The sequence below is a fragment of the Prorops nasuta genome, unplaced genomic scaffold, assembly GCF_024137725.1.
Source record: "Prorops nasuta isolate Cenicafe-Biocafe unplaced genomic scaffold, Cenicafe_Pnas_1.2 PNAS00017, whole genome shotgun sequence".
NCBI lineage: Eukaryota > Metazoa > Arthropoda > Insecta > Hymenoptera > Bethylidae > Prorops > Prorops nasuta.
In genome coordinates this window covers 4106527-4383866 of record NW_027116814.1, presented here as the reverse complement: position 1 = coordinate 4383866, position 277340 = coordinate 4106527, and the positions used below count along the sequence as shown (strand labels likewise).

The window sequence follows — 277340 nt, the reverse complement described above, 5'->3', positions numbered from 1 at the left end:
AAATAATTGTATTATTTCGACGCGGCGCGACGCGCACTTTTTAAACGAGACTACATACGCGACGCGGATATTTAAACAAATTAAAAATCGCGGACGCGGAAGATTAAAAATTGCACTCGCGACGCGAAAGTTTCAAACTGTACTGCGAAAAATCGGGTTTAAAAATTCACTCCGCGACGCGGACGTTCGATTCGCGCACTTACACCTCAAAGTGAGGTCGCCCACTATAACAAAAAGAAACAAAAAGAACTCCATGTTATTAAATTCTATCTATTTGATTGTAATTGGATGTTTATTTCTAGCTTGAAAAGAAAAATAATGTACTTACAGGCTATGAGAGTCCTTGAGGCTGTTGCCCTTGGCCGCTGCATCCACCAAAACGATGCACTACCACAACACTCGCGCCGCGCACTGTCTTTATTTTCGATTTTTTTTCGAACGTAAATACTTTAATTTTAATCACACTATGCATATTTCACTATTGTATTCATTTAATTAAACCCGCACTGCGAAAAATATCCTCAATTAATGAATCATTTTTCATTATAACAATGGTTAAGTTTCGTTAATATAACAAATAAATTCATCGATTTAATAACGAATAGTTCATTACGTACTAAACTATTCGTTAAATGAATCAATGTATTTCTTATATTAACTCACTTTTTTCATTCTTATAACAAAAACTTGTTCAATTATTTCAGTATTTTATGTGGGGTATAATTAAAGAATCACAATAATAAAACTACACTTGTGTGATTAAAATAAAGTATCTTTAATTATTATTATTCGCGAATAATTAACTGGTTGTCGATGATTACGACGAAAAAAAAACCGGCGCGCGCGATTCACCGACAACCACCACGTGTAGATTCGGAAACTGAACTGCCACTTTTGACAAGCAACGTGCTCGTCCAGAAGTGACGTAATCGAATCTGATTGGCTGGAGATTTGGCTACGCCAATCAGTGCGATTACTGACTTTCGGTTTGGATGATTTAAAGATGGGAGCCATTTTGGATTTAAAATGGCGACTGCTGATTAATTATCTGCATTTTTATAACCAATCAGCGATCAGCATTCTAAATTCAGCAAACAATTAAGCATTAAGCGTGTTTAGACAGCTTAGCACTGTGATAGCGCTGCTTAAAATTAAAATGCGCCATGATTGATCTCGAATTAACAGAATTGACCAATCATAATATAGCGTTAAGGTATTTGGATTGCTAATAAAAATGATTTTCTTAAAATGAAACCAGGCTAGCAATTGGCTAGTTTTACTGGCAAGTCCATTTAGGCAGACACTATGCAAAAAGTATCAGGCAAACGCCGCATAAAGCTAAAATTATTCTTAATTTTGTGGCTTGTCCTTTCATAGAATGAAAAAAGGCCTATTTATTCTTAAAGGGATCCTTCAGGCTCTCGTCGTAAGCCGCAATAATGAAAAGATGAAACGACTTGAATGTTAATCTACACATAACGTCGTATCATTGCCCAAAAGTTTCAACTTAATAGGTGCTTTCGAGGATTCCCTTAAAAATAGACAGAAAATAAATTTTATACATAGGCCAGGCGATAGAGCATTTTTGCATGACATAAATACTAACAGCAAACCGCCTGTGCGATTATATAGAAGGGGGTGCGTAGATTAATGGGTATATGTTTTTCACTCGAGTTTCGTGTCCGGCTAATTGTTATAAACCATTTAATGCCAAAAAATCGCATTTTTTTCAGTTTTTTGCTTGTAACTTTTTATCTAATGGAGCAATCTTAATGCCCCCGCGAAATAAAATGTAGAGCATTAAAATACGAAGAGATTGCCGGGTCAAAAGTCCTGATCGGATAATTAGCAGCGGGGAAAAATCGGAAAAACCGGAAAATTAGGCGTTTTTTCAAAAATTCATAACTCGGCCATTTTTTGAGCTGGAGCACCGGGCTTTTGGGAAAAAGTAGAGAATTGTAGGTAGTTTATGTGTGCAAAACCCTATTACTGTGAAACAATTACTTTAGTCATAGCAGCAGTTTGAATTTTCGAGAGCGCGATTTTCGAGCGAGGCTGTATGAAATTCTGTTGGGGTGATTTTAATTTTGAAACCAGATTTGAAAAGTTGACATCGTGCCCTACAAAACTGCAATTTCAGTTTTTCGATAAAATGCTTGTAAGTGGGTGAAAAAGCTACGTAAAGTCGGCGAAAAACGGCCGAGCGCGCATATATCTTCCCCGCCGCCGCCGGTCGGTCCTCCACTCCTCGACCGCGCGAGCGCGCTCGGCCGTTTTTCGCCGACTTTACGTAGCTTTTTCACCCACTTACAAGCATTTTATCGAAAAACTGAAATTGCAGTTTTGTAGGGCACGATGTCAACTTTTCAAATCTGGTTTCAAAATTAAAATCACCCCAACAGAATTTCATACAGCCTCGCTCGAAAATCGCGCTCTCGAAAATTCAAACTGCTGCTATGACTAAAGTAATTGTTTCACAGTAATAGGGTTTTGCACACATAAACTACCTACAATTCTCTACTTTTTCCCAAAAGCCCGGTGCTCCAGCTCAAAAAATGGCCGAGTTATGAATTTTTGAAAAAACGCCTAATTTTCCGGTTTTTCCGATTTTTCCCCGCTGCTAATTATCCGATCAGGACTTTTGACCCGGCAATCTCTTCGTATTTTAATGCTCTACATTTTATTTCGCGGGGGCATTAAGATTGCTCCATTAGATAAAAAGTTACAAGCAAAAAACTGAAAAAAATGCGATTTTTTGGCATTAAATGGTTTATAACAATTAGCCGGACACGAAACTCGAGTGAAAAACATATACCCATTAATCTACGCACCCCCTTCTATATAATCGCACAGGCGGTTTGCTGTTAGTATTTATGTCATGCAAAAATGCTCTATCGCCTGGCCTATGTATAAAATTTATTTTCTGTCTATTTTTAAGGGAATCCTCGAAAGCACCTATTAAGTTGAAACTTTTGGGCAATGATACGACGTTATGTGTAGATTAACATTCAAGTCGTTTCATCTTTTCATTATTGCGGCTTACGACGAGAGCCTGAAGGATCCCTTTAAGAATAAATAGGCCTTTTTTCATTCTATGAAAGGACAAGCCACAAAATTAAGAATAATTTTAGCTTTATGCGGCGTTTGCCTGATACTTTTTGCATAGTGTCTGCCTAAATGGACTTGCCAGTAAAACTAGCCAATTGCTAGCCTGGTTTCATTTTAAGAAAATCATTTTTATTAGCAATCCAAATACCTTAACGCTATATTATGATTGGTCAATTCTGTTAATTCGAGATCAATCATGGCGCATTTTAATTTTAAGCAGCGCTATCACAGTGCTAAGCTGTCTAAACACGCTTAATGCTTAATTGTTTGCTGAATTTAGAATGCTGATCGCTGATTGGTTATAAAAATGCAGATAATTAATCAGCAGTCGCCATTTTAAATCCAAAATGGCTCCCATCTTTAAATCATCCAAACCGAAAGTCAGTAATCGCACTGATTGGCGTAGCCAAATCTCCAGCCAATCAGATTCGATTACGTCACTTCTGGACGAGCACGTTGCTTGTCAAAAGTGGCAGTTCAGTTTCCGAATCTACACGTGGTGGTTGTCGGTGAATCGCGCGCGCCGGTTTTTTTTTCGTCGTAATCATCGACAACCAGTTAATTATTCGCGAATAATAATAATTAAAGATACTTTATTTTAATCACACAAGTGTAGTTTTATTATTGTGATTCTTTAATTATACCCCACATAAAATACTGAAATAATTGAACAAGTTTTTGTTATAAGAATGAAAAAAGTGAGTTAATATAAGAAATACATTGATTCATTTAACGAATAGTTTAGTACGTAATGAACTATTCGTTATTAAATCGATGAATTTATTTGTTATATTAACGAAACTTAACCATTGTTATAATGAAAAATGATTCATTAATTGAGGATATTTTTCGCAGTGCGGGTTTAATTAAATGAATACAATAGTGAAATATGCATAGTGTGATTAAAATTAAAGTATTTACGTTCGAAAAAAAATCGAAAATAAAGACAGTGCGCGGCGCGAGTGTTGTGGTAGTGCATCGTTTTGGTGGATGCAGCGGCCAAGGGCAACAGCCTCAAGGACTCTCATAGCCTGTAAGTACATTATTTTTCTTTTCAAGCTAGAAATAAACATCCAATTACAATCAAATAGATAGAATTTAATAACATGGAGTTCTTTTTGTTTCTTTTTGTTATAGTGGGCGACCTCACTTTGAGGTGTAAGTGCGCGAATCGAACGTCCGCGTCGCGGAGTGAATTTTTAAACCCGATTTTTCGCAGTACAGTTTGAAACTTTCGCGTCGCGAGTGCAATTTTTAATCTTCCGCGTCCGCGATTTTTAATTTGTTTAAATATCCGCGTCGCGTATGTAGTCTCGTTTAAAAAGTGCGCGTCGCGCCGCGTCGAAATAATACAATTATTTAAATATCGGGAGTGCCGTTTCCGTCATCGTCGTCATCTCCCGCAGACTGCAGCTCGACCATCGTTGGATTTTCGCCGAACGAGTGAGTCCCACGGGTAAAACTGTGGATTTTATTTATTTAACCTAAGAATGACCGAGAGAAGCTACCGGTAGCTTCCAATCGGTCCTTCTTCGGTTAAAACCATATTTTTCTTTTTTTCTTGTGTTTTCAGGTTTAGCTTTCCGATATAGGTAGGCCCCCTAGCTTTGCGTTTTAGGTAGGCATTATAGCTTTCGGTGTTAGGCAGGATTTCTTTTCAGGTTCTCATTGCGTTATTATATTTTGCGTGCGTGTGTTTTTTTCTTTCAGGTTCTTCGTTGCGTTAATATATTTTGCGTGCGTGTGTTTTCATTTCAGGTTCTTCGTTTACGTTATTATATTTTGCGTGCGTGTGTTTTCTTTTCAGGTTCTTCGTTTACGTTATTATATTTTGCGTGCGTGTGTTTTCTTTTCAGGTTCTTCGTTTACGTTATTATATTTTGCGTGCGTGTGTTTTCTTTTCAGGTTCTTCAATTGCGTTATCATATTTTGCGTGCGTGTGTATTTTCTTTCAGGTTTAGCTTTTCGATATAGGTAGGCTTTTTAGCTTTGCGTACTATAGGTAGGCGTTATAGCTTTCGGTGATAGGTAGGCTTTCTTTTTCAGGTTCCCATTTCCAAATTTTATTACCCTTCCCCTCCCTTCCAGGGGGTAAGAGCAAACATGCTCAGGAACGGAGTTACGCGCAATGAGTTTTGTTCGTTTTTGCCTTTTTCTTTCTAAATATATATGAATTATTTGTATATTAAAAATAAATTAAAACTTAAATCAAGCAAAAAGGAACAAACATAGCCTCTGCTCCGTTCAAGACCATTGCAATAGCCTTCGCGAGGTGCCCCTGATTTAGCAAAAAGCAATGGATCTAGAGGAGAGAAGGTACCTCGAAAAAATTACCTTCCTAGAAAAATATATTTTTGTCATTCTTTCATAGAAATTTTAAATTTAAGAATAGTTTTGACCCTGCGAAGAATTATAATATGTTGATAATTAATAATTAACGTAGTTGCACGCATGTGTGTGTGTTAATGCTTGCAACGATTAAGAGCAGAAGCCTCAATAGGCCAGTCAATAGAGATTTAAAATAGCCATTAATCTACGCACCCCCTTCTATATAATCGCACAGGCGGTTTGCTGTTAGTATTTATGTCATGCAAAAATGCTCTATCGCCTGGCCTAGCAGGACGAAAAGGAATTTTACTCGGCTCTTCGGCTAAACGAAAGTTAGATCGAGAGGGAGAGAGAGATCCGATAAAACTATGCCGTTCTCTCTCGAACTCGATGTATAGCGAAGATGTCCGAAGCTGAGCGATGGTAACCGAAGGAGGTTGCACACGCATTCGCACCACAGTAATGGTGTGTGTGCCTAACAAAGTGCTTTCCATTCGCGTCCGACAGATGACGTTAGTGGTTTTATGGAATTTTCAACTTCTAACAAACATCAGCGCCGCCTACCGGCAAGGATTATTTTAGGACAATGCCATGAGCAATCTCCCGTTTCATCTCTGGTATGTATATGTAGTACAACGACCAGTGAGATCGCCGACCGACAGCGCCGTCTGTCGATACCAACACCAATCACACCAAAGCCCGGCAGACTCCCCAGTCCCCACTGTGGGGCGCGTTCACGGAGATGCTAACGCTATTTGACGCTACTGCGCATAAAAAAATGACTGAAATGTGTGCGCAGTAGCATTGATAGCGTCTCCGTGAACGCGCCCGGCGCCCTGTATGTATACTTTCCCAAGTGCTGTGTTGCTCCGACCTGGACCGTGTCTCGGCTTTAACAGAATTGAGCAATGAGAGCATTAGAATGCCTTTATGTATGTATGTATTTAAGTCTGACTAATGCCCGTATTCATAGACGTCACTCGAACTCCACTCGAACTCGAAACAGGCTAAAATACTACAGTATATGTAACGTAAACTGTAGCTTTTGATCTGGATTAAGTTAATTTTTGCTATATTTTATGTCACATAGAATATAGCATAATTAACTTAATCCAGTTTAAACAAGGCTTGTGGAACCGGTCCTATGAATACGGCCCAAAGTATCGATTGTCCTTTTTCACCTAACAGTAATAGAAAAAGATAACCTATGCTTAAATCGGTCTTAAGTATAAGTAACGATGAATACCGGCCCCGGACTCCGGAGCGGCCGGAGCCCGGAGTTGGACAGCGGATTCAGGGGGCGGAAACTCTCATATACACAATTCACCCGTAATGCTTAGTTCCTCCAGATTTTCGAGTGGTGCGATGGCGCTGCGATCGATGACTGTGGCGCCGCCAGGTGTCAGAACTGTGAAACAGAGTTTTTTATTCACCTATTTATTTATTAATACTAATTAACAATAATTAACACTTAAAAAGCCTTTGAAATTAAATTTTTAAGTTTTTTTACTTGTTTAGATACAAGATATGTGTTAATTTTGCCTAAACAAAAATTATTGTATGATAGCATATGATGCGCTTTTTTGGCGCCAAAACTCCATTCCGCGGGGCTTTGCCTTTCAGCCGTATAGAGTAGACGTGTAATTTTTATCGGGTCTTAATTTTGCAGAAAGACGCATAAAATTGAATAGAAAGTGATAATTTGTGTGTAGAAAAGAAAGAAAGGCAACTGGATAAAACAATTTCACTATTACACCTTCATTTTTTTAGTGGAGAAAGTGTGAAGTTTGGTGTAAATTGTTGCGTGGGTTAGTTCAGCTCAAATATTATTAACTTTTTCATTTACCAATAACGTATATACAAGTAGTTGCATAATTAAATCTTGTTTTTTCTTAGGAAACACTAACAGTTGCAATGGGAAAAAGTTGTTGCGTTTTGGGATGCCCTTCAAGATGGGATGCACCACAACATATTTTCCCAAAAGTAGCCACAAGATTTGCTCAGTGGAAGAAATGTATATATTCTTCAAAAGTGGCACATTTAGATGATGAAGGTCTAAAAAAGTGTGTAGTGTGCTACAGACACTTTAAAGAATCTGATTATGAAGAAACACATAAACAGAAAAAATTAAAATCTTCTGCGAAACCCAGTATTAATATTATAACTGATTACACGATACAATCTGTAGAGACTGAATCAGGTGAGTTATTCTTTTTCTTTCAATTTTATATTATAAAGTTTTCATAAGTAACATAATATTTATATTTTGATTGTTTTAATTACAGTTGATGATCGTTTATCACCAATTGAGATAGCTGTATCATCCAATAAACCATGCTCAACATCTAAAGAAAGATTGAATACTGGTAAGAAATATAAAAGTATATTTCATTGATTAAAACTAGTGTGCAACAATAACTGTTTCAAATTAATTAATTTTGATTACAGATAATTATTCATTATCAACTTTCTTGGAGCCACATGACTCTATAAATGATGATGTAATGGAAATTGGCAAGTATTTCAAGCAGTTTTATAAATTTTAGAAAATATTTTGTTCTATAAAATTTAACTTTAATTTAATTTAAATTGTAGATGTTTCAAGAGAGTTTAATGTGGAAGTACCCATAAGCACAATAGAAATTGTAAGTGAGAAGGGAAACCCACGAAATTATTTATTAGCTAAAAGGACAAATATGAAGAATCTGAGTGGAAGAGAAAGGAAACTGTACAAAATAGCTAAAGTGTTTGAAAAAAAGGAAAGAGATACTCAGAAAAAAAATATGTTGTTAAAACAGCGATTAAAAGAAGCAGAAAAATATAGTAAATCTAAATCTATTGAAAAATTACTGAGTCAACTAACACAACAGCAACGAAATTTTATTTATATGCAAATAAAGGCATCTGCATATGCACCAAGGGTATGGAAAAAATTATATTATAATATAGCTAAAGCTAAAGCACTCGGTTTTGATATAAATGATGTCCTGTATAAAGGATTGTCATTTTGCCTTCCTTAAACTGCATCATTAAGAGGTACAATAGTGCCTCAATTAGATGATTAGTATCAAAAGTATAAAATTACGTTCACACTCCTGTTTTTTATAAAAAAGTAGTGCATTTGAAGTCTTTTCTCTTATATGTTATTAAGATTCTTTAAAATCTAAATACATACAAATTAATAGAATAAATTAATTATGACAGACATAATATTTTAACTAAGTGTATATAAAATAATACTTAAGCTACAATTATGCGTGAATAGTTATATTAATTAAATATATTTATATATAATACTGTAATAAGTATAGTAATAAATATACGTTATAAAAGACTGTGAAAATTAAAAAATTTAAGAAATTAGATTATTATAAATGTTATGTACTGTCGTATATGAATAAATTCACATAGAAAATGTACACACAAATATATGTTTTTAACCTTTTCTGCAGGGGCGAAGATATACTTTGGATGAAAAGATCCTAGCTATTTCATTATGGAAACAATCATCAAGAGCATATTTATTTTTAAGAGAAATGTTCCATCTTCCTGCCACTAGAACATTACGTACAATGCTGCAGAAAATTAATACTTATCCTGGTCCGATGAAATTTATAAATCAACATTTGAAGGAATCAGTGACACAAATGTCAGAGAAAGAAAAGTATTGCGCTTTAATGTGGGATGAAGTAGCACTTAGTGCACATGTTGATTATAACAGCACGAAAACTTACATAACAGGATTTGAAGACTTTGGATTTGTAAGAACACCAAAGTTTGCTGACCATGCTCTAATTTTCATGGTACGTGGCATACATTCTGGATGGAAGTTTCCATTAGCCTATTTCTTTTGTGATGCTGCAACTAAAACTAACCAATTAGTTGATTGCATTAAAAGAGTATTGGAATCAGTATTAGAATCTGGTCTTCATGTTCTTGCTTTTGTCTGCGATCAAGCAGGAACAAATGTTGCTGCTATAAATAAATTGAAAAGGGAATCTTTCCGCAGTGAAAATGAAAATGGTATGTTTTTATTTATTGTACTTAATTTATAACGAATAATAACTCTTTACATGTAAACTGAATTTTTTAAAACAAAATTTATTTTGACAGACTACTGCATTAAATTATTTGGAGAGGAAATTGTACCAATATATGACCCACCGCACTTAATAAAGTCTATAAGAAATAATATGTTGACAAAAGATCTGGAAATTAACTTTAAGAATAAAAATGAAAATGAAAGGCAAATAGCTTCATGGGATATAGTTCAAACGGCATATAAGATGGATTCAATGGATCATTTATATAAATTGATGCCTAAAATTACAGCGGAGCATGTGGTGATTAAGAAAATAAAAAAAATGAGAGTAAAGCATGCTGCGCAAGTTTTAAGTAAAACTATGGCTAGTTTTATCATGTACCATACAAAGCTTAAAGGTAAACTTTTGTTTTTTTTTCTATTACTTTATATTTGTGAGCTTTCATTAAGTTATTTTCTGATGTTCTTTAAATTATAGGTCATATAATTTCCAAAGAGGGTCCCCTCCAAATTCCAAAGAAAGAAGGCCAAAACACTGCGGAAATGCTTAAATTTTTTAATGATCTTTTTGACTCAGTGAATGGATATACCACAAAGACACCAGAAGCACCGTTGAGAACTATAGTGAAAGTAAATAGTAAACATGAAGAGTTCTGGAAAAGTGCTATAGTTAAGTTAGAAGATATGAGATTCGTTGATAAAAAAACCAAACAGCCAGTGAAGAACCCACCATGTTTAAAAAACTGGAAATGTACAATACTAGGCTTCCAAAAATTATGGCACATGATGAAAGAAAAAGGATTTCTTTCTTTAAAACCCAGGATGATCAATCAAGATCCACTGGAGAATTTTTTTGGTCAGATAAGAACCTTTGGAAGAAACAACAGCATTCCAACTTGCACTCAATTTGAAACATATTACAAAGCATTGTTAATTAATAACTTGACAACAAAGAGAACACGAAAGACAAATTGTGAAGATGTATGCAATGGAGATTTGCTCTTCACATTAAAATCTATGTTACAAAATGAACAGATTAATAAACAAGACAATGAAGATGAATTTGAAGAAATTATAATAGATGATGCCAAAGAGGAAATAGATAAATATATTAATAATATGAATATGGAGAAGATAACGACTCTAAATAAAATGGTCATAAAACTATTACAAAATACAGAGATAAAAAATTGTTCATATTGTGAAAAAAGTTTAGTAAATAATGAAACGCAGCCCACCAACAATGTAGTCCAAGTATTCCAAAAAGCGCAAGAAGTTTTACAACAAAACATGAAAAAGAATGTAGAGACAAAAAATTTATGGACAAAATTAGAGACAATGTTATGGATAGAGCTTGATTTACTATGGATTAATTGTGAGAAACACAATATTCTTTTAAAATCACTGCTTATGCAAGTGATATTAGCTCAATATATTGTGAGATGGTGCACCAATATTAATAGAATATTGCAAGGAAAAGAACAACGAGTGGGAAATAATTTATTTGCAAAGGAAGCACAAAATAAATATTTGAAAACATTAAAAAAGGAAAAAGGTGAAAAAAAAGGAACAGTACAGAGACCATTAAAAGAGCAGCAATCAACGCAGAAGCAAAAGTGAGAATAAAATCAAACCATAATAAACTATTGTTTCAAAGAGTCTGATATCAAAAGATGAGTATAGTTAATTATATATGGACAGCTAGTCAGCAACCAGTTCCACTAAAATATCTAGAATTACCTTTAAGAGAGCACAAGAGCAGCTTTGGGAGATTAAATTTTATAATTGAAGAGTGACATGAAAAATTATCAAAACCTAGATTATGTACTTCGCTATTTAATATAAATGTTAACAAAAGACTGAAAACTTCGATTAATTAATTACATCAAGCAAACTGCAGAAAATTGTGAAGTTTGATTACATTTTCCATCACTCTTTAAATGACTATTGTGATAATTGATTATTTATATGAATTTTTAAGGAAAATATGTTTAATTTTATATTTATTGTTAATATTCTTGTTATATATGTATTTATAGAAAGCAAATGTATTTTTGATATTTTAAAAATATAAAAATTTAAATTAAATTTTTTGGTGTTTTCTTTTGGATTGACTTATATATATAGTATATATTCTACGTATGCATATATATATACACACACATAAACGGACACACTTACACATGCAAAGAGTTCCTGTGCTTCTAGCGCCATCTCACCACTCGAAAATTTGGACGAACTACGCTTTACGGGTTTACCTATCTTGCAGAGAGTTTCCGCCCCCTGAGCGGATTCTGTCGGACGAGTTGGACAGCTTCCTTTCCCTTACATAACTTTCAGGCCCTTCGAGTTTCGCCCTCCAGTGGCCCTCCGTCTCCACTCTCCAGGCTCCAGCCACCAGCCACCAGGTCCTAGGTTGTATTGTTGTATATATGTATGTATGTACAATCCGTATACTCCATGGCTAACTCAAACACAAAACACGGAAAAATGGCGGAGCAGGTTGATAGAAGTCAATTACCACCCGGTTGGGAATGCAGATACGATATACGTAGCAGTCGTCCGTAAGTATATTATTTAGCCAAAAAAAATATATATATATAATTGGAAATAATACATAATGTATTTCTCAAAGACACTGTAAAGATTTGTGCCATTTTCACTTCAGAGACATATATAAATAATCATATTTATATATAATCACATCACTATAAATTTTACACCTTTTGAAACGATTTATTAATAAAAAACGATTTATTATTGATTGTTTAAGAAATAACGTATTTTATTTTTAGTTATTTTATTAATCATTTTAATCGTACAACGACATGGGAAGATCCGAGAGTGAGGTACTGGCAGTACTCGCAATACGTCCAATCACAGAATTCAATGGCATTAAGTTCATCATCAACTGTAACATCACAGGATATTCCAATGCAGGTCTGTTTAATGATAATCATATATATTTTCCAAGTTAAATTCTTTCCATTATGTGCACATCTATTAAGAGATTGTTCCTTTGTGATGCTTAAAGAAACTCATGCACTAATATCCCTAATGTTTATAATTTGGTTAGTGCTGACGTTAGTCATCCCTTTATAAGCATAGATTCTTTAATATTATTAATGGATTCACCATATAATTTCTTTCCATCTTGTCTAACTATTATAGATATATACTAATTTTATATTTATATAGTCATATGATAGGAAATTTACAGATAGAAAAACCTAAGAGATTGCATCTCTTTAGTCCTTCATGCCATTATTATTACCATTATTGCTTTGATAGTTTTAATTGAATAAGGAATTGATGTTTAAAAGGATGAGAATTGTCAGCATTATACCACGTGTAATTATATCCATATATATCTGTGTTTTTGTAAATTGCACATGCTGCTTTTGGATAAAAAATAAAAAACAATTATAGACTGGAGGAGGTGGAGGTGGTGGACATTTAGTTTATTCAGGGTCACACAGAGCCCCACAAATTTATCCAACACAGTCTCCTTATCATAATCCTCAGCTTGCATTTTTACCTCCCAGTTTACAGGTAAGTAGATAGCACTGGATAACCTGTTTATATCTCATGCACTTTTTGTTTCAATAATTTTTTTTTATTTTACTTTGTAAATCAATATTTATATTGTTAATAATTAAGCATTTTCTTTAGGAATTGAAGACTCCTATGTCTACAAGATCTGTGAGTGCAATGACAAACCGCTTTGGAGATATAACTCTTGGATCACCAACTCCTGTTAGAAATATGGAAACCAGTCTGACGCAGAATTCTGATTCTGAATTAGTAGTTAACAAGATTAATACCATGTTTCCAACTGTGTCTGATACACATATACGACTCTTATTAAAAAAGTAAGTATTTTATTCTCCCATTAATAACTGAGCATGTCATATATTGGCATATATAGCCCTCTTTGAGAGGAAATGTATAAAAAAAGATTTCTAATACTGTTTTACTAACATATTTGATTAACTTTTGATTCATTCTCATGATTGCATTTAAACTTGATCAAAATATTTGTTATTCTTGCTTATATAAAAATTTAAAAAGCACAATGTGACAAGGTACAGTGCTAAGCTGTTAGCCAATCTATTTCAGATACCATAATAGGCCAGCTTTGGTCGTGAGCGCTCTTCAAGTGGAAAAGAATCCTCTTTGCGCACCAGGACCATGCACTCCTGTTGGAGTGCATTCAAACTATGCAATTCCGAGATGGCGACTACCAGCTATACATGCAGCCATTACATTAAGTCCACCTCGTGGTGCTCGGCCAGCCCCTAACTCCCCAAAAATGAAACTTAGGTTTATCCGATACTACAGTTTCAGTCTCACCCAGTTTGGATGCTAGATGTTGATTATGTATCTTGTAATAGCTACATTTGAATACACCAGATATATAATTGATCAAAACTTTTATTTTTTTTTTCAATGAAATCTGGTGTATTTTTTGTGTCCACTGATTTCAGTACATATAGTTATGGCATGTATAGCATACAAAAACTAAGTAGATCTAGGTGAAATCGATCGTTAATGCTTTTTTTTAATTTCGTATTGTTGGAAACTTACATTTGATAATTTTTGTTATTCAATTTTATTTATTCGCCTATATCTTTTCTTTCTTTTTGGTTTTTTCAGTTTGTTTCAGGATTTACAAAACTTATAGACTTTGGGTACAATCAAGATTTCATAGATCATAGATAGGCCAGTTATAGTTAAATGGTATTTTTTTTTTATGATTCTTTAATACACAATACAGCTTCAATGTCTATTAAATATGGATAATCAGGCAATTGGGGGAAGAATTAATAAGTTTAGTGAAATTCATTTGCAAAACTAATTTATTCCATTTTATTTTAGCATGAAAGTATGTGCATGTGCACTCTTTTTCCAGAATAAAATTTTACCATGTAAGATAAATGGTATCTGTAGCTAATTGACTGATAACATTATTAACTAATTTTTTTTAAGAAATCACATGTACGTACAGAAAAAATCTTTATTTATAGTCTGTTTTTGTGTTGTTGCAAATCATCTACCAATCATAGCCTTCTGTAGTTATGTAATTTTATGTAATCTAGTCATCAGTCTCAGTTAAGAATATTTAAATAAATTTGTAGTATCTTAAGGAGACAAATGGTGGTTAGTTATTGATAAAATCTCAGTGTAGACTATATTGTTTGTGCACTTATCTTGTCATCAACTCTTAAGGGGTATGTACGATTGAAATAATAAATGTTTATTTACAGGTACCTGAAAAATATATTTCCAACAGTGGATGAAACTGTATTATTGGATGTATTGGAGCAATGTGATAACAATGTCCAACAAACTTCTGAAAGATTAATTGAATTGGGCTATGAAAAGCGAAATCCTACTGGTCCAAATAGGATTCAAGCAAAGAAGAAGGAAGAAGAAGAGCAACAAATGAAACAGATAAAAGCTGAACCTACTCCACCACCACGAATGAAAAGTGTAGAGGAAAAGGATAAAAGTATGCAAATATATCAAATCAAATTACCAAATAAAATAAGTCATCTTGCACTGCTATGTAAATTTTTTTTTGCAGTGAAAATACGTTTATCAGAGAAATATAAATGCGTACCAGAAAGGGTAATTTTACTAGCAATGGATAGCGTTGATTATCATGAAGAAAAAGCAATACACATTCTGGATGTTATGGTAGCCGAGGAAGCTACGAGACCGTTGTGTACATCTAGTAGTCAAAGGTATTTTTTAGCTAAAAGAATAAATTTTATTTGGAGAATTTTTAATTTTATCAATTCGTCGTATATTTCATGTTAACTTATTAATTTCTGCAGTAGCAGAAGTGACGATCGTAAAGATAGCCCTCCAGTAACTGAAGCTATAAAGCTTACTGCTTCGCCGATTAAAAAATTAACCAAGGATCCTGATACGGAAAAAACTAAGCGTTCTAAAAATAAAACGGAGATACCAAAGTATGGATGTAAAAATGTTTTATTGGATATTCTATTTTTATTCCTTATTAGCATCACAATTCAATTATTCATGCTCCATCTCCTTATCTATGTTTTCTTTTAGAATTTCTAGAGGAACAAGTACTACGGAAGATAATGAATACAGGTCTCCGTATCTTATGAAACCAAACGGACCAAATACGGAGTTGCCAAAAGGAGCTAATAATGATTTACTTTTGTAAGTCTGCTATGTTGGAATTAAATAATTGTATTATTCATGAATGGTAAGAAAAATATTTAATCTTTTAGGCCTGATTATGCACCGTGGTCTGGGCCGGATCCAGGTTTGCTGATTAAGGAAATCATTCCAAGAGGGCACGATTCCAGTTTATTATCCGGAACGCATTGTCTTGCCTTTGGTCCTAATCCGGAATTAAGGAAAGGTCCTCTAAGAGGGTTAGCTCAAGGCTCAATATATTCACAAAGGAATGTAGCCAATACCGAAAGTCGTGGTAAATGAAAAATGTGCGATTGTTTTTTATTGAGTTCTATTGTGTTATCTTTTTTTAAATAGCCAAAATTTTGTTATACTAAAAATAACAGAGAGAGAGAGAGAGAGAGAGAGTGCAATATATAAATCAATTGTTTACAATTGATGAAACTAGACAAAAATTAACATGAAATGTTATAAGCCTCAAAGGTATGTTTGCACGTTTGAATTGTGCCCCGACATTTGTGGTTTTATATAAACATGTTTAAATAACTGTGCCAAAAAAGAATTTCTTGGATATCCAGCAAAGATTTTAAGATTCGTTACGTTATGACCTAATTGAAGTTAATTTATAGTTACATATAAACGTAGAGACGGTAATATGTTTTTCTACCACCGATTATTAGTATTGTTTAATTTATTAATGAATGTTTTAATTATTACATAAAATAATTCTTCTTGTGCATGTTATATCAGTAGGTGTTCAGCTTCTCTTAGTGTATTGAATTTTTTTTTAAGTAGTATAACCAATTTTTTAACCAAATTTTCTGGCGGAATACGTTTCTCTGTTATAATTGTTAATTTTCAAACAGATTGAAAATTAAGCTTATCTTTTCCAATGGAATCTCATATTCGACATATCTAATTGTGTATGCAGTTTATACAGTTTGTAATTTTTTCTTTATTTCTTGTAAATATAAGCGATCTTATATTTGCAGGATTTGTAGTCCGCGAAGTTTTATAAAATTATATATGCAATTTAGTAATGACATCACTCAAATAATACTAAATCAGTTGTGGTTATAAATATTCAAAAGTATTATTCATTCTTTGAATATCTTTACATGTGTAATCTTGTTGTTTAAATATTAATCTTTCTATATGTACTAGAACTGTGCCACTTTCATTAAAAAAGATTGTTTTGACTCTGCATTTTAAGCATGAGAATCGATTATGAAAAGAAAAGATTAGTTTTTAAAAAATAAAAATAACGCCAATGTACTCAGTATTAAAAAAGATTCAGGTTAATTAAAAAGCAGAAGAGAAAAAGTATTAGTATTTCATATTCAGCGTGCCATTAATGCATATGATAGGGGATAAATTTAAAATAAATAAAACGTGCACAATTATTTAATTGTGCCATTTCAAAAAAAAAATTAGCCAAAATAAAATTTAAGATTCACACAATTGCAAAAACTAATATTTCTACGTCCTGTAGCTTATATATAAATATACAGAAGTATTTTCATAGGCTCATCCACGAATCCTGCCTTTAAAATTACCTAATATGTGAATAGATACTTTTTAACAGATGGGCTGTGGCTGAGAGGGTTATTCAGAGCTATTTTTATAGCTTTTTAACTTTTAATTAAACTAGGGAGGGATGAAATAATATATTTTGACTATATTTTGAGTATTACCACAAGTGCAGAAAACTAAATGCGAGTAAGGTGAACAAACTTTTCACTTACGTTATCGCCTCAATAATATAACCGAGCATAACGCATTAACACCTTGTATATGTAAAGAATATGTTAGATGGCATGTGCTTAATGCAATAAAGCTTCGCAAGCGTACCGGTATACATATATTACTAATGTGAAGCCAGTAATATCAAAATAATGTTCTATGAACACAGTCCATAAATATAACTAGTCACTATATAAAAAAACCTATTCTTACAAACTATGTTTATCATGCATTCGTACCTTATCGTCGTATTTGAAACATTAATTAAGTCGTTTCCATATTTGTTGTGTTTTGGTACTCTATTAGTTTTTAAATTAGATGTCAAAGGGTTGTGTGCAATATATGTTGGTATAATGATACTATAAATAATTAAATATACAATTATATTTTTCTGTTATGAAAGTTTATCCTTTGTAAATAAACAATGAACACAATCATGTTTAATAGTAAGATATCAAACGATATCTAAACTAATTCTCTTTTAAAAATTAACCTTTTATTTATTATCATCGTCAAAATTATGATTTCTCTTTATTTTAAATTCCAGAAAGCTGTTATTACTACAATTAAGTAAATAATTGTAAAATATAAAAATTAATTATAGATAGCGATATGTGTAAAATAGGTGATACTGCATATAATTAATGATGCAAAAAATAAAAAAAAATTAAATGTATTCCATTGTACTTATACATATCTGAACAATAAAGTAATCTGTAACCAACTAAGCTTTTGAAATTATTACATTTACAGTATAAAATGGAATTATAATGTTTTAAATTATACCATAATTTAAAGTGTACATATGTTCAGCAATTTTTAACATTTCTCAAAATAATTGAGCTATACCTTTACAGATGTAGGACAAAGAGTAGAAATATTTGAATCAATATAAATGACCTATTAGCATTTATAAATCTTAAAATAAATATTTAAATTTAAATTCATCTATATATTTGCTTCATACTTCATCCTCATTTAATAACATGTTTGGTATACCATCGCTTATAGGAAATTTTCTTCCAGATTCGGGACACAATAAATCACCATTTATCACTTCTACCTCAAGAAGCACATGATGAACTTTTTTCAAAAAGTCCTCATCATTTTCAAAATCCTTAACTAAAGTTTCTGGTAGGTCTCCAGCATGTCCTATCTGTACAAACATAATTTAACAAGCTATAAAATATGTTACTGAAAAATGTAACACACTTAGCGATAATAGAAATAAACATACACTTTCAGCAGCTTTCCATAATGTTGCATAATCTAACTTTGGTATTATTCTTGAAATGAATTCTGAATTGAAATCAACTTCACAGACTTTGACATCCTTAGCCTGCAATTATTTATTTAATAAATTCAGTAGTGTGGCTGTTAGTAATAAAACTTAACCTAAAGTTCCCAGGATTGATTATTTTTTAAAATGAACTTACAACGATTGTTAGGGGATACCCAACGGTGACACCTTTTAAACATTTAGAAGTTAACATATTATGCGTTAATAGCTTCATTTTAATGGTTTTTAAGAAAAAACTGTATATCGTTTTTCCGACCGTTGCACTAAATTGCAGGCTGCGTTCGTGTATTAACTACGAGAACTAAAACTCTACAATGTATGTCACGTAAAATATATGTTTTCAGTACTGACAGGACAGTACATAAACAAACGCAGCCTACATCGAGTGCACACCTAACCTAAAGTGATAGCCGTAGTTTCAATAGTAATTTATAATTATGCGTAACAAAAGTTAGGTTTAGACTTTAGGCGTACAGTCGGTGTAAATAGTGCAATGATTCGGTAAAACGCTATTAAGTTTATACAGATGACAGCAAATAATTGTTGATAAGCAGTCGCTGGTTTTCGCGACCGGAATAAGAAAAGGAAGTGCTTAAAGTGAGTTAAAGTGCGCTTGCGCAGAACAAAATCGTAAATTCGCAAAGTGTGATCTCAAATAAAGTACATTACATACATACATATAGCAATGACTGTGCAAAATGAATAGAGCTCTCAAGTACTCTCAACACACCATAACGAACGGTTGAATTTATAGGTTCCATTAAATTCCTATGCAGTTTCGACAAAGTCGACAGGGAATTTAAGAGAGGACAAATAAATTTTTTAACAAATGCTCGTCAATATCATATGCATGCAGCATATGCTATGTAAACAAATATAGAACATTTTCGCTACTGTTTTTCTTAAAAATTCTTGTGCTCTTTGCAATAAGTTGGTACTACTGCACTATTGGAAATTGAATGGGTGCTAATGAAAACTGGTTTTAAGGTGTCGTCCGTCTCTTCTCCTTTTGCCGCGAATGTTCTAGCAGGCTTTGCTGAAAAAAAGGCGTTCAAGTGTTTCAAAAATATTCGTTTGGTTGATTTGCAGAGTTCATAACACAATAAAGGTTGTGTTTGCGGGCTTATTACGACGGGTGAAAATTGATGAAAATAGTGGAAACCCGGAAGAAAAAATCCAGAAATAGTAGTGAACATGATCACCGCGGTGTTTTAGCAGTGACGTAACGCAAAAGTTTTGATAATTTCCGTAATGACGCATGCGTATTGAATGCGAGCCGAAAATCAGAATTAGTTCAACGGAATCCCGAAAAGTGGCGAGTGTGTGAGAGTATTAGCGAGAAAAACTATCTGAGGATTTAAGTTAATTTAGTCAATACACAGTATTCCAAGGACCTTACTTCCAGAAATCGGTGTGAAGCAGGATGGCTAAACCTCAACAAGTTTTAATAATCGAGCCGAAAAAAGAGCTGCGATTCAGGGGTACGCTAAAACAAAGAATCATTGTCGCACAAGGCGTTCGTTATTCGTGTCATCGGTGCTTTATCGCTTTAAGCAGCACGTCTGTTTCCCATTGGCAAATATTTTCACGGTTGGTCGCGAGAGCATTATCCACTCGACTAACGCGAGCCTACCGAATTCTACTGACTTGGCCCCGGGTAGACACATACAGAGACGCATAGACAAACACATATACCGTGCGCTGCGTTGTCAAGATGACGTAAGGTCGGTTCCTGGAGTCTATTTCGACTTAGCCGGACATACTGCCGGGAAAATAAGCGCTGTACAAGGATGACATGATTTTCCCCTTTTCGTCCAAATCCCACTTAACCATGTCGTCCATACGTCACTCGCTGTCAAAGCTAAATACGACCTTAAGCCTCGACTTCGATCAAGCGGCTCTGTTTCTCGTTTCTCTATTCTTCGTACCCTCTTCTTAATCGTCGCCTAGTTCTTCGTCTATTGCCCATTCGTATATTTGTCTACATACATTCCATCTTCCTCTTTCTCCTCGTGTATTCATCCATCTTTTCTGTATGTACAGTGCAGAAATATTTTCGTACTGTATTTGTAAAGCTAATTTGGTCTAATTTTGCCTACGTCGTCTAGTGATCCGATTTCTTTCCTGCCCCTTGCACGTGTTTCTCTCTCACTCTTTTAGCAAGCCCACCAATGTTTTTCCAGTAAAAAAACGCTCTATACATATTTCATTTACGTGAACAAAGGTCTTCAAGAGTAACACGTCACCTATGTAATGGCAATCTTTAATAATCGCTCTTTGTAATTATACGGAATCTGCTTTGCAATTGCAAGATATCTTTTCTTCCTCTTGGGAAAATACGCCATGTGACGCTATATGAAACAAAGAAAGATTATAAATATTTTCTGATGATCGACCCGTAGAAGTAATACGCGAGGAGAAATCGATGCAAAATTCACATTTGTTTCACTTATCAAATTAATGGCTTACGTAAATATTTGATGAAATTTCCATCTAAATTCACCAGGTTATCTGCACAATTTGTCATCTCGTACTTATGTTTGCCGCGCATTTATCATTGTATCATCTAAATATACATTATCATATCTGTGACATTTGTTAATGAAGAAATTTTTTTGCAGGTCCATTTACAGGATCACCAGTCGTATCTCACATCAAATTAGTAAATCCCACAACATACAAAGTTTATTATAAAATAAAGACAACTGCACCGAAAAGATATTGCGTACGTCCCAATTCTGGATATTTAATGCCCAAGGATGTAACTGAAATTGCAGGTATGCGATAACTTTGGATAATTATAATTTACTTTTAAGTAAAGTGATTTATATCTTAATTTCTTTTTTTCAACTTACAGTATCTTTACAACCTTATGAATTTGATCCAGTAGAAAAGGATAAACACAAATTTATGGTACAAACTTTAATAGCACCTGAAAAAGATGATCCTGAGTACCCGACTGATGTGGTAGGTGGCTATGGTAGACAAAATATCAAAATAAAGTTTGATTTCTTCTAGAAGAGATTCTTATTAAAATTATTTTTGAAACTCTTCCGTTTTTACAGTGGAAAGATTTAAGCCCAGACCAATTTATGAATTCAAAATTGAAATGTGTGTTTGAAAATCCTTTACCTGCTACAACAACGGCAAAAACCACCACGAATACTACAACAACAAATTCTGATAGCGATATAACCAAAAACTTTGGTGACACAGTTAAATCATCTCCAAAGGTAAGGAAGAATTATATAAATATTAGAATTATATTTAAAGTATAGTTATGTAGGGTGAGGCACTGGAACACCTCACAGCTGGAAAGTAAAAATGTATTTATCTAAATGACACTAAAAGATATGAATTTTATTGCATAAAATCATTTTGAATACAAATGGAAAGAAAATTCAAAACGTTCCTGTGCAAAGAATTAATATCTTTTTTATAGTTAATAAGATAATATTTTTTATATCTATAGTTGTGTTCCAGAATTTACTGCCAGTATTGTGAGCTGCATTATATCTTTCTCAATAATGAAGCATTAAAATAAGATAGAATAATATTTGTAGTACTGGCAGTGACTTCTGAAACACAGCTTATTTCTCTGTGCTTCGGAGTGTTTTAAGTGTCGCATCCTGTAGATATTGCTAAGTAAAGAAATTTATCTCATAGCAGGCTCATGATGATTCTGAGGAGAAATTAATTAGAGCAGCACACGAAGTAAGCCAGCTTAGGGTAGAAGAGAGTAACCTTAGGCAAGAGAACCTACAGCTGAGGGTACATTATATATGAATATGATTGATATTAGATGTAATAAATGTTTTGGTCATTTAATCAATTATCTATTCTTTCCACAGGAAGATCTGCTGAAATTGAAAAATGCAGTATCCGGTGTTGACTCAAGTCTTGCAACAGCCAAAGGATTATCTTCGCAGCATTTTGTCAGTATGACTCCAACGACCAGTTGTCTCATTGCATTCGCGATGGTCATAGTTGGTTTTTTGCTGGGAAAGTTAATCTGAACAGCCCTTACTTTATCGTATTACTCAGCACATAACCTGTTCTCCGTATTTCTTAGACAACCCCTCAAAAATCTAACTCCATATGCAGACAGCAGGAAGAAAATGCTGAAGTCGTTCCAGGATACGATGGTTGTTTATAAGTACTGTTAACTCTGATGGTAGTGGTCTGCGTTAATAGAAGGCTTCGTTACGAAAATGTTTAATCCGGGGTGGATATTAGGTTGAAAATTTATTTGATTTTTTTTTTTTTTTTTTCTTAAATGTTCACTGCATCCAAGTTGCATATTTTTAATTTAATGAATATATCGCTTGGATTGGGCTTACTTTTTTAGCGGTTATTTAAATTACTAGTGTATATTGGTGGTATGGAATAAGTTTCCGGCACTTCCGCGTGTCCACTTTGCTGACAATTTTTCACTATGAGATATTTGCAGTTCCCTACTATAGTTACGATTTGTACGGTTTATTAGTTTTTTGTTTAAGTTTTAGCAAAGACTTTTTAAGGGTATTCTTTCATTCGGAATAAAGCTAAATAATTTCAACTCTCTCAATATAACACATCGTCATATAAAGGACAAAGTGTAAGCGAATGTTTGTTTAGTACTATTATTCACATTATTAGAAATGTCTGCATAACATTGTAAATAATGTAACCATTTTCGAATATGCTATTTACTGGAAAAGAAAGGTAAAAAAAAGAGCATGGTTAAGATGGGAGGGGGGGCTGACTGGAACATAGAAGTGGCTCAAAGCTACGGTATCCAATTATGCTGATATGATCCCACTGGTATTGGCGTATTATTTAAGAAGTTAACGCATTAAATTTATCGACGCTTCAGTGTAATTTTTATTTGATTATGTTTGTCTTACAAAAATTCAAAATAAAGATATCTCGGATGTCATAAAGTTTTCTCTGCAAATTGTTCCTTTTTTTTAGCGTGACCTGGCGTTGGTTGATAAATAAAGGTCAGGATAGATACTTGTATAACTTTTGAAAATGCTCGGGACGGTAATATTTTTGTTCCTTTGTTTGCTCTTTCCTAAAAATGCTTTATACGTCTATATTAATCGACTAAGGTAGTTGAGGAAAAAGTCACTATTTAAACGAGTAATAGAAGATTTCTACTGATGGAAAATTTTAAGTCCGGACGAACGATAAGAATGTATTATTAGTAAAACGATAAACTTTTTAGAGAAATTGCAATAAGTGGTCCTGTACGTTAGTACGTGCTATAATTATAACTAAGTATCATAATTTAAATACTTTATTTTATCAGATTATAATTCATGTTTATTACATTATACTTCATTGTTGATAAATAAATATTTTCTCTGAAAAAGGCACCCAGGTTCCATAAATTTGCATTTCAACTTGTATTTCACGTACATTCGCACTATGTCAATAACTCTCGCGTTAGATATGTAGGTAAAGTACGTATTTCGAGCTCCGGGTTTTCACGAATGACTGTAGAAAGGCAATTTAGCGGGGTAAGAGGGGGTAGTACACGTTTGAAATTTGTCGTGGTGTTTGATAAATATTTTAGTTGGAGCATCGGGGAAAACACACGAGTATTCGATCGAGCTGAGTTGACCGATAGGTGAGCGCAGCGAATCCGGCGTGACGCACATCGAGAGACGTTCGTTCCAAACTGAGGCAACTGAGCTGGTTGGAGCCTGGCACGATTTCTGCGAGGTGTGTAGATAAATCGTATCAGGGGAAAGGAGAGGAGAGAAGAGTAGAGCAGAAGAGAGGGAAGTACAGGAGTTGCTAGTGGTGGATGCAGCGCAGAGCAGCCTGATCAGGGTGGCGGCGGCAGTAGCGGCTGGCTATTGATTTCAAGGGCTTCCTTAGCCCCCCGTTCCCCGTACCGCTCAATGTCCAACGGCTCCAGGTCACCCCAAAGGGTTGCTAGTGCCCGCGACTAAAATCATTTCACGCCCCTGCCGCCATTTCCACCCCTCTCTCCCTCTCGCCCTCTCTCTCTCTTCCTTTTCCCTACACATCTATTCGACTATCCATCTCCTTACCGCATGTCGCTCCTACTCTTGCTCCCATTCCCAAAAAAATTGGTGTTTCCCAAAAAATGTAAAAAATGCAAGATTATCTCGTCAAGCATCCTCGTTGTGTATCGACTTTTCAGCTGGGTTTTTGAAAAAAAATCTGAAAGGATCGTATGACACACGAGAGAATCGATAGAGAAGAAAGAAGGTTTTTTCGAACGCGACGAGGATCTGGGAAGAGCAGAGACAAAGAGAAGGAGGTTAGAAAAATAAGAAGGATGAGTTTGGGCGTGCGATAGGTGTTTTGCTGCATCGAAGTTGGCGCGGAGGAGGCCGCATAGGAAAGAGAAGGGGGGGGGGGGAGGGAGAGGAAGGCTTGCGCGTGCAGGGTGGGGACTCGAGGGCTCTGGATGGCATTGGATACGGCACTGCACGGAGCGGGGTAGAGCGGGCGGAGACGAATCGCGGGGTGAGCCGTCGCTCGGCATACGTCGAACTGGGTAGCCCGCGTTGGGGCGTCTCCTGCCGTGAAGCAGCATCGTCGGTGCGTCGTGCAGTCTCGATAGGGAGACGACCACCGCCTTCTTCGAGAGTTTCTCGCTCAAGCAACACGTTCTTTCGGGTTTGCGAGGATCCTCTCCGCGGAGGTTATCCGTTGTGATGGCCAGGATGCCTGGCGGACGATGTCGCTAGTCAGGTAGGGCCAGGTTGGGCCATAGGTCGCCCGGATAGAAAGGTCCCCAACGACAGTGCAACGCATAGTATACGCCGTACGCACGAATATATGCGAGATGGTGTCCCAGGATCGTTTCCCGAGCGAGTGTGATTTAATCAGTGCAGCCAGCGGGGATTCGTTAGTGTACGAGGTCGCCGACGACGCAGTTCCCGCACCTGCTGCCAGCGCTGCTGTTACCGTGGGTACCACCGAGCCCGCCACTGCCAATACTGCCCGTTTCTTCTTCTACCACTTCTTCTTCTCCTAGACGCACCAACAGGCATTTTATTACATCTCGTCACGTTGCTGTCGCCACCGTAATATATACCTGCTGCCACCACAGCCTTCCATCTTCCAGCAGGCCTAACCACCCCAGGGTGAGTCTCTACCCTAGTAACCTTTAACCTATCTCGCTTGCTTCGATTCTCTTACCCCTCCACCCTGCCTGTCCCATTTCTCTACACGGTACTCTTTAACCCTTGACCCTTTTTAACCGGTCGTTAATATTTTGCTCGTGCGAGAAGCTAGACGTGACACTTGCAGTGCGTGTGGCGAAACTTGCGTTCTTTCTATAATTACATATTATCCATTTTTATCGCGTCGACAGGACGGGAGGTAAACGAGTTTTTGGTACATTGAGATTTTTTTAGTGTTTCTGCTCTATATCAAGGAGAGCGCGAGAGGAGGGTGAGGGGGGGGGGGAGCTGGAGATATTTGACGCACGAGCCTAGACCCATACGGGCTTTTTCCCCTTCCGGGACGCCCCAGCGCGGCGGCCTGTCAGGATGACGTCCGTTGGAAATCTGATTTTGGATTCCGTCGCGATCTCGCCCGGCGATTCTCGACTCGACTCGGCTCCACATAAACTTCGTCAATCGATACTATAGTATACTGAAAGACGTCGGTCGGCACTCGCGACGCTCGGCGAGATCGGCCTTTACTTTTTCTACTGCACAATTTCCCTTAAACATATTCCTGTTTTTTTTACTCCTCTCCCTCGCGCAGTCCCCCCCCCCCCCTCCCACTACTCTATCTTTCATTCTCTGCCTCCCTTCCCCGCCATCCCCCTCTCTCTCCGTCTCACCCCTCGACCCAAATATCAAATAGCGAATTACACAGTCCTTCTTTCCAACGCGTCACAATGTCGATTTCGATTCGTCATTTCATTCCACCCACTGTTCGGTCTTCGCCCTAAATTCTCTCTCGCGACTTTAAAGCCTTTAACGGAAATTCTTTTTCCTCCTCTCGATTGAATCATCTTGTCTCTGATCAAATTCCTGTTTTCGCTTGACCGTCCTCGCGAAACTTCCTTTTCTACTGCGGCTACTACACGCCCGAACGGTCTGTACCTATATATCTATATCTACTTGTTTTCCAAAGTAAAGACGTTTCTCGCAAGAATTCCGCCTTGCTGCCATTCGATTTTCTCATTTGCTGAATCACCGCTGTGCGAAACTTGTGCTCCCGTCCCGTTTCTCCTGTAACGCCCCAGGAACAGCCGTGTCACACACGCGCACGCAAGTACAAATATATAGAGGGCGGTCCGCGTAAAACCTTGTTATACTATATATATATATAACCCACCCGACTGAAAATTCTTTCAATCGCTTTGCTCGACTTTTCAAATCTCTCCCTGTCTTTTTACCATTGTACTATATATATATATATATAATGTATACTTTGATTAGCAAGATTGAAGGAATATAATAAAGACGCAATAGTGTATTATTATTATTACCGCTATAAGAGCGTAGAATAAAATGTACCAACGTTCTCCGGACCGGGAAAGTTGGAGTAAGAAATTGCTGGTTTGCTGAATGAAGGAATTTCCCTGGTCGTTTCAAAGCGCCTAAGGGTGCATTCCTAAAATAGACGCAAGCCTCCGCGAGCTGCGTGAAAGCACCGCGTTCCGATATTCGGTGGCTGTTCCACCGGTATTACCCGGAGCACTCTGCTTAAATCTCGAGACAGTTTAATGCACAGGCAGCGCTGAAGCAGCGCCCTGCTGCATGCACATTAGCGACTAAACTAAACTGCACTCGTCGTTATATACATATACACACACACACACACCCAGTATCGTTACGCTCGACGCGTTTATGACCGAAATTTATCGGAATTTCCCCTGGAAATTACTATCCTCCGATTATTCAAGCAACAACAGCAACGCTGGAAGAAAAAAAATGGGCGGGAGAAAAGTAGTAAAAATACAGTTTCTCAAAGAGCAGAGATAAACGACGAGGCGTTGGGAGCGAAGAAAATTCGACTAACGAGGAATAATCGAAGATCCGCGAGGTGTTATTGGACCATGGAATCTCGTTGAGTTATAGGTAGACGGAGGGGGGGGGGAGGGTTTACCTGGAATTTTTAAGTCCGAGGAGGAGAATAATTCCTGGTCCGTATATGGGGTGATTAATAACCGAACGTCACGAAGCTGTTAAACTCAGTGCTTTTGTCACGAAGCCACCTCTCCATTTTGCCTGGAATCACTCCACACTCCTCCCCTCCCCCTCCTCTTCTTCTACACGCTATTTGAGAGATAGGTTAGTAAAGTATCTTCGCTTTGGTCGAGGCTTTCTATCAATAAAGGATTATATAGCGGGCGCACAAACACAAACACACGTATACACAGTTGCGAATTGGTGCACTCGGCGTTAGGTCGAGGTTGCATTGTCACGTATAGGGGGACTCGCGTAGACTCGTACGCGCACGTGCAAATGCCTCGTGGAGTGCGCCAAGTGCAGTGTATGTATACCGAGTGCACGGAGTACACAAAATGAAGTATGTATGCTTTTCTGATTAGGTGATCGTGCTACGGGCCCTTGTGCGGTACGAGTAGGCTAGTAGCTGACTATGTAATCTATAGTACAGTATAACATATATATATAGTATAGAGCATGCATATATATAGAACTTCCTCCAAGTTGCTCCGTTTCCGTGTTCTTACACGAGGGAAGAGGCAAAGGAGAGAAAAGGAAAGTGCAGACTGCTAGTCGATAATTACAGCGAGACACGCGAATGAATCCGAATCGTAGAAAATTCTCTCTCTCTCGCTCGCGCTCGCACGCTAACGATCTTTTAATAGTTTCCCCGAAATTCCCGCTCTTATCAGCCACGCTAGCGATACTTTTCCCGATAACTTCATGCTAAACAGACCATTATCGTGTTTATCGGATACTCGCGCTATTATTATTAGCGTCGGGCGGATTATAAATTTTCACTCTGTTTGGATGAGTGGCAATCTTCTCGTTGGATTCATTAATCAACGATACAGGCGTGTGTGTGTCGCCATAAAAAAGCGATTCGAGCCGTTCAAAACAATGTTATAAATTCTCGTGGCGTTTCGTTTGACCGAACGACCACGATATTCCTTCTGATGCGTGACGTAACGTGTTATGGAATATTCATATAGGTGCGCACGGTGGTGTGGGAGAAGGATATATATATATATATATACATACAGATAGAAGAATATTTCACGCGTTAAATATTATAAGTGGAAACTTGGTAAACAAACAACTCGGTGGGAAAAAAACGGACTTATTTGGAAAGTTTGTTTAGAAAGAAATATGCTAAAGCTGCCACATTATAAACGATGCCGATGTAGGTTGCGCACCTGTTACTCGCGAGAGAAACTAATAACGCCTCTCCTGCCATAAGCGTTATTAAAAGAGATTCTTCCCTGCAAATGAATTGTTAAGTTTACAAACTTTCCAGTAATTCCGCAACTTCCGGCGGATCTCGCTGGCTAAAGAATTTGGATTTTCGTTGCAGGAGGAAATTTTTCTCGCTAGGAAAATCTAATCGCGTGGTTTGCTCGGCCTCGGATAATGGGGGGAGTGATGGAATAGAAGGGGGAGGGCGCTCGACGTTCGGTTTCAGCTCCTGCAGCATTCCGCTGCTGCGGAGGATGAATCCGTTAATTAGACGCGGGACGAGGGCTTGGGTGTGCATAGTTCTAAGATATCGCGAACTTGGATAGTAATGTAGTTTGTCCGAATGCAGTTAGCTAGACGTGCAAAGTTGGTTAAGTAAGAGGTGGTGGTGGGAGGTGGTGGTAGCAGGGAGAGAGAAAGGGGAGGGGATAGAGCAAGACTACTAGAGAGAGAGAGAGAGAGAGAGGGACACGGAGTATGGCATCGTTGAACCGAACCAACCGGCTGGATGACTCGATAATGAATGTCGCGGACGGGACTGGCGTGGGATTGTCGTAGTGTCGTTAATACACGTTTGTTTGCTCGTTTGTCCTCCCAGTGAGACTCTTGCCGTGCCGAGTATCGCGCGCGTTTCGCTACTTCGATACCTCGAGTACGGTCTGCGCGGTTTCGATACTCGAAACTCGGTCCCCGGTTAGGTTAGGTTAGTTTACGTGCACACACACAGTGCTTCCCCGTGTAATAACGACGAGCAACGCACAACTGGCGCTCCCTGCACACGACAGGTGAGTCTGAGTGGTACATTCGAGACGTTTATTTACGAGAGACGTTTAATAGCGACTAGTTCGACGAATCAACTCGTTTCGCACCGATACATCCTTGCAAAAACACACGTACGCCACCCAAGAGAGTCAGAGGCCGTAAATACGCGTATCGTACACAACACTTGTAAACAATGCAGCATGCACGTATAATAGACCTTGTCCAGGAATGTGAGCGTAAGCCGGGATTCTGAAACCCATTGTCAGCCACGCCATTGTCCCGTGCACGGATAAACATATGCCACGGTAAACACAGACAGACAGACGCTCGCTCAGCGTGCTTCATGGCACATCTGTGATTCTTTGGATATCCATGCTAATCGCTATACACGCATCGTGCTTGGATTCCAAATACAATTTTCAAAAGCAAAACAAACAATTTTTTCTTCTCTTCGTTGTAAATCTATCGCTCGACGAATTCGCACAATTGTGGCTCGGAACAGCGAGAAGAATTTGTAAAAGCCACTTTCAGCCATTATATGACTCGCATCGATACATTAATGGACCTAGGATACTGTATAAAAGTATTGTCGAGTATATACGTATAAAATGGGTATGTGTGTTTGGCAAGTGCGTAAACCGGTTCCCCGCGGTTCCAGCAATTAATATAGCGCGATGATTTTTACTAGCGTGTTTTACGGGCGAAGCAGCCAGGGAGGCATAACAGGAAGGGTTTATAGCGCGACGGATAAAAGGAGCTTCTCCGGGAACTGGGAAGTTGGCCGAGATGCTTCGACGACCTCCACTTGATAAGGCGTATCGTCGCTGGAGAGAAGAGAGCACTCGGTTATTTATTCATGAGGACGTTACAGGCCGACGAATTTACTCGAGAATTCATATAACCTTATACCGGACAAACTTTGCTTTGCCGATCCTATCGGGAATACTCGCCATCTCCCTTTAATTATTATTATTATCGTTATTATCTTATATACACGCAATTTCTTCCTTCTTTCGCCATAGTCGGTCATTGCAGAGCCTTGAAATACCGATCTTTCCGAGGTCGTATCGGGAAAAGCATCGAGAGGGATCCCGGTGTTTTCCACGAACGTTCTACCTGCCGGAATGCCGTGCGACGTAACTCCTTTACGTAATCGGATTGCGACGAGTTTCCTTATCGTGTAATTTCAGATATCCGCTCGGTCTCGTCCCCCGTTTTCCTATTCCTCCCTGCCTCTTTTCGGCCTATCGCAATATTATGCGGAATGCTTAAAACATTTATTTTATCGCTTCGTCATCGATCCAAAAGAAAGTCCTTTCGACGTACCGAGATAAGCGTTTGTTTTTACAAGTGGCAGTCGCAATCGATCGATCATTGAAACCGGATAAATTTGTGTTTCAGGTTGAAGGTGTTTCAGCGGAAGCCGGAAGTGAATTCAGTTGGAATCGTGACTGAAGCGAGGAGAGGCAGACTTTGGATACGCTCATTCTCGGACTGGTTCGATCATACTTTACAAATGCGAGAAGATAGAAGAGCGAGCTGAAAAGTTTGCCGGGAGAAGAGGCGTAAATCTCGCGTTGTTTGAGAAACGTCGCGGCCCGACATATCATCGCCTGGCACGATGGCTTGGAAACTCTTCGAGGTGAGTCAGTGAAAATGGATGCGCGAGATGCCAGAGACCGCGAACTCCAATGCTGAGAAATGGGTTTGAGATCATCCTGTACTCCTCTTTCCTAGCTTTTCTAGGAGCGATCGATGCGATGCATCGCTCATCCATTTCACTCCCAGACTTAAAAGGATCAATAAACTCGGCAATTTTTAATATACGCCCCCTCGCCCCTTTACCAGCTTCAGCGTGCTATTCTATTCGGTTCTATCCTCTGGATTCCTACGAGAGGTCCTCCTCCGGCAGTTTTTAAATGCCGCTTTGTGGGATTCCAGAGATACGGTTGCGGACCCTGAAGGATTTTCACAAAGATATACTACACGTATATGCGCTAGGTATATCGATGGAAATTTTTCAAGGAACGCTAGAACGTGTACGCAAACGTCCGTCAGCCTTGGAGAAATTCCTTCGGTGAAACATCCGCCTGCAGGTTGTTGTTAAACTTTGCAGAAATGGAAATCCGAGAGATTCCTTCTTGGACTCTTCTTTCTCTTTCCATCTTTCTCTCTCTCTCTAGTAAGGTAAATATACCAGAGAGAGGTTTTCCCATTGGAGCTTGGTTGACCGCAGCAAGAGGGCGTGACCTTGTTATAAATTGTAGAGGATAACTGACGTTCGTCCTGACGGGCATCCGGAAAGTGGCGGGCCCTCCATTACTGTGACTAATCCAGCGAGTGACTATTACCTAGCTCTCCCTCTCTCTCTCTCTCTCTCTCTCTCATCGGATATCCGAAGTTTCACGCTGCCAGCGAGAGAGCCACCCCCGCAATCACCGCCCAAACTTTCCTCCTCCCATCAGGTCGAACTAATCAGGGAGCCTCGAATCCTTCTGATTGATTCGACGCGAGTTTTCTGACCTAAAAAAAAGAATACGATAAAACACCGGTAAAAAGATGAGGAAAGATAAGAATTTCGTGTACCTGGCTGGCCATGCTTAGGAACGATGGGCGAGTCACGCGGCTTCAAGCCAATAAACCAGTTGTGGCAGAGCGCGGCTGTTTCGACGGAGGGGGACTCGGAGTGCCTGTACGAGGAGATCTCGGGGGTCAGCGGGACCCAGGATACGGAGCCGCCAGCGGCAGCTGCGGCAGCGGCGGCGGCGGCAGCAGCGGCGGCGGCGGCTGCGGCAGCCGCACTAACGGCGGCCCCATCGGGCTCGGAGCCGCGTCTGGACTTTGCCGCTCAGGTTGGAGGCTCGACAGGTGCCATTTCCGGTTGGAGCTGGCAGGAGGACACACCGGAAGCGCCAGCTCGGAGGAGAAGCAACAGCGGCGGCAGCGGCGTCGCTGGCGGCACTGCAGCGAGATCCCGAAGCAGATCGACGGACAGGCCTGACAGGAGCTTCTTCAGGGTGGAGCAGGACGATCGATATGTCGACAGGGCCAGCTATTTCGAGTACGAGCGAGGAGCCACGTTGCCTTACAGTAGCCACGACCACCACCGCAAGCTGACCACCGTCACCAGGACCGCCAATAGCGTCGCCCGTTATCTCCACTCGGCTAACACAGCACCAGGAGCATCCCATCGCCACCACCACCACCATCATCATCAACATCATCCTCAGCAGCAGCAACAGCATTTTCAGCCAACCGCGGCCACCAGGCACTCCAGACATCGGCACGCTTGCGGATTCAGTAATGAGACGCAGGAAGAGGTACAGGAGGACGATGAAGCCACTCTCAGGGAGTTGCTCGTAAGGTACGACCATCCTGGAGCGTACCCATCGATTGTCATCTTCCTAACCTCCTTTCCCCCCTCTCAGCCTCAATCTAGCGTAAACAGAACAATTTTTCTTAATAATAATATCGTTTCTTATTTGTTACGTATATTTTTCTATTTTATTTCTTTTTTCTCTTGCCCTAAACAAACAAACTCGGGTATACATATACTCGCTCATTACTCACTGATGCTGCGACTAATGACTCTCTTCACGGCGATTAGCGGGGATTTCAATTAGCGTCAAATTCTAGGGTGGGGATGTCATTATCCCGCCAATTTGTCGGTGGAGGACGCCGCGCCATCGCCGCCATCTTGCTTTTCTTCCAATACGAAAATTCCACCGCCACAATCCGCTCGATTTTTCCTTTACACTTTAGCACTTTCACCGATCCTAGCAGCGATCGTCGAAATAACGTGGAATGCGAGAGAACACACGAAAATGGTGGCGATTTTTATCGGTTTCCACTGGTGTATGCTGGCACTCCGATCGAACACTTTTTCCTTCGCTTTATTATTACGAGAAACTTGTCTGAATTTCTCCAATTTCCCGAGAGAATCTAACGAAACTCTTATGCAAGCTGATGAAAAATAACGACGCGTATTAAACTTTTACCGAGTTTTCTCGAATGAAACTTGAAGATATTTCCAATTCCGTAGGATCGCGGCGCGAGATGTTCTTCCCGCTGGACACCATAAACTGACTAGCGTTGTACCGCCGAAACTGTCATGGCTCCCCATAAGGACTACGTAGTCAAGTCGACGATTAAATTTTTTAGCAAATCTCGTTAAAATTCTCTTACGTTGCTCAATATACGAGAAAAAATGCTAAATAATTCGTTTAACGATTTTTAAAAAGATTTCCCAGTGATATTTTGCCACTTTCAACATTTATTTACTCCTCGACTCTCATTGGTGCGCGGAAGTAGTCAAATCCAATTCAAAAAGGAATTTTCAACGAGCTCCACTAGGACTTTTGCAAAAATGATTAATTATTACGAATGTTGGTGGGTTTGAAGAAGCAGGTAGGATTTTTTTTATCCACGGAATCTTCCCGAAATGAGCAAGCCGCTCTCCCAGTGAGCAACAAGAAAGTTTACCTTGGTTCGGCTATTTGTTGGTGCAGTTAGAGTTGGTCTACATCCCTGAACTATTTGCGGCCGGGCAAATTTGGCGCGTCTCGTTAAAGCAGCCTGCGGATATCCCGTTTGCACATCGACACGAGCACAAACGCGCAGAAACACAGAAACGAGGATTATCTGGATTGTTGAGCGAGGAATGAGACCCTTGGCAATAGCCTTACGTTGAAATCGAGACTGGCCAGTTTATAGTCCGCCTGCACTAGCAGGATCGAAGCCCTTGTTCCTTCTTCCTTCCTCGGGATTACACGCCGGAAATTCTCTCGAAGCTACCATCCGGAGTACATCGCCCTGTTCGATCGAACACGCCAAAACATTCGATCTCTCGTCAACCCGATATCCTCGAGAAATACCTCTACAACATTTTAGACGCATTTAACGTTTTTTATTCTCCAGTTCCGTGTAGTTCAAGATGGGATCAGTTTATTACACGCTCGCCTCTATTGTGTATACCAGATTCTCCGAGAACCAGTATATCGCTGTGTTCTACGGGTGAAAAAAAAAACCAAAACACTGGATGCTCGTCAACTCGATGTTTCCAAGAAATACTTCTTCGACGTTTTCCACGAGTTTTGCGCTTTGTTTACTATCCAGCTGCCTATAACTCGGCTGCCCAGTTTATTATGCTTCGCCCTCTGCACAAAAGAGTCTATACACTCTAACTTGTCCTAGGTCGTGAACGTAAATATTACCTTATCTCCGTAATTCTCTCTTCCCTATAAAAGATATTAATTTTTTCCACGGGACCTTTTCTCCACTATTTCCCATTCCTACTCGAAAAGTTACGCGATGCAAAGCTTAATATCCCTCACAGATAACAGAGTGTACAAGAAATTCGATGTGGTTAATCTGACAAAAAATAGTGAGATCTCGTCGACAGATAGAGGCGTGAGACAATTTTCACGTTTCGTTGATAAGAAATTAGATTGCGATAAGGCGAATCACGCGGTCCTCCCCATTGTTTGCCGGTCTCAAAGATACACACGAAGCGTTCTAATCTGGACTCGTCGAAAGTCGAGCGATCAATACCGTTGTATCCTATTGGACTCGACGCGAAAGATATATCTTTAATCTCTTCAGTTTTTCGTGCACGATTAATAATAATCCACTTGGCCTCTTTTTCCACCTATTCCTCGTAAACCTCTCGAGAAGACGAGAGAATCTCTGCATATTACGTTGCTTCGTGGCTCGTGCGGGGGATTCGCCGGAGCATTCGGTAGCTCCTCGCCACTGTACCTCGAAATGCGACAGGGTAAACACCGGAATTATCATTATTATGATTTTTTCAGCTCGCTCGACGCCCGTACTCCATCGCGCGCGATTCTGAGAAACACTCCTTCTCCGTCTAGCGGATGAATGGGGGCTTCGTTGAAATGGGAAATTCGTCGGGAGGATATTATTTAAACGAGTTAATCGAGCGCGAGAAGTGGGTGGGGATCGATGAAAGCACCGGGATGGAAGTGGGTGAGGGGGTGGGAGTAAAGTAATCGTCGCTAATTAGCTACATTAATTACTTCACGATTCACACTTGACGCTGTGTATCAATGATGGAATTAGATATCCATTGATGTAGGGTGAGTCGGGTGAAATATAATCGCGAGGGGGAGGGGGGGGGAGTCAAGTTTCACAGTTTCGTATCATCCCTTCAGGATCGGCGATCGATTTCTCATTTGTTTTGTCTTTAACCCCTCCACCGTGTCCCTATATATATATATATATATATACATACACAGTTTGATCGATCCCCCCCCCCCCCCCTTACGATTTTACCCGATCGAAATTCGACGATGCTCCCGTTTCAACGGATTCGGGCGTTCGTAGATGGCTCGATTAAGGCGGGAAAACGAAGAATAAACGGCATTCGGGTAATTCGTGGGCTGCCTTATCAGTCGATAATGGAAAACCAGACGTTTCCCGTGTGCTTTATCGGCGCACAGACTCCCGGTGCGTCACTCGGGGAATTCAACTCGAACGCGGTTTCGTGCCGTTCCTCGTCGTTCAAACGCCCATCTATTCTTGTAAATATGAAGCACGCATACACACACACACACACACACACTCACGTAGAAAATTTACGGCTAACGAATGATTTTCAGGTTTTATCGCTCATCGATTCTCATTCGACCAAATTCACTTTCTCTCTTCCTCCTTGTGAAAAACTCTGTACCTTTCTCTCTGTTTTTCGCTCTCTGTCCGTCTCTCTTTCGATTTCTCTGTTAGCAAACATCAGCCCGAGTCAAGTACACAAATAAGTGCGCAGTGAATCGATAAATTCGACGAATTCTTCTGCTCTTCCTCCTCTGAGTTTTTTTTTCCAATTTTTTTATCGTTCGTAGCTTTATTCTTTGAATAAATATGTGTATTAATGCATATTATGATTGTTATTGTTATAATTACAGCAGGTTGACGACGCGAGAAAATCTGGCCTAGTTTGACCGATTGTTTTACAAGGTCGTTTGCACCGCATTTCCAATCGCTTTTTCTCAAGAATCTCCGAGTTTTTATCTATATCTGTATATATATATATATACTCTTGGCTTCCTATCGCGAGCCTCGCGTAATTTCAGAGTGGTGCAACCGGCTGGTGTAAAAGCCTTAAACCGTGAGGCGAGTTTGCGAAACCGTTAAATTGCGTAATTGCGACCATTAGTGTGTCCCACTGGGCCGCAGAATCGATCGGGTTAGGCCCGAATGTTGATCGATATTTGACGGTTCCAGAAACTCTTAATCGCCTTGCCAATCCTTCAAAGATTCATTATATTCACATATATATACATGTGTAAAATATCCTCCCAGGTAGTAAAATGTAAAGTTACCATCTCAATTACTGCAATTAAAAAAATAATAAAACAAAAGTTGTGTGTTTGCATATACAATTTATCTAGAATTTTTAATAGTTTTTATAGCAATGTATTTATATTTATATTCGTTGAAAAAAATCGATTTGCTAGCTTTAGATGCCAATTTTGCATTTGAGAATGTAAATGTCTCGTAAAAAATCAATTAAAAAAAGTGTAAAGAGAATAGTTCTTTCAGAGCTTTATTGTGGATTTAAGTAGTTTTTGGAATAGTTCTTTGAAAGATTATATTTTCGTCAGAATTTCATGTAAATTATCAGTGTTTTAAAGAACACTTGTGTTTTGTTGAGGTGGTGATAAAAAATTATGAGTTTTTTGGTTTAAGAAAAAATATTGATATCTTCACTCGAGTTTGTGTGTGCAAGAGTTTCGCAAAGCTTCGAGCGATGCGACTACTCTCGCTGGTAGGGAAAATTAAAAATGCCCCAAAAAAGATATTTTTAATCTTTAAACGTCAAATTTCCACTAGGGAAAAAATTGCGATTGAAAAAAATGCGAATTACTCGTGCTCGATGATTAGAAAATATTAGTATTCTTCCTCGACCCAAAAATTCGTAATTTTGCAAAAAAATTTTCAGTCTTCGAAGAATAAAATTGCTATCCCACGATCGATCGTTTGCCAAAAAAAATTTTGGAAAGAATGAAATTCTCCAGAATTATTCATTTTTAACAGCTTTTCGTTGATCCTTTATGACACAGTTTGAAAAAGCGAATTTGACATTGGAATTGAACAATTTCGATTTTTTTGAGCGAATTAACACGGGAGCATTGCTGAAAAATATGAAAAATCTCTAGAAATATTGCGAATGCGAGGGAAACACTTGTTTTTCGCAATTGCAGCAGTTGGGACGCCAACTTCACAGCAATCTGCACAATTTTAATTGAGTCGCGTTACTCACGGTTTAAGAACTAATCTTCCAATTGACAGATAATTATGGTAGCCGGCCGATGCACAGACACGCAGGCAATTTATTCGTAGCGACAACGACGGATTGCCACACGTGAGACTGAAAAGTTTCAGGAGAACGAAAAGAGACTCTAGTGCGAAAAAAACGAGGGTTATATGAAACGAGAAAGAATTACGAAAAAAAAAATAAATAAATAAATAAATTATAATAACAAAAAAAGAAGAAGAACGATTCGCGCGAGAACATTGGTCGTCGTGAAGAGTACCTTTTATATATATATATATATATATACACACACAAATAAATATATATAAATAAACAAAAATATAACTATAACAATAAAATTAGCGTAATTGGTAATAATAACCGATCGTGTACGAGTAAAGATAGCAAGACGCGGGAGGAAAATTTTCGCGGAGTTGCAACGCGCGCAAAAGTGAAAGAGAAAAAGAGTCTAGTGCAAATACACAGTGCAACCTCGGTGAACAGTGATATTCTGAAAAGTTGCTCGCTTCCGTCTCGGTGTAATTGAAAGCGAAAAACGAAGCGAGAATAAAAAGAAACGAAATAGGAGCTGCGGACCAGGGTTCGAAGGCGAAAGGTGAAAAAAAGAAGGAGAACAAAGGAGAGCGTCGGAAAGAAAGAATAAATCGATGAATAAAGAAGCGAGAAATAGGAGAGAATCGACGCACGTTGACAAAAGTAAAGAAAGAAACTAAAAAAAAAAAAAAAACAAGCGAAAACTTGTTGGACGTGACTTATTTGTGTGCGTGCCTAATTATAAGCGATCACCCTCATGACGTCATGCTGCTGATTTTTGTGAATTATTTTGCCGAGCTTTCTTTCCGCATCAAGTGAGACGTGTGGAAGCTACGTGGTACCCGGGTAGGGGTGAGTAATGCTGGCGAGACGCCCTCTCCCTTCGCGTCACTCATCCACCGAAGCGTCCATTAGAAAAAACGCAATAGCGAAAATTCCATTGGACTTTGGTCACACTTCCAGTAGCGAATCGAACAAACAGACAAACGAAATCCAAAAAATCAAACTGCAAAGAATTAACGTGGGAGCGAATCAAATACATCTTCATCATCATCTTCATCATCATCACCACCACCACCACCACCACCACCACCACCACCATCATCATCATCACACGCTCGACCGTACCACGACTGTGTTTCCAAACTAGGTATAAAAGGGAGGAAAAAAGCGGAGCGAGAGAGAGAATCAAAGTTAGAAAAAAGAGAGCGAAGCGAGCTTCGGCGAGAGAGATAGGAGAACCGGAAGTAAACTAGGACCTCCGCAGCGAAACTTGGCTCGCTCTTCGGGAGCGAATCGTCGACGTGCTGTAAGATCTTTCCAATTCACGATTGGATTTCGCTGGGAAATCCAACGTGCTGAGCAAAGAACAGATTATCTCTGAGAAATCGGACGATACACAAGTACACACATACAAAGACTCGATCAAGAGGAGTCGAGTGGGGGAGGAGCCATTTGAGGCTACTCTGTAGTTTCGGAACACAGCCATGGTCTCCCTACCTCCCAGGTACATGCCAGCGTCATCTCATTGTCTTTCATTACTTCCTATACTATATACTCGCTACTGCGCACATTCATGCTTGCTCGTCTGTGATCTTTCCCCCACTTTTCTATTCGTTCCCTGCTATGTTTCGTCTAATCCCCCCCCCCCCCTTAACTCGCTTCTATCATCCACGCTAATTTTCTACAATCTCCTCGATCCCAGCTGCGCTAATCTTGCATCGATTCTCGCACCTTGCATAGAGCATCGCGAGAGACCTCTTTGCACACTTTCAAAAATCTCTCTCTTTATCCATATCTCACCCATTTTCCACCTAACCGTGCACATCGATCGGCTGCAACATTCCTCTACGTGTACAATATTTTGTTCCAGCAAAATTCTCTCGAGTCTCACGCGAGAAACAGTTTTGTTTCACTCTTCGTATCTCGCTGTGGATACGTGTATATCGCACAATATAAACATATATATATATATATATATATATATACACACGTAAGAAGTAGAGGTGGATCGATCTAGGAAGAGGGACACGGATGCGAGGAAGAAAATAATATCGAAAGAGAGTTTGTATCGTGCTAACGAACTTGGATGTGCATATATTTCTGTTTGCGAACGAACGATGGAGGTTATCTCGCTCGATGTGGACGGCTGGGGGGACGCTGCAGCATTTCTCGCCTACGACCACTCACCGCACACGTTTAGACCCGCTTTTAGTGGCGTTTGTACCTTTGTCTGTCTTGTCTTGTTGAACATGAACGAATTCGAGGGAGAGAAGTAATTAACGACGCGGGATGAGAATAAAAAATAATGGATATAGAGTCGCAACATAGTGCTGTATACCGTAAACAGAACAATGTGGAGAGACCGGAAGTCTCGGTGGACCGGGAGGCGCCGAGCCCATCGACCACTCGTCCCGCGCGAAAGCTACAAAATTTCGCTCGTCCCCTCGCTATTTCCCACGTGGTTAATAAAAAGGGTCACACAAGGGCGCGTCGTAGGGAAATTGCAGTGTACGGCTGCTGCCGGTTTTTATCGTATATATATATACATACGTGTGTGTGTGTGTGTGTGTGTGTAGAAACGCGCGGACGTAACGAGCGTTCGGACGAACGCGCGAGGAGTCGTCGGGACGAGTTTTCGAGTGGCTCGGTGCGGAGCGGCTTCCAGGGATCGGGGGGCCGCCCCTTGACCCCCCCCTCCCCCCCTCGATCCTTGAAAAAATCGCGCGAGATTCCCGCAATTCGGGAGCACCCACGAAATTCAGCTGTCGCTCTCTGTGCTTTCGGCAGCCTGCAGAAACAGGTGAGCGTTATGAGTATGAACCTGAGCGCCAAGCTGGACGAGCTTCAGCGAGGCGATCGCCAACTGGAGACCACCGTCGCGCTCTGCGAGATAAGAACCCAGCTGCAGGAGCTCACCAAGAGCGTAGAGTCCTGCCAGAGCGAGGTCAGCGAGGTCAAACGAGACATGGTGGCCATAAAGGTACGCTCTATACAAACTCTTTTCATGCTTCTTTCCTTTCCGTCTTTTGTTTTGGTTTTGTCTCGGTACTCGCGCGGTTCTCCAGGAAAGCAACGACTCTGCGTGTGAACAAGAGAACAGTAACGATAGCACGCTCGGTTCTTGTACGTTCTCGCGACGGAAAAAGATTGTTTTTTCGGTGGAAGAATTTTTCTTTACGTTTTTTCCTGCGAATCGATGAAGAGGCACGTTTTAGTGCAGAGTGTGTATGTATATGTGTACACACGTAGGAGTTTCGGAAGGTAGCGAGAAAGGTCGATTTGTTGGAAAGTTGGAAACAGAGGAGAATCTCTGTGCTCGAAGTGCATGATCCCTCTTAAGGGAGGAAATCGTAAATTATAAGAGGATCACGTCCGTGTAACGATAAACTGCCATTGTCTTTAAACATTTGTCTTGGTCCGGGGCTCAGCACGAGTTGGACACGGTGCAGCAAGTGAAAGAGGAGATAGAGGAACTGAGGGAGTACGTGGACCGGCTTGAAGAGCACACACGTTCCAGGAAGCAAAGACTCCTGAAGCAGGTGATCAACGCTTTCACCAGAAAACAACCCCTCCGCATCCCCAAAGCACCTTTGCTTGCTCCACCCCCCGACAGCCCGTTTTATATATATATATATGTATACGTCGAGGCGATATTTCATTTCTCTCCACTTATTTTATTCCCCGGCACGAATTTATCGCCCAACTTTATTATTCCGTAACTGCACTTGATTTTTTTAGCCCAATTTGGTTCTCCACCCCCCATTCCCCCATGTATACACACGAATGAAAATTTATTTGATCCAATTAAAGCTTGAATTAAAAATTCGCAATAAAATATTTCACTCGGTCTTAATAAATATTATTTCAATGAAATCCAGTTTGATTTAAACTCGCTTTAATTCGATACTGCGAAATATTGTTAAAACCGAGTGAAACGTTACGAATGCTCGCCACGTTGATTTCCAGCCATTTTTTTTATGCATGATACAGTGTTTTGTTGGTATCACCTATTTCTCGCGATAAATATCAATGTTCCCCCTCTCATCCTCCAGTATCCTGTATCGATATATATATATATATTTCACCTGGTTAACGCAGAAACGATTCCTCGCAGGGGTTGACGTTCTTCCTGTCGTACGCGATATTCGCGGCTGTCCTGGGAATGCTGCAATTTGGATACAACACTGGGGTCATCAATGCACCGGAAGTCGTAAGTACAATCGACCTCTAAGAATATAGATATACTTTGGTCAAATCGGTCATTGATGGCTGTTTTTTGTCCTTGCAGAACATCGAGACCTTCATGAAGGACGTTTACAGGGCGAGGTACGGGGTGGACATCTCGGATGATTCGGTGAAGAAGTTGTACTCTGTGGCTGTGAGCATATTTGCCATTGGTGGCATGGTCGGTGGCTTCAGTGGAGGGATGATCGCCAACAGATTTGGCAGGTACGAAGAAGTGGAGGGGGTAAAACTGTGTAAAACGTGTATACCAATCCCTCGCTTTTGTTTTGTATCTTTGCAGAAAGGGGGGCTTACTGTTAAACAACGTGCTGGGCATCGTGGGGGCGTGCCTGATGGGTTGTACAAAGATTGCTCACTCGTACGAAATTTTGTTCTTCGGTCGTTTCATCATTGGCGTGAATTGCGGCTTGAATACGTCATTGGTTCCCATGTACATATCGGAAATAGCGCCATTGAACCTGAGAGGCGGTCTAGGCACGGTGAATCAGCTCGCTGTTACGGTAGGCCTCCTGGTCTCCCAGGTGCTGGGCATCGAGCAAATCCTTGGTACCAACGATGGCTGGCCTGTTCTGCTTGGTCTCGCCATTTGTCCCGCCATTCTTCAGCTACTTTTACTTCCGGTCTGCCCGGAGTCACCAAGGTACAAGAAGAAGGCCTTTCGATGTGTACATGTATAATAAAAGCGTTAAGGAACAGACACAAATTTCATTATGGAGGAATAATTAGCTTTGATCGTGGTTCTTGTAAGCAAGGACCAGGGGTTGGGGAAGGGGAGGGGGGGGGGGGATGAAGATGATGGAAATGGTCCAGAGGGTCTGCAGTGGCTTTAAATGTATTGCAGATATTTGCTCATTACGAAGCAGTGGGAGGAGGAGGCGAGGAAGGCTTTGAGGAGGCTGAGAGCCAGTAACCAGGTTGAAGTGGATATTGAAGAAATGAGGGCGGAGGAACGGGCTCAACAAGCCGAGTCGACCATCTCGACGACGGAACTTATATGCAGCCCCACTTTGAGGGCTCCTCTTGTTATCGGCGTGGTTATGCAGCTCTCGCAGCAGCTTTCCGGTATAAATGCTGTAAGTAAAAGTGGACCATCGAAGCGTCCATGCGTGCACTGACAGGAGTAAGGTCACACGCGTTGAACCCCCCTCATATGGCAAACGACAAGATTACAGCGTCTCTCTGTTTCTCTCTCTCTCTCTCCCGTTGCACCATTTCAGGTATTTTACTATTCCACCAGTTTATTTACCAGTTCTGGCTTGACGGACGAGAGTGCCAAGTTCGCGACCATCGGTATAGGATGCATCATGGTCGTTATGACCCTCGTGTCCATTCCGCTAATGGACAGGATGGGAAGACGCACCCTTCACCTCTACGGCCTTGGCGGCATGTTTATCTTTTCAATATTCATCACCATCTCCTTCCTCATCAAGGTAAGAACTCTGCCTGTTTTCTCTGGCCCAATTCTCCCCCATCTTCTAGGCTATATATTTCTATCAATTAAATTGCAAATTCGGTATGCAAATCTTACCTAAGCAACGAGCCAATCTTGAATTATGAATTATTCTCCATGTAATTCAATCGTCCAGTGTAAATACCTATATATGCATATAGTGTAGTGGTCTATATATATATAGTGCCAAAGCACTCTTTCTCGCCAAGAGGAGATATTCATCCGACTGGATGGAATAGCGATGAAAAACAGACTGGATAACGAAAGATTGTACATATATAGCGTGCAGCCTTTTACGCGCTTTCTCTCTCTCTGTCTCTCTCTCACCAGTGCACCTCTTGCAAAAGGTGTCACTAACACTTTGTTCACAGCTGGAGTGCGGCACTGCACCGACAGTGAGATGTCATCACGATAATATATATATAGTATAAATGAATCTGCATCTTCGTCATCGTCATCGTCATCGTCATCATCATCCAAAGTCATTCATGCTAATTTTATCCCTGACTCATTCATGTAGCTCTTAAGGATAACCCCTCCCACTCACAACCACTTTAATTCATAATTTTCCTTTGCTTATTTTCTACCCTTGCTCTTGGGCTTTAATATTTTATTACTTTCTCTCTCTCTCTCTCTCTTCATTTCTCTCATTTCCGCTTCTCGCCATTGAAACTCGAAGCTACTCTTCCCTGGGCTTTCTTATGATTTTGCTTGTTCGAGCCTTTTTCCACCCTCCTCCCCCCCCCCTCACACTAACAGCCTCTTTCCTGACTTCTGGAGGAGACATTAACCACTTTTTTCTTATCTTCCTTTCGTTTATCTGCTTCGCTCAAACCTGTCGCACTTTGTCGTATCGTTGTTGCTGCTGTTAGATTTTTTCTTCTCTTCAACGTAGATCAATTATAAATAGCGTGCAATGAGGCGCACGGGGTCCTCGTGGCCCGAGAATAAATCAGCCTGACACTCACCTGCTTGAAAACAAAAGGGACGAATAAGCACGCGAGAAAAATGGGGGAGCAAACTTTCGGGAAAAGCGAAAGCGCGGGTTCGTACCAAGAGCACCTTCACGCGAGCTATCTTTTATATACAGGGTGTCCGACGAACGACGGCCATGCCAATAATGCCATCGGATAGGGGGCAAAAATCTAAGCAAAAATGTTCTAAACACTTTTTTGCTAGCACTTTTGGTTAAAAAGTTATTTGGAATTAAAGATTATCGATTATAGTGTAGCTCTACTTTAAGAGGAAGATTGTTTTGGTCGCGTTATCTTGGCCAGAAAGATTCTGTGAATTAGAATACTAAGAAAAACACAATGCCAAACATCCACTTGAGCCTATTGAAGTGGTTCAAGGTCGATCGACTAGTTTCGAGTTTGATCGCCGTAAAAACAATCAAAACATAAACACACCATAGGCTCCAGTGGACGTTTGGCTTTGTGATTTTCTTAGTATTCTAATTCACAGAATCTTAGTATCCTTATAACACGACCAAAACAATCTTCCTCTTAAAGAAGAGCTACTATAATCGATAATCTTTAATTCCAAATAACTTTTTAATCAAAAGTGCTAGAAAAAAAGTGTTTAGAACTTTTTTACACAGATTTTTGTCCCCTATCCAATGGTATTATTGACATGGCCATCGTCCGCGGGACACCCTGTATATATACTTATAACAATAGCAAAGCTTTGCACAGGATTGAGCCGCACAAACTGCATGACCAATATTCGTTAGTCTCGTCAATAGCACACGATTATTTCTTTAATTGAATATTATAATATTTATTTAGTCCTGACGCTCCTCCGGTTGCTCAGGAAAGAAGAACTAAATACTACCGCCTGATAGGAGTTTTTTGGTTACGTACAGGAAATGATCGATTGGATGTCGTACCTTTCCGTTGTTTCGACCCTCAGTTTCGTGGTGTTCTTCGCCGTTGGACCAGGATCGATACCCTGGATGATCACCGCTGAATTATTTTCCCAAGGACCAAGGCCTGCCGCCATGTCCATAGCGGTTCTTGTCAATTGGATCGCTAATTTCGTCGTTGGCATCGGTTTTCCAAGCATGAATGTAAGAACCAACGCGATATAGCCAGAATGATCAATCTTCCTCCTTGGCACGAGCTCTCGAAGCACCGGAAAAAATCCACCAACGAACAGTTTCTTGCTCCAACGAGAATAAACAAAATTAAATCACCAATCTTCAAGGTCGTTGCTGCAAAAAATCGTTCGACGGTCGAACAATTTTTCCCGCCAATTCTTACGCGTTCTCCAAAGACCACCATTTTTGTACCAACGTTTCTCTGTTGCAGTCGAGCCTCGAAAACTACACGTTCCTACCATTCAGTGTATTCCTAGCCATGTTCTGGATCTTCACATACAAGAAGGTCCCCGAGACCAAGAACAAAACCTTCGAAGAGATACTAGCTATATTCAGGCATGGTAACGACAGGTATGCTTATTACAACAACATTGACATTAATATTTATCCTACGTATACGAATAGCAAATTTCTGGCAAGATAGTTTTGACCTTTGGCTCTCTTTTCATTATTCGCTTTACCAAGAGTACTACGCTCAGACCGATGGTCTGATATCAGAAGGGTTTGAGAATTTCGGAGTGCTATATATATAGAAAGAGACGCAGGACGAGGCGGGGATGTTGAATTGAGAGAAATATAGCGATGCGAATGAAAATCAAAGAGAGAGGTCGCAGGAGGAAGGATGGGGCAAGAATTAAAGAGGGATGCAAGAGTTGAAAAGTGGAGAAGTGGAGGAACTCGTCCGCCGTATCGCTCCGCTCTTATCCGTCCGTTTATCCGTCCTCCCCCCATCCCACCCCCTCTCTATACCTATACATATATATATATATATATATATATATCTATATACTAGCATGTAACTAAGGATCGTTCGAGATAACACGCCTGACACGTTTTTTTACAAGACCATAAGTATTAAGAGACGACGTTGAATGCTCACGCATTACGTAAGTAATAATAAAACAATTTCATGCTCGCTTGGAAAGACGCGTTAAAGTTTTAACAGTCGGCCCGTAGCAGATCCGCCGTTTAGGGGGGATTACACACCGTGGATTTATCATTGCCCTTCGTTATCGAGGATTGTAATCGTATTATTGCAACGAATTTATCATGACAGCACGACGAGATCACTTTGCGGTATATTTATGACAATAAATAGAATTTTACTGTGATAAAGATAAAGTTTGATGGCAATCTTTCGAGCACACGACACTCTATCGTTATAATCTCAGCTGTTATACACTTTAACTCGAGTATATTGTACATATAGCGTATATATATATATATATATATATATATATATAGATAATACTTGATCGCACAATTAATAAATAGCACGTTGAATTTTACGATCCTCGAATTATCGGTATAGATCCTCCAAACGAATTTTCCTCCACCACACACACACACACACACACACGTATGTGAAAAAATCCTTGAAATTCGAGCACACGTTCCATACGAAACACCTATTATAATATAGCATAACGAGCAAAGTAGGGAGATTAGAGCCAAGTGGTTTTAAAGCTTGGCCAAAGGTTTTACTTGAAAATTTAGAATGTTATACGTATATATATATATATATATATATTTTATGCATATGTTAATTTATATATTCCTACCATGAGATTATTATTTATTGCTTCGATCCTATTCAGCCTGGAGCTGTTGACTATACTTGTCGGTATATATATGGAAAGATTATTATTATTATTATTATTATTATTATACAGACACGAATCTGTTTGTTTAACGTGCTGTTGTACATGTATTCTTTAAATAAAATCATTATTTAACGGTTCTCTGACACACCTTTTTTCGTTCATTTCGTGACGTTTCTTTTCGATGTGACGATGATTCGAATATTGATCGATATATAAGCAACGTGTGGTATAATTTGTGCTTTCTGTGTTATCTGGCGCAGGAGCAGTTTGCGGGACAGCAGACTTTATGGGTGAGTTACACACTGTTCGTTATTCTCTGCGGTGATTTTGTAATGATGTTACATCGATATCTCTCTCTTTCTCTCTCTCTCTCTCTCTCTCTCTCTCTATCTCTCCTATACTATATATATAAATATCGACTCTCTGATTGCATGGCAATTTCATGAAAGATACCTTGGCCATCCCTGCTAAGAACAGAAACAGAGAACAAAAAAAATAACCTTGCAAAATAGACAGGACTATACCCCCCCCCCCCCCCTCCTCTCAATAGAAAAAAAATATTACAAATTATCAATTTCATTCCTCCCAACAACCATGAAACAGTAACAACAATCTTACCAAAGACTTTTGAAAGACAAGCCGTATCCCAACAAAGCTTGTAATTATATATATATACACATATATATGTACGTGTGTCATTTAGCGCTTAAGTGTATCAAAGAGTCCTATGGAGTTTTACAGTTACTTGAAATTTTCCAAGGGTGCTTTTTTTTCTCGTCCATGCAAAAAACGTCTTGTTCTCTCACGAAGATTTTTTTTTCTCGCCCCCTGTACAAAGAGAAGGCAGAAAAGGATCGATCGGTTTTTGGATAACTGAAAACCTCCAGATATTCAGCATGAAGTTTTTTGTTCCGAGTATATACCGAGCGAGTGTACCAGCAGGGAGAAAGCCTTTCTTAGAAACCCTCAATTATAAATCTGCTTAAAAAAAAGAGCGAGTATTCTGGTTGAAAGAGCGATGACAGTTCCAAAGCCTGGCATGCCTATTATATATCTTTATTTACTGTTTTTAGCTAACGTCTGAATTATCGTCGGGCTTACTACTTAACCGAACCCGATGCATGGTTCGTTCTCCCCGGTGAACTATCGTTTCTTCTTCTCTCCTGTTTTTATCGAGATACACAGTATATCTATATACATTTCACAGTTTCTAAAGAGTTCTTCAGGGCTATTACGCGGAGCTTCTTCGCGTACCGCGATCCACTCCGGGAGAAAGACGCGTGGAATTGGAGTGTGTGTGTGTGTGTGTGTGTGTGTGCGAGAGAAAAATCGAGAAGCTCGCGACGTAAGAGCCCCGATCACTCGACCCCCGCAGGAGCCTTGTATTTTACGGCATGCTCCTCCTCTTTTATCTAATTTCCGTCCAATCGGTGTATACCAATGGCGAAAGATCACTTTTTCTTTTTGCTTTCTCTCTCTTCAATTAGGTATATATATACTACTACCATCCTATACAATTTCCACCCCGATAGTTTTTTCAGCACGACGTTTATGACGCTGTTACTGTGCTGCATGCTAGCGCTTCTTCTATACTGCGTTTGCCATAACCATTACTAACGATAAGCTTGTATATATATATATATATATATACATATATATATAATACATTCGAGACATTTTAATCTGTCAGGATACCAGCTGGATCGATTCCAGTTCCACTTTTTTTTGTTTTTCCTTCTTTACGAGACACACGCACTTTTTCTTTATTTTCAATTGAAATTTTTCTTTCTCTTCTCTTATCCCAAGCATTTTCTTGCTACTTGCGCGTATACGAATTATTTTAGCAGGTTCTGCCGAAACATTCGAGGGCTTATTTGGAAATGGTTTCCTGTCTGCTAGTTTGTTCGTAGCTTATGATTTCACCGGACTCTCCTCCCTCTCAGATATATATATACATGTATAATAAATATATACTATATACCATAGAGAGATTTTCCAGTCTAGAAACTCGGGGAGTCTGCTCGGTGAATTTTAGTGTGTAACTCATAAGTACATTATGCAAAAATAGCCTCGGGCTTCGTGAAAAGCTTAAAATGCGAAATGCGTTAAACAGTGATTGCAGTCGAGGTATTATAGTATAATTTTAATAATGTTCTACTTATTACGTATACACTGACACATACACAGACATTTAATAATAAGAACACACAGATGCGGAATAGAGACACCGAATCATCATACGGAGGACAATTTTTCAACCGTTTTTCTCAACCGACGAACAATTTTTGATTAAAAAAATTATTTAAATCTGTCGATGTGATAAACGATAGCTTGTATCGATAATTTTGTGTATTTTTTTTAGTGAAAAATCGTTCCTTCGTTGAAAAATTGTTCTCGGTGCAGGTTTTTTCTTGATTTTTCATTCTGTGATGTAGATTGAATATATTTTTTCCATAATTTTGAGGGATTTTGAACAATATTGCGTATACTGTGGGGCTACTAATAGAAACCAGCATTTATCCGAGGCTTTATGGCAAATTGTAACGTTGTTGTATTGCAGGGAAGAGGAGCTCACCACTAACTCTAGCAAGGAGACCGTCCTATCAGACGCCACCACTGCCAACCATAACTACGTCACAGAAAAACCATAGAATAATTTCAGAATTTTACTGAGAACCTATACAAAAATTTTCACGCACACAGTAGAGTTAAGCGAATTTTTCGGCATTACCACACACATATTCATCTCTTTCTCACTATTTCTCTCTCTCTATCTATCTCTATCTCTCTTAGATTGTAAAATAAAACCTCTTTCATTTCTCGATGGATCTTGAGTAGTCTATACATTTTCCTCGATTTGTTTCTCATCTATGTACACCACTCTCACTACCCCCCCCCCCCCTCACTATCACTCTGCTTCCCACTAGAATCACGTTTCTGTTACCCACAGTGAAATGTATACAGATTATCCTGTTGAAATAAAATTCATTATTTTCTATTTTACTTTCGTTTTATTTTTCTTTTTCTCAATCCGATCAAACTCTTTCAGCTCTATATATAATTTTGTTTTCTTTAAAAATATCGCGTTGAACCTACTACACAGGCCAGTGGAAAAACGCTGTAACGTTGTACAAGGCTAGAAACTGTGAAATGAACGATCTCGTTCTCTTCGTTGGAAAAGAGAGAAACTCTGGGGAAGTATATTGTTTTCCAAGGATTTTGAATTTTCGGTAAGGGGCTTGTCTCTGTATCGTATATATAGGAGGGTCACGAAAAACACGTACGAACTGATATATTAGAGAGAAAACAAAAGCGGGGAATGAATTGGGAGGCTGGTCTTGGGGAATCCAGCGTTAAAAGCAATTACAAGAAAATCTACAGAAACAGAAAGCTCGAAAAAGTCGCGTCATATTTTCCAGGAGCATGCAAAACTGTGTGAATGCATTAGAGGGTCACATACCACCAGCTGAGAGCGCAGCCCTGATGGTGGCAGAGGAGAAGCCACATCCCGATTCATGTAAGGCTTAAAAACCTGACCAAACAACTCGTATAACCTGGACCCCCCCCCCCCTCTCCTCCCCCTCTTCCCCACTCCTCTCAGCATTAACAAAAAAATCAGCAACCAGACCCACCGTAACCTGGTTTGCTATTTTTTCGAGTGCGTCGTCCCAACTTTGAGCTACGTACCTGAAAAAATTTGCCAACGAAGAACCTCGCATAAATTCGTCGTGAGAAGACAGTGATGCGACTAGATTTATGAAAATCCCTGAGAAACGATCGTTCGCAGCTCAAAGATTCATATCCAAGCCCATCATACTGCATGCTGCCATATATCATCATATATCAATGTATGTTCGTAAATCTCATCTTGATTTCTGTAGTCTCATATTGTATACCATTGTTTTCTAATTATTTGCAAACATTTTCTTTTTTCTGCTTTCAGTATGAGTTCGAAAAATCGCAACGGAATCAAAATATCGCAGTGTCTGATTAAAGCGTCACCTTGACTACTTAAAATCGAGCCAAACGATGCATAGCTGACTTTCTTTGCTATATATCGATAAACGATGAGCATACTCCGTAAACTCGCGAGTTCGTCGCTCGAAAACACCATTCTCTTTAAGTCTTGTTTTTTGGTTTGTCTGTATCTGCAATATGTATAATATATTAACGAAAAGAGAAGAGGAAGAAGAGGTAATGATAACAATATACGAAGATGAATAAAAACGGGGTGTTCACGCAGTTTTCTTTCAGTCGAGGCTTCGCCATGTCATTTATATCTATATATATCATTTCATATCATATCACGAGCAATTACGACATTCATGAGACACAGTACCATCGCCTAATTGACACTGGGACACGGGCAATATACCCACACATATACACACACATATATATATAGATAGTCCAATAGCGTTAAGCCGTTGATTCCACCACACCGAAGACGACACACACTGGCCTTTGTAGTAGTCGTGCAGCCGAGGCGGAAGTAACACGACGGACTCTTCGAGAGACAGCCGGGGATCTCCAGGGAGACGGGAGACGGGAGACGGTCGATTTGAAAGGAGAACTCTATATGTGTGGAGAGCCTCTAATTTTTACCTTTGAGATTTATATTGTATTCTTTACGCTGCTGCCGCATGTCTGAAGCCGTGGCATGAGCGCATGAATATTTGCCATTGTTCGAGGATCGTTTCTCCAAAGGATCCCTCCTGCCTATAGTATACTATATATATACATAAATATCTATGTATGTCTGTGTGTGCCTGCGCGAGAAGTCTCGCTCCACTCGGAGGTCCAGCGAAAATTCCGAATCGGTTGCTCTTTTTCGCCTCGGAGCTTCTCGCTGTGCTGTCCATTCGTCGACCAATCACTGTGTGTGTATATATATATATATATATATATGCACACAACGTAGTTGTATAGCGGAGAAAATTTCGACTGTTGCTCCTGCATCGATACGAGAGGAGGAGAAGGCTTCTCGCTGGAGAACCGGCAAATTGGTCTCGTTGAATAATCCAAGGTGCTTCGTCGACGAATGGCCGTTGAGAAAATGCAGCTGTAGGATGCTTAAAGTGGACTCGAGCCGAAGCTCCTTGCACTCGTCGATTGTTACTCTTCGAGTACTTTTCGAGTAGGCAACAGCTGTTTTCGTAAGCTTGCGCTTTTCATCTCTGTCGGGCCTCTGTAGTATTATATCTTGATATAGTACACGTGTATAACGAGGAAGTAGAAAAAGTAGACTGAGTAGAACTTGTAGAAAAAATGGAAGGAAAGGAGTAGCTCCGGATGGGCCGAGGTCGATCCGCGTTTATCGTTCAATGGGGCGTTGAGAATGTGTATTGTACGTTTAATTAACTATATATATATATATATATGTAAAGAAGCGTGCGTCGGTTAAAACGCCTCAGAACACGGATGTGTAAGAAGAGTATCTATGTAGGTACAGCAAATATTACATTTTTGCTGTAATCTTTTCAAAATTTCTTCATACAGGTCGTAACAAAATTTTTGGTAACTCCAGTAGTCACGAAGACACGCCCCTTTTCGTTATCCGTGCTTCGGGACGTTTTAACAGTCGCGCCCTGTATATAACATATATATATAATATATATAAACCAAGAGCGCCTGGCCTAACGGAGCGAGTACCTATAGCGCATATAAGAGCATAGAATTGATTGGTCATATTCCGCGAGGGCGAGTGAAAGTGAAATTGGTTGGAGACTACAAGGGCGCTACTGGGACTAACGTGTTTCTACAGTTGTATTTGCAGCTGGATCCGAGCGGTGTTCCGTCGCACCCGCTCAGCCGGAGAGACCACCGCCCCCGCTTCCCCCGCCACGCTTTCCGAACAGCGGTGTCTGACAATGGGAAACAGCTCCTCTTAATATCGCTAATCTCATCGTCGCCAATTCTGCACCGATAGCGCTGCCACTGCCACCCCTCTTCGCCAATAGCATCGCTCTAGAGTCCCAGCTCTACGAGATCATCACCCAACGTAGCAGGGCTTGCGCAAATTTCCTCAGGAAGAGTTTGCGTCGTCGGCGAATCATCGTTAACGCCAGGGGGAGCCTCAGTATCGCAGTTACCGCTGGAACCTACGACTGCGCCATCTCTTGTGCAGAGACTTCAACGGACCCCTGCGGGAAGCCACGAAACAACGACAGCCGGGCACAAACGCGCCAATAATTCGCACTTTTGCCAATTTATCCGTTTATAGACGGCGCAATCCCCACACCCCTTCCCCTCTCCCTTTATATCTATATCTATTTCTATCTCTGTCTCTCCGTCTCACCGGGTCCTTTCAAACTAACCTCAAAGTCGGCGTCTTTGCAAAAAAGTCGGAATTAAGCGTATATACCAACCTCAATTTTTTGTTCACCAAATCACGAATGTATTTTCTTTTGTTGGTTTAACCCGTCAATGGGTGCTCGGGGTGTCCAGAGCATCCAAAGAATAGAAATGTATCGGTAACTTCGCATAGAGCACCTAGTGTCTTAAAGATATCTTTTAGGCGTCTTTTAGTCAAGTGTGCTGTATAGGTTAACGAAAAATTTCTGCAGTCACAAGTATTAGCGTTTAATTAATAGAAATCACTTAAAGAAATGCAACTGCTATTGTATACCAAAGGGAACATTGCATAGATGATATTTATTGAAAATATATTGGTGGGTTAATGCATGAAATTTTACATGTGTATGAACTAATATGAATTTAATTAAAAATACAAAAATGATTTGTAGAGGAGAAAAAAACATCACGAAAGCTATATTATTACTATTAAAAATTTAAGCCGGTACAATTACTTAATCCCGACTTTTTGGGCAAAGACACCGACCTAAAAGATCAACGAGACGTGGAATGGTATATTTCACGTTTGCTTTAATTTCTTCCTGAGCGTCGACGTAAGAATTATCTCCGTAATTGCATAAAAGACATCAATTTTTTGCAGCCCATCTTTCAAAAGCGAAACGGAGTTTCTAAGAGTCTTCTTGCAAAAAATTCATATCTCTTATAGGTATGTAGATGAATGAATTTTTAATGTCCATGCTCTGAGGGATGGATCAAAGTAAACATGGTGTATATTTTTGTCCGATTCTGTTGAATTTTGAGGTTAGTTGGAAAGTATCCTCTCTCTCCCTCTCTCTCTCTCTCTCTATTGCCATTGAGGGACGAGCTCACCCACACCAAGGTAGAACTCGGCTCCGACCCTAGAGCAAAAAAATTGCCATTCACATATTTGTACAACGTTATTATTCGAGTCCCGAACGCGTTCGGTTACAGTGAAAAGTTTCACTCGTTGGATTGGCATGGGGGAGCGCGTCGCTTTTTGGACCATCCTTTCTACGTAAACACATTCTAAAAATGGAGAACTTACGGGTTCTACCGGAGCTACGTAGGGCTGGCTCGAGTCGTTTTAATCGAGATTATTTTACGTGTATTTGGAGGTTAAATATATATATATATATTATTATGTACATAGAACGAATAGCAGTTGACGAGGCTGCATATGAGAGGGTCGTCGCTCTCGATGAGAATACGAAAAATTCTATTGAAAGCCGCGAAAGTGATTTGTGCCTCTGACAAAAAAGCAAGAAAAAAAACGCGCAAAAAATAAGCTTCTCAATCACGATCACTGTGTAGGAAAAGAAAAATTCCAACGTCGTGCGACATCGAAAGAATCTACCCTGATGTACGTAGCATTGTAGAACGCGAGAGATGAACGCGCGCGCGAAAATTGCATCAAAGCTTCCAAACCAATCCTTGCTTTCTTTTTTACTCTAAAAACGGACCTTTCATCCTTCGCGATAATTTCGTTTCCTTTTCGTTGAAGATCCAGCACCTCACCTTGCTCTGCACTATACCATATATATATATATATATATATATATATATATGTAGTATAGGTAGACGAGTACATAAAAGCGAAAAGCAGGAAAACTTTTTTAACGTTCCGCAAGAGAAAATCTATATGTGTATATATATATATACACATATATAAGAAGTATAAATATTATAAATAAATATTAAATTAACGAAGAGATAAATTTTAGCGACAAAGTTGCATGGTGCCTCTGAAAACTGAGATTAACGTGAATCGATCGGCAATACTTATATATACAAGCGTAAAACCAGAGTACGTATATATAGTAAACTTTCTAATAATTAGGGCGAGAGTGTTAATTTCTTGAGAACGGGGTTAAAATTACGTAAGACGGTGTAAATAGGAAATTGCACGCACGCGTTCATAATAATCGAAAGGAATAAAGCGCACGTATTTAATATTAGGTAGTTACTTCTAGAGGTGGATGAAGAGGGGTGCCTCGTCTGCTTGTTAGCAGAGGAGGAGGAATAAGAGGATGAGAAGAACGAAGCTGGAAAATTGAATTGGAACGAGATGGGGCCAGTCGTTCGGACGGAGAAATTATCATACCCTTCCTTTTCGCGTATCGCGCATAAATTCTACAGCAGCCTGGTGCACACTTACAGCTCGAGGCATGCCTTTTCTTACTTCCCTTTATCATCGTAATCTTTCGATTAAATGAAAAAAAGAAGAAAAAAGATGCACGTCAATCTATCTTGCAAAAGTCTTTATAGGTAAAATTCTCCCTTAACTCTAAAATATATAGTATATATATGTGTATATATATATATATATATATATATATATACTATATACTATTACTATCTGTACATACGTGTATATATACTTGTATACTTCTGCAGTATTTCGAATGTCTCACCGATTAAAGCAAATGTACGATAATCCTAAATTAACGACGCCCTTCTAAAATAGCCTAGATACTGTATAGAAAGAAAGATGACGGACAATTATATATTTAGCATAGTCGTTCAAGGCGCGCGAGCAACAAAAACTATAATAGAAAAATATAAAAAAGAAAAAAGAGAGAAACGCCGGACAAGTATTATGTATTATGACGTTGCTCATTAAAGATTAACCGTGAGATTATATATAGTTTCCATATAGTTCTCAATAGTCTCTGTGATTCTGCCTGGTTTCTACGTAAAGATACCTCCCTCCCTCCCCCCCCCCTCCATTCATCGCTCCCTCTCTCTCTCTCTCTTTCTCTTTCTCTTTCTCTTTCTCTTTCTCTTTCTCTTTCTCTTTATAAACTGATATAATAATATGATCCGACACTCTCCTGTTTTCCATTCTTCTCGTCGCGCTTCAGACTCGCAATCGGACTCTCCCGAGCTTTCTCCACTATTCCCTATTGTGTTTTCTATTTTTATAAGCGAAAAAAAGCGTTACGCACACATCGACATTCCGATAGAAACAACAAAGAGAGGAAGAAATTGTAACATGTGGTTAGCAGAATTTTTCATTCAGTCGCATTGGCTTTTTTACGATAATATTGCGATACGCGTATTTGCAGTAGACCAGAGAATGATCGATGAATCACCGAGCATCGCACTTACGTCACACATTGTAGCTATCATTTAAAAATGGAGGGAAATTATTCTCTTTCGATTGATTTGCGTCTATATAAGCTGTTCGAATCCTACAAAGGTCGGTGAGAAAGGCAATAAAAAAACGTACTATTGAACTGAAACGATATTGCTAACGTAGATTCCCTTGTATTACGGTATATTATCGGGCGAGAGATAAAATCTTACAATACTATTAATTACCGATATTTAGGTTAGGTATAACAGTTAGATGCTAGGTCAAGTCAAATAATAGTGCGACGTACCGCGAGAGAGTGGATTGAAGAGCGAGTCGAAAAGCACGGCACACGACAGCTGTACATTCTTAATAGAGGAGAAATTGGTGAATCGTTAGGCAAGAAAAGATTTTACAAATTGTTGATACAATAGTCGCGAAAAACGATTGAATCTACCTGCATATCCAATTTTCAAACCGTCGCAAGAAGCGACAGTGAAATTCCTTAATCGAACGAAAACAATCCTGATTCTTTGTAGAAAGAGTTTTGAGACATGAGCCTTTTTCATTTCGAGCATTGCCAATTCCATAGAGACACGAAACACAGTGAGTCAACTATGTACTGAAATTTCGAATACGTTTTACAGTTACTCGTATATATCCCCATACAGCACCGATTGACGTAAAGACATCTTTTAGACGTCTTTTAGTCAAGTGCGCTGTATGGGCCTTCATTGAAGTCGTGACAAAGAGTTTCGCAAAAGCTCCGAATGAGCTATTCGTCATTCCTCCTTCGAGAGAGAATATAATGTAACGTACGTATAAAATTTTGAAGATTTCAGGAAAAAGTGTAATGAATCTCCTTATATATTATTACTAGTAGCATATAGGTCTTCGATGTGAGCTGTTGAGCGCTTCTTCACCAAACGTCAACATTTCATTTCTATATAATAATACGATGATCTAAAGCGACAAAAATACTACATAATGTATACATTCTAAAGAAACTCTTTTTAATGAAGAAAAAGAACTGACGAGCACTCGATATGCATTTCAAACCTTTCACGACTCTCATGGCAAGGGGAAACTATAAAATAAACGCAATGTTTCGAGTTGATATTAAATTTCTTGAGTATAACGCCGCGTATATGAATAATAATTAATAGCCTTACGAAATGAAAAATGAAGGACAGTCCAACAAGGTGATCACAATAACGATTTGTATAATAAGTTCACTGCCACTCAAACGACTAATTGTGCTCCGGAGTAATGAGCGCCAATATTCCAAATGTGAATGTGTGTACAGTTATGTGAAAAGTACTTACAGCGTAATTATATTTACATATAATACTAATTAGTATTATGAAAAAGCTAATCAGCTGATTATAATGATATTAAGAATGGTATACACATGTAGGGCAAAGGAAATCCAAAAAAATTATTCATTGCAGAGCCATTTATTCCAAGCAAAAATTTTAACGCCGGCTCGTTTGTATATTGTATCTCAAAATCAGCATAGCCATAAATTTTTCTCTACTAATTGATGCCAATTTTTCAGTCGTAAAATACGTTTTTTTTACAGTCTTTGTCTTCTTAATTATTTCTGGAGGATGCTGTGAATTTTTGACTGTACATCCAATTACTGCCCCTTTCTGAAAAAGTTCCTTAATTCTTAAACACAGAGCTTACCTGAAAAAAACTCCGGAAAAATTTATCTATGAACGATAAATTATCGATATCTTGTATTATATCTGTGTTCTCTCAGTGTTCCAATCTCGCAAATATAAAATGCACAGTCAAAAATTTATGTGTAGCAATATCCACAAATAAAACTTTCTTAGGATTAAGTTCCACCGAGTTCAACCTGCAATCTTATATGCAAAATATATTCTACATTACATTTGTTAAAAATTATGTAATCAAATTCTTTTTATAAAAGCCCTTACATTCTCTATGATCTCTTTTCATTTACGCCTGCCAATGAATTACAACCAGATTTTATTGATAATTTGTAATCAGACGAATTATACATACATGTAATTAACAAAAATCACCTTGAAATTATATTTTATTTCTTATCTTAGGAAATATAATAATAAAGCATTTTAACATAAGGGACTTAAGGTTTGCATTCTTGGTGAAATGGTTCTAAAGTGCGGAAATCTCTCCACGTGGGCGGCAATGCACTGTGTAAATGTAACCCGCAACGTTTACACGGTTCACTAAATAAATTAATTAAACTATGAAACCATGTCTGTGAAAGCAGAAGAAATTAATAAATAACGATATTTAATAAATATTGTAATAGTCATTTTCTTTTCGCACAAATCTCTTACCATGAACGAACGAACGGCTAATTCGGGCAAAGCTGGTGAATAAAAATGTAACATGGCACATTGTGCATTCTCTGTAACCCTTTTGAATACTTTATGCCTAGACTCTGTCCACAGGTCCATCTGTTCTCCATAACCTTTCACCATAACCCATTCTATCATTAAGCCTTTGAAGGCTATCACAGCTTTCAGTACATGGCCCAATGTAACATGCAGCACAGCATTTGATGCAAATGGTCTTGATACAGATACTGTCATATCATGGAACGATCTATCAAAAGTGGATATCATAGAATCCACTTGCCTGAAAGACATTGTCTCATCTTTATTAAAGATAACATTTTTATATATGTAATTATTGAAGTAATCAAAGTAAACTTACTGTTGTGGTACATTATGATTACTAGTTTGTATCCTTCCTCGTTTTGCTCTACTGGAATTAGTATAAGATCTCTTCAAAGAATTTTGGTTCAACAATGTCTGGGCAACATTGCTATATTCATGAACCTTATCAGTCCATTTAAAACTGTTTACAAGAGTACCATAGAGAGCCTGTCTATCCTGAGTTGTTTCTTGACTGAGATATGAAGTGCTTGCTAATGTAAATGGTCCTGGGGGTGCACTTAAGCTACTCACAGCTTGTTCAACATCTCTGATAACAATATAATTAAATGTAATGTGTATACCATCTACTAGCTCACAATTAAAGTACTGTACTTACTTTAAATTTACGTTAACAGTTGTCAAAAGTTCTTGCAATTCTAGTAAATATTTGGTCTCTTTATTTTCTTCCCCATGGTCTGTTCGTAAACCATTTCCAAGAGATTCAAAAACTTGCCCAACACTTGATCGTAAAACTTTAATTGAAGTTAAAGCTGTTTGCAATTGCTCCATGTTTATTAAAAATAAAATAACTCCTAATGGGGAATGCTAAGCTAATCACACATTTGAGGTTATGTTTATGTATACATGTTTTCAAACATGATGAATGAAATGAATTCCTGTAGGCTAGTGTATGGGGACAATCACAATCATCTGATTGGTTTTAAGCTAGGACTGAGCCAATCAGATACGATTCACCGTTGCCAATAGTACCATAATTCAAAATGGCAGAGCTGGCAACACTGCATAGCACTGCATAGTATAGTGCCTGCCGCCGAACGGCATGCCACTCCGTCTGCTGTCATGGTATTCATCATAAATCATAGATAGATAGCAAGATAGCCCTTATTGAAGGAAGCATCTTAGGATTTTATACATAAATAAAGGTTTGTTCATTTTCGCTACATTGCTGCACTAATGCAATAAGTTAGAGTAAGAAAACATAATTGTGCAAGTCCAATAGTAGAGCGAAAAACAACAGACCTTATATATATATACAAAATTACAGAGAAAAACCGGTCGTTTATATGTACATGTTTTTCTTCTATTATACACATGTACTGCTAACAATATTGGAAGATAATGATTAAAATATCAGCGCTTAATGAGGAGCCAAATGAGGAAAGCGAGGACGAGGATGTACCATCGAAAGAAGTTCAAGTGAGTGTTTTGTATTTATGTAAATAAAACATAACCTAAAAGTTTCATAAATATTGTCAATGACTGATAATTTACAAAAATATACAAACTATTCCCTAATGTTTGCTAATCTTGTTTATTCTTGGTTGGAGTTTATGTAATATTTGTTAACTTCAACAAATTTTGTTACAGGAGCAAGTAGCATTAACAGCATACAATGATGCTTTAGTCTTTCTAAGGGAAGATGAACGAGAGAAAGCTTTGTTAATTTTTCAAGAACTTCTGGAAACTCAATTGCTAGATGAGGTGGTTAAGCCGGAAGTTCCAGATGCCAGAACAAGGCCGATGCTCTCATTAAAATATTCATGCTACAAAAATGTGGCTGGCATACAAGCAGATTTGGAGAATTATGAAGATGCTATTGATAATTATTTAGAGGCTGCTCATCTGGATGATTCCGATGTTATGTTATGGTATAGAATAGGAACATTGGCAGTCAAGATATCCAAATTGGAATTAGCTTGTTTAGCGTTCAAACAAGGCTTGAAATGTAATCCAAATCATTGGCCTTGCTTAGATAGTATTATAACTATTTTATACGCAGTCCCTGATTATATGAACTGTCTTTTGTATATATCTATGGCATTTGAGAGAGATCCCACTTATGTGAAGGGATTAGCTTTCAGAGAAAAGATATTCAAAGATATTCCAGGTCTTGAAGAATCTTATAAATTATATAACAATGACTGGATGTTGGACCCTCCATTGTATGCTGAGTTTGATCATATTGTGGGAGAAAAATTAATAGCAGAAGCTAAGGATATTGCAGAGAAATGGGCAGAAGTTTGCAAACCAGAATTCATTCATAAATCATTACCAGAATTGCCTTTGAATAAGCCTATAAAAGGATTAACATGGGTTGACCTTGGTGAAAGTTTGTTAGATATGCATAGGTATATCATGGAGAATAATTTAAATTTTGTAAGTCGAGTACGACTCACAGTAGAGAGAGAAGATTCGACGTTTCATGCAAAGACTGAAAATAATGTTCGAGGGAACGATATGGAAGTAGAAGAAATTATTAAGAATAAATTGGATGGAGTTTGTTCGGAATATCCCGACAATAAAGAAACTGAAAGTACGGTAAAATTGCGGATGGACGAAGCGATAAATAATTGTTATGAGATATCCAATGACTTAGATTCTGCGATGGAAGTTGAAGTAGAAGATGACAAAAAGTCTGATTCCTCTGATATACAAATAATAGAAGATGAGGATCCTTTAAAAATTTCGGATGTGGATCTTTTACGATTTGATGAACCAGATCGATTAAAATTTGCAAATCTCGAGGGGGTGGAATCGGAAGCTGAAAAAGAAGCTCGAGAGACTGATTTGCATGAAATTAATGCTCAAACTGAAAAGGGAAGCGATAGAGATAGTGATAAATCTAACGATAAAACTTATGAAAAACTGTTGGAGAAAGAGAATGAATCGAAAATAGATGAAAAATCTAATGAAAAGTCCGAAGGAAAGGATGAGGGACAAAAAGTAAAGAAACGACGTAGGAGTGCTTTATGTTTTCTCAAACAATGGGCATGGAGTGATATGAGTTATAGAAGATCCGCACGTGTTAGAAGCTCAAATCGAAGGGAAGCTGAGAGAGACGATGTACAATTGGAAGAAACGCTCAGAAGAATATTTCCCAGCAATCTTTTGTATGTATACTTTTTCTTATCTTGTAGCTTTTGAAATACATGCTGCACAAATTTTTAATAAGAAATATTTTTACATTCGTCTTTTAAATATAGACCCGATACGGTGAAGCTGACTAAAGATGATCAGATGAAAAATATGGAGGATTCTATGGATACAATGGATTTGTATGAATTATTTGCAAATCAGCAGAACAATAGCAATAATGGAGAATGCGTGAAAAGTTCTGAAAGCTCCAAGTCTCCTTCTCCTGAAATCAAGTAATTATAATAGTTTTTCCTTATTATTTATCTTAAGCATAACAGTTAAATAATATAATTTGTATTAAAAAAAAAACCTAATTTATTGCAGCCACCAACAAAAATATTTTGACACAGAATTAGAAAATGCTGATGTAGAAGTATTTGTTAATGAACATAGTAGTAAAAGTAATTTGATGATAATCATTGCAAAATTCACAGAAATTTTAAGTACAAAGTGGAACCAGAAATGGCCTAAGGAAATGGTTGCAATTTACTTACAGGCTTATCTTTTTACTAGGTGAACACATTTTCATTTTTATTTATATATAGGAAGAGTAGAAAGATACTAATAAGAGAAAATCAATTAATTTCAGAGAGCATATACCACGACCTTCGCCATTCGAAGAACATGAAGATGATCTTATCTTAAAATTAGATACTGAAATGACCTTATTATTTGGGGAATTACACACGGACCGATGGTTGGGTAATAAACCAGATGTTGTGCCAAACTCTACGTACGTAAATTAAAAGTTTTATTATTGTATGAATAAATAAATTTCAAACTTGTATCACGATCTGATTTTTTAGATTGGATAAATTCAGTACTGGGATGCCGGCCGAAGAATTGGGCCATATCATTTTTACGAGTGTCAGAAAAGATCTAACTAGCAAAGAAAATATATTTCTGTTACTAAGGGTTTTGTGGCTTAAAGCTAATCTTTTTTTATGTCAGTCGGACATTGATATAGTTATTGAAACTTTAGAACTGGTAAGCATTGGTCTTCTTTATTTATTTTTTTTTTCTAGTAGCTCCAATTATTTATTTGGTTTTTAGTTGCAATACCGTATACAAGAGCTGGAAGATCAAAACCAAAATGTATGCCTTAAATTGCCTAACTGTAAGTGCAACTCTGAAATAAGTCTGAAATTGGTTCAAAAAAAGCTTACATCTATTCAAAGGTAAATTTAATAAATCTCGTAAAGTGTAACGATTGGTTACAATTTATTTACTGGTTTGTCTTTCAGGGGACAAAAACTCGGTGAAATTCAAAGTTTTTATGAAGAGGAAAAATATAAGGAATTATCATTGATATTACAAGATACTTTCAAATTTTCAAAACAAAAGAACAAAATCGTTTCTAATACGAATGAACAGCTGGTCGATAGAGTTGAGCAATTATTTATGTTACTTGATAGCTTATGGCGATTGCAGCAGTATGAGGTAAGCCTCTTAGAGACCGTGTAAAAGTGGTTTTAATTTGGAAAAACGCATTAATTCTTTTAATATTTTTTTACAGGAGTGCTATGTTTGGGCAGAGGCTTGCCTGAACGAAGCTTGGCACAATTATTTAAATGCATCTGATGAAACTGAGCAAAAAAAGTGGACAAAATCTATTTTAACTGCTTTGGAAAAATTAGAAGCTTGTACAATTGAAGTTAGTGCCTTCGTCGGTAAGTGTAAAAATGGTAGAATAATAATTTCTTGTCACTCCTGAAAATTTTGCTAATTTAGTCATGTTTATACAGTTAAATATTTGCCAGAATCTCGGCTCTCGAGACTGGTGCAAAATTTGGTCCACTTTGTTTGTCATCAGTTAAATGTATCGGAAACTACTGTTGAAATGCCTCTAGAAACTGTTCTACCATGGATAATTTTGCATTATATTTTACAATAGTAAGTATGATTCGTTATTAATTTTATCAAAGTGTATTGTATAGTCAATTGAAAATATTGTTCGGTGGTAATGTAAATCTTTATAATATTTAGCGAGGAGGACAAGGAGAGAGCGAAGATTGAGATGTACGATAAAAATAAGTCTCAGGACTCGAATCATTCGGAGTCAGATGACGAAGATGATGGTATACCACCTTCGATAATGATTCTCTTCACGGCTCACGAATTTATCGGTAGACATTCGTGGTGTTGTTACAACGAAGCGAAACTACTTTTTTTTACAATGAAGCTGATCATCCCAAAATTAGAAACGCCTCAATATATGCCGATTAAAAATAAATTAACGAAACATCTTGAACAAATCTTTTATTGCTTATATGGCCATCCGAATAATAAAGCAAATAAAACGAAACCGAAACACTTGGAGGATCACGGCGTTCCTCAGATGGAATTATCGTGGGAAGCAGCGCAATTATTATTTGATTTTTACAAACCAAAGCTTCTACCTGAGTTTCAATCCCCACGGCAGGCATCCATAACTAGTGATAATGAAGTATTGTTCAAAAGAATAATCAAACTTGTGCCATCTGAAAGTGATCCTAGTCAAATGGCAAACGAGATGATAGCTTATATTATGGGAGAGAGAGAGAAAATGCCTGTTATCAAAAAACTGCTTCCTCAAAATATTTCTAGTATTTACTATTTGCTTGGAGATTTTTATTTTAAAAATAATAAGTGGCAATATGCCTGTCAATACTATTTACTAGATCTCTGCCTCTATCCACTTGGATTAAACTCGTGGGCTGGATTGGCAATGGCGACGGGCACAATAATAGAGAACTGGTTAAATAGCTACAAGTCCATGTAAGAATTTATCATTAAACATATATTGTTTAGAACTTTGCTAATAATAATTCTATTATTTTTTATTGTTATTATTATTTACAGAAGCGAAGACAAATTTTTGAATAAAGCGAAAATTGCACAGTCCAGTTATCAGCATGCAATTGAACTATCGCCAGGTCACGCAGTGATTTGGACAGAATATGGAAATTTTGTGTACATGGTTCATTCGTTCTGCTCGCGTACTTTAAAGCAAGAAACGGATACTCTGAGCATGGAGAGATTTGAAATTTTGGAAACGAGGAAAGAGGAGATGCTGGACATCGCCGATCACTGTTTTCAATCTGCCAATCGGATTTTCATTGCTTGTCAAGGAATCGATGATGGTATGCATGACGAGCGATGGCTATACCAATATATGCTTGGTAAAATAGCGGAAAAAAAGAACAAAGACCCTCCAATATTTTTGGATTATTACTCAAAGGTAGGTGTTGTGTTAAGTCTAATTCTTCGTTGGTCATACATGAATTAATTACGTTTTTGGAAATTCTTAATCAATCAATCAATTAATTGACGACTCTTCCTGCAGGCTAGTACATTATTGTACGAAAATGGAGCGCAATATCCGCATAGGATCAGTCATAGCTGTCCTCAAAATCTCGCGATCGAGGCTTTGGAGGTTCATTATCGCATTCATGCAAGTATCTTAAAATATTTGGAGCAACACGATGGCAAATCATTGAAAAAATCATTGGGCCAATTATTTAATTGGCATTTGAAAAATTGCTCGGAGGGACCCTTCACAAGATATCGACCTAAACTGAATACTAAGAAAAAAGAAGATGGGACTACCGATAAGAGTTTGAAAAATAAGGATACCGAGGCTGCAAATGAGTCTGATAAGAGAGCGGTGCAAATTTCCCAAAGATCGAATAGTATCGAAGAGATAGAAATTATTGATAAGAATAGCAAGGCTTTGGCCAAAGTTGACGAAAAGCTGGAAAACCGAAAGAGATTAGTAAGCGAGGATATGCAGTCGCAATCAGAGGTCAAGAGAATTAAATTTGGAAGCTGTTTCTCACATTTGCAGCTAATGCAGGACGTAGTGGCTCTAGTAGAGGATTTAATTACAAATGTCTGTGATATAGTTAATCAGAAAGAGAGGATAAACGATGACTGTATGCTGGTAGATAGCGATGAGAGCGATGAGCCGAAAATTGTCCAAAGAAAATACGATGAAGTTAGAAGTAATTATGAGAGCAAGATTCCATTAAAGGATGTTGCCAAAACTATGGTAGATCCTGAGAAAAATGAGATGGGAACGGAGAAAAACGAAAACATGCAAGACTTGATGGATGCTTTAATGAAGAAAGCTATGGAAATCAGTCAGGAGAATCAAAATTCCTTGCAAGACGACGAAGATACGAGAAAATCAGATGGAAAATGGTTGCAAAAAGAAGATCTTCCAAACTCTGTAAGTTTGTTGTTTTACACATGTATACGTATTATATAGTATGATGAGCGCGGGTTGCCCCAAATAATGGTGGAAACAATGTCTAAATATCATAAAAATGGTAAGATTAAAAAACAGACAAACAATACAGAATAAAAAGAACGAACGAGATACTTTCTCGGTTACTTTAAAAGAGAATAGATAGTATCTTCTGATTATCTTTTCATGGGCCTTAAAAGTACTGTAAAGCTCATAAGAGAGTCGTATCAAAGGTTTTTTCTAGTTGAAATTATAAGTAGATACAGTGCATGTGTATATGCAATGGTTACACACACTGTTTCAGCCAAACAAGCTAATGCCTGTCAGCAATTTAAAACCGCAATATATCTAGCGAACGACCGAATAAAATGATAAAATCATAAAGTTTCCTCGAAAATTCTTAAAGGAAGAAGCTAGAAGGATATACATTAAAGGGTAGTGTTCTCCATTTAAATCCATTGCTACGACCTTCTTATGATCTTCGGATTACTTTTCAAGGTCATATAAGTATAATAAAATGAGATCACTTTTTCAAGACACACGAGAAAATCTCTCTTAATAATTTTTAATGATATCTTATCACCATTTTCATTGATATTCATGTGTGTCCCCGTTGTTATACTTTTAAGACAACCTGTATTATGTTATACTTTAGTTATCAAAATAATTTAATGATTGAATTTGACGAAACAATGCAGGAAAAGGAAATGAAGGAAAGGGTGATGGATAAGAAGAAAGTACACTTAAATAAGGACGAAGTAATTTACAGTAGACGTGGGTCACAAGAAAGCACAACGACCACACAGACTACTACAACGACGGAAACTAATAATTCCAGCACCAGCAGCAGTGATGAAACGAGCAGTAGTACTGATAGCTCTGATAGTGATACCTCGAGCGATACCGATAGTGAATCGGCTGAGAGTGATAACGAAAAGAAGAAGAAAGAAGCTGAGATTACTAAAGGTAAATAATCATTGTGCTTCTTCGTATAATATTGTCCTATTGATTATTGCCATATATTATTTGCAAAAATATACTCATTGCGAATATTGGTATTAGGAGATTAACAAATAAATTATTATTCTTCTCAGAGGATTTTATGACTGACGAAGAAGTAACAGCTTTAACTTCGTATTGTCTTGCTGGCTTGGAACAATGCATTCTTCGATTTTCCGAGCATTACAAGTCTTTCTATCGGTTGTCACACTTCTACTTTAATAAGAAGAATCCCAAGAATATGGCCAGATGCAAGGAACTATTGCTAGAGACCTACAATTGTATGTTTTATCCTGAGCACAAATTTCAAGGACTCTACGCGGATAGGAGGAAAAACAATTTTTTCAATGTAAGTTATCATTAGTTTATTATTATAAGTAAGCTTTAGTAGTGCCTTGTTAAAAAGGACAAAATGTTTTATTTAAAATAGTACAATAACTTGTTTTGAAAAGCATGTCTGTCAAAGCTTTCTCCAATTATAGCGTTTCTCTTGTAATCAGTTATATTTGCATAATCCACCAGTACGGATCCTCTACCCTGTCCAAAGGCTACAGCTTCCACATGAGTGAGAATGCTCTTTAGTATGAGCTCCGGCCAAATTACAGCTGCAACAGTAAAAGCATCTGCCGGCGTCCAAGCGCTAATTTTCGATAATTCAGCACTTTCAACTTTATTTATAAAGCGCACCAACTCCGAGTCTTCCTGTCCAAATACTTTGTTGCGCCAGTCCTATTACAAGAGAACACCGTTTCATCGAGGGAGCAAGCCTACACAATCTATTTTTTTAATCTTCATAATAATTGCTCTTACCAATGTAATGGCACTGTCCCTGGTAGTTTCCCAAGGGAAGAGAAATACTGGGTTCTTCATTGTCGAATTGAGAACCATATAATTAGCAGGCGGATCTTTTGAAAAGTTAAATTCAACATTTGGTGATTGGTTTCCATCTCCTTTCACGCTGGATCCCATAATATAGACCCTTTTAAAATAGCTCAAGAAATCAGGATCAAGTGCAATTGCTGTGGCAATATTGGTCAATGGGCCAAGACAGATTAATGTGATTTGATCTGAAATCAATAATTATTTTCTCATATCATTCAATCGTTTAACATTTATAATGTTAAACTGTTTATGGATATGTACTTGGATTGTGCTTTGCCCAATCTAACAATGCAACAGCGGCATGACTTGACGTGTTCACCTTTGCAATAATTTTTCTGTCAAATGTAAAATCTCCAAATCCGTCCTTGCCAAAAAAGTCGCCAGGATCATCTGTTCTTAATAATGGCTTTTGAGCTCCGGAATAAACAGGAATCTAGAAAATATGACGTTTCAACCAATTCTCTCACAATCAATGCAAGTATTATCAAGATGAACTACTTACGTCAGATCTATTGGCCATTGTCAGTGTCTTCAATACATTTTGTTCAACATTGTGTTCATAAGTATTGCCATATGTGCAGGTAATGGCAACTACTTTGAAACCATTTTGCAAACGAGCTTCGTACTGGAGCGCCAATAATATTGCTATTGCATCATCTCCTCCAGCGTCCACGTCTATTATAACTTTATCTAGCCTTTGTGCTACGATTCTGTGTGAATGTTTAAATTTCTTCATATTGGTATTAGGCAGAGAGAAAGAGAGAAAACAACAAATAATATATAAGTATATAATTACCCTGAGCTGTACATATATAAGCAGAAAATGACACTCAGTATAGAAAACACAGACATGTTGCCCATCGTTAAAGTAGCTTTGCTATGTTAAAGAAATTTTAAATAATTGTAGAAAACGAGGTAAAGCTACAAAGAGCTGATTAGCAACAGTTAATATAGCATTGACGAATGCGCAATCGGTGATTAAAACAGTTCCTGATTAGATCAACGTACGCATTGTCATATCAGATATCCAATATAAACGACAATTGAGCAGTTTTCGAGCAAATGCAAATAAATTTATTTTTACGAAAACGTGAAACAAGTGGTGTCTGTCGGTTAATTAGTTAAAATACATCATATAAGCAATGTAGTTTTTAACAACATAGAATTAAGCAAATTTCATTATTTCATTCTCTTCAGAAGCTCTCGGTTTATAATTATGTATTTTAACAAATTAAACAATAACCATTGTTGAGATGCACGTTTTTATCAAAATGGATGCATTCGATTTTTCTCCAAAGCAACTCAATTATGCTATTAGCATTTATCAGATAATTTAATGATTCATAAATTTAAAACTTTAACATAAGACATTAGCCTAATACCTAGAAGTCTAAATGTGTTTGACTTTGGAGTATTCAATTCAATAAACGAATAGAGTTGTTTTACTTCTTTCAATAAATATCAATCATACACAATTAAAAGAATCTTAAATTTTTTCAGGGTATTTGGCACATTCCTAATAGAGAAATCGATAGACCTGGCAGTTTTGCTTCACACATGTCAAGATGCGTCACTTTGTTAATGCAAGTTTTGAAAGAGACTAACGACAGTCGAATGCTAATGCAGTTGTGTAATCATCTTCAAAAGACACCAGATCCAGATAAGTAAGATAACGATTTTAATATATTGTAATTTTATGATTATATCATTATTTTAAATTTACCTTGTTTTAATAACAAGGAAATTGTGATTTAATTTATTGTTTGAGATACCGTTTCAAGTGTAACCATTAATATCAATTATTTTATTCTTTTTTTTTAACAGGAAATATTTACGTGATTCGGAAAGGGAGCAGTTAGCTTGCCAAGCGTTAACACTCTGCCAGCAATCACTAAGAAACAGGGTGCAAGCAATGGAGCCGCCGAATCTCCTTTCGGAAAGCGTCAACTTAATAAAATTCGATTCTAGAACTCAACTGCTGCATGATGTTTGCAAGATATATCAGCAAGTGCAGAAAGCTTTTCAGGGAAAGGAGCCAACTATACAACTATTCGCTACTTTATTGTGCGATACGTATAAAAGCTATACGGGGCATAAGGTGAGCCGAGGAGCTATTAATTCCAGATTCATGACGAAACGTTCATTTAAACGACAAGTCTACCAAATGTTCTTTTATACGTTATATCGGCCGTTTTCCAATTAGCTTGAAAACTGATACAATGAGACATAAATGATATATTACATGTCACGCAAACTATATATTTGTGTCCGGTTGTGCCGATTTTTAGGATAATTGGAAAACAACCATTATAAAGCTGTTTTCTATCTCTCTAGACATACTTAGGTGTGTATATATATTCCTATTGACACTAAGATAAGATTACTTTTTACGATCCATAATGTGACATTTATATTGATTACATTATCATAATAGTAAGTCATGTGACAAGATAAACTTCTCAACTCTTGACAATGGACTGCCAAATTCAAATTGTGCATTTTATCCTTGACAAAGCAGATGGACACATCATTAGTTCCCATATTTAAATGTTATTTTTAGACCTCTTATAATTATACATATACAGGATTATCAGAGAGTCTTCGAATGATAAAATATTTCAAAAATGATAAATTCTTGAAGAAATTTTTCATACAAAAGTTGTGAGACTTATCTTAATCCATCTTCCATCCTCTTAAATTTGACCACTTGTGTCCTTATGAAAGATATGTGAAGATCACTTTGAGTTTTTTAAAAGAAATTATATATCTTTTGCTGGATGTTATTTTGTAATTGATCTAGGGACCTTTCTATAATAGTGTGTAAATGTACTTTTATTCCATTCAAATCAATTCTAGATATTTGGACTTGAAATTAGAGTTAACGGTAGACGTTGCGCAAACCGCTTTGGTCCAATGCTCATCTTTTAAAACTTATAATAAAAATATTTTGTATACGCGCCTAATCCAAATGATACATTTACATGATGTTTTAGAAAGCTTTTGAATTAAGCTGCTAGATTAATACGCATTAAAAATTATAGGTTTCTATTTAAGACATTAAAGATGACTGCCTACGCATATTCTTCGAAAGGACGTACAAGATCAAACTTATAAAATTAGTAGTTGAATTAATTTAAGCCATACAACTTTTGTATAGCAAATTTTTCCAAAAACTTATCGTTTTCCACCTCCACGTGTCTTATTATCAAAAGAACTTTTGAGAACCTTATAGTAACTAATTAAATAAATAAATTTATTAATGAACTAGATAATTACAATGAAGAAATTCAAAAGGAAAGATTTTTCTGATCATTAAAAGAGATTAATTATTTATTTTACAGAACATGGAAGGAAATATTTTGGAAATAGCCATTAAATATTGTCAACGACAAAAAGCAGCAAGTAAAATTGCTGCAACTAGCGGCATTGGAACCTCCAATGCTATACCGAACCTAGTAGTAACCACGAGTCAAGTTAGTATTTTTAACTTCATTATTTTTTAAGGAGTGTTCGGCATTTGGTGCCGTGTCAAGTGAAGGCTCTATAAACGAGTCAATTACAATTTATTATGATAAATTTATTATTATGTATCTAAATGCATCGAAGACTACTCTTTCTTAAATGAAGAAAAAATTGTTGGTCATTATTAAATGATAAACAAGCTTGCGTACCTATGCACGAGTAACTAGCAAGGACACTGAATCACGTTTTTCGATATCTTTCTCAATTGTTCGATAACTTGTTTTAATTTTTATATTAGCTTTACTTGTGTAAAAGAAGTGAAAAACAAACAAATATCTTTTTTGTAACAACCCATGTTTTTATATATGAATACGATGTAATTTTGTGATCATTCCCATAAGACTACATATTAAAAATAATTTGTTTGGAGCTTTCTTTTCTGAATAATTTTGTCGATGATCTTAGATTTTTTACACATATCAAAAACTTTAAGTTCAGTGAATACATTTGCAACATTTAAACAGGATTAAGGAATTAGTAAAAAAATGCCGAATAACCCTTAAACGCATGAGAGAATTACCATAAAATTACCTTTCTTCGTAATAACAAAAAATGTATTTTTAGGTGACGATGCCACAACAAGCTGCACCAACGTCTAGTGCAGTCATGCAAAACCGAAAAGTACATCAAAAGACGACACCGTCAACCGGAAGACCCAGAGGCAGGCCACCTAATGTAAATAAGTATCTTCACGCTATGCAACAAAGTGGTAGTAGCATGTTGAATCAGCTCGGGAAGCCTAACATGCCAAGTATGTTTGGGATGTCTGCCAATAGAAACCTGATAAATCCCTATTTACCAAATCCTTTGGTTGACCCGGCCATGGTATCAGCCTTATTGGCTTCAGGTTTTGGAGGAGGCATTCTTGGATCATTGAGTGCTATGGGTTATTTGAGTCAAATGGGCCAATATCAGGATATTTACAGGCAGTACCAAAATAATTTCACTCCGCTATCTAGTCTTGCCACTGGTATGAATACTGGTGCAGCTAGTGTATCCAATATCACTAATGCACCTACAATTAGCACATCGGCACCTGCTATCGGCACGTCCAGTAATACAAGCAATCTTGGAAATATGTCTAACTTTAACAATTTAACCGTACAACAGCTGCTGAATATAAGCAAAGCGAATCAAGCCTCGACTTCGAGAGCCTCAGCTAGCTCCGTGCCTGTCACAAATACTTCGATCACCAAAGATAGGCCTAACATATCTATAACTCCTGTTGGCACAACTGGGCCTTGCAAAATTAAATCTACCAAGCCCGTTTCTCAGGTGGAATCATTACCGATGCACATTCCAAAATCGCTTCAAATCTCTCAAAGTCCCCCAAAATCAGTTTTGTCTGTGCCCCCCTCACAAGTATCTGTTTTGAAGTCTTCTATTGTTCAACAATCTGGTGCAAAACAACCTTCGTCCAAATCACATGGAATGCCACAGATCAGAGTAGCCAAATCTTTGATTGAGCCTCAGCCAGCTCACAATCCTTCAATGTCGCATTCTCCACTGAAAAATACTGTACAATCGCCAGTGAACGTTCCGCAAGCAGCGCATAACATAAATCCAGCCTTGACAATTAAACCAACAATGCCAATAAACATACCACCTACCAGAAGTGGTACTTCCTTGCAACATAAACTGCTATCAAAGAAAAATTTGCAAAGACCTTACCAGACGCAAAACATTCAACGACCTGTAAAGAAGCCATCCAAATCAATTACACCACTGCCACAGAGTAATCAGAATTTAATGGGTTTACCCTACTCTACTTTGGCTACGTCAAATTTGCCAACCTCCAGTTTGCAACCGTCGTACATGCCTCCTGATTTAAGCGGTAGATCGGTTAGCTCCATTTCTCAATCTGACACGAAAGGATGCAGCGTGAAGCATCCCACTTATAAAAAGTCTACTAAAGCTAAGCCTGTCGAGGCCCCTTTGCAAAGCACTTATCCACAAAACAATTCTGCGGAAGCTCTCTCAATGCTTACACAGCTACAGCAGCATTCTCATTTAGAAATTATTCCGCAGCAAAAAGCGATAAAACAAAATGAATTTGGCAAGAATTTCAATGCAATGACTATAGTACCTCAAAAAATGTCTGATAGCGTGAGGCCATCCACTTCTGAATCTATACCTATTAGCAACTTGTCAAGAAATAAACCCAATACAAATACGCCGAAATTTGGAAATGACAGCGTGGAAATTATTACCCTGGATGATTAGAGAAAGGAAGTAATTTTCTTTATAAAATAGAACATGTAAGAAGATGAAAATATATCATAAATTTTGTATCATAAAGATTATTTGGTGCTTTAAGATTTAAGATAGACTTTAACCTCAGTGGCTGTAAATTTAATTTCATTGATTAAAATCGTGTGTTAAGTACGTATTTATAAGATTTAATGTATCTGATTCTGATTGTGTAACATCAGCGTATTTACATTAAATTCTCACATCAGCTAATAAATATTTAAAGGTTTATAATATAGTATATATGTATAAATGTAACAGTTAACTATGCAAATAGTATTTAAAGATAATAGAAGTTTTCTAAATAAAGTATGTTTATGACGCTTTCTTTGTAAAATAAATTTGTATGCTTTTGAAACTTTGAGCTTTGTGATTGATATATAAATTACTAATTATCTGAGCTTATTGATAGGTTTTTAAAGAAGTATTAGTGTTCCTTTGTCGTGCCTTTGAAAAACTTTATTAAATATAAAATTGTAAATATTCTCCTATCCCTAGTTTAAAGTTTCACATAAAAAATTGTATACCTTAATCTTCTTTAATGGAATCTTCCAAACAATAATATTGATGTACTGAAAATAGTGTTGATATAATAATAATATTAGTGATTAGTATACCTTCATATATTTTACAAACAACTTGGTAATAATTGGAATTTGAAAAAAATAAATATAAAGTAATAATTAACATTATGTTTTATTTTTCAATTGCACTTCCGGTTGTTTGTATAATTTTATGTTAGATTTTTTCCTTAAAGAGTAATTCTGCAAGAAGCATTATACAAATTTATATAGCTCAAATACTTTGCATTAGGCACTCATACATTTGTTCTGAATAAGTTAGGTAGAAGGCCATGAACACCTAAGTTTTTAATAGCAAAGATACCACCAGCATACATTGCTTCATTTTTCATTTCAATTGGACCCAAGCCTGAAGTAGTAACATATAAAGTATCCAATAGTGGACCACCAAATGTCACACTTGTCACTTTTGAGGTAGGAAGGTGAACTGTACGTATGAGCTCTTTTGTAACTGGATTTATTTGGATAACCTGAAAAACATTCCACTGTTACATCTATTTTCAAACATAAATTAATTAAAATTTTTCTTCAATAGTTTAAGGATGTATTTACCCGAGCACCATTATACACTGCTACCCACAAATTACCATCTGAATCAATTGTCATGCCATCAGGGAGTCCAGGAATATTATTTTTTTGTAGATCAAAAATAATTCTTTTATTTGCTGAAACGTTTTTCAATATAAACTAATGAAATTTAAAATACATAAAATTGTTAATAATATTTTCCAGTTATTTTTGTGTGTGTATGAATTACTTACAGATACCTCCGGAATGAGGATCATAATCATATGCAGCAATTTGGTATGTAGGAGAATCAATGTAATAAAGAGTATCATCTAGTAGACTCCAGGTTAAGCCATTGCTAATCGAAACTGGAGAAATTTGTACCTTTGGTATAAAATCACTGTCTATGCTATAAAATGTTCCTTGATTAGGAGTTACAACTGAATTGATTTCAGGTCCCATTGTGCCTAATACAAAATATTAATAATCATTAATGTTTTATTGTTTTGAAAGAAAAAATGAAAATGCTTACCTCCCCAGAATCTTCCAGAAGAATCTACTTTTCCATCATTCCATCTTGTATTAGTTTTACCTTTGTCAACAGTTGCTTTTACTTCGACAGTAGCACTTGTATTGTCCTCATTGCTGTTCCAGTTAACCAAAGCAAAATCTGTACCAGTACCTACTATGAAGGTATTTAACTCGTTGTACACAGGAATTGCAACTCCAACAGGTCCATTTGCTATTTGTTATATAAATATTATTTGATGAGATATACAAGCAAGTTGTCAATTTAAACAATATATATGTTTGTATATACCAATATAAACTGATCTGGTAGTACCAGTTGCAGGATCAAAACTGAATATTTTCTGATTAAAAATGTCAACGAAGAATAATTTTTGAGACTGATGGTCCCAGTGAGGACCTTCATTCAAGCCACTATTCTGAATTATTTTTGTTACTGTTATGTCCTCCTTTTCATTCTTACACGCCGAGGACGCCCTAAAAAACAAAACATTGATACATAAAGAATTATTTGTTCTATTACTTACTTGATAATGCATGTCAATAAAAAATGAAAATAAAAGTTTACATTTTGAAGTTCAATTGGTGAAATAGAAGATTTAAATTTAAGCACACAACTATTAAAACTATTGCAATATTCACGTGTGTATGTACTAAATGGGTCTAGTACATATACGTAATTGTAGTAAAAAGCAGGCAGAAACGTTGTGAAAGCGTTCGTAATTGTTAAATGATGATGATAATACGTACTACATATATATGTGATATATCTCGATAAAATAATATCAAAATGACATAAGGTTATCAATAATAACAAATAAACCTCGAGAATAAAAATGATTATTATATAAACTGAAACTTTCTTACTTTAAGCAATATACTCAAGGAATTTTTGCTTAATTAACACATCATAATTTCGGTTAACCGCGCGGAAAAAGGTACATATATAAAGATAAAAATCTAAAATAATATATCTAACAAGATAATTATAAATTATAATATTTTTCGATTCGCAAAAATTAAGTTGCGTTCATCTGCCACGATAACTGATATACAAAATATTGATAATTATATCAAGCGTGATTATAAAATCAGTTAGATATAAATTAAGCGGTAGGGCGTAACCAAAACAATCATTTTTATTATTATTAAATAAAATTCACGAAGCATCAGTAGACGATATACAAAAACATTAAGCCATGCATTTATATACGATAATAGAATCTATACGAATTTATTGTGACGTATTTGAAGACTATAATATTTACCAATATGCATACTGGTTCATATTTTTAATTTAAAATCCCGTATCGCGCCCCTATTATATAATTCGAAATAACTGATAAATAATTCATTGTCTTCTGAAAATCTTACCTTAATATTAGACACAGATATAACCAATAACTAATGGAATTCATATTTAAAATTGTAATAATAGTTGAAAACCCGTGAATACTTTCTAAGAGAAAAATTATTAGTTAGCCGCAACACTGCGTGGTCCGTCACCACTACTGTGGTGGATATATTTATTATACTTTTTTTTGTCTGGTTACCTCGGCTTTATATTTATATCTGGAAACAGGTAAAAACAAAACGATTGATCGATTCTCGACTTCGTCGTCACGTTCCACCTTTATTACCGAATTGTCCTTTCTCTTTTATTTTATCTTTAGTTTAGGCCAGGGGACGAAACAAAAGATTTCCACGAGACTAGCTATAGATTGTATAACATGTTTAACTTTTATAACAATTTGTAACAACTGAGATAACAATAATTTTACCTTTATATGTATATACAATATAACAGAAACATATATTAAATACTTAAAAAAGTCGGATAATTCCGGTATTTGCGAAACTTTATTCAAATAAGTAAGTTTCTTTTGTTATCTATTCACGCCTATCTATAGCCTTCATTTGTCATTTAATAATATTCTTGGTAAATCCTGAGTTCGCATTAACAATTAAACAAAATATATATTTTTGTTGAACAGCTGCAAGTAAATTTTTATTGTTTCTAAAATCATTTTTTCATAAGAGTTTTTTGTCATTGGTTTATCATAAATTGGGCTGTGAAGATCATATGATGAATGTGCAATCCAAGAATATCTCACTCACATCTCGATGTTCTAAATGACTTTCTCAAAACCTTTGCTAAAGTCAATTTAATTAGTTCACTCAAGATCAATAATATGAGAACATAATTAAAAAAAAATGCTCTTTAAAATTGTTACAAATTTTAACATTAAAGGATAAAATTTAGTTTTTTTGTATAATTATGCTTCGTTTGTCTGATCACAATATGTATTTTTCTTTATCTTTTTGGATTCTACTTTAATTTTTCAGAAAACTAGTACAAAGATAAGATCCTCCATCTCCTGTAATTTCACGGAAAACAAAAGAAGAAAGAAAATAGCACGATCTACTTCATCTACTTCCATTTGATCATTTCTCCATTTTCACTGCATTTATTTAATGTAGTCATTATTAAGCGCACAAAATAGAATGATTTTTAAGTATATTGCTGCGTCATCAGTTATGCGTCACCAATATAACCACTTAATGATGCCATTCGTCATGTCATCACCTAAAATTCCTCAGAAATATCTGCACGATTTCATCAAAAGGATTGCACAAACTAGAAAGAGCCTAAAAATGATTAAGAAAAATTATTGCGAGTAGAAAGGATAAGATATAAGCTTTCAGGAAGCATCTAAGAATGTTGGTAAAGTAGGAGCTGTATGGTGGAAAAGGATAATTGACCATTAGGAGTTTTTGTTGAAAAAATTGCATTTGGCAGTGTGGATTAATTTGACAGGAGGTACGAGATACTGAGAGACCTATCCTTAATCCTAGCAAACGGACGCGTTTGGTAGGCAAAGGTTGACGGGCCAATCGGGTTTACCAGATCGCATAGCCGACGTCCGATTGGATGCACCAGCACACCGCGGGCTTACATACGTACCTCTCGCGATTTATTTCCTAGGGGTAGGGACAAGAAGGGATTTCGGGGAGAGCGTCCACTGCCACTGAAGTACAAGGAAACGGTTAGTGTTGCTCTTAGAAATTCACCTCGAATTCGCGGACGAAGGTATGTAAAACCTGCCAATTATGTTTCTAAATATTGTATAACTTACAGTTAAATTCCCCATCGTTTTACTTTCAAATAAAGATCGAGAATAATATTGAAATATGACAAAGTATTCTTGAGACACAGATCTGTGTTCTCTCTTTCTCTCTCTCTCTCTCGCTCTCGTTGCCTCCATTTTGCGATTGACGTTTGCAGTACCGAGAAAACATGAACGCTTTCCGCTTTCGTTCATCCTTCCCATACTTCTCCCCAATCACACCACAATTATTATGAGACCATCACCAAGATAGCAGTAGACAATTTTAGTTCTATGGAATTTTCCATATACATGATTATCGTATTTGTCAATTTTTCTCGTTTTTCCATTTTTCCCCGAAATATGAAGGAATGAAAATGCGTTTATTGCGCAACGCGGGCTTCCTTTCAGCCGCTGTTCCAGACTGTCCCGCCATCTATTGGGTGCGTTCACGGAGACGCTATCAACGCTACTGCGCACATATAATAGGCAATTTTCTCTGCGCAGTAGCACAAATAGCGCTAAATAGCGTCTCCGTGAACGCACCCATTGTGTACACAAAATACTCCTACCCCTCCCAACGCTCCTATCTCCCTCTCTAACTTCTTTATCGTTTCATCGTCCCACTACCTTCTCCACGCTTCGCTCTACTTCTACTGTATTTGTATGCATATTATTGTTTTGATGATTTCTTATATTTTATTTTTCACCTTGATTCTCTTCCTTACGGTATATGATAAAGTAAACAGTCGAATAACTGTATTCATACTTATAGTCTATTTGTTTTCTTTCCTTTTTGACTCTATTAAATATTTTTTATTTAAAATTCTTTTCCTCCGGGTGAAAGTAATAGATTTAAAAGATTTTGACACTTGTGGGTAATTTACTTTACAGGTTGAAAAATGGCACGTACCAAGCAAACAGCTCGTAAGTCTACAGGAGGAAAAGCTCCTCGTAAACAGTTGGCCACCAAGGCAGCACGTAAAAGCGCTCCTTCAACCGGTGGGGTAAAAAAACCACATCGTTACAGGTAGAATATAATGTTTTTTTATTAATGAGTATTGTTTCGTCTTGTGTATTTCATAGAATATTGATCTAAAAATTTGTAATTCTTTTAGGCCTGGTACCGTAGCTCTTCGTGAAATCAGAAGATATCAGAAATCCACAGAATTGCTTATCCGAAAGTTACCTTTCCAACGATTGGTGCGTGAAATTGCGCAAGATTTCAAAACCGACTTACGTTTCCAAAGTGCAGCTATTGGAGCCTTGCAGGAAGCTTCCGAAGCTTATTTGGTTGGATTGTTTGAAGACACCAACCTTTGCGCTATTCATGCAAAGCGTGTAACGATTATGCCTAAAGACATCCAACTGGCTCGACGAATTCGTGGCGAGCGGGCTTAAATTAACACTTTCTCGTACATACCGTTTATTATTATTATTATTATTATAATTAGAGTTATGAGTTTATGTTTACTATCGTTCGTAATTGTGGATGAAGTATTTTCATTCCAAACTACATTTTTATGTTCTCCACAACTGTGTACAAGCAGCAACATTACTAGAGATTAGTAAAATACTCTAGTAAAAATTTGTATTGGTATTACAAACAACTAAATAAGCAAATTGCTCATCATTGATAGAGGTCATTCGTTGTCGTATGTGGAGAAATTGCGCCTTGATTGGTAAATCGGAAAAAATAATTGCCTATATTCAAAATTTGATCTAAATGGTTCATCCGTTAGCGGGTTTTCCAATATGTTTGAAGCATTTAGCAAAAGTATTTTTTATTTTTTCTGATTTTGCAAAGTGAACGATTTGGCAGCTTCTGTTTTACATTTGTTTGGCAATGGAATTTTTCATCCAACTGTCACTCTTAATAATATCATTAGTATCATAATATATAACATAAAAATGTGTGCACTAGTAAATAAGACACTAATGATTCAGTATAGGTAGTTCTTATACTTCGATATGCTAGATAGAAGTAAATTCGCTGTTTCAATCTGCAAAGCATACATTTCATCCTTCATGTAAAGATAACCATTTCATAAAATAAATTCAGATTCTTCTCATAATTTTCTTTATTTACAATTAGGTACCTGATAATTTTTACAATAGTATGTAATAAGCCTTCGTTTGTAAAATATGATCGAAAAAATTACTATGTTTGCGACAATATTCTGTTTGATCTCTGTACACTGTCATGCATTTTTTTTGTTATCAAAAAAAATATTATATGTCGAATGAGGCTTCATTTTAAAGTTTTATTGCTCTGCAAAAATGAAAGCTGTATTTATGTTGCAGTAGTTTAAAATAATGATACTTTTTACATTATAATCATCGTTCGTACACATTAATATCTATATCACGCAACGAGTTTCGTATGATATAAATAAAACACTTGCTAGCAGAACAAAAGTAAAGTATCTTCAAGTTTAAAAAGTAAACAGCTAATTAAAACTGGCAGAAAAAGTAATATTGCTCTTGAACCTATTGCGATAAATCTTTTGTAATTCACAGTACAATATAGAAACGTAATCTAAATAAAGAGAAAAAACATATATTAAGATGTTAATTCATTATCCTATACCTTACTTAGAACCAATATAAGATTCCTTTAGAGTGGGTTTGTATGTGTTTAAAATTACTCCCAAAAATTATTCTCAGAATCAATTATATCAGAAGAGTCGTCATCTAAGCAATCATAAATTTATTAATTATTGAGGAAATGTAATAAATACATATAAGTAAATAACAAATCATCTATACATTAAATATAAATATCTACAGAAATTATATTATCATAAAGTATACAAAGCTTGACAACTTTAAGATAATTATTAATTAAACTAATATTTACAAAATTTAAAGAGAGAGTCATACCACATTATAATGTACATTCATCGATATATTCAAAATACTTTAGTACAATTCTATTTTATTTGCGATTAATGATTAATGTCAAAACTGTTTTTCTTGCTAAAAAATTTAAATAATCTCTCGTTCTTATAGTCCGTGTAGGCTATATAATTTTGAATAGGATAAATTGTTAGACGTACAATATGCTATTACTTTTTTAAATAAACGCTCCTTTAAATAAAAGAAAAAACAAGATTACATTTTATATCATAGCACGATGCTTAGAAATCGTCGTATAATTTTGTCTCCTAGGAGAAGCGTTGAGCACAATAACGAAATAGCGTTTGCGGAACTGCTGGAAAGTCTTATAATAATACAAAATTATGCATCAAATGACTTATGGTTACAAAAAATAAATATGTGCAGCATACGATAGATTCGCTTGTGTGCATATATGATAATATAATACGATTGCGCGAGAGAAAGATATTGCTGATTGCATTGATTATCAATTGCAATTTAAAAGGAAAATACTTAAGTGTTAGTAATCATGTGGAGCAGTAATTGCTGACAATTTTGCACAATGATACATGGTGAGTAGAGTAGTAGGCTTTGCTTCCACGCGGATTGGCGATTTTAATCAAATGTGATTGTTGTTTCCAGCTACTAGGCCTCGAAATTGTCGTCTAGCCCTAATTTAAAAGAAAATAAAAAAGAGAGAAGACTCAATTATATTTCTAACAAGTTTTATTACCATTAAAACACTTAACGATATCGATCTAAGTGAATTTCTTCAAAACATTATTGAGTGGATCTCTTGTGGGTAGCCAAAGCAACAAGGTTCATGCAATGAATGTGTAATAATTGTAAAACAATGTAGTGTAAAATAAAATAAATTTATCTTAGTTTTCATTTAATTCTCTCTTTTAATTCTTTACAAATTAAGCATAATGTAAAGTCATTGCTAAATGATCGAAAAAAAAGAAAAAAAAAATCAGTAAAAGTTGGCATTTAAAGAACAAATTAAGAATAACGAACGAACCAAAATTTCCCAGTTTCTACGATATTCTATTTAATTTTTGATTGTATGTTGTATGTGAATAGAGAATGTTTAATAGCTTATTTTAAATATTAGAGAATTGGCTGCTAAAGATTAAAATTTTTTTTTACTGGAGCAATGACATTGATACAAGCTAATTACCCGAAACGAATAAAAGATAAATAGACAAGAATAATTTAAAGTAGTGTGTGATATGTAGCAAAAATAAATACAATTAAAATCTTTTTCATTTATATCGCGTGTCAATGATGGACATATAAAATAGTCGTACATCATGAGCATATAGTGTAGTAAACTGTTTCGCAAATTATATACAAATGACAGAAAATACGCGTCTATTAAATGAAAAGTATACACTTTTACTGGTAATAGTTTTCTTACTTTTCTTTATAAAAATATATCATAATTCAGGGACAGCTTAAAGAAAACTTAAAATCTGTATGATTGTCATACATTAGTAAAAACAAAGAAAACTTTGTACCATTTTTTTTTACAATTAGTTTTTCACCTTAACGATAGATAATAAACATTATTTAGTATAACAATTTTTAAAAGTTTAAATTACATAAAACTTATTTCCAAAATTAAGTTACTGGTCCTTCGCTAAAAATTATAAATAAAATTATTTAAAGTTTTTCTATAATTCTATACTAGTCGGTTTTTTGACTGTGGCAATAATATGTCTAAAAATCTAAAGAAAAAAAGAAATGAGAGAATCAAGGGTTCTTCTAAACCACGTTCTTTAACGCAAATAAAAGTAATACTATCTTTAATATACATAGTAGGAAGATCAACGATGAAGTCAATATTTAAAAAATGATTGTGTTGACAAATAAATACGCTAAATTTGCTATAAACGTTAGGCACTAGAAATGAGAAAACACATTTGAATTAATTACTAATATATAAATGATTAAAAATCGCTCATCGCCTATCATGCATTAAATTAATTTAATGGTTTCTTACAAAAAGATTGCACTACATAGCAATCTAATATGAAATTCGTGAATGTGCGCATCTATATTATTGCACGTTCGTTAAATTGAAACGTCTAAGGTACATATCATTTTCACATCACGGACATCCATTTTCAATGTTTAATGAAACAGAATATGGGATATTACAACCATAGTTATATCATCTGTTTTGTTACCTGTACACGTCCCTTACAGCTTGATCCTCTCTAGATGCATTTCTGCAAGTGTTTAGTTTGTTCTCCAATGCCTGAAATATTAATTTTACATTAATAAACCATACTTATTACTAAGAAAAATTATGTACAAATTATTTGGATAACGTCTACCAATTTGAGTACTGTGTGCCAAGTATCAGAATAAGCTGTTAAGTCATGAGTGTTGTGTATGGATGTATGTGTATTGGTACATTTTTTCTTTTATTGACAGGTGAGTAAATATGGATGAAATCATTTGTTTCAGAATTATTATAAAAAGAAATTGTTGCAAGTACTTAAAGTTATTCTTATTGCCTAGGTATAAACATATTGTTGAGAAATAGTAAAGCATGAAAGAAGCTCTATTAGCATATGGATAAAATCTTATGAAAATTAGCAATTTCTTGTCTATTGAAAAGCGAATATGCAATAATCAGTAAGCAGAAGTAAAGTGTAACAGAAAAAAAAAGAAACCATATAGGAACCTTCTCTATGAGGAGATAGAACATAATATAACCGCAGTGTTTTGTGAGAAATCAGCAATTGGATGGCCTAGGCTGCTGATTTATGCATTGTGTCGAGCTTTGTATTTGGACTGAAGTTTTATCTGTTGGTGAATTTGTTTTTTTTCCATTGGGACATGAGCACTTTATCCTTTTACAATCCATGCAGACCCACCTGTCAAGCTACCAAAACACCAAACCACCTACATAATACTAGCTACCAACATTTAATCATTGATGATGAATATTGAGCATTGTATATGCTATAGTATATTATGTACAAATATCTATTGTATATGTGGAATAGTAATTGCAATCATGTGCACAAGTAATGAAACGGGCTTTCAATAGTCCAATATTAACAAGCTACAATTACTTGAATGAAACTTTTTTGTAATTGGAGAAAACAGGAAAATATAATTTATACTTATGAGCCATGCTAAAAGCATTAATGAAGACAAAAATTAAAATTTCGTATTTGTCTACTTGGAAGGAATAGAATTAATTGTATTGTCAAACTTACCCCAACTTTTCTCATAAGATCCCCAATCATATTCATTGCAAGAATTTTGGTGCTTGGATTTAATGGAGGGTTTAAATTGTTGTTATTATTATTCCCAATTACATTTCCCATAATCCCATTACCTAAATAAAGAAGCGATTTAAAATTAACACATTTATCATTTAGATATACATACATTTTTTATCTGCCATAACTTACTTCTCGCTTGTGAAGTTGTATTATTCAAATTAATTGTTTGTGAAATTGAATTATTAGTCTGCATATGAGACTCTAACTCCATATGTACCTTATTACTGTCAACAATACTACGGACTCTCTCTGATTTTTCATTTGAGTTGTGTCGTTCCTGTACTTGTATCTCTTGTTTCAAATCTAAATGAAACACAAAATAATCAGTTTTCAATTGACACAGTAAGTAATCTATCAACTATAAAGTAATTACCCCTTATTTCATCCATTAGTCTTTGAACTATTACTTTTAAGCCTTCCTTTTCATCTAATTCTGATTCAAGAAGAGCATTCTTTTCAATGGCTAAATTAAATTTAGCTTCTATTTCTTCTTCTGTGACCCTGCTTACTCTACATAAAAAAAAATTCAACAATATTTTGTTATTCTATCAGGAAAATTATTTCAAATGTCATACCTGTGTGCTCTTTCTAAATCATCATTCTTTTGTTCAAGTTCTCTAATATACTTAAGCAATTCCTCATGTTGTTTCTGTAGATCTAGCATTTTAGATTGAAATATTGAACAATCTGAACCCTGCTGATCCAGGTTTGATCTTAATCGTTCTACTTCACTGGCTAATCTTGCATTTCTCTGCCTCATTTCTTTATTGGCTGCTTCTGCTTGTTCCAAAGACTTTTCTAACTCTTTTTCCAGCATCTGTGAGCTTTCTTGGAACTCTTCTAGTTCTCTTTCCACATCTTCCTTTCTAGAAGATATAAATACAAGATAAATATTATTATTAAAATTTAAAAAATAATATGAACAATACGAGTAAACCTTTTTTTACCTTTGCATCATTTGATGTGCAAGCTCCATCCAGTATTGGATTTCATCGTCTTTTGATTGAAATTGTGGAGGATCAGTGTCCATCATTTCTTTTCAAGCTTATTATACCACTCTGTCTATTTATAAAAGCAAAGTGTAGAGATAATCACAATTAGTCTTTTCTCAGTAAACAAACATTCTGCAAAGTGACACAAATTACACTCTGAAAATAAATTTTAGAAATAACAGGAGAGAGGTTATGGCAGCTTCAAAGCAGATATAAAGAAAGGCATATAGAAACACGAATAAAAAACTAAATTCGAGGCTGGCCAAGCTAGTAAAATCTTAAAGGCTAAAATTACTTTTATTAATAATTAAAAGCTGTTAGTTTTCATGCGACGCGTAGGTAAAAGTATGAATAAAACGACAAGAATTGAGGATGACGGAAAGAAGTCCTTGAGACGAGTAAGGAAGCTGTATATACATACATAATATGTATGCACACACATGTATAGGCACGCATGTACATAAATGTCATTATCGTAGAAGAAAATTTACCAAGTTAAAGCAAGGTGGATCGTTTGTCAGTTAAAAAGAAAGGTTCTCTTCGTTTTTTCTCTTTAGATAGATAATGCAAGCAATGAAGCCATGAAAAATGGCTAAATGGCAGTGTTTCTTGGATTGCTTGACCAGCTATTCAATCAAGGCAACACTGAACAAAATTCGAACAACGAAGAATCAAGAATCTGGATTACTATATACTCACATTCTTTATGAATGGAAACGTTTTATTCGTCGACAAAATGGCCTTATGGCCTGCTGCTCAGGCCTGTTGGCTTATAACCTGAATTCTACGGTCCTACCTACTGCTTTTATTTAGCTTTGCCAAGAAGAATATCACTGATACATACATATGAAGGGAAAATGGCAATCGCGCAGCATCCGTATGCGTATGCAATATGAAAAATAAATTATCAATAACTTCTTCCTTTTTCCCCTACCCTTAAATCTCTATATATGTATGTATAATATCTGCTTGGTATTTATTTTCGATTTTCTCTCTCTCCTAATCTTCGATAAGAAAAAATTTAGGAAAAAAGAAGAAATTTCATCGCTTAGAAGTCTAGAAGAATGATGGAACCTGTGAAGAAACTTCGCTAAAAATAATATGTCAGAGATTTTCCGAAACTTTCCTGAATGTTTGTTTTTCGTAAATAAACTAGCCTAAAAGAAATTTTACCCTGAAAAGTTTTCAAGACAAGGTGTGCTCTATATCTAGAACTTAAAAAAATTCATATCTACAAAACTAATAAGCAATAACATTTTATTTGCGTAAGACCCGCTCTATTGAATGAAAATATACAGAACGAAGTATCTAAAAAGCCCTGTGAAAAATTTATTCGTTTAATTACGTTTGAGACATATGCTTCTATGCTCATTAATCATTGCTCTGGTCTGCAATCTGCATCAGTCTGCATGGTCAAAGACCCAAAAACCTATGCAGGGGTTGTATTAAAGTGTCTCACCCTGTATATGATTTTTTAATATAGATTTATAAAAAAATGTATGCAACAAATTATTGATAGTGCACATAAAGATAAAAATTTAAGTTAAGTTCAGTTAATCTGTATACGCTGTTTTAATTATTATTGTATATAGTATATATTATACAAAATTTGAAAAAATTCTGCGAGCATTGTGTAGTAGTCATGTACGAGAACTAGAATCACATGTGTTTTGTAAATGTATATCGAAGGATTTAAAAAAATAAGTACAATTTTATCGTAATTTTATATGTTTTGCTTCCTAAAGAGGTACGAGCTACGAAATTTGTTTGATTAACCGTTGGAGGTGGATCTGAAAGTTTAAAAATGACAAGTTTCTAAATCTGGGAATTAAACAAATTAAGAGATGCGCGTGAGTTGGTGAGTAATTAACATTATCGGCCTATACAATGTTTTTAGCTTTTAGCAGGTGTCGATTTGCGTAATTAAACGCATCCAATTAGAAATGGATATACAATGATAAATTTTAGTAGGACGGGCGGCTAATTTAGACTATTATTTAATTGCAGATGATAAAATGTCAATGAATGCTCCAACAGCATGCTGGGAGAGGTTATGTTGCTGATGTCCTTTAAGTGGTTTTCGTAAAAAAGTATTAAATTCTGAGAACCCTAAAATGTTGAAGTTAAATAATCTGCCGCCGAATATAAATATGGATGATCCTAAGTTTCGAATTAAGCCCTATCAACAAATGATTGCATCTACCACTGGTGCTTTAATCACTTCGGTGTTTGGTAAATAAAGTTTTATTGAACAGAATATAATGATCCATTTCTTAATTACTACTTCCTATTGGTCTTTCAGTCACTCCGCTTGATGTTGTAAAGATACGTTTGCAAACACAGCAAAAAGCAATGCTTTCCAATAAGTGCTTTCTTTATTGCAATGGGCTAATGGATCATCTATGTCCATGTCCAGACGGAAGACCGACATGGATGAAGAAGAATGGAAAATTTAATGGCACACTGGTAAATTTTAGTATACATTAGTTTAATTGACAATAAATTATGGATGTAGCAAGACAGAAATACGTTCACAGGATGCATTGGTTAAAATAAGTAAAACGGAGGGAGTTCTTTCATTGTGGAGCGGATTAAGTCCCACTCTTGTGCTAGCTGTACCTGCAACTGTAATATATTTTGTTTCTTACGAACAACTGAAACAGTATCTCAAGGTAATGAAACTGGGTGCATTATGGCTAGATTATTAAATATAGTTAAACTATATTATCTAAACATTTTATTAGGATGTAAATAAAGATAGATTACTATTAAGAGCAAATAAAAGAGATCCCGTTTGGATTCCAATGTTAGCTGGTGGTACTGCTCGTGTATGGGCTGCTACTATTGTCAGCCCACTAGAGTTGATAAGAACAAAGATGCAGTCCCAAAGATTAAGCTATGCAGGTAATCTGAATTGCTCAATGTATTTGCTGAAAAAGCAATACATCTTTAACTAATTTTATTTACAGAAATTACACAAGCTTTAAAAACAGTTGTAAAACAAAATGGCATAACTGGATTATGGATGGGTCTAGGCTCGACTCTTCTCAGAGATGTTCCGTTCAGCGCAATTTATTGGTTAAATTATGAGAGCATAAAAAATTTATTTCCCGATAAAGAACATATCTTTACTTTTAATTTTATTGCGGGAGCTATAGCTGGATCTGTGAGTAGATTCCTCTTTTAATCAGATTGGTAGTGAATAACTTAAAATTAAAAATCGAATATGTTTTATAGGTAGCGGCACTTGTAACAATCCCATTTGACGTCGTAAAGACACACAAGCAAATAGAAATGGGAGAAAAGAAAATATATTCAAGTAAGCGATAAAATAATGAGAATCAAACTCGATCTTTTTTATAATTAATAACAGCTTTTTTGAAATGAATTAATTTAATGTATTTTGTTTTAAATAGCTGAGCCTGGTCCTGATAGAAACACTTGGTCAATAATAAATAAAATTTATAAGGAGGGAGGTGTAAAAGGGCTATTCACTGGCTTAACACCACGTATAATAAAAATTGCGCCAGCTTGTGCAATTATGATCTCAACGTTTGAATATGGGAAGAGATTTTTCCAATATTACAATGCAAACCGTGCATTAGAAATGAATAAAAGTGTACAATATATAAAACACGAGCGTGATAGTAAACAATAAAATTTTTCTATACATGGCAATTTATTTATATATATTTTTTACCATCCGAAAAATACTGTGTAATATTTAAATAAAAAATTTAAACTCGAAGCTATGGAGATTCGTCTGTTTGATTACGAACTCATTCCATCTACTTTGAATTACGCGCGCTCAGCACTGGCAGTTAGCACTTCAGCAAAGCGTCAACAGAGGGCGCTACAATGGCAATTGGCTAATTGGCATTTGGCTGTTGGCAATCTTTTTCGACTTTTTCTTGTTAGACCGGTCAGTTGGTATTTGGCTGGGCTGGCTGTATTTGGCATACTTGGCATTATAATCAAACTGTATGTTGCTGTAGATCATATGGTTTTTATTGTCAAACTTTTTATAAGTTAAAATTTTATTTAAATACCGTTTAACATCATGGGTTGTGATGGTGGAACTATCCCTCGTAGAGACGAATTAGTTAGAATTAAGAAAAAACCCGAACAGGTAATGTTAACTATCAAAAATGTACTTTGTGTAAATTAACTGTACCAAGCTATGTCTATTGTTGAAAAATTTATTTACAGAAAGACAAAGAAGCTGAATTAGCATTTAAATGGAGGCATTGCACAATTAAACAGCTTCCTTTACAAGAACCAGTTGTAGGCTGTGCATTGGGTCATCTTTATAGTAAGGAGTCTGTTCTAGAGGGTCTTTTGGATCGTAGTACTTTGCCAGAGTCTGCGGTTCACATAAAGAGTTTAAAAGATATTAAGAATTTAAACCTTACTCCTAATCCAGCTTATGTACGAAACAAAGCTGAGAAGGGTGATTGCTATGCTGATTGTGGTAAAAGTCCATATATATGCCCTGTAATTGGTTTGGAGATGAATGGAAAATACAGATTCTGCTTTTTGTGGAAATGTGGATGTGTTATTAGTGAGCGTGCTTTGAAGGAAGTTAAATCCAATGTGGGTAGAGATGTTGCAAAAAATGTAAATTAAAGTAATTTATATTATGGATAATGCTAATTATTTATAAAATGCTCTTTGCAGGTATGTCATAAATGTCAGCAGCCTTTTGAAGAAACAGATATTGTTATTTTGAATCCTGAAGATGAAGATGTTAAACTAATGAAAGAGCGCATAGAAATTCGCAAAACTATGAGAAAAGGAAATAAAAAAAAGAAACTAGAAGAAATAGAGTCAGGATCCGGAAGTACAATGGAGGTGACAAATAAAAAAAAGATGAAGAAAGATGATAAAGCAGCAGGATCTAGTAAACTTGTTCCTAGTAATAAAGGCGAGGCTAAAGATCCAGCATATAATAAAACAAAGGAAGACTACAAAATTGCACAAGATCCTAAAGCTTCTGAAGTTTATAAAAGTATTTTTACAACTCACAAATCAGCTGTAGAAAAAGATAAGGCTCATTGGATAACATATAATCCATTTTATAATTAATAATACGCTATTTGACTATATTTCTATGTTATTAACTTAAGGCTTATTAGAAAAGTGTATAATACTTTATTGTTTTTAGTTAAAACATTAGCAAGTAATTATTTTATTATGTGTAAATTATTACTATTAATTGGAAAAGTCAAATTTAACAAACGATCTCTGATTTCTTATTTTGAATATAAATAAATTATAATTGTAGATATTTAAAAAATTTGAGACATTTTTCATTGCTCATAAACAATAAAAAATAAATAAATTTAGTAAAAGATTTAACTTTTTATTTTCTTTTTCATGTGACAATAAAATCCAACGTTTTTCTTTCACAAGAATTTTCCATGTTTTGATGATAGCTCTTTTAGAACGTGCGTTTGCTTTTTACTTAAGAAATACCAAAACGACTTAAATTGTATCAATTCATTCAATTCAACGACTTTTCTACGTGTAAAGGTGAACATGCCATAAGTGAAATTCCCCTTGTGTTTATTCGGGCTGCTATTTTCTCATGAAAATCAAATCGTAGCCATATTTGGCGTCGAGGTCGAGCTTTCGAGATAGGATCATAGGAAGGAGCGTTAACACAGAATTCGATCGTGCTCGATGCCATCAACACGATTCGGAGTACGCGAGTTTATTTGCCATTGCGATGAAAACTTATCAATTCTTTTCATCTTGTAGCCAGAGCCAGATAACACAATCATCGGTTGCCTTTATGACCTTCGTTTTACAATAAAGGAGATAATACTTCAATCGAATATTTTCTAACATAAAGAATCATTAACAATTATAATTAAACTAGCCATTTATAACCTATAATTTAACACATGGATGATATAAATATAATAATTCTGTTATTGTTTAATGCATCAGTGTAGAAATATTAACAAAACTTTGTGATTTGTTCAGCTGGCCTCACTTACAAATAAATCACTGTTGTAACCAATGAATAATAAGGAAATATTCTTTATAACGCGTTATTCGAATGAAAGATAAATAATTGAAGAAAGAACCTGGGAGCGAGGGGGAGATTCATTTATTTCATTCCATTTAACTGAGCGCGATCAGTGCGATCTCCCTGATGCCCGTCAAACGAAAATCAATGCCTAACACTCTGCTTGTGACTTTGCAGATATTCAGTGTGAAAAAGGTTTCTCGTCTACGTATGTACGTTGCATCTTTTCCATAAGGCATCCATGTCGATCGCGTCACTCGCCTCCTTTCTATTCCTATATATATATATATATATATATATATATATTGCATCTATTCCTTATTCTCTTTCAAATAAAAATGCAAAGTATCGTGCTGTTAGCATTGATTCTTTTTCTCATCATCTCAACCCTTTGAATATATATCAGTCCCTTATAAATAAGTATTACGAAAAACTTGTCAATATCCCTGGAAAATAAATATGTATACTTATTTTAAATTGAACTTTGTATTCTGCTTTTTAAACTTGTAACAGATCGTCTTTATGTGTTATAATTTTGAGGGCTATTTAGCTTATTTATCCACAGTATTCAACAGCAATAAAAAAACACGCACGTTTCGATAAAAGTACTATATACATTTGATAATACAATAATTCTCATCGATATCAATACAAGAACTTTCTGGAATAACTAAATTTATATTAATCTATGTTGATGGTGGCTGAAACGAAAGCATTGATGAATCTATCTGGCAAATGATCATTCCTATAACTATTAAGCTTATAATGGAGCGAAATCCAATTGTTGGTAATTTGCGGGGAAATTATATTGATAGAGGTAATTGTTTCCTAACTGAAGACAGAAAGACCAAAGTACTATATCAATTTACTATAGTATCAGTGCTCTACAAAAGCATTTGGAAATGGCAAATAAAAGAAATTTAGTAGCCACAAAAATTTATCAAATCACTGAAAGCATGTAAACCGTAATTAAAAATATTTTCTGATAATTTATATGAAAACATAAAAAGTTTTAACAACAAACAAGGTTGTCAATATTAACGATACCGCGTTTTTTCCACTCTCGTTCAGAAATATTACCAAAAAAATTCTCAAGTCGCGTCGGTCCATAAATTGACCGATATCACTGAAAGAACGATTTAAGACAGCTTATGATTATTTATTTGGCACTTTTTTTCGAGGGGATTAACGAAACTTTTCTATCGTTCTCATTTTCCAGAAGATTATCAGATTTCTTTGTCTGGGTAGATGGTATCCCTTGCGGTATTCGTGATACAAATACACGGCAAATTAGGTGAGTTATGTGTATATGAAGTATCTTATATCTCTCTCTCTATATATATATATATACACCAAGTGGACACGATTTATTTGGGAAAAGTGGGACACGCAAAAGGTCACGCGCTTTCGCACAAGTGATTCAGCCCTATATAAGTTACACAAGTTTGACCAAACTAAATGGACCTTGAGTTTGTACGATGATAATATGATAGGGAAATGGCTGCAACAAATTTAATCGTGCGTGGTGACTAGAGCCCCGATACGAGATTACCCTATCTTGCAAGATTTTCATCAAAAAGCTATAAAAAAAGCCTAATTTTAAAAAAGTAGAGGAGAGACTAAGGAGAGTATAACGAAAATAAATCAGACGCGCGCGCGTTGAGAAAGGAAAGGATAAGGTGGAATAATACTTTGATATTAATTATTGTGATATCATGATTAAAATTCTCCAACGAAACGATTCTTTTCGAGGGAATATTCGTCGATGCTTGAAAAGGTGTGAGTTATATACAAGAAGTTTTTTTTGGTATCGAAGGTGCAAACGCGACAGCTGGCCATTCGGATTGAAACTAAAATGTCCCAGACTTGTGGGAGGAATTTCAAAGTGATTTCTAATGTTCGCTGTGAGAGAGGCCTTCACGATTCAGTCGCATTTCAAGTGTAGCCACGTTTTGGGCTAGCAGCATAGTTTCTTGAAAGTTTCTGCTCGGTTATTCAAGCTCCTACGAGCTTTTCATTTAACAGGGTCACGAAGGCTATGAGTCCATATCGTTAAAAGGGAATGTCAGAAAAGCACATGCACCAGCTGTTACAAATTACTTTCACACAATTTTATTCATCAAAATTGAAATAAACAATTTTTTATCATACCATGTAGTTATTTTTCTGATAATAATAATGTTTAAATGAATGTACTTTGAGGTATTAATAATATACGCATTAATTACTGAGAACAATTGGAAAATTTAAAATACTTTATTGTTAAAAGAAAAAAAAAACGTATTTTAATGAAACTATTGAAAAGTTGTTAGAATTTTTTATTTATAAGTAATAAAATAAGCGTTTGAAACTTTTAGATCGATCGTATCTCCCAATGGTCTCGCGTCGAGTATAATCTACTTTTATTTCATTCTATTTTTGACAGTACCTTGAAAGCACGATATTTAAAATCAAACCGAGAGAATTCTTAGACTTACAGGAACCATTTCAAATGAAATTTCTGAATGGAACATTTGACAATTTTGAAGAAACAAAATTATGAAATTGGGGTATATGAAATTATAAGAGTATCGTAATACAACAAAATAATATTAAAAATTGAAATAGAAACTTTAAAAAATCCAAAATAAATATTAATCAAGGTTAATTTAATCGTTTTCTTTACTCGAGTGGATTTAATAACGTTCCAAGGAGTTTAGACCTAGGATAAGTCAACCACGATGCCTAGTCTAGCGAATTCCTCGGCTTTTATTAGTATATATTATTGAGAGGAGAGGCATTGGTGTGCCAGTGACCTGGATTTCTCGTGAGTCCAGCCGATTGTGTTGAGCGTTGTACGCTCAAACTATGCAAATTTCCATTGTGGCATCGCCAATCCTTTTTGAGCTCCTTATCCCGCGATCTGGCAGTCGCATGCAACCTGACGATAGCTCGAATTTCTCTTTTGTGCGAATTCATTGAAAGTTCTCACTTGACATCCGGCAGTTCCTTCAAACTTCCTTCTTCCTCCAACTTTAAGCAGTACCAGGCCTGCTTTCCGATGATCAATGCACATTCCTCGTATTAATGCCAACGAAGATCAAATCAACACTTGGTTATTCGGTATTCGCCTCATGCTGAATGCTTCGTTGCAATTTTTAAAAAATTACCTCTGCAATGAAACAAAAAAAAAAAAATACAAAACTAATTAATACCACTAAAAAAATTATAAATATTAAATTAAAATAAAACAACGTTCGTACTTAAATCAGAAAAACTAACCAAATATGAAAAAAAGACGAGATAGTCCAGCTATATTTTTCATTATTCTTTTCCAGCGAATGATTAAAAAAAAATGAACTGCAATATTTATTTACAAGGGGATGCAAGGAGCATGCAACTTTCTATGGAATTGACTGTAAAATTTCTTACGAGTCAACGGAGGGACTGCAGGACAACGATAACGCGAACGTTAAACATAAAATCCGCTTGGCTGCGAGAGATGGAACGGTCTGGTCTACTCAGGATTAAAACTCGTCCATTATTATTTCACTTTTACTACTTTGTTTCTACGTCTATGAGTTTTATGGTAGCCCAGCTACCATAACCATCTTAACTGTATCGGTATAAGTTGAATGAAATTTACTCATTTACGACCATTCGAACACTAACACACTACTTTTTACCATGTTTATATATAAATTTTGTAACAGAGTTACCGTAATAATTATTTTTCTACAATGTCAGACGTTGAAGAAAATTTTTTGTCATTATAAAAGCTGCGATTCCATTGGATATTTGTCAATAGTTTTTGTATTGGATTAATTTGACGTTTAAATAAATTTCGTTTGAATTAAGAGAGAGAGAGAATGGCGCGTTCGAGGGGCTCAAGAGCTACGTCATCTCCGCGTCACGTAGCCAGCTCACGTATTGATCGGCCAGAGAGCTTTTCTTTCTCTCGTTTCGCCTGACTGTTTAATGCGTTCTTGCAGTGTTGCAGTTGCTCTGCTTTTTCGACTTTTGGCCAGTTTCGGTCATTCCGTCCTGCGTAACGTCCCGTCACAGCGTCACGCTTCCTCCTAACCGCCCAGGCACCTAACCCCCCCCCCCTCTCCTCTTACCTGTATCTTCCAGCAAACAATCTTGTCACCCCACTCGTCCAATGGCTCTCCTCAGGTCCAACAAGTCCAAATACTCGATACGTCAACGACCAAACAACGTGATTCGGGGATGCAGGTTTATAGAAACGTGCAAAATCAAGCACACCACTCTTTTCCACCCTAATTGACCAAAGATTTATCGACCCCCCCCCCCCCTTTTGGTGCGTCGTTTCGTGCACTTGTTGCCTCCCTGTACACTTTTCCCAAAAACACTGTCGTTTTCTCCTTAATAAATTACCGAGATACTATATAAAGCTTATCTAATTGGAAAGCTAGAAAGCTGAGAAAAATATACATATATGCAAAATATTAAAAGCAAAGAACATGAAAACACAAGAAAATATAAAGAAATGGTTTTAACCAAAGAAAGACACGTTGGAATCTATACATGTAGATTCCAATCGGTTATTCTTTGGCTAATACAAAAAATCGACAGTTTTAACCGTGGGAATGACTCATTTGGTGAAAATCCAATGATGGTCCATCTGCTCAGCAGGCTGCAGGAGATGATGACAAAGATGGCACTCGCGATTAAGTAGTTTAAAAAGAATACGACGCGACGCGGATTTTTTAAACGAATTGCTACGCGACTCGGATATTTAAACAAATTATGTTTCGCGACGCGCACTTTCAACCGGAAGTGACGCAATTGCATCTGATTGGTCGGAGCTTTGGATTATGCTAATTAGGTGCGATTGCTGAGTAATCTGCTTAACGAACACTTCCGGTCTGGATGATTTTAAGACTGCAGCCATTTTGAATTTAAAATGGCGATTGCTGATTGATTATCCGCATTTTTATAATTAATCCGCGATTATCATTTTCATTCAGCAAACAATTCAACATTAAGCACGTTTGGACAGCTTATAGCATTACGATATCGCTGCTTAAAATTAAGACGCGTCGTGATTAGTCGAATTAACCGAATCGACCAATCATAGTACAGCGTTAAGGAGTTTGCTTTGCTAATAAAAATCTTTCTCCAAGGCCACTCTCGCCCCAACCGAGTTTAATTTAAACTGTATATACGGTTCATGTTAAATGGTATAATATAGGTTGCAGGGAGTTATCTGCTCGGAGATTTCAAGTGGCGGCTACTGGAACAACGATTCCAGAGTGGAATAAATGTTGACCGACGGTGTTTGTGCCGTTTGGCCCCCTCGAGACTGCAGCGGCCGCCGGCGCTCTCTGTTTTGTGCTATATCGCGCTATTTCGTCCGACAAGTGCTACTCCTTTACTACTAGCTAGAATAACTACGCCCGGTTGGCGCACTACGGAAGAATTCGCGTGGTACCAGCCACAAACCGGTTCTCCGGAACGTCGAAGAACCGATGAATTTTCTATCGGGAAAAACAAATAAAATCACTTTCGAGATGTCAACAACTTTTTCCAAATTTGTCTGCACTCCGACCACTCAGTAGAGTATAGACGAGCTTTGGAACGCCCTTGATTGTATAATTTGCTGAAAAATGCTCTCTCCACCGTCGAACAAAAGTACAGAGATTTAAGTAGAAAAAGTTGCCTGACCAATGTAGCTTGGACTACTGGCGTGCGAATATCGCAGATCCGATAAGAGAGGACTAAAGTGAAAAGCGCTGAGGGGTGGTAAGGCTCGATTCCTACACGGCGCGTCAAATAGCGATAATACTACTTGATATTAAAAAATAGAGAAAAAAACAGCTATAATTTCAGTCAATCATCCTTATCGTGTAGAAAAGCGGAAGTGCAGTGCTTGTGGGGAAATTGGCTCTGCGATGGATTACGCACGTGTCATTGGCCCTTGCTTTTTTCCCCTTTTGACCTCGCAGCTGCCCTTAATTACGTACCCTCGTGAAAATGTACCACGGCAGGTGGACTGGACGCACTCAGCTGTACGAGAAACACCACTATACTTCCTTATCGACTGGCAAGCGTGGCTCTCCACTCTCGGTCAACTTTTTAGAACTGTCACATAAGAAATTTAATAGGAAAAGCGTCAGCTTGCAGAGTCGAATTGTTACTCGCTTCGAAGGACCATGTTGATGTGTCTATATATTTTGAGAAAGCTTTTAGGAACGTCGCTAATGGTAGAATTTTTGTCCTTTCACACACTTTCGCTCTTCTCTTTCTCCATTTTCATATCGTTGAGTGTCGAGGGAGTAAATCACTGTTGTGGCGGAGACCTTTCGAATTCATTAACCGTGAAATCGTGCTTGATGTCGATTGAACGAGAGTACACTTTGGGGGTCTTTGATGAATTTCTGCTAATCAGCTGTTTTCTTGTATCGGTGCTCTTCGAGGAATAAGAGACGAAGCTTGTTAAATATTATGTTTTGGCTCGGCTATTCTGTGTAGGTATATGTATATATGAACAAAGGAGGTACATCGCTGATAAGAAATTTATGGATGGAAAAATAATGAGATATCGGAAATGCTTTTACTGCCATGAGCAATGTCTGTTATCAGCTACAGTGTTCGGGTCAAAGTTCAAGGGAGGGAAATAATGCGATGAGGAGTACGAGGGCTTTGGGATGCTACGAGGGAAATATTAATAGAGTGTAAAAATAAATGAGGGATTTGAGATGGTGAGTGAGAATCCTCTTGTTTGTATATATATATATATATATATATATGTATATAATATCGTAAATATGATTATAGTAAATAAAGCTGATAAACGGAACGCATTGCAAGATGCGATAAGATCGGTGGTCGGGCTTAGTCTCTGTGCAGTATAGTGCATTGCACGAGTGTAGTATCGCGCGGAGGGAGTAAGTAATACGGGGCTCTATGGAGCGTCGATCCTCTGATTTGGGACAGCAAATTTCCGACGGGCTTGTTTACCCTCGAAAGCATAGATTGACCCAGAATGTTAAAAGCGGATTCCCTCACCTCCCATTCCAAACTCCAAATTTCAATTATTCGCACAGCACGAAATTTTATCAGCCATCTATACACGGTGTAAAAGTATTGTCCAAATGTAAACTATCATTTATTAATTTCAGTCGGGACTGTCAATAAAGCTGGAATAATTCACTGCAAACTTGGCTGAGAATTGAATTTTAACGTGGAGTGACGAGGGTCGTAAGGACTATGGTATAAGTTTGAGCGAATTTATGGGAGGCGAATTAAATTATTATAATTTTTTAGGAAAATTTAAGACTGAGTTTTTTCTGCCCAACGCTGATGCTTTTTAGTCAGTTTCTAGGGCTCCCAGGAAGCTCGAGCACTGATTCATTAGTAGATGGTGTGAAGTGGAAGACCCTCGTCGTAGAGTCAGGCAAAATGCAAAACTCGCAAATAAAGAGGCTGGCCTGCCTGGCCTTGCAGCTATTTATGCCAGAAAAAGTCTTTTTTTTGCACTGTACGTACGGTCATCAGTAGTATAGGTATACGTAGAGCCAGACTACTCTTCTCTCCACTCTCCAGGAAGATTATTTTTCTGATTCTTTCTCACGGTTCACGCTTCTTAAAAAATCCTTCCTTTTATAGACTCGTTATTTTTTGATCTTCCTACGTTTATAACTCCATAAAAAATGAAGATTATCTTTTTTTTCTTCCAAGCACATGGAAAACCTTCCTTATCCACCGAACCACCACATCTATACCACCGATCATCGTGTTACTCGCTATTTCGACGACGATCAAAGTTTTTTCTAGCATTCTCGAAAAATCTATCATATATTTCGTATTTTTCATGAACCGTGAGTTTGAACAACACATTCGTCAAAGCAGATTTTATCTTTTCGATATCCCTCGGGCCAGAATGACGTACTTAATATCCAGACCACGTTTTAAAACAACAATAACCGTATTTTATTAACGGAAATTACATTCCATATACTAGAGACGAACGTTTAAATGTTATATATATATACACTCTGCACATGCAATCATTGAATTATTTTTCACATTGGGATAAGAGAATTTCTATATCTCTATTTTTAACTTTTCAACTTTTACTTCCATTAACGGATGTATATACGGATGACAATTTTTATTGGGAAGGGCGTGAGCAATTTTGATAAAATCGATGATAAAAAATTTTAACGAGAGTCGCTATAATACCAATAAGTGTTTTCGTATCACAGGAACGTTCGAACGTCCCATTACGAATCAATTTTATTTTCTCCAAGAAATTTCCTTGTACCAGAAGAACATAAACATTCGGAAGGCTTTGACAGCCGAAAAGTAGCGGTGGTGAGACAAGATCGATAAGTCAGGAACGTGAAATGACACACGTATAAAAACACACACATGCACATGTGGACTTTGCTGCACAATCACAAACTTGATAAGAAACACTGCATGGAATCTCATGCATATTATGGTTGGAGAATAAGCAAGTGTATACTGTAGTTGCCCTGATATGCACGTGTAAGCGTTGAACGTGGATAAGATCGCACACCAATCTGCGAAAATAGCAGTCTATATATATATATATATATATAACATCCAACTGCATTCTGATCTCAACTCACGTCTCCTGCGATATCAGCAAGATGCACTTTCCAAAATGCACACATAATCGTGCCATCACCCTGCTACTACATCAACTTTACATATGTGTAACTTCTTGTTTTATCTCGGATCATCCGATGCTTACCCCCTCCACTTGTCCTTTTCTCATCACCCAGCGAGAAATCTGTTCATCACCGAACCCTCCTTATCATTATCGTTATATATATATATATATATAAGCTGAAAATAAAGTCTCTCTTGATCGAGTGGTTGAATAATCGATGAATCTTTCGGCATTCTAAATAGTTCCTCTTCATCATTAATCAACGTGACCGCAGGCTTGCAATTGTATTTATAGATTCGCTCGAATAATTAATACCAGTTAAAAATGTCGATATTAATTACTGTGCCTTGAAGAAAAATATAGAGAATGAGATATTTTTATGGGAATAAATTAAAAAAGTTGGAGGAAAATTAGCAATCGAATTTGAGATGATCAATGGTGTTACGTGAATGATAATGAGTTCACGAAGAAGATATGAGTTTTCAGGAAAAAATACAGTGTGAGAGTATCGTGGGGAGAATTGGGAAAAGTGGGAGAGGGAATTTTTAAGCATAGTTTGTGCTGATTTTAAGATTTCTGATAGTTTTTTTGTCGAAAGAATGTGCAATTGCGAATGTTTGTGTGAGAAGATGAAGAAGGTCCTCGAGAGAAATAATTATTATTATTTTCTTTTGCCAGTCCTGCCACGTGCAAGCGATGCGTCACAAAGGAACCAGTTTCCCTCGGTTTATGGGTTGCGACGTTATGACACATGTTGCATTTCGAACTCTTTGCTTATTTGCATAAAAAGAGGAAAAATTCGAGTGGAGAAGAATATCCAGCATTCGTTCTTTTAACAATCAAATATATGTATATCAGTCCAAGTCCTTAGGCTCAGGACACCAAAAGGAGAAATTTCAATGAATAAAACCATCAGGATTCGTTGAATAAATATATATACACATCCAAAGATCATACCTGATTTGTGTAAACTACAAGTGAGACACGATTATTGAAAATTCTCGTCGAAATGCAATTTCAAGACGCGTTGTCTTTACGAGTTAAAGTGGCTGTGCTGAGCAATATATATATATATATATATATATATATATATACAGAGGCCTGGATCATAAAGCAAGATGAAAGTGGCTTTGTGAATGGTTAGAGATTATTAAGGGAAGTACCTTGGCCAGCATTTCGATAAATCATGCTGAATAGAACGCACTGTACAAATTCTGTCAAGTCAGGCAACTGCTTTAACAAAGGAGACGGTTTTGCTTCTATATATGCACGCGTTACACGTTTAACGTTACAAGCTTCAGCACTGGATTCCAAATTGTGCTGCGCGTCTGGAGAGCCAGAAGGAGTTTCAAGCGGTGGAATAATCCAATGGACGGTCACTTTCTCTCCTGTATGCATAGGTTTGTTCCGCGTGCACTCGCAAAGAGAATTACACATGGTGGGAGGGGGAGGGGGGGGGGGGGATCTTTGTACGTTGGTCAAAAGGGATCTGGAAAAAGGAAAGTAATTATAAAGGCTGGAGCTGATATACGAAGACTGCTTGGAATAACCGATTGTACGTTCGAAACATTTGCATAAAGGAACGCCAGACGCGACGGTCTAATACTCGTTAGTCCCATTACCAAAGGATCTCGTTGACTCGTTTCCCTTGGAGAGAAACGTTCGATTTTCAAATTGTGTAAAAAATGCAATTTCGATGACGATCCGAATTCAACGTGGAGAGAATTCGACTTTTCCTGGAAAAATGATCGATTGGCAGTCCTCGTCAGGGTGTTCAACATTCTGAAAACTTTGTAGCGTTTTCTCGACTGTGACAAAATAATTTCTGATGCGGTCGGTGATTGATATATATAAACGGATACTTAGATTTTGCAATTTTATAAATAAATTATTGATCTTAATTAAGAGAAAGCTTCTTCTTACGTAACTTTGTTCGTTGGATCAACGAAGAAATTTTGTTGAAATAATTCGATAAAATTTGACGAGCATGTGTATTGTTTTGATTGGAATTGGAGCAATCAAACTGGTTTTGCGAATAATTGTAATTTAGCAAATTATCTTCCTGGAAGCGACTGACAATGGGAATTGGCAATTTTCGTAGAGTGAGTGAAAGTTAAGGGCTCCTTCAAATTATTGCATTTCAATACATATATACATGTAGCAGTAACTGGGGAGTATTGCTGAGCCCTTTCCGGCATGTTGATGCTACTCCCTAGGCATGCAAATATTCAGAGAAACCCCTTATCCATCCGACGGTCTGTTTCTAAGATAACTCGAGAGAAGGCCTAATATCCTGGAAATTCCGAACAATCCTGCAGTAGAACGACATTTCGACATCAATTTCCAAACTGTTATTTCCTCTCGAAGAATATCGGCTGCAGCAGGAAAGACATTTTACAAATAGGAACGTCAACTTTGAAATTGAGCAAAATTCCTAAAGTATGATTATAAGCTGGAAGAAAGCTGCAGAGATTGCCAGCATCGTTCTTTCGTTTACCCGTAAACACTCGAGCTATTCCTTTTGCAAGTATAATACTCGTGTGACGCTGTGACGCATGGTCAGTTGGTCACCTGGGGCGTTTACACGTCGAGATGGCCTCCTTTAAGCGGACTTTGCTCAACGCAATAAGCTAAGAAGCTAAGAGGACTTTGGATTGGTAGGCATCGAGAAACTTGCGCGACTCCCATAAGGCCCACAAGGCCCATAAAGACCCATCAGCTCATACCTCGTCAATCGACACGATATTCCCAAGTGTACCAAAAATTTTCCCCCAAAACACAAGAAAAAAATAAAACTTCAAAATACACCTTATCACCACACAAGTTTAAACCCAAAGAATTCAAGAAGAATAATCTTCACGACCCAAAACCCCATTAAACATACATTTACAAGAATTCCCGCACCTGGACAGCTTTACTCCTGCAAAGAGTCATCAAGGTGAAGCCAGGTGGGCATCGTGGAATTGATCGTAGGCGCGTATCGCTGGTTAATCGCGTTTCGTGGCATGCTAGTAGTTGGAGGGGGTTGCTAGCCAGACAGGCATATAGGTAGGCACGTGATTCGTGTAGGAGGTCGTGCAGGTGCGGCAGTGTTCAGACCGGTTATTCGACTAGCCTAACGCTGGGCTGTGGAGGAAATAAGGGATAGAGGCTCGCGAAGGTGCTACGTAGGTGCATATGGTAGGGTTGCACTACTGCACCGTGCACGGTGCACTGGAACGCGCGCGCGAGTACGAGAGAGAGAGAGAGAGAGGGGGAGTGGTGGGGGGGGGGGGGGGTGGTAACCGAGCAGGAGGTGAGAGAGAAGTTGGGTCGTTCGATAGGCGCGCGCGCGCGTCTCGCGGATCGGCCACGGTGAAGAACGGACAGTGCCGCCACAGCTCTCGGAAGAGACACCCGTGATTTTGCACCCCCGCTAGAGAGCTCGACTCTACCGGACTATACGACGAGGGTGCACCACACGAATTTCTCTCTCTCTCTCTCTTTCTCTTTCTTTCTTTCTCTTTCTCTATTTCTATCTCTCTCTTATTCTCTCTTCACTCTCCTCTCTCTCTCTCTCTCTCTCTTTCTATCACTCTCCTCACTCTGCACTCAACTTCATCCTGAACCAGGATTTCCTGCTCCCGAAACAAAATTTTATCAATTTTTGTTGCTATATATATATATATTTTTATATATATAGCGAATAGTGGGTCTTTAACAGTGCAAAAGACGAGAGGCTCCAGCGAAAAAATCGTCCTCGGTGGTAGGAGTGGTCGATGATCGCGAGTGAACCATCCGAAGCTTTAAGGAAAAGCTCGAAGCTTCGTGCAGCAGCCTGGAGATGCTACCGCTCTTCCTCCTGCTGCTCCTCAGGGCCCAAGAAACATCGGGTTCGAGCTAGACCGGAAGTGGCATCCGAGCTACGATGTAGCTGCGTCGTCCACCGGAAACGCTCCGGAGCTCCGCGATTCATCGGGGTGGTCGACCCACCTTCCGGCTGCTGCTACCCAAAACGCGATTGCAGGAACCAGAGGATAAAGCTGATGGATCACCTGAAGAGATAGCCTCGACTGTGAAAAGAAAGTTAGGAGGGGTTGAGGGATTCTCGCCTGGTACCGCGGTGAAGAAGATGGTATTTTGTTGTGAACGACCGGAAGTCTTTGGCTAACGACACGCGCGATGCCTATTTTCTTACCTTCCTCTACTTCCGGTATCGTCGAGGTGTGAACAACAGTCGCGGAAGATGCCGAAGAACCCTTCCACGAGGACCACGCTAATCCGTTGAAAGGACACGGTACCGAGGGTCGAATTCTTCTTCCGGATGGAATATCCGTGCGTGGTTCGATGGACTCCTCGTTCGGAATAATTACGGACATTTCGAAGAGGGAATTTTGCAGGGTACAAGTGGAACTCTTCGGGTAATCTTTCCGTCAGCCTCTGAGAAATTCCACTGTTCGAGCCGGACGCGCGGTGGCTGGAGAATTGTTCGAGGATTTTCCGGGATTTGGAGTATCGACAACCGGAAGTGATCGAGCGGAGGACGATAAGTTCGGTGTGGCTCGGCTGATTGCCAACAGGAAATTAATCCGAGTTTACCGAAAGTGTCAGGGACTCCCTGCGAAATTACTTTGCGAGAGGAAACTTTACGGTTCTCCGGAACATCGAGCGACGCTTCCTCGGACCGAAAGTTTCGTGCCTGTTTACTCGATATATGATAATGATCGTGATATTGTATACGGGAAGCGTCGCGACGCCCATATTCGTCAAGAAAATTTCCTCCCTTCGGCGTCCGAGTATCGTGGATGAATTGTGACGTAATTGGAAAGAACTCCAAGTGAAAACGTGCGTCGAATTTTGATCTTCTGGAGGAAGGAGGATCGAGCCAAATCCTGAACGCTACCGGAATCCAATGATGACGATTCCTCCGCTTCCGGTGGCCACTGATCAATTTCATTGCCAGGCTGTTAAACTCGGAATGGCCTGTAAACAATACCGCGAGTGCGAGTGGTCCCTCGGCAGTATCGAAGCAACGTGGATGATTCTTATTGTTCGCCAGTGCTGACACGTCGGGAGGAAGGAGAATACAGAAACAATAAAAACGTTTGCGAGGAGTGATGCGAGGAGTCGATGCCAAACAGCTACTAAAATAAATAGTGAATCGGACGTACGTTTGCAGTGAAAGAATAAATTAAAGCAATTTATTTCGCTTCTTTTCTAAGCTAATCTCGTAGCTGGCTATGCAAATTGTTCGGGCCTGTTATAGAATTCTAGGGGGATCCGAAGAAGGAAGAAGCCTGCAGACAGCACTTTGTTGAATTATTCTCCAAGCGCACGGCGCACCGCTAATTCTCTCGAAATCCTTATCAAGTTTACGCAACACAGGTGCAAAAGTTTTTCTAATACAAGACATATGCTCATCCGATGACTGTGACTCGTAGTTAGTGTAAAGTCTCTCGCAATAAATTACGTTAAAATAGTCGATAATATCCTTAGAGAGTTGGGCTGAACTTTGCAATAATCCTATCAGCCTAGAAACATCGGTCATTCTAGTGGGTGGATATCGCTTTTTATAAATTAAATCTTCCAAGCTACCGTTGAAGTGGAAAGGAAGAGAGAGAGAGAGAGAGAGAGAGAGAGAGAGAGAGAGAGAGAGAAACTGAAGAGTCTTTAAACGAGAGTCGTGGCCCCCTCCAGCCTAGAAACTGCAGGTCCCTCTTCAGCAAAGGACAGGTCGATCCTGGAAAACCTCTGGAATCGAATCATGATCGGAAACCAGAATCGGGATGACGCGTCATTGTCCCAAGGAAAGTAGAGAAACGCTTGGTAGGGACAAAGGTATAAGAACAGGAAGAAGGAGGAGGAGGAGGAAAGAGAGGAAGTAGCAGGAAATTAATCGATAGAGGAATATCGAAAATTAAAGAAGCAGGAGGGGGGAGGTTGGAGGCTGGGAGGGACAAGTAGGAGCGGAATGACGATGCCGAGAGATCAGGGATTGAAGAGGATGAACGAGCAGAGGTACCAATGACATCTTGGAGGGGTGGGAGGGAGGGCTACAAAGGACCTCCGAGCCCCCCGAGCGGTTCCGAGGACAACGGTTTTGAGAATCGTCCTCGGGTGGCCGGACTCTACGTGAAGAACCTGAGCAAAGAGGAATTGGACAGCCTCGCGGAAGAGGGGATCTATGGTCCAACGGGTGATCCAAGGGACAGGCTGAGGGAGACCGGAAGTCAGAGGAGTTTGAACCTGGCCGGAAGTGGAAGGGGCCCTGATGTTCCCTTCGGTCCCGTGGGAGTGTCCCGGACTCCGCAGCCACCGAGAAGATTGGCTGCGGAGGACGGGGCTGGTAGCAGCAGGTACCACCCGCAGGAGCCTCTGCATAGACTCGAGGAGTCCTCCAGGAGGGATCACCACGGCTCGCTGCCGTTGGAGAGGGGATCGACGAGGCGCTTGGACGATCCTGGACGAGTCAATGTTCCTCCGGGATGGAGACCTCCGGTACCACCAAGGTCAGGCCTGCTCGCCAAGGCCGGCTCGGTCGACCTCAAAGCCTCGGCGGCTCTCCAAAACGTCCCCACCGGTGGACGCGAGGACTCCGGACTTCGAGAGGACGTCTCAAGGTCGCAGGAGCAGATCTCCGGGTTGCACGAGACGGTTCAAAGGTTACGGGGGCAAGTGGCGAAGGAGCAGAGAGGGGGAAAGGTAACGGGGCCGCCGGTTCCCATCAGGATCCGCCGGGAATCGCCGTCCAAGGTCATGGTGGTGGAACGGGAGGACAGGAAGGAGGACGAGGAGAGTAGGGGGGAGAGCGTTGAGGCGAAGGAGGAGGAGGAGGAGGAGGAGAGGGAGCCATTGTCCCAGGGGTCACCACCCCCCTATCCTGGTCTCACCGAGATGGGCTACTTGGACTCCGAGCACGAGGACTCCTTGTCCCCGCTCTTCCCTAGGTGTACTCTGAGGTCGCAGCTGGCTCGTTTCGGACAATCCGACCGTTCCGGGGAATCCAGCAGGATGGAGGACCCTGCGAGTCCACCGGAAACGTCGCCGGCGACTCCACTTCCGGATAAAGCCGTTTCGCCCAGCACCAACGAGGACTCTCCCGTTAAAAGGATGCTGGTCTCCGGTGGTCAGGATAGCACCAGGTTGCGACCTCCGCTGGTCGCCACCGCCGGAACTTCCGCTGATTCCGGTACCGGCGACTCCGGAAGTGCCGAGATTCAGCCCGATGCCATTTGTACACCCCAAACGGTGCTCCCTTCCGGCTCGAGGACTCCTGCTGCTTCCGGTTCCAGCAAGACCGGTAAACAATCCGTCAAACCTTTCACGAAGGAGAGCCTGGACAGGCTGGAGAACCGAACTGTCCAATTAGTGCGCGAGTACGGCTTTCAACCCAAGAGGAAGATGTCCGTGGAGGACGGTGCTGTGCTACCCAACAAATTCGAGCCCTTTCCCAGCAATTTTTATGGCAGACCGCTCGAAGAAATCGACAACTACATCTATGACGAGGTGAGCTCTTTTTCTTTCCTCCTGCGTCAGTGTCGAAATTCCACTTCGAGTTTTCTTCGATTACCTCTGTGTATAAAATGTTGTCACTCGAGACTCGAGCTTTGTCCTTAACATCTTATTTCTCAAATTGAGTCCTCGATTGTTATTTTTTATTATTGTCACTAAAAAATGTTGTACCAAATTGTTCCAAAAGTATTTACGACTCCTTCAATAGACGTTAAATGATTTTGGAAGTGGAAATTATCATTCATTTTTGGTAATTGGAATTGTACGAGGTTTTTATTTTGACGAAGAGTCGAACGTTCGTGGGACGAACTCGTGGATATTCTCTCAAAGCAATAATTGTATACGACAAGTCACTTTTCCTTTGAAAGTAAGATCCAAGGGTCTGACAGTTGATTGTGCTTCACCCTAACGTCTCGCATAGCAGATAAAGCGAGTTTGTGCGAACAAAACGCGAAGGACGAAGGACGATTGAGAGGGATTTGGCTTACACGGAGTTTCCATTAAATAAAGAATCCCTGTCTCGATTAAAGATGCCAAGTAAAAAAGGATGAAAGATGCAGTGACGAAGGTTGAGGCAAGGGGGGAAGAAAGCTTTCTGTGGCTTTTCAAAGAAAAATTTCTGTCTATTTAAGGAGGAATGTTCGAAAGGCTCTTAAGGAAACTCGGTAAATTCACGTCCGATTTAAAGAATCCCATAATTGCAATAAGAGACTCTCGTTGCTACCAAAGCTTTGTGTCCTTTGTACAATTACATGGAAAGGTTAGTTGAAGTATATTCTTCCATGAAAAGGATGATCCTGTGTCTTGAATAATCGAAGAAAATTCATTGAGAAGTAATTAAAAAAATGATTACCAAAATTCAACGCAAAAGAAAATTTGGTTAAATTCTGACAACACACGTCCAGAAATACATGATGTAAATCACGTGAAAAGTGCGTGTGTTTAGTGATGATGACGAAGAAGCGCATAAAATAAGAACGATTATCAAAGTTGAAAAATTATTTTGCCAATACTTTGCGTTGCTTGTTAGTTTGCAACGAGAAGCCGAGGAATTAGAAAGGAGGACACGACGTTGAGGATCGACAGGACGAAGAGCAGGGATGGATGTATTAGCATGAGGAAGCGTGATCGCTAAATCTAGGATTGTATCTATTGTCGCGAATGCAGCTTCTAGGTGCGAGGATTGCGAGGAAACGTGGCGTGGAATAATTCATGCGACCCATGGAGGTTAGGTAGGGGTCGATTGGTGTGAATAAGGCACGAAGCCATGCAGGCAAATTTCGAAGGTGCCCTGTCTATTGGATTGACAGGTAGTGAGTCGAATTTTGTTATTCCTGATGTGTTAAGACGAGGGATGAATTTTCAAAAAATCAAACTCCAGTCAAAATTCAGTGAAAAATTGACATTATAAAATTGTGTTTGTTAAAATACATAATTTTATACTTTACGTAACTGTATATATACTTGTAAGAAAAGATTCTTCAGCATTTGTGCAATTTATCATTGGCATCAGTGAAAAGAAAATTTGTTTGTTAATTTTGAAAGAAAGTGAAGTAATTTTTTAATAGTAATGATTGATCTTTGACCAAGAAGATTTATAAATGTTAAAATGAGATGAAGCAATAATTAAAATCCTTGTTTGATCATCCTACGTATTTAATATGATTATTATCAATAAAATCTGAGAATAAATAGGGGCAGGATAAACTGATACGTGCATGTGTATGTGCATTTAGCAAAGCGACCATAAATTTGATTGACGTAGAGGAATTAGATAGTATCGCGGAGTAAACGCTCAGGCTTGGTCTCGCTAAAACTATTTTGCTCTGTATCGACAAACTTGAATGACCAGATGCAAATGCCTCGTTAACTCGTTAATCACTCTGTTTTTCTTCCAGAAAATTCGCTCACTCCAATATATATATATATATATATATCTCATCAACTTTCGATTATCTTCCACAAAATAGATTATTAATTAACGATTAAAGCAAACAAATTTAATCCTAATTAATTCTGTGGATGGAAACTCGAGTGCACTTTTCGAACAATTAAATAGTATTTTGCGTGTATTAAATGGGAGGACAGTCGATCGATCTAAATATACAATTGATTTGATGCGAATAGGATAAAAAATATATAAACTATGGATTAGATAGAAAATGCAAATGGGAGGGATTTATTTTGCATAAATAAATAATTAAACAGGAAGTAAATTGAATTTGGTTGCATCGGGAGGAATAAATAGGATCGAAATCGAAGGGTGAGGAGGTGTTTGTGTGAGGTTTAAAAGCGAAGGCAATGGAATTTTTTAAAATCGACTATTGAGATGAATTTGTTTTTTCCTGCTGCTCCTTTATAAAGGGAAATTAGGATTTACAGTAGCAATGTTTTTAAATGCCAAGGGTTTCTATATCTATACATATATATATATATATATATATATATATATATGAAAGAGGAAAAAATCTGGCTGGTAGCAAGGAGAACGAACAGAGTTAGAGCAGCCGGAAGTGGCGTGAAAAGACTTTGACCAAGTCTATTGGAAATCCTTTCACAGGGCGGGATAACTGGAATCCTTTTTACTTGCATGCAAATCGAGAAGGGAAACTACAAGGAGGTACAAGGCTATGCCAAGCACTCGATAATTTTCAGGCCAAAGTAGTCGATGTAACGTGAAAGCTAGTCTCTCTTTTCTACCCAATTCCCTGTAAAAGCTTAAAAAAGCTCAATGATAAGCTGCCTTTAATTAAAGCTCCCTCTAAAAGTACCTCGAGAGAAATAAACTTTTGCATCGAGCAATCATTACATTGTAAAGTGCATTTGCCAAAGCGAAGTGAGCCAGTCAACTATATATATATATATATATATATATATACCAGCAACATTTTTCTCTATTTCATAACTTCATTCTGCTTTTTACTCCATTTGCAATCACGAGTCTCTACTGGTCCCTCGTAATACCACTTTTTATAATAAGAAACACAACAACTGTGCATATTCCGCAAATAATAATTACATTAACTGTCATTATCTCGTTGGTAAATTAACAAAACGAACTCTCTGAATGTATATATACATGCATTATAGTTTCCAGCATTCGAACTTTAATCCCATTTCACGTGGCTCGACTCTGGAAAATTAGAGGCCGAGTTCTGGATTTCCCTAGCCATAAATTAACAGTATGAATGTCCAAGCAAAATCCATTTTGATTTAGGCACACCTCATAAATCAAGTTTATTATTTGCTTTCCACGATTGACACGAAAACACTAGAATTATGTAACAGTATCGTTAATGCCATAATTATCATACACACTACCACCAATTCAGGTACACTCACACTGCACACAAAACCATGCCAGAGTTAAAAGTAGCATATACCCACAAAAATAAAAAAAGTTTTAACATAAAAATCAAAGCAAGAGCTCCAAAATAATCCACCCTCTGTTTCTGCAAAAGCATCAAGAAAAGGGAGATGAAAATCCGATAGAAGTGGAAGAGATAAATGAAAAATCTACAAAGGAAAAAATGCATAAATCAGTGGATATTTCGTGGAAATGGTGGTAAAGGAAGACGAGTGCCATGGTGAAAGAGGAATAGAGGAATATCGTAGATGCAGGGGGGGGGGGGAGACGAGGTTTTTTTGGGAATTCGAAGCTCTTATTGGTTTTAAAGCGGAGCCTTTTTCGAGGGTGAGAGAGAGAGTGTGTGTGTTGTGGTGTGTATCTCTAAACGTGGTGCATGTAGCTGGGCAATTCTCGCGTATTCACGAGTCGGCGAAAAATTAGACGTAGTTTTTTATGCAGCCTCTGAATAGGTCAGAGCGCTGCGGCTGCAGTTGGCTGCTCGTGTGGAGCGGGGTTGAAATGCTTTGAGAGTAAGAGGAGGGGGGGGGGGGGAATCGCCCCTGGATAGATAATATATATATATATATACACATATATCGTCAGCTATTGGTCGGGACAGCAATGCAAATGCTACTCCAGAATTGTGCGTGCTACCGCACTGCGACTAGTGCAACTACCAATACAGTTTAAACGCTTGATTTCGACGCTCGTTCTCAGGCCTGTCGTGAGTGTCGTGACTGGAGGACAAACCTTGAATCGAATATCCGCAAGATGACAAATTGCGACGATTCTCTTCGTCCAACGTAAGTTTCTGCAGCCCAATTTTCATCACGAACATTGGGAGGAGTCGCAGGATCAGGAACAGATGAAGAATATGGGGGGGGGGAGGGGGGGGGGTAAAAGTTAATTTTCAGCCACGTTGCTTATAGTAATCTCGAGTAGAGGGATGGTTCCCATCGAGGTGTATCAGTGGTAGTTTTTGTTATCCTGAAAATACAAAACACTTGGAGTATGGATAATTTTTTGTTTTAGTTTAATAATTTTGTATGGATTGGAGAGTTTTGTTAATTATTCAATTTTTTAGTTTTTGTTTGCGTCGATGTTGATGATCGTAGGGAGCAGGTGCGATAATTAAAGGGAGAGGATTGCGCACATGCAGAGGGAAGAAATTATATGCATTTTTGAAAATGTAAGGTGTGCGCACGCGCTAAAGTTGGAAAAGTAATAATGTCACGCGTAATAAAACCTTATTATCTGGTAATTTTAAAAAGTTTGTTTTTACGCCATATTTTTTTTCTCGCACCATTTACCTCCCTCCACGCTCGCTTCTCCCAGCATTTTTGTAATTTTTCGAATCCTCCCCTCTCCCCTTATTTCTGATTTAACGAGAGTCACCAGCGTCGCCAGTGTCGCCACTGCATCAACGCGTTCGTGGTCGGAGAAACCTACATTCAAAGGTCAAAGGTCGATCCCGACATTGCTCGTTGCGACCGGCAATGCAGACTGCCAAATTATTCAGGCGTCGCTTTCGCAAAACTTTACAATCCACAAGCAGCTGAAAAGTCTTAATTCGACGATATCTCTGCCCTACAGACGTTGCTCCATCTTTTATTATTCATCGATGATAAAACCCGAAGCACATCGCAAACTCCCACACCCTGCACTTGATCTACAAATTTAACGTGCTAAACGTTTTGCAAAAACTGCAAATTTCTAATTTTAACGCGGATTTTCCTTCGAGCTTGCAATGTCTGACCAAAAATAGTGTTTTCTACTGTCGATCACTAACGATGCATGGAAGATCAGTGATAGGAACTAAAATAAATCGGACAAAAAGTTAAACCAAAAATTTATCTTAACTCGATATGGGAAATTAATTTTAAATAAGCACAAAAGTGGTAAAATCGATAATTGGTCGGACGTTAACTCCAAGGGACGAAAGAAGCTGATTCTTCGAGATGGTAGGAGTTTCAGGGAATTTAGTTTTTAAGCTGTCTGTAGAGGTGCAATTTTGTTTCATATCTTATACATAACGATGTTTGCATTAAGAACTATTTACAGAATCTCGCGCAATTTGCATAATGAAAAACGTCCTTTGCACCAACTCGCTGGCTTTATGGGAAGACGCGACGCAGTTTGGGCTTCCAAAGTGCAATTGCACTGCACATGATATTCAATGAACACTGGAGCCTATTGTACACTGTAATTATGCACGAGAAACGAGACCTTAACATTAATTAAAACTCGAATGCTGAATTATAATTACACTCACTTATATATATATATATATATATATATATATATATATATATATATATCATAATTCAATATATACAATTTCAAGTTGAGTTTTCTAGCTGAATATTGTTGGAAACAAACAATGAATCTAATTTAATTTAACATCAATCATGCATCACACACACGTTTGTTTCAAATGCTTTTTCATTACTACATTATTCGTGTGATAATTACGTGACTGCTTTGAGTCTAGTAGAAAGCTTTTACAAGTTTTTAACAAATATGTTTATAGGGCACTATATATATATATATATATATAGTATTCAAAAATTTCATCGACTGTAATAGTTGGTAATAGGATGAGAAATGTGTTTCATAATTATCCAGCAAATTATAGGTCGAGAAATTTTTCGAAACTTCCTCGACATAATCGTAAAATACGAGAAGAGTTCTCGTAATAATATCTGACCGCGCAAGCTGGTATACAGGTAGTCTCGTTTTTCAGGACCTCATATCGTGCTTCTGGATAATGGTCGACGTTACATTGAATAAAACATAAAAATAATTCAGCTACGAGTTCTATTGACCTGGACTGTCACAAGAATCAAAAATCGTTGCATTTCAGTTTGAAATAACCGAGCATTGTATCAGTGGATAAAAGAAATGACACTGGGAGGATAAATTTAGAAAATACTGAGAAATCTGAAGTATGAAAGAAACGTTTCGTTAATTCAAAGAATTTTATAAATAATAATAAATATCTAATTTGGATCATTCGACATAAAAATCACAACAGAAAAATATAATTTATTTTTTCTCTCTTTCACATTAATATCTCTTCGATTTAACCACTGGATTTCATAAAATAACTTGGTTACCTACTACACACGTAATTTATATATCAAAAGCAACTGGGAGAAAGCAGAGATTAATTGTTTTCTATAAATTATCAAAGGCTGCTTAATTATAACGACGTGACTATAACCATTTTGCATGATGCAGTTGGAAAGCTACGAAATAGCTACCAAGGATCAGTCAGTTTAACTTATACTCGTACAACTCCATAAGAACACAGCAAAGTAGAGATAATTTTCCGGAACAAGCCACTTCCATATACCAAGGTTAAATAATTTGCTTTCTCAAATTTGCATATGCACGAAAAATCAACGAGGAAACCGGAATTTCCTTAATAAAAATAATAATTACACGCGTAGGAGCTTTTACGTGTGTCGTATATAACTCAATAAAGAGAATCACTGCTAATTTACAACAATGACACAGACCTAAACGACGCACCTCGAAAACGTCCACTTTCCAGCTCCACGTTTGCTCGCGATGATCAAGCAATATTTCCTCGTAAACACTTTCAGGAAAATTCATTCGAGTCCCTTACAAATTTTCCATCTTTTCATTGTTATATATATATATAGCTGTAAGTTAACATGGTCAAATAATTAAATCAACGTTTGATATATGGATGAAAAATTTAATATATATTGGAAAATATGTAAAAAATTATTTATACACAAATTTGTTAGTATTCTATATAAATGGTAACCTACAAAAACAAGAATTTACAATGTTAAGTATACTGCAGCTTTGCAGTGTATATTTTTATCGATAAAGAATTAAGGATTATATATTTCTTTATAGTCTGAGTGGTCTGGGGTAATAGGAAGATGTTGGTAAGGAAAATCTGTACACTGTGTGTAGTTTGAGTGGATCTTTTTATATAAAAAGATAATCCTCGAGGTGAGCTGATAATCATAGGAAAGAAAACTCGAAGATTTCAAGGGAAAAGCAGCTTTTCCGGAAGGAAAAATCAGACACAAATCGAAAGTAATAATCCTGGATAGTGAAACTCGTTTAAATGCAGTACGCGGAGGCCACGTTTTCTTCTTACTCCTCCTTCTCCTCATCCAAACAGCTTAGTGCAAATAACCGAAATCTTGGATGCTATGTACGAGTTATCAAAGTTTTTTCTCAATATCCTCGACAAAACGCTTTGCACAGGTTACACTATTGTACCGTTGAAATCAATTTTACTGCATACGCTTTATTTACTTTGCTTAGCTTTATTCTCGCGAACCTAGTGAAAAAAACGAGATTTAATCCACCCTAAAAACTAAGTAAAAAAGTTATCACCCTACTCTTTCGAAGGGGAAAAAACTATTATTCTTAACTTTATTTTTTATCGAATTTCTTACAACAGACTGTATGAATGATAAATAAAAAGAGTATTTAAAAAAAAATTGTGCTGATGCAATCTACTTTAACAGAATATATAAAAAGATATAGGAAAATCAATAGACTGTATGTTGTAAGTTTTTATTTCTGGATTCTTCCTCTTAGTTCTTCTATTTCTAAATTGGCAGAAAAATATTAATAGCTTGTATCAAGTTTATTATTACAGACGATACCCAGTAGTTTCTAATTAGTTTGAAATAAACATTTTTCATACTATATATACAGGTATAAAATATTGATTTTACGATTGACTGCAACAATGATTGATCGAAATTAATGACAGCTTTTTAAGAAAGTGCAGTGGGTAACTTGCTTTTCAACGTGTATATATATATATAAAGTATAAAGACCGACCCAGATCTTTAGCTGCACATCTCTAAATGCAAAGCTTGCAATTAAGGCATACTGGAACAAAGAGCGCAATACGCCGCATACAAAAGCTAGGATAAAGATATCCTCGATGTGCTTGCTGAGCTGCTGGGTCGATCGACAAATTCATATTTCGCTTTGATACCAAGCAGAATGCCTATGAGACATTGATGAATACTAGCAAAAAAAAAGAAACACCAATGTACAGTTTAAAGAGTTGCTTCATTGTGCAACAAAATTTTAACGTGTGAATAATGTTAATTAATTATTTCATTTCGAGCAATTTTTGTACAATTATCAGTTGGAATGAAAATTTTACTTTGGATCAACCAAAACCTCGTATTACTGTATAGGTATCAAAAGATTTACAGAAATATTCAATGTAAATTGACAGACAAGCTTTTAATGAAACTTTTACATAAGAACAATGCGTTTAATAATTCATGAAACTTTTGAATAAAATCAAGAACGACGCGTTAAAAGATATCTTTGTGCACTGCGAGGGTGATTGTTATTTAAGCCATTTGTCTCTTTTGAAAGCTCTATACATGATATATTTGTACTCCTGGGGAGAGACTATATTTTTAATTCTTTCATTTGTAATTAATGTTGATTAAGAAAATATTAATTAGGGTTAATTTTGTTTACCTACCAAAATCAATTAAAGAGAGAGATCTACACTTATATATTTTTATTGAAAATAATTGGAAGAAATAAAAAATGAGGAAATTAAATAAGATATTTTATCATTTTTAACAAAGACTAATTATACATTAATATTAATTTAAGATTTAGTGCTCTCGATATTAATGTTTAGGTTTATTGATGGTCTTTCGATGGTTTGGTAAACTGTCTGATCAACGTCACGTTTATCATAAACTTTAGCAATATACAATATCAAGTTAAAATGCAATAATCACTTATGTACCCATACTAGTGTTCGTGCCAATGCAACTTTGTCCTAAGTGAGATGCTGTGCTGATGCAGGATGCTGGTTGCCAGTTTTCTTGGAGAGTCCATGAAATTAACATTTACTCGTTAACTAGTTAAAACTGATGAAATAAGCTTACTAACAACCTTTAATTTTCTAAGAAGAAGCTAGAGTTCTCCAATAGTAACAATTTATTTGAACAAGACTCCTCGATACTGAAATTCTAGATTATGAAATTCAACAAAACCAAAGATATAATTTAATGAACTTATTTACCAAATCATTTACAAGAATCATTGAAAAACAAAGACTGGCTAAAAATATTAATCGAAACACAAAATTTTAACCAACTTTCATTGCAAGGTTAACATAATAACATTGATGATCAAAGGTTTTAATCTTCTTCATCTGCTTTTATCGTTTTTCAGTGAAATTAATCATGCATCGACGCTTACGACGACAGTGATACTAACATAGCATAAAAGAGACGTAAAGCTGAGTAACTAACTCGAAGATATTCCGCTGTTGTCCTTCAGGGCACGTCTAGGTGATAAAAGTCCTTTAACAGGATATTCATGGTGCAGTTTCGTCATAATCCTGCGGCGTCACTGTGACGGTCCCGAAGACAGCACGCAGTTCAATATTGAAAGCAAAAAGAGAGAAAAAACTCTCCTCGATTTAAATAATGATCAAATCTGCCAAAAAGTTTATTTCTAATTAACAATTGCACGATTCCAGCAAAGATATTACCAACTAAATAGTTAGAAAGTTATTCAGCATGGAATATCATAAAGTAAGCCCCAACCAAGTTTCTCAGCATCTCCTGCGAGGTTTCTGCAACGTTTCTGGTCTCTTCAAAGGTATTCGTCCTTACAACGAGCAAACTTCTTCATTTATTCAAGTTTCATCCTCGTTACATTCACATGGATTTCGTAGTCTTGTAACAAGAGCTTTTAGTCCTGTTTCCTTGGATATATCTCTCGAGCACGAAATTTCCAGTGGAACAAAGTTTGTACTCGATAATACGATACAAACACACCATCAGCTTTCTGCAACCGGAAATGACGTTCGATCATCTCAACTCTTCAGGAATACCCAAACTGCACGAGTGTGAGATATGAATTTGTCCTGAAATCTTGATACTTGGACACTGAGCCTGGATGACATTGAATCATGGTCAATTTGAGATTCTTGCAACGTTTCTGGACTCTTAGAAAATATTCGTTCTTGCAACGAGCAAACTTCTTCATTTATTCAAGTTTCGTCCTCGTTACATCCACATCAATTTTGTATATTAGTCTTATATATAACAAGATCTTTTAGTCCTGTTTCCTTGGATTTATTTCTCGAGTACCAAATTTCCAGTGGAACAAAGTTTGTGCTCGATAATCCAATACAAACACACCATCAGCTTTCTGCAACCGGAAACGACGTTCGACATCTCAGCACTTGAGGAATACCCAAACTGCACGAGTGTGTGAGGTGTGAATTTGTCCTGGCATCTCGATACCGAGACACTGAGCCTAGATGACATTGCATTATTGTCAATGGAGCATTAATTGACTCGTGCTGGGTTGTCGATAGAATCGTTGGATACAAAGGCAAGCATGTGTTTCAATGCTGAAGACACCGGAAGTGTGTCAAAGATTCTTCTTTACCGGGTCGTCGAACGCGAATACAAAGGATTCAGGGTGAAATTAATTTAGTCTCGTCCTTGTTTGTATTTTACTTGAAATCTTTGCGAAGGAATGCTTAATCCCAATTCACTGGAGTATCAAGAGTGTGAATGGACCTTTATATCGTTGGAGTTAAAGTGGGGGAAGACAGCAAAATAGCCTTTGATAAAGGATCGACAAAAATTTAGTTTCGAGGCAGATGAACAAAGGAGAGAAGAAGTATCGAGTGTACGCAACTTGCTCTACTGTTAACAATTACCTGGCCTAAGTGGAGGATCTCGCAATAGGAGGAAGTTAATAGGAGGCTCGATAGCTGAAGAGATAACAATGCTGAAGCACGAGAAAACATTCGTTTTGGAAAATGCTTTCTCGTTAAAAAAATAAACCTATATATAAATTCGTGCACCAGGGACGTAGCAAATTAAAATTATATCGTAATCAACGTTTTAAATTAGAAACTAATTAAATTCTATTACATCTAATTATAAACATACGCGATCACAATTTCTAAAGTAACCAATTTTTTAATTATTTTGCAGAACGATGGGTCGGGTGCACTCTGTACAAACCAAATAATTTATTTATCACCCTCTGTTTTTAAACGTTTCATCGTTAATCATTCAATAATTATAAGAGAATCAAATTTACTCGAAATTACAAACATACAGGATTATACAGATGAAAGTAAAATATTTATTAAATATTAGAAAACTCGATGTTTTCAGATAAAGAGTTACGATTGCACAAAAAAGAATATTTATTATGAATTACAGAATTTTTTTATTCCAGGCTTTTCTTTAATCTTTGGAATATATACGTTGAAAAGCATCATCGTTATAAATGAAATTTGTAGAAACATTAGATGGTATTGCTTAAGAGCATTTTTCCAATTGCATTGGCAATCTCCTTATTTCGTGAAACATTGAAGATATGGAATTCCGAGGTCTGGCAAAAGAAAGATTTCGGTCTGAGTGTGGGAGGATGAGAAGGGGGGGGGGGGCAGATACAAATGTTAGGAGGCTCCGAATGGTTTATTATTTAACGCGAGTGGAAATCCTATGGACTCATCCGTTTCGGTTAGCTGCTGCATTGCGTTGAAATTGCACCTTGTAAAAAGGGAGATATCGAGAAATTTTCTTACTTTTAATACACACGTGTGTACACACGTGCATCTGTACCAGGATTCGTATATTTTACTGAAAATAATCGCTGTACAAAGTCTTGCATTTGTACAGGTATACACTAAGTATATATATACATATATCTATATATAGATATATATATATCTATCTTATGGACTGTCTCTTTTTCTACCAACGTCCTACCTCGTTTTCCTCTTTCCTTTACCAGCATGCCACCCCCTCCCCCCTTCTTTATCCAATTGCCCGACCTACTTTTCCCTCTGGTGATTTTCTTCTAATTTCCAGCTCATCTAATTTTATGCGCCATTGCTACTCGGAATGATCAGGAAAGCTTTAAAAAAAATGGTCGATTTTTATCGTTGCAGCGAGAATATTAACCTTTTACCTTTCACAGTAGCCTTTTCCATTAAATAGTCTTAATTTTAGTTCAGTCTCAACAGGCAAGTGCGCGTATATATATATATATAAAGATTTAATTACTGTGTTGTAAATATTAAAGCAGTTTTTTTTGGAAAGTGGAAAGAGACGAGGGAAAAATAAATTTATAACGAAGTAATGCAGTCGTTTTATGTGATTTGGTTAGAACATTTACACACTATAACTTGTCATTTACAGGACTCAAAAGTCATTAAATTAAAGAGCAACATCGAATGGTGGTAATCAGAGCTAAATTTACACTGCCTGTCTTGCCAAAGCAAAGAAAACTCTTAAACGAACGAATAACCATTCGAGCCACGTAACGTTCAATCCCTCGTAAAAGTTTTAAAACTGAATTTTGCAAGATCCACAAATCTTTGGTTAATATAAAAATGGATGAGAATTTTTTTAGCTGTTACACATAGTCACATTTTCATCAATAGTACAAATATTGCTCTTTTACTCGAGAATATCACCATTCTCGTTTCGATCAACCTTATGGAAAGTATAAAATATAAAGTATAATGCAAAATGTAGTTTTTACACATAAATCTACCAGGCTTCGTTTCAAAGATGGGTATTAGTAATTTCCTTTGACTCGTTAGATTTATTATCGTAATAAAAAATCCAAGTCCTTATTCCTACAATATAAAACTTGTCAAGGGTTGAGACCTTTAAGAAAAGAAAACTCGAGGACTGCTCGACTTGAAAGTTAAATGGAGCTTTGCTAGAAAATCGTGCTGATAGTGATAACAGTCTGGTTGGTCGATAAACGTACTTTAAATACACAATATATATACTGAATGTTCTTTTTATAGATCATTTTTTAAAGTAGATAAAGTGAAAAAACATTGGACTATATGGAATAATAAAAGAAAAGTTAAAACCAGGGAAAGCTTCCTGTTTTTACAGATAATAAATCGTGAAAAAGCGATCAGCTTTGGCTAAATCAGTGGTTCTCAATTAATAGAATGGATTTTATAGCCAACTTTATTGGAGGAACGCAATTAGCCTCCAACGTGGCGAGGTATCCGAAGGATTAAAATTGAGATGCCTCAATACTAATGGCTTTTAGTAATTAGTGTTAAAAGAGGGGAGCAGATCTGGGTAAATGGGTGAAAGAAAATAAGTCTGAGGAATTGTGGAGGGGGAGTGGGAGTAAGAGGGATAACGAAAGGTGCGGAATTGTGTTGATAGTGATAGCAGCGATAACAATGTGTGTATGTCGATGTACCGATAATGTGCATGTGTGTAATTTATTGCTGTAATGAGTATTGAACCAACCACGAACAATCAGTAGGTAATGGCATGTTCGACTATTACTCAATTCAACTGTTCGATGCTTTTCCAAGTCATTCTCTCATAGTCCATTTCATTCGCTCTATCTTTTCTTTTCTCTTTAAAAAAATAGACTCAATTTTCTGTGCCTTATTGTCCCTGCTTGGTACGTTCTTCAACTATTACTCAATTCAACTTTTCGATACTTTTCCAAGTCATTTTCTCATAATCCACTTTATTTGCCCTATCTTTTCTTTTCTTTAAAAAAAAAGTATCAATTTTCTGTGCCTTATTGTCACTGCCTTTTCTTTGTCAATTAATATGAACTGAAATCGTTTCACATTTTCTTTTTAGGATTCTGACCAGTATAACCAACTTGCTCCACGAATATTCAGCTGTTCGATACTTTTCAAGTGATTTTCCCACAATCCATTTAATTTCCTCTAACTTTTCTTTTCTCTTAAAAAAAAAATATCAATTTTCTGTGCCTTATCGTCCTAGCCTCTTTATTGTCAATATCAACAAAACTCGTTGCACATTTCCTTTTCAGAATTCTAACTCGTATAATCAACTTACATCACGAATAACACTGTATTTTCGTTAAACATCTTTGTGTGCACTTATTCACCACTAGATTTACATGAAAAACTGGGATAAAAAGACAGGCTCTTTTTATCAGATGGAAGAGTGTTAGATTAATCAACCACTCTATAAATCATATTGGTGCGAGTGTACTGGAAATGAGACAAAATGATCGATCATCTTTTCAGATTAATTTAGAAATAAATAAATAAATATCCAGTAATTAATTAAGGAGCTAGTCCAACTCGATCAATGATCGAGGTTTAATATCAAGTAGCAGAAGCCTGAAGACTGCTTTGATAACGAAGGTTTAAAAAAATACCTTCACATATACGAAAGTATGAAAAATACTGCTGTCGATTCGTGTAAAGATAATCGAGAAGCGTTTGCAAACCTCGTGTGTCCCCCACGGTCTCTTCGTGTTTAACTTGGACCAGCTTGTTTAATTAGCGCACGTGTTACACAGCGTCGATTCGAGGCACGATATTTAGGTCGATATTTACAGGTGTGAGGGTACGGTGTGGCCTTGCATAAAAAATTCTAATATCTTCGATTGTGCAAAACTCGAAGAAAAAATTAAATTTCGCATTCACCCCCCCCCCCCCCTCCCCCCCTCCCCCTACGACCTATACAATATTACGTCACTAGTATATAAGCAAAACCCACTAACTTATCAAAACCCCGACAAGATATATTAATCGAGCCACTGTCCACAAATCCAATAAAAAAACCAAGTATAATTAAGAGAAAGCTGAAGCAACACGATCAATGAACGACGATTTAAATTGCAAATTTATCGAGGATCTAAATTTGTTTGTTTTTATCCACCTGTTTATGCATCTAGCATCGAACGTTACAAGTTAAAATAAATATTTTCCAGTCACAGAGAGAAATTGCAAATGGCCTTCGAAGTTGGCACCTGCGCAACATAAAGCACATCCAACTGATAGTGTATACAGGCTGAAAGCACGTGACCTGAAAACCGTATTACATTAAATTCCATTTAATAGCAATTTAATTTTTACAAAATAATTGCACAACACTTTTTTACTCCCTTTATTTCCCCTTTATACCGTTCTTACGAGATTCCCTATACTATAGCTTGCTGCAGCCAGCTACGATCCAATGAATTATTACACAAGTATCGAATATTCCGGATACAGTAATCCATACAGCGTTAATATTTACGATGCAAAGGTGGACTGAACGTTAAAGACTCTAAGCTTATCTCGACTAATCCCAGTGCACGTAAAGAGAGCGAGAGGAAAGGAATTTTGGAAAATTTTCAGCATTTATACACGTAATCCTTTCACTGTTCCACCATTCACTGAACATCGATTGTTTTCTCTTGGAAAAAATCATTTATCAAGAGCAGTGCTATATATATATAATTTGAAGATGGAATTTTTGGTGATTATAGTGCAAAATGCAAAATTTCAACCAGGAAGAACAATTTTTTTAGTAATGTAAGAGAATCCTGAGGATGTTTTTGAGATATATGTGGAGGATTGGTGCATTTTCTATAGTTTGGTCGAAACGTGGAAGGAACGACGTGCGTTGGAAGAATCGTGTATAATTTACGCGGGGACGCGTGCACCGGAAAACTTTGTGGAGGCGTTCGACGTTGACCTGGTTGATTGGTTGGTTGGTGCACGTGTTGCTCGTGCAGACCATTGAAAGCTGCGATCGATATTGGTCGATGCAGCCAACGCACCCTTACGTACCCCTTTTCCTGTATATCCGACTGATGCCAGTACACCTGCTTGCCTACGCCTATAGTCTATCTCTATACTTGCATCAAGTACATGTATATATGTATGTGCAGTCGCAGGTGCTTATTTGCCTGCTTATGCCTCGCCAACAAATGCACGAAGAGACTCCAAACCTATACTCGGCGAAAAAACGTTGGTTCGACTCTGATCTCTCTTGGAACCCACCCAAATAACGACCTTGAATTTTTTGTTTATATCTCAAATTTACCTTTTTTTTCATTACACATTTGCAGTAGTATTAGAAAAAATATATTTTTGATGCAGATGGGTTTTTTTCCGATGTCTTGGAGCTTTCGTGTAATTTCACTTACATCTCGATGTTTGCTACTTTCTTCTCCACATCCTCGTTTGTTTCAAGAAATCACTAGGAAATTATATCGAAATTTGTACCACAAATATCGATGTCCATGCTCCGCGCTCCATTTCAGCATAATTTCGTTTCTAGGCCAAATATTTGTTTTATTGGGATCTACGTGGAGCGTATCTTATCAGTGAGTTATATCGAAACGAGAAGGCTTCGGAAAAAAGCGCAGCTTTGTTTTGTACGATAATAGCGAGGCAAAGTAGCAATTGTATTTTTTCCGCTCAGACACGAAGGGATTAGAACTGCATGCAAACTTGGTATTTCTCTTTTGTTGGAGTATAAATTGCATGGATGGCAAAAAATACATATATATATATATATATATATATGCAATTATTGCCAAATTTTCTACTCTCTTTTTTTTATCCTCGCTGGCCCAATGGACGCGAACTCGAGGAACACGAAGATAATGGATTTGCTTGCTTTCAGCGAGGTCTCAGCAATGTTTTCACTGCAAAACGTTTATACTCTTTCTCGTTTTTCCATCGACCGTGTCCCCGACAGCTTTTCGCACGAGACAATATTACATAAATATAAATTGTTAAGCTCAAAGCTTTCGTGACGCTCCTTGCATTGAAAGAAGCACGAAGGCGAGTAGATGCTCGCTGCTTGGTTGGCTGTATCACTGTGCTGCTGCTGCTGCAGCTTGCAAGCTCTGAAAGCATTCCCTTAAGGCATATCCATAATGCTCGTACGTCGAATAATAACTGCTACTTCCTACTTGCACGTTCCAGATTTTACCTCATTGTCCTCGAGCAGACTTCGTAATGATTCCTAAAGGATTGTTTCGCAGGACTGAAAGCCTATAGGCTTCGGTGAATATATAACAGCCTGGAATGCCTTGAAATGGAAAATTGAAATTAAGTAAAATATATATAGGTCTGGTGTTATTGCTGGATTTTTTTATCGAATAAAACCAACATTCACATTTTTTTTCTTAGGTGAGTCTTGTCCTGATAATTATTTTATATTCGGTGATCGATCAATTTGATTTACAAGTTTATTAGATACTTAAAGGCGGGCTTGTTTAACGGTTTTATCACTGGAGACTTTAAGTTATATATAAACAGTTTAATTGATCGAGTAATTAGGGGAAAAAATTCCGGAGTTTTTTGTGAAATTTTCTAGGAATCAACTAACTTCATTTGTTTGACTCCATTCACGCGAAGAGAGGAATGGGGCAAATTGAAGCTTCTCGGTAAATTCGTTCGTGTCGGAAGGTGAAGAAGAATAGAAAGCACGATGAAAGAAGCGTAATGGATTCGCTTGATTAAAATAGCTTGACAGACTCGGGGCTAATTAAATTCTCGTAATAAATTATCATGTTTGGCCAACAAAAACTTTACTATATTTCTTTGAAATAATCCAATCCTGTCATCTGGTTATTAGTTTAGTTTTGTCTATAAATCCAGACAAAAATTGCATGTTTGTTAATCGTCGTCGAAGAAGAATCTTGAGTTTTATCGAGGAAAAAATGAAAGGAACGAAAAGAGGGATCCACATAAACGAAATTTGTCAAAGATCCATCAATACGAAACGCAAAGTGGCTTTTTGAAAAATGATATAGAAATATTAGAAAAGTTTGATACAGTTTTTGGAGAATTTGAAATATTGCAGCTTTACCAGATGAACCCTTTAGCTGGTCAAGGAGAGTGTACGCAAATCCAGTAGTATAAGTTTTAACATGACCCGACTCCTTCGAGGAAACTCTGTATACGCAAACTGGATTCTTCGGTTGAACTAACTTTAACAGCAGTGTACGAAATTGCCTCGCATAAATCTAACGGACGTTCGCGGCTGCGAAACACATATTTTGCTTGGACTTGTATAAAAATCCAACGAATCATGCGAGCATGCGAACGCGTCGTCTGAATTATTTAATCAACGCTAATTTCTCTCCTCCTTTTTAATTCCATTAAAAAAAATATTTTTTACCACGCCCCTCCCCTCTTATTTCAATTTCTCACTAGAAAAAACGCAAACCAGACCACAGATAAAAATTAATGTTCGTGGAAAAAAATTACCTTCAAAAAATCATCGTTGACAAACTTTCCTTTTACATCGGAAGGCAGGAATTTAAAGGGAAGCGAATAAAAAATATTAAATCGATAAGCTACGTCCGTAGAGAGTGTTTACTGCTCGAATATATACACCAAGCTAGAAGAGACGATATTCCTCTACAGTGTTCTTGCTGCTGTGCTACAAATTTTATTTCCAGTAAAAAATATTTACCTCGATCATTTATCTTCCTCTACATCCATTCACGACTACTGGACACTAGAATCATCATTCTGCTGATTGGAATCGTTGCTTCGATTATAATCAGCCAATTGTAAGAATTCCTTGTAACGTTACACGAGTCACAGGGGTCTTTTGTTCAATATCAATATTTCTCCGACCTACTTTCAATGTTAACGCTTTAGATATTTTCTCTCGGATCCTTTTCAAGTACAATTCTATATATATATATATACTCGAGAAGATACGAAGGCCTATAATATTTCACACAATCGCCTGGTTTTAATATCGAAAGACAGTACCACTAACACACACGTTATAATAAATGAAAAAAATATTAAACCATCATCAGAGCAGCTTTGGTATAAAATATATATATATTTCGCATTGACTTGGATTTATGGTAATTCCGTGGGTGAATAAATTTTGCTATATGCTTCCCGGAGATAAAGTGCAGTTGCATGGTTCGAGGTGGAAGGCTGGACTCTGCTGTCTCTGCCCTTTTTACGAGGAAAATATAGAAATGTTACATGGGTGACCGTATAGGCTGGTTGCTTTCACCGCGGTAGAAAAATATTGATATTTTATACGCAGCCCACGGACGTTACGTCACGCTCGAGCTCTCGTGCCGTATTAAGTATGGCGGCCATGTTGGTACCAAGTAGTAAAGAGGGTGTATGAGGAGACGGAAGAAGCGAACGAAAATGCTGCACGCAGGACCATTGAATATTTTTTCTACATTTATGTGTACATATAGACAAGTGGATTATCGTTCTTGGGACAAAATAATTAACTGTGCAAAAAATTTTATTCGAGACATTTTAATTAATTTCGTATAATAATCTCGAACAGGTGTAGAGAACTCCCTATTCTGAGTCGAGTAATTTTTCAAGTAATAACATTTATCAAATAGAGGAGGAATTATAAACGAGGTGTGTTAGAAAAACACGAGTGATTTGCTGCGATAGCAACAAATTCATTAGCGTTGCTCGTTTACCTTAAAAGAAACTTAAACGGCTGACCAGTTTAACTCAATTTCACTTTCTGACAAGGTAATTGGTATCCTCGGTTAAGCATGCATCCTTCGAGAAGAAACTTTTGAGTGTGTGCGAGTGTGTAGGTGTGCGGAGGGTGGTTCTGTGTTGGGGAATCTGCCATAACTTGTTTGTCGTTTGCACGACATTTTCTTACGTATATGAGTTTGTGGACATGTTTTAGTCAACATGTGTGTGTGTGACTTTGAATTATCCTGTAAGGAACTGAAAAACAGGGTACAGCAATGAATAATTTACGTACATGTTACATTGTTGAAGGATCGTGCTCCAAGTCGTGTAAATCCCTTCATTATTTGTAATTTCAGTCAATTAATCAAATTCTCCTCGTTATCGACATTAAATTGTAAGATAATTAATAAACAAGTTCGTAACAAGTAAGAAACAAGAAATTTGTTTTTCGACTACAGTTTTGAGAACGTATTAACGGATAACGTAAGCTGACACAGAAAGCAAACTATGGAAAGTTGGGTGAATTTTACAATATTACTGTACCTTCGGTATATATATATAGGTATAGGTCGAAAAACAGATTACACAATGGTTTATCTTGCCTATATCCCAGGGCTGTTTGCTGGTGACTTGACAAGTTTCCTATCCTCATGGTTGTCCTCGTGGAAGCTACGATTTTAACCCCCAGTATTTTAATCCTAGTTATTATTATTATTAATCCTAGCATACATTTAAAGAAGGAGCAAGAAACTTGATAAAAAATCCTTTTTAAATAACACACCTTCCCCCTATTATATATTATTAATTACACTAGCATATACCTACACTTTAGCAACGTCCACGTCATCTGTTATTAATTACACGATAATTTGTTTGGTCGATTGACTCGCTTTCCAGAGCAATCGTTAATTATGCACTGAGGAATAAATCTCCATTTTCCAAATACCAGATTACACTGGAAAAAGAATATTTGTGCGATTCAAGGGCCATTAAGCAGCATTCGATTGTCAATTATTAATTATCGTTAAATACCGAGGTACGTTGTATCGATTAAAATTCGATAAGTGTTCTTCTTAAACTTATTCCAGTACTCGTGCACTCGACTGAAATATACAGGAGAATTGATAGAGAGTCACTGATGATTTTTAGGTAAATATCGAGATTTTACTTTATTCGAGCCAAGTAGAAAATTGAAGGAGGAACGAAGAGGGGCGATTGTTTCCTGGAATGATTTTCTTCGATGAACATCAACGTGACTAGACCAAGGACTATATAGTTATGCTTATAAATATCGAGGTACACTGTATGCTTTTAAATTCCACTTAAGTGTTTTTCCTAAAATTCCAGTACTCGTGCACTACACCCAACATACAAGAGAACTGATGGATCGTCACTGATCATTTTTGGTTGAAAATATCAAGATTTTATTCTATTCGAAGCAAGTAGAAAATTGAAGGAGGAACGAAGCAGGTAGAGGGGCTATTGTTTCTTGGAATAATTTTCTTCAATGGATATATCGACGTGACCCATATTAGCCAATGACCGACATTACTGTAGTCTTTTGTCACAATGTTGAGCCGATAGGTTTGCTGCCATGTGTCGGCTTATCCAGTGGTACGACCATGCAACGTGCAATAAAACCGGATCAACCGTCGCTTTTAATGTTCAATCAATAAGAGTTTTTATGGATTTTGCCTTTTCGCCTTCGACGTAACGATGGTGCTTTGCACAGTGTTCATGATGCACTTGCTGCTGCACACATTGGCAAAATTCCTCGGATTCCTATCTTCGTTAACGATGACCAATTGGCTCCCTTCGTCCGCTCTGTTGCAGAGGCTTCTCTTCTCGACCACCTAAATATAACACTAGCTGTATATATATATATATATATATATATATATATATATATCAGATAGGTATCCTGTATTTTAGTGTACACTGAAATGCTCGTAACAGTATAAAATTCTGTCCCATGAATTATTAATCCTCATGCTAGATGGGATCTAGCTGTTGAAAAATGGTCTGAAAACATTCTAGTAGCCCAATCGATAATAAACCTGATATATTTGCGATCGGTCTAGCTTATATCCTACGTTTCACAGGATCCTTCGTAAAATTCCTTTGGTTCTCCTAATAAATTTTTTCATACACACCGAACGTTCTTTTCTTTCACACAAGTGACTTTTAAACTATTTTTTCACTGCTACCTGCAGGTTTGTCAATTTTTCATATCTTAATGTTTCATATTATACATGTCGTGGGGTGTGTAAGTGGTGGAGTAGATAAGTCTGGCATTCTGAAGGAATCAGCTGATGACAGAATTAATTAACACCAACACAAATTTATGGTTCAAGAACAATATATTTAAACTATCTTTCAAAATTACAACTTTCTATTTTATTTAATCACTGTCACAGTTCACGTCGTACTGCCTCCTTTTCCCTGGTATCCTTTATTCCTTCCAGTGTCCTTGTCACAAAGTCAATCCCCTTTTTCAAAACATAAAAAATATCTCGTCAATCGTCTATCCTGCAAAGCTCCAACATATATATATACTTGGTGTAATGTTCTAAGGAAATGAAAGAAAAAAAGGTTTGAACGATTGGAGTAGGAACGAAACGTTTATCGTTATCCTGAGAAATATCTCCTATCGTTAATGCAGGTCCAGTCAGAGTTTTTCAACGAATCTTGCTTATGCTGTCCAACCGTGCTGTGCCTTTAAATATATATATATATATATATTTGTACGAGCAAGAAAGCGACCGAGTGGACTTTCCACCTTCGTAAATCCGGATTTATGCGGCAGTATAGATCCTGGTGTAAAGTGTGGATATACACACACCTACATGTACAGGTAACATATAGCCAAACACTTTAAAGGCAAACATAGTAAGTTCCAGCCAGGAACTTTATCATGTGCAACTAGTGAATTTCTCAGTTACATTGATCTGCATAAACCCCTGCAATTAAGACCAACCTAACTAAATTTCACATTGATTTCGAGCACCAATAATATTATATTTAAAACAGGTACTTCGTTAAAATTGATCCAAATCAAACGATCAAGGCACACAAACCTATTCGTATTACGAATCTTCCCCATCGATTACCTTGGCTAAAAATAAGCTAAAACAGTCTCTACTGTACTATTTAAAACCACTATTATAGTACAGCTAGAAATATTCAAATGAAAGATAATTTTATCGAGAGTTTATCAAGTACACTCGTCTGATCAATATCGAAGTGCACTACTCCTATGAGATAAGTGGTTTTCTCTCTAAAAATACGTACAACCATTAGACGTGTTTCATTTTTCGAGGATTTAACGAGAAGGAGAAGTATCTAATGATTAGAGAGCTTTTCTCTTATCTCGAAAAGGAAACAAGGATACAGCTGACGGTGGCACTCCGCAAGTGCATGATAAAAAGAACACGTTGTAGGAAGTCCATTAAGAAATCAGCTTGTAGCTTTAATGACGTACCGGAAGTGAAGGTAAAAAAAAGTACGAGGAACCTTACTGAGAAAAACTAATAAAATCATACTGATTTTTTTTCTTTTCGTCGCAACGCAAGGTTCGTGGCAGGCGTTTAGCTGAAACCTTTTGGTAAATATATATATATATATATACATGCTACACACAATTTGGCGTAGATCGAACAGAGTGAATAATGCTCGAGGGTTAAATTAAAGAGGAACGCAGGGTATTTGCAATATTAGACCAATGACTCGAACAAGTGAGAGCTTTCACCATGCATCGTTGTGTGAGAGTGAAAAAAACCAACATACGTGCACTTTAAATCGATTTAAATGCCAATTGGATATTTTCTAACAGACATGGACAATTTTTTAGCGAGTATTTCCTATAATGAACACGGACAATTCCATCGGGACGACATGATCGATGACTAATTAGGCGAGGAATATCGAAAATTCTGGGGCAGAACCTGAAGAGACGTCGGCATTCGGCCGGGGGGTATTTTCATTAATTTCGGCATTCTCGGCGGATCGAAGCGGCAGCTCCGGGGGAAAAAGTCAGTGGAACGAGCACGTGACGGGGTAGGCGGGAAAATCTGCAGGGAAGGCGGCAGGAAAGGAGGGTAGAAAATCACCGATGGAAATCACACGGGCGTTTTGCGGATGGCCATTCGACGCCGGCCGTTCGTGAAAGCGCACCAAGGCCGCGAGCCAAACGCTCCGTTGGAATTTTTTTCCGCCCCGTGATTGCGCCGGCTACTGGCTACGTGCCAGAACTGATAGTGTGCTTGGATTTACATATGCTACCTGACTACCCCCCGTTCTTCACTATGAGCTACCAACACCCTCCGAACACAGCCACGCGGTGAATCCCCCCCCCCCCCCCCCCCCCTAACGTCTAAATCGCGATACCACGGTAGAAGGCTGACGTGTACTGGCATAATCCACTGAGATCCCTGAAATTCAACGCATCGATGAGCCTGGCACCGAGAAAAGGTGAGAAAGAAAATTTTCTTCCTCCTATATCATCGCTGTAATTCCAACTTTGGTGTTACGACGCTTTGTGAAAAGTTTTTTGTTTTTTGTATTAAAAATTCAAAGAAATTAGTTTGATCAAATGATCAAAGTTGCTAATTAATAGGGAGTGTTTGAGTTTAAAAATTTGTGTTGGTAATGGCAGTTTTTTGGTCCTCGCACACACCTGTTAGGGGGGATTAATTGGCGAGGCGGCGAGACGGCAAAGTACACGCAAAAAATGATAGCTTTGTATCGAGACAAAATTAACGACCTTGAAGAGACGATCCGAAGATCGTCCGTCTTTTCACGGCTCCCTTGGAACAGTGCAGGCTTTGTGTACCACCGGGAAATTTTTCGCACGACCATAAATAACATCCGCTCCGCTGCGAGATTGTCAGCGTCCATTTTTTGTGTGCCAAGGTCATTCGAAGGTCATACTTTTATAACGCGAAGAACACGCGTCGGAGGAACTTTTATTTTTGCACCATCCGCACGAGCGAATTACCATGCATCGTTCCTTCGACCGATTCGAGCAACAAATTTTTCTTCCGTGCAACAATGATGCGAGAAAGACGATTCTACTGAATCGTGTTAAACATTTCCTCCACACAGAAATTCTCCTAATTTTCTTCTTCGAATCCGCCAGCTACGTCGTAAAGCTATACTACTGAATTTGCCGTATATATATATATATATATATATATAGCTGCAGAAAATGTTACTAATAGGCGAAGAGATTTGAGAGAGTCTCGTGGCTATCACAGCTTCAATTAAACTGGAGATGAGTCTTTTAGAGAGGGAATAGATGCTTGTATAAGGAAGAACGAGATGGATTGTGTGTGTGAGAGAAAGAGAGTCCACAAAGCAAACTTGTTCCATGTTCGTGTCATCCGGTAAAGCTGAAGGGAGGAGCACAATAGAATTTCGAGAATTTCGTTAAAACTCCGTAGTGCACAGGACCCTCTCGGGATAGTTGATAAGCACGACTAATAATTCAGCGGTGTACGCTGAGAGTGAAAGAGGAGGGGGGGGGGGATGAGGAGGAGCTGAACCATAGAAAAAAAAGTTTAAAGTTTTCAAGATGTTTGTGCACCAAGAGGCCATACTGCAGCGTACGTATTTGACTATATAATAACAGCTCCAGTTAGTCAGACGTTGGCAAGTAGTTTAACGAGAACTTCCGGTGAGCATATAATGTATTCGCTGCGCAGGTCAAGCCGCAAAGATTTCTCCAGCAGAGGTGTACCTCGACGAAGAATTTCGCTGTCCTTAAATCCTCTCCAATTTTTGGATTAATCAAATTGGGTCAAGTAAGAAAAAAACCTTCCTGTGTTTTGCTCTAACCACACACAATTTTTATACTCATTTTTTTATTCTTTCTTATGGGCAAAAACTAGAGAACTATATATATATATATATATATATATATATATAGTGAATTTGGTTATAATCAAATTTTGCAACCTCGACACTCGTGTATTTATCAAATTTAATTCAAAGTATTTTGTTGCTACGTGCACTTGTAACATTATGCTATTATTATTATTATTATCAGTAGATATATATAACAAATATTTTAATTGCAAATCTTATACGTAATTCAATCAGCCGACTTAAAAATAACGACGGAATAAACGAGCCAAGTTCTCATTTGCACGCGTACTCTCCTTGAAAAATCCAATTAGGCAAAAGTAGTAAGTAGTAAAGACAAGGCTTAGGCGGACACAATTTATTCATTGCGCATACCGAGCAACAAGGGCTTCCCGACTCAACGCGACTAGAATGATATAGTGTACGCTGGCTCCGTGTGTTTTCTTGCGATCCATTCTTAATTATGTGCGGTCGAACTTTCTTTTCTCCTTGTGTGTGTGTGTGTGTTTTTGCAGGAGTAATTAAACTTTATCATCGAAATTATATACATAAGCTATGCTAAATTCTTAAAATAAAACACACACCAGCCAATCACTCCTCGTTTTATGCCTCGTGCAAAAAGTTTCTGCCGGAAATTGCGCGCCACGACGAACCAGCTGAAACAACCAACGAACGAGATAAAAAACATAATTGCTTTATCGAAACGTTTGTTCTCCTTTTGTCCGAACGGAGATTAAACGTAACAACGAGCTCTCGTTAAGAGATTAATTAGGGCCTCTGAAAAAATTGCAAATCAAAATTTACCTGCACGTCGATTCGCACACACAGATATATATAAGAAAGGTTTGTACACATACACTGTACCAAATGCCAACGTTAATTAGGCTGGGGTTCTTAAAGCGCGAAATTAAGCATGTTGCCCTATCAGTCGATGCTAATTACTTTGTTCAAATTAACCGAGTCTCTTAATTGCTCTTCTGCCTCTTCATAACAGTTACAAGCTCGGAAAAAAACCTATACGCCATTATGTCCTGGATTTTTAGGTATTCGATATTTTTATCGATATTTCAACAATTTCGTACGTTCGCAAAAAATTATTATTATTATTATATACAGCGTAATATGGAAAATAACGAGTTTGCGTTCAATGAAAATATGGTTTATGTTGGGGGGGGGGGGGGTGGAAGTTATCGGTGAAAATTTGGTTCGATACTGAAAGGGTGATAGTTCGCAACTGTACATTCGCAAGTTGACTATATATATGGTTATTAGACTTTGCAGAGGCCATCGATGAACCGTTCGAAAGGTTCGAATCTGCGATCAAACTCAGCCTAAGCAATCGAGGTACAGGCCAGTTAGTCGAGCAAAGCAGCAATCCAAGCAAAGAGCCAACCAATCGTTCAGCATTCGACCGGCCGACATTTAATTCCAGCAGAGGTCAAAAGGGTCACGAGCGGCAGAAGCTTCGCACGTCCGGGATAATCTGCTTCCGCTGAAATTCCTTTCGCGGCAATTGGAATTCCACAGAATCGATTCGTCCAATCGCAATGTTTATCCGCAAAAATGCCAATATTCCCCGCGAGAAATATACATAATAAATGTTTATTGCATTTTTTGCCATTTTTTTCGCAACATTCTCGCGTAAATTGCGGTACAGCAACATTGTGAGATTTAATTGCGTCATCCTGATGAGGGTCATTCAGGGGTTTTGTATATAGCAAAGTTCTTGACAAAACGCCGGAAGGACTTTGGAGAACGTTCGGGAGATTTTTAGAGGAGCATCGAGATACATTTGCACGACCTTCGAGGAATCTCCTCAGGATCTCGAGGGATCCTCGGAGCAGGATAATGGCGAGAATCTCGAAGGATGTTATACCAATTTCGAGCCTCCTAACGATTTAGTTCGAGAGCCCTGCTTTTTAGCAGGATTATTACAGTTTGATCTTAAACAATATATATACTATACAGGGTGTCCCACGAAAGATAGTTAAGCTAATACCATCGGATAGGGGACGAAAATCTAAGTAAAAAAGTTCTAAACACTTTTTTCCTAGCACTTTTGGCTAAAGAGTTATTTGAAATTAAAGATTATCGATTAAAGTAGATCCTTTCTTTAAGAGGAAGATTGTTTTGGTCGCGTTATAAGGCCAGAAAGATTCTGTGAATTAAAATACTAAGAAAAGGAAAAAGCCAAACATCCACTTGAGCCTATTGAAGTGGTTTAATTAAGGCCGATCGGCTGTTTCGAGTGCGAGCGCCATAAAAACAATCAAAACATAAACACACCACAGCCTCAAGTGGATGTTTGGCTTTGTGTTTTTCTTAGTATATTAATTCACAGAATCTTAGCATTTCTGGCCTTACAATGAGACCAAAACAATCTTCCTCTTTAAGTTAAAGGAACTACTATAATCAATAATCTTTAATAGCAAATAACTTTTTAACGAAAAGTGCTAGAAAAAAAGTGTTTACAACTTTTTTACTTAGATTTTTGTCCCCTGTCCAATGATATTAACATGGTCATCGTTCGTGGGATACCTTATATATATACTTTACAATGAAAAATATTCGTTAATCGCTCTCTTCAGCTACTCCACAATTGTCCCTACGTTTGGAGGAAAAAGGAAAGGACGCAAAAAGAGTTTTAAATCGTTTTTATATAGAGAGCCTGCAGTATCGATAAACTAATATTTGTAGCGACACTTTTTCCCGTTTACCACACAGAATACACTTCCTGTGGATTTTCTTGTTTATTCGCAGCTCTCCGCGTGCTTGGTTACGTATTTCCCTCAATTGCGTGGCTACAATTGCGAATATAGCACGATTACTCCATTATACTTTGTCGAGAAGCTATAGCGAGTGGGCTTGTATATATACGCGTTGTCGACGAGGTATAGGCTAACTGGCTGGAGAGTCCGCGTGGCTCTATAGCAGCCTCGTAAAATTCCAACCGGAAGTTTTATGAACCTCGCGCACTCAAGTGTTATCGATCGGCCTGTTTACACGAGCGAACACCTCCCACTGCATTCGCAAGATTTACCGAGACGTAATTTTTCCCTCGCGAACTCCGAGTTCCAGGCTATGCCCGAACCCAACCTGAACCAACACGAACAAGCAAATTCCATACATCGTGAGAAACGAGGGTGATTCTTCAGCTTCTCCATGGAAAATGTTCTTTCATTAAAAAAAAAATATGTAAAATTATAATTGAGAAATATTAAATTTTAATGGAAACTGAGAAAGTCATTTAATAATTCTCAATGATTTTCATCGATGATTATAACGAAGATTTTTGAGTCGATGAAAAGTTGATAAAGGATTCGAAGATTCGTATTGGAATTTGTGTAAAAATCATTGAATTTCTTCAGCATCGGGTATTACAGAGGTTATTAACATTTGAATAAAAAATTTATGGTTGCTTCCCGACGTAAAAGCTGATATCAATGCTTTATCGCGTCAATAACTAATACTTTTCCATCATAAGTAGCCGTAAATCTTTCCAGCGGATGAGCGCATGCAGCCACGCTACAAATTCTCGGAACGTGACTTTTATAAATTTGCACCTTTCGGTCATTGAATTTAACGTTGGATTTAAGAATCACGTGGCATCTCGCATCCATTTTAATTAACTCTGTATACACATTACTCGGAGAACGAACCGACTCGTATATCATTGCTGAAATATTAATGAGAAACTTTGCTCTTTCTTCTTGGCTAAATTGTTTCTTTGATTATCTTTTATGGCTTCGTACAAACTTTTCATCAGATAAATCTGTTATTTCCACAGAGACTCGAAGACGAATGTTCCAGATAATTTTCTTGAATAATTGGGTCATTAGACTTAAAAAGTACTTCAGAGAGAGAGAGAGAGAGAGAGAGAGAGAGAGAGAGAGAGAGAATATCTTTGACTTTAAAGCTCGAAGGTTGAATCGTCGAAACTCCAGCTCTCTATATTAAAGCCTATTCGGTAATTTTGATGAGCGTAGTTGGTCGAGTTTTAGGCCCCGAGCAACAATGTTGCTCCCTTTCATTAAAACGTAATCTTATCTCGACTGCAATAAAGAGCGATTAGAGTCGATCGGCGAGAAAAAACAGGAAATGCTTTTGGTATCCATAAGAAGATTAGTCTCAATTTACAAGGATCGATCGAAATAGCTGGAATAAGCTCCTCCTTTCTCACATTTACTATATATTTCAAATATCTAACATTTTCCGGGGATCTATCAAGCCACGAATAAAGGCAATAAAAGAATTTACAATTTACCCGAGCGAAACCAATTGGAATGGATGAATTTATGGAGATTCCAGGGAGAATGGAGTGGAAAAATATGATAAATCGGTAAAGAGCTAAATTATACATCAAATTAAGGAACGAAACAAACACTACTTTGTAAAAATTCATAATCCACATTGTGAAACAAAGTTGCTATTATGGAAAATGTGAGATAAAAAAGAGTATAGACTATATTAAAAAGAATGGCAAAAAATAAGGATAAATCAAAGAACGAAAAGCAGCAACAAAGTTTCAGTCTGCAAATTCAAAACAGTGAAATGTGCATTAATCGCAAAGCGATTATCGGAACGAAACAACTCTCGAGTCACGATTCGATTCGCAGCAGAAGCGAAGCAAACGCGTGTGAATTCTTCTGGATCGGAATCGTGGCAGAGGCAAAGTTGAATTAGTTTCAGGCCTGAAAACTGTGCTTTGCTGAAACGGGACAGTGCGCATATATTTTATCATCGTTCAATCTTGCTTCCACTAATAATTCGCGCGAGCGTTTCCAGCGAAAACTTTCGTGTTGAAAATATCCTCTTCGATGTTATCTCTCGATGTGGCGAGAATGAAAATGGAAAAGTGTATATCGAACGTGGTAAACGGTATATATAGCAAGGTCCTGGCCTAGAAAGCTGCGAGCATTGAGCGATCCAATGGGAGATGGTTGATCCATTGATATACACACACGAATATATATATATATATATATATATATACATAAGTATATCTATACTTGGACAAACTGGGACACACAGTAGTTAAAAAAAATACAATAAGTTGTGAACATGTTATATTTTGTTTATATATCATTTTTGCAAAGGACATGAACCCTGAAGAATCGTAAAAAGGATACGATACGATGAAATTTAAGAAAGCATGGATTGTCTAGTGGTATAAAGTGTGGTAGACCGTCAAAGCGAACTCGAAGGCACCGACGCGCAAAAATATTTCATTTCCAAAGGAAATATTCGTGCTCTGGAAGGCTCTTGCTTCGCTCGATCAGCTTGTAAATGAAGATTCCATAAATCGTTCTGGATCCTGCGAGCCCCTTTAAGTATATATATAGGGAGTGTACATGTGTACGCGTAAAAAGACACACGCATACACGTAAAGGCACATATGTAGAGTGGATGACATAAAATATATTACGTGTAGCACTCTCCGCGAAAAGCGAGAGATCGATGGAGCATTATTGGCGGTGTATGCTCGGGGCTTTAGGTGTTCGCTCTGCTGCCTCCATGGCTCCATTACAGGACTGGGCCAACTGTGGATGGAAACACTTGCAAGGTTCTTAAATTTGTAATGAAAATTTTCTAATTTTATTCCTGATCTTTCAACTATTTTTTTTTTTTTTTTTTTTATTAAAATGATTGTTAAACTTAAAAATTGCTTGAAAGCAATAATAAGCTTGTAAGTGAATTTGGAATTCGTAAATTATTGATTCTGATCGATGCACGATTTTATTAAACAAACTTCAATTTTTAATCTTTTGTATTATTACATTTGCATCGAATTGCACAGGTTTAACTCTGCCAGTGATTCACGTTTAAGGTTCCAAGCGAAGACAGCGTTGGTTCGGACATAAATTGAATTGGCTGTATTTCGCTGCGTGGATGCGTGATACCAACCGGTCATGTGCCCATGGCATGCGAATCTACAATTTCAGTGATCGCGCATAAGCTGCTCGGTTTGCCAGGCACGATAATTGCACGAGAAGCTTTCTCTCAAATTTTAATTTCCTTGCAGAAAAAAATTAATGATCCAAAAATAGGAAAATTCAATCATTGAAATAAATCATCGATGCAAAGAAGCTGAAGATAATTAGGTCGAATTCAGGAACACTTAACACGATACTTACACATTGAAATCGAGACCGAGTTTATGGTATGAAATTCCAGCTGGTTTCATTATTTTACAGCACTCTGGGACCAGCAACTTTCTTCAATATATATATATATATATATATATATATGCCTCGACTTGGTTGGGGTAAAGGGAATAGTTGATAGCTCCTGTGTTATTTGACACATATCAGCAGCACGGTCAGCTTATACCTTATTAAATCTGCGGTGCTGCGTCAATTCAAGCTAATCAGTGGACCCAGTTGGCGATAACGCTTCGGAATGGATAGACGACCTGCTTTGTTGGGTAAACTCGCGCAACTCGTCAGGGCGAAAAATCAGCCGATAGACCCACTGGTCAAGTGTTATTTGAATTTGGAGAAAGGGGCGAACGAGGCTGACGTAAAACGAGCAGTCGACGATGCACGTGCTCACTCGCGACGTCACTACCACATTGTGCAAAATGCCTTGCAACGGGACAGTGACTCGCCCGAAATTTACCTGTGCTACTTGCAGGAGTTCAAGGTCAACGAGTCGGTGGCCCCCGCGCCGAAGAAGAGGACCATCGAGAGGGTCCGATCGAGAGTCAGGCCTGACTACACAAAGGTACCAATATCGAGTCGATATTCTATAACGATTCGTTGGAGTCTTCGATTTTTATTCATAATAATAATAAAGTGAAAAAGTGTATATATACAAGTCGAGTGATAAGTAGCTCGAGTTTTCGATAAGAAAATCTTGGCTGATAATAATTTTCCTACGCTACTAGACCTGTATATGTATAATGACTATATATATCAGGGTTATACCTATTGGAAAAATTGACATAAATTGTTATTGTAATATGGCTGGCATAATCGAGTTATATGCATTGTTGAATCATCTCACTGTGCTGTACGTCCCAGTTCGTTAAACGAAAATCGAGTTACTAATAACAATGGAGAAGTGAATATGATGGGCAGATGAATGCATTAATCGTGTCAATGCTTCGCTTTGAATAGACCACGATCAAGTAGACACTTAATATAGACGGAAACACTTCTAACGTTATAGCAGCTTCGAGCTTCTTCACGGATACTCCAAAACTGCACAAATATCATTTTACATCTGACTCTTGAGCAAACCGTACACAGCTATGGTACATTGGACTGTCAAATTATTTAAATGGGTCAGAATCACAATGGAGAGGCTCTGGGCTTATCTTGGAATTAATAATACAGAAATCTTGCAGGAAAATGATAAGCTTGATTATTCGATGGGAAAACTGGCTAAACAATTGAGAAAATATATATATATATGTGTGTTACACTTTCAAGATTCGGTGTAGCAGTGTGGCAGATCGTGAATCCAATTGTAGATTCAAAAACTTTCCAACGTCAGCAGTTTCTTGGAAAGTTTGAGATCTGACTTTTGGAGGAGTCAGGAGACTCGCTGAGTGAAAAGAGTGAAATAGAGATAAGATGGCGAATGGTTTGGAAGGAGGGGGGTTGTGGGAAGTCCATTTCATACAAGTTTCAAAGCACGCCTTGGCAGGGGATACCGTGCCAATTGCTGACCGACCTTCGACTTGCTGATCGAATCATTTTGAATAAAACAAGTTAGCCCCTGATAATTCGCAAGTGCGAAGCGCGCTGTATTTTTGCGTCGCTGCGTGGCGAGAGCTCGGAGAAGGGCTATAAATTGCTTGTATATAGATGTATACATTCGTAATACACGCGTTTATAAGCAAATTTCATCGGCTGGTAGCTGGGGGATCGAGATTGCAAATTCGCAAAGTGGGGAGAAACTTTTTGCACGTGAAACTCGTTTGATAATGGTGAACGACTGACGAGGTGAATGACCTTGATTAAATGCTCGATTATTTTAAAGAAACTTTCGTACGACCTAAGAAAATTATCCACTTTAATAAACATATAAAAAAACTGATTAAAATTAATAAAATTATTGCTTTAATTAATTGAATCTTCCATCAGTCTTCTTTTATTCTCAGTCATCGTATATGCGTGTATGAATAATTGCAAGAAAAATTGTTTTATTCAAATTTTGTGATTTTTAGCTAATCCTAAGAGCTCACGATCCTTTATCGAGAGAGACGAAGATACAAGGATTGCACTCGAGTATCGGTTAGGAATGTGTATCGTCGGAGCTATAGGCTAATAAATATAATACGTTTGTCTTCGTGACGATCAAACGGGCCATGATCATCGGATTTCCATCGGAGGAGCAGTGTGCGTTGTATGCTGAAATGTTTGATGCTGTGGGTCAAAGGCTAAAGGGTCAAAGGTCAGGGGGTTGATAGGGGGCCTACATTACAGCAAATCGGATGAGAGAATAAATGCGAGAGGGGCTTTAGAGGCCAGCGGGCCTCTCGTGTTACACCATGATCCCCCATTTACATGCTTCGCTAAATTTCACCGCTGTCCAATTACAGTAAATAAACTTGCAATATTCTCCCCCCTGTGCTTACGTTATACTCAAACGCTATAGTATAATTGAATGGTTCGGCCATAAGCGTGTGTATACTGCGACTCATTTTTATTTCACGTCCGTTATATCAAGAAACATCATTGTATGTATATATATATATATACATATATGTCGATAGTAAGTAGATATATACACAAGTAGATAAAGACGTTCCTATGCTGCCGTACAGTGCATAACTCTCTCATAAAGCTAATTTAACCGTCCTAATTCTTTATATGTCTGCTAATTTTGATTTTGAAAAAAACCGTATGTATATGTTTTTTTATTCATTTGTTTAATTTTTTAATTAACAATGACGAACCAATGAATCTGTGATGATTGTTTCTTATTATTATATAGCTTTTTGTGAACGCTTTGAGAGCACTTTTCCAAACCGATTTTTTTAGGAGTATATATATATATATATATATTGACTATAGAGTTCATCGTTGAAAAACTCAACAATTCGTTTTAATGTTCAGAGTGCGTCGAGATCAAGACGAGGGTTGAGCGTTTGAGAATCGAAACAGCAACAACCGGGGCTGAATTTTGCAAGAATATCTGGCTGAATGACCGTGTTGCGAGGCGAGAAAAGAAAAAAGGAGGGCTTGCGCGGGAAATGGGTCAGCTCCTTTAGAGCGGCGCCCTTCTGAACGGGGATGCAAAATGCGAAGAGCGAAAAGCCTTTGGAGCAGAGAAAGAAAATAGGTCAACGCTCTCTCTGCTCTCTTTCTCTCTCTCTCTCTCTCTCAGACAGTAGACCGTAACCGTCGATCAATCGTTTCATTTGTAAAATGCACGCAGACAAGATTAATTACACGCAAAATCAACCACACTCGCACCTATTATTCCCATATCTCATCTTTCAGCAGTGTAATTGAACATTGATTTAAAAAGAAAAACTAATATATATATACTAATTAAATGTTGAATTAATTATATAACTGATCAATCTAAGAATATTAACAAAATTTTTCTTATTAATATCGAAAATAAACCTACCACTCGGTGGTCAATGACCTTTTATAAAAATAGCAACATAGTAAAAATCCTGCGATCAAGTTTAGTGTTAATTGTAGAGAAAACTGTAGAAAATGAATTTAGCAACGATTTGAATAAACGATGCAAAAATGCAGCACAAAAAAATCTGCTCGTGTCACCACAAAGTCCACCGTATAAAACTTTGTGGCTTTTACACCCCGGAAGCTGCTCGGATCGGAAAGCTTCGCCATTCTCCTTATTCCTGACCAAAGAACGTCGTATGGCAAACAGCAGCAGAGTCGTTTTATGCAACTTTACCAATAAAACGTCCATCGGAAATTAAGTGGCTCGATCTTTCGCAGTTTATCGCTTTGTTGAAATTTTGCGATAAGAGAATTCTTCGACCTCGCACTCCTCAGTTATGCTCGTCAAAATTATTTATGATCGGCCAATCGCGCGCGTTTCCAAAGCAGTTTAAAGTCACGTTTCCCTTTCCCACTCGATCGACACACACGATTCAACTGGTTTTCACCGCGCGTTCTCCGATATACAAGCTTTCGATGCTCCTCCGACACAATCGAGATATACTCCATTTTGCGAAACTCGATAATATTGTTCTCTTAAATTATGGGACGCGTGTGAATTGTGTTTTTTTGTTGCTCCATTTAAAAATCAAGTTTTTCCGCAACAAAGTTATAAATCCTAAAATTTTGACGGATGCGGATGAAAGGGCGCGGAGAAAGGCTTTCTCTTTGTGGCTGATGGAGGATCGATGTTTCGCGTCCACAGATTTTGCTTTATTGCTCCGTGTGATCGTTTTTGCCATTTAGCACGATCTATTCAGGGGTGAATGCTTAATCCTGAAACAGTTTTGCAAAATAACCCATCTGCACAATGCACACATATATATATATGTATGTATATACGTGATTACATTATCAACGAGCACGAAACTTCAGAAAATGAAATCTGCATAAAGAGTGCTCATTTATTGTTCCAGTGTTATTTGCACGAGTAATAATGCAACTTTGGAAATTAATGTAATGCGATTGGCCTTATTTGTTTATATTTAATAAATATAAACAACGTTCGATTGGATTCAAAGGGAGATGGGAAAGGAAATGAAGAAAAATGAGTAATAGGGACAGTATTTTATTTCTGATCAGGTTTCGGTTTGCATTTGCATGTACTAATATATGTCGATTGGAATATACAGTGACACAGTCGCAGCTATACAATGAGAAACGACTGTTTGTTCTCGCGCAGTTTTCGTTACTCGAGTACCAAACTCGACCCAAAGAATACCAAATTTTCTGTATACATTTTTCAGCAAAATGCAACAAAGTTTTTATCAATAATTTTGATTATGAAACGATGCTTCGTAAATCCGTCGTTTCAATTCGTTAACTGCATTTGGCACACGAGACTCTCACTAATTCGAGATATACGTCACACCCAGTTAATTAGGAAAATGAGTGATTAAATCGAATGCAAAGAAAGAAATAAAAAAAATTGCACGAATATCAATCACTGCTGTGTGGAATTGTTGCGTCACGAGGAAGAATGAAGGAAAAGACGTGGATGGATGTATAAAGGACGCGATAGGAAGGAACCAATCGATAATATCGTCATATCGGTACAGGGAGGACCGTATAGGAAGCAATATAAGTGTGTGGCCCGTATTGGAAAGCGGTTTGTGCCACGGAAATGTAAAGCTTGGCCAGCCGGAAATGCCAGAAATGCCAGAAATGCTAGAATAGCCAGATGGCGGCATATCCGGCTTCGTAAATGGCGCACGTGTCCCATAACTTCAGGTATACCCACTGGAGCCGCTGAGGCCGCTGGCTGGAGCCGCGGTTTTATAGTTTGCGCGTTAAACCAACGTTGCTTACCGCCTACGAATCCTCCAAATTGCACCAGTCATAAATAAAACACCAGCAATAACTGGCTGCTACAACTGCAAAATACTTCACGACTTCGATTAACTCTTGTATGTATATATATGTATATGCACGAAGGCTCCTGCTAGCGATCCAATATCGTTCGTATCTCCACAAATGCGTCAATCTTAATAATATCCCATTTGGAAATGGAGCTCCATTAACCAAACGGGAGAATTGAAAAATTAAGCCTCCACTATACTGCGATTTTTATGACGTGTGCAGTTTTGTCAAGAAATAAAATTGACTTATCGCATATTTGTTCAATTCTTTTTTTGGTCAAATATTTTACCAACGGTTCTATATATACTTGCTCGAAATGCATGAGAGAGAGGAGCTCGCATAACTGGAAAATTTTACGGTTCCGTGCGTTGCTGAAGAGGCTTGAAAATATAAACATGGCATATATCGCTTTTCCCGCTCCTCCTTTTTATCCCTGTGAACCAGATTCCGTATCGGAATATACCGAAATTAAAATTAATTGCGCGTAAAGGAACAAGGTGTGCGAAACGTAAAAAAGGAAATTAAGTTGGACTACATAAATGTTTTTAAATTGCGTGCAAGCAGTGTATAATTCATCTTGATCACTCTGCGAAATGTTATTTTCGCTGGGAAAGGTGATAGACGGGAGTTTCGACGTCGAAGGAATTTTTGGTAAAAGGATAACGTTTATTGATGAAATTACACAATGTTGCTGAATTTTAAAATTTTGCAACAAAGTTGTACCTTGATTCTCAGGAATTAAAATGCAAAATTATGCTTTTTTTTCAAACGTAGCTGTACGATTCTTTCGATTCTAACTGGAGTATCTCGTACAATGTTGCTAGGATCATTTATGTTGATTTAAAATGACTTAATTTTGTTGTTTGATGTTGCAGACTTTTTGCGTGGTCTCCAAGAGATTTCGCAAGAACTACATCCATAGGTTTACTGCTACAAAAAGCTGGTTCATTTTTTCCCCATGGAATCCCATAAGACGGTGCTGCATCTTCCTAAGTACGAATCAGTACTTCGATTACATCGTCATGGCTACCATATTACTAAACTGCGTCTTCCTGGCCATGACCGAAACCGTCGAAGAAGCCGAGTAAGTACTTCGCTCTTATGCATGATTCTGCAGCGTCTAGAAGCAAAATTATTGTATTACCACAGTGGGGAAAATTCACGATAATCATTTTATCGCTTTATCGTTTGGAGGATTCGATAAACAAGCTTAAATTTAAAGTCGTGTATGGGAATACTTTGCAAAACTGCACCTCTTACTCGTATATATACAAATACATAAAATAATCGCTGATCTGGTCTTAACCAGTTTACGATTTTTCCTCAATATACCCCCCCCCCCCTCTCCTATTTTGTCCTTCACTCCCCAAACTTTCCATCTATAACGAAAAACCCAGCGATTCGATGCAATCGTAAAAGAAAATTCGTTTAACTTTGCTGCGTTTCCTTGAATTTCTATGGGAATTTACTTCATATTACGAATCAAGTATTAATTTATAGAAAGAAAGCTCGGTTTAAAATATAATAATTTATAACAAATGCAATAATTTTCAATCATTACAAAATAACAAAACTATATAATTTTCCATGAAAGTTTGTCTCGAACCAATCAAATCACGGAACCTACGAGCAGGTTTTTATCGATCCGAGCAATAAAATTGTTTTAAAAAGTAGTATAAACCAATATTGATCGGCCAAGTTGAATTTTGAGGTTAAGAAAGCATAGATTCGATTCTGAGAGTTGGAAGCAGGTTAGCTTGGGAAAGACTGACCAAGCGTGATGCAGTAAAGAGGAAAAGATTAGACTTTGCAAAAAGTACGTGAAAAGAGTAAAAAAGGGGGGAGGGGTGTAAGAAGGAAAATACGTATAGGTATACCTAAGTCGTGTGATAAGGAAAAGCATAGATGGGGGGGGGGGGGGGGGGAGGGTAGAATTTTATGCCCCACGAGGACCACCGGATGAATCCAACGAACAGCAAAAGCTCATCGTCAGAGACAAAAGGCACCAGTGCAACGTTTTGCACGTTCCGCAGTGACAATATCGCTTCGTTACGAGAGTTTATTGAATTTAAAGCAATAAACGGGGAAAAACTTGGCGATACAATCCACACACGAGCAGGTGCATCGGCTCCCACACCCTGAACGAGCTACTTTTTTCACGCGTATCCACTCAATCATGATAAATTACCGCATATTATTTTCATGACACATTTTATAAAACGAAATTCACAGTGGATCGAACTCGTCGAGTTTCATTTATTAGAATTTTCATTCAAGCTCCTTCGATATCAAACTGCGAGTTCTTCCATCATTTCGTCGATGAAAGAAAATAGAAATTTTTTAACGGGTGAGAGCATCCATTATGCTATATATATAACAGTAAATAAAAGAGTTTTTAAATATTTTTGGCTCACGAAAATTTCATGTGTAGATTTTGCGGAACCGGAAATCGATAATGGGAGGGAAATGCAGGAGATGCGATCGGATGTAATAAATGTTAAAAAGGAGAAATAGTTGATTCGTTAATTTGGGTTGGAGGTAATTCGAACGTATATCGCGAATGAAGGGGTAGGGGGTGGTAAAAGGTTAGGTATGTCTGGCGACGAATTAATCTGATCGCGTTTCCCGCCAGGAACCTCAAAGTTATCCGATCAATCGTGGTAACGTTGCAATTAGCACTTTTCACCATAATTTCTCGATGCAGTTTTATAAACATATATATATATATATAGTCTGATGAGTATCACAGGTGTAACAAAATTTGGCGAATCGCAGTGGTATAACATTAAATTAGGGAAACGTGAAAGTAGCTGGCAAAGGGTGCGTGAAGGGTTTCTTTGGCTGAAAGGGAAGATCGAAGGGAAACGATTTCTTGTCTCTATAGAAATAAGGAAAACTGGTAGGTTTAGAGGGATAGAGCTCTATGGTCGCTGGCAGACCTAATTTTGACCAAATTACACTGCACGTGGATTGGCCAGAGATAACAAAGTTGAATTTTGCTGCGGTGGGTTGATCGGTATCTTATATGTATACAGCAAAATCCCTTCGTTCATGGAAACAATACTGCAGCATTTTTCGCTTGAAATATTCCTGCATAAAATTACTCTTTACGTGCTTCAGCGTCGACGAAAATTCCCAGAAATTACGAAGAAAAACCAACGTGAATTTTTATCGACGAATAACACGTGTCTTGATCGAGTTAGACAAACGTCGATGGGAAGAGCAATGAGCAACATTGTGCAGAGTCGCTTTTGCAAGTGACTGTATATACGACTAATTATATATATATATATGTATAGTAAAATCTCTTGGTTCATGGACACAATGCTGCAGCATTTTTCGCTTGAAATATTCCTGCATAAAATTACTCTTTACGTGCTTCAGCGTCGACGAAAATTCTCAGAAATGACGAAGATAAAACCAACGCGAATTTTTATCGACGAATAACACGTGTCTTGATCGAGTTAGACAAACGTCGATGGGAAGAGCAATGAGCAACATTGTGCAGAGTCGCTTTTGCAAGTGACTGTATATATATGACTAATTACACATGAAATTGCCAAAGTTCCAAAGCTCAGCCTCGGTGGGAGAAATCAATACTATTTTATGAGACCAAACTCGTTCATTAACTAACGACACACACACACATAAATACACACGATAACAGAAAATATTTTACGACGTTTAATAAACCACTTAACCGTCAAATCTCTCGGTATAGGTTTCGAGTTTTTATCGTGGAAATTATAAAAAAAGTCTATATAAAGTGGAATATAATTGTATTATTATTATACTTTTCATTAAATGTGTTTTGCAATATTTTTCACGAGGCGCGTCTATATAGCTTAATAAAATACGAGTGATAAAAATTCCTCGCAGCTGGTTTCGTTTCTGCACGAATTGCAATCTGAGTAGAAAGCTCCATCCGTTTTGCAGGCCCTCACTGGGTTTACTGGTTGGATAATGGTAGGTCGTGAGAGACAAACGTTCTAATAAAGCCGCGAGCTTTTTCATTCATCTGGATGTAAATAGAAGCAGCAGCAGCAACAGTAACAATAAAGAAAAAAGGAAAGAAACAGGTACAACAGCAACAACGATAAGTCCAATATCTGTAACACCAGAGACGTAGAGAGAAAAAGAGAGAGAGAGAGAGAGAGAAGCATCCTCCACTTTAAAGTGGAACTACTATTACGATTGGTATATAAATATATCCATACACTTTGTGGACAAGTTTCAACGGTTCTGGTATCCAGGAAATAAGACACGGTCTTTCGTTCGATGATGCCTGCACCAACCATCAATTAACTTTGGATTAAATTCACCATTTTGATAAATCAATTTTCTTATTTCCATCCGACCTATCATCCAACTTATAAACCTCAGCAGGACAACTATTTGCAGCGCAGCTTGATGAAACCAAAAGCAAATAGATTCTTCGCCCTTCCGCTTTGGATCATTATTTACACGAAACTTAACTCCAACTCAGGAGCCTTTTTAAACGCAGATCCCTATCACCTTGATGCTTCTATTGGTTTAGTGCCAAAAGTCCAATCTGCATACTCGAAGATTTTTCCTTTCGTCGAAACTAAGACCATTTGTAAAAATTCCATCAATCTTTTACTCGTGAAAGGAGAGATTGCTTTCTTTTTCGTAATTTCAGTTGTACAAGTATTAGAAGATTCATAATTATTTTGGAAACGTTTTGACTAGTGGGAAGAGTTTAAAATTAATTTTGGATTAAAGGGAAAAGTATTTTTTATGCTTTTTTTGTTGTTGTTTTTATTCAAGGATACGAATTAGAATATATCGTGGAGAATTTTTAAAGTGAAACGATGACTTACGTGTTGTCAAGGTGCTTGTGCCACTCGAAGAAGAAACTGAACTTTTATGCGGATCTAAGACAGTTGGAGAAACTCGTGGATTTCGAGGCAATTGCGAAAAACACGAAGAACGATAAATAATTTTTACTAGAGACCTGTATGTATGAATGGAACCTGAACACAAACATCCTCCACTGATGATACACTCTGTCTTTTTCTCCTCTTTTCGACCCTGACAAGGGGTAAACAGAAATATTAATCTTACAAAATCAATTTCAATATGCCCAAACTTTATCAACCTGAAAACACATTGAAACGAAACGAAAGTTTAACTAGTTTGGAAAACATGAAAACAGGGAGTCTGCTATAAATATTTTGAAAATTTTCTCATTTTTTGAGAATTGCAAATTTAATTATCTTTGCTGATTTTAGTCTACAACAAATATTTTTGTCTCTTGAATTAAATTTATTGAAAAAGAGGTAAAAAATCGTATACAAAAAAGTGCCTACATAAGATTTAATGTAAAATGCTTTATTTTTTTGTTGTGCAATTGAATTTATTCATTTTACACTACTTTAGTGCGTTTTCTTGCTTAATTTAAATATTAAACATTTCAAATGAATTAATCGTACTTGAACAAGCAACGTGCAGAAAAATACAAAGATTCTATTTACAAGTCAAAAATTTCTTGCTATAAATTGTATGCAAATGGGAATAGGTAACAGCGGAAGCCGTTGGTAAAAGGGAATTTTTACTACTGTACTTTACCATACTTTATTATCTTTTAATGAAAATCCACTAATTATGCATTTGTAAAAGCCTTAAAGAATTAAAGAGTGTATATTCCATGGCAAAACAAAATTAAACAATAATATTATAAAAATTCAATGCTTAGAATGCTCAAATAATTATTATTATAATTAAGGTTAATTATATAGTATTTCAAATCAGGCGGGGGATGAAGTTTGCGCGGGAAAAACCCCCCACTCCCGTTACTCGGCGTAGGAATACCGAATATTACCGAAGCTAAAGTAGGGCCCAAGCCTGCGCGACGCGAATGCGCAGTACTTAAGTTTGAGACAAACAGTTATGAGTCAAGAAAGCAAGTGCGTGCTTTCGATGTTTTACATAGAACCTTTTATGTAAGTAACTAAATTTCTTACTGAAAGAATAAGCTAATATATGTTGAAGCTTTCTTTATGTTTATTAACCGAACGGTTCGGAATTATTCGACTTTCTACTACGATTAAAACCTTCGAAACTGCATAACAGAAAACCGTTGATTCGAGAAACTTTGAATGCAAGTAAGAACGAACGTTACACGTGATAATTGTTGATTCGTTGCATAAGGCCCTACAAAGTGATACGTGGATGAAAGATTAGATTTTATATTTATTCATTAACCTTGTATACATAACCTAACCATTTGATTTGTTCCAGATATATCTTCCTAGCCATCTACACGGCGGAAATGGTGATAAAATCAATAGCCAAGGGATTTATATTGAACAAGTACACTTACCTGCGAAATCCCTGGAATTGGTTAGACTTCGTGGTGATTACCAGTGGTTATGCTACCATTGGTATGGAGGTCGGGAATCTTGCGGGTCTCAGGACGTTCAGGGTGTTGAGAGCTCTTAAGACTGTGTCCATCATGCCAGGTAATTCATCCAATTGAATATTTCTAATGAACAACCCACGTTTCTCGTACGTGTATGCTACCTGACAAGTGTCTGAGAAAAATTTCAAGTAGAGAATCCAAATCGTTACAATTATTATTCCTGAAAAAACACAGTGTTTAGAATGAAATCGGTTTCTGATTAACAACCAACGTTTCTCGTACGTGTATATCACCTTATACAGGTGTCTGAAAAAAATTTCAAGTAGACAATCCAAATCGTTACAATTATTATACCTGAAAAAGCACATCCTTCAGAATTAAATCGATATGAACACAGCAAACATCAAAAGGCATAATTCGCTTGAGAGGAATTTTCTTGGAAGCAAAAAACTCATGAATATACATTGGCGAATTGTCGAAAAACGAGAGAATGGCTACTTTATTTGCATAGAGATAACCGTATATTTTTCATTAAAAGCGTTTCGAGGCGAATGCGAAAAATCTAGGAGCGCAAAAAGTAATTTCCGATATGTTCGCGTTAGCTAATTACAGTGTCTCTCCGTCTGTCCGATGTGTAAACGTCGAGGTTAACATTTCCGGAGTGGCAAAACCGGAATGATAGTTTAACAGTCGATTAGTCAAGGGGGACCGAAAATAGGGGTAGCAATAATGCAGAGCGAGATAAAGCTATAAATAATAGATCTTATAATATACGTGTAAATCAACGTGACGTTTGAGAGGAACGAGCTTTTGGAAAACCTTGGTCGCCGCGATATAATGTTTCTAAATGAATATTTAGCAGCTGTCGCCTCTAACAGAAATCCTAACTGCTCTTTACGAACGAACGTAACGCGGTGCAAAGTCCTAAATGGTTTCCACTGACCAACTTGGGATTATTCGTTCATTACCTCAACATTTACTACGTTTTTTCCAAAAACTAAAAACTTACTTTGGCAAAAAAGAATGAAAAAATGTGCTTGTTACGTAACGTTTATTCGGTGATATTTTGTTGCTAAATTATGACTACAAAGTAACAGGTTCTTTTAGCTAAAAACAGCTCCTAATTGTCCTGTCAGCTTTAACGATACGTGCATGCTAAATGGATGTATAAAGACGTTTGGAAAGGGGAGGAACTCTTTACGATTGCAATTTACTGCAACCAATGCTCCTCGTTAAATTGATAGATACTTTAAAATTGACAAATTATACCTAGCACTCTCCCACACTTTTGTCCCAATGATTGAAATTTAAAGCTCGTGCTTTCTTTGCGAACGTTCGATCGATATTAGAGCGTTGTTAAGTTTATTTGCCAAATAAAGTTCGAATTAATTAATTTAATCCCACGTACCTTTGATTTATAGCATGTAAACTTGACTCGATTCTGTAACTTTACTCGTTGTTACACTGGTGGTAAATTAGCAGGTAGGAAGAAAATTAATCATACATTTCATGTTATTAAACATCGATATTTTGTTTTTCAATGGCGTTCCTCAATTCCCTGATGAATGAAATTGCATATTGCAAGGGATTAGCAATCCATTACTGGAATATTCACTCGTCAGGTTTGTAACCTCCTGGGACTTGGAAGGCTCTATCAAATTATGCCCTGGTATGGATAGTATCTCCAAGAAACAGATTTCCGCCACGTCCCAGACTAATTTATGACTCGAACGATACCAGCAGCAAAAGTATTCCACCTGATTTATCTCTCTTTGGTATGTATAAATTCGTTGACTTGTTCTCTCGAATCTTGCCAGAAGCATCAGAGAGGATCAACTCGTTCGTTAAATGCCTTCAATTTTGATCAAATTTATCGGCTGGCCTTGCATCGATTTTACTACTGAAAACTTTCATTTTCTTTTTTAGCAAGTTAAGTACAGTCTTTAGTGCTCGTATCAACTCGAGTCTTATTAAAAACTATATATCATAGAGTTGGAGTCGTTCAACGTTTAATAAAAAGTGATGGATGCTTATTTATGATAAAAGTACTCGTGTTATATTCCCATGTAGCAGATGCAGAGGTATGATTTAGAGTTTCTACTTTGACTCGGATGTACCACGATTGTGTACTAGCTGGGAACAATAATTAATGGAAAGAAGAAGAAAATTAGAATATTTGCAAATTTTATAGCCACGTCTGACCAATTTAAGTTTGTACTACTTACGATGTAAGATTCAAGCTAAAAATAGAGTATATCTATATATATAAGCGAAATTGCAAGCAAACGTGATGAATCACGAGCAACTTGCGAGTCAAATGTTGAAAGGGACAAGTTGGATCATATATATATATATATATATATAGCTATAATAAATAAAAGCGATCTGTGGAGAAAGCGACGAGACTGAAAAAATGGAAGAGAAATTTATCGATGGGCGATAACTCCGTGGGAAGGACAAACGAAAGCTGGGAAACCTTTACCCAACGCTCCTTTTCATCTTCTCGTAGATCAGAAATAACTAAGAGCAGAAATGGCGCGAAAGTTTCATTGTGCGAACAGTTACACACTCACAGTAGAAAAAGTGAAATTGTTGAGGGTGAGAAGAAATATAGGGAGAGGAACAATGTCCATTGGCTCGTATTTTTCCATTTCTTGCAACAGATACGAGATGCTGTTCCAGCATGAAATAAATTCGATGAAAAAACGAGAAAGAAATTCACTAGCTATCCATCTAATGAAAAAAGTCTATTTAAAATGTTCCATTGTGAAGAGAAACAATTAACTTTAATAATTTTCAAGCTACAACGCTGTTTTTCCAGTTCAATGGACAAATTAATTACGGTTGAAGTGAAGCTGCCTGCATAGATGAAACAGGGTAAAGCGATTATTGTGCATTATATGTGTAGTCAAATATGTATAATGTATTATAATGATGCATGTAACTGGTAACTATGATAAATCTATATTTTACAAATTAATTAAAGCCTGCCTCTATATCGATTTAAACTTGGAAAATTAAAGTTGTTGCTCTTCAATTTTTTATTTTATTTGCAATATTTATGCTTGTCCTGCTCGCAAAGTTTATTAATGAATAAACTGAGTTTATATATGTATATATATATCAAGGGGATTATAAACTAAGGGAGGGCTGCTAGTAATGAAAGATTATTCCATTTGTTAATCTACTGGCTGGCACAGTTTAGATTCGGTATGAATAATAAATTGGCGCTTGTGTTAAAAGTTAAAGAGATACCAAGCGTTTCGTTGCAAGTTTTACAGTTTTTTTTTTTTTTTTTTTTTTTTTTTAGATTCCTCGCAGCCTTTATTCCGCGCCTGGTTTATTCGGAAAATACTTGGTCGCTTAAAGCTATTCAACTAAACGAGGGAATTCTAAAGCGTGTCTGCTGCTTTGTACGGAGTAGCAAGAAAATGTGCCAACGTGTAAAAATGCATCCGACATACGGAAATTTGGCGAATCTTTTCAGCAATTTCCCTTTGCATAAGCGTAATGCAATCGAGCGTATTAATCGAATGATTAATTTAGTAATTTGCTGGCTTTTTTAATATTAAAAAGTCGATATCACTGGAGTGGAATCGCAATAATATATCAGTGACAACAAAAGGTTTATTTAATGATAAATAAACATTAGAATAAAGGGAGCCCTTTGCTCTTTGCGAATCACGTCTGGCTTTACATTGACACATACCACTTTTTCCACCGAAGGACATTTTTCTTTTTCGAATAATCATCGTTTCACTTTGCGAACAACCACAGGTGCTTTGATCGGAAGATCAATGATCACCCAGTTAGGAATTGGTTGCTCTGGTGCTCGGTGGGAGCAGGAGTCGTTAGTATGATAAATTATAAATCATTCCGCATAAATGCGCTTAAAACTACCTGAAATAACTAACTCGTTTATAATCGCTTTTTTAGCTGACACGTTCAAAAGCTTTCACGTATATATATATACTCTGTTAACTATATATATTAAACCCTTTCAATTCCTTCGTCATAAAATTTGCTAATATTTAAAAAAGAGAAAAAAGGGAATAATTTAGAAAAAAATCTCAAGGGAATTGGAAGACGAAAATAAATCGAGAAAAGAGATGAAATAAGGATTCTCAGAATACTATGTAAAAGTAGAGTAATGTCCTGGGAGAAGTTTTCTGTAAATCACGTACGGATAGAAATCAAAACCCGCGGGATAAGCGATAAGGCACGGAAAATAGGAAAGTTTCTGGTGCATCCTGGACATGCTCTGTCGCAGCCAACTGCGTATTTACAACCCCTGCAGCCTGTTCGATGCATTTTTTACATTCGCTGCGGTGATGCTGCACCACTCGCATTTTTTTTTTTTTTTTTTTTTTTTTTTTTTCTAAGAAATTGCAGGACGATTTTAAGAAGTAACTCTGCTTTAACGCTGATTTCAATCTAACAATATAGTACGACTAATTTATGTAACTTGGATGTAAAGAGGGGAAAACAAGTGGATAAGCTTTGTACTTGATAATTTTACAAGGAATTAAGGAGGATTTTGTGTAGCATTTTCCTAGGTAAGAGGAGTGTCTCGAAAAAGCTTTGATCACGAAGGGTCCTTTGAAAGGATCAGGTTTTTCGAGAGATTGAAAATATACTAGAGAGAGAGAGAGGGAGGCGGTATAATGGAAAATGATGATACTGGAGCGGAAGGATAGATATATTTTGAGGGGTGAGTAAAGGAATTTTCATTTATAACACAGGAGGTAGAAAATGTTGTGACTCGATGCGTTTTAAAGAAGATGGACAACTTGCTCCTACGTGGATATATACATACCCGTTGCATTAAATTAAACAGATCAGTGTTTACGCCAAGAGTCAAAATATTATTTATCACTTATTCCCTTGAATTTTATTATAACTCTTTTTTTCATGTTAAAAAAATAAGTAATAAACAAAGTCCATTATAAACACTGAAACTCTGAATTTATCAAGAAGACATCACGTTTTTCTTATTTACGCATTAGTATGCAGAGTATGTACTGTAAAATTGCAGTGCATCAACTTAGCAAAGAGCCTGGGAAAAAATGAAAGGTCCATTTTAGAGAAAACAGCAGAATTTTCAGTAAGTGAATTTAATTTCTTTTAAAATTTGTCCTTTCCAACAGTGTTTTAAATGAAATAATATATTCCCAATTATTACAAAAATTCCAAGTAAATAACTTGCATTTGAAAGATCGCGCAAGATTTAGCAGGAAAAATTGCAGAATGCAAAAAATTTTCATTTCTTATCACTAATTAGTTTTTCCATGTGTATAGGTAATCACAAAGATTTTGAGCGAGGACCAGCAGTAAATTTATCATCGCTCTGTCCGACAAGCCCGAGCGTTCGGGCTGATAATTAACGAGGCGTTTATTGAATTCTTGAGGCAGTGCAACGTTTCGTGTGTATGGACAGTGCAAAATCAACGCTAGACTCGTGTCGCCGTTGAACTAAGCGAGGTTGCTCCATCTTTGTTATGCTGATTGCTGGCCTTACAAACTGCACGTACGTGAAACAAGCCGAGCGAGCATCCAGAAATTCCCTCGAGTTGGATTTTGATAGATGCCATGCACATGCGGAGTGCACACAGCTTCGGTAATGCGATATATAATAAAGCAACCAGGAGCTGGTGGACCATGAAACTGGCCGTTGCACTTGTTGACGTTCTACAATTTTCAACAACTCTCGTTTGCCCGTTTGCCACAGTCAACCGCGTTAGAATAATTCAATTAGACTGCTCCCTTGTCAAATTCTCACCATTTTCATCCATTTGCCACGTATACATATATATGTAGAGAGAAAATAAAAAGTAACTATACGTTAGATTTTACTACTTCCTCGTCCAGCAATTTTGACGAATCAGCTCTGTTACGGTAACCGTTACATCCATGCGTCTTCATCATCATCGACAACTCTATTAAATTCTATAAAATGACAGATATATTTCTGCTTTGTTTCCTTGACCTGAATACGAGCAGATTTTGCACCGATAGCAATTACACGCTTCGCTGCAATATTCTTTCGGGTTTTGCAAAAAGAAGAACGCGAGCGAGCAAAGAGGTTCGCGTTTCACGCAATTCAAACTTACGTGACAAATTTCACGGTTGACCTTCCAAGGCAAAGTTGGAAATTCCTCGTTTTGGAGCAAATTGTGGTGGCTATAGGAAATGGTGATTCTTGAGCGAGTTCGTGCAAATTTGTTTATATGTGTGTGTATGTACACGCGTGTATTATTATTATTCTTTTTCTTAAAAAAAAGGCACACGCGAATCTTGGCGCTCCGTTTAATATTCCGCGTATTCTTCCCAATGCTCCATTAAGTCGATTTATGGCTGCTCGGTGCTCGACCCTCATCCCTGCTCCAACCCTTTAACACGCTTATATGTGTTTAATTGTAGTGTCATATTCATGTAAAAGTGTCACGTAAAACGCTTTTACGAGCCGAAAAGTCCCTGCAAGATTGCTTCGCTTGGGATCGCTTAGATTTATCGCTTAGGAGAGAATATAATGTCGTTTAAAGTAGAGAAAGAGTTGTAATAGTCAGACTAGTAGTATAGACTTAAGGCAAGCTCCTACGATATACCTTTTATATTTTTTTTATCAATCAATGTCAACTCCCAATTAAGAGAAACATTTTTAGGAACTTTCGGCAAGAATTAATGAAAGTAATGGTGAAAGGAGTCGTGGCTTTCAAGTGGTTTTACTTGGAAAAATTGAGCAAGACACGAAAGAATCAAGTGGAGAAAGAAGGGACTTGGCAGGACCAAGTGGAAGAAGCCAAAGACTTTGGAAACTTACTGGAATCTTAGTAGAAATGCGAAAAATGTGAAAAATCTACAAAGTGAGATACGAGAAAGGGCTGAAAGGTTAAAAAAATAAGAAAATAAAGGATTTCGAGAGTTTTTTTTTTAAGAGAGCAAGATAAAAGGCCAGGAGCATTATAAAATATTTATGCTTGGACGAAACTGAGTTTTGAAGTAAAGTAAATATAGAAATAAATATTAGCTCGAGACAAGGTGAAAATAAAAAGGCCAAGTGTTTATAACGTTGAGCAGAACTTTAATATTTAACAACGTGCAAATGAAGATTGAGCGAAATTAAATCAAGCGAATCTGTTCGATATGACGAGGACAGTAACGATCTTATGAACAATTTAATAGCGGACAAGGATCGAGGGGAAAACTTATCGAGGAAAATGGCCAGATAAAATATAGAAAGCAGAAACAAAAAAATAACTTTAATTCTGCGATGCATCAGGGATCCAGGGATCAGCTTGAAGCAAAAAGCACTAAATAAGAAATGGGAAGACTGAAATGATGGGTGACGTAGTGCACGAGGAAGAAAGAAACGGATAAAATATTAGAGTTTAAGGAAAGAAAATTGACAAAGGGATCAGGTAGTTTTGGAAAGGAAAAGCTGTGTGCTGAAGTCATCCGAAAAGTCGAGTAATCAAGTGGAATAGGTCAGTTTCGCTCCGACATCTTCGAAATGAGAAAGTTTTGGCTTACGCGATAAGGAAGAATGGATCTGCTGCGATAAATAAAACACGCCAGAGTTTACGAATTACGAAGAGAGCGGTGGTCTGGGATAAGGCAATGAAGATGCTGGGATTTAACTTGTTGAGGTATTAAGAGAGAATGAGAGGAGCAAAGGAGAGAGCAAATACTCTCCTGCTGCTGCTGGTGCTTTGTGAGACATTGGCGGATTGCGGAAAATCGCTCCTAAGTCCCAACGGATGATACTCCAAGCGTCCTCCAGTGACCAGTCTTCACCAGTCTATGGGACAATGCGAGAAACCACTCGTCATCCTATATCTCGAGCGACTTAAACACCGACGACCAATGAATGCTTTCTAACGAGCCGTTCGAGTGGAGCTCGTCGACTGCTTGCTTTCAAGATCGATGCATTCTTGGAAATCTACTGGCGCAGGAAGTTAACGTGCAAATGTTGCTTCAAAGCTTTACAACAATCTCACTGGACTCTTGATCGACCCTAATAAAGAATCTGGCACGAGCTAACGAGTCTGCAAATATTTTTTTCCACCTATTAAATGATCGATCATTTTTTTAACCATGGAATATCATCGAAAGCTGATAAAATAGATGTCGACTTTATTTTACGTTATATCCCTTGATTTACATGTTTTAGGTACTACTACTTTTTTTCTTTATTATTTTTTGTTTTATTATTAGTCTGCGATTTGTATTGTTATATAATTATATTTTTGTAGACTCATTTTGATCGATATTTTTGTTTTTAAATGTTTTGTAATTTTAAATTATTTTTCAGTTATATATATATATAGGGGAAGCATTTAAACACCCAGTGGAATGTGTCACTGTGATAAGTATTCCAGGCTATCAACAGACTGTAAACACGTCGGAGCTCGGAAATGTAAATGAGAATAGGGAAAGCGAGATGAGTGCAATTCTACAAGAATTAATTACCCTGACGATTGTAATCGGTTTGTTTTACTATTTTTCTTGCGTTTATTGGAATGCACATTGCCCTTGTTTGAAGAGATATCTTTAAAATAATTGTATATAGTGTTTAAATTTTTCCATTCCTGGATATATTTTATTGGTACAAGGAGAAATATCTAAAATTGGTCAGCCATTGAAATATGAGAGCAAAGGGGTCAATGAAGAAAGTTTCATCATAGAAAACAAAATTACTAGATTCGAATAAACTCTGCACTGAATCATCCCAACATAATAATTCCCTCAGTTTTAATCAATAACTGATGGAACTTTCATAAAGTATTTTATTCGAAAGAAATTTAATCCATTTAAAGTTGAGTAACATCAAGTTAATAATTCCATTAGGACAATTCGATGCATGATTTATTTGAATGAAATATTTTGTCTCATCGATTATGTATATTACTGCAAGGCATGCACTTACCACCAGTATTTTTCAGCAACTTTTCATTTCAAAACAAGATAGAACACTGAGGTAGGATGTCTCAGATTTTGAGAAGAAATATAATAAAATTATCGTAAATTAGAATAATAATGAGAATAGAGAATCTTCGAAATACTCTAGCCAAGCACAATTATTCAAAGGTGTGCAGCGAAAAAACCGATGAATATTTGCCTAAAATTTTCTCCCAAAGGTAAAGAAATATTTAGAGCAGCCTGATTTCAAGACGAGTTCTCGTCAGTTTTGCTGAATATTTCCCAGGGAAAGATAAATCAGGAGAATAAATTAAATTATCCCAAGGATTATTTCAGTAATTGGTTCTATTTCAAAAGTGATTTGCCTCGGCGAAATGTCAGCCAAATTTAACAGTAATAACCGATCGTGTCGTCTAAAATACGGTCCCCATTTTTGCAAGTCGGTTGATGCAAAATTTACGTGTAAGAGTAAGTCCTGAGAAAAAATTGTAATTATAACGTCGTTAATCTTCGAGACAGCCGATCGATTAATTCCGAGTTTTTCTCTACATTCCAGGCCTGAAGACGATTATCAACGCGTTGCTGCATAGCTTCAAGCAGCTCGCAGAGGTCATGACCTTGACGATCTTCTGCCTGATGGTCTTCGCACTGTTCGCCTTGCAAGTTTACATGGGAGAGCTTAGAAACAAATGCGTCAAGCATCAGGACAATACGACGCAAATCGCCTGGAATGAGTAAGCAAGATTTCCTCGTTTGCACCAAGGAACGACTTTGCAAAAAATATCAAACAATTTTACCGCTACTCTGCACAGCCCGCCTCGTCCAAGAACTTTTTTAATCAACAAGAAATGACGTGGAAAACCCCTGCAGTCGACTATCAGAGTGATGCACTCTTTAAACAAAAGTATTACAGGTGGCTTGTAAAATTATCAGCCGCTAATTATTATTATTAATCAAGAGACCATCTTCCTACGACCTTGAAGTAAAAAGTTAACGGAACCAAAGTTTATTTCCCACAGCTTTTTTCACACTTCGAAATCAGACGTTTTTATATGTACGTTTGCCACACTTCTGGAAACTTTTCAAAGATTTTACTGCAAGGTGGAAGACGATCGGAAGAATTCTAGCGAGAAAATCGAATCCCTCCGTTACAATAAAGCTTCTCACGACGTACTACGTCGAGCAATGAAGCAACATCTTTTTCTTTGCTATATATATACTCACTGAATCTCGATATTTCTCCCACACACAATTTCTATCCCTCTGCATTCGCCCAAGACTTATTCGCATCTAACAAATTGATAAGGTATATCGCGTACCACAGCCAGTTCAGCATCGAATTTATCCGCGAAACCTATATATGGTGATGCGAAAATTTTACGAGCCTGAAACCACCGCAACGACCTATCGATTTCCGCCAAGTCAATATTTAAGCTTCGTTAAAATTATTCAAGAGTAATGAGGCTGCTATTAAAAGGCCTATGGAATAACAACGGACGATACGCGGTAGCTAACACAGAAGCATGTATCACGAATTTCTCCTCTTCAGCTTTACGGTAAATCACGTAGGAGAATGATGCTGAAATCCAAATTACTAGTTAAATCGTCCCGATAGAATAAATCAACTCTCGTTGCGCGAAACGAATATCGAATGACGTAATTAAATCCACCGATTACTAATGACCCCCCCCCCCTTTCATAATAGAATCAGTATTCGATCACTGTAGGAAATTGGCTAATTCGAACAATTTATTCGACTAAATTTATTATCTTCCCATTTCTAGTGTATCTATATCACAATAAAATGAGAAAAGAAAGAAATTTTTGAAAAATCAGTTACCCTGAAGAGGATGATGAAGAGGGATGGTGGATGAGGAAGATTGTAAAGGAAGATGAAGATAAGCGAGTAGTGAGCGAAATGTAAAATGTAAGACAGAGTAGTGGGTTTTAGTGGAGGATATACTTGAAAAACAAATCAAGTGGCAGATTGCCAGAGGTAAACATGCTGAAGAGCGAAGGGACGAGGCGGGTTTCGCGGAAGTTTCGGACGTTCTTTTATTCGCGAGATAGATATATACTGCAGGGCCAGGGTCCACTGAACGCTAAGAGAGTTTTCCTATCGCCAACAGGTGGACTTGGAACTCGTCCAACTGGGCGTTCAACGACGACGAGGAGCCCATCATCTGTGGCAACGTAACTGGTGCCAGGTTAGTCAGTTTTCACCCCCTCCCCAACCCTTCCATCATAGCTTTTGTCTTTGTCCTCATCAGCAAAGATAAGCTGACCCAGGGCTCCGATATCCGATGCTGTACGTATCGACCTACAGCGAACACTCATTTCCCCCTTATTGTCATCCGAAGCTTATGTTATATATATATATATATACATAGCTAAAAGAAACAAGTTTATTATATTTTTTTCTGTACACTAAATCAAATCAATTGTTTATTCTAGAAAATTATTTTTTTATTCTTTAATTTGTACGATTAATGCGTTTGACAAATTATAGAGACTATGCTGAAGTACATTAGATGATCTTGGTTAAAGTTGCACCGACGTAACAAATCGAGTCACGTACCATTTGTATTTTTGTGACTTTAGGCACTGCAACGAGAGCTACACCTGCCTTTGCGTTGGCCCAAATCCAAACCATGGTTACACCAACTTTGATAACTTCCTGTGGTCGATGCTTACCACATTTCAGCTGATTACCCTTGATTATTGGGAGGACGTCTATAACAAGGTCTGTTCGACCACTAATAATACTTTGTCATTGCACGCAATACCACTAATAGCACCTGCAAAAAGCTCCATACAGCTATCGTACCAAATAGCTTTACAACCACCACGATTAATATTGCATAATAGAAATCGAATCAATTTCCTAATTAATCACGCTAGCTCGTTATTATTTCTGTTAAATATGTAAACGAATAAACATATAGTTAGCATGATTTATTTTTAGTATATGTACAATAACAGCTGAACGTAGAACGAGGAAAAAATTTTAATTACTTTTAGTCAGAGTATGATAAAAATGCATTGTGAAAATAATTGTTATCCAGATAGAATTTGGAGCAAGAAGATTAAATTTCACTCCAGCTGTAAATAATTAGCAAATCTTTCTATTATGCTGTATAATGTAATCGATACTTTGAAAAATTATCCCTATTAGTCCCGGAATTCCAAGTTAAGAGACTTTGAGGCAATAGAAGTGCTTTAAAGCCAAGACAGTGATTCGTCAAGTACTCTCGCTGGTAAGTGGCTGTATATCGAAGCTTGCAGGAATAAGTAGGATACCTTAGAGACGATTCATTTAAATTGATCAAAGCTAACGAGACTAAACAGTTTTTCTAAAAATTGGTTTTTGATTAACAGGTACTATCAGCGTGTGGACCTATAAGCGTCACGTTCTTCACGGTGGTCGTGTTCTTTGGGTCGTTTTATCTGATCAATCTGATGCTAGCCGTGGTGGCTCTGAGCTACGAGGAGGAAGCTGAAATAACGAACGAAGTGAGTGTCACGATGGCCTGAAATACCTTCGTTTTCTTCAGAAATGAAGAAACTTCCAACTAAGTGGTCCCTGCATGGTCCTTCCATTTTGAAGCTGATCCTCGAAACGATTAACAACTGCATCATTGATGCTCTTCACTTTCGAGAGTGATATTAGATATTAATTTGATAAGAAAAGCTTATTGACCTTGAAATTTTCTCAAGTCCATTTTATATCAATGGGAAATAACGGTTGATAGCAGTTTCCTTGATTGGGGAAGAAGTATTCTTGTTGAAACCTCGTGACAAGGGAAATTGGATTTCTTCCAATTTGTAAATAAGCTGCTTTAAAACTAAGGCATTTCAGTGAAGGAGATTTAACCTTTAATTGCAACAGTTGTACTATATATATAAGAGAGAAAAGTGTTAGAGTAAGATGCGCAGCTGCCGCAATAACGCCTCGGGGGAGTTTTATTAAACTAGTTTAACGTTTTATTGTGTAGGAACGCAGGAAGGATCTGACCGAACATCGCGAAGACTCCACCTTCAGCTTCGATCCGACGAAAATTGACATTAAGCAGCTGAAGAAGGAGAAGCAGAAAAAAATAGACGCGAGGAAGGGTGTTTTGCTGAGCAGCGTCGTGCGGAAGAAAACCAGAAGAAGAAAGCGTGGCCGGAGCTCCGCTGGCCAGGAGAAAAATGGCGGTGCACGTAGCAGGTTTTTATCTTCTGGCCATAATTATGTCACACGTGTAAAAACTGGTACCAAAGTCTTTTTAAAATTAACGTACATCGCTGTGATCTTCATTTTTGCTATTTTTCATGACGAAGATCTGCTGATTAGTAAAGCGTCAGCATTTGTGTAGATATATATACAGACGCGTAAAGTTGAAAGTTTGGTTATTAATGAAAGATGAGTCGACGAGATACGTGGATGAATAAAACGAAGGTTCCGAAACTTTGCAGATCGGTGACTCCAACACCGAGCCAAAGCCCAAGACATTCCAGCGTTCGTCCCACACAATTGCCACTGCAAAACGTGATAAGCAGACCTCCCCCTGATCAGAACGTAGTACATCGACTGGCTCCACATAGGGGAATGCTGCATTCTCGTCAGGCCAGCAACAACAGCAACCAACAGTCCTCGCTGGATGACTCGGGAGTGGTCGATGATCACGACGGGGATGACGTCACTTCCGCCGAGGAACACGATAGACACGATAGGCGGGAACATCGGACGGAGAGGCCGGAAAAACTGTTGATGGAGCAGCGTAGATCGGAACCAGCGAGAAAGACCGAGCACCTGGAACATCCTCCCGTAACCGTATCTGTTAGGACTAGCAGCAGAGAGTACAGGGTGGTCAGGTGTAATGGCGTCAAAAACAAAAGACAACTGTACACTTTGCGAGCTGGATATCCATCTCATTTGGTAGTCCTAGGTAGGCAATATAAATAAACACTAGTCGATTTGAAGAATTTCTTATCGACCTTGAGGACAACCTCTTTGCAGACGATCCTCCGGACAGAAACTGCGACAGATGCATACAGTGCTGCGTGGACTACGAAGGATGGCTTCGTTTTCAAAATTGTTTATACAAAGTATGTATATATATATATATATATACATATGTATGCTTTAGAGTTATAGACCTAACCGGATGGCCGCGATATCTCAAAGCTCTCGTGTCTTCAGGTAGTGAGAGATCCATTCTTCGAGCTGATGATAACACTGTGCATCGTTCTGAACACGGGATTCCTGGCGTTGGAGCATCATGGCATGAGCGAATCGATCAGGCAAGCCCTCAATATTGGGAACAAGGTCTTCACGAGTATCTTCACGTTCGAGTGTTTCCTGAAATTGCTGGCCCTCAGCAAAGATTTCTTCAACAACGGTTGGAATAACTTTGACTTGATCATCGTATCAGCCTCGTTGATCGACCTGACGTTCGAGTTGGTGGATGGTCTATCGGTCATAAGAGGACTGCGGTTGTTGAGAGTCCTAAAGTTGGCACAGTCCTGGACCACGATGAAGGTCCTGCTGAGTATCATAATCTCGACTATCGGTGCACTGGGGAACCTCACCTTCGTGCTGGTCATCGTCATCTATATCTTTGCAGTAATCGGTATGCAATTGTTCAGCAAGGACTACACCCTCGACAAGTTCTACCCCGATCCGGTACCACGTTGGAACTTTAACGACTTCTTCCACTCGTTCATGATGATCTTTCGGATCCTCTGTGGTGAATGGATCGAGCCACTGTGGGACTGCATGCGTGCAGAAAAAGAGGACGGACCAGGAACCTGCTTCGCAATTTTCCTACCAGCTCTAGTTATGGGAAACTTCATGGTCCTCAACCTCTTCTTGGCTCTGTTGCTCAACAGCTTCAATTCGGAGGAACTGAAGCAGAAGAAAGAGGAGGTGGGGGAGGAATCGAAACTGGCCAGATCCTTCGATCGAATTCGTTCAATCGTTAGGAGGAAGAAACACCGGAAGGAGAATTCGGAGAACGAGAGGAACATGCAGCTCGAGCAGATCGTTCGCCAAGTTATGGACAAATCCGGGAAGGAGAAGTATGCGATTCAGGAGACGGTGTTAAGTCTGTCCAAGGACAATTTGTACAACAAGTCGTACCAAGAGAGCTTGAATCATCCTGTCGATGAGAGCATCGAGATGGAGCTGATGGAGGTGACGAAGCCGATCAAGGATGCAGATAATGACGAGGAGGAATCAACGGTACCGAAGGAGGAGAAATCACCGGAGAAGAGACCCGAACACGTGGAGAAACGTTCTCTTCACGCACTCGTTAGCTACGTTGACGAGCTGACCGTGGGTGGTAGGAGGGACAGTAAAGGACGCTATATTGATGGAATGGGTTCCTTTCCAGGATTCGGAAGAAATAAACGCAATAAAGAACCACAAGACTGCTTTCCACAGCACTGCTATCAAAAGTAAGCAAAAAAATAGGGTGAAGTAAACAAGAGACCTTCTTCTTCATCTTTGATCGATTATTCCATTTTGATAATTTCCCGCAACAGATGCAGTTGTATCAACCGCTGTATCGCCACTGATATGGGCCACAAGTGGATCAAAGTCCGCACCGCCGTTCTTTCCGTGGTGGATACTCCTGCGTTCGAGTGGATGATCCTAGTCCTGATCTTTGCATCCTCCATAACGCTCTGCTTCGAGGACATCTACCTGGACGACAATCCTTTCCTCAAGAAGATTCTCTATTGGACCAATCTTGGCTTTTGCGCTTTGTTCAGCGTCGAGATGCTCCTCAAGTGGCTAGCACTAGGCTTCTGTAAATATTTCACCAGCTTCTGGACAATCCTGGATTTTGTAATCGTTTTCGTAAGTACCGATCGATCTACGCATGTCGAGGGTCACGCAAAAGTTGCCTAAATGTTGTCGGAACGAGCGCTGATCATTGTGGCATGCAGGATGTTCTGTTCGATCCTTATATTTGTTATCCCACACTTCGTTTCTTCATCATCCTCTCCTCCTGCAAATTCTCCGGACGTATGTTGTGTAACTTGAATTACGTACGAGAATGTGTGTGTATATGCTAATTCATTAAACAATCTTTTCGTCTTCTTTTCTCTTCGTGTGCTTTATGTTCCCACGTGGATCCAGGTACGTCCAGTGAAAAATAACTCTTACAACGAGTATCGGCACACTATTTTTTATAATGCTGCTTTTTTCAATTTTACATCGCACCGAGATTAAACTACCCTTGCGGCACGAGCAAACCATTGATTAAGAAACGTCCTATATATAGCATCGAATTTCTTGCTCAATTATACATATATATACCACTGCTTCAGCTAAAACCAATGTAAATTGCCATCAGAATTTCTTTACACCTGTTACAAACGTTTCATGTTTCTTCTGATTCTTTGTTCAAATTTTACAGCATTGAATTATATAATATATACCTTTTTGTAGTTGTACTATTTATAATTATAACGCTGTGTATAACGAGTTGACTTTCTTCCATCATTGAATGTTACATAGAAGGCTGCTTTGAATACTCGAGTACTTGCCACGAAACAGCCAGTTGTTCATGTAGAAATACAGATACATGTAATATATAATTATAATAATAATACACATGCACGTATGCTTTCGATATTCGCCAAAACAAGTGGTACCCTGAGATATACTACATAATCACACACACGTATGAACAGTAGTGTGTACTTAGGTACGTAACTCACGATTGACCACTGCTAGATGGACCATGAAGAGCCACGATAAATCTTATGCAATTGACATTACCCAATTAGCTTTAAAAAACCAATCAAGACTGGTGTCCCTAATTACTTATCGAAAAGCTATTAAAAAACAGTTGCATGATACTGAAAATTTTCCTGCGATGAACCATCTATTCTATTCTCTCTCGTGATCCACAGGTATCCATGTTTAGCCTTTTGATAGAAGAGAACGAGAACTTAAAGGTTTTGCGCTCCTTGAGAACTCTTAGGGCACTCAGGCCATTGAGAGCGATATCAAGATGGCAAGGCATGAGGGTAAATGATGAATTATACATTTTTCCTGCAGCTAGGATTCTCGATAAATCTTAAAATAAATTACACACATATATACATATACTTCTTTTCACAGATCGTAGTGAACGCGTTGATGTATGCAATTCCTAGTATATTCAACGTGCTCCTCGTCTGTCTCGTGTTCTGGCTTATTTTCTCGATAATGGGAGTGCAATTCTTCGGTGGAAAGTTTTTCAAATGCCTCGACGAATACGGAGAGCTATTGGACACCTCTGTAAGAGAACCATGAATAATTATTACAGTTTTTTTCTTTTCCACTTTTAAGCCTATATATTTGGTATAATTTTAACGAATCGTTCACGATTATTACAGATCGTAAACACGAAGGAGGATTGCTTGAAACAAAATTATTCCTGGGAGAATAGCAAGATCACTTTCGACCATGTTGGAATTGCCTACTTGGCTCTATTTCAAGTTGCCACTTTTGAGGGATGGATGGAAGTGATGGAAGACGCGGTTGATGCCAGAGGTGTGGATTTGCAACCGCAGAGGGAAGCCAACTTGTACGCTTACCTATACTTCGTTATATTCATAGTCTGCGGTTCATTCTTCACACTCAATCTTTTCATCGGAGTCATTATAGACAATTTCAATATGCTTAAGAAAAAGGTACGGATATCACGACGTTGAGTCGTTCTAAGCTCTCCTACTGGATTCGTACATTTTTTTTATAATTTAATTATTATTTCGACGAATCCAATAGGCTGAATTTATTAAAAAATTCATCTGTCATAATTTTTTGAGTATATATTCTCCTCCTTAATTTTCAGTACGAGGGTGGAGTGCTAGAAATGTTTTTGACCGAGAGTCAAAAACACTACTACACTGCCATGAAAAAACTCGGCCGTAAAAAGCCACAGAAAGTAATAAAACGTCCGATGAATCAGTTTCTCGCAATGTTCTACGATCTATCGAATTCTCGCAGGTGATTAAAGCACTTTTGGACAATTTTATACTCGATGTGTGCTTTAATTCGCCTCGGAGTGCGAACGTAAGTTTATGCGACTAGATAACTACGAGGGCTATGAGTTTATTGCATGTTACTCTTTTCTATTCATATGTATATATGTGTGTATATATATTTGAATAGAAAAGAGTTTGAGAAAATTGCAATAAACAAGGTATCAACAATCTCTCTCCTAGTGAAAGATGAGAAATCAATATTGAAGGTTCGCGATCCAAGTCGAATCAGAGTACGCATCCTTTGGAATAAATTGAAAGAGATTCGAGAGGGAATAACGATGGAGAAAAATGTTGCAGATTCGAAATAGCAATCTTCGTTTTGATATTTCTGAATATGCTGACCATGGGCATCGAGCATTACAACCAGCCACATCCCATCTTCTTCGTTCTGGAGGTGTCCAATGCCTTTTTTACGACCGTCTTCGGTCTCGAGGCCATCGTGAAGATTATAGGACTTCGTTATCATTACTTTACGGTTCCCTGGAACCTCTTTGACTTCCTTCTGGTCCTGGCGTCCATCCTGGGCATTTTAATGGAGGACATCATGATCGACTTCCCCGTGTCGCCGACGCTCCTGCGAGTCGTGAGAGTGTTCAGAATAGGTAGGATCTTGAGGCTCATCAAAGCTGCGAAAGGTATCAGGAAGCTGCTGTTCGCATTGGTCGTAAGTCTTCCAGCGCTCTTCAACATCGGTGCTCTGCTGGCCCTGATAACCTTCATCTATGCCATCATCGGTATGTCTGTGTTCGGACACGTAAGGAAACAGGGTGCACTGGACGATATGGTAAACATAGCATCAATCCCTATATCCTCTAAAATCTAGGAGCCTAGAATTACGAGGCCTTCTTCTTCGACAGGTGAACTTTGAGACTTTCGGTCGGAGCATGCAACTTCTTTTCCGACTGATGACGTCAGCTGGATGGAACGACGTGCTAGAATCCTTAATGGTCCAACCACCCGACTGCGATCCCACTCCTACTAGTCGACAGATGAACGGAGACTGCGGATATCCTCTTCTGGCGATCACCTACTTCACATCCTTCATCATCATAAGCTACATGATAGTGATCAACATGTACATCGCCATTATTCTCGAGAACTTCAATCAGGCCCACCAAGAAGAAGAAATTGGGATCGTTGAGGATGACTTGGAGATGTTTTACATCCGGTGGTCAAAGTAGGATCATCCTCATTGATACATTTCACACGACTCATTTGGCTTTCTACTCGAGCCATCGTAACCAGAGCTTTCTTCCGCTTCAGATACGATCCGCACGCGACGCAATTCATTCGTTTCTCCCAGCTGAGCGATTTCATAGCGAGCCTAGACCCACCGCTGGGAATATCAAAGCCTAACGTGGTAGCGTTGGTCAGCTTTAATCTTCCCATCGCTAAGGGTAACAAGATCCATTGTCTGGACATTCTGCACGCACTCGTCAAGCACGTCCTTGGACACGTTGAGGAGTCTGATGACTTCAGGAAGCTGCAGGAACAGATGGACGTCAAGTTTAAGAAACAGTTCCCGACCAGGAAGGAATTGGAGATAGTGTCTTCCACGAGGATCTGGAAGCGTCAGGATAAGGCCGCCAGACTGATCCAGCGCACTATCAGAGAATATATAGCGTACGTACATCGCACGTTTCTTTTTCTTTATTTCTCTTTAACCGGAAGTCGCGTATCGCTAATATTACAGAGCAGTTGCACCCAAAATCTAGATATCTAAAATCACCTTATAATTTTCAAAGCTTCATTGTCTCATCCGAAAGATTGAGGATTCGATCTTCGTCGAAATTCGAATCGATCATCCAATGACATTGTTGAGTCGTTTCTTCCTCAACATCACTCTTCAAGGTAGTTATTATATCACTGTAATGTTGTGACGTGCGCAGAATGAAGAAGGAACGAGAGAGAATAGCCCAGGAAGTGGATTCGCAGACGCAGACGTCGAGTCCTGGTGGTGCGGGCAGCGATGGTAGGGGCGGGGGTGGGTGGGGTGGAAAGCTGTCGGCCCTGCTGCACGTACACAGGGGTAGCCGGGCCAGTAGCCGCAAGTCCTCCAGGGCCAGCGACGCCAGCGATCTCAGCGAGCTCGGAACTGCCTCGGCTTGGCTATTCCCTAATTTGCCGTTGCTGTTGCTCTCCGGCGCCACCGGAACCCACGAGGACCTGCAACCCCCCGCCCTCACCGTGTCCCGTCCCTCACCTACCACGGAACAACCCTCGGCTGCCTCTAGCTCTGGCTCCGATTCTCACCTTACTCTTAGGTTTGTATATATAGCTTGAAAATTCTTTCCACAACGTCCTTCGCCATCAAACTCAATATCTTCCACATGCATATACCCTGTTAAACTGAGTAAACATGTACCAATTTTTTATTACCTTTTTTTGTACTCATTCGTATTATCTTTATATAAATGTGAATCGATATAGATATTTTCTTTTTCACCGATTATCAAAACTGCCAATTATCATACGACCCGGAGAATACTGCACTGAAGAAAATTGCAATAGTGGGACCGAAGAGTGTGTGTGTGTGTATTATCAAGCATGAGAGAGCATCTCTCTAGATAGAATCATTTTCCTAGATAGCTCGATGATATTTAAGAGCATCGATCATATACAAACAGCGATTTTCTAGACTCCGATTAATCATGTTTTTTTCGTTTCAAAATACTCCAAGGCAATGAAATAAATAGGTAAACTGCACTTGAGAACATTTCTTAGATTAATTCAGGACACAGTTAGATCGCCATGTTGAAAGGTTAGAGATTAAATAGAGAGCAGCTGGTAGAGGCTAACTACCTGTCCTATGTAAAATATATCCTTCGAGCTAGTTTATATTGTACATTTTCATATTACTTATGTTAGATGCCAATATTGGCAAGTATCATTCATTCTAGATACAAAGGTTGACCAGTAGAGTAGGCTTTTTGCTTCCAAATAATATTTCCTTTTATAAACACTGTCAAGCCATTATCGATCGTTGTAAAATTGATCGATGAGGCACTAATAATTATTGATATAAATTAAAATCATTATAAAAGGAAAAATTGCTGTTTGTGCATACATATTATAACAATGTTTTATATAAAAAAACTCTAGCCTAATCTTAAAATCTTTCCCCTCCATAGTTTTAAAATATTCGATTACAAACGCCATAAACGCAGAATGTATATATATATATATATATATACGAATACTAAACTGCAAAACTATTACTATATAGGTATCATAGGTAGCATTCAGCAGAGATAACAGTCAAGCAGCTATGTTCAGTAATTCTTTTTAAAACCTTACCATCATTGGATAAAGTTGTAGGAGCTAAGAGTAACAACAGTCAATAACACACTTTGCTTCATCAACAATTGTTTCTGCTGAATGCTACCATAGTATTTCGAGTAGCTTTTCTTGTAACGATCATTATCAATAAATTTTACAATTCATCATTGATAATGATCATTTCAAGCGCATGTGTGATGTGACACGTAGTTGATGAACTTGTCCCAGGTTTATTTGTCTAATAATTGAGAAATAAAACTAAGAGGAACGATCGTTTTTTACAGATCTTCCGGACCAACACTAGGACGCCAGGACGCAGTAGAGACTTATCCTGACGAAGAGATAGCTAGTCCACCGACTTCGAAGAAAGGGTCTCTGCGACCAAGTGGTACAACGTTGTCCTTAAACACGCTCCAGAGAGACATCAAGGAAGCATTCACCAGGAGATGCAGCAGTTTACGCAGGAGACCAGCTCCACTTCCGGAACCAGTTAGTCTGCCGATAGCCGATGGTAGTGACGTGAGCATTTTAGTGACGGAGCCAAGTCCGGAGAACTCTGGGCCTCCGACGAGGCCACCCTTGATACGCCAGCAGTCGGAGGCAACCGTAGTTCGTGTGCTCGTTCACAGGGAGAGCGAGGAGTATCAGGAGAAGCCTGATGACAGCTGATCCTAAAGAACGAACTCTCAGAACACTGGCTAATTAGCTATTTGGTTATTCCTGAAAAAGAATCATTGTGAAAGCTGATGATGAATCATAGTCACTATCAAAGATTAGGATGGGTCGTGCTCAAGAAAGAAAGAAGAAGGCTCACTGAATTCTGGCTGTAACGAAAAACCGAGTCGACTGGCCGACCGACTCTCTCGACTGCCAAAGAATTTACTCATCCTGATCGAGCTCGAAGAAGAACGAAGAAATGCTCATTTCTCTTAAAAATAAAAAATATCCTTGTTAAACAGACGCCTTGGGTTTGCAAGAAAATCAATTGGTATTACCTTGGAAAAAGTTGATGCTTCGGACAGTTCAGACCCAAGATAGATTAAGTTACGCATCCTCCGATAGAACTCTGGATTACCACCGTCGCCGTCCAGGATAAATATTCGAGAATTGCTGTAATAAAAGCGCGGCACTTAAAAGAAATAATTATTGTGTTGCGATAGAAAAGATAGAGAAATTGAGTGATATGTAGTTTGTATTTAAATCTAAGTAGAGGAAATTATCTTCTTTGTGGTGAACAAAACGATTTATGAGATTTGACATTGCAAGATGGAAAGAATGCCTAGAAAAGGACAGATGAAATGCTATTAAATCATAAAAGGAAAATACTGTTTGTAAATATTGGTAGGTCACTGTTACTGTTATTACTCTTATTATTATTATTCTCCTTCTTCTTATTATCATTATTATTGTTAATATCATGTTTATTGTACATTTCAAAGTCCCCCATGACACCTATGTTATAAAAAGGTTAGAACAACGAGTTCTTTGGGTGATCGGAACTATCGAAAGTGCATTAAACGATGGAAAGAAACACTGGGGAAGATAAAGCTTTTGCGTCATTTTCATTCTTTCATCGCGTTCGAGCGTATCCAATTGGCAAAGTGTAGTATTTTGCTAGGAAGATAAGAACAACCCGTTTTACTAGTATACAGATGAAAAAGTACTGCCTCAAATCGTAGGTTAGATTACTCGCGTGACTTGGACGATAAAAGAGTCGTAGTGGAACAGTTAGGATTATACAAAGTGGCTTCCTTCAGTCGTCATTATAATTATTACAGCGTTATTTTCTAATTTTGCTATTATCGTTGATAGACAGAAGAAACCCTTGCTGAGCTAGCACTTAGCTAATCTGCTAGCACCCAGTTAACTTTATGCATCTCACCCGCTCGAGTTAACTCGAGTACACTACACTCGCTTTCACAATTCATTGAAAACTAAATGCACGAGGGAAGTGTAAGGAGAAAGAGACAGATTTCTCATGAAAATTAAACAGTTCAATTTTTTTTGAATTCCGAATATTTTTTAAACAACGTTTCTTTCTCTTCGTAAAAGTACAAAACTTTTAACTGAGTCAAGGAAAGTGACTGCAAATTGATAAGAAAATTAATATGATACTATTTTCATCCTTGTGTGTGTAATCTTTTGTAATGATTTTCGATTTTTCTGTTACCACTAGCCACCGATCGCATTTCAACCTACAACGAACATTTTGATGCTACATTGTAAAACTTATTGTAAACGAATGAAGCTTTGACGAATAGCATTCACTGGTCACTGGATAAATAATCCAACATGCAACGGTGCAATTTTGGTTTGGTATATAAATATGTGCAAACTGTTTTTTATCTGTCTGTCTCTCTCTCTCTCTCTCTCTATCTCTATCTTTCTCTCAATCTCGAATCTCCCTTTTGCAGGCACGCACAAGCAGCACAATATACACAAGCAGACAAATACACGCGTATAGAGAAATACTAAATTACCGAAGAGCGTTACATTTGCCACTGGAAATGCCACGACCTCATGTCGACCTATAGTGCCTATTATTAATTAGCAGACACTGAGTGATTGCGGATTAATATCACATTTCCATTTTCTGTGTAACACCACGCGGTATAACTTTCATGAATTACTGGTATTTAGGGAAACACCGTCATGCATATAGACAAAATGTAGAATTGAATTAGACGTGGTACGCTTGAAGCTTTCGCGCGCGCTATGCAATCTGAGAAAGTTTCGACGACAGGGTGACAAGAAAATTTGACAGAAAGGGTCGAGATTTAAAAGAGAGAAAACATGAAAGAACGAGAAAAGTTAGGTTAGGGACTAAGATGCGCCCGGGATCCTCGGGGAGCTGGTTTTCGCGAGGCATGTGCATGTATAATAAAGTTATATGTCAATTATGAAAAATATAAATATAATATCTGGAGCATCTCGCATTTGTATGCGTCTTTGTGTGTATGGCGAGAGAATGGGAATGGAACGGATGGATTGGGGAACGTTTCATAGACGACAGAGAAACAAATAGGCACGATGTGTGTGCGTGTGGTTGTGTGAGAGAGAAAAGTTTGCAGCTCTATTATTGGCTGTTGGCTAATGGTTAATGTCTCAAGAAACCTTGTACAATCATGTAACGGATGACTCCTGGTCATCCGAAATCGTTTAGTTTCTAGATTAAAACTTTTCTGATTGCGCGCGTGTGTATGTGTCAACTAATAAAATGATTCTTGCCACGTCGTCGGCTCAGAGTTACACATACTCCCATTCTCGATAATATATTATTATATGTAACATATACATTCGATCGATCGTCGATAAAGACATAAGTAATAAAGATAATCTTAGAACACTATCATTTCGACTTGCTATTATTATATAATATATACATATAAATTATTTAGGACCATCAGTTTAGGAGACCTCGATATCTTGCGAAAGAAAAGCTGGCGATATCTGCGATTTGTTCTTTCTTTGTGGTACTCTAAAAATATCCATTTGATTGAACCTCCAAGCAAGAGGACTTAAACACGAATTCAGCTTTAAATGATTTCTTTGCGCATATACGTGGAATACGGTGTTTGTTACGTTTTTAACGAACGATATTTCAAGAAAGTATCACAAGGATGTGCTTAAAACTTGGCATATCAACGAAGAAAACTCCAGAACTATCTGGCAATGCAAATTTCATTAAAGATTTCACTTGAATGAAACATTCCACTTAATTATTATTAATATGCTAATTCAATGAATAAGTATAATAATTATTATTGATGTGTACGAATTCAGCTTAACTTAATTAGAAAATTGGTAATAAAGATAATATTTCAAAAGAGGCATCTACTGTCAATTTGCTAATACTGTAAAAATTCAACAAGGTACGATAAATTACTTCCTTATTATATTTCGCTTGTGCGTGTTAATATAGGGTAATGTTCCCACTGACAATATTATCAACACGAGATAACAAAAGTAAAGAATCAAATCAGAAAAAATTATTAACACGAAGCTCGTTACAACGGGCTCTCGTGAAAACATATAGGCATACTAATAAAACACACGCACACATACACATTATTATCTACATAAGCATAAGGAGTAATAATTTTTCGTTTCTAGCATTCGCAAATATATAGAAATGTTAAGGGTATAGTTCTAGAGATATTTTTCGTCACCTTGTACAATAATAAGATCGACATTCAAAGGCCTATTGTAGTATGAGGGTATGTACTGCTGGGAAGTGTGTGCGTGTGTGTTAATTAATATTTCTATTAACGATTAAATTAATTAATTAAGAAGGTTTGTCAACAGTCGTTCAATGGATTCAAGCAAATGGGGTGTAATTGATTGATCGCGATAATGAGAGGACGTTTTCTCCAAGCCGATTAAATATTTAGTTTTTAAATACTCATACTTGCTTTAAAGCAGAGTATTAACAGTTATACTATACATATAATTCAGTGCGCTTGATCAATGAAAATTTCTCCGTATTGTGCGGGACTCAAGTTTCGTGATAATATTACAAACATAAGGGAAACTTGGTTGACTAATTATAATTTAAATTTAAGCGCTATGTAAAAAAATTGCAAAGCGAGAAAAGCAACTCCGCGAGGCGCGCGAGCTATGTGAGGAAGTAATGTTTATTCGTGCTAGACTAGAATGTACAGATGAAATCGGGATTGCAATGCTTCTCTTTTCGCTATCTCGCTTCGAAATGCGGCTCGAACGCGTTTGGTCCCGTTTTTCTTTTCCTTTTCTACATCCATGCACTTTTTTATCCTACACTATCATTCCACAGGTTTCTACTCGTTATTTATAATTTCTAAATAACTATATATAAATGCCTGGAGAGAGAAAAGCTTTTGGTGATTCAATTGGCTTTTGTGTAATAATGAAAGCTCCACTCGTGGATGTGATCAATAGCTACAATATAATTATTTAGTCCATCCAATTAAATTAATTTTACGGCTCTATGGGAGCCCCAGAATGATTATTGCTATTGTCATTATTGTTAACACTATTATGAGTAAACAAGTTTAACGACCGAGTTCATCTGTGATCTATGCGGAGTATAGATTCATTTTATCGAGATTCTTTTATAAAGAAGTATCAGCTTTGAAAATAAGACTCTTGGAAATTTCTTACTAAGTAAATTCATATTACTTTTTTCAAATCCATTCAGACTATTTCAGCTAGCTGATGTATTTTACAAGATAAATATTCTTATAATTATATCGCTTTATATGTTCATTTCTGTATTTCACGTTTTTGTCAATTCCTTTGAAATTCAAATGTGAGCTAAATGCACGAAATGATCCAAGAAGTTTGTACTCAAAGCTGATGTATCTCGCAATCAATAATATTGTGGCTGGATACATATAGCTCTTTAGTCCAATATTTTATTATATCAGCAATAATTCAATATAATACTTGAAACAATCGACAAAGAATCAGTTAGAATTTATCATCTAGAACCATTTTGCTTGTTTCATTCATATAATGATAATATTACATTATAAAAATATTATCCATAATTATTCCTAAGAAATAAATAAAGGAGTTTATTGCTACGATATATTAATTGTTTTATATCATTTAACTACATATACTAATTACACGATACAGCAAGTACCATTAAAAATAGGCTGCTTTGTAAGTCAATTTTAATCATTTTATTAACATAGACTGATTTTTACATTTTAAAGCTTCACAAGGAAAGAATATTATTAATTTACTACATACATTTTCTACATAAAGATTAAAACTATTTAGTGGAAACCCTAGTGCGCTTATTCCATGAAAAATTTTGGCCGTATGATCTAGGTTTAGGATTAACTTTATTTGGCTCTTGTATGTAATATTTGTATCCAATTCTCTCACAAAATCTAATAGCTTGGTCTTTTGTAGCAAACTGTATTTTCACATGTGACAGTGGATCAGCACTGAAAGAAACAATAGTAAAGTTGCAAGTGAATAATGGTAATTACAACTTAAATATAATTCATTTAGAATGAAGTATTAATAATAATAATTACGAAGAAGTCCAGCCAATCAAATGATTTTCCCAGCGTTTTCTAGTTTCATAATCAATCTCCCAATGATGAGTATTGCTTGTTCCAGACTGCATTGCATTTTTTGGTGGCTTATAAATCCTAACAACACGTTCCTTAATATGCTCAGTTGGAACGCCTGCTACCAATCCAGTTTCTACAAATTCTGGTAATGCCACTTCTTTCTTTTCTGGTGATAATAACAGCTTATAGACATACAATTTTTCTAACACATCAGAAAGGCTAGCACATTCATACATTGGAGGCCCACTAGACTCTGGTGAGTAAACAGCAGAAAGTCTTTCTGATATCATATTATAATATTGTCCTTTCGACTCAGAATATACATTTGCCACGCTGAAATAAATATTTTTCTTTTTATAATTACTACAAATACCATAATAATATATCTTAAACTAAATTAAACAAGAGTTATATAAAGATATAAGGTTATACACCTTTATTTAATTTATAGAAAACCAATTTAGTAAAAAGCATTATTTACCTGTTTTGCCTAAAAGCAACTCCTGACGTAGCTTTTAATAATTTCGATAGCTGTATATTCATTTTAGTTTCTAATATTCTTATATTAACGTTTACATAGAATACCACACAAACAAACATTCATAGTTGAATGCAGTGAAGTCAGCTTTAGCTATTTTTTAAACAGTAATGCCAACGCCAAGGCCAGACGGATTTCAGACAGTTAGCAAACCTTAATTAAGGATGTGTTCACGAAGACACTATCAAACGCTACTGCGCAGTGCGCAGTACGCACACATATGGCAATTTTCTCTGCGCAGTAGTGTCAATTTAGCGCTAATAGCGTCTCCGTGAACGCACCGTATATTAAGATAAAAATGGACTAATCAAAGTTTGGCAATTAATGAAATTCTCAACTGTGGTTAGTTCGTTTTCTCATAGTTTAGTCTTACTTCAACTTTATATCTTATTGGCCCTATGTCAAGAAATATCCAACTGGGGATGTGTTTTATTTAAGGCCCACCAGAAAGCTTATAAAATAATAATTATTGATATGTAATACGTGTATTACATTTTGTGAGCCTTGTAGATATTTAGGCTCAGGATTAACCTCCGATTAAAGTTAGACCGTAGTTAAAATAGTATAATTTAAATGACAGGAGCTATAGTATATCACTTCACTTTAACTAATACGACAAACATCGTGGTAAATTTACCTTTTTGATAAAGTTTGAAATTGAATTGAATTGAATTTATTACAGTATGTAACTTTTACCAAATAGATCAATTTTGCTAATAGGTGGAAGAACTAATCCTAATGGTTTTTTAACCAAAAGGTTTGTCCTGGTCCTTATTTGAACGCACCCTATACTATACTATAGCTGAAAGGTCGATGATTTTGGCACATTGGCAATGGACTGAAGTGGAGTTTAGTGGATCACTAGACTTTACACTTAACTCGATTCAACTGCATCCAAAAGAATAAAGAGTAGTCTTTTTCCTTATGATTGGTGCTATGTTCTTGCCGTTGGATCTAACGAATCATATTCAATTACTTACTCAATTGTCAAGTTTTGTATGTAAATTCATTGAGTGCGGCCATTGCAGGCTTATGGTGTTTCTCCTTTGAGCTCTCGGATGCTCTTATTAACGCACAGCAGTGTGGTGCAAGTGAGAAGTGCAATTTTTGTACATTTAACTTTTTATATAATAACCAAACTACAAATGGTAGAAAAAAATAATCCACGATATCCGACTATTATTAGGAACGAGTGATTCAATTGTCTTCCTTGCGCGGATCTTAGAATTCCAATGTATACACGTGAAAATCAGAAGGTATAAGGATGAAATAGAGCTTTGGAACATTGCTAGTTTGTTTCGATAAACAATAGAGTGCAATTAGTAGAAATAGTTGATTCTATGTTGGAGCAATAAACGGTGCTTTATTCTCGCTAAAATGAAGTCCGGTACGGCCAGTGAAAACAGTGGCTCTATACTCCTCAAGACAGAAGAAAACGATCAAATCTTTCAAATAATTGGAAAACGATGTATTGTAAGTTTATACAGATAATAATTATAGTGTTCCGATTTCTTAGATATTATTTTTAAAGTACAGCCGATTTCTTATAATTGATCTTAGAATAGGCGTTACCCACTTGTATATTGGCTTTTTAGGATATTCGATACGATAATTATCAGATATTACCTATCAACAATTCTACGCATATACGTCCATTATCTTTTAATATTCAAATACAGATTAAAATGTTTGGTAACATTGGAGTGTTCTATCTTTTTTTATTTATTCATGTTAAAAGAATACTTAGATACTTTTGATCACAAACTTTATTCAAGTGTTGGATTTTCTATTATCTATAAATTGATGAATATTTATTTAAGAATTTGGTTAAGAAGAATATTTATTTTATAAATTTAAATTTTCAATATGAAATATGTGGGCGTTTGTGGCACTGACTTAACCAAATTCAAGACCTCTCACTCAGCCTTATATGGGGTGTGTTGATAATAAGTATAATAGAGTGACCTTAAAAAGTTAAGAATACATGAAAATTACAAATTTCTTTAGATTTGTCTGTTTGCAAAAGAGGATATGTTCAATCTGAAATAGCATTGATTTCAAGGATAGTTGTTCTGACTCATATGATGACAGCTTTCATGTATCACATAATGACCAATAAATGCTAATATCCTTTTATTCTATATCTATGTAAAGAATTAGCAATTTCTGTACTAATTTAAAAAAATATAATGCTTGTATCTGTTATAGTGTTTAGCAGCAGGAATAGTTCAACTATTTTTAACCGAACCCCCATCACATACAGAATGGATTAAGAAATATACTGGAATTATAACTTTAATCAAAGATAATCCAAAACGTAGCTTTTTCTTTAGATTATACTGTTTAAAAAGAAGAGCATTGCTTTGGGAACATGAAGTTTATAATTCAATGGATTATAAGGCACCTTTAACCTATCTTCATGTATTTGAAGCAGAGGAATGTATGGCTGCATTTAACTTTGCTAGTGAAGCTGAAGCTGATACACTAAAGTATAATAGATAAATTAGAGACAATTTTTCTCTGATAGTTTTGTTGTTATGAGTAAATAATTTTAATTTATAGAAGTATTCTATTGGGTATGCTAAATGGTAAAAGGCAAAGGAGACAAGATAGAAAATTGGAGCAAGCGCACAGAGAAGTTCCACTACCACGTAAAAATCAACAGAACAGTATTTCTGGAAACTTTACACCAGGATCAACTTCAAACTTCATAAATGGTACATACACATTCGGTGTAAATAGGAAAACTACCAGCACAATGGTTAAAACCAAGAAGAAGAAAGACAAAAATCCAAAAAAAAAACTTACAAAAGATGATATTGGTCATCCATCAGATTTTAAGTAAATATAATTAATGAACAAAGTCCTTCATTTCTAGTCTTAAATTGAGAGTATTTCTACAATCTATAATTTTATATCTTTAGACATGTTATACATTATGGCTACAATAATATTACTGATAAGCTGGAGATAGCTGGTCCTGTGGATCCAAAATTAAAGCTTGTATTATCTTCTGCTGGTGTATCAGAGCATCAATTACAAGATGATGAAACGCGTGATTTTATATACAGCTTTATTGAGTCTTACAAACAAACAGAGGGAAAGCCTTTGGACCCTAAAATTATGCAGCCTCCTGCAGTGCCGCCTCATCGGAAGGAGTCTCCTCCTCCAGTTCCAGCACGAACGGTAATTGTTAGTAAATTCTTTAATATTGAATATTTTATATATAATTGTTTTAATATACATAATTATTTTTATCACTAATCCTTCAGCAACAGCCTAGACAACAGACACGACAACCGCAACCCAGTCGCTTAGCAGGATCGAGTACATCAACAAACGTATCCCCTAATATTTCTACAATGCCTAGAATGTTACCATCGCGGCCACCGCCTCCGCTTTTACCAAGCCAGACACCGCTTGTTTCTGCCCCCAGTCCATCGCTACCTCCCCCATCACCACCTCCACCACCTCCTATTCCTCCATCAGCTTCTAAGATTGCTGCTGCCCCTCCCCCACCTCCCCCACCTCCTCCTCCTCCACCTTGTTCTATTCCCAATGTATCTGACAATGGTACTGCTAAGCTTACAAAAACTGTCACTAATAATAACAATGTTGAAGCTTCGGACCCAAGGCACATGCTCATGGAATCTATTAGGAGTGGTACCACATTAAAGGTAAGCATTTATAATGTTACTATATTATTTACTTGATTAATAATTATTTAATTATTTTTATCACAGAAAGTTGATAGATCGGAGCCTAAGCCACCTCCAGTAGCTGATTCTAGGAGTGAATTGCTTGAACAAATTCGGCAAGGAATTGAGCTCAAGCCCGTAACAGCCGAGCGAAAAATTGCACCTCGCATCGGTGCATCAATTAACCATAATGAACTAGCAAGTGCATTATCGAGAGCTTTAATCGAACGCTCCAAAGCAATTCATAGTGATAGCGATGAATCCACAAGTGACACGAGTGACGATGATGATGAATGGGATGATTGAGTCAGTGTATAGAAATAAAAAGCTGTTATTGTTTTATACAAATATAGCAAAGAGTAATATTTTAATATAAGATAATAATGAAACTATTGAACACTATTATTAGCCGAAATAATATAATTTAAGGTATAAAGTAATAATCGAACTGTGATAAATACATACTGTTAAAGTTTGAATGCACTAGCTAATACATAAATATTCTATGTAAATGCTTGTGAGTACTGAGTACCTCGAGAAGTTAATAAATTAAATGGAAGGATGAGAATAATTGCATACACAATTTTATCTAACGAGTGTATATTTTATCATTAAACAGGTGTAAAAGTGACAAATTTACAATTTGTACATAGTAAAGGTAAATTTCTATAAAATATTGTTTCTTATGAAATTTTGACGAAAAATCAATACATGGAAATATCTGGCGAGGAAGATGATTCCAAGGCAACTTCTTCATAATCACGTTCCAGGGCCGCAAGATCTTCTCTTGCCTCCGAAAATTCTCCTTCTTCCATCCCTTCGCTCACATACCAATGCACGAAAGCTCGCTTATTGTACATCAAATCGAATTTATGATTTAATTTTGCCCAGGCTTCCTCTATTGCTGTGGTATTTGACAACATTGCTACAGCTCGTTGAACCTAAATAAAATTTGTATTAATACTTACAAGTTTAAGAATTAATTCATTTTTTTTCCAGGCAGAGCAGTTACCTTGGCCAAATCACCCCCAGGAACAAATGTTGGTGGTTGATAGTTAATTCCTACTTTAAATCCAGTGGGGCACCAGTCGACAAATCGAATGGAGCTTTTAACCTTCATTGCAGCAATTGCCGCATTAACTTCTTTCGGAACGACATCGCCCCGATACAGCAAACAACACGCCATGTATTTTCCTAGCCTCGGATCGCATTTCACCATCTGATTGGAAGCTTCGAAGCATTCCGCGGTGATTTCGGCAACTGACATACCTTCATGATATGCTTTGTCTACAGAAACAACTGGTGCATAGGCTGCTAAAGGAAAATGTATCCTCGGATAAGGTACCAAGTTCGTTTGAAATTCGGTGAGATCAACGTTTAGTGCACCATCGAATCTTAACGATGCTGTGATCGAGGAGACTACTTGACTGATCAGTCGATTCAAATTTGCATAGGATGGTCTTTCTATGCCAAGTTTTCGTCGGCATATATCATAAATCGCCTCATTATCAACCACAAAAGCGCAGTCTGAATGATTGATAGTGGTATGGGTCATCATTACTGCATTATATGGTTCTACCACAGCAGTTGACACTTGAGGTGCTGGATACACAGCTAACTCTAGTTTACTTTTTTTCCCATAATCATCGGACAATCTCTGCATTAGAAGGGATGTAAAACCGGATCCTGTTCCACCACCGAAAGAGTGAAATACGAAGAAGCCTTGAAGACCGGTGCATTGATCGCTTAATCTTCTAATGCGATCCAGTACAGATTCGATAATTTCTCTGCCAATCGAATAATGCCCGCGTGCATAATTATTTGCTGCATCTTCCTTACCAGTTATTAATTGTTCAGGATGGTATAATTGTTTATAATTGCCGACTCTAATCTCGTCTAGATTTTTTAAATAAGTTATTAGTCATTTTGAAGAATGAGTAACAGTGAAGAAAAATGTACTAACCGACTACGGTTGGCTCCAGGTCAATCATTAGAGCACGAGGCACCATTTTGGCTGATCTGGTTTCATTAAAGAATGTATTGAAGCAATCATTGGATCCAGAAGCTTTATCTGATGGCATGGTTCCATCCGGTTGAATTCCATGCTCCAAGCAATACAATTCCCAGCAGGAGTTTCCAATCTGTACTCCAGCTTGTCCAACATGTACCGATATACACTCGCGCTAAAAATATAAAAGTTTATTAAATAATAATGCTATTTTAAGACTTATTTCCAGGTGGAAGCTACGAGAGTTTTATCTATGTGATGTGCCGGAAATATAAAATATTAAAGAAATGTATAATACCATTTTTGCTGTTTTTTTTAGATTTTTTCTTAAATAGGTGATAAAATTAACAGAGAATTTTGAAAATTTGTATAAAATTTAAAAAAAGTTCACGTTTTAAAAAAGAACCAGAAATTTAGATGTTAGCCTTGACTGTTGGAGAAGAAGTGTGAAGATAATTTGTTTTATTATTACCTAGGCGACAGTTATTGTTTATTAAAGTTATATTCAGATATTTTTATAATAAATATAATTTGTAATTCAATGCACTTCAATACATTCCAATTTTTTAAACAAAGTTGTAATGATTTAAAACAATTTTAAAATATTAAATAATAACTGAAAATTAAATGCTCTTGAGATGATTCCTTTTTACCATAAGTAAAAGTCTTTAATTTATATAATATTTTTATCTATCAGGAGGATTAATGTTTCCTTTTAAAATTATGAGAACATATTTAACTTGCGTCATATGTCGTCATATTTTTTTTAATTTTCGTATACAGAGGTCATTGGAAAGTGTTGACCTGAAAACATTGCGATGTCACCATCACGTCACACTATAGTGACAACTGACAGTCCCTATGTGTGATCACATCAACACATTGCACAATGATACACGGTCTATACATACACAAATTGCGCCGGAAGCACCGCCTGTTGGCGAGAATTGTCATTACCGGGGTTATAAAACTTTTTAAAAACAAGTTTAGAGAGCTGTCAATACAAGCACACATACATATGTATAGCATGTAGCTACCGCTGCTCGGCTCTGTTAAACATCGTAACAAAACATAAAGGTTATGCAGAAATAAATGAAATTAATAGTTTATAAAAGAGAGTCAATTAAAAAATTCTAATAGAAATCAATTACTGTTACTCAAAAATATGTTTAACACTGTTAGAAGTTGTGTAAAATTCGCTGCTAAAAGAAATATTAAACATTCAAGCCATAAAAAGCCTAAACCATCTAGAAAGACACAAGATCCTTTACCAAGTAAAAAATTTGGATATATTTTTTAAACTAAATTATGAAAATGATTATTAATCCACAGTCTAATAACTACTTTTCAGTTTTCTCATATCCTACTAGTCAGCCTGGAGAGCATAGAGTGTATGTATGGGGTTTAGCCGAACATGGTGGACTGGGAACAATAGAACATACCAGGCACATAAAGGGCATTGCTTATGTACCAATGCCAAAAAGGCTGTCATTTGGAGAGTTCAATAAAGTAATAAATGTGACATGTGGCTATGGGTTCACTGCATTTGGAGTAAATTCAAAAGATAAAAATATTGTTTATGGTAGTGGAATAAATACTGACTCCCAGTTAGGTAACTCTAGTTTTTCAAGTTTCTTTTCAATTTTATTATTGTTTTGATGTTTAATTTAATCCAAGGTTACTTTTATAAACAGGTTTTATTGAGACAGATGAAAAAAAATACCCTGATGATATAATTACTGAGCCTAGACCTATACCGTTACCTTTAAAAAGTTCTTCCGCTAAGGTTATTGACTTAGCTGCTGGAAGAGCTCACCTACTTGTTCTAACAGATGAAGGCCTTTTTACTTTAGGAAATAATGGATATGGACAATGTGGTAGAATTATTATTCCTGAAGAAAGTTATCACAAGAGTAAAATTATACACCATATACCAAATATCAAAGGCAAACAGATTACAGGTGTAACTGCAGGACAAGATCATAGGTAATTTTATTTGTTCGTGTAGTTGAATCATTTGAAAATATTTAAATAATAATAAATTGCTTCTTCATATTTATTTATTAGCATCTTATTGACAGAATCAGGAGAACTATATTCATTTGGTTGGGGAGCTGATGGCCAAACAGGATTAGCGCACTATAGAAATGAATGTCAGCCAAGTTTAATCAAAGGTGATCTAGCTGGTCAGCGAATTATAAAAGTGGCGTGTGCCGCTGATTGTGTTTTAGCGCTGAGTGGTAAATGAGGTCTTTTTCTAAAATCAGTTAAAAAATTCCTTTTTTTTATACTTTTATGTTTAAAGATAAGGGAAAAGTATATGGCTGGGGCAATTCGGAATACAATCAATTGTTACTTACCGAAGACCAACAAATCAATATTGCTACAGAATTAAATCTTTATGATGACTTAGGACGTATTGTAGATATAGCTGCCGGAGGATCTTTTTGTATGGTATTAAATAGTAAGAAACATTTATTTAAAATATTTGATCAATTTTAGCCTTTAAATTAATTTTTAATAGATTATATTTCTAGATGAAGGACATGTTTATGTGTGGGGATATGGTATACTCGGGCTTGGCCCTGAAGTGGAGAGAGTTAAAATTCCGCAAATGATTCCAGAAACTTTATTTGGTAAAAACATCTATCAACAAAATACCAAGGTCATTTATTAAATTACTGTATACCGATCTTTTATTTGTTAAATTATTTTTTAAAAATATTACCTTTTTTAGATTGTTAGTATATATGCAGGAATTAATCACTTAGGCGCACTTACAAACAAAGGTGATCTTTTCATGTGGGGCTGTAACAAGTTTGGTTCTTTAGGATTAGGCCACCAAAATAATCAATTTTTTCCATTTAAAGTATGTAATTCTTTAAGAACATGAATTACAACATTCATGATGTTAATATTGATTTCTATTATGATTTACAGGTATCTGTTGGAGCGCAGGTGAAAAAAATAGCTTGTGGTGTTGACCATAATGTTGCAATATGCAAACCTTTTATTTAATTTTTATTTTTGCATTTGTAAAATAAACATTAAACTTATGCACGATTATTATCGTAACTACTTCCTTGTTTTCGAAATCATATTTATATTAATCAAATTTTTTCCATATTTTTAATGATTACATCCACTTTTATTTATTAAATTATGTATAAAACCATTTTTATTTTAAAATTACATCGTAATTATAGAGCCATTGTGCAATCATTATTAAACCAATGTAAATGTTGTTATATCAAATATCCTTGTTCTGACCAAATTCGAGTATGTATAAAAATACAAATCTTTATATAAACGCTTATTTTCATCTAAAAATTACGATAAGCATATTCATAAATTAATTTTATTAGGAATTGAAAGCTACTCGATGTAGCAAGAGTGGCTAACTCTGGTTCTGATAAAACTGCATCAAGAGGTGGCAAATAATCTTCAACTTTATCACCTGTATTAAAAAAGGGTTATTTATACTTTTGAATAATTGGTTAAAAAGTTTTCATTCAATAATTGTGTAGCTTACTTATCGTTTGTATCAAATCTATCAGCTTGAAAAATAACGTTTTTTGTACTTGCTCTTCGGGATTTTTTTCTACGGTATCCCATTTATCCTTTAATGCAGCTTTCGCCCAGATTTTAAGACGCAAAATGGTTGTTTCATCCTCCTGCTCGATGTAATCAAGCAAATCGAGCGCTTTTTTAAATTCAAACTCATTTGCTAGGACGTTATCTTCGCATGTATATAGCTATTTTAATTAATTCATAAAGCAATCATAAATTTCACATACAATAATTTCAAATTAATGTAGAACGAAAGGTTTTTACCGTAATTAATTCAGTGGCTGATAAAACTCGTAACTTGTCTATATCATAACCGTACGTTGTAAGAACTTGCGAAGGCAAATCCTCTTGATGAGCGATTAATGTCAAATCACTATTTATTTTATTAATGCAATCAACCATATCCTCCTCTGTATCATCCGAAGCTAAGAGGGCTAATTTTGCTAATGAAAGCATTGTCTATAATAAAAACAAAACATCATAAGCAGCCCTATTTTTTAAAGGTATTACTTAAAAAAATATAATTTACCTACTTTTTTACGTGTTACAAGTTCTTTCTCTTGAGTTGCCAAAGCATGTAGCGTATTAGCAGCATACCGATATTCATCTGTAAGACCAGCTTGAACCCAAGACAAAGTTGGATGCTCAGATAGTTTCTCTGTTAATTCATTTGCTCCTCCATAACGACATCTTTCTACCAATTGACCTTGTTTTCCATCTTTTACATACCTAAAAGTAACACCCACCATAATATGGATTATAACTCTTTCGTAAAATACACCAAGTATTCAATTATTGTTATCATTTATTACTTACGAAGAAAATAGGAAACCTACAAAATTCTGTTCAGAGAATTGTTCCATATAGGTATCAAGTCTGTTTTTATTGTTTGTTAATTCGCAAATCTGTACTAAAGCCGCAAAATCACAGTACTTTTCTGCTAGTGTAGCTGCACTCTCATACTGTTCATCCCTTACTGTATAAAAAGTATTTATCAAGATTTTAATTATTTTTGATATTCAAGGTGTTTGTTTGCTTTTACCATCATTACTTACTTAAAGGCTGAATTAAATTCATTCGTTCAGTTTCATATTGTTTTAAGAGAATTTCGAATTTTTCGGTTCCACGAATACTTTCTAAATGGCATTTTCTACCATCTAATATTAAATCTATTAAGCTGACCAACTGTTCATATAATTCATTTTTTACAGATATATCATTGTTACCTGTGATACCATGCTTTAATGTAATATTTTGCTAATGAAAATTATAAAAATACGAAATTAGTAAATTTAATTAACATTACCAGATTACTTAATAAAAATAAATATATACCATTGTACTTAGACATGTTCTTATTCCATTTTTGCCACTCGCTGCCGTCCAAGGTAAATATTCAGTTGTCCCATTTAGATGTTCCGAGGGGATGAAACGCTCGGCGTTAGATTGTCTGAACTTAACAACCTCGTTCAAAATACCCTATTTGGAATTAATTAAATAATCACTATTAATTTGTCTTTCATTTAATTAATTAATTTAACATGATAAATTATACTGACTAATATAATACAATTGTTATGCAAAATATTAACAGCCACTTGTTGTGTAGGTCTTTCTGACTGTGTCACTTCAACGGCATTATTTACCAAAGCTGGTATTAAAAGATCTACTTTGCTCACTTCCCGATAGAATATATCGCACACAGTTAGCTCTTCTGATACAAAAGCTTCTGGCATTAATGTTTGCTTCATTGCTATATCGATTAAAGCTGAATACCTATTAATAATATTAAATCCTTATATTTTATAATTAATTGTATTGTTGTTCTGTGATATTAAAAAATTTATAAACAAATTTTTTTACTTGTTTTGCATAAAATGTATGGCTAAAGCTGCTGCAATTTTTTCAGCAAATTCACAGAGTACATGAGCTGTAGACATTACAGTTCCTCTATGTGTAACTGCACCAAGTCTATTCCATAAGTTATGTTCTTTTAGAAAATATACAAATAAATTTAAAGCTGTACTCTTTCCTTCAAGCTGACATTGAATTTGCATTGAAGTTACTGCATTTATGGTCATACCTAAAAGCAAAATTACTATAAAAGCTTTCATGAACAAATCAGTAATTGAACATACGCAAATCTCGATAATTTGTCCATCGCGGATCATTAGCTGGATAATCATCTATTAAATCTTTTGCAACCTTCAGAATAAGCGTATCTAAAGTCGCATCGATATCCAAAACGGGATCCTCTTCTAGTGGAAATAAATGTGATAAAATTTGCTCACATTGCATCTGCATAATAGGAAATAATTTAGATATTTTATGAATATATTAACAAACAAATAAATATTACCTTATTTTGTCGTAAACTAAACATAAAAGCAGCACGAAGTTGTGCAATTGATTCTTTACTATGAGACATATTTTGCAATTCTTCATTACTTATAAGGCTTGAGAAATTATCTATTGTTAATGTTGCATTTTGACTGTAATCCATACTAGCATTTACATCAGAATAGCTCCTATAGCAAACAAATACACTTTTCAAACAAACATTTAATTTAATGGAAATGAATAAAGATGTTATAACATACGTATTAATAAAATCCTGTGATGAAATATCTGTTGGTGTGATCGAAACTAGGCCAACGTTTTTTGTAAATAATACTGGAGTACCTGAACATAATGCACCACCAAGAATGCTATCTTCACCCCCTCTTATTAGATCTATTTTATCCTCATCATAATCAGATGCACCTAATATTAAAAATTCAACTTAAAATTATTTAATTTACTATTTTAATATGTCATGCAATTATAAAATAAAATAAAAACATACTACTGCAAACTATCACACTGTGTTGATTATAAATAATTATTTCCCATTCACATAGTATAAAGCGATATGAAAGAATAGTTGATTCTGCATCAGAGTGATACATCACAAGACCAACTTTAATAGGTATGAACCATTTAAATGCAGTTTTTAATATTGTTCCATTTAATGGAATTAAACCTGTAAAACATATAAGAATAAAAATACATTAATATATTTATACTATTAAATGTTATTTTGCATACCTAGAGCAAAATGAATTTTAGGTGAGACATCTGCACAATGTGCTGCCATTAAGAAAACAATTCCTTTTTCACATGGTTGCATGTCAATTAACCAAGTATTTATGTTTTGGAGATTACATGCACCAGACTCCTAAAATTAAATATTCTTTAAATCTCTTTCTTATTCAAACAACTTGTTTTATATTTATATATACCCATATTTTTCTTTGGAAAGCTTGTAAAACTGTAGGACCAATGTCTTGATCAAACTCCATCTTTTCTTGATCATTATTAGTAAATGACCAATATTGTAATGAAGAACCAGCAAGAATAAGTACTCTTGATCCTTTCTCTCCAAGGTTTGTGCAAGTGACTTTGACAAGTTTCTTTAAAATAGCAGAAAGACATTAAAAAAAAACATACAGTTTTATTACAAAGATTTTTTATACCGTTTCCATTAAAGGTGATTGGGGTATGGCTCCAAAAATAAGTGATGACATCCTTCTTCCTATGCAACCAAGCCAGCCGTGACTAGTTCTAAATACTCGAACTAAAATGTTATTTTTACCACTAACAAATTGTGGCTGCAATAGAGCTACTGTACAAGTAGTTGTTGCTAAAATACAACCATGCCCTGGAACATATGTTAAACAATCAACTTCTTGCCCTGCTAGTTCAGCAGAAGTTTCTACTGATAACCCTTCATGAGCTACACTGGCCCAGAATCGAACAACTCCTTCGGGTGAAACTGCCATACAGCTTGGAACCTTAATTATCAAATTAAAATTTATTTGTAAATATATATATGATTAAACTATTATAATCAAAAATAAAGAATATGTTAAAATTTTATAATGACCTGTTGCCCAGGAGCTAGCCAAACAGCAATGCACTCAGCTTTATGAGCCAAATCACTCTGAGGTAATAATAATTCACGACACTGACTTGTGTATACTCTTCTTTGTTTTGCATCATGAAAAGTATTCTTACATTGCCAAATCAGCAATCTTCTACCACATACCAGCCATGCCCAACCATCTTCAGATATGCAGACACTAACTGTTGGATTTCTTTCAACAAATGTTAATGCTTCTGTGACCAAAACAGGTAGAGATGAACCAAAACTTTCTACAACATGACTTGCTGTTCTACAAATGATTTGTACAGACTGATTTGAACGTCCAGATACACTGAGGGCTCTGTAAAGATTTAGTGGTTATACTATTTATTTTAATTCTTTATTGTCAGAATCTATAAAATTCCTGAAACAAAACTATAAAAGTTTGATTAGCTTACGAGCTATTCTTTTTCAATGTTGGTGCCAAAGAAAATCGTTTTCTTGGAGAAGTAAATGTTCTATTTAAAGAGTTCCCACTTGAAGTTTGATCCATTTTTGTAAATAGAAAGTTTCAAAACTTAAGTATATCTGCTTAGAAAAAAGATTAATACATTATTAGTACTGGTAAAATTATCAATTTTTTTATTCATAAAAATGAATAAAAATAAATAATTAAAATACCGGCCTTTTCTTCTTACATCACATATCGTCCAACATCAAACAAATACACATGCTAATTGATGCTAATTGATTGCCGCGGTTTTATTTTTTTTTTCTTTTCTTTATTTGAATTTGAGGTTAGGACGGTTGGGTTTTTTAAAAGATTGAGGAACCATCAGAATTCAGAATCAGAAACATGCTGCACTCCTGCACTGTCTGAAAAAAAAAAGTGTACTAAAGTGCTAAACTGCTAAAGTTGGCTAAAGTAAAAGGAAAGATCGAGAGTCGAGACTGACCGACTGAGCCGAGACGGTATGTGAATGTACTATATGTATGTATACATATGTTCATACAATACTTTCTTTAATTTCTACAGTTTCTGCACCTTCTGCAGCCAATGAATCTACAAATTTTCAATCACGTGACCATTCTGCGTGGCGTTTTCAAAGAATTTTGAGGTTAATAGTGTAGTATAAGCCATATAAACATGTGCTAACAATTTAATCTTTTTTTGATTATATGAAACAATTATTAGTAATTTACTTCATGAATGATAATAGATATGAGCTTTAAGAAAACTAAAATGAAAGATACATATGTAACGTTACACGTATGTATCTTAAAACTCGGAGAGTTTGTTCCTTTTAGCTTTTAGCTAAACTTTCTACAAGCATATACCTTTTTACGGGTTTCAAGCATTGTCAAATGTCAATAACTTAACGTATAAAGAATAAAGGCGAAACGCAGAAATTACAAAATTACAAATTATAATTATCATATACCGTTAATCAGAAGAAACCCATAAATTTTATGAAACTGCTAATTTAGATTAACATAACATTAATATGATAATAGGTAATAACTATTATAAATTAGTAAGTAATATAGAATATAAATTTACTTTATTTTTTAACAATAAAATAATTTAAACAGTTTTGAAAATTCTTTTAATTAGAATTATCAAGAAACCTTTTTTCCAGTAGCTTAATTATATTAGAGAAATGATATTGTTTCGATTATAACAATTTTAAATGTGAAAATGACTAAAGCACAGCAAGGTAAATACTAATATTTAATTTTCAAATTTATAAATTTTCTGAATTATGTGAAGTTTGAAGTATTAATATAATATATTTCTCATATTTATTATTAGGAAATAGTCACCTGCTTAAGTACATCAGCTTGATCACACTAACAGTACAAAATGCATTGGTTGGACTTAGTATGCGTTATGCACGTACTAGATCTGGAGATATGTTTCTCTCATCTACAGGTATATTATATAAATAATGTATTATAAAATAATAAACATTATACAATAGAATAATAAAAATATTTATTTACTTTTATAGCTGTTGTCATGGCTGAAATTGTAAAGTTAATAACTTGCTTAGTATTAGTTTTTCTAGAAGAGAAAAGCTTTGACAAGTTTTGTAATTCAATAAAAATGACAATTATTAAACAACCTGTGGACACTTTGAAAGTCAGTGTACCTTCTTTTTTGTACATAATACAAAATAATCTGTTATATGTCTCTGCATCAAATTTAGATGCAGCAACTCATCAGGTATTAATTGTAATTAAATTTTTAATCTCATTTTTTCACATGTGTAATTATTTGTTCTACAGGTTACTTATCAGCTTAAGATTCTCACTACAGCCTTTTTTGCTGTTGTGATCCTGCAAAGATCATTAAGAAATACTCAATGGAGTGCATTAGTTTTATTAGTAGTAGGGGTAGTATTGGTTCAATTAGCTAAAGATGAAACAGCAGTGGCACATTCAAATCGGAGCCAAAGTCAATTGCTTGGCTTTGCTGCTGCCTTAAGTGCATGTTTCCTATCAGGTTTTGCTGGAGTATATTTTGAAAAAATACTCAAAGGCTCAGATATTTCAGTATGGATGAGAAATGTTCAATTAAGTTTATTGTCATTACCATTTGGATTCATTACTTGCTTTTTAAATGACGGTGACATTATTAGGAAGCAAGGCTTCTTTTTCGGATATGATGCATTTATTTATTATTTGATAGTTTTACAAGCTGGTGGTGGTCTTATTGTAGCTATGGTAGTAAAGTATGCAGATAATATTTTAAAAGGTTTTGCCACTTCATTGGCTATCCTAATTTCTTGTATAGCTTCTATATACATTTTTGACTTTAAATTAACATTTCAATTCTCCTTAGGTGCTTTATTGGTAATTTGCTCCATATTTCTATATGGGCATCAGCCAAAAATAATTGATAAACATACTCCTATGGATAAGGTTTGATAAGGAATTTTTGCTACAATGACTCACCTACCACTATAAGATAAATACTTTGTATGAATCGTCTAGGAATCAATTTATATTTCTTTATTTCAAATAACTTACTATTAATTATACCAGGAATAGTATTGGTAGATTAGAAGTTTAAGTTAGAACAAACTAAATGATATTTGCATTTATAAATATGTATAACATATAAAACTTAAATTATTACAAATATTTGTATTTCAGTAAAATTAAAATAGAATATCAAACTACTAGTTTGTAATTAAACTAGAGTGGATAAAATAATGTTAATAAATAATAAATATTTTTCTACATTGAAAGATATATAGTTATTTTCTGTTGACAATCATAACTGTAGCGTTTTTATAGTATGATTAGTAGATAAGAATAGGTAATTATCTTATGTACACAAAAGAAGTAAAATCAAGTCAACTACAAAGGGGTAATTCATTACTTTAATAGGTTTCATATCAAAATACAGAGACCGTTTTTCGCTATTGACTGTGAGTAGTGAAAACCTATTTTTAAAAATACGCAAACTATAAATTTTTAGCACACAGTAGGTGCTTTCCATGGAGGGAAAGTAGACAATTGAATTATTGTACTTTCCACAGGATATCTTCTCCTTACACTTGATAGCATATTGTTTCCTAATAGTTTTATATGTAGTGCTAAGAACATCTTGTTTTCAGCTTCAAATAATTTTTCAACTACATATTTGTATACACATTCTCAACCTAATAAACAATACTTATTTCATTACTTCTATTTGTTTGTGAGATATGTTTGACCCAAAACCTTAATTTATCTAGTTGCCAATTATATATTCTATTATTTTCAGAGGATTGATATATCTTTCTATCAATCCTTATGATATTATAATGGAAGTAACAAAATAATTATTGTATATTAAAATTGAATATCCAAATTGGTAAGTGGAAAGCCATTTGAAGTTAAACACAAGATGAAGTCATCAATACATACATACCTTTTGAAAAACCTTATCCTCCCAAGTGTTATGAGAAGATATTTTGCAGAAGAGATGCCAAACATGTTAAATTTAAATGCCATTATTCAAGTATCCATTCTTGAAAGTTAACAATGTAATGGTTTACCAAATCATCTCAACATTTACAAAATTAGTTGCAGGTCTGCATGATCATCAGATCTGAGTGTATTTGAAAATGTCTGATGAATTATTGCTGTATGCCAAAAGACTAGAAGAAGATGGTGCACAGAGGGGGAAAGCATTTAAATATCATACAAGGTAAGATGTAGAAGAATGTGGCAGATTAATCAGACATGTATAAATTTTGTGCAATCTGTCTTACATTGGTTAATAAAAATTATTGCAACTAACAGCTATGCCCCACAAATATAAATTAGTTGTAACTTTGTAGTTTAAAGAGTATATGTTAACTTGCTAAAATATGTAATTCCTATATATATGTATAGAGTTTGAGAAAAGAAGACAGAAAAATAATATCTTAATTAATTAAATTAGTTTTAATTTATAAGATTCAAAATGTTACCGTATATATATTAAATTGTTAATTTTTAATGTAACTTCTTTGTATAAATAACAATCGCTTACACACTCCCTATTGTAATATTACATTAACTGCATAAAGATGAATGGGTCACAGAATAATCCTTTACATGTAAAGTAGTGCTTTTCCATTCATTGATATATAAGGTTTTGAATAATGAATATATAATATATATATTAGACTATAAATATATTTATAAACATTTCGTGTTAATCATTTCACTATGTAAGAAATACCTTCTCATGGAGTACTACCATGACTTGTTGAAAAGGCTTGATACTGACCTCCATATAGAGGTCAGTAGAATAAAACGTACTCCAGTTTGTAAATTATTAATGGTCATACTCCCTGATAGCATTTAATGGTTTCGCATCCTGGTTTTCCATAGGAAAACTCAGAAAAGCAGTTTGGAGTGTTTGGACCAGTTTGGACTGCCGCGAGTCGTGATTGGCGTCGGCGCTCTCATTGGTCAAAGTCAGTTCAGGATCAGGCTGACAGCCACGCATCCAATGGGCGCGTTTAAAAATACAACCTTTCGTGAGCGCTCACTGTGACCGACCCCCTAGGAACCCCTATCCCAGTTTTTAGCGTTCCTAGGCTCCTAGTGGAATGGAGAGGTGGATTGAGGGAAGTGGAAGACTCAAGCTGTCAGATTGACGAAGTTTGTTTGTATACGAGATTTTTATCGAATTTTAGCGTCTCTCGGTAATTTGGGCGCTTGATCGGGTGAATTTGCACAGGTTTGTAATGCTTTTTAGGGAAGGATAAGATGAAAAATGTGCTGTGTGATTAGAGTTATCATATAAGCACATATCAGCTAATATAGAAAAGGAGCTTAGTTTAGCACAACCGGCGCTATTCGGTTTTCCTGTTGGTCAATCATATTTTTCATTAACATTAATCTCTATTTGTCCTATTTTCCAAACTACTTGATCACTTAATTGTATTAGTATCTCTAATAAAAAAACTAAAAGTCACTCCTGTTCTTTCCCACTTAGCATTCTAAATGATCATTCTCCCCTTTTCATTGTTTCACTTAACCTAACATTAGAGTATTTTTGTGAAATAACAATGTTTACAGCTACTAAATCCTGTAAGTCTGACGCACCTTATCCATAGTGTATAGGTGAACCAAATGATTTTTGGGAGATTTGTCACCTATGTTTTTGCTTGTTATAGCTTTTAATCTAAACTTCATTGCTTGCTTACTCTGTTTTTTTAGAATGGATCGTACAATGGATGAGAAAGAAGAATTGGTTAAGAAGTCATTGTTTAGCTTTGTCAGAAAACAAGTACCAACTGCACAATTGAGGTTTGCACTTATAAGTGATGTTAAAAGATGACTTATTAATACATTTAATTGCTAATAGTCTGATTAATTAATTTTCATGATTTTTAGTTTGATAGATGATATTGTATTGAGCTATGTCGTAAGTATGGTAGAGGAAAGTGCTTTGGATGAAGATTTAGATGTTGATGGAGTCTATGAAATGGTATCTGCTTGTTTACCTGAATTTTCAACGATTGAAAAAGAAGCTGTGTCTAAGTGGTTGTTAGATGTAGAAAGTAAGCTACGTCAGGAAAGTAAGGAAAGCGAAAACTGCCAGCCTCATGATCCTTTAAGTCATATAAGTCTATCTGCTTTATTGCCTCCTGGCTCTCAAAGAATGAGAGTTCATCATCTTTCTGAGACAAGTGATGCTGGAAGTGATTCTAGCGGAGAATATTTTTCTGAGGTAATGAAAGCATATCTTGCCCTGTTTTATTAGAAAATATTAATTTTCTTTACATTTCTTGCACAGGAATCTTCATGGCATCAAATAGCGTTACTACAAGAAATGTTTCCTGGTGCCAGTCCAGCAGAGGCTCGTCACTGCTTGGCAGTAGCTGGGGGGGATATTGCCAAAGCAGCTCAACTGGCTCTTCACAGACAAGAAGCTGGTCAAAGTATCGTTAGCAATCTGACATTTTTAACAGTTAGTATGACTAAATTATTATTTAAAATAGAAAAATTTTTCAAGCACGAGAAAGTTTGGGAGAAGCTATAATTGCATAATTGTTTCTAACAGCCGAATGGTCGGAATAAAGCAAGACTGAATGACGAGGAGTTAAAATCTCGTATTATAGCGAGATATAGCTACGTAGATAAAGATGACGATTCGCGCGAGCACCGTCCAGTTACTCCGAAAACAGAACCGAAGAAATTGGTAAGATATCTCGATAACAAAATTGTAAGCGTGAAGGGCGAACGGTATACCGAGGTTCGACGAGGAGGAGAAGATGAAGAAGGCAACGAAGGTAATAGGAAAAGAGGTCATTGCCGTCCGTAACCAGTCCCTTTGCCTCCACCCCCTGATCCACCCCCTTGGAGGCATCTAATTTTAAATTAAGCTTTTTATTACTTGAATCTTCTCTTTCTTGCTTGCACAGAAGTTTAGATATCAATAAATTCCTTCTTTTTCATGTACTTTAAACGCCTCTATAACAAAACAAGAGTGATATAGCTGAGCCAGTCTAGTTAAACAATACTCACTTAGCAGATTCACTAATCGTATTTCTTAGATATGAAACTAAAAGTCTCTTAACTGAAACTATTAACGATATTTATTAAAAGGAGAATTTTTGGTATCCAGCTTTGACAATGTGAGCATAGATTGTAATATTTTTTTGATCGAGCATACAATGGCCATGAAACTAACAAGTATCCATTATTGGGATACATCGTTGTATAATGTTATTGAAAGATATTTAATTGTATGCAAAATAATTAACAATTGCGGAAATCTAATTGACAGAAATTTGTTAAGAAATACGGGAGAATCTTTTTTAACTGTTTGAAAGTATGTCAGAACATGTACTATAGAGTGAGAACTAAACTTTGAAACTACATTGAAGAATTAAAAGATAGAGAAAAAGAAAGTAAGAAAAAGTAAGCAGCAACGAAGTAGGCAAAGTTAGGGTTTCTTTAAATTATTCGATAATTTAAGAATATTTTTCAATAGAGAAGGCTGGCTATTGTAATCTCGGTTGCTCATTCTATAAAGTCCATTCCTGCAATATTACACGCGTAATTTTTTTTATATACCATTACGATAATGTACACTTTGTATTGCATTGTTTCACGCTATGCTGTTAAGTATTGGACAGATTTTTATTTTTAATTAATAGACGTTGGACACCGTTCTTCAATCACAATATCGATGTATTCGTATAAAGTATTGCTAATCTTAACAAATAGCGTAGAGCAAAGTATAAATTTTAGCTTCATGGTAGACGAATGATTCGTACCTATTCTAATAGTATTCGATAGCGGGAAGGATTCTCTTTTATTCATGCCAACTGATGTGGCATTAGCCAAGTAGCGATAAATGATTAAAGGTCGAACTCCTATAATTTTGAAACAGTAAACAAGGGAAGCCTTGGTCGAAAGAGAGGTCAAATCGAACCTATTGATAAAGCTTATTACTCCTATATTTTTATTTTTTAATTGAGCTTATCTAACTTAAGCTTGAAATTAGAGAAAAATGTTTTTCTTTCATATTTAATTCGTGGCATTATATTTTTTATAGACTGTTTTTTTCCTCATTTTTTTCTACAAGTTTTTTTCGTCACATTTATTCATGATATTGAATTATCATTAATTTTACCACAAAGACTCGTGCGACATTATTAACCAATGGGAGATAAAAGATTGATTTTTCTCAATAGCTTCGAAGTGATTTTCTTAAATTTAGCTTCGTAGAAGAGTTGATAAGCAGAAATAGTCTATTACAAGCTCCTCTAGATATATTCTATATGTACACACATAAGAAAATAAAAAGAAGTAAGAACAAAAAAATTAGAGACGTGCGTATGCGCATTTATCCGAAAGTTCAGAAACTGATTTACTTATCAATAATTGTTCTAGAAATAATAGAGCTACGCGTAAAAAGCATTTATAAGAGGGTAGATGATTAATGTTAAGGGCGTGGACTACTAAAAATTCGTAATCTATTCAATAATCAAAAGCAACAACAATCTATTAGAAGGACGAAGATCCATAAATCGTGTATTTCAATAAATCGATTTATAGAATGATAATCTCATCTTCATTCTATTAATACTATTACAAGAAAAAGATAATTAACAAATTATATATTTCAAGTATCGAATTATAAGTCTTTTTCTTTCTATATATAAAGATATATACAGGGTGTTCCACGTAAGACGCCCTGGAGCATGGATACAAATGTGACGTGTGTATCTCTTTAACTACAAAACATATTCAATTTTTTCATATGACCTTTTTGAAAGCAGATAACAAGAGGCTTCGAAAAGGTCGTATGAAAAAATTTAATAACTCTTATAATTAAAGAAATACGCCTCACTTTGTATCTATGCTCTGGGACGTCTTACGTGAAACACCCTATATATACATACATACATATATATATATATATATATATATATATATATATATATATATAGTATTAGGTAGGCAAGTCAAACAGAAACGGCAAATTTTAAATAATTCAAACATTGTTGGCGGGATACATTTTGCTTACCACGCCATATGATTTAACAGTATTATTATTATAATTATTGTTCATTTTTGCTATATCAAGCGTAAGTCACACGTAACCACTGCAAAGCGTTAAAGCATTAAGTATACACTAGAAAAAGGTCAAATTCGATTTGAGGCCGTATATCCTGGCAATAAGCGATCTTACATAGTTTCGAACAAATAGATAAAACAGAAACATTTAGTGTTTCGTTCAATTATAATCTTACTCTGAAGGTTCTTGAAACTTTCCTTCTCTCATGTACGATTTGTAATTTATAGATTTGCAATTAACGAATAACATAAGAGGAATCATTACCAATTTGCACTTTGAACCATTCTTATGCGTAATATTTGTAGCGTTTTGTACACACTTTACTTTCAGTGTGATTTTTCTATATCGACGAACTAAATATTCTTAAGACTATAAATATGATATATCACTCGCCGGATCGGTACGTGAGAATATTTTACTTTTAGATTTAAATGATTTATCTTTGGACTTATATTGTTATTTTAATTTTCCTTTTATTAATTACTCCGAAAGAAAGACTTTATTAATTTTACGATAATGCAGATCATGGCAAATCGCGCTAGGATGCCTCAAAAAGGCCGGATCTTGCCACAGATAAATTGCATTATATTATAAATAAGTAAATACAAATATATGTATATGAAACAAACATAAATCTATAATATTGAAACGTATTCGCTGTAAACTAAATGTATTCTACTGCCCATGCTAATAACAGCAAATAAAATTATTTACTGTAAGATTTCAGAAAGTATATGTGCTAGGAGTAAGCAGCAGTGTGTATTAAAGATATATATATAAATGCATATTATATATAACAAAAAAAAATAAGCAAGCAGCAGTCTAATATGGTAGAGTACTTTAGTTTTCCGCGAATGATATTATTTTCCTGCTGCTGAGATATGAATTTCAAGCGTCTAAAAATATAATTTTATTATAACGTTTACTTTTCATTGTGATGTATTTATGTAAAGAATTACATTTTAAAAAAAACTCACTGTGTCATTCACTTGATTCCCACAGAAACTTACCTATTCGACAGATAACTGAAAAAGTATTTTCTATAGAAGAAATTACCCAAAATAATTTTTGCTTACAATAATTCTATTTATTTAAATTATTAAAAATCAATTACATTTGTATAATGATAATCGTGTATTAGAAATTTAAGAATATTATTTAAATGATTTATAGTCAAGTACATTGTGTTTTTAATTATTTATATAACATAAACGCACTCAAATTTATCCGTGAAATGAATAACTTTATCTAGCAAGGCAGAAATAAATAAAATTTATAATCACGCTTTAATATATATATATATATATATATTGCAGAATTGAGTCTGTTGCAAGTTTATCTTTATTCAGTTTATGAAGCAAGTACTTGCACATACTTGAGAATATATATTGATCCGAATTATATTAAGGTGATAAAAGAAATCAAAGAAAAAAAAAAAAAAAAAAAAAAAAAAAAGAAAGTGAAATGTCAACGCAGTTCAAAAGACAATGTAACGTATTCGAGGTTTCTGGATGCCAATGACAAAATCCTTAATCTTTTTCTACTCACAATTCGTAATTATTAAGCTGGCTTTGAAACATTCAGTCACATCTCAAAAATTGTGTTTTCGTAGTTTAAAAAATTGCAAAATGCTATTGGCTATTTTACGAGTTATATGTGTATTTATTCAATTGTTTAAAGGTCTAATAAAACAAACTGGTAGCTGCTGGTAGCCGACAATCTTTATCTGCCAGTAGCTATCTTATCAATTGGTTCTCTCCTTTACGTTCTAAATGTTTTTAGTTGTGTTTATCCTATACATTAAAATATATATGGTTGAATCGGTAAAATGACAAAAAAAACGTTCACCCTCTTCCCGACTCACCTTTTCGACACTAGACAGTTTGACGCACCAATATCGAAATTCGCGTGAGATTTATAAATATGAAGAAAAATAAAGTGACGTTGAGAACAGTCTGTGATCGTTTGTGGAATTCCGTTAAGCTTCCAAATGTATACGAGTTTACGCTATAAAAGTAGAGGAATACTATTTCTTCTTTTTCCTTGGTTTTTCTTGAGGTGCAGGTAGATTTTCGGTTTTTCTTTTGGACGCAGGTTTGTTACCGATGCTGCCGCCCTTTTTCCTCCTCTCCTGCCTCTCTCTTTCCTCCAACTCCTGATTCTCTCGCTCTATAAGAGTGATGAGGGTATTACATCTGCGCTGCAGCTCCAAGGCTGTTCTCGACTTAACAAACCAATCGAATCGAAATTGGGGAGCAGATCTCACAGTTGCTCTGAGCTCCTCGTAAACATTCTCTTTGTCGAATCCCAATTTATGAAGCATACATACGAGGAATCTGTCCTCTTCCTCGGTATAGTTTTTGCCCTTGTTCGTGCCATAGGCTATCCTGAGTTGATGGAATGGAGCCCTGTATCTGGCCATTTTTGCGTCTAGGGCTTTCTTTATCCCGGCTCGTCGCTGAATCTTGGCTTCGCCACGCTCTATCTGAGCCATTACTCTGTCAATATCCTGAAGCTCGTGACAACGCTCCCAGAACACAGCGGAGTACTCCATAACTTCTTCAGGAGTCTTACCCTCGACTTCTTTGGCGATGTTCTCAATATCGTCCCTACCATACTTTTCATTTGCCTTTATAAATTGATTAAAATCCCGTTTGGTCCAATTTGTGAAGCCCTGAGTGAGAAGTTTCTCCTTCTCAGCCACCTCTTCATCGCTGAGAGGCTGAGCATCGTCGATCTTCCGTTGTTCCTCTTTCTGTATTCTTGCCGCGTCCGAGCCTAACTCGGGATTCTTCGGCACCTTGTAGCCTACTGTCTGACGAAAATAGTAAATTTCTTGGTCGAGCAGTTCAAAGAGCCTAGGCGGGAAGAACTGAAAGTCCTGTACTATTGGCTGTTTCGGGGGCCTTGGAGCTTTTGGAGCTTTTGGCTCGGAGACCCTGAGAGCTTCCCTGAAATAAGCATCGACGGCATAGTTAGCTTTTCGCTCTCGCTTGGGTGGTTCGATCCAACTTCCTATTCCAAGTATTTTCTGCTTTTCTCGATAGTCCTCTCCTTCGAACTGGTAAACAGAATCCGTAGGAGCGTCCACGGTGAAGTTCCTCAGCGACGACTCACCGAGGCTCTCCAATTTCTGTTTCATTTCTTCGGTCTTGGCTTCTCCTTTCTGTAAAATCGTGTCGATGTCCTCGTCGGTGATGGCACTGTCCTTGGAAGCGAATACCTCGTTAGCACCGTGCCTAATCATGTTCAGCATCTCGTCTTTGTTCAACGCTTGCTGCTTGGCATCCACCAAACGACCCTGCTGGATTACCAATTTGTCTAGGCGTAGTTTTACCTCAGCGCGCTCCACAATTTTCTCTTCCACTGTGTTCTCTGTGATGAATCTGAACACTCTGACTTGTTTCTGCTGACCAATACGATGAGCCCGATCCATAGCTTGGAGATCCATCTGAGGGTTCCAGTCGGAATCGTAGATTATTACAACGTCTGCTGTAGCTAAATTGATTCCCAAACCACCAGCACGAGTGGACAGCATGAAAATGAACTTTTCACTGTCCGGAGCATTGTATTCGTTAATTTGCCTTTGTCTATCTTCGTGGGCTGTATTACCATCGAGTCTGCAATACTGGAACCCTCTCCAATGACAGTAATCTTCAAGTATATCCAGCATCCTAGTCATTTGACTGAATATCAAGACTCTAGAATCTTGCTGCTGTAACTTAGGCAAAAGTTTGTCCAGTATGACCATTTTACCACAATTGTATACAAGATGTTCGTCAGTTGTATAAGGTGGACCTGGCTCTGCTCCATCAAATAAGTACGGATGATTACAACACTTGCGAAGCTGCATCAAAATGTTTTGCAGTCTCATTTTTTCTATTTTTCCTGCACCATTTACAATGTCTATATCTTTCATAAGTACCTTTGTATACCACTCCCTTTGCATTTTACTTAGGCCAATATATACTTTTATTTCTTTTTTTGGCTTTAAGCCTTTCTCCACTTCGGACTTCAAGCGTCTAAGAAGGAACGGCCTCAGAACTGCATGTAATCTTTCTACTAACGAATTATCACCTAGGAAACTGTTGGTGTTGAACCAAGAATCAAAATCATCCGAACTGTTAAATACATCTGGCAATAAGAAATTAAGCAAGGACCAAAGTTCATGAAGATTGTTCTGCAGTGGTGTACCAGTTAATAACAGTCTATTTGCAGTTTTAAACTCCCTAAGAATTTCTGATAATTTAGATTTCTCATTTTTAATTCTGTGAGCCTCATCTATGACCATGTAACGCCAATTAAATTTTTTGAATACTGACTTTTCTTTAATTACCATTTCATAAGACGTAACACAAACATCCCATTCACCAGGCATCATCACATCCCTAATAAATGTATTTCTAGTCTCTGCATCTCCTATCAGGCAAACAGCACGAAGAGAAGGACACCACTTTTTAAATTCATTCATCCAATTGGCAAGTGTTGATTTAGGAACAATGACAATATGAGGACCAGGAATGCTTCTGAAGTGCTTCATGTAGCCCAATAATGAAATGGTCTGAAGTGTTTTACCCAAACCCATTTCGTCAGCCAGAATACCATTGATACCATTTTCATAAAGTGATATCATCCAATTAAGACCACGTATTTGATAATCACGCAGCTCACCAGATTTGATATAATGTGGAGAAGATTCAAATCTGGTAGTAGGAGCCACATTTGTATTACTCTCAGCCAGCAGCTCCTCATCCTCCTCTTGTTCAGTTTTCCTATGCCTATGATCACCAGGGTCAGCTTTTGGATTCTCCTGAGGCTGCTTTCTTGGCCTGCCTGGCTTTATTTTCAATGGACTACCTGCTTTGTTCTGGTTGTTGGTCATAAAATGTGAGAAAATTTCTGTTTGCTTGAGGAGATAATCAAAACGCTTGCTGCGATCAGTTTCCAATTTAGTCTCAAAATCACCGCCCCTGGAAGAAGTGGTTTCCTCAGAGGAACCGTTCGAGTTTTCTCCACCTTCTCCGGCCTCTGCGGTTTCCTCCGTTTTAGACATTCTCTTCTCGAAGTACTTTCAACTTTTAACTACCAAATATAGTTGAAATCGAAACTTTGCTTTCCTTTTGCGTTTCAGACCCGCACGGTCAACTACTCGTTTTTTCGTAACTAAGACTTCTTGTGTAAACGAACTTTTTCCGCCGGTAACTCTGACGAGTGCACAACATTAGTCGTCGCCATATTGTTGCGTGATATCCAGTATGAATCCCTCCAAAATGCAAACGATGCTCTGATCCTATTGGCCCAAATACCGACGCCATCTTTCTATTACACGATTTTACACGCGCGCCAACTATTCACATATTTAAATAGGAAGCTGAAACCATGTTTTAAAAATAATAACTTATACTAGTTTGTGCATATTTTTTTAAAATTGGAGGAAGTAGACTAATTACATTAGGATTTTTAAATATTTAATTCTTAAACTGAAAAAATGTTTATACTGGTTACTTTGATTATCTCAGGAACCAATGGTGATGCAATAATTTTGTCAACGGCTTTTAATTCTGTAGAAGTTGCAGATATCAGTCAAAAAATCTCCTAAGGGAGAAATGATCATTTCTTTATAATATAATTACGATCTTATCACTTTTATTAACTTAATTAGTTAACAAAGAAACGAATAAAAAAACATGGTCGAACCTATTTTTTTTACTATGCTAACGTATTCCTAATAGTAGAAAACATTTTTGGAAAGCCACTTCATTTTTTCTTTGTATGTATTATAATTATTTCGAAAACAAACAGATACTTCTTTCGAAATTTTATGACTGTTTTCTGCAAACTGTATTTTATAGAATTCAAATGTTAACAAAATTGCTGCATTAACTTTAGTTTCAAGATATTGATATATTTTTTTTGTCGATAAAACACTTATGTAAACTAAAAAATATTTACCAATTTCGCCTGTAGACCATTAAGATTGATTACTATTTTAGTCGAAAATAGTATAAAGGATAAACGAATACTCTGTAAATCCTATGAATTAAGTTTCAAATTGTTCATTATCAAGACTAAAATTTATTTGTCTAATTATTATTATTCACTTATAGTTCAAATAAATTATTGCAAATAAAAAGTAATCTATATATTTATGTATATACATATATATGCATAGGAATATTTTAATAAAAACATAGATTAATTTAAAGGGCTATTCTAATATTTACATCAAATAACAATTAAATAAAAATGGATTAAAAAACTTATACTAAAATATATCATCTGGAATATATCCAACAGTTTCCTCAACAACTCCTGTAGTGAAATTATCAACAATGTGTATGTCCGAAGCTCCCATTAGGTTTTCAAACGTTTCGCCCCCTACTATAAAGTGTTCTGGGAACTCTACTGTTTCCAAAGATTCAATGGCTTCATTTTGTTCAATAATTTCAGCAACTGCTTCATTCACGTTTTCTGTTAAATCCTCACATTTTTTTTTCTCAGATATCCATCGTTTTATCGTGCTATCAGAAGGTAAATGGCAACCAAGTTTTCTAAGATAATTCATGGCAGTAGGAGAAAATTTGTAAAAGTCTCGAGAAAAATCTATTTCCTCCTGAGTAAAAGGAGATTTAGGTAAACGCATCTGTAATGTACATAATGCCCTAGCTGCAGGACTTGTCACATTAAATACTTCCAGTATTGCATCTATATTTTTTCTCTTCAGCAAATCGCCTATTCGAGTCTTGTTACAGTCTTTGTTCCTCATGCGTTCTAATGACTTTTGTAATGATTTAATTTTTATTTTCAATTCTTCATTGCTCTTTTTCCATTTTATATTATTTAGTTTCAAAGCAATATTCTCCATATGCAAAAGTTGTGTCTGTACACAAGGGAGACATGCTTGTGGTTCTGGTATAATTTTGTCATGCTCACCTTTCTTTACTAAATTAAAAAAATCTGGTATTTCATGAAAATCGTCTGCAATTTTATTAATAAATTTTTTTGTTTTATCTCTTTGACGAAGATAAATTATTTCTTCATCAGTCAAATCATGAAATTTCCTCTTATCCTCTTTATCATCGTTTACCCTATCTTTCTGATTTTCAGCTGTTTCAGATATTTCTTTGTTTTTACTAGACATCTCTTCTTCATTATTTTCTTTAGAGCTGTGATCAGTTTCCATTGGAATTATATCATTGTCACTTTGAGCAATAATTGGACACACTGCTCTTTTAGTCTGGTTTTGTTGATAATATGGAATCGGTACAGCATCAGGTTTCAAACTTGTCTTAGAAGGAGTTTCAAAATCACTTTCATGGAAATGATCACTACAAATTCCTGATTTATGGAAATCATTATTTGACTTTGCATGAAGTAATTCTTCATTTCCTACACACACGTTTATTAATTAATCTTAATAAAAATATCTAAAAATCTTTATTGAAACAAAATCTACTTGTTCTTACCACAGTTTTCGATCCATACTTTCCGCCTATTCCATACGAGAGGAAAAGTAAAAAACCGATTAACCTCTTTGCCTTCTTTATTATATCGACATTTTGAGCAGCCACTATATTGGCAATGATCACTTAAATGGAAATAATGTATCGGTTTGCACGTAAATGATACTGGTTCTTTATTTTGAATTTCCGTCATGTTTGTGTTTGTTGCTACTTGGTTTTTATTTTAGCGTTGCCAAGTCTGTCATCTTGAATTTTAGGCATGCAATTATTGCAATTGGGGTATAGTTAATAGTAGTTTAGTAGTACGAGTACGTCGAGTACGGTCTACTGACTCTACTGACTACTCTACAGTCTACACAGTAACGGCGCTAAATTCAAATACATCAGCAACGCCTATGCCTATATGACGAATAGATTTAATCGATATAGTATATTGTACATTGTACAGTACATAATCAATAATCGATATCAAATTTGAAATAGGCGCCCAAATTAAATTAAATTGAAATAAGAACGATTTTCGGAGTTGCATTGTAGTGTACAAGATATTTTTTTTTTAAATCAAAGTCTATTAAAATTAGCAATAGTTGTATTTCTAGCTGGAAGTAATACGTGTGCGACTATATATATATAAATTACATAGTTTTATTTAAAAATTAGTCAAATTTAGTTAGAGCTAACTTATTTAAAGTTGTTATTATATATATATATATATATATATATATATATAATAAAATGTCATCGTAGAAACTTTAAACTTGTATTAGCATTGCGTATGGACTACGCAAACGCGTTATCGATAGCGTAGCCTAGGAGACGAAGAGAATCTCTAATAAAAACACCTTGTCCCTTAACTAAATTTCCCTCGTTACGTTCCGGATTTAAGAAAAATTTATTCTACGATAAATTATAAAGGGAATAGGAAAAACACACGGGAAAGTGATAATAACAACTCCCCTTGAAGAAAGTAGAAGGGTATAAATAGAAAAAGTCGGAAATAGAAGCAAAAGGATGGAAGAAAGTAATCTTGACTTGACTGTTCCACCCAAATTGCCTCTGATCTTGAAGCAATTCTGCAAAGCAGCAATTCGCACACAGCCTTATGATCTTCTCAAGTGGTCGTGTGCTTATTTCCAGGCACTAGCCGATGGTGAGGATCCGCCAGTTAAAACAAGGCTCGAATATCCTCCAAACCGCACAGCTTCTGGTTTAACCCTTGGTTTCCTTCGTGTTCTTCTACGCCAATTCGGAGGTACGTCCTTTAAAAATCATATGTAGTGTAATAATTCCATTCGACGTTCTACTTACAAATTTTATAAACTACATTTTAGATTACAACAAAGTTTTGTCTGTGGAGATGATAACTCGACGATGGGATTGCCTGTGTCTGGATCGCCAGGACTTAGACTTAATTATGGCAATTGGCAAGTTTCAGCACAGATGCCAAGTGAAAAAATTCTTGGCCATCGCAGTTGGTCTTCTAGGCTCTTCTTTATTTGAAACCATGATTTTGATTTGTGAACTATTCACACATGAACCGGAAGGAGGATCCGCAATGATTCCAGCTACTTTATTCATGGAAATTTATTCGTTAGTATAACACAAAATTTATCCAATCGTTTGAAATAAATGTATGAAATTCTTGTTTGTATTTAAATTTTTCAGATACCTTGCAGGATTGCGTTGTGACGGAAACGAGCGAGATCCGTCTGACGATGACCTAGCAGAATGTCCTTTACAGGATTCTTCTGACAACGCGATATCTTCCACTGTACCAGAGACTCCTGGTAAAAATCCCTTTCCTTCCATGGAGAGTCAAGATACTGAAGCTGATGTTGAAATAGACATGGATTCCTCATCCAAATGTAAGATATGAATTTCCTTTTGGTTGAAAGACAGATTGACATATATTTTTCAGCTCATCTTGCAGGAAATGCAACGGAGAACAGCACGGAGCATGAAGAAAACAGTGACGAACCAATGCAAAAGAGCGAGAACAAAACAATTACAGCTTCCAAAGAGAATGATGAATGTATTGACAGCAATGGTAAATCAGATAAATCTGGCAGATCCGAGAATTCTGCTAGATCAGAGAAATCTAGTAAATCTGGTAAATCTGAGAATTCTGGTAGATCGGAGAAATCTGGTAAATCTGAGAGTTCTGATAGATCGGAGAAATCTGGCAAATCTGATAAATCTGGTAGATCAGAGAAATCTCGTAAATCCGATAAATCCATGGATAATGGTGATAGGAAAACCCAGAATGAAAACACCCATGAGAAGAAAAGCATCCTGGAAGAAAAAGAAAGTGAACTTCTGGGTGAAAGAGTAAGATCTGACATATATATTTCAACTCTGCTCATAGAGAATGTAAAGGATAGCATGGAACAGGAGAAAATTGAGGATGGATCAAAACAAGGAGTCAATAGCGAAATGTCTACGGTACCTAAAGAGAGTGACGAAGGTATTGACGGCGACAGTAAATTTGATAAATCAGACAAATCCGAGAAATCTGACAAATCTGAAATATCCGATAAATCTGCCAAATTGAAACAATCAGATAGATCGGATAAATCAAAAAAATCAACCGAGAATGGCAAGGAGGAAAGACAGGATGAGAGTGCCGACGACAAGAAAGAAATACAAGAAAATGAAAATAAATTGCTAGATGAAAAAGTAAGATCTGAAATATTTTTTACAACTTTGGTTACAGAGAATGTAACGGAAAGCAACATGGAGCAGGAGGGAAGCAAGGATGAGCATAACGAAAGTAACGAAAGCAAAACTCTTACAGCTTCCAAAGAGAGTGATGAATGTCTCGGTAACGATAATAAATCCGATGTAGTCGATAAATCTGCGGAGAATGACGAGGAAGAAATTCGTAGCCAAAGCATAAAGGAGAAGAGAACCCTGGAAGAAAACGAAAGTGAGTTACTGACAAGAAGAGAAAGATCTGAATCCGCCAAGAGAAAAAATAGATTAAATTTGCATGATCCTGATAGACTTCTTACCTGTTATCCCAACGTGCCTGGTAAATTTTTATTCAAAGCATCGCGGTTAATCTTAAATAAAATATTTGTACACAAATGTTGATTCTCTTCAGGTATTGGGCCAAGACTGACAGCAGAGGAAGTTTCTATCGTTGCAATGTGGATCAACGAGTGTGCCAGATGTCAGCAAGGCATGGTTGGACCAAGAAATCTTAGACATTTTCAGTGTCCTTCGTTAGGCAGGGAATCCAAATTGGAAACTTGACGTCACAGCGAGCAGAAGCTTACATTAGTTGATTGAAAAGCATTTAATATCAAACTGCATGTGTGTAGTAGTGTTTCTCTTAGATCTAAAATAATAAATAATATTTGTAGATTTTTTATACTTTCGTATCTCTCTTCCCTTCTAAAGAATAGATTTTTTCTTTTTTTATACATGTACATGGGCAATAAAATCTCTTTCTTCGTCTGATAATATATGAATCCATAAAAGAGATAATTCATAACCTATTGCAAATATCATCGAGTTCTCGACCCCAGTGATTGCACGTAAATCACACAGCCAAGAGCTATATAAATACTTTGCGCTCCAGCAGGTCAAGTGACAGTTGAAGAGATAGAATCGTGCTGCCAGTAAGTGACAAGAGAGAATTGCTTGGCACAATTATGGAATACTTGAGTTTCGATTTATCAAAGAAGAAGTTGGAGTTGAAATCTTGCGCAATTCCAAAGCCTGGACCTGAAGAGATTAGAATGAGAGTTTCTTATGCTGGCATCTGTGGCACTGATCTTCATATCTTAGAAGTACGATCAAATCATTATTCCTTTAACATCGGAGATGATTTGTTTATCTCAGTTTGATTAATCTGACGCAATTAACCGTTAGGTCATCAGTATACATCTGATAAAAGTAGGGGTGATCATTGTGAAAGCCATCGCAGCCGCATCTTTCAAAATAGCATTTGGAATTTTTAGATGTTTTGTTAGAGATTAGGTGGATGTAGCGTTTGACTGTTAAAAAAAGTAAATCTAAATTTTTAGGGATCATTTCCGTGCAAGAACGATGGCCCACTTATCCTCGGCCATGAATTCTCTGGTATAGTAGAGGAGATAGGACAACAGGTGACCACTATTAAAGTAGGTCAAAGAGTTGTGGTGGACCCAAATAGTGGATGCAATAAATGCAATTTCTGCCATAGTGGATCTTATCATTTTTGTTCTCATGGTGGTATCAATAGTACTATCGGCATATATAGAGATGGAGGATGGGCCACTCATGCTGTTGTTCCAGAAACTCAAGTTAGTTTACCAACAAATGAATTGAATGAAATATGTATTTTTCATCTGAAAGAGAAGAAAAGAATTAGTGACACTGATTTGACTTTAAGGTATATCTAGTACCAGAGGACATCCCTATGGACAAAGCAGCACTTACAGAACCACTCTCTTGCCTAGCTCATGGTTGGGATAAGATAAATCCAGTTCATGTGGGATCAAGAGTGCTCGTTATTGGTGCTGGTATAATCGGTTTGTTATGGACGTGCCTGTTACACTTGCACGGCCATCGAAAAACTGTTACCGTTAGCGAGCCCCAGGACAAAAGACGAAGCATCGTTAAAGATCTTGGTGAATTTTGTGGAAAATATACATACTCCTTCAGAGAATTTTTTTCAATGATTTAAATTATTTTATGATTTCAGAATTGGACTATGACGTGAAGCATCCATCGGAGCTTAAAAATAATAAATTTGATTTAGCGGTTGACTGTAGTGGTTCTGGTCCTGCAATGGAAACTGCAGTACCTTTGTTGGACCGTGGTGGCCGGTTATGTGTATTTGGAGTTGCAAGCCCTACTGCAAAATTAACAGTGGAGCCATTCCAAGTAATTCTATAGCTCTTCGTCGATATATTATACCTGTAAAATTTTGACAAACTATTTAACATTTTTCTTTTCATAGATTTACATGAAAGAGATAGAAATTATAGGAGTTAATATTAATCCACACACCTTTCCAAAAGGAATTTCTTTGTTGCAAGCAATGTCGAGTCATTATTTGAATTTCAATAATTTGAGGATTAAAGTTTACCAACTGAGCCAATATGAAGAAGCTTTAACTGCATTGAGAGAAGGTGATATAAGCAAAGCAATTTTCAAGATCAGACCTTAATTTTTGTAGCATATGGTAAAAGAAGACAAGACTTCGCGTCCAAATTGCTTTTATTCAAATCCAAATTACTGCAGCAGCAAATATATAACATCTTAGGATTTATAAAAAGGTATAAAAACTTATTTGAGATTCTTAATTAGATTCGATGGCTGTCTAATACTAAAATTACGAGATATGTTTATCTATTAAAATACGAAAGATCCCTGTTAAGTATGCAGTCCATGTAAATGTTTAATAAAATGCATACAAAATATCTTAATTGCAATACACAAAGTTTTTTACCTATATTATACAAGTAATTCATGTATATCCAAAAAATTTTTTAAAAAAGCAGGCTTGCAATAATTGGTGCATGCATTTGTATGCAAATCGATCAATTTAATTGCTTGGAGAATGCCAAACATTATCGTCAACAATTATACTTACTACTACAATCGTTTTCAATAGTTACAATATATAACTGCATTATTAAAAAATTTCCATCAACTCCTATAATAATTTAGGAGAGATTTCGTGGCTTTATCAATAACATTTTCACCCCAAATAAGGAGTCTTCGTTGTTCGTCAGTCAAACTGACGTTATGAAGAACTAACTTAGTTACTTGGCTTTATTAGTATTATGTATACGCTATATCGTTAATTGTTCTGGAATGTTGGTCTGTACTTTGCCAACACTTGTGTACATTGTTGGCCCCTAAGTGTGAGTATGAGATTCATACGATACGTTTCATTGTAAATAACTACAAAAATAATCGTCTAATTAAAATTGTCAAACAAGGTAGGTCATAATCTCAGGCCACAGATCTTTAAAATCTCGTGAAAATCGTGACGCTCAAAAGGATTAACCACGTAGATAAAGTGCATCGATTCCCTTTTGCCCAAATCAGACCAGGGTAATTAATATTTGGTATGGAAATTTCTGAAAAAAAAAAAAAAATATTATTAATATTCTATTAATTCCTTAGACAGCATCACACTTAAATTTGCAAATAATGCAGAATACTATCTATGAATTGGCTAATACTAGCAACTCGAGCAGATAATATCATAAATAATAGCATACCTCATAATTACTGTAATAAATAAAAATAGAGCTATTAAAGGTCCTGAGGAAACTGGGACAACTCCAGTTCCATAATGAGCCTGACCACAAGCTGGTGGACATACAGGAATAATGGTTTCTGCAGAATAAAAAAGAAAGAAAAACATCTATATCATGCCCAAGTAGTAACAACATAGTTGATTATATTACAATACTCATAGAGCAATCTAAAAAACTATATAGATACAAACAGACATTTTAAATAGTTTTCATTATGCATGCTAAATTTAGTAATGCACTATTAATGCAGAACAGCACTCCTGAGCGCAGTCTCTTGGAATTATTAAATAAAATAGGCTTACCAAATAATTGAACTTTGGTTTCAGAGGCTCCCAATTTGTTTGTTGCTTTGCAAATGTAGTCTCCATATTGCCTTTTTTCAATTGTGATTACACGAATGGTTGTATCTGTATACTGATCTGCAGTAGCAAAATGAGAAATGCTATAATGTTGGTTGTTCGATAGCTGAACATCATCCTTGAGCCAGACTATAGCTGGTTGTGGATATGCTTCAACATGACACTCAAGATCCATATCATACTGCAAAGCCTGTCCTAATCGTGGTCTGGGCGCCGTGATTACCGGTGCGAATTCGACTTCAACGTTAATGTTACGTCTAGCACCACGTCCAACACCATTTTCAGCAACACAATAGTATGTTCCACGGTCTTCTTTACGAATAGACGATATTTTCAAAGTGTTACCTCTGTTGGTTCAAAGTTAATCGATAAAATAAAAATATTGTTAATCCTATTGAAAAGCTTCTCAAGAAGGAACAAAATTTATTTGAGAAAATGATTTTACCGATAGATTGATCCACCAGTTGGCAAAATGGCATTATTTTCTCTCCTCCATGAGATTCTAGGTAATGGGAAACCACCAGCATAGCAATCCAATTGGACAGATTGGCCTTCAGTAACAACGATAGCACGAGTAGAGTTATCACTGATAATTGGAGGTCTGCGTACTTGCAATTCTACATCAGCAGAAACACGGTTGTTGAGAGAGATAACAATACTGCATTGATAGTATCCTGCATCAGTCTCCTGTATGTCTTTTATTTGTAGAGTATAAGTTGAAGATGCAGTGTCATATTTCAGTGCAAATCTGCTGTCCCTGATAATCAAAGAAGTGCTACTGGACAGTGGCAGCTGATCTGAGCTATCCTTATTAACTTTGATCCACAAAACTGGATAATCATGTCCGTATTGAACGGAGCACAGTAGGTCTACCGTGTCACCAATATCCTTGATTTGAACTTGTGAAATATATGATATTGTAGGGGTTCTTTGACAGGTTACTAAAAGCATAAAACAGATGCTGTATAATTTACTTGATTTGTAAAGCATTTTTAAAATGAGTAATCTTAAATGTTATTATAAAATTTTTCAAGGGCAAGGACTCAAACTAGGATTTAAGTAAAATAATGGTACCAATGAGATGTAATGATATTCTTATATGCGATTTTCTAGTTAGTTGGATGATTTGTCACTCACCTGTGTGCAAAAACACAAGAATTAAACTAACGGCAAGAGTTCGCAGCATGATGACACACCCAACGCTTTACTCTACTTTACAAATGTAATGTCAATATTACCAGGCCACTAATATTGGTAATAATGGAATAATACCCAGTAAAATTCGTATTTTTATGAAAAGATGGTATCACTTAAAATGCCGCTACTTTTGCGACTATCCAGTTAATTCAATTTTATTATTGTTAAATGTTGTCAAATGGATGGTAACAAGTAAACCAAGTTGAACGGTGAATCGCAGAATGAGAATATCGACGATGATGCTCAGCTTACCACCACACTACACTAGTTACCATCTCCACTTATCACCGTTACCACATTACAAGGCTTCACGCTCACACACTCACTCACCTTGTTCACTCACAACTGCTCACACACAACCAGGTGTCTGTGCGGGTCAAAACAAATATGGCGGCGAAAGACGCTACCAAGCTAATCAATGTCATAGCTATATAATTTACACGAAAAAATAGAAATAATTGCTAAAGATCATTAGAAATCAAGTAAAAAATCTAAAATTATTAAAACAAACTAATCTTATCGGTTTGTCAAATGAAACGTATGGGTGGATAAAAGGTTAATTTGAATCGTCAGTTTTCCGGAGAGATTCGCATGAATTTTCGCGCCAAAAAGAATGGAAAGCTTTCGTAAACTTCGGATTTCTCACAAGTATGCTATTTCTATAAAGCGTCGGCCGTATATATTATATTTATTTAGATTTTTCAAAGGGTGGAGTACGCAGTTTCACAAGGACTCGAGTATATGGCAATAAAATTCATAGTTATATTCGTACCCCCAAACGAGCTTCTTGGTTCCTCGCTTGGCCACCAGGGTGTGATAACCTTCATTAACACTATAATTTAATCGCTTAAAAGTCAAGCTTTCTTTCGTTGCAGATCCATTCGTCGTCGAATAACCGGAAACGCAGTTTCTCCACTTCCTGTTTAAACCGGAAGTTTTACAAGAATATTCGAAAATCAAGCTTAAATTTTCAAATCGTCGTTAAAAATCAGTTTGCAGGTACGATACAGATCAAATGCAATATTATCGTGTGTACTTTGTATCTTAATTATAAAGGAAAACACGCGTTTCGTAGATATTTAAAGCACGATCATCAGTATAATAGAAATCTCTGTGCTTGTCTCTCACAAACATCCAATTTTTTTCGCGAGTAGTTGTGAATTCGTGATTAGAGGGCGCAGAGTCACGTGACTCGCGCGGGACAAGGCTGAATTTTGAAAATTGGATCTCCGTTCGCACAAAGCGTGCATTTTGATCGAACCACCGAAGAAAGCTCAAAGTACGTGGATAAGCATGAACGAATAAAAAAAAAAAACACGAGATTAAAACAAAGAAGAATAACCAAGAATGCACGATACGACGAAAAATCAACGAATAGAACGAAATAAGGAAAATCGTTTAATTAAATCGAATGATTTAAGGACCGAAGGAAGAATCAGGTTGAAAATCTATAAAAATAAATCGTAACACTATTTCCACGTTATCGATTGGCGGAATGACGTCGAAGCGATGGACAGGGCCTGATTTAGTGGAAGGATGAGAAAGTATTAATGCGACTGACTAAATATAAGTTAACCAATGGGACGCGTAATTTTAGAAGTATATTGGTTGATAAAGTCGGCCAAAAAGTGGAAAAGGACGAAGGAGGAATTGGTAAGAAATTGAAAAGATTTCGCTCGATTTGCTGGGAACGTTGAAGGAACGAGTTGGTTCTATTTTGGTGGAAGAGGAAGGCGTTGAATAATTGAGGTGGATAATGATGTCAGAATGTGAGAATGTGAGAATGCGAGAATGTCATGGCGGTCAAAGTTTCAAATTGTCACCTTAATATAGCGGTGCCTTGAATAGGTATAACATATACTACTATGTGTATACGTGCATGTAGGAGAGATTGAAAGATGGAAGGAAAACAGCGATCGACGAGGCGGTGGTGTGCGCGTTGCTTTTGCATAATGCAGCAACTAACCGTGCGGACGGTTTCAGAAAGTCTCTTTAACTATGACCGATCAAATCCTGTGCGTTCTCCTCGACCAATTCTATATATATATATATATATATATATATATATGAGAACGACTGGGAGAAGCAGACAGGTGTGGAAATGGAGAAAATCAAAATAAAGTGCATGCTCTGGTATAGTACAATGACCTTGAACTACTCACCAGGAAATTGCTTGGAAAGAAAATTGTGGAGAAATTTGGAAAACTTTATACGGTGGAAAAATATACTATATATAAACGAGGAAGAAGAAAGTATTATGGTAATTATAGGGAGAATTAAATACAGTATAATATTTTAGTATAATACAATGACCTTGAACAATTCACTCGGAAATCGTTTCGATACACGAGGTTGCTGATGGCGATATTTGAAAAGTTACGAAACGCGTTATGCAATTCGTGGCAATTATTGCAATATTTGTTGCATGCTGTTAGAAATTAGGCACGAGGCACATTTTTCTCGTGTTCGTACTTTCTGCATTTTTCATGTAAAAATTTTGTGTTGTGTCAGGCGAATGGTAGACTTTTAATTAAATGTGTAGAAAATGTAAAATAAGAGACTCGATGATGGAGAGTGGTGGTTGTGTGTGTGTAAGAAAATTTGAGAAAAGGGAGACAATACGGATGTCTCGTGTGTCATATATAGGTATATGTACACACACGTACAATCAGAATAATCGAGGGTATAATTAGGAGTTCGCGTGGCCATACGTGGGCCGGTAGCGAAGAGTCAGGTAGGCGTAGCGGCAGAGTTATGTCCAGCTGGCCTCCCCAGTCAGTATATGTGAAAGCATCGCCGCGGAAACCCCCAACAACCTCACACTCCCACACACACTCCGAAATGATTCCTACAAAATCATCCATTTCTTCGAAATACCCATCAATCTCAGCCAACGATTTTTCGCGATTCCAAAAAAGTGCCACTGATCCCAAAACTAGCTACTGAGTCTCCTAATATCGAAACGTGGAAGCAATTTCCATCTGGAAAATCAGCCGAGTGTTCTCAATAGGAAAATTCATCGATGAGTTAGGAAAATGATGGTTCGCTTATCGCGAAAAGTACAACGAATCACGTGTGTCGAGATCTTTAATCTCGAAGTGGAAAGCAGACTCGATAGATACAATTTTTCCAGAGTTTTACCTGGGAAAATTCCCTAGGAAAATTTGCCAATGATTGTTCGCGATTGTGAAAAAGTGCCAGGGAAATAGACGACGATTTTCGTGATACTTCGTATTTTGTTAGAGAGGGGGATCGATGCAAAGATATCGTTCACTTTGCTCGATGGGAAAATTAATCGCGAATGAGGAAAATTCGCTAGTGATAGGTTGCGAATTTTAAAAAGTGCCACAAGGATGAACCGCGGCATTCAAATCCCTTGATATCGCAGGATAGAGAAAATTCGATTGAAAAATATTCATCGAGTTTTCCCGATGGGAAAATTCGCATATTTCGTTATCGATTCTCGAACAGTGCCACAAAAATAAATAACGAATGCTCGTTCGGTTAAAATCGTGAGATAAAAAAATCACGGAAAATTGGCAAATTTCCACAGATTCTCCTCGACGGGAAAATTCGCACACGATCGTGGTAAATTGTGAAGGAAACGGGAAAAATGAATCGCGAGTTCCAGTAATCTATTCGTGAAAAAAACACAGATTGCTATTTTGATGGAGGAAAAACCCGATGGAGTTTTCCAGCTGGGAAAATTTGGCGCGGAAAAACGGCAGTGAAACGAGTCAACGAATGGCGAAACTATGACGGTTATCATCACTGAGCGTACGAAGAGATTTTTCTACGTACGTGCGTTTACGTTGAAAGACGGTCAGCGGTCCTACAAAGGGTACCTCAGGGTGTGAACGAGGGATGGAAAAGGGGGCGTGAATTTTTTCAAAGAAAAATTTGAAGAGCCCGTCTCTTTGAATCGGTATTGGAGGTCGATTGAGATTTTCCGGTTTATCGATCGTTTCGGTTTAATTTTGGAAAGAAATTGCAGCTTCGTTGGACGAGGTCATCCTCGGGGAGTCCGTGGGTGTTCAAATATAACTATGGACTGTTCGGCGGTGGAATTTTCATTCATAATTGAAGAATTAGTGCGGTCAGCGCGGCAAGGCCGACTGTCCCTGCTGATCGATGCCCTCTCCCTCCCCCCTCCCCCCTCCACCGCGCACCACACACCCCTCAAAGCCTGAAGAAAACAATAGTGATAAATTGGCACATTGTTCGCGTTAAAAATAAACAAAAAAGAAACACAGCAATAACCAAGAGAACATTTATTAAAAATGTTAAAAAATCAAGAAACGCTATAGTTGATTCTTGAATTTTCTACCGAGAGACTCCGGAGGACCGTCACAGGATGGACGTCGACAATCTTAGGCTAGAAAATGAAGCTGAGGTACATTATTAATTCTCCACGTACTTTGATTTTCCCGGGCCCCTCCTAAATTCCGATTGACTAGCATTTACACGGATTATATATATACGATTGTGTTTTTATAAGAGTCCATGGATGATTTATAGGCGCTCGTGACTCACTGTTCACCTTTTCGCAAGGAAATAGAGCTACCTATATTTATAATATATAGCAATAGCTGATCTATCGTGTATATATTTTTCACACGCTCAGTCCAAATAATTGAGCGTTTCGGATTCTCTCGTAGCTTTACACAGTCGAGGGCAGGATTATGCGCGAAACGATTTATCGATCGATCCGAGAGATTTATCGGTAAATTCGAGGGATAGATCGTTCGGCGCGTGCGTCGATAGGGATTGAAAAATTTTAAAGCCAAGTTCTGCACGGTATTAAAGATTTTCCAGGAAGATTCGTGTCGCGCGATAGGGGCAAATGTCAGCGGTAAAAAAACGTCGCACCACGTGCTTCTTGGATCGATCGATTGATATATTCGTACGATGGATCGTTCGGAGTTAAAACGCTCGTTCCAAACTGGAGGAAGACGTTTGAAGGGGGGGGGGGGGGCGGGGGAGTGGTCTTGTTTCGAAAGAAATAACCGTCGACGAGGCGTTGAAATCGCTGATGAAAGACGCGCGCGAGGGGCCATTTTGCTCTTAGCTCGAAGGAAACAAAACTATCTCGTTTGAATCTTTAGCGAGCGCGACGGCAATCTACAAAATGGACGACAGGCCTCTGGCATTATCGTTAATAGTGATCGGAACGGTGAAAAAGATTGTGGGAGCAGCTGGTGCTTTTAGGCGTGCGAAGCCGAGCGTTATACGGAAATAAAGATAAAATTGGAGAACCGGAGGATTTTTTATGGAATTCGTCGGTACCGGAAGTCCCTCGAAACCGGAAGTCCCTCGATACCGCAAAGATTCGCCGTTATCAAAGCTTCCTTTCTACCGGAAGCTGGTAGCAAAACTCTCTGTGTACGGGAAACTCTTCGAACGAGAAGCTTCCTCTTTACCAAAGCTTCACCGGAAGTGGTATTTTCCCCTCTCGGGAAGAACTTAGAATATACATATGACAATCCGAAACTAGGAATGTATAAATGTTGAAAATTTTGGGTATAGGAGAGCGCGCACAGCAGGAGGCCAAGCGGGACCGGAAGTTCCTCGGGTTCGGACTTTTTGAGTCCGAAGGACTCGACACGCTCGAATTTGGAGCTGGCAAGGTCCATCGGCTCGGCGAACGTGACGCCGGTGAATTCGGCCAAATCGACGCCGCGACGGGCGAGATCCTGCAACGGGCCAAGGTCAAGGGGCACGAGTTCGCGGGGTAGCTTGGTCAAATTGAAGGACAAGAGTAGAAGGGTCAGCAGGGAGATACTGTACGAGCCGGAGAAGAAGAATGGTCTGAGGAGGAACGAGCCAGGAACGCCCAGGATCAACCGGAAGCTCTCCAAGGCCAGCGTCTACCCTTCCGGAACTGGTCATGCGGCGCGCGACGCTTTTGGTAATTTCCCCCCCCCCCCCCCACCACCACCACCTTTTCAAAAATCCTCCGATTATTCTCGTACTCAAAAATGTTGAAGAGAAACCCGAAGATGATCCACGTGTGCGTATACCTTGCATTTGCGTTGGAGCTTTCGTATAGCACGCATACACACACACATGCACGTTTATTCGACGGGGTGAATCGCACCTGACCGTGACAATAATGGAGAAGATAGGAAGGGAGGGGGGGGGGGGTGCTGCGGTGTTCGAGCTAGGGAGAGACGCGATCGATATTCGGACGAATGTCAGTGTGTCACGAATCATTCCTATTAATAATACAACGCCCGATTCCACCCACCCCCACCCCCACCCCCACCTTGCTCATCAAGCTAACCACCGTATCTCCCCCTACGCATTATTATACTATATTTGATCGACTAATCTCAAAGAACTTTGGGATAATTAAGAACACAGGCGAGTGTATTAAAAATATAAATAAAAATTAGCGATGGACAGTTTGAATATAAATATTCGTGAATAACGAGAACGTTCGTTAGAATCGATCAACGTTGCGACGTTAAAATGGGTTGGAAATTCTATCTCTGATTAGTTGGGAGGAATCTCGCGATAACTGTCTGTGGTTTTACGGGTGAATAAAAGAGGGAAATTTAAAATTATATGGGTTAGAGAGATAGAGAGAGAGAGAGAGAGAGAGAGAGAGAGAGAGAGAGAGAGAGAGAGGTGAATGTGGGAAGTTGAAGAGGGAATAGGGAGGAGGAGTAATTGGACCTCTCTGATAGACAGATTATACGTTTTACATATATTTATAGAAAGATTGCATTTAAATTCCATAACATGCAGAGTATCAGGATTGTAGTATAATAATTGGAAATAATGTGGGGTGGAAAAAAGAAGCAAGGGAAAAATGACGAACAGTTTACATATTTATAAAAGCATTTGTAAATAAAGAAATAGAGTTTATCAGAATCGATCGACGTGGCGATATAAAAATAAGTGATAACAGGGTTGTGCCACTGGGGAAATTCTGCCCTAATTAATCCAGGAAATTCTCACGGTGGCTAAGTACACTATTAGGCATGGATGGTTGAGGGTGAAAGAAAACAAGGATAGAGAAATTTATGAAATATGGAAAGAGAGAGAGAGAGAGAGAGAGAAATATTTATCATTATACGAAATATAATTCTATATGCATAATAGATATATATATAAAAAATTGATTAAACAAAGTAATAACAATTATTGTTTCAACAACAGAGAGAGAGAGAGAGAGAGAGAGAGAGACAAATATTTATCATTATACGAAACACGATTCTATACGCACAAAGGTATATAATATAAAAAAACTCGACTAAACAAAGCAATAACGATTGTTTCAACAATAGAGAGAAAGAGAAAACGAGTGACAGTTTTACACATACTATATACGAACTCGTAAACATCAAAATTGCCAGTAAAGATCGATCGATTTGGCGACGTAAAAACGAACAACGAGGTTGTGCCAAGAGGAAAACGCGGCATTCTCTCATTCTCCCTGACAAACCTTGACAAAATGACACATCGAAATCGAAAGTGAACATTTTTCAAACTAAAATTTAACTCGAAAAATTTGTGGAAAATGACAGGTCCGAAACTGACGGCTCCGGTGACTCCCGAGGGAAGTCCCTCGTTCCCGAATACGCCGATCACCTCGGAGTTCGACGATGGAGATTTCCCGAAAGCCTCGCCGCCTGGAAAAGGAAGCTCGGCCGACACGGTCATTGACCCGGAGACCCTCTTCTTTAGGTCAGTAAAAAAATATAATTATGCAAACACGTAATATTTTTCTATACTTACGCAAGATATAACGTTAAACGAAACATTTAATCTCATCACTCACTGTTACACCATATTCCACATTTACTCCATCATTAAACCCAACTAGAAACAACGATAAAAACAAAAGAAAAAGAAAAACAGCAAAAATGATCAAGCTAAAAAAATAATTAAAAATCGACGTTTTTATTTTTTGCAACTCCATCATAAATTCATGATGCATTAAGAATGTACTCGAGAAGTCTATTTTTAAACCCCTACCATTTCTCTGTATGAACCAAACGTTTAGTGGAAGCTACGGAATAATTGATAAAGCCACCCTAATCTCTTGTTTGAGCACGAAAACTTAGGAGGAGGAGGGTACAAGCAGAAGGACAGAAATTTCGTAGAATTATTTTGCGTCGATCAAAGAAACAGAAAAAGACAGAGACAAAATAGGAAGGACGATAATGGACATAGCGTTGTCACTTTAACGCAGAGTCTAGCTTTATATTTAGCATTAAGGTCGTTTGCTATTTCATAAATTTCACTGCTGTTTGATCGAGTGGGACTTGCGTAGGTCGCGATCAATTAAAAGGTTCACGAGCGAGTGGTCAAGGATCAGGCATAATCCACTTTTGTATGGCACGTTTGCATTATTGATCGTACGATTGATTAGGGACGGTCGAAGGAGGATAGACATAGTTTTGGTGTACCAAGAGGAGAACGAGGGAGTGATGACGGAACTGGAGGCTCGAAGGAGGGAGCAGCGTCGAGTTTTCCAGCAAAACCTCCTCAAGGAGGGCCTGCAACTCGAGCTCGAGCCCAAAGAGAGCTCCTTCGATGGCAAAACGTACTTCCTTAAACTTCACATACCCTGGAAGGTCAAGATGCAGTACGCCGAGGTCATGAATCTCAAACTACCCACCAAGAGATTCATAACGATTTCGGTTAAGGCTTGGGTGAGCATATTCTAATTCTTATATGTATAACAGAGTAGACTACGTGAAAGTGCCTGAAAAATTCCAATAGACCTTGAAGAAGGCTCTTTGTGGAATCATTCACACAAGCATAAATATCTTTTTAGGACTAGTTGAATTGTTCCAAGTGAAATTCACAAAACTCTTCGTTAAATAACTCGATTAATTTCTTCAGGGATCGGAAGGTGTCAAAGCGAGTACCAAGCTCAGAGAGAGATGGAACAAGTGGACAGAGTGGTTCAGGAAATTCCACACGTGGGATTTGGAGAAATACCCTGAAGAGCCGAGCTTCTACGCTAGTACTGATTCCGGTGATCGCGAAGAAAGGTTAGTTATACGATATACCAAAGTAAAACTCTTCAAGTTCAATATTAACATCGATGAACGTTCCTCGTCCCTCAGATTCGTGGTGAAGGACAGGGACACTGCGTACACACCTGCACAAAGGTCACTGATAGTCATGCAGATACTGCTGAGGGTTCGATACGACGAGAACCACGAGAAATCTGGGATACGAAGGTTGCTGGCTGATGGAACGTATATGGACTGTTTCTCTTTGCACGAGGGTCCTTACAACCAGCCTCTGGTCAATGGCGAGGTCCTCGACAGGCACTTGTTGTACCTGATATGGGCGAGGCCTTCGCAGTGGTACAAGAGGCAGCCATTGTGGTTGATCAGGAGATATTTTGGTGAAAAAGTTGCTCTGTACTTTGCCTGGCTGGGATTTTACACCAGGTGTCTGTATCCTCCAGCTATAGTTGGGTTGTTATGCTTCATTTATGGACTGGGTAGCATGGAGGGGGTTGATAATATTCCCAGCAAAGAAATTTGTGATCCCAATAGGGCTGGTAATATTGATTTTGTATTATATTTTGGGAATCTTGTTGTTCTTCAAGGTGTTAACGTTGCAATGAAATTCCAGGAAACATCACTCTGTGCCCATTGTGCGACAAAGCTTGCGCTTATCAGAAACTGGGGGAGTCTTGTATCTTTTCCAAGCTCACTTATCTGTTCGATAATCCTGCCACTGTGTTCTTTGCCATTTTTATGTCTTTTTGGGGCAAGTATTTGTGTTTTTTCTTCCTTTTTCTTTGCGTGGGTGACGAGGTTTATCAATGATGACATTACAGCGACGACGTTTCTCGAGTTGTGGAAACGACGTCAAGCTGTTATAGTTTGGGAGTGGGATCTTCAGAATACCGATGGAGACGAGGAACCCAGGCCAGAATTCGAGGCATCCGTGAAAACTTTCCGAATTAATCCAGTGACCAGGGAGAGAGAACCTTATTTGCCTGCTTCGTCCAGGGCGATGCGTTATTGCGTCACTGGTACCATGGTGTTCTTCATGGTACGTGCGCATTATTTACTACTTGAAACTGTACCTCCAAGATTTTTCTCAACAACCACAAATTTTTGTAATTCTTGTGGCAATTTTTAACAGAATTGCAAAATGATTCCTTTGGGGAAATGTTTTTTTTATGCATTAATTGCAGACTTTGATTATCGTACGTTTCATGAATAATTGCACACTATGAATGAATCATCAGTGTTATCATTTAATTTGATTATAAAAATTTCTTTAAATTAATACACTGGATTCCTGTTATTTCTAATTGCATAATTTTGTAAACGTATTGTTTCAAGATATAACGTTGTAATTTTCCTCTTCAAGATTTGCGTGGTACTCGGTGCAGTTCTGGGCACGATAATCTATCGAATATCCTTGGTCTCCGTGTTTTACGGTGGAGGTGGTACTTTCCTGAAGAAGCACGCAAAAATCTTCACCTCGATGACAGCAGCTTTGATCAACTTGATAATCATAATGATTCTCACGAGGATCTACCACAGAATGGCAAGATGGATGACAAATATGGAGAACCCAAGAACGCAGACCGAATACGAAGCCAGTTACACTTTTAAGATATTTCTATTCGAGTTTGTAAACTTCTACTCTTCCCTCATCTACATCGCGTTTTTCAAGGTATGTGAAAGCACGAATATATTTATAATAAAATTGTTAGAAACAATTGTGGAGAAATCTCACGAAAAGAATCGATGCTCCAGAAACCGAGAGAAATTGATTCTAACGAATGAAAAAATTGGCACATTCAGGGAAGATTCTTCGTACATCCTGGGGACGCGGATGCAAGGTCCTCGGAGTTTTACAGGATAAAAACGGACGTTTGCGATCCCGCTGGTTGCTTATCCGAAGTCTGTATCCAATTGGCAATAATAATGGTGGGTAAACAGTGCTTCAACAATTTTGTCGAGCTTCTGTCGCCGAAGATGTGGAACTGGTGGCGAAAGAGGAACTACTTCGCAGCCACCAAGGATCACGCGAGACCCTATACCTGCTGGGAAAAGGACTATCAACTGCAGGATCCTGGAAGATTGGCGCTCTTCGACGAGTATCTTGAAATGAGTCAGTATACGATATATGGAGTGTTCAAATGAAAATTTTGAAAGTGTTTCGAGTACAGAAAAGAAACTGTTTTGCAAACATATAATTAAGAAAATTCAAGTACACATTAATTAATTTTTATTTCTCACACTAGCACAGACACTCGTATGATTCTCGTGTCAAAATGAAAATTCTAACATTGTTTCGAGTACAGAAAAAACTGTTTTTGCAAAAATATAATTAAGAAAATTCACAAGTGCACGTTAATTTATATTTTTCTCTCACACTGACACCGACGTAATTCTCGTGCATAAAACAATGATTGAAATATTTTCTACCCTCGATCACTCGATCTTCCAGGTTTCTTTCGATTTTACGAATACCTATACTGTATTAAAAAAAATATTTTGTTATCTTTGACCAATTGCAGTACTACAATATGGATTCGTGACACTATTCGTCGCTGCGTTTCCACTAGCCCCGTTGTTCGCGCTATTGAACAACATTGCAGAGATAAGATTGGACGCTTACAAAATGATCAAAGAGGCTCGGAGGCCATTGGCGGAACGAGTGGAGGATATAGGAGCTTGGTACGGAATCCTCAAGGGGGTAACATATGCAGCAGTGGTGACGAACGTGAGTCAAAGGCCAACATTTATTTCTTATTTTTCTGCACTTATCTCAAAACTTTGGTACCAAAAATCTTCTCCTCTTTACGCGCAAAAATTCCCCTCGAACCTTTGCACGTTGCACTAGAATCACAATTTCATTATCGACTCTGAATATACGAACCCTTTTGCAACTTAAATTGCAAAACCCCTAAAAAAGTAGATAATACTGCACAAAGTATAAAATAGAACACAGACACTAAAGAAAAAAAATTCACCAAAGAAAAATCTCTGAAAAAATATTGCACAACAATGCAAAAATTTCCAATAAAAATATAATTGAGATATTTTGCAAAAGCAGAGAAGAATATTTTTGCCACTATTCTAAATATTCGTATTTTAGGCTTTAGTTATTCTTTTTCTTCATTCACAGCACAATTTGAGTACACTAAACGATTCACAATATTCAAGCACAAACCTCGAGTGTGTCACGAAGTATGTAAAAATTTATACTGCTACGTGCTGGAAAATTGGAGATGCTGAAGAGGAGAATACCTGTGTATTTCAGGCTTTCGTTATTGCATACACTTCGGATTTCATACCGAGGAGCGTTTACGCCTTTGTTTATTCACCAACGAACGATTTGGTTGGCTACATCGACAGTTCTCTGTCGGAGTTCAACACTTCCGATTACAGAGACGACATGATGAGTGACGCGGACCACAATCATCCTTCCACGTGTCAGTACAGAGGTTACAGGAATGGTCCGGATCACAAACAGGATCCCTATGGACTGAGCCCGCAGTATTGGCACGTTTTCGCTGCTCGACTCGCTTTCGTCGTGGTTTTCGAGCACGTGGTCAGTTTTCTCTCTCTATTCAACCACTGAACCATCGAGCAACGAAGCTTAAAAATGAAGAAACGAGCAAAATATTAGCTGTAACAGTTGAAACTCTGTTCTTTTTAAACTCGAATTTCTTTAAAAAGGTCAAAGTTCAAAGTTCAACTATTGCATCTAATAAGAACCACTCGATAATGATCTACAATCAGAATTGCAAAATATTGTTTTATAACAAAGAAAATTAACAAGAAAAAATTTTAGATTTTTAAATATTAAATACTTTTGTTGATTATAAATCAATCGAGATGAGAAATAAGATCCTGTGAGGAGTGGATCCAAAGTTATCACGAGATTTTTATTGCGCAGGTATTCGCACTGACGGGGATAATGAGCTACGCGATACCGGAAGTGCCTCGGTCAGTGGCGACGCAGGCTCAGAGGGAGCGTTTGTTGGCGCAGGAGGCGAAGTACGAGAAAGGGTTGAAAGGTCGCGAGGACGAGGATGACTTGCTGTCGGTTCTCAGAGAGACCGGAAGTATAGGGCGTGGGGGTGCGGGAGTGGGGGTAGGGGCAGCGGGGGCTGGGGGGTGTCGAGGGAGTTGGGCCAGAAGGTTCAGCAAGCTGAGCGATGGCCTTGACGCCCACGTGGACGTTTCGTCGAGGCACCACAGACCCAGCGAGGGATCCACTGTCTGGGAAGTCACCTAATCGTTGGACCAAATACCCCACCCCCCCCCCCCTACAATTTAAAATAATTAAAAAAATCAGCCATCGTGTGGTCCATTGCTTTTTTCTATTACTGATCAAATTAGTGATGCGAGGAGAACGCGTGGAAAACATTTAATCATCGAGATCAATCATATTGAGAAAAATTGTTAATTATTTTTTGGTCTGTCATCGAGATTATTCGTGAAGTCGATATAAACTGAATTTATTGATGTTATGAGTAACTGGATAATTAATTGATCGTTGTATTGATGAAATTAATTTATTGATATTTCGATTAACTATTGATAGGCTGAAAAATAATGCAATATTTTCCTTGGTGCACCACACTCCCAGTCGATTAAATAATGTTACAAAAATAAAAACGATTATTGATCCTACATTCCTACCACTTTCTTCTGTATTGTATATGGGAGAGTATTTTTTATGATATGCAATTTTGCTGTACTTATTCATTTTTTTATGTTGACTAAAATTTGTGAAAATGTCGTACAGCAGAGATTGCTGATTGCAACGAACGCAAAAAGTGGTTTTCTTTTTAACACGAACATGGGACACGATAGATTAGATCACGTATTGTTACAAACGATCATTTGTATCGTAATGCAAATGTATTCTCGCACTACGCATATGTTATTATTATATAAATTGTGCTTTTATTTTATTTTTTAAATGCACTTGTTATACTGAGGTCTTTGTAATTATTTGATAAATTGCGATTTAACTGGTATTATATATATATATGCGTTGTGCGAATTACATGTAAAATTGATATAGAATGAAAATAATTACTCGTGCAGCTGACGAAAATTTGCTAAACTGAATTTTTCCAGCAAAAAAAACCTCGTCTAATAAATATTTCTCGCATTGGAAAAATAAAACTGACTTTGGCAAACATTTTCAGTCACCAGAACTCACTTTGTATTTCACTAAATTATCAAAACTTTATTGTTCATTTATTGTTAAAAATGAAATTGTTAAAACTGCGTAAAAAAGATAAGCAAAGGGTTTTACATTTTGGTTTTCTTTTGTGATGATTTTAGAACGAATTTTTGTTGGTCCTCAGGCCTTTCAAGAAATAACCTTGAGAGCTTACCATGTTGTTAATGCGCGCATGCCAAATGTCATCTTGTAAACAATACACCACCAGACCGAAGGTTGCGCTTGTTTATTTTATTTTCATAGCTGCCCCCTCCTAGGGTCTAAATAATTTTACTATGACTGTTGTTAGTTAGTATTACGATGTAAATAATCAGGTTATTGTTCGTATCTATAATAAAAACTTTTAAATATAGGGGCCAAACAATCCATAGCGATGATATAATTGTACCTTTTTTTTCTATTTACCATCTAATAATAACTTTAAGATATTTAAAATTTGTATTTATTAGAGATTCTGCACGCTATACGATTGGATATTAAAATAATGTATAAAATATAGTATTTTCATGAATTTCAATAAAAATCAAATTGAAAAAAAAAATACGATGGCTTTGTTTTATTTATTTCAATTTTTAAACGTTAAAATAATTGACAAATATAGGAAAGGTACAAAATATCATATCTACAGTTCTGTAATATGTGTGCTGTATCTATTAGCAAATCATTACCCCCCCTCCCCCTCTCGAATTGAAGGGGGAAAGGAATTTTTGTAGTATTCTCTCTCTCTCTCTCTCTCTCTCTCTCTCTCTCTCTCTCTCTCTCTCTCTCTCTCTCTCTCTCTCCCTGAAGGAAGGGACCTGAAAAAAAAGTCTACCTATCACCGAAAGCTATAATTCCTATTTAATACGCGAATCTAAATAGCTTACGTATATCGGAAAATTAAACCTGAAAAAAAAGCCTACCTAATACCGAAAGCTATAATTCCTATTTAATACGCGAAGCTAAATAGCCTACCTATATCGGAAAATTAAACCTGAAAAGAAAAACACACGCACGCAAAATAGATATAATCGCAACGAAAATGCTGAAAAACGTGCAGGAAATAAAAATAGTTTTAACCGAAGAAGGACCGAGTGGAACCTACCGGTAGGTTTTCGGCCATTCTTTTGTTAATAAAGAAAAATCCACGGTTTAATCGTGGGACTCACTCGTTCGGCGAAAATCCAATGATGATCCGTTTGCAGCCTTTAGGATGCCATGATGATGATAACGATGGCACTCGCGAGAATTAAATTTTAAAATAATATAACGCGACGCGACGCGGATTTTTTAAACGAAATTACGCCACGTGGGTATTTAAATTCATTTCCGCGACGCGGATTTTATAAAAAAAAAACTGCGTCACACGAGTATTTAAATTCATTTTCGCGACGCGAATTTTATAAAAAAAAAGGTACGTCGCACGAGGGGATTTAAATTCACTCTAGCGACGCGGATTTTAAAAAATTTATTGTGCAAAAGCGGAAGTTTAAAGTATCACTGCGCGACGCGGTTGTTTGATTTCGGCACTTCCGCCCCAAAGTGAGGTCGCCCACTGTAACAAAGGAAAATAATATTACGTTATTAAATTTAATCCTTTCGAATGATTATAAAGTTTATTCTAGCTTTGAAATGAAACTAAAGTCACTTACAGGCTATGAGAGTCCTTGAGGCTGTGTTGACCTTGGCCACTGCAACCACAAAAACACAACATAAAAATGCTCGCTGTACACTGGCAAAATACATTCGGGTGGAATTATCGCTTAACGAATTTTTACACAGGCAAATACTTTTATTTTTATCACATCCTGCATTTCACTGTTATATTATATTTTTAAAAATTGTACAGTTATTAATTAAGAAAAATCAAAATTCAGGACAAATTATTTTAAAATAATAATGAAATATTACGTATGTGATCAAAATAATGCATAAAATTATTATTAATCGCGCGAATGAATTTAAAAATTATCAACTATTACGAAAAAACGCGGCACACCGTTAGTCAACAATCGGTACGCGGCAATTCAAAAATTGAACAAAAATGGCGATACACAATGGGACGGAACTTCCGGAACACGGAGAAATCGCTTCTGATTTGCTGGAAGTTAGGATTACGCTAATCCGGTGCGATTGCTCAGTAAGCTATTTAATGAACAGTCCCGTTCCGAATGTTCCTTATGTCAGAACCGTTTTGGACTTGAAATGGCGATTGCTGATTGGTTATCTAGATTCTTATAACCAATCAACGATCAGCATTCCAAACCCAGCAAGCAATTTAAGCATAGATCCCGAATGAAGTATGTTCAGACATTTTGCTCTGTATCTATCTGTAACCAAGATGGCGGTGAACCTCTCTTCCCCTACCACTTTGACTTCAATTTCTGATCTGTAGTGAACCTCTTGTTTCCTCCAGGCCCTTCGCGTAGCTGCATATAGGTATACGTGAACAATATTTATCACATACTACACAATATACTCTTTATTTTACATAATTTCAATATTTCACTTCTCCTTATACTCGACAATATTACAATAACTATATGATAGAATATATTTATAATAATATACATTTACATATTTACTCCTTTTTTGTATTGATTCCACTTATATGTATAATTATATATATATATATATATATATTTATTTATTTATTGGCCTATGATTCATTCGATACTGCACTTTCTTGCGTCTTCTTTAAAATTTAAACGTCTAATTACATAACATACATACCGACGTTCAAAGTGTATCACAGTTGTGTCGAGGGACAAGCAGGGGATTTAAAGCATAAACGAGAAGAGCCACTTATCATTAAGGGCTCGAAATCGAATGTAGTCCATTCAGCAAGGTCATACGAGAAATTCTCCCTTTTTCAGTATTCGTTTCTCTTTTCATTCCCTGTTTTCACCCTTTTTTCTAACGCGAAGAAACGTTTAATTCATTCCTATCGTTTTGGTTTTACAAGAATTTTAAAATAGTACTAAGGTGTAGTACTATTTCTAAATGTGTGATTTGGTTATCTCACGTGTCTAACCATAAAAATCAATGCTCAGTACATTATTATTAGAGAAAATGTCTGTCTCTATGTCTAATTAATTGTGCTTTATATGTTTATTTTTCTCCACTGTTAAAATATTTAATCCAAGCTTATATGGATGCATCTGTCATCGATAATTATTAGTCCTTGAGTACACTTCTTCATGGAAATCGTAACAGTTAAATGCTTCGATAGGAGAGAAAGAGAGGTGTTTGACCTTAAATCTACTGATTATATATATTTATATATATATATCTGATCATTAAAAAAATATCTAAAAATATATCGTACAGACCAACAACGCTCTGCACCATCTCAAAAATAAACTTTCAATAAAAATAGCATTATAGACATTAAAAGACGAATCATAACAAGGAATGTAACAGCATCTCATCACGTAAGAGCCACACGCCTTGCGATTTAATTCGTTGAAACATTCGCGAATTTACACAGTTATTGCGTAATTTGTGTGTGCGCGCGCACGCACGAGTATTTTCTTCTTGCCGGCTTTTGTTTAAAATATCCCAAGGTAAACACTATTTACATTCAGTCATACCGGGCATAGTGCATGGCGTAGCATTTAGCCTGTGCAATGCTGAGCTTTCTGAGTGGACTAGATGTCGATTTCCAAAAAAAAGGTCTTATTTGGGATAGAAGAGGTAGGAGGGAGTATGACCTTAGCTAGGTCCAGGTGGAGCATTAAAATTGAACATAGTCGTCGGTGGACGTCCAGGCAACGGTTTTGGCGGTAACCTGGGTGTCACAGAGCCTACAAATTTCATAATATTAATATCAATTGTGTATACCTATAAACACTTATTGATTTACAGAATTCAAATTACCGTTTGGTTGCGTAAGCGGAAATTTCGTAGGGCTAGGCCCGTTGAATGACATATGCCTACGCGTGTGAGTAACGGCTGGACACGAAGACTCGAGAGTGGAGTTGCGCCTTGCTAGTAGTGCCGAGTTACTCGGATTTAACGTGGGAAGCCTAGGTGGTAGAGTGACTGCCAAGTCCCTCCTTGGCGGCAACGGTGGTGGCGACGTTCCATCTCGTGGCGGAAGCATTGGCGCGTTTGGTGCCTGTCGCACCTACGTGTCAACAAAGCAACGATCCCAATTAGGACGGCAATAAGAGTTATATAAGTATCTAGATTGGTTCTTTCGTACCTGTTGAGGTGATTCGCTAATTGAGCTTTCTCGCCTCCGATGAGATCTAGGCGGTAAAGGCGGTGGAGGTTGACTGGGAGGAGGTACATGACTGGGGGAGGGAGGTGGCGGCATTACAGCACCAGGACTCCCACCGGCCGACGACAAACCTGTTAAAGCCCCCATTACACCGATCGTTCCAGAATTAAAGCCAAAATGTGTTGTTTGAGGCTGATGATGCAACGGTGGTAAATGACCTGGTGACCCCAGCTGTGGACTGTTTCCTGGTGAACCGATTGACAGTCCTGACATACTTAGCGGTCCTGGAGAGCCCGGTGATGGGCCCAAACCTGTGTAAATAAAATTTGTAAGTGGCTGAGGGAATACACGTGATAAAAATAGGTAGACGTAATTGAATAAAGACGAACCGCCCAATAAAACTGGCGCGAAAACGCTGTGGTCGCCCGTGTGCGGTGCAGTGGGTTGTGAAATATGAGGTGGTGTTTCCGGTAATTCCGATAGCGGTGGTGCCTCCGGTTGAGGATCATGCAATCTCACGGTGGACGCTACTGCTTGCAAAGGGGCTGGTAACTTCCCGCTCATGTTTCTGGCTTTGATACCCGGTGACTTTAAGTTCAAATCCGGCCATTTGCGGGGCTATTGAACAATTGCAAAATCGTTTAAGCAACGGTGACTGATCGGTTAATACGAAAAGAGAACTTTGACTCACTGCTCGTGGCGGCTGCTTACAACCTCTGGGCTCTACTTCTTGACTCTTATTATACAAATAATTGCTTATATCCGCATCTTTCATGTTAGGATCGAACGGACACAGATTTTCGATAAAATGCCTTATCCTAGTCTCTACAGAAAGACAATAAGGTTGATTTTGGTACTGCTGAATTTCTCCGGTTATCTCAGCGACTTTCCGGCGTTTGCTGAAGTTTATAAGTTCTGGACTACTTGGCAAATAGTCAGGATTACCCTCCTCAATGTGCAAGATGTTGGTCAGGTACATTCCTATAGTTATAAATACCTATTGAAATCCGCATGTTTTTTTTTATTTTATAATTTAATCAATTACTATACTTACCAAAAAATGGTACACAAGGAGGATTTATAGAACGTAGCTTTTCTTGATACTTTCTAAAATGATCATTGTTTAGTTCCCTTGCTTCCATGAGCGCTTTTTCCAGCCGTGCTGGAATTTGCTATAAATAGAAGTATAAAACATAGAAGAAAAATTGCTAAATCGAAAAGATGGATGAACTGAGACACAAAAATTACTTACTTCCAATGTAAAACTTAATCTAAATACCGAAGCAGATCCCATCGCGCTAACAATGGCCAATACTCCATTAAAATTGTTCAAATCTTGCAAAACCAGCATTATTTCTAATGCACGTGAAACAATCGCTACCCTTTCCTCTATATTCTCTGCTTCTACTATTGTCTTTTCAAGCCACCTTGTAAACTGAAAATAATGATTTATATTTAAGAGGATATAAGAATCGTTAGGAACCATGTATAAAAATATCAGTTCAATACTCTTACATTTGTCGTATGTTTGATCATCTTTAACAAGTTAGGAGATGTCTTTTCTTTGTCCTTCTTAGTCCATACTGATCCAACCAACTCGGAAGGCTTCACATTCTTGTACAGCTCAAATTCTAGTAGAGTCAATTGCCTTGCTAACTCTATCGGATGCAACTAAAACATGATGCGTATTCATGTTAATAATAATAATCGCTCTTAGAACTTCAAATGAGCGTTTTCTCAAGATTTCACGCTACATACCGTAAGTATTCCCCATTCTTCCTCAGGAACTTTTAAGTGCCATTCAATTGGTGGCGGAGATCGCTCAAAGCTGAAAGTAATGGGCCGCTGTTCCGAAGGTTCGCATTTTCTTTGTACAATTTTAATAACGGAGTCGACCCACTTCCTCATGGATTTGCCGCTAACAGTATTTAAAAATGATTGTAGCTTTTCCAAAAGATTTCTGTTACGCTCGAAATCGTAAAAATGGTGATCGACCCAGTGCCTCAGAACATTCAGGACTCTGAATTGCACTGGCTGACAAAACTCCTTCCTGTATCTCTTCCAGTCTTCTCTAGCCGTTGTTTTACAGCCTGACGATTTCTCCTCCTCGCCGTAAACCAGCGAAGGATCAGGTATGTCAAATCTCTCGATCAACAGAGTCAGTAATTCTTGAGGTGAGCAAAAACTCCTACGAAATACAATAATTATAAAATTTAATCATGCAATGGTACTTATTTATTGTGTGTGTGATATTGAGAAAGTATATAAACTAATTTTTTTTATATAAATTAACTCGACGATTTACCTATATGTAGTAAGGAATGTTCGTACGAAAGCTGGATCAGCGTAAATGTGGTACGTTAACCTTTCCACAAGCTTGACCAACGTTGCACCTTTTATCAAGGGAACACCACCGTTTTCCCTTGCTTCTAGAACAATATTCTCCGGACTGTCCTGTTCGGCAAATTTGTACAAATGTGGTGGAGGTAGCCTTAAAGGATGCTTCCTTTCCTCGTCTAAGAGGATACTATCCAAAGTCCTTTCTAACATACTTTTTGTGTTCAACATTACAAGATCCGCCATCCAACTGTTCTTGTCTTCGGCGGACTTGGCAACAAGAATAACATTGGGATGGTCCCTTGGCGCAATTTCAAAGGCATTTTTTAATTCCTCAGTGTCTTCCCTGTCGATAATATCAACTTTTCTAATAAAAAATCGCTCCTTCAAGCGAAGCTCTCTCTGATGAGCTTGATGACCTACCACACCGACCGAAGCAACACTCACACTAACTCGTTTACCACCACTAGGCTTACATAAAACTAACAAACCATCGAACAGTACAGCTTTCCTTTCCGTTAATCTGCGTCCATTGCTGCCTACTTTTGCGAGCATATCCTCGCGTATAAACTCATTACAACATTGTCCTACGTCCCTTTGATCCCAACCATCCACCGTCTTTTGTAATTCACTAGTTTTTTCTAAAGCCGCTTGTCTTCTCGCTCTACTCTGCATTCGCAGGCCCGTATCCTTTTTTGGCATACTTGCCATTGATTGCAGCAATTCCATTTGTAACGGCCTTAAAAGTCCTTGCACTTGTTCCAGAGTTTCACTGTCTTCTATACTTGGGGTGCGTTTATGCAATACCTGTGATATAAATATGACTCTTATTAATAATATCTACTATAGTTGATCGATCGATAAATCTTTTTTATCTTTCAACTGAATTATTCACCTTTATATAATCAAAATACAAAAAGCAATGCCATATGGGTTGCAATAAAAGTTTTGGCAAATAGTATTTGACAGCCTCCTTAAAACCATGCCCTGCTGCACGCAACGCCGCTATGGACTCAGGCCTCGATAATAAACTAGATAAAACCTCTCGACTAGCTGAACCATTAATATCTTTTGCATATCTGAAATAGAGTTACAATTAAATCGCTTGCTCCCACATATCAAGTAAATTATTTAATTCCTTAAATATTTATTCATACTTAATATAAACATCAAATTCCGCTGCTTCGGCCAACTCTTCGAAGCAAGATCCTACAGTTGGCGTTTGCTTTTCCTCGGTAATTTCCATTATATCCTCTAGACTACCAAGTAACGTTACAGTTACTTCATAAATATCCATAATGTTGCTGAAAAGAGTCTCAAGCTCTACACGATCCTGCGCTAACTTTGCTATTTCCTCTCGAAAGACCTGTAGAGTGGAAGTGGCTATTTTTAATTAAATATTCCTCAAGTGCTGAATACCATGCGTACCTTAATAATCATATGGAGATCTCGTAGATAATGCCGCTCATCATGTATGAGGTCCCTGACGGATTCCTCATAAGTCTGGGATACTACGGCACCCAAACCACTTTGTGGACCTTCTGAGCAATCGTCCTGATAAAACATGTCCATCAGAACCTACGAAAAATGCAATTATTAATTATCCCGTTTTCGTGGATAGGAAATTCTCTAGCAGAATTTTAAAGACGGAATTACAATTACGATATCTGATGCAAGATGATCGTGAAATAAAATTGAACTAATAAAAATGAACGTAATAGAGCAAACGTTTGCTTTCACAAGAGGCTGCAGAGATATAGAAAATTGTTCATTCAATCAACTGTCTTTCATCGGCAATAGATAGATACTCGGCACAGAAATTGTAATTCGCATCTTAAAAATGCAACTCTTTTGATCTTGTTATTTTAGTTGTTTTCTTTAAGTACTACATAGTATTTTATAAATACACACACGACTTACTGCATTTTTTTTCAGTTTTTTTTTACAGTTCTCATGCTTAAAGTAAAAACTATTCATGCTCATTGTTTTGCCGCAAAAGAATTAATCGTTAGTTTTCGAAGAGCATACCTTATAAAATTAAAGAAAATTATTTAAGCAAAGTATACTACAAAAGAAGGATATCTATATACGTTAAAATTTATAAGAAAACCAGCAATCTTAATGTCTTAAACCTACAGATTAAAAGTTAATAAGATTAAATGCTTAGAAAATAAGCAGGCTCCAATCGTTAGATGAAAACTTAACAAAATCTGATGATGTATTTTGACAATGCAAATATAGAATAGGGAAATTGTTTAGAATCAGGCACAATGGAAGTACAGGAAGTATTACACAAATGTGGAAACATTTCTGCATATAATTCAGGATTATATTATTTCAGCAACTATAACTTTCACTGGTGCAAAAGAATCTATTGTTTGCATTTCTATAATGAAATGCAAATATAAGAACATTTTTGTAAGTTTATTATTATTGAACGCAAAAATAATATACATACTGCATTAAGTGAAAGAGATTCTTTTAGACTTCAATTTCTTACAAAGTTAGAAAGAGACAATGAAAGAAGATAAAGAGATTTGAGGCAAAATGATAATAATTTCTATAACAATGTGAAATGAATCCATCATATGTTAAATTTTTTCTGGAGGATAGCAGGTACGTACCACCTAGAACGGCATGAGCGAAGAACGAACATGGTTGGTGTTGTTATATGTTAGTGGAAAGCATGTAACCAAGCAGAGAGCATATGCAGCCACAATTAACCTGTGACTAGCCTAGTGTAGCCAATGGCCAAATTCTGAAATTTACCAGTGCACCTGTTGCTAGTAGTAGATGTCTTCAACTTAAACATTACATAATCTTGATTATAAAATCTTATTAGTTATTAAACACCAGTTCCACTATTAAAAATCAATGAAAAACAAGAGTTATCTTATAACATTCTATAGAAAAAATCAAAATAGTGAATGCTGTTGGAGACAAGGAAAAATGAAATAGGATTTAAAATAATCATCATAATAGAGAAGGCAAGCTAATACTAGCAAGGTGTTTTAATTTCATTCTATCTTGTATTAAAAAATTGGTCTTAGGAACCAAGGTTTTAAAAATAGATTCAAAAGCAATGATTGATTTGAAAATCAAGCAGCTCCAAAATAATAATAGATCCTTTATCTACATAGAGTTGAGCATTCTAATTCTACCATTGACCATATGGTTATAATAATGTTAGTTCTATAGTCCTTTCACCAGCTTTTGTTAATTATCTCAACCTTACTTTTTTTTAATAAAAAAAAATAAAAGGATTGATTTCAGAACGAAAGTAGCAAAATATTATATATAAATATATATGTGCATATATATGTATATATAATTTTAAATTAATTATTATGTGCATTACAAAGACACAACGCAGGCTTCAATTTGTTTGAAAATGTTGTTACCATGTCTGCATACATCGCAACTCTTATATCTTCACAGGAAATCTCCACATGGCGAATGTTTTTCACATAATTTCCAGCTAGCTGAAAGCATTAAAAAATAAATTATGTAATAAACTAATAACTGTCAATAATACAAATTGAAACAAAAAAATATAACACATAAAGTGTATCCTACAAACCTTCAAAATATCAGCAGAAATATATTCCAAAACACCAACCACAAACAGACTAACTTGAGAATCAATTTTATGCTGTAAAACTTCCTAAAAAAGCAGAAAACAAAACACAATTAATTTATCATGGAACATTGCTCTAAACCTCACCAATTATATTATACATCATATCATGGATCTCTTACTTTCTGCAACAGCTGATGAATTTTATCAACAGGGAGAACCAATGGAGACTTTTTCTTTCCTTTTTCTAAAGCATCTCTGGCATCTCGAAGCGCCCATCTGTCAATGGGAGTAGGAAAGGTACGTCTAACTCTTTCTTCCACATCTTGCGGTGTATGAGGTGGTGGATGTCCGCAAAGCATACCCAGCATTCTTAAGATCAAACTTTCAACATAATCTAGGGCATCTTGTCTAGCTTCAAGACTAGGGTGTACTTGTTCCAATACCTTGACAGAAATTCAAATAACTACTGAAAAGAACCTCTGTGAGAGAGAAGAGAGAAGAGAGAAAAAGAAAAAGATACGACATCTGGAAGGTAAAGAGATTAGAAAAAAAATTGATATGTAACGAATAAAATACCTTTCGCAGAGAGTTGACAAACACTCCCTTCCACTTGACGGCGTTCTCTTCTTTCTGAAAGTCGTAGCCTGACGGCTCGCCCACTACTGACGCCGGCGATGAAAACATTTCACCGTACTAAGCCAACAATACACGGCTCCAACAACAGAATTCCGCGCATCAACTTAGAATACGCACTCCGGAGAGTTCCCCAAAATGACAAAGAGCATCCTCGGGAAGACACAAAAACGTTGACAGAGATTGGTCTGTCCGTCCGTCCGTTTGTTAGTCGCTGAGTTGAGCTCGAGCTGTGCTGCTGATGGCTCTCTCTCGGGTGTTCAGGGCGCAGACATTTCTCTTTCTCTCACTCGCTCGATACTTCTCGATTTGTCTCCCTCACTCACTAGCTCACTCACTCACTCTCTCTTCTTCTTCTCTCGCTCTTTTATTCTCTTCTTCACACTTGCCTATATATTAGCAGGACAATATTAAACACATTAAACATATACATGTAAAGCATTCGGTTGATTTATATTATCGGTGCGTGAGTTCGAGAAAAACAACTGGCCCTCCGAGAAAAAACAAAGAGAGAAACTATTCACCTTGCACTGAGCATCAATCCTGAGAGCATTCCTGGGAAAGCCGGATGCTTCCCGTCATCCAAATAAAAGGAAGCATCGTCACTGTGAAAAAATTGGGAGTTCTTGAGTTCCTCAACATCTTTATCGCCGTTTCTCTCCTATTCTCATAGCTCGCTTCCTAATCCGTATTTCCGTGTCTGCCTACCTGCCTTCCTTCCTACCCTGTGTCGTCTCTATCCCTATTCCCTATCCCGACTTCAACGTAATAACCGCGCACTTTGCACCACCGCCTCCACCACCGAGACCGACACTAAACGCTAACATTGCGTGAGCGACTCTCACTTTACTCCTCGTAAACGACACAAATCCAAATTTTCTCTCTCTCTCTCTCTCTCTCCCTCTCTTAAAAGATCATTCGCACAGCAGAAACAACAACTCGTTTACTACACGAAACTCGGAGTACTCTCTCATTCTCTTCCTCTTTCTCTCTCTCTCTCTCTCTCTCTCTCTCTTAGATACGGAGAGGAGAGAGTACACACATAGACACTACTACCATAATACTTCTTTACTAGTAGACAACACCAGACAAGACAGTGTCGATCGATACTGCTGCGATATGCGATGCGATCATGCGATACACCGCCATTTTGAATCGAAACCACGCCACCGGCACCATGTGCGATTTATCGAACTTTCGATATACCGCCAATTTCAAACATTTCACATATACATTGGTATTTTTTTTCCATTCTGATCCAGTAATTTATTAATTAGGGTAAATTTTGTTCTTTTACGATAACATAATTAATTCACTAAGTATATTCTACACATAAAATTCGAATAATTTGGAGTTTTCGATCAAAGAAACAGAGTAATAGAGGGGTGAGGGGAGACAGAGAAGAAATTATTTTTTGATAATTTTTATTGCAAATAATAATGTATCGGTGAATTGCGCGGTGTAAAATTATTGAGACATTATTGGCTGGTGCGTTAATTGCGACAGAGATAAGAAGATGGTCTGAATTGGCCGAAATGAGTTTATCAGTGCTGATACAGCGATCATTGCTAGTATCTCACTTTTTTTAAAAATGCTATGCGTACATGCGAATACTCTCTTATTTGTACTATACTATTATACATTATATACAGCTATAGACACTCATCGTATGATTACAATTAGCAAAACTTAAGCTTTGCTCCCATCCACATAAATGATGATTCGTGCATCGTTCTCAATGATAATCCTTTTGGCCAGGAGTCACTGTTGGTTCGCAAAGAGACACCTAACGACGACCTCTGCAACGAGAAACATAACCTCTTAATATATTTACATTTCTCTTATAAATAATTCCAGATTTTACAATTTATCCTCGCTGATCGCTCTAATATTGTTTTTTTTTCAATTTCAAATCTATACGTACATCTTTTTTGGATCCAGTTGTTTGCAAGATATTAATATCATTCTTGAAAGTGCTTTCAAAGTTTCAAGCTCGGCTCGTCTCTGGTCAGATAAACGCTTCGATCGCCTACGAGAAAAAAAACATTTTTTTTTATTTAAGATCCAGCTATGAATTAATTTTTGTATGACTCTCTTACGTTTTAACAGGAAGTGTTTCTAGTGCATCTGTAAGGGGAATCCCAGCGTCATCCGGTATCCATGCTTTAATTGGCGTTGTTTCCGCTACTTCTGCACTTTTCGATAAATTATCGGATCTAAAAAAAAAATCGTTTTAATATCCAGAAAAATTGTATCTATTTATAAACTAAATTGGTCGATCAATCAATTATAAATACATAATAAAACCAAACTCGCTCGAGATACGAGGAATTTACACTAAATTATCAATTTGTATCGCACTGATGATTACTACGAGAAATACGGAGTTTTACGTGGATCAAGCTTAACGCATGCTGATGTAATTTCTACTCGTTAATAGTCAGATGGGGAAAAGTAGAAACGTTACAATTTTTACATACGAGTGGGAAATCTCGTTGATTAAATTGTATACAAAAAATAAACAAAATTTATAAGGAAAATATAATTCAGACTGAGAAAAAAAATTATTTTGTTTCTCAGTATAGAAAAATGATTTTTAGTGATAGTATAAAATGCAAAAATTATTATACCTGGTATAGCCTGGATGACATCGAGCCAGTCCTGTCACCAGAACCAAAAGGGACAAAATCAGCAGGAAGTTCATCTTCGGGAAAATGTCACTACAGCTTTTTCACAATTATTAAAAAATTGTAAATGATTACGTTCCAGAAATAACGTGCTTCTTCTCGAGACGCCTGTTGCATTCAAATAGACGAGACATTGAAATTACAATTTACACTTTTATGCGGATCGTTGCTCGTAGTTTAACTCATTGGAACTCGACAATTACGTGCTTTTATATATCAAATATTGTTACCCCCTCCCCATTCCCCTTCTCCATTTTAGGCCTTATAGCAGGGAGCGCCGGTGACGTTTGCCTTTCACACCCTCTGGAGGAGTGATTCTGCGCTTTCTGAAGCGACAACGACGATAAGGATAAATCGTACGAGTCTTCCAACATCTCCTTAAGGAGGGGGGAGGGTGCCAACACCATCTCCCTCAAAATTAATACGCACATCTATGATTTCATCACTTCCGGTCTTACACTGTCCGGGATATGCAATATTTATTTTTGTAAAATTGAGTAAATTTTGATAGTTGTTTAAAAGAATTAAACACTGCTGAATTTTATCAATTTGTATTACTTGGGTCTTAAAATTGACTTGTATTTTTATCATTAGTAATTTTTCTAAATCTTAAAATTTGCTCATCTTACTTTTAACAAATTACACTAATTAATGAAATTTGATCGTTAGATGAGCTGAGATTCTAAATTGTGCAAATTAAATTTTCTTAGAAATTCCAGACGAAACGCTCAAACTAACTAGTTTTAATTAAATTCTCTTGGATGAATTGATAATCGCCTGTATTAGATGTAAACTATAGCATGTACAATGTATGCGGCAAAAGCTTAGATTCTTACATCATTTTCTGGAATTTAGCAACGAGACCTAGATTGTATATAAATATTTTAGGAGTGTCCGCTCTTTTTCTTGATTTTCTGCGATGTACAACTATGTTTTTAAATTACAGTGACATAAATGTACATTACCGCAACACACGACTGTCGTGTAAATTTACGTTAGACAGATTTTTCGTGATTTACATGAAAATTAATTACGAAAAGCAAATTAACAATTAATTTCTATAAATGGAATTTTGTCTATATACGGTTTCTCATCGAAGTGGACCACAAAAATCATTATAGTATATGAATGAACGATTTCGTATAACTGTTATCGTATAATAATAAGCATAAAACGAATGATAAAAAGCATTGGCACATTGTAATGAAATTTGTAGAATTACAACGACAGTCGTTGGTAACTTTTTATTGCTCGTATCAATGCTTTTTATCACTCGTTTTTATTTATTAATTATTTTACACATTAAAAAATGACCTACGACAGTAGTTGTAATTTTACAAATTTTGTTACAACGTGCCAATGTTTTTATCAATCGTCTTAGAATCGCAAAACACGTGGTACGATTATTAAATATAGTATAACGGTGGTGAAACTGTGTGTGTAGACTTTAAACTGTTCTGGTATAGTCGAGTATGGTCCAGTCTGGTTTGATTGCTTATAAATCATAATTGGTTTGACTTTCGTGATGCACGTGTCTCCTCGTGACAATTTGGTAGATTAAAAATATACAGTCTCTTGGATTCCTAGTGCGTTAATAATCTTTACAAAAAATGAAAATTACGACTTAATTATGATTACTGGTAAAAATAATTCACGTTGACTGCGAAACGCCCATAAATTATTACGTGGGTAAAATAATGGGGAGATGGTGGACGAGGGGAAATAAATTAAAGGTTCACGAATGGAATAAAGAGGAACGAGTAGTATAAATATTATTTTCTGATTATAAACTATATTGGATAATTTCTGGAGCGAAGTAAAAAGGTCCAATAGAGATGATTTTCTTTTGACAGAAAAATATACTGCACGTTTCCTCTTATCTATATTCCTGATCAGTGGAAAATTATGGGAAACAATTCGCACTGAACCTGCAAAGCCCTCGTGGTTTATCAAAGAACTAAAATAATATTTACCAAAAATTAAGGAGGGGGGAGATAATTTAAAAATTCGTAAATTCACGAATTTAGGGGAGTGGCAAAAACGATTTAACAGTAATAAATTCTTGGGACCCGTTTAAAACGCAAAAACGAGGTACAGTCGAGATTGCTTCATTTTGAAATTGCGAAACGCCATTTTTTCTACTATCTACATTTGCAAATCGGTAACAGAATCGCGTGAGCGCGCAATATCACCTTATCAGCTCTTAGATTTCGACCCTTCGCAGCAATTGATTCAATCACAAACTATAATAATAATTGTAAATATGTTTTCAAAAAAATCTCTTTCCCAAATCGACATATCGAGCGTGGAAACTGTGATTAAAGTATGATAAAATTCGAGTAAGATCAACGATCAAGGTTCGATTTGTGGCATTACAATTACAAAATTATTCGTCAATGGACGATTTGCCACGAGAAATTGTCGAATTTCTTTACAATGATAAATAGCAAATGCGCATTTTACAAGATTTAGATTGTTACAAAAAAAAATTCAGAGCCAGATTGCTTAATGAACGCAATTATTAAATACGCTAGTAGTAGTACGAAAGTATATTTGGTCAGACAGCGACGCGCTGAAACGGAAACGTCGATCAAATTTTTGCTGCTCTCGTTGTTTCAGAGATTATGCTATGATATGAATAATTATTTCTTCATGATTTTATTGGCGAGGGGATAAAACGTGTAGTTATGAGTAAATTACGCAAAATACTTCCTTAGTCTTGCGCAATTCAACTGCTCCAAAAAAAAGCTTCAATTCTTTTTACCAACATAGCTTTTCGATTTCAATGAATCTCTCTTGCTTGCGAAGACAGAGAGCGCTGCATGTTTCTCGATTACCAAGTAGGTAAAACAGAGCTAGCTCTACTAAAATTCTTCGCACATGCTTTCCATAAATCATTTAAACTTAATATTGGTGCACGTAAAATATTCCAACGTTAAATTCTATAAATTAATCCTTGGTTTAAATTTAAGTGATTTAAGGAAAGTGTGTGCAGAAACTCTAATGGATACAGAGTGGACAAGATACAAATAAAAACTTAAATCTATAAAATAACATTGAAGTAGTCTTTATTGCCTTTACAATGTTGCTTGCACAGATTACGAATAACGCGTGGCACCAAGCAATAATTGAACAAGGCCAAATAATTTATATATATATATATTTATATATATATATGTATATACTGATTGCGCGTGAATCCAGAATAGGGATTGACAATTTTCCTTAACACTACTAGAATGTCTGCTTATCGGACGGTGTCGATGTCTCGTGTCAGTTTAGAAGATTCTTAAGGTAGAATCGCCGAATGAATGACGCGAATGACACGCGGAGGCGAGAGGAATGTGAGAGTCATTTTTAAAGTAGATCTGTTTGGAACGAGACGCCTACGCCAATGCAACGTCCAGAGTTCAAGACGATTCTTCGCGAATCACGAGCATTGATTAATGATCGCGATGAATCAGTGTAAATCCTTAAACCTAATCAAGCTACACAGCGTAACTGTTTTAAGTACAACAATATAAACTACTAATAAATTAAAAATCAATAAATAATAGAACAAATAAATTATTTTGTCAAAAGGTGACAAGAGTTTTGAAAATTGAGATGGGAAAGGAAAAGAGGGAAAGGAAGTATGTATTTATGTATATGTGTGTGTGTGATTAATGGAAATAGAGAGGAAGAGAGAAAGACAGGGAGAAAAGCAGAGAGATTTGGATTAAATTTAAAAAGCTCGGATGAAGGAGAGAGTCCGTAATACTGCTGAGGCGAATTCGAGGTCGAAATTGGAAATTCCGCGACTTGACGAAGTCGTTGACTCCCCATTAAATCATATCGTTCATCCGATAATCACCTTGCCTGTCCACTAATTCCGTCTGTAATTCAATAACAAAGGATTATTTTCTCGTACTCGCATTTCTACTTAAAGCAATCATTCTAGTAAACATACCCTGGACAAAGCGAGCTGTTTGTAAAAATTTTTATTAACCGGATCTTCATTGTTGATTTTCAGGAGACGAAGGATCTTGACCATTTCCGGTTCATCCATGGATCTCCGCCGGCGACGGCCACTGAAACCAAAAATCAGCAATTAACGCAAAGGAAAGTTTTAGAATACGCATATATATATAGCTCCATAAATTTATTTTTCTTCTATCAGTTTATTCGACTATTCTCGCAGTAGAAAAAACCTATCTTGCCGAAGATAATTACAACGACTTCTTATCCCGAGTATTGGGGGGAAGGAAAAGCCGATAACGTATTATATTTCTAGCGTAGAACGGTTCAAGTACAGAATATAATTAAGCAGAGAGAGAGAGAGAGAGAGAGAGAGAGAAATTTCGTGGAAAGTCGAGAGGGAAAAGCGTACAAGAGAAGCAACTGCAAGGATGAGACAGCACGCAAGCTGCATTTGAATTGGCGTTTTTGCTAGTGTGCGCTTGTTAATTTTAAATAATAATAATGGTAATAATAAGATAATGAGAAATTCGGCGATAAAGTGGTAAGAGGAATAATAATTTGTTGAGAAAGGGTAAGGTTGGTGTTGGTAGGTGTAGGGTTAACGGAGAACAGATATGTGGTTCTACGGTGTCACGTAGCAGTAGCGTCATTCTGTTATAAAGAAAGTTGAGTTGAGTTAATCCGGAGAAGAGGTGGGACTGTCGTATCACACGTCGCGTAATACAAGCACGTAACTTTATGGGTGTATATGTGAATAGGCGAATTCGTAGACGAGGCAGCGTCGATGAAATAATGTAAGCGAAACGCGTGCCTTCCTTCACCCCGTACAACGAGGATAAGTCAGACGCATCTGAATTCAAGAGGAAATCTGACCGAGCCGAGTGGAATAAGTCAACTCTGTCATTTTCTGCTTAAAAGAAAAATGTGGACACGAAAATATCGTTTGAGAAATTCTTGAAAAATATTCATCTGTGACTTTTAGACAATTGAACGTTGTTAGAAATGAAGATGATAAGTGTATGACCATGAGTATGAGTGGGAGCGAGAAGCAAGTGGAAAAAGCCAGTGCCGGGGCAGCCAGTCGACCAGCTACATAATCGTGACTTTCTATTCCGTTCGTTGTTTCGCTGGCGAAATTAGTTTATGTCTTCGTGGAATCCTTGGAAAACGGTGGCGGAAAATAAAAGTCGAGGACCGTGCTAATATCGTATCGAATTGTCGTCTGAGCATTGGAAAATCGATAAGAGAGCACTCACACTCTTGCTGGATCCACCTGGCCAAACGCAACAGGTACTGTTACAATCATCCCTTTTAATTGGGCCAGTCCCAATAGTGTCTCTAATTCGGCCAATCGCTGATCCGACAGGCGTTTTTGTCTGCTGTAAAAAAAATTTAGAAATTAAAATAATTAACGTCAAGTGGAAAAAGACAGCGTGGTAATTCTTGGATGAGGTGGTTTAATTTACCTGTTAATCCTGGAGGGCCGTGCATATGCCTGTGGCAAGAGGATCGCCAGGACCAGGCACAGGAGTACAGAGACACCAAAAAAATTCACTCTTCCGTTTGGTTGCATTTCACTGAGTAGGATAGAAGCACTGATCTGTTTGTTTCACTGTTTCCAAAGGGGTCACTAGATGAGCACGGTTGGTCTATAGGTAGCAGGGGGTGGATAGAAAGTAGTAGTGGTTCCTTGAGGTGCTAAGTGAGCGAGGGGGCTGTTCGGGCCCGGATTATCTCGCTTTTGTCTCTTGGTGAACTGTAGCGTGGCATCCGTCTGTTCCAGCATATATACTCCAAGTTGAAGCAACGTTAGCCCCCACCATTACACACTTCGGCTCTCTCCAATCCTCCCTCGCGCTAGCAACACTCTCCCCCAACCCGCCTTCTTACTTGCAACCTGTTGTTGTTCACTAGTAGAGAAGGTAAGTCGGGGTCGCCAGTACGTCGAGCATAGCTTTTTCAAGGATGAAGCACGACTTCCCTAGGGATCCATGGTATGAGGACGTGGATGAGAAGATCGAGTCTCGTTCCTTCGCTTTCAAGGAGCTCCAAAACAGATGCTCCCCTTCAACGTCTCTTATCAATCGGCGAGCAATTAAACTCGTTCGCTAAAATTCATTTTCCACTCGCTCGACTATCGCAATGTTATTCGCTTCGCCATTGTCTTTTATGTACTATACAAAATTATCTAACAATTTGCGTATTTAAACCTGTGTACAAAAAATTGTTCGTCGAGATCGCTGCTTCTCGATCGATCAATCATTTCTTATAATTCTAAATTACAAAGTACTGAAATATTTCGTCGACATCGATCATCTCTATTGGAAACGCATGTAGCTATTTAAAATAGATGCGAAAAACAGCAACTTTTACTATTTTTCGGATATATACGTTTAATCACATTTTCCATTCAACGCGCATTACCGAAGGGAATTTCTTGGTTGATTGTCTGAAAATTGATGGTGGACCTTGCTGCGTCACAGCGTGGGAACAATGCGGAAAGAGAAAATTACATTTTTGTAGCAAAGAGAGCACCGGAAATATTTTTATATCATTTTTTAATATGTATGTTCGGTAGTGCGTCGATGATTTAACGGCTAAATACAGAAGCGAGGATGCCTTTTTCGCAGTTCCATTGAAGATCTGGACCGATGAAACGTTTCAGAGGAAATTACGTAAACATCACAAATTTAGCATTTCACGGATCTACCCAGTTCTTGCGACAAGTGTCCAGTGAAATTTCGCTAAAGTTTGAACCCTCTGATAGTTCTATTGCGCAATTTTCAGCGTTCGAATAGCGCAATGCATACCGCATAAGAGAAGCTCGGTAAATATTGCACTGAATTTATCAAAATTGCAATGCGTGCATGATAAGCTGGAAGGCTTTCGGCTGATTCATGCTTAGCCTTTATCGTCATTTCGATTCGATAAATAGCTCCAAGTAGCTCGTTCCACCAATAAAACGCGAATCTATCCAGGTGTACGAGATATGTTGACGATAAAACCTTCGAGATAATTTAGTAATTCCCATTTCTATTCTCACGATAATCCACTAATGCTGATGCAATGGTTTTTCTATTATCTCTTTTCGTGTTTTTTTTTTTATGGAACTGCATTTTAGGAGTAATTAAAAAGCTGACGGATAGTCCATAACGGAGCTTTCCAACTTAACGTATAGCCACGCGCAGATTTGCATACATAGACATTCCTGCTTTTTTCATCAAGGTTTCGGAACAATATCAGCCACACACTCGTTCCAGAAACATTCTCTGCATTGTTTGTAATTTAACGAGCAAAATAATTCCGATGTTAATAGAAATGATAAAGAATAAAATTGAAATGCAAAAGGGTATTCGAAGAGCGTAGATTTTGGACGAGTGCGGGGGTGGTCATGCAACAGGTGGTAGTTTCGCGAATTGCAAGACTATATACCACTGTCGAATGACCTCATCAAAAACTGAATTTGCCAAATTCTTCGAAACCTTGATGATTGACACATATTTTCGAAAGTCGCTGTCCTCTTTATTTTCGACTTTGGAATTTCTGGGAAAGATTAAGAAAAGCTATGAAACACCGTATTGGCATTCGCTAAAGGGTTTACGTGGGCGCTTCTTTCGTCGAGCTACTATAGATACACGCAGAAACCACGCAAGAATCAATGATGAACGATCTTACTGCGATTAGATTGCTGCGTGTGGATTTACAACTCTTCGACCGTGGTCCCTCTCTTCCAAGAAGAGGAAGCGGCGAAATTTCAGGAGAAAATGCAGTTTCCAATTGACCAAAGTTCGTTCAGTCACACTGTGGAAGCGTTAACGCTATATCATTCGTTACGTCAAGGCGTGCTGCACCTACAAATCGATGTCTCAGGCATAGTTCAAGTTTCTAGCACTTGACCGTTTTCCTGTAAAAAAAAGCATTTTGAATACATAAATGACTTGGCAATCACACTTTAAAGTAATTGGGTTTTAAACAAAGGTCTGTTGAAATTAATACACCTGTAATGATACTAAGGATTAAGCGTGTTTGTCAGTGGTTCCTTTCCTCGAAAAACAGGAAGTGTTAAATTTTCAAGAGGAAAATGTAGTTACCAATTAGCAAAAGCATCGTTCGGCTCCATCGCAAAAACATCTACGTAGCATCATTCATTACGTCAATGCTCGCTGCACTATCAAATCTTTGCCTTAGATACAGTTTACGTTATTAATGAGCCACTTTCCTGTACAAAAAAATTCGTTAGAATACAGAAACGACGCGATAGACGTACTTGGAGCTATCGAGTTCTAAATTTAGGAAAGATATATTGAAATTTACAATCGCAATGTTGGTGCTTAGGGATATCCCAAAGTAGGCGTCTATTTGGTAACCAATTCGACGTCAATCGTCTTTCCTCGAGGTTCCTTTCGTCGAGGAAGAGTCGAATTTTTCAGGAGAAATACAATTTCGAATTAATGAAATTTCCATCGTAGAAGCATCCACACTGCATCATTCGTTACGTCAATGCTCCTTGTACCAACAAATCTTCATCCCATGCACAACTTGCCATGCCTAACGTTAGGTAATTTACCTGGAAAAATAAGAAACGTTTTGAATATATAGAAACGACGAGGTACGCTCACTTGGAGCATTCGTAGTCTAAATTCAGCTAAGATTTGTCGAAATCAGCAAACTCGTATAGATGTTACGAGATACAGTAGTTTATTTAGAAACGAATTTCACGTGAATCGTGATTTTTGAAATTCTTCATTCGTGGTTCCCTTCATTCAATGAGGAGAAGCGTTCAACTTCCAGGAAGAGAGTGTACACTCCAATTGGCCAAAGCTTCATTCAGCTCCATCACAAAGCACACACGCTGCATCATCCATTACGTCAATGCTCGCTATACCAATAAAACTTTGTCCCAGGCACAGGTCGGTTTTCTAACGTTCAACAATTTCCTATAAAAAATATGCTTTTTGAATATAGAACCAATATTGCAGATGCACTTGGAGTAATCGGATTCTGAATTTAGCAAACTTGTTGAAATTTGCAATCACACATTGATGCTTAGGGATATCCCAAAGTAGGCGTATATTTGGCAACCAATTCCATAAAAAGCGTATCTTCTCGAGGCTCCTTTTTTCGAGGAAGCATCGAATTTTTAAGGAGAAAATATGATTTCCAATTGGCGAAACTTCCATGACAGAGCATCCGTTACGTCAATACTTTCTGTACCGACAAATCCTTGTCCAAAGCGCAGTTCGGATTTCTAACTTCCAATGATGTTCCTACAAAAATAAGCATTTTGTATATAAAAACAATATTGAAGACGCACTTGCATCAAATAGGTTCTAAATTTAGCAGTTTTGTTGAAATTAACAAGCGCGAGGATGGCGCGTAAAGAAATCGCAAGGTAGACGTCTATTTGGTAACGTGTTACGCGTGAATCGTGAATTCACGCGTCACGAGTGACACGCCACTCGTCACGTTGTCTACAGCGATATTAAAACCACGGCCAGTAATTATTAGATCTATTATTAGCCAAGAATTTTGCTTCAATCGTAGAAACGAGGATCCAGCACTGATTAACAACGTCACTCGGTACTCGTGTTTCCAATCGCAGGACGATTTTTAATATTGATGAGGATAATTATGCGGAGGCTGCCGTTGCAGAAATAATTGCGCGGTAAACTCGTTTCTCTCAATTGAGCCGAGGATACTTTGTGCGCTAATAACATTGGAGTGAGGAAAAATCAAGAGAGATAGAGAGAGAAAGCGAGCGTCATTCTCGTTAATAACAGCTTATTCCTTGTATGCACACCAATACATATACGCATATATATTCCACTGTAAGAGACGCGCCGCATGGTCTGAAAATCTTGGCAGAAACATCGTGTGAAATTCGCTGTACGAGGCTGAAAGCTCATCGAAGTTTCGTAAGGCAAGCTTGCACTTGGGATAAACTCTGTTGGCCAGCCTTTTATTGTTTCACTCTGACAAAATTTAATTTCTGCTCTTATAAAGAGGCAGTAACTGGAATGGGGAGGGGGGGGGAGGGGGAGATTCCCCCATTAAACGCCTTTCTTCTTCTTCGTGAAATCCGGACAAAAATATCACGAAGCTGGATGTAAAATCCGGGTCAGGCGTAGATAGCGTTCTCCAGTCGTGATCTCCAGCGAGAGAGAAGAGGAGGAGGGGGAGGAAGAACAAGAGAAAGATAACGAACGCAAAAAACACAAGTAAGCCCAGTTACTCTTTGGTTCCTTAATCTTTTGCTTTGAAATTATTTATAAATCATTTGAGAGCCGTGTCATTGTCCAGTAGAGATAATTTTTTTTTCACCAAGTTTTTTCTGCGTTTCTTATTTAGACTTTGCAATACTCGACCGGATAAACTTGGAAGAAACGTAAGGTCAGTTTTCAGTGCGTTTTCTTTCCTTGTTGCGTGACGAGCTCGTGGTGGTCCCGCCCGTAGTATCTATCCGCTCTCTCTCTCTCTCTTTCTCTTACTTACCGTTGCTCCAACACTCTATCTTCCTCTTTTTCTTATCACAGTGAGACTCGGTCAAACAACTCTCCATTCGCCCGTTGCTGATCCGGCGCTAGGAACTGATGTCATCGAACACTAAAAATAATCGAGGTCTTGCTATTTTTAGAATCCAACGTGCTTTCGAAGATCGTGGGAGAAAAGCAATGATTTTTGAGAACGATGAAGGGAGACAAAACGATAGTTTGAGTGACAGAAGTCCAATCATAAGTTTGTATTATCAGCAAACAAATTTCCTCTTGTTACACTCCTCCTCTTCTTCCTTAAACAAATTTTACTTTTTACACATATTTGTCGATCAATCAATTAACACCTAATTATTGGCGCCTCTTATCATATCTAACACAAATCTTAAAATGATCTCTCACCTTTAACAGCACGTTTACGTTATCTGAGTGGTCTGATTCATTGACATTAATTCGCAAGCTTTCTTCATTTTTACGTGCGATGGGAGTCACTGGGAACATTGAATTGTAGGAATTTTCTGGTCTTAACACACGTTGCTGGATCATCCATATGAAATTCCTACTTCTATTGAGAGAAATGCACGTGATTTTTATTCTTATAGTATCTCGAGATGTATTCTTTGACTAAAATTCATTTTAAAATTTCTTATATAGAAATACTTTACTGAAAATAAATTTATTGTTGTACCTTTATATCTCACCGATTCAATTTTTGCAGATTTTAAACATTCAATGAAGAAAAAGGTGTGAAACACGTACATCCGTCGAAATGATGCAAAAATCGTTAAAGTGGAGCATTGGTGATCCTAAAGATTTTAACGACTACGTTAAGCAGTAATTTTCAATGTAACAATATTTTTTTGCGTTATCAATCTTATCACACTTCAATTTGTATAGAGGGGAAATTTAAATTGCCTAAAATTGCCAGACACATGTAACGTGCTTTATCTCACCTTTCGATATCAAATGATTCGTGATATTTTATCAGTACATTTTTGCTACCGATATGCCAGTAATTATGTCATTCTCTGGGAAGTCCCTGATCTAGTTTCCGGAAACTCTCTATATCGAGTGTTAAAACTATTATGAGCATTAGATATTGTTAAATTCCCTGGAAAAGACAAGCGAGCATTAATGAAAGCTCTTTTTACGAATCATCATTTTTCTTCGTTGTGTATGAAGGAATGCATTGCAAATCGGTAGGAATAATTATTATCCTACAGTTTAGCGCCCCAAATATTTCAGGAATAAGCCTTTACGTACATAAGCGGCTTGATGCTTTGCGTTTTAATTATTACGCAAGACGTACGTTACTACGACACTCTTTAAATGTAACGTAACTTAATCCTTTATTGCAAGAATTTTCATTAAAAAACGTATGCATTTTTCGCTTCTTAGTGTATAACTTACTCCCATCATGGAATAGAGAAATTTTAACATCATTGAGAAATAACATAATATATTAGGACTATATAAAAATTAAATATAAAAAAGCCTTGTAAGTGAAGCGGGAGTATTAAAAACTGCAAAGAAAAGGGTGTCACTTAAATGTAACACCATACATCAAAGTGTTAAAGCGTCAACTGATTTTATGTGCATTAAGCCTAATTCTTCGTGGAGTGGGTGTGGCATACTGCGATGAAAGAAAGATAACAGCTAGAATTAATCGTTATCTGCGATATGTAAAGTATGCTAATTAACGTTGTTAGCTTTTTCTCTTGATATCCCAATAACTCTCCTTTGAAGTGTTCCAGAAGCACCTGACCTACTAACAAACAGTATGTAGCGAAAGCTACTTTGTATAAATTGTTCATTTTTATTCAACAAATATATTTATTTTTTGTTTCAACAATGTAACATACAACAGAGTATGGTATACCTTAAAATACTAGTGATATTGTGTAATAAGCTTAAGATTTTCAGGTGAAATCTTTGCTTGTATGACTAGTAAAAGAAGCATAGTCTTTCTTCATGGATCGTACAAGATAATTATTATAACTTATGCATATCGATCCTGCCGGTTGGCTAAATTGTAGTACTGTTAAAAAATGGTAAACCAAACGGTTTATATTTGCACTGTTCGAAAATTGTTATATGTGTATCACTGTATCAAAAAGATGTAGGGTTAATTATTATTAAAGGATATGATGTTGTTAGAGTTATACGTGTAAAGCGGGCAACGGGCGGATTCTCAGGATTCTTCTTATATGGTGGTAAAACAGGTGATAAATTGTAATACACAATAGTACAACAACTAAGCCTAATAATAAATTTCTAGCTTTGGCACGATTTGATCGCCACTCGTAGAGCTCGTCTCGGTGCGTGAAACGATTTCGGTACTGTGGTGGAAGCTCGAAGGAACTTCTCATTGGATAAAGAGAGCGATAAAAATCACCGAGTAAAGCACGAACGATTTCATTCTCCGAGAGCCTATGATGATCCATGTCGTCATTTAGGCATATAAACTTTCTGAAAAAGTATATAAACTAGAATTATTTTAAACATTTGCCAAAATGCACAAAATAATCTGTAGAAGTTTTAAGATTCATTGTACATACTCACTTTGGATCACGTCTAATTTCATCTAGAAGTTGAACAGTTAGGGAAACATTACTCGTAAGCATCTCAAAAATTTCGATCTTACCAGCCTTTTTTATCTCATGTTGATAACGTTTACGCTCTCCGAATTTATCATGAATCTTTTCAGCAATTGTTTCACACTTCTCAATCAATTCCTTGGAAATTGTTGGCTATAAAATACACAATATAAATTGTCGTTTAGAATTCTAGATGAATAAGAAATATTTACTTACAAGAACTGAATCGATATATCTTTCGCCTGGAGGTGTTTCTATTACTTTAGGGAGCTTTATATTCTGCGAACAATTAGTAATAACATTCTCGAATTCTACGACTAGACTGTAATCCAGTGGTAACGGATGCAATTTCGTTAAAAAGGTTCTAATCTCCCTATCTGACCATGTACTGTAAGAATTATAAAAATTATCGGTTTATATATAATTTTATAATTATCATCAGATTATTGATCATTTAATACTAACCCTGACTTGTCGGTATCAAATTTATCAAAAACTTCCCCGATTTGAACGGTTTCTTTCTCACTAGTTAGGAAATAAAAATAGGAAAACGCGAATTGCATATCCTCAGAATCTCTTATTCTATGACTAGAAGTTTTCCTAAATTCTGCAACAAATTTTGATTGCATGCTTTCTACGATTGTCTTATCGATTAAATGTGGCATATGGACCGGTACTCTTCTCCTCTCGAAACCATATGCTTGATTATAAATCTTGTTCACATATAACAATGACTCAGCATAGGTATCAAGCCTCCTCGTCCGAAGTTTCCATTGTTCAGAATATTTATATGCATTAGTTATTACAGAGCTGTTCGAAGGTATTAAATTTATGATATCATCATTAAAAATACGTTTTAAATGATTCCGACGGACAGTACGATTTTCTCTTGTACTTCTATATATATTAATATGTTTAGTCAATAAAGTCTTAAGCATAGTACCATCCAACCCTGTTTGATTTGTTATATTTAACTTTGGAGTATCAGTCTTTAGCTTAAAATTTCTTGTTTTTGTTTGTTCTTTGAGATTTTGGTTTCTAGCAGTCTTTATTAAAGCATAATCATCTAAGGAGGTTGCTGCTAATGCCTTCCTCACTCCAATATGCAAAGGATTATTTTGTAATTGCAATTGATTTAACATCTTTAAAGTTTCCTTAACTTTCTCACCCGTTCCTTCCAAATATTTGTAGGGATAGTCTTGCTCCTCATCATTTAATTCACTGTTGGTAGAAGTCAAAGTATTCTCACAATCTCCACCTGTCAATTTTAAATATTTAATGGAAAAACACTTAAATTAATTGAATTAGCTTTTAACTACTGACAGATCCAGCTTATTGATTTGTTTATGTTATATTATTTATTTTGTACTTATTGTATCTTTTTACCTTTCCATTAATCATCAGTAATGAATTGTATCGGATATAAGATAGAAGAAATATTGCTAACAATATTTTAGAATAAATGATGAGACAAAATTGTAACCATAACATTATTTTTATGATAATATGACAGATCACATGTCTATAATTTCATAAGTAAATTAGCATGTTGGTAGTTAAAAGCTAAAAAAATGAATAGACCTAAAAGTAATTACAAGTACCATCAAATTCACACAATGTTGTATTGCATGCTAAGTCGCAAGATCCATCCCCTACCCATGCCCAAGGACAAACGTCTGAGCAATCTGGCACCCACCACGCCAAATATACTTTTTGACCACCTGCGTGTGTTATAAAATCTTCAGGCCAAATTTCAGCACCAAGCATAACATCATCATTAAAATATAAAAATTTGTCAGAGAGACCAGGTATCCTAAACCAGTTATTGATAATGATTAATAAAGAAAGAAAAGTAAAGATTCATAACAAATTACCTATGAATATGACTTTCAATGGCAGGACTAGAAAATGTTGGCAGATCATTTTGATTGAGAAAAATATCGTTGTGAGTTATTAAAGACATTCGTTGGTTATCCATATCCAACCAACTAGGAATTTGTCCATTAGTAACAATATATATATGTCTAACCCAAGGTGCATACATCTCCAAAGATCTCAACGAATATCGCAATTCATCTTTGTCATTGAATCTTGAAGCTGCAGTATTTACATCTGTTACTGGAACATATTTCTGAAGGCTCTTAATAAATGCTGGATCAGATCCATTCACCCAAGTATAAACAATATCAATTGGAACATGCTGGCACAGTTTTTTCTGATAGGATCTCCCTAAAATATTATCGTTGAAGGAATGGAAAACAGCAGCATATTTTTCTTTACTCCATATTAACCAAACCTATTAAAAACAGAAAAATAAATATTACTACTTTACAAGTTTCAAACATGAGGAAAAAGTTCTGGAAATTATTCAAATATATTACAATGAAAACATTCCTAACCTCTCCAAAATGAATTGTACCAATGAATATGCAAGTGAATGCCAATAATATCACAACCAAAGAATATTTGTAAGAGAGCAGATCATAGCATCGTCGTTGAATCAATTTCCATGTGTTCATTATATTGATGAGCTTGCAAAACTCAATAATCATTGCTTTTCTTCAAGAATTGATGCTGCACAAACCCATGTTTACAATCATTTTTTCTGCTGATAGTTTAAAATTTCCGCTTCCGCTACCATTCTACTGCTAGTCATAACGCATAAAACTACTTTACCACACAGAAGCAAACGGTCACATACTGGTCTGGTACAACTCCACTGGTTACACATCTATAGGGCTGTCAAAAATATAAAAATATACATATTTCTGATTTATATTTTTATTAAGTTATATGCTTCATATCACATGTTTATTATAAAATCCTTTAATAACTTGCTAAATCGAATATTATTTACAATTTTAAACAAGATCACGTCATCAATCTCATCAAGGTCTTCTGCAGAATTTCTAGAGCATTTCTCTTGATTTAAATGCTACTCAGATTGATTCACTAAACACATTTAATATGACAATTAATAACTACTTTATTTTTTAAGAAGGGATAGGTGCTTTTTCTTGTAGCAGTCTTGTGGACACCTGTATATATCTCCAGCTGAAAATCTTCCGAATGTTTAAAAAAATACGTGTCCGAGAATAAATAATTAATTAGAGGAAGGAGCTTACTAATGATCAATATCGGATTATACTCCATTGAAAATTGCGTCTGAAATTTGGAATTCACATTTTGTAGTTTTATGTAGCAACTATAATAAAGTCTTTTATTTTCCTTGACCCCTTTGCGGGCGTCCATACAGAGTCCATATACATACACTGCGATTACCTTGACCTCGAGATTTTCTACTATGATATAAAAAAAAATAACATTAAAGATACGAGAAACATTATTTTCAAAAAAAATTCATTCATGTATCACCCTGTATATAATATAAAGATGTAATTTTCCATTATTGTGATAACTACATATAACAATATATATACTATATTTATGACACCTACTGTCAGCTATGATATATATATATATATATATATATATAAGTAAATAGAATTTCAGTCACTGCAATGGTGTAAAACATGACATTCACACGTGTAACAATAATTATTCACTATTAAATTATAAGGCATATTTCGGCAGATATGGTGATTTTAACGATATGCTATATTGATCTCAGTCTTTAGGCACCTTTGTTTAAAATGTCATCTATGTGACTTTTGAACATACAATTATGAGAAGCTGATATTTTTTTGATGCGCTTTGCTCGAGTTGACGCTGCTTTTTATATCTATAAACGTATATATCATTAAATTTTTAATATAGAATATATCATAATAGCATTTGTAGGTAATCAACTATGCATATCACCATTTAATTATGTATAGATTTTTTAACTATATGTATAATATATTATAGTAAGAGATATGAAGCATTATGGTTAAAAGATCATGACGATAATTCGTAAAAGGAATACAAGCTGTAATAAAATACTTGCTTAATTTTTAGAAGCGATAAACTTAATTTCTAGCGTAAAAATTATTTCGAGGCAATTTCAATGCACAGAATACAAGTGAATAAAAGATTGTTCTTATATCGTTATGGGTTTAATCGTTTTAGCTACATTTTTTACACTTTCTACGCTTTTCATATTTCTGTTTTTATCCAGTGTAAAAGTTGATACCATAAAAAGTGTACAAAGTGTAAACAATGTATCGACTTTTCGCTAAAACGACAGATCTTGTCTTATAGTAAATATACCAACTGACGCTTTCATCTTCGAAATTTGATGAATATGAGTAAGCCTCACCGACCCGCTCGAGTGATTAATTTTATCAAGAAAAAAACACTAAGAATTTGAAAGATTTTGTGAAGCCAGTAGAGTCTGAAAGAAATTAATTGATTACGATCTATTTAGTGAAAAAATAAGGTTTAACACTAAATCTACTAACAAATTTTGTATGCACATGTATTTTCATTAAAAAAAAAATCAATTTGACCGTTCAATGGTAAGTTTAGTTTTAAGAAAATGAAATGACTTACTTTAAGAGACGGCTTCTGGCCTTGCTTAAAGTATCAGGATTCTCTTTAAGAATATACTTCCTGATACCTAGCATATATTTTTGTACATAAGCATCCCAGTCTAAAGTTTTAACGTCTACGTTGAAACGATTTCTATCGTTAGATGCTTTTACCCATTTAGCTAATTCCTCCATGTTGTTACCGTGAAAGATCCATTCATTTGTAGAAAAGAACGTTCCAACTTGTGCGGCGCGATCGGTTTTTTTTGTAATTTTGAACATTCTGTAACAACGTTCGTTATAATTATATTAAAAGAAAACACGTAAAATAAAAGAGAAATAAGAAAGCACAAGGAAGAGAGAAAAGCAAACAAGTATACGTACTTTGGTTTACCACCTTGAAATCTTAAGATCAGATCTATAATAAATGCGGGTAGAAAATGGAATAGGGCTACTACGAGTTTGTGAATAAATTTATTGGTCCTAAACGTAAAGCCTGGATACCACATAACATATTTCGAGGGAGATTCTACAGCATGCTTTTGGGTGAGTTGTCCCCATTCACGCCATCTAATAAAGAGAAGAATCTCGGTTTAATATTTATTATCTTTACCAGAAGCATCATTTTACGAAAGTAATCGATAAAGTTCTTGAATTGCTTACCTAACTGGATTATATGTGCTACTCGTACAATTATAAACTCTTATATTGCCGTTTGGTTGCATAGCGATATGACAGGCAGCACAGATTATTGTATCAACAACGAAGTCAACTGGTATTACGTCCACGATTAATTTATCATTGCATACAATACTTCTAATGGTCCCTCTTCCAATTTCCGTCATAATACCTATGAAAGATTAATTCTTTGTTTCTTAATCAATACCTTGATCTATCATATTGAAATCTATCTTAAATTAAAATTATTTAATTATTAATACCAGTTATTCCACATATGCTATCAACCCATCCTGGAAATGGTTCTTGATATGCACTACCAATAATGCTTGGTCGAACAATGGCGATTGGTAAATTAGATCCCTTAGTTTGTACTATGTCTTCTGCCAATCCTTTGGTCAATGTGTAAGTGTTCGGATGTTTTCCCAAAACTTTTCTCTCTACTATGTCCAGCGTCCCATCGTCCAAATTCTCGCACATATCAATCGCTGTATACGGTCTCAGTTTAGAGCTGTAAAATTAAATTTTTTACGTCTTTAAAATGTCAAATTGTATTTTATATTTTATAGTAAACAATATTTTTTATATACATTATAGAAATCGCAGAAAGAGAGAAACAAGAATCTTTTAAATTTACAACTGGTACTTACTTAACTCGTAAATGTTTGCTTGAAACAGAAATAAATATTTATGAAAAAAATAGGGTACTAAAATTTATTAAATTTCTACATTAAATGTAATCTTCAAAAATATTTCTCAGGCTTTATTTTTTTAAAGTTCTATTTGCACCGTCGTGAATACGGAGCAACTTTTATTTTCTTAAAAATAAAAATTAAGAAAATAGCAAGAAAGAAATACTTACGTGTAGATCATTTCTCTAACGTCAGTTTGATCTGCGTTACTGTACGCAGTGCTAACGTGTATGACGCTGACCAGGTTGTTCATATTTTTGCAAAGCTCGATAATGCGATCTGTTCCTCTGGTATTTAGATTGACGGCGACTTTAAGTGGCTCATCGAATCGAACGGTAGCTGCGCTATGAAAAACGATATTCACCCTCTGCGTAAGCATCGCCCTGTCTTCCTCACTCAGTCCTAAATCCCCAAGGCTCACGTCACCTTTCACCGGTTGGATTTTGCTCAAGGCTGTAGGACACTCCCATCTAATTCTGTCGAAAATCTAAAAGAAGAATACTATAAAACATTCAAATCCCATTGGTTATGAAAAACTATTACACTAATGCCAAACTGGTCTACTCTTTCGATCTTTTCTTTTGTCAAATGACATTGTATTTATCGCGCGTGTGCCTTGAAGAATTTATACTTTTTGCACGGAAGGTTACAGTGGAGGAAGTATAATCGATAATCCTAGCTCTCCATATACCATGCAGTAGCGACTATACGACTGTTTAATATTATTACTCCACAATATCCAAGTGTTTATAAAGAAGCCAGTTTCTTGTTCGATTATTTCTATTCTTGATAGAGACCATGAATGTGACTGATAATGGGAAGAGTACCGAGTTGTTTAAGAATTGGTTGAATCGTTGCTCGACCGTTTGTCCTCTTTTTGGTCGAATCAGAATAAAGATCGTTGCTATTCTCGGACAGGCTCTTAGCAGCTTTTCCACAATGGCTTTACCGAGGAAACCGGTAGCACCTGTTACCAGGATTACAGCTTCCGCGAAGAATGCTTCCACCGATGTTCCACTCGGATTAATTACATCCGCACTGTGCTCAGCATCAGTTTGTGCATTTGTCGTGCCCATTCTGACGAGAGCTCGATCCACTTATGTCTACTATGAAACCTGAAAGCACGTTTCGTTAGATTAATTTCAAGACAAAGTAAACAATGGGAAAGTTTTAAGCTTTCAATTTGGTATCTATGGTTTTCGTGTTGTTAGGAATAGTTTTAACATGGATATCATCGATTGCTGACTTACACACTGGTGTATACATATATATAAATGACCAAGAATGTCAGGGAAACTATCAAGAGCTAGCATTAATAGGAGTTGGACGATTAATGGAGTGGGATCACGATAAAGAACCTTGCTACGAAACCCATCTACTCTACACCATATTTTCTTAAATAAATCATTGGTTCCCTTTCAAGTTATTTCATACTAATTTAAGTCCATTTCCTCCCATTAATCTATATGGAATACAATTCGAAGTAATGGGAGAAATTAACTCGTTATAAGCCTTACAATAGCAGCTGTATATAAAAAATCATTAGTACTCATTTAACATGCACCAAACTGTTTTCATTGTCTTCGACCTTGACTCTGGAAGAAAATATTTCCCAGTATGCTTTCACGATCGCGTTTTTTTCTCTCAACTCGCATGTGCAGAAAATAAAAATTGTGTAATAAAAAGTAACTGGCTAAATTGCTTATTTTTGAAGTCACTGGCGTAAGTAGTGATTGGATCGAAGAGAAACTTGACCTAACGTAACATACATGTAATATGTGAACATATACATACGTAGTACATACATAGATATTCGCTTCCTCAAGCGGAGATCGTTAGCCCGTTATCGTTCGTTACGTGGATTGAAACTGATAAGCAAAGATAATGTTTCATATTGCTTCTAGGAACAGTTTTTATTACGTCACTATATTAAAATATTACCAGCTTATTATCGGATCTGCTAATCTTTGTATCGGTAATATTTTGAAGAGGGGGAGAAACGATCGATGTTCAGTTGCAGTGGTAATATTGATTTTTCCAGGTGTGGAGCAGTCTACATTACGCTTTATTTACGGGGGAATCGTGGCGATATCGCGGCGCGATCAGTTTCTGCGCCGATGGACGGCACAGTTTCTGAAAAGTTTCTCGCGAAAAAGTGGTTGTAGAAAGTTTGAACCGGCCGGCCAGACCCGACAAAGAAAGTTCGACTCGTCCTTCCGGATTTCCGAATCTGGATTGCTGCGTTTCCCACTGAGACTATCATGCATTTTTTTGGATTCTTATTTTCCAGCACGTGACCCCTTTACCTTGATCATGGAACAAATTATTATGTACATCTTTGCAACTGGATCATCGAAAATCACTCTCCCCTCTTTGCGCTGTAACACTTTTAAATTTCTCAATGAAAAAACAAAACATCTATACAAAAATCTGAACCACTCAGTGTTCATTACGGACGTTTTAAAGCATGTTTGTCTTTACAACAACGAAATATTAAACTTTCATTAATCTACAGAGATTTGTATATATTTTATCCGCAGTTTTATCCAACTCATACACACACACACTAACACACACACACACACATACATAAGTAGAGCAAAGGAAACCTTGTTGCGAAACACTAAAGTTTTTTCGGCACATATAAAGCTTCGCTAGCTCACTTTCAAGCTGAGTGTTATAAAGCATTATTTAAGCGTCGAGACGATCAGATAAAATAAGCATTATATGTCAAAGTAAAGCTCATAAAGGATGCCAATGGCAACGTTGGATACAAATCACATATTTTAATACCAAAGATACCTTTCACCAGTCAAACAAGCGTTTTTAAATGTAAGCATAAATGTACAGAAAATTTGTCGACAATTTTTAATAAGAAATGAACTTTCTTGATTCACAACAAAATTAATGCAAAGACATTGGAAAAAAGCTTTCCTTATCTTATCATAATTTAAATCCTGAGCAAGTACTGTTGAGCGTAGTGTCTCTCAATTGGTCCAACATGAGAGTTGAAAGGAAAATCTGAATTTTTTTAAATACAAGTTTTGACCGGTGAGACGGTTCATGAATCTCCAGTAAGGGGTTAAAAGGTTAAACTTACTCTAGCTATCTGCAGACGAGGATAGTAGAGCTTGCGTGGGTTTTGCGAGTTTTCTCGTGATCCTCGCAGTCTGCGGCCTCGATCATGCCTGCCCGGTTGCAGGTCGCATCAAATAAGCTGCTCGATGCAAGCAAAGCCAAAGGAGAAGTAGCGAACCTTGCAAACGACCCGACCAACCGTCACTGTCGACCAACACGAGTCACGAGTGGTCCGTAGTCCGCATCCCCACTTCGCAGATTTGACGCTCAAGCGCTAACTCGGAGCGCTCCACGTTCTAGGTTCTACCCTCGGAGACCAAGACGAGTTACCCCGAGTAGTAAATCGTATTTCTCACCCTCCTCCAAGTCCCGACTGAAGCCGCTAGACAGCACTAGTTGTCGCGGCCTTATTACCAGGTAAAAATATTATCAATAGCAGAGATTCTACAAAAAAAATACATATTATTACAAAACTTTTATATTTCACGTGGCATAATATATGTAAAAAATTTGGCAAATTTAATAAAGATATATACAGGGTGTCTTAAAACTTCTGTTACGTGATTTATCAAACGATAAGGTAGGGTCTCGACGGCAAGTACATATCGCCGAGCGCTACCGCGTAATATTTACAGCAAGTTTGGCCGTCTTAATTTAAAACTAAATTTCCATGACATTTCATAATACATTATAAATCGACATCGTTTGACTCTAGTCTCATTTGAATACATTTTAAAAAAGCTTAAAAATAAGGCCATAAACGTAAAGAACAGGCTATGCATTACTGAGATCTCATTCTTTGTTTTTCCGTTATGTAAAAAAAAAACAGTTTTTTTTCAATTCTTCTTCAATATTTCCCGGATGCCTTCGCCCTGAAGCTGATTACTATCTAATGTTAATGATTGTGCTCAGGGTTATTCAGCGCTGCAGCAAAATGCCTGAAATGATCAATCGTGTCATATTTTTTAATTAGCGTTTAAAAAGCATTAGCATGCCCGAACACAATCGATAACAAAGTCTGCATGAATGCAGCTTAACGGGAGCAATCAAATATAATCGGTATAATCGATATAGTTGATCCAGCGATTACTGCGCATTGTAATAATTACAGGTCTCTTCTTTTCCGCTGCGTTGCTGCACTAGTGCAATGAATTAAAATGAGAAAACATATGTTTATCTTATTTCAACTAACTACACCAGTTTGATAGTGCAGCGAAAAAGAAGAGACCTTACATAATATAGAAATTAAAAAACATTATGAGATCCCACAAAAAACAAGCTTTGCCTATAAAAAAAGGGGGCATGTATATAGGTCATCTAGCATAAATAATATCTCACAAGAAATAAGCTTCGCCTGTAAAAAAAGACGGCAAGTATTTAAATCATTTAACATAAATAATATAGTAAAAAAAATATTCCAATTAAAAAAAGTAATGAAATCCAATTGTTAGGTAAGTATATATTATTATGGTGGCAAAAGAGAAAATTTTGAAAAAAATGGTAACACAAGAATAGTACTTGCTGTGCCTGTAATGTTCATACTTAAGTCGGTAAATGATCATACAAGCATTGCTTCTCGTAAGTTAAAAATGTTGTTATTACATACAAGGTGTCCCAGGCAAGAAGCTTTTTGTGTTACCTTTTTTTTCGAAATTTTCTTTTGCCACCTTAAAAATATATACTTGCCCAGCAATTGGACTTCACTACATTTTTTAATTGCAATATATTATTATTCTATATTATTCATGTTAGATGAACTATGTACTAGCCGCCTTTTTTTACAGGCGAAGCTTGTTTTTTGTATATTGTTTACGCTAGATGACCTATATACTTGCCTCCGTTTTTTATAGGCTAAGCTTGTTTTTTTTTGGATTGCCATATCCACTATATTAAAAAAAAAGTAATTTATAAATGGTTTTAGTGCTCTTACAAATTTATTATACGAATGTTTCGTTTCGACCTAGAAATGTTTCCTGAAGGAAGGATAACGGTAACTTGGCGTTTTTTCAAATGGAAATCTAATTTTTATAGTATACTTTTTTAGCTGGCCTCGACAGCTTTCTAAAATAATGTATCAATTTCTCATATCATCCAATCATTTGCTGGATATTTCAATTTTAAATTATAAGCAGATAGTGAGTACATGTGTGGGTGAGTACCAGTCATGCACGGAACAATAAAAAATATAAGTTTTCATTTAAAAAACTTCACGTGATCCTTTCATGTCTTTCAGTACACCATCCAAGGTCAAGTTAATATATCCATTTGATAGAAGTTTTAAAAAAGTACTAAAATTAAGTACTAATTAGTTATATTTTAAACATCGTGAATAACGAGATACTACCTATAACAGAAATATTAAGACACTATGTATTGTGTATTTTGTAGGGAACAAAAAATTTATTGGTCTGAATTGGAAGATCCTAGCTACAGTTATCATCGCGAACGATTCTTACCTCGCAATGCAAAAATAAGAAAGTGGTAAATACAGCTATAACGATTTTCTCCTCTTACGCGTTTCGGTTTATTACGGATATCGCGTGCCAATTAAAAGCATCGATATTACAAGTGTTTGCGCGTTCGAGTGAAAAGAAAGAGAGAAAGAGAAAGAAAGCGAGAAAAGTTATACGAAATGTAGAAGCAGGGAACGATGGGAATTATTAAATAATCAACTTACGTAATCCCCATGAAAGTGCGCTCCACAAACACCTGCACTTTCTCCCATAAGTATAGTATAATACAATTTGCAGACGAAGCAGCGTAACGCGCAAAAATCCCATAATCATCCAAAAACTCGATCAACGCCTGTTTCGATAAAAAAAATAATGAAAGAAGAGTGGTATGGCCGATGATTAAAGAGAAGGATTTGGTTAATGAGTAAGTTTGCGGAAAGAGTTTCCTTTCCCCTGGGTCCAGAAAGCATTACGCAAGGCAAGCAGGAGGAAGGAGCAAGAATCGGGCAACGCGGAAGAACTTTCATCCCGTGGCATTCGTGCAATGTACTCACTCATTCCATATACTCATTTCCTTACCGACTTACCTCACTCACTTGATCTTACAGCGCAGTTAGCTGCAATTGCCGGGACTCGAATACACGAACGAAAGCACGGCTCCTTCACAACTGAGACTTGCTTCTTGCTCGTACCTTCCTAAATAGCTTTCGCTTTTTGCATCTGTTTATGTTTACATTACCAATCCACCACCAACCAACCGGTCGACCATCTCCGATCTCCTCATCTGGTTTCCACTACGCAATTTTGTTCAGCCTTTCAGATACGATTCTGCACGAACTGCAGCTTTTATGTCGTTTTGTTTACTGTTTATGCTTAGATTGCAAAAGGACTACCACAACAGGATGTTACACCCTCTCTCCATTTTGCACCTGTGGTGATCTCCAATAAGTTCCATCAGGCATAGACAACTTCTTCCTCGTTTGTATCATCTCATTCCTGTGGTAGTACTTTCCCTTGATTTGAAACAAAAAAATATATATAAGTCAAAATAAAATTAGAGTTGATACTCGTTTGGTAATTACACTGGGAAGAATGAAAAGGAGAGAATCTACCGAGTCAATGGAATAACGTTATTTAGTTCCTGTAACATCCGCAGTGGGCCGCCTCTCTTCAGAGGTGGCCTGTCAGTGTAAAAGCAGATTGGTCTAATTAGAACCTGCAATTTTCTTAAAACTATGACCCTCTTTGTGCATAGTCGAAGATATAGATCTCGTACGCAGAAGTCAATAATAACTTTTTTAATCAAATTAATTTAAGAATTACATATTTAAAATGATCTTGAAACAATCGGATTGACGGATCAGTACTTTAAACTCCGCTTAATTCTACATTCGGGACGATATAAATGAAACGAAACACATAAGGTGTTATATAGATTTCAGTGTACGAAATCTAGTTTCGTAGCTTCTGGAATAAAAGTAATCCTGAAGAAATCTATCTTTTTGGTTCTACTTAAAGACTTCACGTCTCATCAATTGAAGAGAAAAAAATTCCTACAAAATAAATTAAATAAAAACCATACAAAATTATAGATTATTAGAATTAATTTAAAATTCGTTTGATTTTACCTTTTTGGGTTTGAGATGAATTGAAAATTGGAAACGAAGAATACTGGTAATTTTAGAAGAACAGAAAGAGATATTGGTTTGAACAGTATCGAATTGCATTATTGTGGAGTTTGATATGGGTTCGCAATGGTTCCGAAGTAATAGGGATGTTCTTAGAACGGCAGACGGTCGTTGTGGTGATCATGAGAGGTTTGATATTCATTCATGCGATGGAGCGAGGCTCGGATGAACGAGCGAACGTCCTTCGATTCACGGGGCTCTGTTGCTGGGAGAGCTGGCTGCACCGGGAACCGGAAATGAGGTCGGCAATGACGTCATCGGCGCCAAGTAGCGTTCATTCAACCCCTTGAAAAGAAACTGGGTCACCAGGACACAACCCCTTCTTCGCTGGAAGGATGTTTCGTCCTAGAAACCACCCCTTGATTCGATTCATGCTTTTCCCTTTATCAAGCGCGATGTAACCTCTGATTCCATTCTTGCCTGGCATCAACAAAAACAATCATTTTCGTGCAATTTTTACAATTGTTTTACAAGTACTTCTATTCAATTTCTCCTAGTAGAGCAGATGATTACTCTAAAACAGAACATAATAGTCAAAAGATGGAATGGTATAGATTTGCTTGTAAAAGACGTTCAATCGCTGAACCAATCTGACGTTATTTATCAGTTTTATTGCAGAGTTATACACACAGCTTCCGGTGTTTCACTCAGTATGGAAAAAACAGTAGCGTCTCCTCTTCTTTGTCTTTTTGTTGCAGCTTTTTCATTGATTATTCATAGCGATACATGAGTCTCAAGGACGTTAAAGGAGGACAGGAGAACAAGCAGCAGCTTCTTTTATCTTCCTCTGTCGAGTCTAGCTTTCCCCTCGAGTTTTTGCACGAATAATTCTGTTCGATGGAGAAGAAACAATTGCGTTATAACGAGGTATTCCACCCAGGTGAATGCTAAATAAATGAATGAATGGGCAGTGAACCAAACTGCAAAGCTTTCAATGACTCTGCTCACTCCTACCTGAAGTTAAAATTAATATCCAGGTTTTTCGAATTGTTTTTATACTCATGTGACAAATGGAGAAGATTTGAGAAATTGTGCGAATGGCAAATAAAAAATTTCTACATCAACGATAAACCATTTTAGTTGCGCCTTAGCACCATCTGCCGATATATCTCGAATTCTGAATGGTCGTAGCGACGTGACGTCACAAGTTTCAAATTGGGTCATCCCTGTTTATACACTCCTCGACCCTGCACGACAGATTTTTCCTGCAAAAGAGAAACCGATATATTATTTTTTACATAAAGACAATAAAAATTCATTAAAAATAGAATGAAAGAAGAATCTTTTTTAAGAAGAAAATGTTCTGGATAGAAGTGAACCATCTACGAGGAGATGGGACAAGGTGAATGAACGTGCAAACGTCTGTACTATTAAAGTAGGTCAACATAGCATCCTTGCTCCCCTAACCTCTCGAAACTCCCTACCCCTGGACGTTCATTGAAAAGCCCAGGTCGATTACGATAACTCTCCCTGGAATTTGCTTTCCACCTCCAGAGCTATCTCCATTCGCTTTGTTGTTTGCTTCTTCCTCAATGAAAATCCATTGACTCCAACGATAAACGTAGTTATTAAATTTCATTAAAATGAAGCCCCTTTCTCTTTCCTGAAACAGAAAAAACATGGCTTAGAATTGTCATAGCTCATTAAAATTGTAAAATTCCTCCAATAAGTTAGATATGTTCCAAATCAATTTACAGGGCAATCATGAAGGATGCCCTATATTATTTGACATCAATGCAGCAGTCGAGTAAACAAATAATGAAGAAACTAATACATGTTCCTTCTATTCTACAATACGAATCGTAGTGAATATATTCTTTCACTTATTCTTAAACTGCTAAAAGGCTTGGTCAGAAATATTTTCTATTCCTAAACGTTTACGAATACAGTCTGTGTATTTCGGTTTTCTTTTCAGATTGGTTGTCTCGTAGTACGAATAGGGGTATACGACAAGGAAAACAGCAGGGAGTTCCGGCAGGGTCTGAAATCCCTTGGTAAAAGACATCCACCCCTGAAAAACCGGATACGACTGGTCAGAGGCCCTGAAAAAGGAGGAAGTTAACCCCAGACAGGATATATTTCCGATGTGACTAATGGTTAATCCACTTCCGCTCCCGGAAATTCGCTTATCCAATTCTATACGTTGTAGCTATAATACTTTAAATTCAAATACTTTTTAAATAGGCACTACTACTACTCCTTTTCTTAATTCAATATCCGTTCCATTCTCTGTATATTTATCAACCTCGTCCAGACTTTAATTTTTGTACAAATTTAATCATCCTTTTCTTTCTTTGCCAGATTTCTCAATTCATCCGGTGATTTATCCCTCAAAATATTCAATTACCGCATGAGTTATTTTTCCAGACTGTTATTAATAAAGAAACTCGCGAAAACGGATGCATTTCCGACAGTTCTCTTAATCCATTTCCGCTCCAATAAATTTATTTATTCTTAAGTGGATTTCGTTCAACCAGTTTCAACGATTCATTTGATAAAAAAAAAAATGCAGCGAGTCTGATTAACTAGCCTTCCCGGATTTTCGTTGGTGGCTTTAGTGAATAGAGACTTCGGAATGGAAGTAATTGGAAAAGGGTTTATCGGGAGAAGAATAGTTGCGTACGTGCAATGTAAATGGGACTATTGGAGTTTCTGGATCTAAAGTGTTACAGGTTGGGAGTTTGTGCGAATTTCCTTTCTACCAATGCATTCAATCTTCCTTTGCATTGCGTATGCTCAAGATTCGTGCGTTTTTCTTCACTCCCACCTCCCCTCTCTCTCTCTCTCTCTCTCTATTCTTCTCTCACTGTTTGCTATTTCCTAACTCTGAATTTTCTTCCCCTCACTATATCGTCTTCCCTGAACTGCTGGTGTCTTTCTAATTAGGTGATACTTTTTCTCTCCCTCTCTCTTTTTTTCAACTTTAAACTTTTATTCTATCCCTTTTTAATTGGCTTAGAAATTCTTATTTACGAAGAACCCTCCTTTAAAAATATCCCTAAAATTTGTACCTTCAAGCATAATTTAAACACATTCTTTGTTTTTCTTTGTGAATTAAGAGAGAGAAACAGAGAACGATGGAATTACTTTTATCGAAAAACTTAAATGAAATCTTAATAACTGAAAATCTAGATTCGAGCAGTGTTCTACATAATTGAAAAATAAAGAATACGAGGGAAGTAGTCTTACTCGCTTTCTTTTCTAGCGATTCGATTATAACTATTTATGTGTTTGTACGCAAAAAACGATTGTCGCTGTCGTTTCTGTCTAGAAGCGAACCGGATGTTACGTGCCGTCCAATCGATTGATATAACGCCCTGAAAGGTGATCCTGATAAAAGAGAAGCAGGGAGACGGATATAAAAGAAAAAACGTTCGCTTATCGAACAACTACAGATACAATATCGTTGAAAATTATTTCAGATTTGAATTGAAATATAGTATTTAGCAAATTAAGAGGGGAATCGATTTTAAAGAATTTCGTAAGGAACGGAACATTCCTTTACAAGCGTAGATTTACAGGACTGACATTGATGGTGAAAAATGAACTTAATATAAAGATGAGAGATGAATAGAAAAAACAGTTTCTTATCGAAGAGCTAAAGATAAAATTTTTACAAGAAATTTTAGCTTAAAGAAAAGCGTATTAGAAAAATTAAGTTCTTAGTAAACTAAGGATAAAATCGACTTTGAAAAATATCATGGGATACGTAAAACTTCTTAAAAACGCAGATCCACAGGACCGATAGCATTAGTGAAACTGCCTCGCTTTGGTCAGAGCTATTTTAGGCCTGTGTAGCGTTGCCGCTTTGATGTCGCTGTAGACAAACGTTCGTTAAATTCACTCGGCTGCAAAATCGCCACGTCTCAACCGATCGACCCACGCCACATCCGGTTCCGGTCAGGTGCGACAAAAACTAGTGCGTCTCATTTAGAATTTCACGGAATTCTTCGCATTCGTCCGCTAACTCAGCCGGATATAGCCACTCGATGCCATTGACCATCGTCGCTTTTATTAATCCACTCAGCATTTCACTCAATCGTTGCAAAACATTACCAGCCTTTAAAAATACTCAACCACTGTACAAACACCGTAGTGGTAGAGCACTGTTCTCTCGTCTGAGCCGTGTGAAGCTCCCACACACACACATACATATATAATTCTCTCTCTCTTTCTGTAGAGAGTTAGACAGGTAAAGCTTTTATTCACTACTATTATATTCTAAGACTATTTAATAATTGTTTTCCTCCTTTTTTCTCTCAGCGAGAGGGAGAGAGGGAGGGGATGGGCAGATGTCGAGAAAGAACGGCCGACGGGAAATGCTGAAAGAGCCGGAAGTGACGCACGGAGGTCACTCTAAGAGTGAAAAGGAAGGAGAAGGAAAGAAGTGTCGCGATCGGAAGTATCAGGGATGCCATGCCGGATGTTTTTCGGTTCTCCGCTCGTTGGAAAACAAGCGCTCGCTCGCGGTAACGTAAATATTAATAAGTATCCAGAAATAGTGCTGGCTCTCTCCCCGACTACATCAATGCGAATTGCCAGAATCTTGTTTCGAATCCTATTTACCAGATTTCTACGAGAATACATCTTAAGATATTATTATTTCCAATGGGTCTCGGGATTTTGTATCTTTAACGTTTCAATTTATATATACGTAATTCCATTGGAATCTTTCGAAATAAATTATTGGTATTTATCGATGGACGTATCACAGCAGTGTGCGATTTAACATGGCGTGATCGCATTTCACAGCGACCTTGCCGATCGTGTACTTCCGTTTCGCGTGCTGTAGCGCTTTCTCAATAATAATTTTATGAATGGATTGCGATCGCTCCCTTTCTACTTGACTACTATCAGTCTACCTATTTATCTCTATCCTTTATCTTCCCTCACTAAATACTTTCTACACAACAACACTACAGACTCATTTTACAAGTCTTTTACAAATTTCAAAGTTCATCTACTTACGCACAACAACTTTAAATATGCAATATATTTTCATAGTTCGGTATAAAAGTCTTCCTCGCGTAAACTAGAACGTATCAGTACTTGGCGGGGTACGTGTTACGCGATAATATTTACAAGAGTCTCGCAAAAGCCTATATACCTGACGTGTAAGCATTCGAGGTATTGACTCACCGCTAACATACAAGTGTATCCTAGAAAGCTCTTATTTTCAACCTACCCCTATTTCCCACTCGATACATGCCAGCAAACACGCAAAGAAAAAATTTACTCGACCAGAACCACAATTTCATTTAGCTGCTATTAAGAAATAAATTGCCTTTGTCAGAACATTCCAAATCAATCAAGCTCGTATTGAAATGCAACCAACACTCCCAGCTATCGTTAAATCGTCAAAATAAATGCTTAGTCGTACAAAACCAATCCCCAGGCCTTGGCACGTACTTCTGGACGCTTGGAAAAAAATCAGGACTTTATGAATGAAATTGGAGGTTCAATTGAAACGTGAGAGGTCTCGTGAATGGTAGTAAGAGAGTGTGGATGATTTGTTGAGTTTGAGATGACGAGTAATAAGGATAAAGTGTAGGGAAATATTTGCAGAGCTTTTATGGAATCGATTGGGAGACTTAATTCGATTTTGAAGGTGTAGGAGACCCGATGGAGAAGAGCGGCGTGGTTGCTGTGTGCGTATCGATTCGGGACGCTGTTCGGTGCCGGGACTACCCTACATTCGACTGCTTCCTCTCCTCCTACCGCTTCACCCAACCATACCGACTAGCCCGACTACAGTACACCCCCCCCCCCCCCCAACCTCCGAGTCACCGCTGAGCCCTCATTCAACATTTTCTCCCTGGTCTTCAAGCTATTTCCCCTCTTTTATCTCATCTCTATATTACTATCCCTCCCATCCCTCGCGTAACTCGCAACCCTCTTCCCATTCTATAACTCCGCTTATTCATATTCCTCTTGATTCTCGTTCCTCGCTCTTTCAAATCCTTTTTTAATTAACGTTCCTCTCATAATTTAATTCCTCCCTACTCGCAATCTCGCGTTTTCTCCACACGTCCCCCGCTCACCTCTTCTCCAGAGATCTTGCATGAGAAATGGCAGAATGCTGTCGAACATGATCAATGCATTTTAGCCCGATGTTATTTTGCACTCCGTCAGAGCCTTAGTCAATTCAACACGACTTTGCTATTAACGCGAATGTAATGCATCATGAGTAAATAAGCAAAATTGGTAGAACTGGTACGAGAAATGAATGGAAATTGCTATCGAGAGATAATCGGCAGAAGAGTAAAAAATTTTTATGTCAAATTTGATTCAGTCAGGTAGATTATTGATGTTGAAAAGAGATTGTGGGGAGGGGTGGATAGTG

The 277340-nt window shown here is 36.9% G+C and overlaps 31 protein-coding genes and 2 long non-coding RNA genes across 77 annotated transcripts in view; 15 read left to right on the top strand and 18 right to left on the bottom strand.

Annotated features, from left to right (window-relative positions):
• Positions 1–6269: 6269 nt before the first annotated feature.
• Positions 6270–15967, top strand: LOC136779411 (uncharacterized). 4 transcript variants are annotated; one of them, XM_066736992.1, is made up of 11 exons: positions 6270–6368; positions 11819–12042; positions 12274–12418; positions 12908–13030; positions 13151–13350; positions 13598–13801; positions 14746–14990; positions 15066–15225; positions 15319–15456; positions 15560–15673; positions 15745–15967. In XM_066736992.1, the coding sequence occupies exons 2-11, from the start codon at positions 11915–11917 to the stop codon at positions 15953–15955; spliced, it is 1668 nt and encodes a 555-aa protein (XP_066593089.1). In that variant the 5' UTR covers positions 6270–6368; positions 11819–11914; the 3' UTR covers positions 15956–15967. The 4 variants fall into 4 exon arrangements, with proteins under 4 accessions (XP_066593089.1, XP_066593088.1, XP_066593090.1 ...); XM_066736991.1 differs by lacking the exon at positions 6270–6368 and having other exon boundaries at positions 11751–12042; XM_066736993.1 differs by lacking the exons at positions 6270–6368; positions 12908–13030 and having other exon boundaries at positions 11751–12042.
• Positions 6738–11756, bottom strand: LOC136779415 (uncharacterized). Its single transcript, XR_010823584.1, has 3 exons — positions 11660–11756; positions 9171–9300; positions 6738–6844 (listed from the first exon to the last, which is right to left on the bottom strand). It is a non-coding gene; the product is annotated as an uncharacterized lncRNA (long non-coding RNA).
• A 2373-nt stretch (positions 15968–18340) lies between the features above and the next one.
• Trmt112 (tRNA methyltransferase subunit 11-2) lies at positions 18341–19298 on the bottom strand. Its single transcript, XM_066736997.1, has 3 exons — positions 18832–19298; positions 18633–18734; positions 18341–18551 (listed from the first exon to the last, which is right to left on the bottom strand). Exons 1-3 carry the CDS (start codon positions 18907–18909, stop codon positions 18357–18359), a joined length of 375 nt encoding a protein of 124 aa, XP_066593094.1. The 5' UTR covers positions 18910–19298; the 3' UTR covers positions 18341–18356.
• Positions 19299–19672: 374 nt separating this feature from the next.
• Positions 19673–23631, top strand: Vap33 (VAMP-associated protein 33kDa). 2 transcript variants are annotated; one of them, XM_066736996.1, is made up of 6 exons: positions 19673–20176; positions 21317–21472; positions 21553–21662; positions 21761–21928; positions 22365–22466; positions 22547–23631. In XM_066736996.1, exons 1-6 carry the CDS (start codon positions 20119–20121, stop codon positions 22709–22711), a joined length of 759 nt encoding a protein of 252 aa, XP_066593093.1. In that variant the 5' UTR covers positions 19673–20118; the 3' UTR covers positions 22712–23631. The 2 variants fall into 2 exon arrangements, with proteins under 2 accessions (XP_066593093.1, XP_066593092.1); XM_066736995.1 differs by having other exon boundaries at positions 19677–20176; positions 22362–22466.
• Positions 23632–25128: 1497 nt separating this feature from the next.
• Positions 25129–58932, top strand: Glut1 (Glucose transporter 1). Of its 12 annotated transcripts, XM_066737428.1 has the most exons (16): positions 25129–25626; positions 25696–25804; positions 31247–31487; positions 32450–33209; positions 40962–41154; positions 41603–41713; positions 42289–42384; positions 42463–42623; positions 42700–43059; positions 43261–43492; positions 43637–43849; positions 45713–45937; positions 46179–46318; positions 47832–47861; positions 50991–51088; positions 53336–58932. In XM_066737428.1, the coding sequence occupies exons 4-16, from the start codon at positions 32455–32457 to the stop codon at positions 53437–53439; spliced, it is 2718 nt and encodes a 905-aa protein (XP_066593525.1). In that variant the 5' UTR covers positions 25129–25626; positions 25696–25804; positions 31247–31487; positions 32450–32454; the 3' UTR covers positions 53440–58932. The 12 variants fall into 12 exon arrangements, with proteins under 12 accessions (XP_066593525.1, XP_066593524.1, XP_066593528.1 ...); XM_066737427.1 differs by having other exon boundaries at positions 25129–25804; XM_066737435.1 differs by lacking the exon at positions 53336–58932 and adding an exon at positions 51515–53327 and having other exon boundaries at positions 25133–25804.
• Positions 58711–60323, bottom strand: MED27 (mediator complex subunit 27). Of its 3 annotated transcripts, none has more exons than XM_066737440.1 (6): positions 60035–60323; positions 59696–59965; positions 59317–59617; positions 59035–59234; positions 58927–58954; positions 58711–58851 (listed from the first exon to the last, which is right to left on the bottom strand). In XM_066737440.1, the coding sequence occupies exons 1-4, from the start codon at positions 60205–60207 to the stop codon at positions 59100–59102; spliced, it is 879 nt and encodes a 292-aa protein (XP_066593537.1). In that variant the 5' UTR covers positions 60208–60323; the 3' UTR covers positions 58711–58851; positions 58927–58954; positions 59035–59099. The 3 variants fall into 3 exon arrangements, with proteins under 3 accessions (XP_066593537.1, XP_066593539.1, XP_066593538.1); XM_066737442.1 differs by having other exon boundaries at positions 58722–58844; XM_066737441.1 differs by having other exon boundaries at positions 58722–58844; positions 58927–59234.
• A 148-nt stretch (positions 60324–60471) lies between these two features.
• Positions 60472–74994, top strand: LOC136779671 (calcineurin-binding protein cabin-1-like). The gene is made up of 20 exons (XM_066737383.1): positions 60472–60581; positions 60704–60855; positions 61027–62549; positions 62643–62807; positions 62899–63087; positions 63164–63307; positions 63381–63561; positions 63628–63752; positions 63819–64014; positions 64091–64244; positions 64320–64467; positions 64561–65331; positions 65416–65794; positions 65900–66784; positions 67501–67768; positions 67897–68150; positions 70184–70347; positions 70508–70781; positions 72025–72156; positions 72770–74994. The coding sequence occupies exons 2-20, from the start codon at positions 60778–60780 to the stop codon at positions 74426–74428; spliced, it is 7689 nt and encodes a 2562-aa protein (XP_066593480.1). The 5' UTR covers positions 60472–60581; positions 60704–60777; the 3' UTR covers positions 74429–74994.
• LOC136779673 (pyrimidine-specific ribonucleoside hydrolase RihA-like) lies at positions 68161–70682 on the bottom strand. Of its 3 annotated transcripts, none has more exons than XM_066737385.1 (6): positions 70660–70682; positions 69480–69560; positions 69186–69393; positions 68945–69116; positions 68612–68868; positions 68161–68530 (listed from the first exon to the last, which is right to left on the bottom strand). In XM_066737385.1, exons 1-6 carry the CDS (start codon positions 70665–70667, stop codon positions 68219–68221), a joined length of 1038 nt encoding a protein of 345 aa, XP_066593482.1. In that variant the 5' UTR covers positions 70668–70682; the 3' UTR covers positions 68161–68218. The 3 variants fall into 3 exon arrangements, with proteins under 3 accessions (XP_066593482.1, XP_066593485.1, XP_066593484.1); XM_066737388.1 differs by lacking the exon at positions 70660–70682 and adding an exon at positions 70221–70239; XM_066737387.1 differs by lacking the exon at positions 70660–70682 and adding an exon at positions 70066–70235.
• Positions 74995–75132: 138 nt separating the features above from the next.
• LOC136779674 (regucalcin-like) lies at positions 75133–77764 on the bottom strand. 3 transcript variants are annotated; one of them, XM_066737390.1, is made up of 7 exons: positions 77625–77764; positions 77446–77530; positions 76364–76548; positions 76076–76285; positions 75798–76010; positions 75589–75701; positions 75133–75506 (listed from the first exon to the last, which is right to left on the bottom strand). In XM_066737390.1, the coding sequence occupies exons 2-7, from the start codon at positions 77487–77489 to the stop codon at positions 75273–75275; spliced, it is 999 nt and encodes a 332-aa protein (XP_066593487.1). In that variant the 5' UTR covers positions 77490–77530; positions 77625–77764; the 3' UTR covers positions 75133–75272. The 3 variants fall into 3 exon arrangements, with proteins under 3 accessions (XP_066593487.1, XP_066593486.1, XP_066593488.1); XM_066737389.1 differs by lacking the exon at positions 77625–77764 and having other exon boundaries at positions 77446–77624; XM_066737391.1 differs by lacking the exons at positions 77446–77530; positions 77625–77764 and adding an exon at positions 76640–76779.
• A 1261-nt stretch (positions 77765–79025) lies between these two features.
• On the top strand, positions 79026–81739 carry LOC136779676 (histone H3.3A). Its single transcript, XM_066737395.1, has 3 exons — positions 79026–79162; positions 80073–80208; positions 80297–81739. Exons 2-3 carry the CDS (start codon positions 80081–80083, stop codon positions 80577–80579), a joined length of 411 nt encoding a protein of 136 aa, XP_066593492.1. The 5' UTR covers positions 79026–79162; positions 80073–80080; the 3' UTR covers positions 80580–81739.
• Positions 81740–81878: 139 nt separating this feature from the next.
• Positions 81879–87637, bottom strand: LOC136779675 (nuclear distribution protein nudE-like 1-B). 8 transcript variants are annotated; one of them, XR_010823635.1, is made up of 9 exons: positions 87055–87637; positions 86311–86511; positions 85939–86229; positions 85737–85873; positions 85493–85666; positions 85295–85416; positions 84754–84954; positions 84251–84321; positions 82667–82729 (listed from the first exon to the last, which is right to left on the bottom strand). XR_010823635.1 is itself a non-coding variant. In XM_066737394.1 (8 exons), the coding sequence occupies exons 2-8, from the start codon at positions 86394–86396 to the stop codon at positions 82678–82680; spliced, it is 933 nt and encodes a 310-aa protein (XP_066593491.1). In that variant the 5' UTR covers positions 86397–86511; positions 87055–87637; the 3' UTR covers positions 81879–82677. The 8 variants fall into 8 exon arrangements, 2 of the variants coding, with proteins under 2 accessions (XP_066593491.1, XP_066593489.1); XR_010823636.1 differs by having other exon boundaries at positions 86311–86487; XR_010823639.1 differs by lacking the exon at positions 87055–87637 and adding an exon at positions 86847–87039.
• A 179-nt stretch (positions 87638–87816) lies between these two features.
• Positions 87817–90033, top strand: LOC136779672 (solute carrier family 25 protein Shawn-like). The gene is made up of 8 exons (XM_066737384.1): positions 87817–88213; positions 88363–88587; positions 88658–88821; positions 88893–89027; positions 89100–89259; positions 89325–89521; positions 89593–89674; positions 89772–90033. The coding sequence occupies exons 2-8, from the start codon at positions 88470–88472 to the stop codon at positions 90011–90013; spliced, it is 1098 nt and encodes a 365-aa protein (XP_066593481.1). The 5' UTR covers positions 87817–88213; positions 88363–88469; the 3' UTR covers positions 90014–90033.
• Positions 90034–90283: 250 nt separating this feature from the next.
• LOC136779561 (replication termination factor 2) lies at positions 90284–91689 on the top strand. The gene is made up of 3 exons (XM_066737194.1): positions 90284–90484; positions 90565–90948; positions 91033–91689. Exons 1-3 carry the CDS (start codon positions 90416–90418, stop codon positions 91438–91440), a joined length of 861 nt encoding a protein of 286 aa, XP_066593291.1. The 5' UTR covers positions 90284–90415; the 3' UTR covers positions 91441–91689.
• A 15347-nt stretch (positions 91690–107036) lies between these two features.
• Positions 107037–178638, top strand: LOC136779616 (sodium channel protein 60E-like). The gene is made up of 21 exons (XM_066737301.1): positions 107037–108518; positions 146376–146584; positions 151762–151982; positions 161358–161535; positions 162931–163008; positions 163403–163544; positions 164180–164314; positions 164797–165011; positions 165260–165732; positions 165804–165892; positions 165987–167242; positions 167330–167645; positions 168707–168823; positions 168918–169076; positions 169175–169471; positions 169633–169787; positions 170123–170609; positions 170683–171002; positions 171089–171448; positions 171715–172089; positions 173389–178638. The coding sequence occupies exons 1-21, from the start codon at positions 107037–107039 to the stop codon at positions 173771–173773; spliced, it is 7449 nt and encodes a 2482-aa protein (XP_066593398.1). The 3' UTR covers positions 173774–178638.
• Positions 178639–178755: 117 nt separating this feature from the next.
• Positions 178756–179889, bottom strand: ND-18 (NADH:ubiquinone oxidoreductase subunit 18). Its single transcript, XM_066737300.1, has 3 exons — positions 179654–179889; positions 179134–179505; positions 178756–179040 (listed from the first exon to the last, which is right to left on the bottom strand). The coding sequence occupies exons 1-3, from the start codon at positions 179770–179772 to the stop codon at positions 178863–178865; spliced, it is 669 nt and encodes a 222-aa protein (XP_066593397.1). The 5' UTR covers positions 179773–179889; the 3' UTR covers positions 178756–178862.
• A 135-nt stretch (positions 179890–180024) lies between these two features.
• LOC136779613 (actin nucleation-promoting factor WASL-like) lies at positions 180025–183729 on the top strand. 2 transcript variants are annotated; one of them, XM_066737295.1, is made up of 7 exons: positions 180025–180801; positions 180897–181183; positions 181919–182199; positions 182273–182551; positions 182635–182902; positions 182983–183387; positions 183454–183729. In XM_066737295.1, exons 2-7 carry the CDS (start codon positions 181088–181090, stop codon positions 183712–183714), a joined length of 1590 nt encoding a protein of 529 aa, XP_066593392.1. In that variant the 5' UTR covers positions 180025–180801; positions 180897–181087; the 3' UTR covers positions 183715–183729. The 2 variants fall into 2 exon arrangements, with proteins under 2 accessions (XP_066593392.1, XP_066593393.1); XM_066737296.1 differs by having other exon boundaries at positions 180025–181183; positions 182635–182896.
• A 330-nt stretch (positions 183730–184059) lies between these two features.
• On the bottom strand, positions 184060–186209 carry LOC136779614 (tubulin alpha chain-like). 3 transcript variants are annotated; one of them, XM_066737298.1, is made up of 4 exons: positions 186070–186209; positions 185372–185591; positions 184421–185304; positions 184060–184349 (listed from the first exon to the last, which is right to left on the bottom strand). In XM_066737298.1, the coding sequence occupies exons 1-4, from the start codon at positions 186070–186072 to the stop codon at positions 184113–184115; spliced, it is 1344 nt and encodes a 447-aa protein (XP_066593395.1). In that variant the 5' UTR covers positions 186073–186209; the 3' UTR covers positions 184060–184112. The 3 variants fall into 3 exon arrangements, with proteins under 3 accessions (XP_066593395.1, XP_066593396.1, XP_066593394.1); XM_066737299.1 differs by having other exon boundaries at positions 185889–186206; XM_066737297.1 differs by lacking the exon at positions 186070–186209 and adding an exon at positions 185715–185874.
• A 216-nt stretch (positions 186210–186425) lies between these two features.
• LOC136779577 (RCC1-like G exchanging factor-like protein) lies at positions 186426–188627 on the top strand. Its single transcript, XM_066737221.1, has 8 exons — positions 186426–186690; positions 186768–187028; positions 187111–187402; positions 187484–187656; positions 187722–187880; positions 187954–188081; positions 188154–188285; positions 188357–188627. The coding sequence occupies exons 1-8, from the start codon at positions 186582–186584 to the stop codon at positions 188432–188434; spliced, it is 1332 nt and encodes a 443-aa protein (XP_066593318.1). The 5' UTR covers positions 186426–186581; the 3' UTR covers positions 188435–188627.
• Nup133 (nuclear pore complex protein Nup133) lies at positions 188395–193861 on the bottom strand. Of its 3 annotated transcripts, none has more exons than XM_066737218.1 (20): positions 193847–193861; positions 193572–193766; positions 193349–193478; positions 192912–193251; positions 192502–192819; positions 192268–192438; positions 192074–192203; positions 191832–192008; positions 191587–191749; positions 191346–191514; positions 191125–191284; positions 190850–191069; positions 190546–190762; positions 190322–190465; positions 190042–190243; positions 189803–189962; positions 189520–189715; positions 189251–189445; positions 188949–189171; positions 188395–188873 (listed from the first exon to the last, which is right to left on the bottom strand). In XM_066737218.1, the coding sequence occupies exons 3-20, from the start codon at positions 193441–193443 to the stop codon at positions 188740–188742; spliced, it is 3414 nt and encodes a 1137-aa protein (XP_066593315.1). In that variant the 5' UTR covers positions 193444–193478; positions 193572–193766; positions 193847–193861; the 3' UTR covers positions 188395–188739. The 3 variants fall into 3 exon arrangements, with proteins under 3 accessions (XP_066593315.1, XP_066593314.1, XP_066593316.1); XM_066737217.1 differs by having other exon boundaries at positions 193576–193766; XM_066737219.1 differs by having other exon boundaries at positions 193589–193766.
• A 134-nt stretch (positions 193862–193995) lies between these two features.
• Positions 193996–197734, top strand: Ugalt (UDP-galactose transporter). 8 transcript variants are annotated; one of them, XM_066737063.1, is made up of 6 exons: positions 193996–194425; positions 194531–194608; positions 194704–194823; positions 194903–195117; positions 195180–195648; positions 195736–197734. In XM_066737063.1, exons 2-6 carry the CDS (start codon positions 194590–194592, stop codon positions 195819–195821), a joined length of 909 nt encoding a protein of 302 aa, XP_066593160.1. In that variant the 5' UTR covers positions 193996–194425; positions 194531–194589; the 3' UTR covers positions 195822–197734. The 8 variants fall into 8 exon arrangements, with proteins under 8 accessions (XP_066593160.1, XP_066593159.1, XP_066593157.1 ...); XM_066737062.1 differs by having other exon boundaries at positions 193996–194405; positions 194534–194608; positions 195180–197728; XM_066737060.1 differs by having other exon boundaries at positions 193996–194405; positions 195180–197728.
• A 256-nt stretch (positions 197735–197990) lies between these two features.
• On the top strand, positions 197991–202911 carry LOC136779578 (CUE domain-containing protein 2). Its single transcript, XM_066737222.1, has 5 exons — positions 197991–198114; positions 198597–198686; positions 198774–199110; positions 199177–199350; positions 199444–202911. Exons 2-5 carry the CDS (start codon positions 198598–198600, stop codon positions 199702–199704), a joined length of 861 nt encoding a protein of 286 aa, XP_066593319.1. The 5' UTR covers positions 197991–198114; position 198597; the 3' UTR covers positions 199705–202911.
• Positions 202912–203383: 472 nt separating this feature from the next.
• On the bottom strand, positions 203384–207791 carry Iswi (Imitation SWI). Its single transcript, XM_066736939.1, has 2 exons — positions 203834–207791; positions 203384–203762 (listed from the first exon to the last, which is right to left on the bottom strand). The coding sequence occupies exon 1, from the start codon at positions 207020–207022 to the stop codon at positions 203996–203998; it is 3027 nt and encodes a 1008-aa protein (XP_066593036.1). The 5' UTR covers positions 207023–207791; the 3' UTR covers positions 203384–203762; positions 203834–203995.
• Positions 207792–208096: 305 nt separating this feature from the next.
• On the bottom strand, positions 208097–209748 carry LOC136779569 (uncharacterized). Its single transcript, XM_066737210.1, has 2 exons — positions 209436–209748; positions 208097–209358 (listed from the first exon to the last, which is right to left on the bottom strand). Exons 1-2 carry the CDS (start codon positions 209623–209625, stop codon positions 208235–208237), a joined length of 1314 nt encoding a protein of 437 aa, XP_066593307.1. The 5' UTR covers positions 209626–209748; the 3' UTR covers positions 208097–208234.
• A 276-nt stretch (positions 209749–210024) lies between these two features.
• On the top strand, positions 210025–212710 carry LOC136779568 (dentin sialophosphoprotein-like). The gene is made up of 5 exons (XM_066737209.1): positions 210025–210684; positions 210764–211022; positions 211098–211297; positions 211351–212463; positions 212536–212710. The coding sequence occupies exons 1-5, from the start codon at positions 210444–210446 to the stop codon at positions 212685–212687; spliced, it is 1965 nt and encodes a 654-aa protein (XP_066593306.1). The 5' UTR covers positions 210025–210443; the 3' UTR covers positions 212688–212710.
• A 221-nt stretch (positions 212711–212931) lies between these two features.
• On the top strand, positions 212932–214590 carry LOC136779571 (uncharacterized). Its single transcript, XM_066737212.1, has 5 exons — positions 212932–213226; positions 213464–213721; positions 213811–214048; positions 214123–214304; positions 214381–214590. Exons 1-5 carry the CDS (start codon positions 213089–213091, stop codon positions 214588–214590), a joined length of 1026 nt encoding a protein of 341 aa, XP_066593309.1. The 5' UTR covers positions 212932–213088.
• A 32-nt stretch (positions 214591–214622) lies between these two features.
• On the bottom strand, positions 214623–217520 carry Lac (Lachesin). The gene is made up of 5 exons (XM_066737211.1): positions 217189–217520; positions 216497–216992; positions 215995–216398; positions 215654–215771; positions 214623–215509 (listed from the first exon to the last, which is right to left on the bottom strand). The coding sequence occupies exons 1-5, from the start codon at positions 217235–217237 to the stop codon at positions 215488–215490; spliced, it is 1089 nt and encodes a 362-aa protein (XP_066593308.1). The 5' UTR covers positions 217238–217520; the 3' UTR covers positions 214623–215487.
• A 2521-nt stretch (positions 217521–220041) lies between these two features.
• On the top strand, positions 220042–231915 carry LOC136779417 (anoctamin-4). The gene is made up of 13 exons (XM_066737001.1): positions 220042–221641; positions 222775–223156; positions 224781–224940; positions 225629–225911; positions 226105–226256; positions 226332–226777; positions 226852–226989; positions 227060–227277; positions 227602–227910; positions 228042–228351; positions 228761–228966; positions 229507–229797; positions 230146–231915. Exons 1-13 carry the CDS (start codon positions 221603–221605, stop codon positions 230485–230487), a joined length of 3276 nt encoding a protein of 1091 aa, XP_066593098.1. The 5' UTR covers positions 220042–221602; the 3' UTR covers positions 230488–231915.
• A 1981-nt stretch (positions 231916–233896) lies between these two features.
• On the bottom strand, positions 233897–243195 carry Sos (Son of sevenless). 2 transcript variants are annotated; one of them, XM_066736998.1, is made up of 18 exons: positions 242726–243195; positions 242145–242590; positions 241748–242011; positions 241569–241652; positions 241390–241470; positions 239417–239566; positions 239146–239354; positions 238884–239067; positions 237957–238795; positions 237410–237839; positions 237167–237322; positions 236904–237086; positions 236706–236823; positions 236343–236632; positions 236041–236269; positions 235634–235962; positions 235306–235555; positions 233897–235232 (listed from the first exon to the last, which is right to left on the bottom strand). In XM_066736998.1, exons 2-18 carry the CDS (start codon positions 242250–242252, stop codon positions 235141–235143), a joined length of 3996 nt encoding a protein of 1331 aa, XP_066593095.1. In that variant the 5' UTR covers positions 242253–242590; positions 242726–243195; the 3' UTR covers positions 233897–235140. The 2 variants fall into 2 exon arrangements, with proteins under 2 accessions (XP_066593095.1, XP_066593096.1); XM_066736999.1 differs by lacking the exons at positions 241390–241470; positions 241569–241652; positions 241748–242011; positions 242145–242590; positions 242726–243195 and adding an exon at positions 240613–240734.
• A 439-nt stretch (positions 243196–243634) lies between these two features.
• LOC136779637 (uncharacterized) lies at positions 243635–245142 on the bottom strand. The gene is made up of 4 exons (XM_066737331.1): positions 244832–245142; positions 244301–244417; positions 244126–244230; positions 243635–244000 (listed from the first exon to the last, which is right to left on the bottom strand). The coding sequence occupies exons 1-4, from the start codon at positions 244903–244905 to the stop codon at positions 243988–243990; spliced, it is 309 nt and encodes a 102-aa protein (XP_066593428.1). The 5' UTR covers positions 244906–245142; the 3' UTR covers positions 243635–243987.
• A 2797-nt stretch (positions 245143–247939) lies between these two features.
• On the bottom strand, positions 247940–254217 carry LOC136779418 (uncharacterized). Its single transcript, XM_066737002.1, has 6 exons — positions 253163–254217; positions 252940–253067; positions 250315–252752; positions 250105–250227; positions 248838–248958; positions 247940–248763 (listed from the first exon to the last, which is right to left on the bottom strand). The coding sequence occupies exons 3-6, from the start codon at positions 250419–250421 to the stop codon at positions 248713–248715; spliced, it is 402 nt and encodes a 133-aa protein (XP_066593099.1). The 5' UTR covers positions 250422–252752; positions 252940–253067; positions 253163–254217; the 3' UTR covers positions 247940–248712.
• A 2963-nt stretch (positions 254218–257180) lies between these two features.
• On the bottom strand, positions 257181–260601 carry Gnptab (N-acetylglucosamine-1-phosphate transferase subunits alpha and beta). 3 transcript variants are annotated; one of them, XM_066737622.1, is made up of 7 exons: positions 260336–260601; positions 259811–260232; positions 259538–259749; positions 258402–259194; positions 258153–258324; positions 257902–258089; positions 257181–257808 (listed from the first exon to the last, which is right to left on the bottom strand). In XM_066737622.1, the coding sequence occupies exons 1-7, from the start codon at positions 260486–260488 to the stop codon at positions 257499–257501; spliced, it is 2250 nt and encodes a 749-aa protein (XP_066593719.1). In that variant the 5' UTR covers positions 260489–260601; the 3' UTR covers positions 257181–257498. The 3 variants fall into 3 exon arrangements, with proteins under 3 accessions (XP_066593719.1, XP_066593721.1, XP_066593722.1); XM_066737624.1 differs by having other exon boundaries at positions 257660–257825; positions 260336–260510; XM_066737625.1 differs by having other exon boundaries at positions 257708–257808; positions 257898–258089; positions 260336–260510.
• Positions 260602–260692: 91 nt separating this feature from the next.
• Positions 260693–270530, bottom strand: LOC136779799 (putative fatty acyl-CoA reductase CG5065). 2 transcript variants are annotated; one of them, XM_066737630.1, is made up of 11 exons: positions 269897–270530; positions 269534–269661; positions 266879–267300; positions 264606–264893; positions 263949–264265; positions 263737–263754; positions 263350–263597; positions 263072–263258; positions 262793–262978; positions 262431–262691; positions 260693–262272 (listed from the first exon to the last, which is right to left on the bottom strand). In XM_066737630.1, the coding sequence occupies exons 4-11, from the start codon at positions 264852–264854 to the stop codon at positions 262194–262196; spliced, it is 1545 nt and encodes a 514-aa protein (XP_066593727.1). In that variant the 5' UTR covers positions 264855–264893; positions 266879–267300; positions 269534–269661; positions 269897–270530; the 3' UTR covers positions 260693–262193. The 2 variants fall into 2 exon arrangements, with proteins under 2 accessions (XP_066593727.1, XP_066593728.1); XM_066737631.1 differs by lacking the exon at positions 263737–263754 and having other exon boundaries at positions 269897–270441.
• A 1036-nt stretch (positions 270531–271566) lies between these two features.
• LOC136779800 (uncharacterized) overlaps positions 271567–277340 on the bottom strand; it is a 6648-nt gene continuing 874 nt past the window's right edge. Inside the window, exons 3-5 of the long non-coding RNA XR_010823677.1 lie at positions 272405–272600; positions 271952–272202; positions 271567–271827 (exon numbers count right to left, since the gene is read on the bottom strand). This is a non-coding gene — a long non-coding RNA (uncharacterized lncRNA). The remainder of the gene's footprint in view (positions 271828–271951; positions 272203–272404; positions 272601–277340) is intronic.

What these genes read in the sequence shown, in the direction of transcription:
- LOC136779411 (XM_066736992.1), top strand. Translation starts at nt 11,915, where the DNA reads ATGTATGTACAATCCGTATACTCCATGGCTAACTCAAACACAAAACAC. An exon ending in GATATACGTAGCAGTCGTCC is followed by an intron (nt 12,043 to 12,273) that starts GTAAGTATATTA and finishes TTTTATTTTTAG; the next exon opens with TTATTTTATTAATCATTTTA. An exon ending in TGTACATCTAGTAGTCAAAG is followed by an intron (nt 15,226 to 15,318) that starts GTATTTTTTAGC and finishes TAATTTCTGCAG; the next exon opens with TAGCAGAAGTGACGATCGTA.
- Trmt112 (XM_066736997.1), bottom strand. Translation starts at nt 18,909, where the DNA reads ATGAAGCTATTAACGCATAATATGTTAACTTCTAAATGTTTAAAAGGT. An exon ending in GGTATCCCCTAACAATCGTT is followed by an intron (nt 18,735 to 18,831) that starts GTAAGTTCATTT and finishes AAATAATTGCAG; the next exon opens with GCTAAGGATGTCAAAGTCTG. An exon ending in TATGGAAAGCTGCTGAAAGT is followed by an intron (nt 18,552 to 18,632) that starts GTATGTTTATTT and finishes ATGTTTGTACAG; the next exon opens with ATAGGACATGCTGGAGACCT.
- Vap33 (XM_066736995.1), top strand. Translation starts at nt 20,119, where the DNA reads ATGGCTAAACCTCAACAAGTTTTAATAATCGAGCCGAAAAAAGAGCTG. An exon ending in CTGAGTACCCGACTGATGTG is followed by an intron (nt 21,663 to 21,760) that starts GTAGGTGGCTAT and finishes CCGTTTTTACAG; the next exon opens with TGGAAAGATTTAAGCCCAGA. An exon ending in AAGAGAACCTACAGCTGAGG is followed by an intron (nt 22,467 to 22,546) that starts GTACATTATATA and finishes TTCTTTCCACAG; the next exon opens with GAAGATCTGCTGAAATTGAA.
- Glut1 (XM_066737428.1), top strand. Translation starts at nt 32,455, where the DNA reads ATGGGCGAGTCACGCGGCTTCAAGCCAATAAACCAGTTGTGGCAGAGC. An exon ending in ATCGCCAACAGATTTGGCAG is followed by an intron (nt 42,624 to 42,699) that starts GTACGAAGAAGT and finishes GTATCTTTGCAG; the next exon opens with AAAGGGGGGCTTACTGTTAA. An exon ending in TCGGTTTTCCAAGCATGAAT is followed by an intron (nt 45,938 to 46,178) that starts GTAAGAACCAAC and finishes TCTCTGTTGCAG; the next exon opens with TCGAGCCTCGAAAACTACAC.
- MED27 (XM_066737440.1), bottom strand. Translation starts at nt 60,207, where the DNA reads ATGGAGCAATTGCAAACAGCTTTAACTTCAATTAAAGTTTTACGATCA. An exon ending in ACTGTTAACGTAAATTTAAA is followed by an intron (nt 59,966 to 60,034) that starts GTAAGTACAGTA and finishes TATTGTTATCAG; the next exon opens with AGATGTTGAACAAGCTGTGA. An exon ending in TAGCCGTTCGTTCGTTCATG is followed by an intron (nt 59,235 to 59,316) that starts GTAAGAGATTTG and finishes CTGCTTTCACAG; the next exon opens with ACATGGTTTCATAGTTTAAT.
- LOC136779671 (XM_066737383.1), top strand. Translation starts at nt 60,778, where the DNA reads ATGATTAAAATATCAGCGCTTAATGAGGAGCCAAATGAGGAAAGCGAG. An exon ending in ATATTTCCCAGCAATCTTTT is followed by an intron (nt 62,550 to 62,642) that starts GTATGTATACTT and finishes TTTTAAATATAG; the next exon opens with ACCCGATACGGTGAAGCTGA. An exon ending in TGAAGTTAGTGCCTTCGTCG is followed by an intron (nt 64,245 to 64,319) that starts GTAAGTGTAAAA and finishes ATGTTTATACAG; the next exon opens with TTAAATATTTGCCAGAATCT.
- LOC136779673 (XM_066737385.1), bottom strand. An exon ending in TTGGGCAAAGCACAATCCAA is followed by an intron (nt 68,869 to 68,944) that starts GTACATATCCAT and finishes TATTGATTTCAG; the next exon opens with ATCAAATCACATTAATCTGT. An exon ending in GGGACAGTGCCATTACATTG is followed by an intron (nt 68,531 to 68,611) that starts GTAAGAGCAATT and finishes CTCTTGTAATAG; the next exon opens with GACTGGCGCAACAAAGTATT.
- LOC136779674 (XM_066737390.1), bottom strand. Translation starts at nt 77,489, where the DNA reads ATGAATTCCATTAGTTATTGGTTATATCTGTGTCTAATATTAAG. An exon ending in TCCTCATTCCGGAGGTATCT is followed by an intron (nt 75,702 to 75,797) that starts GTAAGTAATTCA and finishes AAAACGTTTCAG; the next exon opens with CAAATAAAAGAATTATTTTT. An exon ending in CAGTGTATAATGGTGCTCGG is followed by an intron (nt 75,507 to 75,588) that starts GTAAATACATCC and finishes AATGTTTTTCAG; the next exon opens with GTTATCCAAATAAATCCAGT.
- LOC136779676 (XM_066737395.1), top strand. Translation starts at nt 80,081, where the DNA reads ATGGCACGTACCAAGCAAACAGCTCGTAAGTCTACAGGAGGAAAAGCT. An exon ending in AAAAAACCACATCGTTACAG is followed by an intron (nt 80,209 to 80,296) that starts GTAGAATATAAT and finishes TAATTCTTTTAG; the next exon opens with GCCTGGTACCGTAGCTCTTC.
- LOC136779675 (XM_066737392.1), bottom strand. Translation starts at nt 86,396, where the DNA reads ATGATGGACACTGATCCTCCACAATTTCAATCAAAAGACGATGAAATC. An exon ending in GATTTAGAAAGAGCACACAG is followed by an intron (nt 85,874 to 85,938) that starts GTATGACATTTG and finishes TTTTTTATGTAG; the next exon opens with AGTAAGCAGGGTCACAGAAG. An exon ending in ATCTTATGAGAAAAGTTGGG is followed by an intron (nt 84,322 to 85,294) that starts GTAAGTTTGACA and finishes TTAATATTTCAG; the next exon opens with GCATTGGAGAACAAACTAAA.
- LOC136779672 (XM_066737384.1), top strand. Translation starts at nt 88,470, where the DNA reads ATGTTGAAGTTAAATAATCTGCCGCCGAATATAAATATGGATGATCCT. An exon ending in AACTGAAACAGTATCTCAAG is followed by an intron (nt 89,028 to 89,099) that starts GTAATGAAACTG and finishes ACATTTTATTAG; the next exon opens with GATGTAAATAAAGATAGATT. An exon ending in AGAAAAGAAAATATATTCAA is followed by an intron (nt 89,675 to 89,771) that starts GTAAGCGATAAA and finishes TGTTTTAAATAG; the next exon opens with CTGAGCCTGGTCCTGATAGA.
- LOC136779561 (XM_066737194.1), top strand. Translation starts at nt 90,416, where the DNA reads ATGGGTTGTGATGGTGGAACTATCCCTCGTAGAGACGAATTAGTTAGA. An exon ending in TTAAGAAAAAACCCGAACAG is followed by an intron (nt 90,485 to 90,564) that starts GTAATGTTAACT and finishes ATTTATTTACAG; the next exon opens with AAAGACAAAGAAGCTGAATT. An exon ending in TGAAGGAAGTTAAATCCAAT is followed by an intron (nt 90,949 to 91,032) that starts GTGGGTAGAGAT and finishes TGCTCTTTGCAG; the next exon opens with GTATGTCATAAATGTCAGCA.
- LOC136779616 (XM_066737301.1), top strand. Translation starts at nt 107,037, where the DNA reads ATGACATCTTGGAGGGGTGGGAGGGAGGGCTACAAAGGACCTCCGAGC. An exon ending in GACTGTGTCCATCATGCCAG is followed by an intron (nt 151,983 to 161,357) that starts GTAATTCATCCA and finishes TCTACATTCCAG; the next exon opens with GCCTGAAGACGATTATCAAC. An exon ending in GGGAGGACGTCTATAACAAG is followed by an intron (nt 163,545 to 164,179) that starts GTCTGTTCGACC and finishes TTTGATTAACAG; the next exon opens with GTACTATCAGCGTGTGGACC.
- ND-18 (XM_066737300.1), bottom strand. Translation starts at nt 179,772, where the DNA reads ATGTTTGTTTGTGTGGTATTCTATGTAAACGTTAATATAAGAATATTA. An exon ending in GTTGCTTTTAGGCAAAACAG is followed by an intron (nt 179,506 to 179,653) that starts GTAAATAATGCT and finishes TATTTATTTCAG; the next exon opens with CGTGGCAAATGTATATTCTG. An exon ending in TTGATTGGCTGGACTTCTTC is followed by an intron (nt 179,041 to 179,133) that starts GTAATTATTATT and finishes TGTTTCTTTCAG; the next exon opens with TGCTGATCCACTGTCACATG.
- LOC136779613 (XM_066737295.1), top strand. Translation starts at nt 181,088, where the DNA reads ATGAAGTCCGGTACGGCCAGTGAAAACAGTGGCTCTATACTCCTCAAG. An exon ending in TTCCAGCACGAACGGTAATT is followed by an intron (nt 182,903 to 182,982) that starts GTTAGTAAATTC and finishes CTAATCCTTCAG; the next exon opens with CAACAGCCTAGACAACAGAC. An exon ending in GGAGTGGTACCACATTAAAG is followed by an intron (nt 183,388 to 183,453) that starts GTAAGCATTTAT and finishes TTTTTATCACAG; the next exon opens with AAAGTTGATAGATCGGAGCC.
- LOC136779614 (XM_066737298.1), bottom strand. An exon ending in CCTGGAGCCAACCGTAGTCG is followed by an intron (nt 185,305 to 185,371) that starts GTTAGTACATTT and finishes TAAAAAATCTAG; the next exon opens with ACGAGATTAGAGTCGGCAAT. An exon ending in CTGGGGGTGATTTGGCCAAG is followed by an intron (nt 184,350 to 184,420) that starts GTAACTGCTCTG and finishes AATTTTATTTAG; the next exon opens with GTTCAACGAGCTGTAGCAAT.
- LOC136779577 (XM_066737221.1), top strand. Translation starts at nt 186,582, where the DNA reads ATGTTTAACACTGTTAGAAGTTGTGTAAAATTCGCTGCTAAAAGAAAT. An exon ending in AAATACTGACTCCCAGTTAG is followed by an intron (nt 187,029 to 187,110) that starts GTAACTCTAGTT and finishes TTTTATAAACAG; the next exon opens with GTTTTATTGAGACAGATGAA. An exon ending in ACTGCAGGACAAGATCATAG is followed by an intron (nt 187,403 to 187,483) that starts GTAATTTTATTT and finishes TTTATTTATTAG; the next exon opens with CATCTTATTGACAGAATCAG.
- Nup133 (XM_066737218.1), bottom strand. Translation starts at nt 193,443, where the DNA reads ATGGATCAAACTTCAAGTGGGAACTCTTTAAATAGAACATTTACTTCT. An exon ending in TCACAGGATTTTATTAATAC is followed by an intron (nt 191,515 to 191,586) that starts GTATGTTATAAC and finishes TGTTTGCTATAG; the next exon opens with GAGCTATTCTGATGTAAATG. An exon ending in GAATTTAATTCAGCCTTTAA is followed by an intron (nt 189,963 to 190,041) that starts GTAAGTAATGAT and finishes CTTTTTATACAG; the next exon opens with TAAGGGATGAACAGTATGAG.
- Ugalt (XM_066737062.1), top strand. An exon ending in TATGTTTCTCTCATCTACAG is followed by an intron (nt 194,824 to 194,902) that starts GTATATTATATA and finishes TTACTTTTATAG; the next exon opens with CTGTTGTCATGGCTGAAATT. An exon ending in TAGATGCAGCAACTCATCAG is followed by an intron (nt 195,118 to 195,179) that starts GTATTAATTGTA and finishes TTTGTTCTACAG; the next exon opens with GTTACTTATCAGCTTAAGAT.
- LOC136779578 (XM_066737222.1), top strand. Translation starts at nt 198,598, where the DNA reads ATGGATCGTACAATGGATGAGAAAGAAGAATTGGTTAAGAAGTCATTG. An exon ending in GCGGAGAATATTTTTCTGAG is followed by an intron (nt 199,111 to 199,176) that starts GTAATGAAAGCA and finishes TTTCTTGCACAG; the next exon opens with GAATCTTCATGGCATCAAAT. An exon ending in GCAATCTGACATTTTTAACA is followed by an intron (nt 199,351 to 199,443) that starts GTTAGTATGACT and finishes TGTTTCTAACAG; the next exon opens with CCGAATGGTCGGAATAAAGC.
- Iswi (XM_066736939.1), bottom strand. Translation starts at nt 207,022, where the DNA reads ATGTCTAAAACGGAGGAAACCGCAGAGGCCGGAGAAGGTGGAGAAAAC.
- LOC136779569 (XM_066737210.1), bottom strand. Translation starts at nt 209,625, where the DNA reads ATGACGGAAATTCAAAATAAAGAACCAGTATCATTTACGTGCAAACCG. An exon ending in AGTATGGATCGAAAACTGTG is followed by an intron (nt 209,359 to 209,435) that starts GTAAGAACAAGT and finishes ACGTGTGTGTAG; the next exon opens with GAAATGAAGAATTACTTCAT.
- LOC136779568 (XM_066737209.1), top strand. Translation starts at nt 210,444, where the DNA reads ATGGAAGAAAGTAATCTTGACTTGACTGTTCCACCCAAATTGCCTCTG. An exon ending in TTATTCATGGAAATTTATTC is followed by an intron (nt 211,023 to 211,097) that starts GTTAGTATAACA and finishes TAAATTTTTCAG; the next exon opens with ATACCTTGCAGGATTGCGTT. An exon ending in CATGGATTCCTCATCCAAAT is followed by an intron (nt 211,298 to 211,350) that starts GTAAGATATGAA and finishes TATATTTTTCAG; the next exon opens with CTCATCTTGCAGGAAATGCA.
- LOC136779571 (XM_066737212.1), top strand. Translation starts at nt 213,089, where the DNA reads ATGGAATACTTGAGTTTCGATTTATCAAAGAAGAAGTTGGAGTTGAAA. An exon ending in CTGTTGTTCCAGAAACTCAA is followed by an intron (nt 213,722 to 213,810) that starts GTTAGTTTACCA and finishes TTTGACTTTAAG; the next exon opens with GTATATCTAGTACCAGAGGA. An exon ending in AAGCATCGTTAAAGATCTTG is followed by an intron (nt 214,049 to 214,122) that starts GTGAATTTTGTG and finishes TTATGATTTCAG; the next exon opens with AATTGGACTATGACGTGAAG.
- Lac (XM_066737211.1), bottom strand. Translation starts at nt 217,237, where the DNA reads ATGCTGCGAACTCTTGCCGTTAGTTTAATTCTTGTGTTTTTGCACACA. An exon ending in TCTTGTGTTTTTGCACACAG is followed by an intron (nt 216,993 to 217,188) that starts GTGAGTGACAAA and finishes TTATGCTTTTAG; the next exon opens with TAACCTGTCAAAGAACCCCT. An exon ending in AACCAAAGTTCAATTATTTG is followed by an intron (nt 215,772 to 215,994) that starts GTAAGCCTATTT and finishes TTTATTCTGCAG; the next exon opens with AAACCATTATTCCTGTATGT.
- LOC136779417 (XM_066737001.1), top strand. Translation starts at nt 221,603, where the DNA reads ATGGACGTCGACAATCTTAGGCTAGAAAATGAAGCTGAG. An exon ending in TCTACATCGCGTTTTTCAAG is followed by an intron (nt 227,911 to 228,041) that starts GTATGTGAAAGC and finishes TGGCACATTCAG; the next exon opens with GGAAGATTCTTCGTACATCC. An exon ending in ATGCAGCAGTGGTGACGAAC is followed by an intron (nt 228,967 to 229,506) that starts GTGAGTCAAAGG and finishes TGTGTATTTCAG; the next exon opens with GCTTTCGTTATTGCATACAC.
- Sos (XM_066736998.1), bottom strand. Translation starts at nt 242,252, where the DNA reads ATGTTTTCATCGCCGGCGTCAGTAGTGGGCGAGCCGTCAGGCTACGAC. An exon ending in ATCTCCATATGATTATTAAG is followed by an intron (nt 239,355 to 239,416) that starts GTACGCATGGTA and finishes TCCACTCTACAG; the next exon opens with GTCTTTCGAGAGGAAATAGC. An exon ending in ACATTCCTTACTACATATAG is followed by an intron (nt 237,840 to 237,956) that starts GTAAATCGTCGA and finishes TGTATTTCGTAG; the next exon opens with GAGTTTTTGCTCACCTCAAG.
- LOC136779637 (XM_066737331.1), bottom strand. Translation starts at nt 244,905, where the DNA reads ATGAACTTCCTGCTGATTTTGTCCCTTTTGGTTCTGGTGACAGGACTG. An exon ending in TGTCATCCAGGCTATACCAG is followed by an intron (nt 244,418 to 244,831) that starts GTATAATAATTT and finishes TTTTTTTTTTAG; the next exon opens with ATCCGATAATTTATCGAAAA. An exon ending in GAAACACTTCCTGTTAAAAC is followed by an intron (nt 244,231 to 244,300) that starts GTAAGAGAGTCA and finishes TTTTTCTCGTAG; the next exon opens with GCGATCGAAGCGTTTATCTG.
- LOC136779418 (XM_066737002.1), bottom strand. Translation starts at nt 250,421, where the DNA reads ATGCAACCAAACGGAAGAGTGAATTTTTTTGGTGTCTCTGTACTCCTG. An exon ending in CGGCCCTCCAGGATTAACAG is followed by an intron (nt 250,228 to 250,314) that starts GTAAATTAAACC and finishes TTTTTTTTACAG; the next exon opens with CAGACAAAAACGCCTGTCGG. An exon ending in CAGGTGGATCCAGCAAGAGT is followed by an intron (nt 248,959 to 250,104) that starts GTGAGTGCTCTC and finishes TTTTGGTTTCAG; the next exon opens with TGGCCGTCGCCGGCGGAGAT.
- Gnptab (XM_066737622.1), bottom strand. Translation starts at nt 260,488, where the DNA reads ATGATTATTGAGTTTTGCAAGCTCATCAATATAATGAACACATGGAAA. An exon ending in AACATTGTGTGAATTTGATG is followed by an intron (nt 259,195 to 259,537) that starts GTACTTGTAATT and finishes TAAAATTGACAG; the next exon opens with GTGGAGATTGTGAGAATACT. An exon ending in TTTGATACCGACAAGTCAGG is followed by an intron (nt 258,325 to 258,401) that starts GTTAGTATTAAA and finishes TAATTCTTACAG; the next exon opens with TACATGGTCAGATAGGGAGA.
- LOC136779799 (XM_066737630.1), bottom strand. Translation starts at nt 264,854, where the DNA reads ATGGGCACGACAAATGCACAAACTGATGCTGAGCACAGTGCGGATGTA. An exon ending in ACCAATTCTTAAACAACTCG is followed by an intron (nt 264,266 to 264,605) that starts GTACTCTTCCCA and finishes TTCTTCTTTTAG; the next exon opens with ATTTTCGACAGAATTAGATG. An exon ending in TAGCATATGTGGAATAACTG is followed by an intron (nt 263,259 to 263,349) that starts GTATTAATAATT and finishes AATCTTTCATAG; the next exon opens with GTATTATGACGGAAATTGGA.